At 43.5% G+C, this 286,448-nt stretch overlaps 4 protein-coding genes across 9 annotated transcripts; 1 reads left to right on the top strand and 3 right to left on the bottom strand.

Moving 5' to 3' along the window:
* Window positions 1-50,073: 50,073 nt before the first annotated feature.
* On the top strand, window positions 50,074-184,166 carry KCNT1 (potassium sodium-activated channel subfamily T member 1). Of its 4 annotated transcripts, none has more exons than XM_034751932.1 (32): window positions 50,074-50,261; window positions 76,343-76,384; window positions 100,668-100,747; window positions 106,360-106,459; window positions 113,283-113,342; window positions 114,406-114,454; window positions 115,574-115,633; window positions 118,875-118,949; window positions 120,015-120,098; window positions 121,297-121,391; window positions 125,901-126,081; window positions 127,087-127,251; window positions 128,256-128,392; window positions 132,902-132,965; window positions 136,138-136,246; window positions 138,897-139,005; window positions 142,076-142,225; window positions 142,551-142,789; window positions 151,194-151,410; window positions 154,675-154,780; window positions 156,898-157,070; window positions 157,346-157,417; window positions 158,187-158,321; window positions 158,936-159,047; window positions 163,964-164,065; window positions 165,301-165,384; window positions 165,890-166,018; window positions 167,235-167,255; window positions 168,155-168,452; window positions 172,869-172,931; window positions 180,053-180,137; window positions 181,360-184,166. In XM_034751932.1, the coding sequence occupies exons 1-32, from the start codon at window positions 50,113-50,115 to the stop codon at window positions 181,478-181,480; spliced, it is 3,666 nt and encodes a 1,221-aa protein (XP_034607823.1). In that variant the 5' UTR covers window positions 50,074-50,112; the 3' UTR covers window positions 181,481-184,166. The 4 variants fall into 4 exon arrangements, with proteins under 4 accessions (XP_034607823.1, XP_034607822.1, XP_034607824.1 ...); XM_034751931.1 differs by having other exon boundaries at window positions 168,149-168,452; XM_034751933.1 differs by lacking the exon at window positions 76,343-76,384 and having other exon boundaries at window positions 168,149-168,452.
* A 7,803-nt stretch (window positions 184,167-191,969) lies between these two features.
* LOC117867242 lies at window positions 191,970-202,614 on the bottom strand. Its single transcript, XM_034752110.1, has 6 exons — window positions 201,919-202,614; window positions 199,775-199,900; window positions 198,347-199,183; window positions 197,273-197,896; window positions 195,607-196,521; window positions 191,970-194,526 (listed from the first exon to the last, which is right to left on the bottom strand). The coding sequence occupies exons 1-6, from the start codon at window positions 201,923-201,925 to the stop codon at window positions 192,431-192,433; spliced, it is 4,605 nt and encodes a 1,534-aa protein (XP_034608001.1). The 5' UTR covers window positions 201,926-202,614; the 3' UTR covers window positions 191,970-192,430.
* A 597-nt stretch (window positions 202,615-203,211) lies between these two features.
* On the bottom strand, window positions 203,212-210,716 carry LOC117867243. Its single transcript, XM_034752111.1, has 4 exons — window positions 209,757-210,716; window positions 207,687-208,211; window positions 206,400-206,579; window positions 203,212-205,421 (listed from the first exon to the last, which is right to left on the bottom strand). The coding sequence occupies exons 1-4, from the start codon at window positions 209,818-209,820 to the stop codon at window positions 204,103-204,105; spliced, it is 2,088 nt and encodes a 695-aa protein (XP_034608002.1). The 5' UTR covers window positions 209,821-210,716; the 3' UTR covers window positions 203,212-204,102.
* Window positions 210,717-213,782: 3,066 nt separating this feature from the next.
* CAMSAP1 (calmodulin regulated spectrin associated protein 1) lies at window positions 213,783-257,562 on the bottom strand. Of its 3 annotated transcripts, none has more exons than XM_034793628.1 (19): window positions 257,388-257,562; window positions 256,467-256,629; window positions 242,716-242,978; window positions 242,347-242,508; window positions 240,382-240,462; window positions 239,354-239,386; window positions 234,163-234,304; window positions 232,420-232,559; window positions 232,237-232,333; window positions 228,889-229,066; window positions 226,421-226,512; window positions 224,919-225,003; window positions 222,076-224,512; window positions 219,007-219,143; window positions 218,688-218,896; window positions 218,506-218,608; window positions 218,054-218,169; window positions 217,104-217,222; window positions 213,783-215,928 (listed from the first exon to the last, which is right to left on the bottom strand). In XM_034793628.1, the coding sequence occupies exons 2-19, from the start codon at window positions 256,627-256,629 to the stop codon at window positions 215,626-215,628; spliced, it is 4,860 nt and encodes a 1,619-aa protein (XP_034649519.1). In that variant the 5' UTR covers window positions 257,388-257,562; the 3' UTR covers window positions 213,783-215,625. The 3 variants fall into 3 exon arrangements, with proteins under 3 accessions (XP_034649519.1, XP_034649521.1, XP_034649520.1); XM_034793630.1 differs by having other exon boundaries at window positions 228,922-229,066; XM_034793629.1 differs by lacking the exon at window positions 239,354-239,386 and having other exon boundaries at window positions 257,388-257,561.
* Between the last annotated feature and the right edge of the window lie 28,886 nt (window positions 257,563-286,448).

Below are 286,448 nucleotides of genomic sequence, written 5' to 3'. Positions count from 1 at the left end.
AGAAACTAGTTGAGGACCTGGAGGTTAGTGGCAATTGCGATAAATTACAACATGGTTTTACGAAGGGCAGATCGTGCCAAACGAATCTGATCTCCTTCTTTGAGAAAGTAACGGATTTATTAGATAAGGGAAATGCGGTGGACCTAATATACCTGGATTTCAGTTCTCTCTCTGATGATGGCTGGTGCCTGATGCTTAACGGTAAGTGCAAGAAGCCCTGTAATAAACAATGATGGCATCTATCCAGAGAGGAAGTTCCTTCCTGACCTTAGGCAGCTTGTGATTGGTTTATGCCCTGGAGCATGAGTGCACATCACTCTGCATGTGGTTCACAGTATGCAAAAGATTGACTGAGATGGAGTCAAGGATTCCTTGTTCCTGTTTCACTACCTTTGCCTTCATCCTTTGTTACCAGTCAGTGCAACATCTCGATCAAAAAACGTCCCTGTGCCCCCAAAAGAATCGATGGCTTTTAAAATGCATTTTAAACAACTGTCTGAGCCCTGAGAAGTTTTCCTACAAACAAAATTGGACTATTGGGGCCTGACAAGCTCAGTGCTACTTTGACAGCACTTTAAGGGTTCCCATTGGCACCACAGATGCATCAGATGAACACGCTGTGGGCCAGAATCTCCTGGACTCAGCTCCAAGGAAGTTATTGGAATCCTGCAGGGGATGCCCAAGGTCCTTGGTATGTATTTCCAGTCCCTGATGACGGTGCCGTCAGCAGCCTCGCTGCTGTGTGTGCCCTGTGTTCAAATACAGCAAGAGAAGAGCAGGATTTCTGCCAGCCCACACGTGAGAAATTTTATTGAAGAAAACCAAGGCTGATGCAGCAGTCAGCTTCCTCGTAAATCAGACTCCAAAAGATCATCCTTGTTTACAAATGCAGGAAAATGACTGACTGTCTAGCTCCAGATCTACAATAAAACAGATTAATTTCTCGCTGATCACATTAGCTTCAGTCCAGCCATCTCCCTGCTCCCAAGACCTCAAGCTGCACTCTGTCCCCAGTCTTTGTGTGAGGTTATCACTGCTGGGGAGTAAACAGACTGTGAGTCGGAGCAAAATTACAATGTCTTATTAATAGATGTTGTTATAACTCCTTACACTGCATGCAGCATAAATTCTAACTTGCACAGGATTCTGGAAGCAAGGATTGAAATTAAATCACAATAAATCATGTCAAGTTGTTTTCCACGGCTGTTTGACTACTAGGCAATAAATGGGCTTGGCTACGGCACTTTGATTTTATACTTCACTAGAACTTGGAACATGATTTGACTATTTTGTGACATCCCAACATTGTGGAATTCCCAACTTTCTGGAGAGACCGGCGTTATAAATTCCTTATACTTAGGAATGTTATGCAAGGGACCTTAACAGGGTTATCCTTGGGTCTAGAAAGCTCTTCTATTGTGTTAGTAGCATTCTCTCCAATGGTGAGATGCACACAGCTTGCCTGAGGGCGATCTGGATGCACAGAGGCTTGTTGGGGGGTTCTTGGTGCAGTGGTAATGGGACTCTGCAGGGGGTCCAGGTGAAGATGGTTGGGTCTGGGGGTGGGGGATAGAGCTCGGCAGGGGGTCTGGGTATGGGGGGCTGAGTGGGGGTCCAGAATCTGGGGGAGTGGGGTTCAGTGGGATGGGGATCCAGGTGCAGGGGGGCTTGTCGGTGTGGTCCAGGTGCAGGGGGAATGGGGCTCAGCGGGGGGGGCAGGTTCTGGGTGCTGGGGGGGGGGCTGGAGGGGGGGGTCGGGGTAGGGGGGGGTCGGGATGTATGGGGGTTGGGTGGATGGGGGAGCGTCTCCCTGTACAGGGATCCCTCCCCCTGCAACTGAGGAGTGATGGGTGCAGAAAGCAGGGTGGGTGTGTGTGTGGGGGGCGGAGTTTGCAGAGCTTCCTGCACCCGGGGGAGGAATCTCGGGGTGGGTTTGACCCAGCCCCAGATGCTGTGTAGTGGAAGAGGAAGTCTCGTCCTCCCCAGCCCAGCTGGGACTAGCAGCTGAGCCTGGTGCAGGGTTGGAGCCACCAGTTGGGTCTTCCCCAGTCCCGCCCCCCTTCCTCTCAGTGATTTACCTCTCTGCTGGCTGCCCTGGGCACCCAAAACATACTGCTGGGGAGGGTCGCATGACCGCTCTTGTGGCTTCCCTTTGCTTCCCTGTCAGAAAGTCAGTTTTCCGCGGGAAAGCAAAGAAATATGCGGGGGAGAAATTCTGCACATGCGCAGTGGTGCAGAACTCCCCCAGGAGTAAATTCTGCACCAGCTCAGAGCTGCAACCACTTGCACACATAAGTAACTTTACACATGTGAGTAATTCCCTGAGTTCATATAGTCCAGTTGAACTCAATGGGAGTACACATGTGCAAGTATTTGCAGGATTGGGGCTTTTATTTGCCCATTGGAAATTAATTAGCGGAATGCTCCCTTTCTGTATGGCACTGTGTATGGTCCTTAACAGTTTCTGTGCCCTCTAGGGAAGGGAATGGCATCTTCCCTTAACAGATTTCACCTTTGAGAGAGGAAATGCCCTGCAGGTGGAATTGTAATCTTCCACGATTGAAGAGAGAGCTTTGACTCCTCTATTTTTATGTGTACACTATCCTATGTAGAGAAGAAAAATTCAATAACCAAGTATTTCCCTTAGCATCCATTCTGTGGGTGAAATACTGGCCCCACTGAAGTCAATGGGAGTTTTGCTATTGGTCTCACTGGGGCCAGGATTTCACCCTCTAATTATTAAATATAGATGGGATGTGGCCTAATAAAAGAAACTCACAGAACACCAGAGCTAAACTCTTCTTGCAGGAAAGCCTCAGCTTAGGGCTTTGCCAAGAAATTATCATTAGATCTCTCCTTACAGTGTGAGATCAAAGAAGTTGGAACAACGGCTGCTCTGACACCAGGGTAAACCCAGAGGGACTCCTTGATTTCAGCGGAATTTGGCTCAACTTCTCACTTGAACCTATTTCAATATACAAGGCCAAATTCTGAATTGATTTATACCCCTATATTTCCTTGCTGAGGCCCAAGGGAGTGCAAATCAGTGCAGACTTTGGCTTTCATTGTGTGTAAAACGAGTCGGATAGCCCTTGATTACAGAGGTATAGAATGAAGGGATAGGACTGACTGGTAAATGCAGTGAGTAAGATGCCAATTGAAAGTGCTGAGGGTTGAGTTCAGTTAGCTTCTTGGGCTGCATTCAGCAGAAATGTTGTATGCCACTTGCTCCTCTCCACCCTCAAGAACTGCAGCACTTAGTAGTTCTATAACTTGGTCACCTGGCAAGTTATCTTAGAGGATTCTGAGTTACGACTGGTGTAAAACAAAATTGTGAGAGGGTATGAAGGACCTTGGAATGCTTTTCTGCAGTCATCCCAGCTGTCTTGTTGCAGATGCCAATTTGGAACCATGCTCTGAGGTTCTGTTGTTGTATTCCTATATGTTACAGACTAACACGGCTACCACGCTGAATCAGCAAAAAGAACGAGGAGTACTTGTGTTAGTCTCTAAGGTGCCACAAGGACTCCTCGTTCTTTTTGTATTCCTATATGTCATGCATGTTATGGTCTAAGGACCTGATTCAAAGTCAGTGGGAGTTTCTCTATTAACTTCTGTGGATGTTGGATCAGGCCCTTATAAACCTAAGTAACAATGCTGGTGTCCTTCAGCCTTTGTCATTTCTGAGCCCTAGAATTGAATGTTGGATGAGAGGGATAGGAATAAACTTCCTGCAAAGCCATTGCAACTTCTCCCTCCATCAAGTTCCAAGGCTCTCCTGTTCCTCCAGGCCTCCATAAAGAGCCTGTGAAACTTGAGTTACTCTGATGCTGGCATAGAGTGACTTCCTCAGGAGAGCTGATTTAAAAGGACAATGTCCCATAGCTTAGACATGCTTTATATATAGAGAGATGTGATATAATATACATGATTTTTTAAAATCTGGGAACAATTTTTGCTTGGTTTAACCATTCTTGTAGTGTCTGCAACTCAAACCCTTTAAGAGGCATGTGATGCAATCAGTAGCTCACTGCTGAAGGGGAACAGTTTAATTCCCTTCATTTTATCCCCAAAGTTTGTTTAAAAAATACCCTGGTTTATTTTTCTCTCTCCACCTTTTGGAGGTGGGGGAAAGAGAGCTCGTGTAGAAGACAGAGCTCATGCACACCCTATTTCTGTGCACACCGACCCAGATCCACCCCCCGTGTGTCGCTCGCTGCAGCACATTCCTTCCGAATACTATTTTACTGCCCATGAAATAGAACCAGAACTTTTGATCAGTTAACTGGCTTCCAAACAAGCGCAGGGCAAACCCCCTGTTCTCCTAGGCAACGGGCTAGGGGGGACACGTCCTCCTCGCCAGGGCATGTGGCAGCCGGCCAGGGGACTGGTAGTTGGGTGCTGGTTTGCTCGAGTGATTGAAGGGCCAGCATCGCCAGCGGGGAAAGTGCACCCACGTCCCCCACGCTGCAGCGATGGCTCCCCCCGGCTCCCCTTCCCTAGGAGCGCGCTGCCCGGCATTTGCCGGCGGTCTTTGCTGGGCTTTCCCCCCCCCGCTGCCCTGCCCGTGCCGGGGAGGAGATGGGGGGGCGGGCGTAGCCACACAGACCTGAGCAGCAGCCGCCACTTTCCTCTCCCTCCCGCCATTTCCGTGCCGAGCCTGCGCCCCCAGGTCCCCCCCAAATCCGATCCCACATCGCTGCTGCCCCGGCTCCTCCCGGGGCTTCTGAGCCAGGCGGGCTCCAGGGGCCGGGGAGGCGAGGGTCCCTGCGGGGCTGGCCTGGGGTCAGCCGGGCGGGCAGGGCAGAGGCTCCAGCCCGGCTCCATCCGTCCCCTTCTCTCCGGCAGGCTCTCGTCGCCGGGCGGCTGCGGGGGCTGCGGCGGCAGCAGAAGCGGGGTCATCCTGGACATCGCCTCCCTGAAGATGAACGAGCTGGAGTCCGAGGTGCTGCCCCTGCCGCCCCGCTACCGGTTCCGGGACCTGCTGCTGGGGGACCAGGCCTTCCAGAACGACGACAGGTAGGGGGGGTTCCGGGGGTGTCAGCCCCCAGGGCGCGGGGGGCAGGGGGTGTCAGCCCCGGGGGCGCGGGGCGGGGAGGCGGGGGCTGGCACAGAGGGTATGGGGTGGCCAGGGCATGTTAACCCCCAGGGGCTGGGGCGAGCAGGGCTGGTTCCAAGAGGGAGTAGGACTGGGGTGTTGCTGGCCATAGGGTAGAGAGGGGCGGGGGGCAGAGGGAGCATTGCCAAAGGTCATTGGGCTAGGGGGTGCTGGGGGAGAGGGTGCTGGTCCAAAGGCCATGTCCGGGGGTGGGGTGGGGGGGAGGAGGTGCTGGCTGCCCTCAGGCGGCTCTCCTAGGTGCTGCCCCCACCCCTCTGGCTGCGCCCAGGGAGCTCTCCAGGGTGCTGACGGCGCGTTCCCATCACTTAAGTGGCAGCGCGGCAGAGCGACTGGAGGCGAAGGGGGATGAGGTGGGGGGTAGTGGGGGGGGGGGAGGGGGGGCGGGAGAATTGCTCTATTCATTGTCCCACTGAGAGTGGGATTCTGTGGGGGACCTAAATGGAGACGCGCGAAGGTTCCGGGAGCTCCCTTAGCTACTCACTGTGGGTGGAGATCCCCCGGTGTATGGATTTGGAGGCCATGGTTGGGTTGAAGAGTTTGTATTTATTTAAGATTACAGTGCTGGCTGCACTTAACTCCGAGGCTCTGTCTGCAGCGATGATGCTAATTTGAACTGAGCGATTGCAAAGGACTGCTGGAGATGTTGCAAAATTGTTTGCTTCTTGGATTGGCTTGGGATATGGCCTTTTGGATTTTATTTGAAAGTTTCCTTTCCCTCCCCACTCGCAGTGATTGATTAACAGGTCTGCAACGCTAAATGAAAACGAAGAAAAGACATAAGGTGTAAGGGATCTCCTTAAGGATATCAGTGAAAACAAATTAATAAGGAATTGCCTTCCAGTGAAACGTATTTATGGAATAAGAATCAAGAAGCTATAATGCCAGGGGGTAAACTGCAATATTGTAGGTTGTTTCCCACAAATTAGTTGAATGCCTAAACAGATAGCCCTGTCATGGTGAAGCAAATCTTACATCGCTGGCTCTTGAATAGTTATGTATAACTCGGTGTACCTTTCTAAAGGCAGCCAGACAGTCATGTCACAATGCCGCTAGAAATACCTGAAGTACTTAAGTGAAACTATCGGGCAGCAAAATTAACTTATTAATGTCTGAAGTTGGGAATTAAAATCTCTTTTGAACAGTGTTTAAGCTTTCTTTCAAACCTGTAGATTAAATATATAAAGCTATAATTTGGAGGTCAAAAAGGGAAAGGGAGTGTGCCTGTGTGTAATAGATATAATTCACAAATGATATTTTAAATAACCAATTAAAACAATATCCATCAAATAATAGCTACATAAGAAGAACTGGTAATTCTCAGGAATGAATGCTTGATTTACAATGTTTCGAAACTCAAAGCCCCTTAAAAGTCATTACTTAAAACTGATGTAGATGTATCGTGTCCAGTAAGATGACTTTATTCAGGGAAAATGGGAATTTGATTGGAAATAGACGGTCACACAATAAAATAGCCGAATTTCAAAAGTATGACAGTGATTTTTATAAGGATGAACACTACCATTCTACTGTTTTCCATCTTTAAATCATAGTAATGGATGTGAAATACCTTAATTTTTGAGTCACTGCAGATTTTGTGTTTATTCCTTATTCTCATTTGGCACCGGTCATTAGTCTGTGCTTTAGTCTGGATACAGATGTCTCGGATTCAGAAGTTATCTTGAGTTTTAGTATGAAGCTGCCAGCTTGAGAGTGATGTTTCTGTATTAACTTGGCAAACTTATTAGCTTTGTTTCCAAGATGTTTTCAATTCACTTGCTTTTGGTGCTGTTCTATCCAGTTGTTTGGCTTTCTACCTCAACCTGGAAGTACTGAAAACTCTACACTGTATTTGGAAATGTTTAACTTCTTTGCTAGTGCCCAGTCCTGCCATCCTTGCTCATGTCAATAACCCGTGCTCACATACCAAGGCTCAAGTCGATGCTCTTACTGACGTCTGCAGCAGCAGTTATGCCATTGCAGAACACTTTTGAAAATTCTGCTCTCCTGTCCCACGTACAGTTCAAGGGATTGATGACCATAGTATCTTAGAACTGAATCAAGCTCTCTAGAGGAATTTGGACTAGTAAATTAATAGATTCATAGATTCTAGGACTGGAAGGGACCTCGAGAGGTCATCGAGTCCAGTCCCCTGCCCTCATGGCAGGACCAAATACTGTCTAGACCATCCCTGATAGACATTTATCTAACCTACTCTTAAATATCTCCAGAGATGGAGATTCCACAACCTCCCTAGGCAATTTATTCCAGTGTTTAACCACCCTGACAGTTAGGAACTTTTTCCCAATGTCCAACCTGGACCTCCCTTGCTGCAGTTTAAGCCCATTGCTTCTTGTTCTATCCTTAGAGGCTAAGATGAACAAGTTTTCTCCCTCCTCCTTATGACACCCTTTTAGATACCTGAAAACTGCTATCATGTCCCCTCTCAGTCTTCTCTTTTCCAAACTAAACAAACCCAATTCTTTCAGCCTTCCTTCATAGGTCATGTTCTCAAGACCTTTAATCATTCTTGTTGCTCTTCTCTGGACCCTGTCCAATTTCTCCACATCTTTCTTGAAATGCGGCGCCCAGAACTGGACACAATACTCCAGTTGAGGCCTAACCAGCGCAGAGTAGAGTGGAAGAATGACTTCTCGTGTCTTGCTCACAACACACCTGTTAATACATTAGCCTATTTCAAACCAGGTTAATGTTTAGCTGAGTTAGACTAGCAGAGCAAAGTGGGAAAAAAGTTTGGCATTCCTATACTTACTCATAAATACCAGGCAGTTCAAATATATGCTTTGAAATGCTTTGATATAATTTTGACAGGAATGTGGTGTTTTATATCTGATGAAAAGTCCCTATGAGAACAGCCTATGTCACTGTGAACTGTTTAAATAATGATGTATGCAGACCACATTCCTGGTCTTAGAGTTGGAGTGTGAATAGCAAACTCCCAATGGCATAAACTATCTGATTTATTTAAAAGAGCAAAGGAAAAGGATTAGCGTTGTAAGTATCAGCCTGTGGAGCAGCATCAACTTGAAAGGGCTGTGAATACCCTGCCTTAGAAAGGAAGCCAGCAATTACCTTTCTGTCATATTAGAAAACATTTCTGTTGGTGGGAGAGCTATTAAACCATCTTCACCACAGAGGATGTTGGGGAGACATTTAGGTAAGAAAGATGAAGTTGAGGTACTGGAAGAGAAGGTCTCAGAGCAAATAACTAAGTAGCTAAATTAAAGAGCAGTAGGAGCAGAGATTGCATCCAAAAATTCTGCAGAAACTTTGGAATGAAATGACTGAGCTGATAACAAATATACGCAAACTCTCATTGAAATCAACTACGGGATTGGAGGGTAGCAAATGTTGTACCTATTTTTAAAAAGAGAAGTGGGGGTGAAGCTGCAAACTCTACACAATAAGCCTTCAAACAGGTAAACTGGTTGAAACTGTAATTGCAAAATAGGATTTTAATATGCCTTGATAGAGGATGGGGAGAAATCAAGCAGAAGATAAATAAGAAGAAACATTATAGAAGTAGAGAAAATAATGAATGATACAGAACTGAGTGCTCCTATATATCCATTCTCCTCCTGCACAAGGCAAGGGGATACTCAATGGAAAGCAACAAATTTAAAATGGAAAAAAGGAAATGCCTTTTCCCACGACTCACAATTAATCTGTGGAACTCATTGCCACAGGGTATCATTGTGGCCTAAAGATTAGTGTGATTCAAAAGCAGGACTAGACATTTATATATATAATTAGGACAGCCACAATTACATAACATAGGATTAAATTTTATTTAGAAGGGATACAATCCCCTTGCTTCTGGGTACAAGCCAACTGCTAACAGGCATAGATAAGAAATTTCCTCTTTGGGTAGGTTGATCTATGAGGCCGTTCCACTGACCTTAACAGGTTTTGGGTCAGGCCCTAATTGCCCACTTGCACCTTGTTCTGAGGGATTTGATGTTGGCTACTGTCAGAGACAGATTACTGGAGTATACAGAGCCCTGGTCCTATCTGGCATGGCAAGTCCTCTGTTTTATGACTCACTGATACCTTGTTGCTATGCAGGCATTCAAAGCAATCAAAATATAATAAAGCTGTGCAATAAAACAAATGTTATTAAGCTCATTTATATTTGAGCCAATGCCCAAAAGACAAAACCTGAAAGGAGTCGAAGTGAAATCAGGAGGGAGATGCTCATTGCTTATGTTTTGCTACCTTTTAACTAACTTGGGAACCTGGTAAAGTTCTCACTTTGCTTTACTTGGAACTCTCTGTTAGATGATATTACAAGCATGTGTATGTAGGAGCATGGCCAGTTGGGGGGCTGGAGGAGAGGAGCAGGGACTGAGCGTAACAATCCATTGTTGATGTAAGATAGGAATTTATAACAAAAGTTTCTGGTTCTAAAGTGAAATTGATATTTACTGATTAAAGGCAGCTGAGAAAGCACATCTGTGGAACTAATAAATATAGATACAATATATGCCACAAGAGCTTCCCTTTGTATCTTTGTACTCTTGACTATACCATTGTTTGGCCTCCAACACCCCACTCTTTGTCAGTTTTACACTGGGCAGAGCTGACAGCTGGGGGAATGGGTAAAAGAAAAAAAATGAGAACTGTGTCTGGAAAGCAGGTTCATAAGGATCACGTTCTTTGCCCAAGTTAAATAGCCAGCAGATATTTCCAGAAAATCAATGCAGAGAGCCACAAGGCCCATTTTATAGTAGCAAGAAGTAATGGATGTCAGTTTGATTAAATGTATTTTTCTGAATCTAATTATCAACCAAGAATCCTTTTGGTACATGCAAGGATTTTTATACCAGCTCATGTGTGGAAGGTATGCAGTGCCATCTATATAAAGATTTCAGCATCTTCTGTTTTGAATCTAAGATTCTCCTGCTGCATAACCAAGAAATAGCAGTGCTCAGAAGGATTTAACAACAGGCAAACTTTTCTTATTTGTTCCTCCAGGTTAATGGGTCTGTGATGCATTTTCTTCCTCCTTTCTCGGTATTATCCACTTTCCAGCTTTTAAATTTGTCACTAAATGCTACGTCTAAATCATGGGCCAGATTATGTTTATAGATTCCTTTATCTGGCTACAGGGACACACTATCACTAAAAGATCTGCCTCTTGCACTTTGCAGTTTTGGAAGTTATCCCTAACAAGGAAATGATTTTCTTCTTGAATGCATCCTTCAGTGTAATGCTGTACAGTACTGCCCAATTCCTTATCCTTCCACCAATTGCTCTGAATCCTCACTCATTTTCTCTGTAGCTAAAGCTATCCTGTATATACCTGATTGTCAGTAGGCACACTGGCAAATTTCTATGACTTATTTAGAGAATATGAATGCTTCTTTGAAAATACAGAAATGTATCCTGAAGTTAATGACATTTATTTCGGTGATGACATGGTACAGAACGGTGCTTACAAAGCTACATTTTAACAATACTTCAGACTATGCAGCCTCTTCCTCATTGGTTAATGTCCTTTTTGTATTGAAATAGGCAGGATGCTCTTAGGGTGAAGGCCCTGGACTGTGATTCAGGAGATCTAGGTACAATTCCCAGCTCTTCCTCCTCCTGCGTGACCTTTGGGGCAATTCACTTCACCTCTGTTTGCCTCAGTCCCCACCTGTAAAGTGAGACTCATATTCCCTCTCTCCCACCTCTTGTCTAGATGATGAATTCTTCAGGGGAGAGCCCGTCTCTTATAACGTACGGTGCCTAGCACAGTGGGCCCTCAGTCTCATTTGAGACCCCTAAATCCTGTTCTTATACCAATACAAAAAATACAAATTACAGAATTAATAGTAAGATCATATTTTCTTGAACTTCAGATATAGTTCAAATCACATTGTGCTGTCTACCTCTTATGGAAAAATACCAACATAGAATGGAGAGATCACACAGCATGAGATTAAATTTACCCTACTCCCACTAAGCCAAAAATTATCTGCTATCTAGTCACTGGTCAAATACTTTCCACAGCTGTCATATAATGAAACATAAATAAGTTGAGAGCATTGCTTGTATCTATCACTGCACTTACGACTGAAGTTTGAATTCCAGCTGTTTCTGAATGATGCCTTTCATCAAACATACCAGGCAGCACATTTTAGAAGTTGGAACTGTAGGCGGCCACCTGGCAGACTAGCCTCCCCAAAGAGAGGAAAATGAAAGGGAAGAATGAAGGGCAACTGTGCATTGAGACACCATTGCTTTGAATAATGTCCAGGTTCGTATTTCCCAGGGGAAACCAGTAGCTTGGAAAAAAGCTAATAGAAGCAATTTAAATACCCGGAAAGGAAAATTTAGAACATTTATTAATAACTGAGATGATATTGTCCTAAATCCTTACATTGTTGAGAAGGTTCTTAGGCTGACAGTAATCTAGCAAGGGACTAATACTGACATAAGAATTAAGCAAGTCTGATGGGTAATAATAAGCTGCCTGATATTTCCAGTTTAAGTGAAGTGGTGTATGGCTTATATTTCTTAATGTTTCCAAAGTCTTGTGAACAAGCTTCTGATACATCCGGTAGCAAAATAGAATCATAGAAGATCAGGGCTGGAAGAGACCTCAGGAGGTCATCTAGTCCAATCCCCTGCTCAAAGCAAGATCAACACCAACTAAATCATCCCAGCCAGGGCTTTGTCAAGCTGCCTTTAAAAACCTCTAAGGATGGAGATTCCACCACCTCCCTAGGTAACGCCATTCCAGGGCTTCATCACCCTCCTAGTGAAATAGTGTTTCCTAATAGCCAACCTGGACCTCCCCCACTGCAACTTGAGACCATTGCTTCTTGTTCTGTCATCCCTCCTCACTCTTCTCTTCTGCAGACTAAATAACCCCAGTTCCCTCAGCCTCGCCTCTTAAGTCATGTGCCCCAACCCCCTAATAATTTTTGTTGCATTCCGCTGAACTCTCTCCAATTTGTCCACATCCCTTCTGTAGTCGCGGGACCAAAAATGGACACAATACTCGAGGTGTGGCATCACCAGTGCCGAATAGAGGGGAATAATCACTTCCCTTGATCTGCTGGCAATGCTCCTACTAATACAGCCCAATATGCCGTTGGCCTTCTTGGCAGCAACAAGCCACAAAGCAGTTAGTTAGTCAAACTGTAACTTTAATTTTAGCATCCTTTCAAAGATGCAAAAGGAAATCCTGATGGTATTGTAAGAAGACTTTATTGGATGAGTTTTGGATGGCTGCATTATGTTCTCTTCATGTGACTGGATATAGCATTCTTTGTACCACCAACACAGGCAAAATCAAACTGTGTTATGAGTGCATCTATGTTGCAACTGAATTCCTCAGTGTTGCTGTAACTGTAATGCAAATGGCAGCCAAGCAGTCAGGGAACTTCCAAAAATACACCCATTGCCTATCTTGCTGTAGGTAATACCAAGTGCGTACATTAATTTGCTGTACCTAACAAAGAGTACAAGGTACAGCGCTATCGTTTGTGGAGGGACTGGGGAGAAGGTGATTTGGCAGCTTTATTGACCTGACACACTGTGTCTCAAAAATAAAAGTTGAGACACATTTTTAGAAAAATCTCACTGTACGTTTTGTGGTATGACTAGAATATTAGGGCGGGTTGGTGGATCAGATAGCACACAGGCCAGGGATTTGGGAATCTTGGGCTCCCAGCTCTGACGTTAACCTGCGTCATGACAAATCACTTGCCCTGTATGTGCCTACCCTTTGTCTATCTATTTAGATTGGAGCTGGGACTCTTTCTGACTCTGTCTGGCACAATGGAGCCTCCTCTTACTTGGGGCCTGCAGGTGCTACTAAAATACAAGCGATTAATAATAATTGAGAGCTTAGGATGGGGTCCGGGAAGGCCAGTAATGTTGCCTTTGAATCAAATAGACGCTCCTCCATATTCCTATCTTGCACAGTGCTACGTTCATATGGTAAACTTTTTACTATTGAGTTTTCTTTTACCCTTCTCTGTGTGTCCATATTAGAGATGCACATTTAACTTAATATCTGTGTTCCCATTCAGTTCTGCCTCAATTTCAGTCTTCAAAGCTGCCTTTCCCCGGTGGGGCTCAGTCTCCCAGAATTACCAGTCCTCTCTTCTATATCCTGTTCCCAATTGTGATGTTTTCTATTGCTTATATTATTCTCCGTGCTTTGATATCAGGGCTCCCACCTTTTGCCAGCTCCTTCGCAAACTCCGGCAATGTGGTTCTTAACTGCACCTCATTTAACATGATAATCTTGCACCCCTCACCTCTGAGAGAAGTGCATGATGGTGACAAGGGATAATTGTGCTGTTATCCTGAGTAAATACAAAGCTACTAGTACATTTAATATGGGCTCTGGGTTATTCTTTCTAATGGAGTCATGAGTCATTTCAAGATCTCATACTGGGCACAGAATATATGACTGCCACTGCAGTCTATGTGTTGTGTACACACACATACTAAATGAGGCTAAAATTGCTCAATAAGTCATTGTGATTCTCTCCTAAGCAGGTGTATAACAGTTTGGGACAGCGTCATAAAAAGGAGATTTTTGTTTTGTTTGTAGATTTTTAACGAATACCAGGCATTCCTAATTGCTATTTACTTTATGAATTGTTGTGAAGAGTTCAGGTGGTAATTACTGACTTGAAGTGTTAATTGAAAATGCCATTTCAAAACCACTTTAATTGATATTTTCTACATATATGCTGCATATGCCAGATTTTTCGTAGATTAGGAACCCAGTTGTTATCTGTAGGAATATTAGTAAAATTTATTAAGCTAATGGATGAAGAATAGAAGTGCCATTTGCTCATAATTATATATAAAATGTTTACAAACAAGATACCATTATTCTTTTCATAAATATTTTTCGCACTTTTGTTACTAGCAAGGGCCAGATACTGAGAATAAGTACAACATAGAGTCCAGTGGAGTGAGTGGATGTTGTCCTTTGAGAGATACTGTATATACATCGTATACCATGCGGAAAAGGAAGAATATTGATTTTCAGTTGGTTAGTATGATCTAACCTAACTGGCTCAAATTTCCCTCGTTCCATGGTGTATTTTCTCTGTACGTCTAGCATTATTTTAGTTTTTATAATTTATGTTAAATTTGTTTTTTTTCCCAATGAAAATCTAATGGTGCAGATCAGCGGGAGCATGTCTCAAATGGTCTAGATGTAGAAACCTGGAAGACAGAAGGCTAGCTCCTCAGCTGGGGTAAATTGGCGTAGCTCTGTTGAATTTATATCAGATGAGGATCTGGTCTCGCCCAGAGATCTGATAGGTTGAAGGGCTGAAGGAAAAGAATACAGTCATAGAAGTAAAGTGATAAAGATCAGATATGGACAAAGGGCACTTATGATGCTAGCACTACTAAGGAGGCAGATGGCAACCTTGTAAAGTAACATTGCTATTATATGTAATTTCTAACGGTTATCGTATGTCTTATTTCAGTCAAAACTAATCTATGTAGCATGACCAAAATTGGGATTTTTATTGTCCTTAGTTTTTATATAACATACAAAGAATATTTTAATTGGAGAGTTTAGTGTCGCAAAGTGTCCTCCAGCTATCACCGTGCATATAGAAACTATTGGAATGAAAATTGACAGCAAAGAAATCTTGTAGACAGATGCTCTACTCTCCAAGGTCAAATGTAGCATAGTAGTTAAATAATGCCAGACTTCCTCAATTGATTTAGGCATGTGATTACAGTCCATTGAGAGTATAATCAATGGTTCCAGCTGTGCACACTCCTGTTAAAGATGTGACTTTCTTCCTGGGGCTTGTCAGAGCTGATGCAGTCTAAATGACAGCAGTTTAACTTGCTTACAAAGAATAGGGGATGGTGGCACATTTTGTCCTCGAGGCATGAAACGTTGCCACGCAAGCTACCCCATAAAACGAAGCTTAAATGGTTGCACATAAGGTCACTGCACAGATCTATAATGGCCAGGTGTGATAGGGTTCTCTTGTGCCATAAAAGAATCCCAGGCACAAGGCCACATCCACAAACAGTGTCAAGGACATGCCTTGGCGTTTGCCCTTTCTGCCACGTGTGAAATCCTGGCTCCATTGAAGTCAATGAGAGTTTTGCCATTACATTCCAGGACGCCAGTGCTCTTGTAGAGCTATGCTACTGGTGGTACACAAGGCAATTTGGTGGCAGTCGCTCTAACGTAGACTTTTCTCTTACTAACTGGGAATAGTCCAAGGTGTAACCCCGTTTCCTCCCCCCATTTCACTCTAACTCGCAGGTCTAGCCTGCCCCCAGCTTGTTCTCAGGAAAAGTAATTGGTTGCAGCTCTGAAAAGGATGGCATTTACTCCCCCACCTACTGAGCTGTTCAGATCTGCTGGCTGGTGTGCTGGGAGTGAAAACCAAGGCCCTGGTCCCTCCCTACCCACCTGTTCAGGGGAGGTGAGTAGCTCTTATGCAGCACCTGAACTTCCACCTCACTCCCACCTAGACTGAAGATGTGGGGAGCCCTACTGCAGTCATGCAGGGTGTGTGCGCGCATGGGTCTGATTCTTCCTTACTCCTCTGGGCAGCCATGTTGGGAAGAGAGACAAAGAGTTCTTATTAATTTAAATTTGATTAGTAGCAGCTACAATAAATTATCTGGCAGCTTTAGAACGCTGGACTGGGGTGTAACTTTCTGATTTGCTTGGTAGAGATCTAGTAAACATTATCAAACACTTTCACAATAAATTAAAGTAACACACTTTGTATTTTATAATGTCTGTAGACACATTAGAGAATGAATCCTCACAGTATATCTGTGTGTTGGGTCATTATCTCTGCTTTAGAGACAGGGGAAACTGAGGCACAGAGCGGGTAGTGACCTACCTAAGGTTGAAAAGTGATTCACTGGCAGGACTAGGATTAAACTCCAGTACTTTGAGCGAAACATGTGTCATGAGCACAAAATTAATAACAAATATTATCATCCCTAGGTGTGATTTGTACATTATGTAGTGACATAGAATCATATCCTAGAATATTAGGACTGTAAGGGACTTTGAGAGGTCGTCTAGTCCAGTCCCCTGCACTCATGGCCTAAATACATAACATACATAAATCTGAGATAGAAAAGGTGTTTGACATGGTCAGTTGGGCTAAGACAAAAAAAGCAAGTGGATGAATACAGAATAACAATGTGAAGGATTCATTCAAAGTAACATAGGATTAAAGCCTTAGAGATGTCAAGGATGTACAGGAACACTCTGTTAGCAGTTCGGAATCTGAAAGATTTCTTTTCTGGTACTTGGATAATCTTGTATCTCAACGTTTTAAATGAGGCCAGCTGCCACATCAGGTCAAGCCATGCTATGCAGAAGTTACCTTAGAGAGTTCTCCAGCATTTGAGAGAATTATTCTCTTCTCTAAATACCGACTCACACCATTAGTTGTGGAGTCCAGTAGAGGAGAGAAACAGTGCGGTAAATGTGAAGATAAATAAATCCTGGAGAATGTCAGATTTAGATGTCATAAAACCCCCTCCTCCATGCAAGAAATGGAGTGATGCTTAGAAGGGGAGTTATCTGGGGGGGGGGGGAAGGCTCATAGCATGTGTGCTACTGGGCAAAGGTAACTAGAGTCCATCAAATCAGCTTTCCAGAATAGCTGCAATGCCCACCAAACCGTATGGAAATACCTTCCAGAGTTTTAGGGTGAAATCCTTCGTGATGTCAGTGGCAGACCTCTTGTGGACTTCAGTGAGGCCAGAATGGCACCCTTAGCTGGTAAGTGGAACTGGTTGAAATGTATTTTAAAAACATTTTGATAAGATCGAAATGTTTTGGTTTTCCATGTCTGATTTTTTGTTTTGAAATTTATATGATAAAAAATTAAAACAATTAAACAGTTGAAATTGAAATTAAACATTTCAATTCACCCAAAGCAAATTTTTTTTTTTTTCAAAAATTTTATTTCATGGGAAATTTCAAAATTCATCTTTTTTGCTCTGATTCAGAAATGAAAATACATTTTAAAATTGCAGAATTTCCCACAAAATGGAAATTCTGCTTCCCACCCAGCTCTCCTGTTCAGTCACTTTCATTAAAGTGAGTGAGCTTTGTTTTTCTTTTGATCACCTTTTCTGGAAGTGGTTACTGGTCAAGCTGCTCACTGACTGATAGACAGAATGGAAGTCTAGGAACTGGTGTCTTGAGAGCACCTCCTGCTTCTAAGACTGGAGAGGTACTCCATTTACAGACCAGAGACTTATCAGGATTAGGGTATTTTCTAAAGCAATTGTGTCATGCTTGATTCTGCCTGTTGCCCAAAGTGTTTGACTTCAGCTTATGTACTGAAATATTAGGAGCTATGTTTTCCTCCTGTGCAACAATATTTTACGGCCATCATCCTTGCCATCAGAGAGTGGTTGTTATACATAACATTGCACACACGTATGTACATGTGTGTTTCAGACAATAATTGTCTCACTCTTGTAGGTTAATCACCTCTTGTGATTGGGAGGGATGGATACCTGGTCTCTCCCAGGCTCCCCGTGCCAAATGTTTTTCTAGTGTTTGTCCATCTGTTTTTGCGGTACCCCCTAGTCTGCTAGGTGAGCCAAGCTTGGATTGTACAGTGTCAAGCCCAGGGGGGCCACAGTCCTGGTAGGTGCCTGTAACAGTGTACAGCAGGGGTAGGCAACCTATGGCACATGTGCCGAAGGCGGCACACGAGCTGATTTTCAGTGGCACTCACACTGCCCGGGTCCTGGCCACCGGTCCGGGGGGCTCTGCATTTTAATTTAATTTTAAATGAAGCTTCTTAAACATTTTAAAAACCTTATTTACTTTACATACAACAATAGTTTAGTTATATATTATAGACTTATAGAAAGAGCCCTTCTAAAAACGGTAAAATGTATTACTGGTTCGTGAAACCTTAAATTAGAGTGAATAAATGAAGACTCGGCACATCACTTCTGAAAGGTTGCTGACCCCTGGTGTACAGGAAGGGAACAGGTGACCCTGCATTCTGATCACTCAGATGTTAATTAGTTCCCCAGAGAAAACTGGTGGTTAATTGGTAATTAGACAATCAGGCTGGCTGGGATAAGGAGCTAATTAGCCCATCAGCCCAAGGCTGAGAAAGAGGCAAGAAGGAAGTGCCAAGGGCAGGGGCGGCTGCAGGCACCAGCACAGCAAGCGTATGCCTGGGGCGGCAAGCCGTGGGGTGAGGCCTCTCGGTCGCTGTGAGGGCGGCAGTGAGGGCGCCTTCGGCGGCATGCCTGCGGGAGGTCCGTCGGTCCCATGGATTCGGCGGCAATTCGGTGGTGGGGACGCCGAAGGCGCGGCACCGGCGGACCTCCCGCAGGCATGCTGCCAAATTGGCGTGACCAGTGGACCACCCGCAGGCACGCTGCTGAAAGCCGCCTGACTGCTGTGCTTGGGGCGGCAAAAAACATAGAGCTGCCCCTGGCCAAGGGGAGAGAGAGAGGACCAGGGCTAGTTACATGGAGGCCTCAGGGGAGGGAGACCTCTGTCCCCACCAGTCCTGGGGACAGAGCTGTTTGTGCTGTAAATAGAGTGCTGTGGAAATGGTGAGTTCGATGAAGACACAACCGCTGGCGTCTGTGCGGTTTCTGTGGGGAAGAAGGTGGGAGAGGAGTCACACCCCGTTACCAGGCTTCTGCAATACTGTAGTGCAAGTAAGAACGGTCCCTGCCTCAAAGAGGTTAAAATCTACTCTGAGACCTGCCAAGTGAGGATAAGCACCAGCAGGCAGGCCGGGTGGGGAAGAAGGATGAGGGCTACTGTAATAAGCTGAGTTGGCCCCTTGGCAGTGGTATGCGCATCACCTGGTGGTTCAGGGAAGTAATGTACATTGTGAGTATGCAGTGAGTTCAATGGATGACATCAGTGATCCCCCCCCAGGGTGAGATGAGAGCAGCGGAGGGAGAGCCGTCTTTGAAGGCAAAGGAGCAAAGAGCTATTTGGAGTGGAGATGTCGAGTCAGTGAGGCAGAGAGGCCGTTTTCAGGGCTTAATTCGTAATGAAAGAGGTGCTGGGGCTCAAGCAATTAGGTGCTGGCAGATGTGCACCTTCAGGGCTGCACTCCAGCGTCTGGCATTCAGCCTTCTCATTAACCGCTCTGATTACAGCTTTGCCTCTTTGGTTTGATACATTGGTGTCTGGGTTACAAAACAATCCTCCATTTGACAAATTCTTTCACTTCCTTTCTACATACACCTCTACCCCGATATAACGCAAATTCGGAGATAACGCGGTAAAGCAGTGCTCCGGGGGGCGGGGGGGTTTGCGCACTCCAGCGGATCAAAGCAAGTTCGATATAACATGGTTTCACCTATAACGCGATATGATTTTTTGGCTCCCGAGGACAGCGTTCTATCGGGGTAGAGGTGTAGTGAGGAGACCATCTTGGCTGTTTCATGTAGTCAGGGCCGGCTTTAGGCCAATTCCACCAATTCCCCCGAATCGGGCCCCGCGCCTAAGAGGGCCCCGCGCCCAGTGGCAGAGCCGCCAGTGTGGGGGCAAGTGGCCGAGAATCCCTTCCCTGGCCAGAGGCTCCTTTTTAATTTTTACTCACCCGGCAGCGCTCCGGGTCTTCGGCGGCACTTCAGCAGCGGGTCCTTCACTCGCTCTGGGTCTTCGGCAGCACTTCAGCGGCAGGTCCTTCAGTGCCACCGAAGACCCGGAGTGAGTGAAGGACCCACCGCTGAGGCTAGGAGCGCCGCCAGGTGAGTACAAACCCCACGTGTTTGTTTACGTGGTTTTTTTTTTTAGTCATCCCTGCTGGGGCCCCGTCAAAACTGTTCGAATCGGGCCCCGCACTTCCTAAAGCCGGCCCTGCATGTAGTGTGCTGGGTGATAACATTAAAGGACTCTGTGTTTCTAAAACTGAACTGGCACCTTATTAAGAGAACTATTTACACAGCTGCTGGAACTGCAGCTAGCATTCCAACCATGCGGACACAGATTGACTTCCTGGTGCCTCCTCCAAATTCTTCCCTCCTTCAGCGTGTGCTCATCCCTCAGGCTCTGTGCAGGTTGCTACATTGGTTGGGGGAAAGGGGAAGGGGAAAAGCTGCTATTGTCAATACTGGTGTTTGATTGGTCTTTGGTAAAGTGTGTTCTCCTTCCAGCTGCCCTACAAACTGCTATTTCCCTAAAGATTTTCTAGCTTGAAATAATTTTTTAAAACCCAGCAAAGACAGTGTGGTCTAGTGGATAGGACACTGGGTTCTATTCATGGCTGCCAGTCTGCGTGACCATGGGCAAATCACTTCCCTCTCCTTTGTCTGTCTTATTTACTTAGACTGCAAGCTGTTTTGGGGGGCAGGGACTCTCTCTTCTGTGTCTGAGCAGTGGCTAGCACGATGGGCACTGATCTCGGCTGCAGCCTCTCTATTCTACTGTTCTATAAACAATAAACTTCTGTTACTCCAAACTTTGCTGCTCATTCCTCTTCAGATTTTAAGGATAAGCACTTCTGAAATCCTGGGTTTACTTCCCTGGACATTACTCCGGTCTGACACCATTCATTTAAATGAAGCTCCACAAAGGTGAAACTGGAAACGCCCTTGATATCAATGGAGTTGCACCAATATAAAACTGGAATAAAGCAGTGGTGAATCAGCTCCCCTTGCTTTCTATGGAGCTGTTGTAGGTGGCTGTCGGTGTCCTGTTGCCAGCAGCAAATATTCTCCTGAATGCCATTTATTTGCTAACTGGGCTTCTGCATAATTCCCCCCCACCCCAGTCTGGTTCGACTGTTCTCCTAAACATGCCTCCGGTTCCTTCTATTTAAATGTCTCCTTTGTCCCCTTGACTAGCTCCCAGTTGTTTGCTGCGGCCGGAAGCAAATGCTTTTCTCTGTAGCGATGCCACCGCTGTTAGCTGACTCAGAGTGTGGGCAGCTTAAAAATCCCCCAGGCTTCCATTTGTTTTGTGCATCCTTCCTCCCTGTATAAACATTTACTCACTTGCCCTCACACTGAGTCCAGTTGTTTGCTTATTTTTTTAATCTTCAAAATTTACCCCCGCTGTCACTGTTTTAGCAGCTAAGCTCCAGCTTGACATTTTAGGTCTCCTGATATTATGATATTATGTCCGGCCTCACCTGCGAGGCACCACTGCTCTGATCATATGACACCTGTCCCATATATAATTGCTCTGTCTCTGCACCTTAACAAGGTCAGTTTACTTAACCATATTTAATGTCTACTGCTGCAGTTGTAATTTTTGTTACAAATTATTTCTCTCTCTGTTCTTTCTTACGGTGGCAGAGCCCTCTTGAGGTTGATGCGAACATGACACGTCTGTCCAATTAAGCTCCCTGAATTTGTAGGAAGATTGTGATTTTTATTATAGTGTGCCTGATTCACTGCCATCTTGAAACATCTTTCCGTTTTTGGTTGTAGCTTTACATAACTCCAGTAGGATGTGCATGCATTTAAATGTTAGGCAGTGAGTAGCCTCTGAAATGTTAGCGGCTCTTGGGAGATAACCTAGTGATATTACATCAGCTTCTCTTCTGGTAGAGCAGCCAACTTTCTCCTCTGTATGCCTCCAGGCATAATAATACTTAGCACTTTCTCTGGGGCCAGATTCTGATACCCCCACTCAAGTTGAATAGTCCCTTACTCAGCAAGTAGTCCCATTTATTTCACTGGGAATAATCACAACTTACTCAATGTGGGTTGGTGTGTCATGGTTTTGCCCATAATGCTTTTCATTTGTATATTTGAAAGCACTTCACAAAGTGAATATACATTATTGGTTATGGGTTGTTATCTTGGTCTCCTCTCCCACCTTATTGGGAGAAGCTGCTTTTCAAACAGGTGGTGACTGAGGTGGGCTTTGTTTTAACAACCTTTTTGTGAGACAGTGGTCTTGCTCCAGTTGCAGTTTAGCTTCTATTGTGCATCGGACATGCCTTGTAGCCCCTCCAGTGAGCAATATGAATATGGCAACAAGTGTCGAAGTGCTTTATGTGGCAGATGTGAGGCCTTGGACGTGTGGAGACTTCAAAAAACGATTATATTGAGATGGGCCAGACATCATAGGCACCAGGATTAGTCATAAACGTTTGTATCTATAAATGTTCTCTGTATCTTTATGAGCTCGGGATCGTGCGCCACTCTGTGTGGGAGGGTTACCAGCCTTCTCCCAAGAAATAAAATCAAAGGCCGGGGGAATTACTGCACACTTTGGGACAGGGAAAAAATTCGGAAGAAGTACCACTGCCTGAGGCAATTGCGTAGACTGATTCAGACCAGGTTCAAGAGGCAGCAGCCTGAACTGGCTGAGTGTCCCTCATTTTTGATCCAAAAACTGACATTCGCTTGTAACTAGGAGGGCACATTCCTGCTGGATGGGTCTGAAGAAGTGGAACCTGCGGAAGTGGGATGACGTGTGGTGAGCTAGCATGCACCTAGGCTGTTCACTGGTTTGCGAGATGTTTTCTCGGTGGTGCTTGTGTCCTAGAATAAATGTGCCATGCTCTGTGAAAGCTGGTTGGTCACTGCAGGTGCTGGACTATACTGGCAAAAAAATCCTTTTGTTGATATAGCTTATTTCATTCGGGGAACTGGTAAAAGCCATCCCAGCAAAAGCGCTCTGTCGCTGGTCTTAGGTGTGTTACACTAGAAGGATTTGCTGGCATAATTATGCCAGTACAGCAATACTGGCAAACCATTTCAAGTGTAGACAAGGTCTTGGAGTGGGCACCTTGCTCCTGGTCTCAGAAGTTACTGAAAATCCTTGGAGTTCAATTTTCACAAATTGTCTCATGTTCCCCACACCTGCTGGTTTTGTTCACACATGGTGTGTTTTCATGAATCTAGATTGTGCGCAGTCATGAGACCGTCCCCATCCCATGCTTGTTAGTACAGCCCCAAGCACAGTGGGACCCATATCCTTTGCTAGGGCCCTTCAGTGCTATTCTAATTCAGATAATTCATAATAGGTGGGATGACTTTGAGTCTCTTGATTTTAGCTTTTCACCATTTCATTTGCACTGTTCAGTAACAAGGATCAAATTGAGGGTTGTGTTGAGAAATGGCATATAATAGCGTCCTGTGCAATAATATGGGATCTCATAAGACATGATACAAAGCCAGTCCAGCTCTGTGTGGCTGTTTTTAAATAGCAATTAAAAAAAAAAAGGGTACCGGCCCTTTCCTTCCAAGTATTTGCAGGGAGCTGGGTTGTGCTTAGAGCTCTGCTGAGTTTTGATAAGAGAATCCCTTTTGGGGGATTAGTCCAGTCCATGTGGTGGAATCTGGGACACATCCAAACCAGTGAGCTTTGCACAGCTCTGGTGGTTACACCCCGATTGGGAGAGACTGAAAAGCCTGTGCATTTCATTCTTCCCTGGTGTGTGTGTGTGTGTGTGTGGCTTGCAAGTGCTTTTCATCGCTGCATTCAACCTCTCTCACAAAGACAGATAAAATGTAATTCCTTTGTTTCTGGGAAACTGAGGCACAGAATGGTTGAATGACTTGCTCAAAGCGGCATGGAAAGATGACAGGACAGATAATCATAGAATATCAGGGTTGGAAGGGACCTCAGGGGGTCATCTAGACTAACTCCCTGCTCAAAGCAGGACCAATTCCCAACTAAATCATCCCAGCCAGGGCTTTGTCAAGCCGGGCCTTAAAAACCTCTAAGGAAGGAGATTCCACCACCTCCCTAGGTAACCCATTCCAGTGCTTCACCACCCTCCTAGTGAAATAGTGTTTCCTAATATCCAACCTAGACCTCCCCCACTGCAACTTAAGACCATTGCTCCTTGTTCTGTCATCTGCCACCACTGAGAACAGCCGAGCTCCATCCTCTTTGGAACCCCCCTTCAGGTAGTTGAAAGCAGCTATCAAATCCCCCCTCATTCTTCTCTTCTGGAGACTAAACAATCCCAGTTCCCTCAGCCTCTCCTCATAAGTCACGTGCTCCAGACCCCTAATCATTTTTGTTGCCCTCCGCTGGACTCTTTCCAATTTTTCCACATCCTTCTTGTAGTGTGGGGCCCAAAACTGGACACAGTACTCCAGATGAGGCCTCACCAATGTCGAATAAAGGGGAACGATCACGTTCCTCGATCTGCTGGCAATGCCCCAATAGAATAGAACACAGGTCTCCTGTTTCCCTGTCCGGTGGCCTGGCCCATGCTACTTCATGCTGCCTCCCTATCATACTCTTCATAAAGTGAAATGCAGTGCACATTGGCAGAACTCTGGGGAGCCTCCAGTATGGGGCTACATATGAATTAGAATATCTGCAGAATGAACCACACAAGGTCCTTCTCTATATGACACTTTAAAAACTCCCACACCCCAATCTGGATCTATGCTGGTTCTGTGCTATGTATGTAGCTTGTGAACCTTGTAACCGATACTTGTAATCTCTCATGATTCAAGCCTGACCTCAGATGTACAGTACCTTCCTTCTTAAACTTGTGTTAACTTGATTTTAAACATTAGCTTTAATAAGAACTGAGAGAGATTTCTGAATACTTAGGTATGTTTCCCAAACCTGCCATTTCACCTATCACTCTACTGAAGTTCACTGTTCTGTACAATCATTTCTTCATCTCTGTTATGGTCTAATTAGCAGCTGTGGGGTTATCCCTTGTTGGGAAACAATTTCCAGTCTCTGCCCAGGCCAGGCTTAATTTGTTGTTGTTGCCATCTCAGTGTCTGTATGCAAATATTAACATGAGCTGAGAAGTTCCCTGTGGGGAGAGAGATTATAACCACCCCATCGTTGAAAGTGTTGTGTGATTAATGTGTGGTGAAATGAGGGGCTATTAGACCTCATAATCCTCTTTCCGAGCTGATGTTCAGCATTTCTGCCTTTAGTCTTTTCCCAAAATGCTTTTAAAGCTCAATCTAGTCATTTTGTTTGGGTTGTTTTCACTCCACATGTGCATCTCAGGCTACATCTACACTACGGGGGGGTCGATTTAAGATACGCAAATTCAGCTACGTGAATAGTGTAGCTGAATTCGACGTATCGCAGCCGACTTACCCCGCTGTGAGGACGGCGGCAAAATCGACCTCTGCGGCTTCCCGTCGACGGCGCTTACTCCCACCTCCGCTGGTGGAGTAAGAGCGTCGATTCGGGGATCGATTGTCACGTCCCATAAATCGATCCCCGAGAGGTCGATTTCTACCCGCCGATTCAGGCGAGTAGTGTAGACCCAGCCTTAGAATTGCCCAACATCTGTTGAGAGGTTGGCTGTCTGGGGCTAGTGTGCCAAAACTGAGAGACAAGCGAGCTTTGGTCTCAGACAGGAGATATTTCTCGTTGTTTGTAAATGTGTTTTGGTGCAGGGGGCATTGCTTTCTGACTGGGAGCATTGCAATGCGTCAGAAAGGATTCACATGCCCAAAGGTTTCCATTCGCAGATGTATCCAGAGCAGGGTCTGCTGGTCTTGAAGCCCTTTGCATGGTGTTTCCCCATAACATGAGTTGAGCAAAGTTGGGAAAGAGAACAAAACTCAGTGATCAACGCAATTTTTAAAAAAAGCAAAAGCTTGCCCTTTAACACAGAGGGAGACTCCCCTTGACAGCTCTTGTGAAGGAGTTCCAGATGGTGATGCTGTGATGCAAGGAAGGCTAGTCACCAACCGTTTTAAATTTGGCTTGTGGAATTAAAGTGAAAAACAGAGCGGTGAGCCAAATGGTGCTCCCAGGAGTAACGTACGGTGCTGGATCTCAATAAGATGCATTACGTATGTCTGTACTTTGATGCATATTTTAAAATGGATGCAAGGAAAGAAGGCATCTGGGTGGAGAGTTCTCAGTCCCAGTATCCAGGGCCCATGTGTTTCTTCCCATTCCCTTGCTGCAAAACAGCTTTTAGCTGGCAGTCAGAAATGCTCCTGACCTTTCCCCCACTGTGGATGGTGTCTCATGTCAATGACAGCAGGCGTGAAGGAGTGAGTGGAGATAGCGCATGGGAAGGACCTCCTGCAGAAGACACGACTGTGACGCATGTCGTACAAGCTGCCCAAGTCAGAACTGTCTTTGTCCAAATGGCGTTCAGCTTTGTGGAAAGGCAAAAAGCCATGCTAACAGATGGGCAAAGCATGCCATCTGCCAACTGACCAAACGTGGCCAGTAGACATTTTTTTGCTGATTGCAGCAGTCCAAGTTGGGAACATTTAAATGGCCTGAGGTGGTTGAACTGAGAACCAAGATTTTTGTGGCCCTGTGAGTCGGTGAATTGGCATTAGTGAATCAGGGAGAGAACTTTGCTGAAAGTCAAGGCCTGGGGAGACTTCTCAATGGACTTCCCAGATGTGGCCAGGCCAGAACTTGCAGGGGAAGAAAGAGTCCAGTAAAACAGCGGGATCGGTTAACGAAATGAGTTCCAAGGCAGCCTTCTCATGGACAGATTGCTGGGCGTTTCTGCTGCAGGAAACCCCCCGGTTGCATGTGCTCAGAAAATAATTGTCAGATCTGTTTGTAATATGAAGCTTCTCTCCTACGGCTCTATGGAAGATGAAATTCTTCCCAGTGCCTACCAATGTGGGGGTGGGGAGGGCATCCAGGCTTTGAACTTGCTGGGCTACATTTTATTTGAGGTATAACTGCACTGAAACAAATGGCATTGCACCAGGCATGAATTCGACCTGCTGAATTGAACTGAAATCTGCACCTCCAGGGATAGATCTGGTGTGTGTGTGTGTGCGCACCTCTACATAAATCTAGAGGGATTTTACTTCATTAACATAAACAAAACAATCAATAGAAATCTTTGGGGGGAGAGGAGTCCATTTTTCTTGGGGATGAATTGTAGTGAGTATGGAAAAAGCAAGATCAGAACATGTTCAGATGTGTCCCAAACCCTCTTAATTTTGTGGGTGCAAAACCTTTTGTCCCAGATACATTTTCACAGTGTGTAAACCTGGGTTTCTTCTTAAGTGATGGCAGCGCTTCGAGACATGCACACTGGATGTGGCCACATTTTGATGCAGGAACGTTGGTGTGTGAAAGTGAGGGCTGAACCCAGTATTGGTGATTGCTGTTTTTTTTTTTTTTTTAAATAGCTTGTCAAGAAATTGGAGCAAACTTTAACATCTTTTACAGTTTTCTTTCATGTTGCTCTCTTTTCCCACAGCCAGATGTTAGGAGAATAATGGAACACAAATAAATAAATATTGGTCCTTCCATGAGGGCAGGGGACTGGACTTGATGACCTCTCGAGGTCCCTTCCAGCCCTAGAATCTATGAAATGGTTAACGTGACAGTAGAACATAGGCCTTGATCCTGTAAACAAACCTGCACACACCGATCCTTGTGCCCTTAGGGTGCCTCGTTGTTTTCAATGGCACTACTGCCACCCCCCCCCCCAATCCAATTGCAGGATCAGAGCCTTGGCCTGTGTCTTTTATTCTAGTCTCTTCCCCAAAATGCTTCTCATTGTTTAATATAGTTAAAGGAAAGGGAGCGAGTTCTGGAGGGGTTTAGGGGTGTTTACAGTTGACGTTTAAAGGTGATCTGCAAGGATTTGTTTTGAAGTTGAACCTGAGCTGGGTTTTTTTTGCTTTGTGATATCTGAAAATGGCCTGAGAAGGTTAAAAAGTCTCCAAGAGCAGACAAGACGTAAGTGTGGGTTTAACAAATCACTTGAAACTCACGGTTCTTAAAGAGAGCACAGAAAGTTTTAAAGAGACCTAATGTTTGTAAAAGTCATTGGAATGACATACGTATTATAAGTAAGGTTCATTGTAATTATATATTGATGATGATGATTTATGTGGCGACGCTAATAGTACAAAAAACCCAAACTGTGTTTTTGCCCTTTAATTCCTCTGGCTTGAGCCTGCAGTGAGCTGACTGTGAAGGGACACTTTGTTCCAAGCTCGTTGCAGGATTGGGTCTTGCTTGAGATTTTTTAGAGGCATCCAGCAAGTTACAGACGTTAAATGACTTTTTGTTTTACAACCTGGAGCAGAAAATTGGGCCAGATTGTGCTATTGATCTTCATGCTGAATTTCTCCATTAATGTAAAAAGGTGAGTTCTGCTTAAAAATCAATCACAACTCATTGTACGCTCTGTCCTTGAAATAACCCGAAATGGTCAGCCCCAAAATGTGCTAATAAAACTATTGCGAACTGGAGGGTTAATGGGTCACTTCTGTAGAATGCTGTGGGTTTTTCTTTGCAAGGGTTTGTTGCTTTCTATATCTTATATACTGTAATTTAAAAAAGAATTACTATAGAAATGGGGAATGGATAGTAGAGGGCAACTAGAATGACACAGGGACTCTAGACTTAGTGAGTTGGGGGCGCGGATGGGGGCTGGAAAGGAAGCTGAAGATTCTGTGACCTAATGCACATGTCTAACTCCCATTACTAGAGTTGATTTAAAAATTTAATATAAGAACCTAAGAATGTCCCTACCGGGTCAGACCAAAGGTCCATCCAGCCCAGTATCCCATCTTCCGACAGTGGCCAGTGCCAGGTGCCCCGAGAGGGAATTAACAGAATCATCAAGTGATTCATCCCTGTCTTTGAAAATTGGCCTGTTTTCAGAAAAGCAACTTTTCAAGAAAAGTTATCAAGATAAGTTTTCCATTCCTTGTGACTTCCCCACCTCCCCAAGAACCTGTTACAAGCTTTGTAATCAAAATCATAACTGAAAATCTGGTTCTTATTTTACTTTAAAAGCCCCCCCAAAAACCTATTTTTGATTTTAAAAAATCATGATACATTTTTTGGTGAAAATCACTGTAGAAGATTTAATTAAACAATGGAAAATGTGTCCTCTGCAGAATGGAAGCCACTTTGATCCTTTGAAATTCTTCATGAAATTATTTTTTTCCCACCAGCTCTGCCCTTTAGCTTAATGGGCTATTAGTAGTTTCAAACAAACTGCCTGTGTCAATTGCATACTTGTTATAGCGGATATTAATCATCACCCCTGAAGATCTGATTAGCCTTCATTCATATCCTCCTAAGCAGTCACTTAGCTGGCATCCTGGAAAATGCAAAGCTTCATAAGAGTTAATGAGAGAGGCTGTGTGAGAAGGCTTAATGCCGCAGCCCAATATGCTAGATATTTACAGCTCTTGCTGTTTGTTACATGAGCTGAGACAAGCTGGGATGTGTCCCTGGGGGATGGGAGAGAGCAGAACTCCTTCTCCCCAAGCCAATGCTAGCTCTGTAATGCATGAGTACCATCTGCTGGCTGCCCTAGGAGCAGAATAACAAGGCAGGTGAGGTAATATCGTTTATTGGCCCCACTTCTGTTGGTGGTGGAGACAAGCTTTTGAGCTTCACAGCGCTCTTCTTCAGGATCTCCTCCACCTTGTCTCGGTCATAACCTGGGACCAACACGGCCACAACAACACTGCAAACCACTTAATGGACAGAGGTGCCAGCACATTACGGAAGGATGGGTTAGGCCAGGTTTTTAGCACGTCCCACAAGATCCATTCGATGCACTAGTAAGGTTAGTGCTTTTACGAGTTCACCAGGCTCAAAGGGTGTCTGTCATTCAAAGCTGTTGTCACTGTTAACATATATGGGTGATGTGCATAACAAAGCTTTCCGCTGGGCCGCCGCTACGTGGCCTTGCTGTTGTGCTGAAAGGAAGTGGGAAGCATAGATGGCGCTTTGGGGGGATATAAATGCACACGGTCGCTGCGTTGTATCCATGGTACAGTAGGTTATTACTGCAGAGCTGTAGGTGCCATACCCTGAAACCTCTGGTAGAGTCACTCTGCAAGGCTGAGGATTTTTCCCTTATATTACAGCAATCCCCTAGGAGCTGTGTTACTAGCTATTGGGTGTACGTTTGGACAGTGTTGTAAAACCGCCTTTGTTTTCTGATTTCTTTATTTTTGTATTTAAAGATTCAGATTTAATTAGATCAGTAGACATTGAAGCCTACTGGTTAGAAGAAGCTGGGAGGTCAACTCCTTTTTTCTCTTCACTTTTGAGCTATTGGCTTGCTGTGTATGCTTCATTCTTTATTCTGTCTGTGTCTCAGGTCACCCCCTGGAAAACACTGGTGATAAGTCCAAGGTACCTGCCTGGAAGGGGAGATGTGGGGCTTAATTAGTATTTACAAAATCCTTGACGAGCCTTAGATTGAAAGGCTTTACAGAACTGCAAAGTCAGTTATAATGGAGTTTTATTACCTCCTAATGATTAGCAGGATGGGTGACTGTTTGACCTTTGGAATTCCAGGTAGATTTTCTAAGGATAACAAGGACTAACTGCACCAGTGTGGGACACACCAAGACTGCCTCGAGGCTTGTCATGTGCTAGGTATTGTCCTGCCCCTTTATGGTCATTTGATGTTCTTTGGCACTTTCCAATAAAATACGAATGTCTACCCTGTGGTCCTGGCCAAGTTCTAACTTGGATCATTCCATTCTGCCTACCTACATTTCTTTTGCATTTCTTCCATTGGATATGGTATTCTCCACTGTTTATCAGAAAGTGTGCTCTAGCAGTGCTGCAAGCGGTGCGCTGTTAAACCGCATCTATGTTCCACCCCAGAGGTGGCTGCAGTTAAGTGGTGGGTGAAGTAAAGCTTCTTCTTTAGATCCCTCACAGAGGTATTGTAAATATTAATTAGTTAATGTTTTCAAAGTGCATTCAGACGCTTGGCTATAGAAATGCTTAGTACAAAGAACTTTTGTTGCATGGATGGCCATGAATTGCTCCCTAATAGAGTTAGGGCCAATTATGTGATTGGCTGCTGGTCAGTCCAGTTGCCTTTGGGAAGGAGTGCCCTTGTGATCTGTTGGGAGGTACAGTGTCATGGAAATAGGAGGGAGCGGGAGAACTTGCCACTCAGACTGCAGATGACAATTATGAAGTTTTTGCTCTGCACCAATGTGAGCAAATTATAGTATGTGCTTGTTCAGGCTCTTGAGAGATGCCTCAGGCTTGCAAATCCTAATAATACATGGTGCATTTGGGAATGTGTGTAGAGTGTCTTACAGAATCTGGGCACAAATGTTTTTAGCCAAAGATTTGAACACGATAGCGCAGGAGAGACTGCAGGGGTTTGAGTTCAGACGCAGCCCCAAACAGACACACCTAAATGTTCACTTGCTGGCAATCTCCAGGATGCCAGTGTTCAGAGGTAATGTGTGCTCCTGTGTCCCACCAGTGAGCTGTCTGCAGAGCTTGCTGAGTGTGCACAGAGGGCAGAGAGAGAAATGGACTGAGCATCATTTCAGGTTTAATGGCGTATCAGCTCCCCAGTGCATTCTGAGATTCATCGTTCTGCTCCCAAATGTGGTTGCTAACGGGCTGTGTGTCCCATGAAGAGGGGATCTGTGCAGATGGTGAGCTGAAACGCACTTTTATTTGTCATACTGCGAGGTCCCAAATATCCAAGGTTGATTTTAGGCTCAAATTAAGAAGGGTTCACAAAGCTCACAGGAGCTGCTGCGTTGTCCCCAGAAAGATCCCCTCCTACCGTGCGAAGGTGCACAGAAAAGATAGGATTCTACTGTAGTGTGAAGTGGTCACAGCTGCTTAGCCCATAAAATTCACAACTGCTGGGCCCTGTGTGAGTTGACAAAAGCATCGCCCCAAAACCCTATTGTATTGGCTGACAAATATGAGACATGAAAAGTCTGCTCTAGACCCGTGGTGTAAATTGATGTAGCTCCATTGAAGCCAATGCAGCGTGCCCAGTTTACAGCACCTGAGGATCTACCTGCAGGTTTTAAAGGTCACATTTATATTTTATTGGACTGGTTTAAAAAACACAAAGAGGTTAGAGGAATAATTCTGTAGTTTTTAAGGCTATCCCATTAAATGTCCATAATACCCTATAGATTTCATCTCTATTCAGTTCTACAGAATGCCTCCAGAAAGGGGTTTTTCTCCAGGTCAGTGTTTAAAACCAAAAGATATGAGAATAATCTGAAAGTGAACAAGGCGCAAAGGCCGACCTTCCCAAAGCTGCTCTGTCCCTTTGCTATTGTCTGCACTCAGGCAAATATTGCTAATGTTTCCCACCATTGCTTACAATGCCAAAAAGGCCCCCATGGCCGCAGAGCACTCAGCAGGATTAGGCAGAGTGGGCTTGCCCCCAAGAGCATTGGCCACACTTGTACTACCAGCATTTCTACCAGTGGTGGCTCACTGCCTGGGCTGTGCCATTAAGATCATAGAATATCAAGGTGGGAAGGGACCTCAGGAGGTCATCTAGTCCAACCCCCTGCTCAAAGCAGGACCAATTCCCAACTAAATCATCCCAGCCAGGGCTTTGTCAAGCCAGGCCTTAAAAATTCCTAAGGAAGGAGATTCCACCCCTCCCTAGGTAACCAATTCCAGTGCTTCACCATCGTCCTGGTGAAAAAGTTTTTCCTAATATCCAACCTAAACCTCCCCCAGGTTGGTGGTCCAGTGGGTAAACAGGGCACTGGCCTTGCAGTTATGAGATCTTAGTTCTATCCCCAGCTCTGCTGCTGACTAGTTGGGATACCTGGGGAAGTCCCTTCCCCTCCCTGTGACTTTTTCCCTTCCAAACCTGTCTCTGTCTTATCAGTTAGGAGTGCAAGTTCTTCCTGGCAGAGACTGCCCATTGTTTGTGTGTGTGTGTGTGTGTGTGTGCGGTGCCTAGTACACTGCGGCCTCAAGGTGCTGCTGTAATACAGATAATAATAATTAATAATAATCATATTGAAATCTCTTATTCCCTGACTGACACAGATGCTCAGTCCAGTACATTTATTTTTTTAAAATAATAATTTTTAAATGTAGCTTTTGAATGCACTGATGGTAATGGATGAGTGAAGCATAATGGTATGCATTAAGGAGAATATAATGGGAATATGTTTTGGAAGATTTAATAACATCTTATGCTGCACTGGCCCTAACAGTTATCCTCACTGAAATATTCATGCCATTGTTTGTATTTTCACCATAAGGTACAGAGCACAAAGGAGGAATTTTTCTTGCACAGCTAAATTTATTGCACTTGGAACCATTCTGATTTACTCCATTTAAAGGTAATATTGAATTAACGGTAGCATCTGGATGCTTCTGCAGGTTGGGTGTCTTCATTTGCATCGGAGACTCTAACCTCAGAAAGGAGCTGATGTACCGTCTGCAATGAACTGGCAAACTGCTTTAAAGTGCATTGAGATATAACTTGCTTTGTCTTCACATAAAAGTGCTTAAAGTGTCTGTATATGTACGTGGTAAGGGGAGGGCCACAAGGTGTTGCAGACCTGGCAAAACTTATCTAGACTAAAACTAAAAATGAAAAATTGAGCCAGGTCACTGCAGGAGTTGCTCTTTAAGCATTGTTTAGACAAAGCCGCTACTCCCAGATTATAATAGACTCCTCCCCATTTTACAGACCTCTTTAAGCACTGCAACTGCAGGATGTTTGGCCACAAAGATGACTGTTAGATGATTCTCCATCCATAGCTATGGAGAGCAGTAAGTCATTCAGAAGCTCTGCGGGCTAGCGTGCAGCATTATTCTTTGGGGGTTGTGACGTTGCACTCCATATGTTTCTGGAAATAGGCTTATAAGTGTAAATATAATGTAATTGGAATATGTTTTATGCAAAAAGTCTCTTGTAAGGTATCATTACAAAGCTTATGATCTACTGAGTGTGTTCATCCTATTTGTTTGCATGTATTATTTCTATGTCTGGAGTTAGGAGAATAAGATATAAACTTGTATTACTGATGTAAACATGTTAAGTGGAAGCCATTAAGGGTGCCTCAGAATCAATGAACTGTGAATGGGTTTGTTTACCTGCAAGTCTTCCTATGTATGTGTCTACTAGCCTACCAGCTACTAGGCTATAAAGAAGGAGGTCTTACAGTGATGTGATCATCAACAGAGGGTCCTGTGGCACCTTTGAGACTAACAGAAGTATTGGGAGCATAAGCTTTCGTGGGTAAGAACCTCACTTCTTCAGATGCTGGAATCCATCTTAAACCTGGTGCTTTTCCATTTAGAAGGTTGGGTGGGAACCCAGAGAGAGACAAAGGATTCCTGCCTTGTGCCAAAGCTATAAAAGGGGGTGGAACAGAACAAAGAGGGCTGCCAGTCATGCGAAATCCCCGAATTACCACCTGAGCTGGAACAAGGACTGTACCAGGGGAAAGGATTGGGCCCAGACTAGTCTGTGAAAGAAGCTTATTGGAACATCTCTGAATGTGAGATTTACCTGTATTCAGTTTTTTAAATGTATTAGCTTAGACTTGCATGTTTTGTTTTATTTGACTTGGTAACTTACTTTGTTCTGACTGTTATTACTTGAAACCACTTAAATCCTACTTTTTATACTTAATAAAATCATATTTGTTTATTAATTAACCCAGAGTAAGTGATTAATACCTGGGGGAGCAAACAGCTGTGCATATCTCTCTATCAGTGTTATAGAGGGTGGACAATTTATGAGTTTACCCTGTATAAGCTTTATACAGAGTAAAAGGGATTTATTTGGGGTTTGGATCCCATTGGGAGCTGGGTATCTGGGTGCTGGAGACAGGAGTACCCGCTGAGTGGTTTTCAGTTAAAGCCTGCAGCTTTGGGGACGTAGTTCAGACCCTGGGTCTGTGTTGCAGCTGGCTAGCACGTCTGACTCAACAAGGCAGGGTTCTGAAGTCCCAAGCTGACAGGGAAAACGGGCTCAGAGGTAGTTTCAGCACATCAGGTGACAGTCCCAAGGGGGTCTCTGTGACCGAACCGATCACAGGTGTGTATTCTCAACCAGCACAGAGGGTTTGCTCAAAGGAAGGACTCCACCTCTGTGCAGACAGACAGCAGATGGCTGCCACCTAGGTCCCATTGCAGCCCTACATTGCCTCTTGGTTTTTGGCATTTTGTACTACAGATTTGTGACTTTTCTCCCCCTCCCACATCAGCTGGTGGGACTTTTTGCACATTCTGCTATGAAGAGCCCCTGTGAATGGTCCCGCATTCTATTCCTGGCATTGCCACTGACGGGAGAGCAAGTTGTTCAGGGATCTTCAGCGGGAGGAAATTTTCATAGCGCCATTGACTTCAACGCCAAGGCGAAACATTGACTTCCATGGAGCTAGGGCATTTTACACCACTTGAGGATCTGCCCCTCCACCTCTGGGTCTCAGGTTTCTCTTGCTCTCAATTAAAGATGATACTTGCCTCACTGGCAGGAGTGAGATGTGATGAGGAGAAGGCTGATCGCTTATTTATTATTCATGTTTACAAAGTGCTTTGAAATTTAAAACCGATCGTCGTGCTAAGTCTCGTGACTATTGTCCTGTGCCCTAAGGCACTGAAGGGGCTAAGGGAGGGAGATGAAAAAGCATCTTTGTATTTATTTCGCTGGCTGAGTGCTATCCATCCTGTGGCTTACACACTAGAGCCAGATCTTAAACTGGTGGAAATTGGAGGAGCTCAGGGGAACTTAGGCAATTTACCTACCTTGAAGATCCAGCCCTAGATCTTTTTGGTTTGTTTTTATATTTACAATTCTTTCTATGAAGCAGGGTTAGTCCTTATAAATGTGCTTTGTTTTTTTATCCTGCCCTTCACATCTGAGACGGAGCTATCTCCCCTCTTAATCACACTTCTACACTTCAGTTTCATGGCGCCATTTAGACTAGAGGTACTGAAAACCTGTTTACATAGCTGCATGCAAAGATTCACCTATCCATCTTGATGGAGTCCCCATCTCCACATAATTAAATCCTTCTCATTTGTTAATGAGACTTTTATTTGCTCTCCTGTAATTGCGCTGAACTGGCAATGTTTGACTGCTTTGCATTATTTGTGTGCTAGCACAGAGAATATATTTTTTTACTTCCCTTGCAGATGTATATTTAGGCTTTACCCAGAGGCTCTTTGTTTCCCCCTGTGCAGTCAGATGTCTGTTCTGGCAGTCGCCTGGATATCATTCCTTTTATTTATTTTTTCCCTCCAGCAACTTTAATCTGTCAGCAGCTTTGTTAAGAAAAAGTTGGAAGATCTTTGCTGACTCACTGCAAAGCTCTGAGAGCCGAGTGCTTTCTGTGGAATTATGTCAAATGCATTAAAAAAGTAGGAAGCTACTGGCTGGCTCACCATGAGTTTGTAGTGGATATTTATCTAGTGCATAAGCTGGGTCTTGTCTATTTTCCCCCCAAAATGATTTTTTTAAACAAGTCCAAGCCCTATATACTTATTTCACAGCTTTTATGTGCATTGTTGTTGAGCCAGACTCCAGAAGGCACAAATGCGTTTGTAATGGGTGTGATGACGGTTCTGTGTTCATAATTCATTCAATACCCAGGGCACTCGCGTCTCCATTATATAATGACTTCTCTCTAACTTTCCTGCTAGATGGGGAGCTGCTTTAGAAAGTGGAGCATGTACCACACCCTTGATAGCTAAATTCAGTCATCTGTTAGCTTCTGCAGCACCGCTGCCTTTAATGAGGTCCAATCCTGCTCTCAGTTATGCATGGGAAGGGAGGCAAGGCCCTCTTCTAATGAATGCATTTTGGGAGCCTCTCAGAGCACCCTGCGACAAGGATTGTCTTGGGTACATTCATAAAAACACATGAGCTGTGAGCTTGCAAAGTTCAACCTGGCCCCTCTGATGACTGTTCAGGGACTCACGGAAGATGGGCTTGTGGGTCTTGGCTTGTTTCCTAACAGGACAGATGTTGACATCATGGAAAGCACTAACTGGGTCTCTTTTGCATAGGTGGCCTCAGCAAAAATGCCTGATTAGCTCTGGAGACTGAACTGTCATTTTGCCTAAAGATTTGATCCCCCGGGGTGTATACTGAGGCATATTGGAAACCGAATGTGTATACTGAGGCACTGGTGGAAACCGAATGTTAGCCAATGTTGTAGTATTTTTACCATCATGTTGTCTATCCCTTTGGGACTCTTCGATTGCCAGTGTAGATGCACTCTTCAGCCTACCCCTTGCTGCTCCCTCTGTTCTTCTAACTTCACCTCTTCTGTCCCACGACAGAGCCTCAGCACCGATAGAGTGAGAGTCTTCTCCTTTGCAACTCCTATGTCCAGAACAGCCTCTCTCTATCACTTCACCTCATAGACTCTCCATTTCTTTTCAAATCCTGGCTCAGAACATCTTCGCTTCCTTGCAGAAACTGCCTACGCATGCGCTGTCTCTGCTATTTGATTACTTTAGCTCCGTGATGATATTTATTGGATGTTGTACGATGTGTTTACATGAATGAAGCTGTAAAAAACCTAGTTGTATTACTGGATTGCTAGGAAAACCCTATGTTTTGTAAATGGGATGTTCTTTCCCCCGCCAAGAAAAAGTCCTGAACCAGCATAAGATACCTGTGTGGAGAACTCTGAGTAAGTAGCAAGATGCACCTGAAATCAAAAGCTCTGCTACTGGCAGACACACCTTTCCCTCCTGCTTATCTGCACACTCTGTATATGTTTTCTCACGTTACATAATTCTTTTCCCCTACTCATCAACCCAATTCTTCAGAGGCCTCCTTTAATTTCCAGCTCCCTTTGCTATCACTAAATAAACCTTGCAACTTCATCTAAGCTTTCTAAAATGTCAGATCTTTCCCAAAGCTTCCAGTGCTCCAGTTTTTAAGTGGCGGGAGGGGAAGAAAGAGAGACAATGCGATAAACGGACATTGACCCTTTCTCTGCTGGTACCTCCTTGCTGTGTTGCCCGTTAACATTCCACTGATATCAAGTCCCACTGGCACTGCTGCTGCAGTCAATGAAATGTTCAGGGGGCACCAGCTGAGAAAGGGTGAATGTCAGTTTCTCACAGGTTTTTTTCTGCTCTCCTCCCCATGGCTAGAAACTGGCGCACTGGATGTTTGGGGGAAGATCTGACATTGTAGAACATTGAACATGAATTTGTGGATGAGGAGCCAGGATTCTCGCTCAGGGAGTAAAATAGCACCAAAGCCCTCACAAACTGCAGTCGTCGGAGAGCGGAAGAGAACTGATCTGGATCCAGAGGCAAGCTTTGCACAGAACCCACGCTGCAATGGCTCATATATTTTTCATTAGCACTAACTTGAGATATGCATTATGTCAATACAAGATCAAATGGCTGTTGCAGTGAATGGGATTTTTTTCCCAAATGCTTTTGAATAAATGTAGCTTGAAAAGCATTAGGGAAAATGACTCCATCCTCCCGACCTCTTTGGGGTTCTCTCCGAGTTTCTCTGATCTAGTATTTTGTTCTTGGTTGAAGTGTTTTGTTTCTGGCCAAATGCACGTGACACTTGGGGGAACTTGCAAGTACTCCTGTCTATGCAGGTTGACAGTGGTGAGCTAATGAAGGCTGGGGAGGTCTTTATACAGCACCTAACAGTGCGGCCCTGGCCCAGCACTGGGACTCTTCGGCTGAACTCAAGGTGTCACCCTTGGAGGTCGGTCTGTGCAACTCCCTGGCACCTTGGGGCGGGGGAGGAGGGGAAGACCGATGTTAGTGGTTATTTGGCCAACACATTATATATCATGATAAAATTTAGCCTCTTTTTATATAGCGTTCTGCTGTTTCCAAGTGCTGAAGTATTAACATCAATGGGAGTCTGCCCCTCTATAGCCGAGAATCTCAAAGCACTTCACGTACGTCATTGAATCACTGCTTCCAGCACCCCCGTGAGGTAGATAAGAGTGGTGCCTGGGTTGGGGGAAACTGAGGCCTGGCGAGGGGCAGTGACTTGCCGAAGGCCATCCACTGAGTTAGCAGCAAAGCTGGAAACAGCGTTTGGGAGTTCCTGATTCCTGGACTCAAGCCCGGTTTGCTAGACTTCTCTCCCTGGAGGGAGATCCAATGAGGCTCGCGAGATAAGTCTTGTGTTAGCCCGATTTGGCCTTTTTTGCTCTGTCTGTATAACTCTCGTCCCCCTCTATTGTTGGTACTGCTTTGATTCACTCCTTGTGACACTCAGCACTTTGTGGGAAAGCTCTTACCAGACGTGATTCTGCGTAACTAATTAGGGGTGACCCTGACAACTCCTGCTGCCCTAACTCATAAGTGTAAGAGCCAGAATGGGCAGCAGATGCTATAAACTTTTTTAAAAAGGGCTTAGTCACTAATTCTTCTGCCGTTTCTTGTAATAACTTTCAATTGTGGTCAGCCCATTAGGTATTGATGCTGTCTTCTCAAATAACTGTTTTGTGGTATTCCTGCAGGAAATGTAAACCTTCATTGGTACATCATTTAAAACTGTAACTGAAAATCCACTGATAAGATGTAGTAAACCAAATGTAACGGAACACTATAATGCTTGAAAGCAGGTTTCAGAATGTAGTGCCCCATTCCAATTGGCAAGAGCCAGGGGCTTTCTCTTTAAAGTTGTTCTCTGAGAGCTTTGCAATTGTGCTGTCAGAATAAGCTGTAGAAAAGCACAGAGGGCAAGTGAACAAATGCCATTTAGCCAATTAAGTTGCCACTTGCATATAGGTCTATCCTGAATGCCTTAATTCTTGTGTGGTGCTATTCATCCAAAGATCTCAAAGTGCCTCTGAACAGTGGGAGATGATTATTATAATCAAATTACAGATTCTATTCTATTTAGCGTCTTATACCACTCTCATCACCACAGTATCTGATTGCATTTCAGAAGGGCGTTAAGTGACATGACTAGCTTCTCCCCCACAAATGGTTTACGGCTGTGTCCCTATAGGAGGGGAATCACCATAGAGTGCAAATCACTAGAGGTGATTGTTCTTCCAAAGGGCACCTAGATATAGGCCCTGGCATTAAACCGTGCAGTAAACAGAACCATTGTAGGCTGCTAAATGGAAACCTAAGTCTCTAATATGGTTCATATTTTTAGCAACAACCATTCAGGTTAATCACTGTCTCCTAAGGTTCTGTACTTTCCCCTGAAATGTTTTTAATGGCAGTTGAATAATAATACTTTGCACTTCATACAGAATTTTCCACCCATAGATCTTAAAGTGCTTCGCAGAGGTGGATAAAAACCATTATCCCCCATGATCACTGATGAGGAAACAGTGGGATATTATTTGAGAGCATAATTACAACCGGTAAAATCAGTCAACCCTTAATGTAGGTGGTGTTGATTTTTAGATGGCAAATGTGAGGGAAAAGGCCCAGGCTCAGAGGGCAAATCACAATGGGCAGAGACCCCTCTGGTTTACAGTGAATTTTTAGTGGCCTGTTGTGCAAAAGAAATGTCCTGAGCCTCGGCAGCTTGGTGGGAGAATGGAACTGGAGGGACAAATGTAGCAGAGAGCATAATCTTCACTCCCGGGAGCCCGGCATGATGATCGGCAGAGCACCAGGGGAAGCTGCACTTTCAGCCATTGAAGTGTGTATAGATTCTTTAATTTAAAGAGAGAGCAGCCCTTTAAAAGTGCAACTGTTTGGGAACTCTTTGCTGGCTAACGATGTGACTTAAATGCCGTGGGCGCATTGTCTGTGTCTCCCTTTCTGCCTCTGCTCATTGCACAAAGTGTTAAGAACCAGAACACACCTCTGGTGTCATTGCTTTTTCTATTTCCTTGAGCCACAGGCTAACGACCACCAGCTGCCAATCACCCATGTACCCTTAGTTTACCCCTCACGTGCCCAGTACAATTACCCTTGTCTTTCCTTTCCTTCGCTCTTGTGGTCTATTAGTATTATTTGCATTCCTGTCCCAGTACTTCGGATAAGGGACTGGCTCTTTATTCATCTTTGTACAGAGCGCAGCATGGAAAGGCCCCATTCCTGATGGGGACTATTGGGTGCTACACATTTGGGGTTCAGCTCAAGACTGCCTGCCAGGGACACAGGAAGGATCTGACTCAAAGGCCATTGAAGTCAATGAGAGTTTTTCTGTAGACTTCAGTGGTGTTTGGATCTAGACCTAGTAGCACAGCACAGTGAAAGGCCATGGCAATGCCGAGTGAATACAAGCTATAAAGCGTCGCTTACATTTAAATGCAGTTCACATGCAGTACTTTAAATAACAAACCAAAACAATCCCCTAAACTTGTCTGGAACTGAGAGGAAACTGGGTCAAAGCCATAGCCAGTGATTTTAGTTTATTGTTCATTTATGATGAACTAACATGCTACATCATATATCATCATTGTGTGCTAAATACAGTTAAATTGTAGGATTATAGAAAAATAAGATTATCAGTAGTTCGCAGGCCAACTTCTAAGTAAGGATGGCTGAAATGCAAGGCCTCCAGGCTGAGGCTTGTAAGATTTTAACTTAGCTGTAGTAGGCCGTAGGCTTAAGAAATGCTTGACATAAGTAAGTGACCAAAGAATGACCTTATGCCACAAGATTACGGGGTTTAGAATTGTGACCCTGTGCCGCAAGATTAGCCTTTCTATATGCTTGGGTGATAATAACTTTAACAAAACTTGTAAAACAGAGTAGACCTTGTAAATGTCTGTGTGGTCACTGTCCTTGGGCTTTATGTGTTCCTAGAGACTCTAAATTTGAAGCAAGTAGCAGAGGTGACTTTCACTCTGTTGAGCTTGAAACTGTAGCCACCAGAGCCGAACCCACAGTGGTGTCATAAACTCACTTAAAATAAAAAGCTACAAAGTTTTGTCATTTGCCTTCCTTACCCTGGAGGATTTTTCTGACTCTCTCTCTCTCTCTCTGTGAAATCCACAACAGTAGCAGGACTCTGTTTGTCTGTCCTGTTGAGAATCATTGGTTAGCTATTCTGTCCGGGCATTTCAACTTCTTATCTCACCCCTTCTGCTCATTTCCCCGAACTTGTTGTGTGTCATACTCAAATACATGATGTTTGTTTGCTACCAGTTTGGGGAGATTTACATAACTCAGATGGCAGCTGAAAGGTCCTTGTGAAAACTGCCTGTCCTGTGGGTGTCAGGCTGTTTGCTGAGTGACCTCCCACTGCTGCTATGTGCACACTCATCACCTGGGGCATTGGAGCAGCTGCCTAGCTAGTCTGCTCTGGTAACACCTGTCAGTGGCACCCTAGAACGGGGATGATGGCAAGTCTATGTGACTCTGGTTTTGCCTTCTCCTCTTCTGCCTGGCATGTTCCCAGCTGCCCCGATGCATTCCTGGCTGTGAAGTGTGGGTTATGACATCACCCCAAGGTTCATGTCAGTGCGCTTTATAGCACTCCACACAGTGGTGCTGGAACAATTTTTATAGTGCTGAAGGGGAAAACCATGTCTTTGGGTTGTTCCTGCTATTTCAAGCTGGGGGTGCAGCAGCACCCCTAGTGCTAGCAACTATGACTCCACGCCATGTCAATCCTGGGCATTCTCTCTTCTCCCTCCTCCCCCCATCACGCCCTCCATACCTAGTCTAGGCAGGATTCTTCTTTACCACGTATATGAAGAAGATTCTCTCATTCCCCACCTTATTCCGCAGCTCACCCTGCTAGAGCCAGGGGACAGAAGCAATTGTTAAGCGACGAATGTGTACACTTGCCAAGGGATGGCTGCTGAGCAGCACGCAGTTTGCTTCTCTCCGCTGCAAGGGCAGGATGGAATCCTTGCTAAGATGCTGATACAGAATGAGGTAAATATGTTTACTCCGGCATACTCATTTCCCTTAGAATTGACCTTCATCTTAAACCATGTGTGGATACTAATTACACTACTCGCTGCAGCCACTTGCTCCCATTAGCAAATGTCTTCAGAGCCATAAATACGGGCTACAATTCTTCCTCCAGCAGAATTCTGGAGAAATCGGCCAAGTTAGATATGGCCAAGTGCTCCATCCTGCGGTGGGGAGTATGAATTTACAAAGCCGTGATCCTGGTGTCCGGCACGTGGCTTGTGTGAGTAAGGAATGGGGGGAAGAGAGTGAGGAGAAATGTAGGATTGATAAGAAATGAAGAGGATATGTCTCGTGCTCTGTGGGAGCTCTCTCTTTAATAAAGGCTTCCAACCTTTTGTCCCAACAATTGCTCTGCACCCATCCAGTGCATGCAGGGACATTGACAACCTGCAACATTAAGTTGTTGCTTTATTTTAAATTCCTTTTGCGTTGATTTATATCAATCCTTTCTCACACTGCCGGTTGATTTATTGCAGGCTATATGTTCTGCAGAATCTCGTGAGCAGTTCCTTCCCTATCAGATATTCACAGCAGTAAGTTGAATTTCTCTGCCAATAAATATTACCAGCATCTAAGCAATAAAATCTCTCTTGAAGTCACATTCACCAGCTGGCTTCAGCTGAGTAGCCACACAACTTCCGGTAACATCAAAGGCCATGGAAATTCTCTGCTTCCATGTCATGCCACACACACATCCTGCGTTGCAGTGCAAATCATATGAATTTGTGGCAGTTCCCTGATGCTGCAATAGGCGGTGGTATAATGCTGACTTATAGCGTATTATGATACAGATTGAGTTGGCTAGCTGATGTTCCTGGGACTGCAGAAGGAGGTAGTAAGCTGCAGGAATACAGAGTAGTATTGTTTATTATTTATTTGTGGTATCGTAGCACCTTGTTTTAGCCACGTTGAGCTTGCGCTGGCTATTAGATGTCCACAAAGAGATGTCAGAGAGATGGGTGGAGATTTTAGTTTGGCCAGAAGGCGACAGTTCTGGAGTAGCTAGGTAGATCTGTGATTATGATGTAGTTAGGTGCTATTTTGTTGCAGTTGCTTGATGCTCCAGCAGGAGGTGGAGAATTGCACGAAGGCTGTGTCTAGGAGAACATATTTTGATTTCAAGTAACAGAGAACTTCCTAGTGATCTTTCCTCCGACTACACAAGAGAACACACTAAGGTTTCTACTTTAAAACACAAAACACACCCAGCTCCCCCAAATCATCACACCGGAATGAAGGATCTCTAAGTGAGAACGCTGACTCATTTCTGCCAGTGGCTGAGCTTCACATGAATAGATACCGACAGTAACTTTTCTGCTGCTTTAGAGTGTCTCTCCAAATGCAAACCACAATGTCCTTAAAGACCCGACTTGTTATAATTTTGTATATTAAAATACATGCTACTAGTGACTCTGTAATATCCACTCAAGTGGCACACAGCCCAGCGTGAAGAAAGAGAACAGTCTCCTAGTGCACCAAACAGGAGTGAAGTATGCTCCCGTACTGGATGTTGCAGGGGTTGCTGTTGTTTTCCTAAAAACAATAATATATTCCAAGGAGAGAAACTATTTCCACAGTAAGCTAAGAAGCACTGATATGTTTTCTTCCATTTAAGCATGACATCCATTGGAGGACAGAGCCCTATATCTGTTTAAAAAAATAATTGCATGAATCCAGATACTTATGCCAAATGGGTCAGATTCTGAGGAGACTTTGTAGGTCCTTAGCACATTTGAGGATATTGCCTATTGATAACACGTTCTCCAGCGTGAGGTGAGTGCAAGGGCTCCAATGTATGTGTTGCAATAACAGAGCTCTGCAATAGTTAGGCATCTCTGCAAATTGTGCTTTTTAGCAGGTTCAACCTTTTCCAATGTGCTGCTGATGAATTGCATATTTCTGACTACGTTGTGCATAATTTTTTCCTGTCAGTTGCTTCTGTGCTTCATTTGTTGGAACCACGAGGAAAAATGTTGTTACACAGAAGAATAATTCATTTGTAGTTATTTTATCATACGGACGATAACCAGCTCGAGTTCAGGGGTTAAAGTGATGCCAGAGCATGTGTGGTACTTTAAGTAGTCATTAGCCTGATTGCTGAAAGCCAGGGAATGGTTGCATTACTGCTGTGATAAGCCTTGATTTATTTAGTAAGGATCTTGGAAAGTACAAGCATTCACTGAAGATTTCAATTGTCTGGATGCCATTTTTCCTAGTAGCTCAGTTTTAGTTTCTTAATGTTCCCCGGCTTCTTACTGCCAGAAAACTTTCTTTCCACCCTATTAGAAACTTCCATTTGTGGTAAAAAGCAACAGAGGGTCCCGTGGCACCTTTAAGACTAACAGAAGTATTGGGAACATAAGCTTTCGTGGGTAAGAACCTCACTTCTTCAGATACATTTGTGGTAGTGGTTTTAGTTAACCCCAGAGATTTGTTGGGATGATGACCGCACTAGAGCTTTGTAAACTCATGAGCTTCTCTAAGGCCAGCTATTTCTTTGTCTCTATTCCGCCTGCCCTCCCAGTTTCACTCTGACTTTTGGAGACAGATCTTCAGCTAGTATATATTGGCATAGTTGCATTCAACAGAACGATATTGGTTTATACCAGTTCAGAATCTGGTCACATCATTTGGAATGCACCTAAAACCTCCAACTGAAACCCAGGGAAAGCAGCAGGTTTTTGTGGCTCGTGGGTAAGCCATGTGTGAAAGCAAGTTTAACTTGGCTTGGACACTACCCCTAAATGTTTGCATTGACCAGGCACAGGCTTGCACCAAAGATTTATGGGCTTTAGCAAATGGTTTGACTACAGATGGGGCCCAAACCACATTCCCAGATCCATGTACTGTTCCCCCAAATTTTGTGGCAAAACCTTCTCCATGAATACGATGCCAACGTAAAGAAGATTGACTGTGATGGTTGTGCATGTAGCATATTCAGAAGTGACAGTGATGGATTCTTTTGTAGACCCTAAGCTATGAAACCAGCTAGCTGTTCTGTGCTGACTCTTTGTAAATGTAGATTGCTGTGTGTGGGTGAAGACATAATAATACTCTTATAATGTGGGAGCAGGAATGATATGAGACTAGTCAAATGACTGTCTGTCTGCCTCATTCCATATGAATGATCATATAAAGGGAGATCTGCAGACGTTGGGTTTGATCTGAAGCCCGTTGTAATCAATGGGAATCTTTTCAGTGACTTCAGTGGGCACTGGATGAGCTCCTGAGTTAGCCAGCATGTTTCACTGTGACTGTTAGCCAGCTGTGACTGTTGTAGGAAAAAATCCAGACTGGATTTTTCTGCATTGCTGCAGGGGATTCTTGCCACAAACCGCATCACATTCCAAATTAATCTACCCTGGAACTCTGCACTCCTCTTGTTAGGCGCCAGTGCCAAGACCAGCAGTCCTAGGGGACAGATTAGGAGTTTAGTTTTTCTAAGGTGACTTGTCGGAGGTCAGCCTGAAGCTTAAGATTTGCTGATTATTTTTTCTCCCCAAATTAGTTATTTCAAACCGTGTGTAAATGTTTTAATTTTACTTTCCATCCCTCCTTCCAGGGCTAAGCTGCTGATCTGGTCAGAGCTGTGCTTGTGTCTTGGGCGCATTCACTGACCAGAGGCTGCAAAAGAAAACTGGCTTCTGTGGCTCCATTTTCTTGTTGATGCCTCCAAACCAGAGATGTCACCCGTACTGACCTTCGTACAGAGCACATTTCTAGCTGGTCAGGCACATGCCTCTGAGCAGAGCCAAAGGAAGAATTTAGTATAGCAATGGGCCTCGGGTGGGGGAAACAATCCAATTCTCCAGCTGTTCGATAGAGTTTACATTCAAATTGAGGCATGAGGCCAGTTTTCAGTTTCAGATTAGTTACTCCAATGAGTCATGATTAGAGTAAGTGTTTGTGATATCTATTTCTTTCAGACAAAGAACCCAACCAGCCTCCATGGAGAAGCACGTGTAAGAGCAAAATAAATGTCCACAAGTTAAATACTAATGAATTCAGTTGCATAAAAGTTTTCTAGCAAAATGTAGTGTATAAAGAAAAGTTCTTTGTCATTGCTTAAAGTTTTGCTATGGGCTATATAGCTTACTTAGAGCTCCATATTTTTAAAAGATTTATTTTGAAGTTGCTGTACTTGTTGATTTTCAGAGAATTTCTCCACTCTCACAGCTTTCGCTAATATCTCAAAATACCAAATGCATTTATCATAGTAATTTTGAAGGCCCTCTTGTTTCATTGAGTAGCTCTAACATGTATGACCATATTTATTAGTAATATGTTGAATGGCTGCACAAAAGGAGTTTTGACAGCCAATAGTGGAAACTACTTAAAAGGAAAATATTAAATGATGCATTTGCCATGGATTCAGTTGAATCTAATCTCTTTTCAGTCACATTTTCAGTAACTGTTATACCCAGCATGACTTTTTCTGAACAGTTCCATCTCCTTTCTCCAGCCTGCCACTCAGCAGTGGTCTCAGGCTAATGCGAATGTTGAACTGAGAAATCAGCAGTTTGTAGTGGGCTTGCAAAATATAATTAAGCATTCAATCCCTAGTTTGCAGTGTAGCCAGACGTGGCCCCTGAAATGGCTTGGCCTCCCCCAGGCAGCCGCAGCTCCTGCTCCATGGGGAGGAGGGGAAGCCCATGCCTCCTCCCCTCCCCCACATCTGCCCTTTCAAGCAGTTTGAACAGCTTTCTTACCTTGCTCTTGAAGCACGGTTTGTACAGTTTCCTGTCAAAACCACAAACAGCAGCGGAAGTCCCTGCTGATGCTAGGTGCTTGCTTAAAGCTGTATATCACCAATTGTATTCATGCTTATGAATATGTAATCAATTAATGTGAGGAATGAGTGAGCTAGTATGAGTGTAAGAAGCCAATCGCAAGGCTTGAACCGAAATATTACCGTGTAAGGATGAGCAAGGTGTATATGGGGCTGTTTAAGAGCTGGCACGTCAGTAACTGGCATTACTTTTGTATCTAGTTTATGTTGGGGGGAAACAACTTTTATAGAATATCCTTAATAGTGATGTCCCATTAAGGAATGGGGATGTGGTCTCATGGTTAGAACAGGGGACTGGGATTCGAGCTCTAGTCCCAGCCATGCCATACACATCCCTTTGTATCTTAGCTAATGAGCTTCTCTGCACCTCAAAATAATAGGAATAACAATAACCGGGGCTTAAGTTTAACATTTCATTGATGTAAGTGAAGGAGGGTTAGACTCGAGTCTACATTTTTCTCATGGTTTTATTTGGACCTGTTGTAGGTTGGTGAAAATCCACAGTGGTGGGTGCTCTGGTCAGTCTTTCAAATGTAATGTATAGATCAACACTCCTTTATTACTCTCAGATCAAATCCAATAACTGGAGCTGGCTGGAAAATGTCCCCCCAACACATTTTTGACTTTTCATTGAAAAACAGCAAACAAAACATTCAGTCAAAACACCAAGATTCAGTTTGTTGGGGTTTTAGGTTTTTGATTCAACATCAAACTTTTCTGGGGAAAGCAGACACTTTATTGTGAAAACTCTTGATTATTTGGGAGCCCAACTTGCTTTTGCAAAGTTTTGACCAGCCCTGCAAATCGCCTGCAGCGACAAAAGAAATATAATCTCCACCAGAGCTCCACACTGCAGCTCTCCAGTCCTACCCATTCCTCTTGTCGTTACAGGTGAGTGAGGAAAGATGGCCTCTGAAGTGTTGTCCCTTCTCAAGCTCTCTCCTCATCTTTTCAGATACGACTGGACTAAGCCTCTCTACACTCTTGTGAAGGAGGGATAATTTTGACTGCCAATGCAACCAATCCATCTTTTTGTGGTGAAACAGCACAGGGCACAATGGTTTCAGGGCAGGGAGTATAGAATAACTTTGAAATGGCAAAAGGAATTTTAGGTGGCCACAGTGGAATTACCAGAGTGGGAATTTGGCCAGGACAGTGGATGAAAGAAAAATTAAGTGGAATCTGTAATGACCACAAGTTGGTTTTTAGTCTTCTCCAGAAAAGCACCTCCTATAGCACAATGTGCCCTAGCATGGTGATGTCACAGTGGCACAGCACCGACTCAGAAGGTAGACCACCATCTACTCTCTCAAGGATATTTCATGCAGCACCTAAGTCTTCCTAGGAGGTCTTCCATCCAAGTACTTGACTCACTTAACCTTGCTTAGCTTGTGGAATCTTGATAGCAGCTCAACAACACACAGGATATGGTACGGCCTCAGTCTTATTCTCACATATCAGCTTAAATGTTTGTTTAAAGTAAACAGCATATAAATGTTCCATAGGCGCCCCCCAGTGCTGTCCTTGGTGCTGAAACTCCCACTGCACACTTGGCTGGCCTAAATATATAAATTCTGCACTAACCCGGCCAGAGTTCTTTAATAGAATCCGGAAGGCAACTAGGCCCTCCTGCCCCTGTTGTTTGATGTGTTGCAAACTGATCTGAAGTGAGGACTATCCGTGGGAACCTCCTGGATGATAACTGAAATGCGAGTGACATTTTTTATTAATAATTAAGATTGATTTACTTTTCAGCATCCTTGGAGAACTTCCTAACAAAGTTATATTTTAACCAAAGAAACACAGGTTACGTTGGTAGTGGGATAAAGAGCCAGTTATTTTAAAAGTCACTGGTTTGAGTCCAGCCTAAACCAGTAGTGTCTGAAAGCTGTTAGTAACTGATGGTAGCTCAAGGGATAAGGAGCAGAGGGGTCGATGAGTGAAAGTCCTGTTTCATGGGGATAATGCCCACATCACTGAAACCACCACTATGATGGGTGCTAATGAATGGTAGACATCTCAGTAGCCAGCCCAAGGACTTAATGGCCCATGTTGAATGGACTTCCCCTTCACCCACAGAGGTGCTCCTTCTAAGTCAGGATTGAGGTGTGTAAACAGGGCAATGTGGGGGAAGCCTGTACTGCTTCTCCCTGTGCTGTGTGAGGACTCAGCCTCTGAGATTGTCATTTACCTGCATTTAATTCACTCAGACATTTTACAAAAAGAAACGGGTGGTGGGGGGGGAATAGCATCCCCACGTACAGGAATGGAGAAGAATGTTTATGATCCCTTGCCCCCCAAGCCACTGCTGTCTTGGGTACAGTAATAAAACCAATCCAGTCATTTTAATAATCAGCCAGCCAAGGCAAAGGATATCCTGCACTACACAAATATGTTTTTCATTTATGAAGTGAAACCATTATACAGGCTTCTGCATTATTAATCTCTTGTCATCTCTGCTGTTTTACTGCATGGCACTCAATTCATAACAGCAGCACGACCATGGACTTTTCCTTAATTTCCCTTGCTACCAAGATAAATCTACAGGGCAGGATTGTTCCACTGAGCAGCTGCAAGTGGGGAGAGTGACTAGAGGAAGGAGGTGGTACATGCCGACAGCTCTGAACTGCAGGCAGTATAAGGATTGCTATGTATGAGAGAGTTCAGGGGGAAAAGAGGAGGAAGTAGGAGGCAGCCAAAGCTCTTAGAATGGCAAGAGCCAAGCTGAAGAATTCCCCATCCGAGATCAATTCACATGTAAAAACTGTCCCACCAGCAACGACAGAGGATGTCCATGGGGTCAGCCCCTTGTTACCAGCTCGGAGGATGGGATCCTTGGGGAGTGATGTCGGACAAAGGTATTGCAGGACTGCAGTGGTGCATGAGGTTTAGAGGGGTGGGGGCGGCGGCACATTTTTGTTTAAATATAAGGAACAAATCAGTGCAATCAGTGGCTCTTAGGGGGGGTGGAGTGCATTGCTTTTGGTAGGCATGTTAAAACCCTAATGTTCCATTGTGAATTAGGCAGCAGAATCAGGAGAAAGCCAGTTGCTTTTGAAAATGTTATAGGCACTCCTGTCTCTTTGAATAGCAAAAGCAGATCTGAAAGGCAGCACGGAGACCTCCAGTGCTGCTACCCAAAACTGTTGACTTGCACTGCACAGTATCTGGGCAGTATAAAAATGAAGCTTATTGTACGGTGATAACACAATCCTGTGCAATGTGCCTATGCACCATATTTTGAACTACAATCAGAGATGCATGATCCCACATCTGAGGAATAATTTATGTATGATCACACATGAAAATTATCAAAGTATTTGCATACACAAATGCTGCAGCCTCTTTCTGTAAGCACACAGCTGCTACGTGCATGGAGCTATGAGCCATTTCTTAGATGGGTCAGAATATTGTTCTATATTGCACTTGCATTATTCAGTTCCTAGCTTCTTCCTCCATAATGTTTCCTGAATATTGTAAAGATGCAGATGTTGTCCCTCATTTCCTGTTCTATTTATTCTGTTTTGTATTCCTTTTATTCCCCCTTTATTTTCAACCTTTCACCCCATCAGCACTCTGTTCCTTCTCAGCACAAATGGGTTATCTCACCTTTGAGCATGTACTGTATTTCCCAGTGTGTAATTTGGTGCTTTTTCAAGTTCAGCCCTCCAAAGCAAATGAGTCACGGTAGGAAAGCTTCTGTCCATGTCAGGTTTTACTTGTTTGGCATTTGCTTGGGAGGAATTATCCATTTCAGAAGCAGCCTCTCTACATATGTCATTGGGCAAGGGGAGAAATAGCAACACTTGTGGAATTAGCAGATGTGGTCCCAGTTGGAACAGAGGGAGAAAGGAACGTACCCTAGAAGCAAGGCATTGGAATCTGTGGGCTCCTCTTACTGGTGGCATGAGCGGGTGGGGGATACCATAGAGAACCATGCTGTGTGCATGCTGCGCTCCCAGGGGTCTGGAATGGAGTGCTCAGCATCTGGCTTTTTGGCTGAGCTCAAGCACAAGTCTTGGATTCCTGTATACGTTCCCTCTCGGGGGAACATGTGCCCTCCACCTGGTGATCTAGTGGATCTTTGCCATCTGACTTTGTGAGGCATGGTCTCAAATATCTGGGAAGTTGCAACTAGGCAGCATGCAGGTAGATTAGAACCAAAGCAGGCATGCGTCTGTGGTCTCAGCATGTTGTAGCCATCTGAGCCTCGCTTCATTTGGCACCGTTCTTCCACGCCCTCCCCTTTGCCAGTTTGCTTGCCTTATGCCCACTTCATCAAAGGAGCTTACAAGCTCGGAATGATACATAGTCCTGCGGGAAGTGCACCTACACGCCTAGAAGGGTAGGGCTGATACTCTGTTGGCAGAGCGGCCAATGCAGCTAGCTTCACTCTCTGTGGCTGTTCACGCCCTGCCAGCTTATTCTTCCCAATGGTTGTGGGACTCTTGGGTTACAGCTAGATTGTGGCCTTAAATGGCCTCGCACTTACTGCTGGAACTCCCGTAGGAGCCCATCGGCTGCGAATCAGCCAGAAAGGTACCGACTGAGAAGTACAAGGGGCATTGTCCCTCTGCCAGGCTCCGGGACTCAATGCTCTGCTTGCCCAGCCCTCCTGGCCCAGGGCTGGGAGCCACGACCAGATATCCAACCCTTCCTTCCTTGTGTGATACTTACTCCACACCCCTCTTTGGGGCAAACCTGTCACAAGGAAGGAATGTGGAGGGGATCCAGTCTTCCCATTGGGGTGGGGCAAAGAGCCATTGCAGAATTAATGAACCCGCAGGGGTTCTAGAGGAGGCCGTCACATGTATCAACATTCCAGAGGATATCTGTAGGGGCGCTGCCTCTGGGAAAGTGGGAGTGGGAACAGCAACAAAACATGTTGGACCCAATTCCCCTTGTAGGCCTTGTCAGTGGGCTTTCAGCTGGTGCACTGCTGCAGTCCACTAGGGTAGGCTTGGGGTCCCTGCACCATTGGCAACCACAGTGGCTCAAATCCCAGTATAAACAAGGGCTTCACTGCAATTCCACTGAAGTGAACTAAGAGGTGATTCTGACATTCTGTAGGTTAGATGTGGAGCACGAAGTATTAGCGGGAAACAGCTCATAGCCTGTGAGAAGAATGGATTGATCTCTTGAACCCTGGTCTAGCCCTCAGAGCTTGTACTGACCGGGGCTTCCTGAATTCTGTCACTGATTTGCTTCCTTCCTGTGTGTGCCACTTCCTGATAACCGAGTTGGCAGTTTGAATCAAGAGTTTTACACATCACTGTTGCCGCTTACAGGTAACAAAAGAGGGAAGATTGCTTTGAAGTGGTGAATGGCTTATTTAAGATATTCCATCTCCTCCAAAGCCAGACGCTGCACAGTCTCTGGCAGTCCCACTAAGCTGAGCGATGAGAATTGTTGCTGGGAGTTTGGGCTGAAATAATAAAGTAGTGGCGGAAGTAAAAAACAAAAAATATGTATTACAAACTGTTCCCACGGATGCAGATTAGTTCGCTGTGAGATTGAAGCCCATGGCTTAGACTTGTAGACTTTATTTTTCTCTTAATATTTCACATTTCAGTGATTTCAGCTGTAAAAACGTGGTGGCTCAGGGTCCAGTGCAGAAAAACGGAGGTGGGCTTGTTTCAAAACAATAGATTCTAAAGGTGTTTGATATTTGAACATCTAAAAGTGAAGAAGTGGGAGGCCTGTATTTCCCCGGTGTACAGAACTCGGAGCACTTTTCGTTGTGACATCGAAGGATTGGCTCAGTTCACGCCCTAGGTACCTAGGAAAGCCATTGGAGTTATTTCTTTGTCTCAAAGGGCTGATCTGGGCTGATTGTATTCCAACCTGTGCAACCTCCCGGAGCCCAGCGGGGTTGAACAAAGTGCAGAATCTGGCTCTGTCTAGGACACACGTCTTTAACTGTTCTTAGAAACAGGGTTTTGGGGAGCTTGGCTATTGAATATGGGAACCAAAATGGGGGAACTTTAAACAGATTCAGCTGCAGCCTACATTCCTGTATTGAGTGGAGTTAATGGTGCAGGGAGGACTTCACAGAAGGGAACATATGATAGGAAACAACACTGAGAAGCCAGAGCAAGAATCCGACCTAGCTCATGCTTTAAATACCTTGCTGCATTGGGGCAGGCTTAAGGCGGCTGTGTTTGGTAGGCAGTCGCTGGCTGGCTGTAGGACATGGAAATACCTTCACTTGGATGTCAAGTATCAGAGGGGTAGCCGTGTTAGGATGTACCTTCCCGTTTCATGTGCTGCTGATTTCTCTGACACACCAGATACAAGGGTTATTTTTTTAAATACAAAAAAGCAATTTTGCAACAGAATCATACCCTGTGCAAGCAGCTGGGAAAGAGGGGGCTTTTTGGCCAGTTGCCCTGGGGCAATCTTAGGAGATCAGAAATGTGCACACAGAATAGCTTGTTTTTAAGGCCTCTTCTGAAACACCCTCTCTTCTCTCCCCACGGCACACTGCAGGGAGCTCAGTTGATTGGCTTGAAAAGCACAAAGGGCTGAGCAGAAGTAGCTGGGAAATGAATCCGAGGAGCCATTGTTTAACCCCCTTTTTTTTTAAAAAAAAAAGCTAAATTCTAAGAGAAAATGTGCTTGTTTTCTTTTTTCAAATGAAAATAAGTAAATGGAGCATTGCTTTGGCCACTTGCCACCGTGAGCAAAACAGCTAGATCCCTGGCTGACGTCTCCCCAGCACGCCAATGAGGGAAATAGCAACAGTCTAAACTCAACATCCCTTAAAGATCAAGCACTTCAGCAGGAGGGAGAACCACCCCAGAGTGTTTGGGAAGCATAATTTCTAAACAGCCAGTGATGACTTCTCCTCCAGGGGGGCAGCCAGGCATTAACAAATGGCTTGTACTTCTCTGCAGGCTCCCAAATGCAATTAGAACAGCGGAGAGGTCCAATGTGATTGTAGAGTCCATTAAAGCCCTTTTATATTAACAACCAAGCTGCTGAGTGGAGTGTGTGTGTGTGTGTGTACGTGTGTGCGTGTTTTCCACCTGCTGTCAAACACATTTCCATGTCAGTGTTAAAATTCCCTTTTTTGGGGCAATAACCCTCAGAGCTATTTTTTATTTGATCATTTCTGGAGCAGAAGGTTTTCTCCAGCAAATGTGGCCTTGTAAGATTGAACTCGATTTGCAATATACTAAATGGACTCTTTGGCTTTTTTAATATCAGCCTAGGGCATTCGGTGCAGAAAAGAGAAACAGGAGCAGCAGCAGCTGACAGGTGGAATCCTGCTTCCTCCCCTGCCCCTTACAGCGTCCCACAAAAGCTGGAGATAGGTAACAGGTGTGTCACACAGTTATGTCAGCTGCTGAGTTCCCTAGAGATGGGCCCTTAGAGCAGCAAGTATCTTGTTACGTTACAGAGTTCCCGTCCAACTCTAGCAAGACACTTTGGGAACAACACCTCTGGGACAGAGATCTATACAATAGCTACTTGTTGGAACCCCCAGAGCAAGGCCACTGCCTCTCTGAGAGGGACTGAAACGCCTACACCTGAACAATATTTAGATTGCTGAGTCAGGAGGTATTGTGTATCCCGGCTCTGACCCTGTGTTTGGTAAGACTTCACCATACGCCTCTGCTTTGGCTTTCCTGAGTCACATTCACTGAGCTGCACCTGGCTGGTAGAATCGTTTCTCTCTTCCTGTGTCTTTGGCATTTCAGCTCCCTTCCCCCCCAACCCATCTTTTGGGCTTTGGGGTAATGGAAGTAGGGTGACCAGACAGCAAGTGTGAAAAATCGGGACGGGGGTGGGGGATAATAGGAGCCTATATAAGAAAAAGACCCAAAAATCGGGACTGTCCCTATAAAATTGGGACATCTGGTCACCCTAAATGGAAGACTGGTCTGAATCCACCCTCCTGAGCTTGGGGAATGGGGTTGTTGGAATTACAGCCCTGATTGGGATTTTGGAGCTGGGTCCAGCACTGTGATGGATCAAGGCTGTGACAAAGATGGCTTTTTAATTTGCTTTTTTTAAATATCTGTGTCAGACAAGAACCCTGCAGCCCTTCCTCTGATGCAGGGACAGTCACACTGGTTTGTTCCACCTCAAGTTTAGATTTCTGCAATGCGCTGTTCATGTGGCAACACCACAAGGCTGCTCAGAAACTGAAGCTGAGCCCAGAATGCTGTAGCCTGCTTACTTAGTGGATTCTCCATAGCAGGAATTTAAGTAGGTTCCCATCGTGTCTAACCTACAAAATGGATTTGGCCTTGGTTACCTGAGAAATCGCCTCTCCCCCTGGGCCAGATGGCCCCAGTTGAGATCAGCAGCGATGCTCAAGCTGCTGGCGAAGTTTTGTCTGTGAGAGTTCGGTTTTGGAACTCGCTTCCTCCCTTGGTTCTCCAGAGTTCAGATCTGTTAACCTGTGGGCACTCTACAGAGCCCATCTTTTTCTTCAGGCTGTGGGGGAGGGCGTGGGCTGAGCATTGGAAGAGTTGAAATTTATGACTGGTGGATATTTCTGTGTGCAGGTCATGTGAGTCACCCTTTGTTTTATTGTACGATGTGATTGTTGTGCTGAACATATCAGCCTTATGTTACGGTTGCCCGGAACAAAGAACGGTATCTATGGAGCTTTGTAGACCTGTATAAGCAAACAATGGGTTGATCCCAAAGCCCAGATCCAAACAGCTCTGAATTTGGAGGGCATGAGTGTTGTGTATGGGTGTATGTTTGCCCTCGAACTCCTGACCCAGAACTGAATTTAGCAGCTCAACTCCATCTCGCTTAAAAATATTTTTAATTTACCATTGTAAAATTAAGCTCTTGTATAGGAGTTAATTCCTAATGGTATCAGACTTTCATGAACCTGATCTCTGTCAGGTTCCGTCACTGATTCTTCCCTTGTGAAAGTTTCTAATCCTTCCAGATACAATGACAGGAGTGAGGGTATGGTTGTGTGGCTAAACCCCTGCAGTGGGAATCAGAAAATCTGGGTTCTTTTCCTGGCTCGGAAATGGACTCACTGAGTAAACTTGGACCAAGCTGCTATTCCACTCTGCAGCTCAGTTTCCACCTCTGAAAAGTATTTCTCCACCTTACAGGGATATTGGCAAAGGGAGCTTGGAGAGGAAGGACAGCCCAGTGATTATGGTGGTAGTCTGGGATTTGGGATTCCCAAATTCAGTTTCCAGTTCTGCCACAGACTTCCTGCATGACCTTGGGCAAGTTATTTAGTCTTTCTGTGCCTCAGTTTCCCATCTGTAAAATGCCTCACAATGTTGTGAAGATGAATATTCAGGCAATCAGACACCTCAGCATTGGGGGCCATAGGGTGCTGTGGATGTTAATACGCATTTTGCGTCTGCTCCTGCAAACGATTAAGAGCTGTTCTAGTGTTCATATGCATTCTTCTGTTTTCAGGTTTGATGTTAATGCTGGATTTACAGACCAATTTAACACAGTGGGTAGGACGGCTTTTATACAATTCTGCTTGATCATGTTCCACTGGGAAAACTGGAGAGAGTGGAAACTTTTTTAGTCACCCTTAACGAATTTGCTGGTGCATGCTTGCCGCCTAGAATCTAAACCACCTGATGTCATACCTGTCTAGTGGAGGCAGTTATAAGATGGGTATGACATCAGCAGACAGTGATAATACTTGTAGCCAATCAGAATGCACCTATGAACAGTTAGAACTACAATCCAGGAATATGTGAGAAAAGAGGCGGCCAGATTCCAGACTTTGTCAAACTCTGAGGAGTTGACATGTCACAGGTTCTCTGCGACTTGGTCATTCTGGACAGAGTAACCCTGGTGTCCGATTATGATCAGTGTAAGTTTAGTTCAGATGCTTGTTTATTTCCTCCCCCCATGTCTCACCCCAATCGTTCTGGGCAGGAGCTCTACTGAAGACCATAGGAAGGCCAGACTTTGGGCCCAGAATAACGGTGTTTGCTGTGTTGAAGGTAGGCCTGTCACACAAATGAAGAAGATGCTCGGCGTCTAAAGTCCAGTTACAATATCAATGTATACACTGGTAGGTGGTAATGAACAGCAGATGGTCTAAGTTTCTGGCTGTAAGCGGAGAGAGATGACAGCCATAGTAATTCACGTTAAGAGGCATTAGTAAATAAAATGAAGGATTTCATCACCTGCCGTTGACGAGCATATACTATACAATGGTTTATGGTATCTATTAAATGATTCTTGGTTATGAGTCTGGCTTTCACCTAACATCCATCTCATTGCTGTCTAGTCATGGGCACTTTTCCATATGGCATAGCCTGTGCAGCCTCTCATTATGTACTTCATTGCATGAGAACAATCTGGGATATTCAAATATGTGTGGGGAAACCCTGGTTCTGAACTTTCTTTCCTGAGGATTTGGATCTAGGCTCAGTGATTTATCTATGTTAGTACTTATATGGCCCCTAATATTATAGGGTCTGTGTACCTCACAATCTTAAATCCATTTATTCTGCTTTAGTGTGAGGTAGGGAAATACTATTATCCCCATTTTACAGAGGGGGAACTGAGGCAGGGGCTAAGGGACTTGCCCAAGGTCACACAAGACCTCTGTGGCACAGCAGGGACTTGGACTCAAGCCCTAAGCTAGTGCTCTGACTACTGGACAGTGATTCCTTTCTGGGATCAGTCTCCCCCTCCTCTTGGTATAACTATGATAATGTGTCAATTAAAAACCCCGCAAGGTAAGCATGATAATAGTGCCATTTTCTATACTGGGGCTTTTGTCTAGTAAACAGAATGTAGTAATGAACTGAAGTATTGTACTCATGAAGACAACACTGGCAAATTCGTATAAACCTTGGAGAGCCAGACATTTCTGCAAAGTAATTCAAAACCATCCCAAGAACATTGGGCAGCATAATTTTTTGCTTATCTATCTTGCACAATGTTGTTTGTAAAAACGAATTAACATGAAATATTTTGAGTAGTAATTTATATTTATGACTGAATCCCAAGGAAAAGGGCATATTTCTGACCACTTCTTAAATATATAAATGTCAGCGTTTTGTGGCAGTAATACGGCCTTGTCTTGCCCCCAGTACTTTGTATTGATGTGTTTTGGTGCTGGTGGTAAGATTGTTGTTTGACACTTCTCAAAATGATCCGAGAATTCTCATTTTGTTCCATTAATTGTCAGCGTACTTGACTGATGTATTGTAAACCTAGCTTGTTACCCTTCCTGATGATGTACAAGTTCCGCAAGACCGGAGAGGCATGTGACTGTCAGAAACGATAGTTGTGCATCTGAGGCTCTGCATTTCTGACTAGGGAGCGGTGCACCCAAGTGAGGTCTCTTGCACAGAGACGTGTGAAATCAGAATGTCCTTTGAAGAGTACATATCTCAAACAAAGCTTCATTTCATGGCAGCTGTGTAAACTTTCACTTGTAAAGCCCCTGCCATAGAGCCAAATCCTCTCGCCAGCCCACACCTGTGGATCTGGATGGGCTGGGCACTAAGGAAGTCTCTAATGAACATCTTTTGTGGGGAATCTGAGAGCCGATAGAATTATGCATCCAAAGGACTTTGTTCTACATCCCCTCCTTGTAGACATTTCCCTCATCCTCCTCTTTCCTTTCTTTTATGTCGTCTTCTAGCCCACACCAAGCTATTCTTTTGGACAAACTACTGGCTCAGAACGTGGTGAGGTAGTCCAGCTAATGCTTTAAGGAAATGGGTTTTTCAGCTGTAGGAAGTCTGCAGTCTGATTAAATCAACACCATTTCATGCGCTGTCCCCACACACACACATTGGAGCAGAATTCCCACAACCTTTGTATGCCTAGAAGGACTGGGAGTTCTTACGACCTCCTGACTTGCATGGTTCTGAAACTAGCACTGGTGTTCTCATGTAATTGCTTTTATCTTTGAAAGTACCCAGGGGTACTAAGGTGTAAATTTCTTCTTTGAAATGAAGGCAGTAAATTGGAGAGTAGTCGTTCTACAGGAGAAGTGTTTTTTAATGCAACGAATTTACCAAAGTGTCTCTTGGAGCATCTCTAGGAGAGTGGAGAACCTCCAGAGTAGGAAGAAAATGTACTGGGGGAGGGATCAGTCTTCCTGAACAACAACAAACATTGTCTGTTTGCAAAAAGATACTACAGATGTTCCATTTCCCCCCTTCTTAAATGGAAAGAAAGCCAAACTCTCCAAAGTTAGCCCCCTAAAAAAGTACTCAGTGGGCAGGGTGTTGGAGCAGAAACCTTGAGGACACTGACTCATCCTAGCAGAAGTGCTTCTTCTTTATAGATTCATCCCTGGGATTGAATACTTGACTCTTAGGAGCGGGACTTTCAGATTACTGTCCTCTGAGCCTCTCCTCAATTATTGGGAATTAATTTGTTTGTTTTATGATTGCTATGTTGCATTTCTGTAGTATATGCTGTGTGAGGATCTCCAAGCACTTGAAAAACACTGAGGAATTTTGCCTCCAAATGTCCCTATGATGTAGGCAACTGAGGTACAGAGAGATTCATGTGACTTGTCTGAGGTCACATGTAATTTGTGGCCAGAACCAGGAATATAGTCCAGGTCTCCAGAGTCACTATTCAGCGATCATCTGCCCTTTAATGAAGGAGTGTCTTCCTTTAGCCTTTTTAAACAGAAATGTGCCTGTGTTTCTACTACTGATGTCGCAACCGAGGGAGCATAAGTACTCAAGGGCTAGCCGTGTTTTGACCATCATGTCAACTAGCCTTGTTCAGAGTAGACATAGAAGTTAGGACACTGCTGCTGCTCCCATCTTGACTATCATCACAAACCTCGATGTGGAGTGACCCACAGAGCCGGGGGTCTGTGATGCATGGAGTTTCTTTTCTCCCTGCTGCCTCGATTCTGCCCCCATGCTGTGGAATCACATTTGTGCTGCTACAGACAGGGCTCTCCCTGCTTGCAGGGTCTCGGGGCCTGGGCTCCAGCACAAGCCCGGACATCTACACTGCAGTTTTATAGCCCTGTAGCCCAAGCCCTGTGAGCCCGAGTCGGCTGAGTTGGGCCAGCCATGACTGTGCCATGAGTCTTTTATCACTGTGTAGACATGCTCATAGCCACAGAATAGGGGGCAGAATTACCCCAGCCCACTAGTGATGGTACAAGGCTCCCAGACACTGAGGCCTTGGCTACACTTACCCGGTAGTTCGACGGCTGGAAATCGAACTTCTGGGTTCGACTTATCGCGTCTAGTCTGGACGTGATAAGTCGAACCCGGAAGTGCTCGCCGTCGACTGCGGTACTCCAGCTCGCCGAGAGGAGTACCGCGGAGTCGACGGGGGAGCCTGCCTGCCGCGTGTGGACCAAGGTAAGTTCGAACTAATTCGAACTAAGGTACTTCGAACTTCAGCTACGTTATTCACGTAGCTGAAGTTGCGTACCTTAGTTCGAATTAGGGGGGTAGTGTAGACCAAGCCTGAGACACTGCTGTGCAGTGTGGGCAGAGGTGCAATTACTTTTCTTCATCCATAAGTGAGGTTTTATTGTTCCCTTTTGTTCTAATAATCACCCAATTGTTGTCTTTTTCAGCTTATAGTAAATCCCAGGCCTTGCAAATGGCTGCCATTGGGAATGCCACGGGCAGCATTCTCTCTTTACGAACAATTTCCTCTCTCTCAGGTCGCCGCTATTGTGGCTTCATCTACTAAATGGTCTCATGTCAGCCAGTAGCTCCAAATGAATCTTTTAATGTTTGTCAGCAATGGCTTCAGACGCAACGATGCCTTCTGCTTACCCCAGGCGGCAGTTAGCTGTCAAGCCTTGGGGCCCTTTCAAGTTGCTTTTCCCTCCATGGTGTCCTGAAGGGCAGGTTTTGATCTCATGCATTCCAGTCAGATGCAGAGACCTGGGCTTGGCTGACAGGGTGGCGTGGCACCAACGGATTGGCCCATCTGTTTTTCTTTCCTCGTAGTGCTCTAAGGCTGCAGTTACGGAAAGGTGGAGGCTGGTTGCACAGAAACCCAGAAAATTCAAACCACATTCATGTTCTCCCATGACATCTTGGCAACCCTGAGTCTGAGTGTTTAGGAGCTGCCAATTCTATCCAGCAATGCTAATTGATTTTGAAGCATGCGGTAGAAGAATGCCCAGTGTTACCTCCCGCAGATCTCCAAAGGTGGGCGGTGTCTGATGTAGAATTAACAATTATTCTATATTCTAACAAGAGACAAGGTGGGTGAGGTAATATCTTTTATTGGACCAACTTCAGTTGGTGGGGGAGACAAGCTTTTCAGTTTCACAGAGCTCAGGTCTAATAAAAGATATTACCTCACCCACCTTATCTCTCTAATAATCTGGGACCAACACAACTACAACAACACTGCACACAGTACTCTAATAATGGTCATAATGCGGAACATGGCAACTGTGGCAGTAGCAAGTAGCTGGATAGGGTTCACTCGCCAATGCTAGATAATGCTTGCCCTCAAAATCTTTGACAGAGCTGATGAATTCAAGCCAAAGGAAAAATCCCCTTTGTCTTCACAATAGTTTTCTCTCTGGTGATTCCAAGACAGAACTTAAATTTGCTTCATGGCTGGATTTCATTTTTATTTTTGTAGCTTGTGAGACTTGCTATTTAGAATTCTACCCTTGAATTCTACTGCTCAGGGCATTTCTCTGGAGAGCTCATCTGGGCATGGTCTGGATGTGGCTAATGGTAGTTGTAGGATCCTGTAAACTAGAGAGGGAAAAGACCTCTTGGATCATCTTGCTGAGTGGCTTGAGCAAGTCTCTTGTCTCCTCAGTTTCCTCACCTGTAAAACAAGAATTATTCTGCTACACCTACCTTTGCAGAGCTGCTGTGAGAATCAGTTGTGATTCGTTTCTGGGACAGCTGCAAGGGAGTATAGCGAGGCGGTGGGACACCCCACAACCCCGCTGAGGGCTGAAGCTCCCCGAATCCCAACGTGGGTGGAGCCACCGGGTCAGGCGCCCGCCCCTCCGGGGTCGGGGTCACAGCCCCGACCCGGAAGTATAAAAGCTCGCCCGCAGAGCTCAGTGGAGCCCAGGCCGGCGGAGAGAGCCGACGTCCGTGGCCGAGCTCCCGCTTGGGAAACAGCCACAGGCCGCGACCGGCCTGCTGAGTCACCAGGCCGGCCGAGCCTACCTCTTGCCAGGTACCCAGAGGAGGACTGGCCAAGCCTGCCCCATGCTAGGTACCCCAAGGAGGACTGGCCAAGCCTGCCCCGTGCTAGGTACCCCGAGGAGGAGCCGAGCCTGCCCTTCGCCACCTACCCAGAGGAGCCAATGCTGGTGGAGAGCACTGACGACAGCAAGACAGCCCAGGTACCATCCGAGGGGGAGTGTGGAAGTAGCCCGGGGACAACCGACCCCAGTCTGGCTGCTGCACTGCCAGAGCCAATGTCAGTGTGTTGCGGCCAGGATCCCCACTGACAGCAGTGAGTTTCCGTCGCTGCTAGGGCCCCGGGCTGGGACGCAGTGGAGTGGGAGGGCCTGCGTCCCCCCTGCCACCCACTCCTTGGGTGGCAGACTCCCCCTGTTTCCCCTGGCCTAGAGAGGCTGGGGACCTGACTAACTATTTGCTTGCTGCCCACCCTGACCTAGGGCCTGGGCTGCTACAAACCTCGACCCAGCCCCTGCTTAAGGGCCTGGGCCTTTGATTGACTATTTGAATACTGCCCCGCCCTCACTTAGGGCCCGGGCCGCTATAGACTTTGCCTCAGCCCTTACTTAAGGGCCTGGGTTTTGGACCTCTGGACTCAGCCCCTGCTTATGGGCCTGTGCCCGTTGCCCCGGACTACCGCCGGACCAGAGTGAGGCGCTGGGACACCCCACAGCCCCGCTGAGGGCCGAACCTCGGCCCAAACCTACTACAGGGAGGAAACGAGCCTTCCCTGTAGCCCCAAACTGGAAAACTTCAGCTGAAAAATTAAAAAATGTGAGGGAAGGAGACACTTCTACATCCACATTTTTATTTAGCTGAAAACTTAATTTTCAGATAGTGGAGGAAGTTTTGATGGAAAATTTTCAACCAATCCTAATATTTTCCAGTATTTTTTCCAGTTTAATGTTGACCCATTTTTTAGATGATGAGGAGGGTCTTGCTTCCGTATTTTTAAACCTACCTGTGGTCTCAGAATTTGCCCTGAGAAAAGTGGGTAAAGCAATCCCAGAGAGAGTTACTTTTCTGTCCATTACACTCAAGTCCCTGTTCAGAGGTGCCATTTGGTAAACAAGATGTTCTTTAGCTTCCTGGGCCTGTTCCCGTTGGCATTCTGTGAGGCGCACAGAAATGGGCACCTGGCCAAGGCCTTCATCTACAACATGCTGGAAGTAAAATTAACAAACTGTGACGGATAATTTCTGCCGCTGCCTTCCCCCGCACACACCTCGGTGGCACGTGAGAGGACTTCACAATTCAGCATTCGCTCCCTCAGGTTATTTAAGTGTCAGTTTTTCCTGGCAGTTTATATAATGATTTCACCCCTGCTAGATTTTTTTCTACTTGTTTAATTTTCATCCATCTCCATTTGTCTGAGATTTGGACAGTGCTGGTCAGTGGCTTGAGTTAGGCTTTAATAATGCTGAGAAGAGGGGAGTCGTTAAATCAAGATTTGTATTGGAAATAAAGCTGCATGTGCATATGTGTCAAATCTAGTCGAGAATTCTTGGCAATTGCCATGGCTTATCCTGAGATTCTGTTGGCTCTGCCTCAGAGCTGGGCATATGGGTTCTCAATTTTTTTCGATTGTGTTTGGTTTATTATGAGCATTTTTCTCCTTCCTCAGGAAGCTATGGCTGATATAATCTTCTCATTGCATATTAATCAGCCAGGAATATATTTGGAGAAAGCCAGATCATCTGTTGTTTTGTCCCCATAAATGTGTCCCTGTGACATTTAAAAAAGTCAGTGGAAAAACAAACACAAACGGAGGGCCTGGAAGAGACCCTCACTGCTAATGTGTATAATCTAATTTGCAATGAGAGTGGCTGAGCTTGTTGGATCATTTCATACACGTGTATTGGTCTCTGTTTACAGCTGGGGAAATTCTATGTGCCTTCTCATTAGCAAATGATGGTTCTCCTTCGAGTGCTCTAGTAGTTTACTGAAACCCTACACTTATTATCTCTGTGAGTAGTAGCTAAAAACGCCAATTTTTGATAAGAATTAAAGTACTTTTTCTTAGAGCATCACAACAGCAAGGCTAGTGTTTCAGCTGCGTAGGGCAGGGAAATGGTCAATGTGAATGTATTTGCTAAAGACGCTGAATTCACAGGCTCAAGGACTGATGATATATGCATAAAAACAGCTCCACGGATGTGCCTCAACCCTGTTGCACAGGAATTACCTCTAGAAACAACAGGGGAACCCGGGTTCCTTCCCTGTCCTCTTGCTCAGAGACTGCCCATAAAAATGCCAATTGAGAGCTGAACCTCTAGGCCTTTGGAATCAGACAGGTCTTGTTATGTTGGCCAGCAGCCAGTCATGTCCGTGAAGACTTCCAGCCATTATTCACTATCCTCCAACTCGCTGGAGAAAATGAAAAATTATCTTTAGTCAAGTATGGGGCAATTGGATGCTCTGTCTTTTTTTTTTCTTTTGTTTTTCATGTACATTGAAATCCATCAGAGGAAAACTTATTAAAATCTCAGTAATGGATCAATACTGCTCTCCTTGGTGAAAAGTGTTTCACCTCTGAATAGCTTAGTTTAGTTACCAAGGCTAATCAAGTGACCGTTCCACAGCTGTTTTACAGCATCTACACTGACAAACTTCAGCGTTGCAGTTCTCCATCAATGCTAGCAATAGTGGAGACAGAGTTTAAGCATTTACACAGTGGTAACAATGCTTGAGCCCTGCTTATTCTGCAGCTTCCACCATTGTGACTTATCACCAATGCAGAATTATAGCTACAATGTTTGGTAGGGTAAGGCTTTGGAGTTAGGAGAGCTGCGCTGCACCACAGAAAGCCAGAAGATCTGGGTCTGATAAAGGAAGCTTTGTTCGTCCAGGAAAAAAAATCATTGCAACTTCTGTGCAAAAAGGGTCAGGGTGTCTGGTGCTCTCTGTAACATCACAAAGAATAATTGACCCAATTGTTTGCTTACTACAGGAAGGGAGTTTGAGGAGATTAAACTTTCTGTTGACTTCTGTTTCTGATTACACATCATACAAAGACTAAAACCTTCCCACAATAAACTAAGCAATTCTGAGGAGAAGAGAAATTCGGGCCTGATCCCAGGAAGTGCCATTCCCCCTCAACTTCCATTGACTTCCGCATTCAGTCTGCCTGGGAAACCCTGCTCCACAAGAGTTGTTCAGTCTGACTGACTTCCTGACCAGAATGATTCCAACTCTGTGTCCATAAATGCCCTTTACTCAAGGACCCTAGTTTTTTTTCTTTGCCGGGTTTTGCGGTCTGGAGTTTCCTGTTTATTAATTAATGTGTGTGTATTTTAGTTTGACAGGTCTTTGTCTACCTTGATATATCTTTGGAAATGTGTGTTGCGGGAGAAGTTTTGATTAGCATGGGCTGGTGTGTGCATGGAACTTAATGATGAATGACTTTGCCTCTGCAGTAAATACGAAATTGGTGGCAGGACCTAATATACAGCTTCAGGCATTGCAGAACTTCCCCATTCAAATGGTATGTTTAAGCCCTGCTGATTTTGGGTGGCTACTGCAATGGGCTGCAAATGATTTATGGAATGAGACGTTCGAGTGCTGTACTGTTATCCCAGTGCAGTCAGCGCACCATGAAGGATTGGTAGGCCTGGGGGGATCTTGGCTAGCACTTGCTGCTGCAGTTTTTCAGGAGGCGTTTGCTGGACAGCTCCCTGTTGAGCTCCAACCTGACTGTGGCCTGGAAGCAGTTGGAGAAGTGCTGTGCCACGCTATGGGATTTTGCTACCCCGTTTCAGAAGGGACAGAGCCTCTTGTAATACAGCCATCAGCAGTACCCCTGTGGCTTCCCCTTGATGGTTTGGAATGTGCTTTATTTAAGTCGTAGTGTTATCTGGAAATGGGCTGAAGTGGTGACCCTCCAGTGCAGAATAGTGCTCCCTTTTCTACCTCCAGCTCCAAATCAAACATCATTACAATTAACTGTTTTCAATAGCTTTTGATTAAATGAAATCAGCTACTTAAATGCTACAGGCATTGCCAGAGACCGTACACGGCAAGTGCCTGTGTTGTGTATTTGTACAGCATTTAGCACAGTGGGATTCTGGTCCATGACTGGGGCTTTTAGCAGGGGCGGCTCTATGTTTTTTGCTGCCCCAAGCATGGCAGTCAGGCAGCCTTTGGCAGCACGCCTGCGGGCGGTCTGCTGGTCATGCAGATTCGGTGGCGTTTCTGTGGGTGATCTGTCGGTCCTGCGCCTTCAGCGTACCCGCTGCCGAATTGCCGCCGAAGCTGCGGGACCGGTGGACCTCCTGCAGGCATGCTGCCGAAGGCTGCCTGACTGCTGCCCTCATGGCGACTGGCAGGGCAACCCCCGCGGCTTGCCACCCCAGGCACGCGCTTGCTGCACTGGTGCCTGGAGCCGCCCCTGGCTTTTAGGTGCTACCACAACACAACTAGTGAAAGACCAGCATAATATTAACCGCAATGACACTAGACTAGGCAGAAAAGCACTAACACGCCTGCTTGATGCCCCCAAATTTCCAAAAACCAAGAATCAAACTAACTTCGGATAGAATTCCTCTCCACTCGCTCCCTGCTAACAGCACAGGCAAGGCTGAGAACTTAGAGAATTTTTCACTTGACCAGAGCTCAATTAAAATACAAAACCATTGTAAAAAATTTGCAAGGGGAGAGGGGAAGAGTGAGTGCTATGAAGAGAAGTGATATGGAGGTGTCAATATTTCCATTGAGTTACCTCTCAAATCTCCCCCTGTTTCTCAGTTCTAGTCGCTGGTTGAGCTGCTGTGCTGCTGTGAATCCAGAGCTGGGCACTTGCATTCCTTTTTAATGTAAAGAAATTGATGGCTGCTGCTGGTGATTCTGGGAATAGGGAAATAAGAGACTGACAAACCATTCCCCTTGATGGCAGAGGAGTTCAAATCCAGTTGCGAATCATAGGCCGGAGATTCTAGAGGCCACTGCCTGTTATTACACTCTGATAGGCCATTGCTGCTTTTTAGAGCCCATGTTCAGCAAAGCATTTAAGTGGGTGTTTAGCTTCAAGCGTGTACCTGATTTCTGCTAAAAGTCAATGGGGCTTATGCACGTACTTAAAGTTAGGCACGTGTGTAAGTGCTTTTGTTATTCCAAGCAAAGCACAGATGGCATTAATAGCGGTGCTCTGAACGGAACCATTGCCACTGAAAACGCTGGTGACCACACTTAACAAAAGTAGCTAAAATGTCAGCGCAGCACGTGTTTGCAAACTCCCTGTTTGTTTTCATTTCAGTGTCCATTCGCATTCCAGCACCTGCCTTTCAGTGGTCCCGGCTTTCAGCAGTGCAAATGGCTTCCCTTTAGGTTCCCCGTGATGTGAGAGTTAGATCATTACTCTGGTAACATGCCCAGGGAAGGGTGGAAGAGAGAAGATGATTTAATTCTACTCTGGCTGTACAGACTTTGCATTTGGGCACACAGGAGTAGGTGGCATTATGCCACCCGCTTCCTCCCTCCCCAGAGCAGATGGATGGGGAGGGTTGGGGGATGGGCAGAGAATTGTCTCCACCCGGCTTGTGTGCCAGAGTAGCTGAGCCAACATGGAGAGAATGGTGATTACTGCTGGTATCAGCCTCTCGAGCAGGGAGGAGACAGGGCAGGAGTTGTGACTACATGGGTGTCTGAGGCTCAGTGCATCCCAGGGCTACTCCTGGGGTGATGCAGCTCACGCACCAAGCCTTGTTCAGGGCTGTGCCTAAACTCACGCTATAGCTCCAAGCGTGCCACATTAGGGTACAGCATTTCTGGCGTCTTTTTCCCCCTGTGGAAATATTGGGGCCTCTGAGTGTCTTGAGGGAAACAGAAGTGGGCTGTTTGCCTAACTGTCGGCAAGTGGAGTCTGGATCAGGTACCCCAGAGCTCAGTGTTCATTGGCTTCCTGCCTCCAGTCCCTGAAAGCACCAGCACTGTGCCTAGAGTGCCTGGAAAATCTCATGCTGTTCAAAAAGTCCCTCAAGCATTGCCTGGTTCAATACATTGGAATCAAGCTGGGGATATGGCGGCAGTCTGGTGGAAAGATTAATCATCTAGCTGCCCAGCAGCCAAAAAACAAGACAGGAAGATCCATTCCTGCCAAAACACCCATTCAGCAGCGCTGGGGTCTGCTACTCAAGGTCTTACACCATCTGTGACTCATGGGCTGTTAAAGCCTCTGCGTCCCTCATCACCCAACAGCCTGGTCATTGAGGATGTTACGTCAAAAGGGTATCATAAGGAGGAGGGAGAAAACTTGTTCACCTTAGCCTCTAAGGATAGAACAAGAAGCAATGGGTTTAAACTGCAGCAAGGGAGGTCTAGGTTGGACATTAGGAAAAAGTTCCTAACGGTCAGGGTGGTTGAACACTGGAATAAATTGCCTAGGGAGGTTGTGGAATCTCCATCTCTGGAGATATGTAAGAGTAGGTTAGATAAATGTCTATCAGGGATGGTCTAGACAGTATTTGGTCCTGCCATGCGGGCAGGGGACTGGACTCGATGACCTCTCGAGGTCCCTTCCAGTCCTAGAATCTATGAATCTATGAGTCAAGGGCACCATTCTGTTGCATCAGGAATATCTGCCTTTAGAACAATTGATACAGCAGCATCTGTTACCGTGACAGTGATTATTACCCACATGAACATCACCACTCTTCATACTAGCAATTGCGACTCTCCAGCCATCAGAATTAATAGCTGTCACCATGGCTGGCACGCATGGAGAGTCATGAAGGCTAAATTAAACCACAAGGGGACACTTCTAGCATCCCTAGATTCCATTTAGCCTAAGAAGCTATTATCTTTCCCTTTGACTCACTCTTTTTTTTAACACAACGTTCTATTTTTTGTTGTTTAACCTAAACTGTGCCAGAGGGAATGGCTCGTAAAGCACAACTCAACTACATTAAACCTCTCCCAAATGGCATTGTCATGTCTCCTCTTGTTCTATTCCTTGATGGGTCTGTCATGTGTTTGATATGGCTGTTCTGTAGGGGGAATGGAATAAAGAGCGTTTTCCAATATTGATTGTCACACTGAGAATGGTGAAAGGGGAACCAGCAGAGAACCATGCACAGTCCTTGCTTTTGCACAGACAGGAGATGTCTAAAAAATATCAACTAAAACCCCTCCACAGTTTTACGGATTTTTTTCTTCCTTCAGGAAAAAAAACAATTGTCTATTTCTTTTCCTCTCTAAACTGACGAGAGTGTAATTCTGCAAAGAGAATTAATTTTTCTCCTATAGCCTGAGTCACTGTATTTCAGACACCCAGGCTGCGGTGTTGGGCTTGCAGGAGTTTAGAGCACTAGAGGAGGGATGAAGTATCAGGGGGTAGCTGTGTTAGTCTGTATCCACAAAAACAAGGAGTCCAGTGGCACCTTGAAGACTAACAGATTTATTTGGGCATAAGCTTTCATGGGTGTCACCTCTCTGAGCCATGGAGGACCATATGGGGGAACCTTGTGCTCTCAGTTTCTCACGGATGTGAGCTTGATCCAAAGCCTCCTGGAGCGGCACCGTCCATTGGATCAGTCACAAAGTGACTCTTCTGGAGAGGGAAGCTGAGTACCTTCTTGAAAGCACCAAATATATAGAAAAATGGACTTTTTGCTAAGCGCTGTATGTTCCAGGGACACTCCAGTAGCATGGGATACTGGAGCTACCCCTTCATCAGAAACTCCAAGCACTGTCTGAACAGCAAACCCTGATGTCTTTTGCATTTCCTCCTCCCAAAGCCACCTCAGTACCTTCTTCCGTGATGCCCCTTATGCCCAGAACGCCCTCTTCCATCCTACTCACCAGGACACCCACCTCTTCTCATTCAGATCCCATCGAACTCACTCCTGCTGGTCTCCTATCAGAAGTGAGTTAATTAATATACGTGTGCATGTTATATAGTGACTGAGCCATCTAGATGTACTCATAACTGAACTGAGTAACTGTCTAATGTTAGCACCTATAATCCTAGTTCTTTCCCCACAGCCCTTCCTGGTCTTTTGTTTGTCACTCTCACTTGTTGTATCACATGTAATATTATAGTGTAAGCTCTTCATAGCAGGGACTTGTCTTGTCCAAAGCATCTAGCATGCTTCTGGGTGCTGCAATGATCACAACTTGTCATGAAAGAATGCCAACAGGAGAACGTACTTGCATTGTCAGGAGAACGTACTTGCATTGTGGTGATCCGAAATGGTGCAAATTGACAGGACGTAAAATATAGACAGCAGAAGAAAAATGACATCATCTGCCTTTAATCTCTCTCATTTTCTCCTAAGGGAGGAGGAATGAAAAAAATCATGAGAGCATGGCTGACTGGCTGCTATTTCCCAGACATCTAAAGCATACAGAATCAGGTGATCTGTATGGAGCTCTCTTTAGTCCTAGTGAGATCACTTCATGGGGGAAAAAAAATCTTTTTTCCCTAGTAACTGATGTAACCTCACAACATATGACAGAGCAGCTGGGAAACAGAATCAGAGTTAGAGCTGGATAAACTTCATCTCTTCTGGTACAAGTCGTATTACATGAATCCAAATCTCTGGGGGCTTTATTTTAAAACAGCATCTAGAAGAAAGTTTTAATGACATTAAAACAATTCCTTAAGACAGATTCGTGGCTCATATAGAGATTTTATTGCACCTAGATCTAGAAACATCCCCTTGTGGTTTAATTTAACCTTAAAAGGCAGTTACCATGTTAAAAAGGCCATGTGAGGAGTCTGACAGTGGCTGTCAGAGATGCTGGTATTCCTGAGACATATCCTGGCTACAAGCAAACAGGAGGTATAGGTCTGGCTCTGAATTTATTCCCCCCGAGATTAGGGTGTGTATTCTAACTCCATCCATTGCTGTGTGTTCCCTTTGAAATAGCCCGTGATTTGTGCGTGCTGTGCTGGAACGAAGTATCAGTACAATTAGGTATGCATAAATAAGATGACTTGACATGTCTCTCAAATTCCTTTTCATGCTGTGCTCGTATGGGACACTTGAATTATTTTGTATCCTCATTTAGGGTTACTAATGAGTGTTGACACCAGCTCCGGGCTTTATTTGCTCTCTTGTAAGTGACTATAACTCCCAATAATTACGCGCAGCAGTTTAGCTCAGCTCGGAGCATTCTCATCGTTGGGTTTGAAGGTCCTGGGTTCAAGGGCTCTGCAAGGACCTGAACTCATTCCCACTGCCCCCTGCTGGGATGCTGCACAGCCTTTGAATGAGGTATTAAAAAGGAGTCCTTTCTACCTACCTCTGATTACCGTCTAGGAGGAGTCAACCCAGGATTCCTGCTGAGCCAATTCTCCCTGAATCATGAAGAGTAAGGGAGAGCCACGGTGCGGAGACGCAGGCTTGGTTCCTAGTCCACAGAGAGTCTGGGATGCCACTGTCACAAGGGTCAGTCCTGCAGCCTTCTGAACTGATGCCGTAGCCATTCCATGGCAGACAAAGCAGTGAGCTGTCACTAAGGTTTTATAGATCCTGGTCATCCGAACCTCCCACTGCCTTAGGCACTGGTTAGTTCTCACTTGCGTGCTCCCAAGACTCTAGTGGGTTGCAGTCACATTGGGCTCAGTGGGACATTAGCTGTTTGTGCATAAGATAAAAGGACTCTGGTATTAGATGATGGTAACCAGTGACCATATGTTGCTGGAGGGAAATGATGTAGAAAGTTTTCAGAAGTGGAGCAGAGCCCATAAATGGTATATAATCTTGCTGGATGGAATTGTAATCAGGGTCCTGTATTTCTGGAGTGAAGTGGCAAGGTTAAGTTGGCAAGAATGGAAAAATGCAAAGATCAGTGAATGGACTATGCAAGTCTCTTTTATTAGGCATGATCCATGCATGTGCTTTGCATGTGTGACTCTTTCTCTTTTGCCTTTAGGAGCAGGGTCCTTGGCCTGCTGCACTGAGCCCAATGGGCTGTCTGTTCCTTTGCTGGCAAATAACACACACACAATGCTACCTGTAAAATAGCTTTAGTCCTTGTAAAACCTTGTTTGAATCTGTCTAACAGAGAAGTGGCAACTTGGGCCCCGGGCAGGAGAAATGCTGGCCCGTCCTGGCTAACGCACTGAAGTTATAAATAGTTCGCATAGGTGGAGTTCTGCAAGGTACTCATCTTACTAAGAGGCTGGATGCCAAAACACAAACAGCTAATTCAGCCGTCAGTGAGAGTCAAGGTGGGTGGGGGAATATCTTTTATTGGACCAACTTCTGTTGGTGAGAGAGACCAGCTTTCGAGCCACGCAGAGCTCTTCTTCAGGTCTGGGACAAGGCTAGAAACTGCTTGTCCAGCACTTTGTATACGTGGTCACATCAGAGACGATCTCCAGATAAAATCGTCTGTTGTTTTGTGTAATTTTGCTTGCTTAAGCCTAAGGGAAAAAACTTGGAACCAGGCATTGCCAGGAGAAAGAGGAGGTGGTGCGGTCGGGAGGTAATTTCTGTCCAAACCAGCTGTGAGCTAGCACTGTGTATCGTAAGGAATGCATGAATCAATAGATGGATCATTCAATCAACAATGGCATCTACTGCCTAACAGAGGGCTTGTCTACGCGTATGACACTGCAGCGCATAGCGAAGACGCTACCTGCACTGACAGGACAGCTTCTCCCGTCGGCGTAGTTAATCCATCTCGCCAGGGGATGGTAACTATGTCAGCAAGAGAAGGCCTCCCATCAACATAGCTCTGTCTCCAATGGGGGTTAGGCTGGTATAACTGTAGTTCTCATGGGTCTGGATTTTCCACACCCTGGAGCGACTTAGTTATTCTGACATACATTGGTAGTGAAGCCCAAGCCAGAGGCTCAGTGGCCTCTGGTAATACACAAACACTGACGTGCTTATTCCTTTATCCACAAACAATCCTTGTGTATTTTGAGCATTGATCCATGTGTGGTTTGCGCATTTGGCATGAGGACTTGCAATCCTCTGAAGGGCGCTGGTCCATCTAAAATACAGGTTAGAGTCAAATAGAGCAGTACTGGTGCTCAATGCGCTCTGTTCTACTTACCCAAACACTACTGCATGTACTGCAAAAAGGGCACCCCAGTGTAATGTCTGGCCCCTACTGGGAATTGCTGGATGCATCTGGCCCCTGTCATGTGAGAGGAAGAGCTGGTTGAAATTGTTTTGAAAATTTTCCTTGTGAAATTTTCATGAAAACAAATTTGCAGGTTCTTTACCAGCATACAGGGTGGCTGAAATATTTTGAAATGTCAACAGAAACGTTGAGATTTCCTTGGCATTTTCTAGCCAGCTCCAGTGACTCGGCTGGTAGCCCTGACCCAATCAGGGGTCTGTATCCATCGACACTTATCCCAGGGGTCTCAGCTCTGCTTTGCTTACTCAAGACTTTCTTCACTCTCTCTCCCTGGGACTCATCTGGCCCCCATTACTGTCGTACCTGAGCACTTCACAGTCTTTAATGGATTTATGTTCTCAACATCCCTGTGGAGAATTGCTTATCCCCATTTTACAGATGGGGATCTGAAGCACAGAGAGACTAAGGGCTTGTCTCTACAAACAGCGTGTGGCAAGTTGGGGTGTAAATCTACCTCACACTAGCCTGCCAAGCTGGGGGGGACCCCTCACTATCTGGGGGGACCCCACTGTCACACACACAGAGCTCCCTGGTGCACTTTGAAATGGAGACGATCCATTTCAAAGTGCACTAGGGAACAGGGGGTGTGTGGCAGACTGGTGTGAGGTAGGTTTACACCCCAGCTAGCCACACACTAACTGTACAGACAAGCCAAAAGTGCTTTGCCTAGGTTAACGCAGAAAGTCTGAGGCAGAGCAGAGAATTGAGCTGGGGTCCCCCATGCCCAAGCTTGCACCCGGATCAAAGAGACCATCCTTCCTCCCTCACTCGTACCAATCTACCAGGGACTGCAGATCCTGGCCCTTTCACTCACCTTGCTTGGGCTACAGCCATGTGAGATGTCTCTTTCCAAGGGTATGAAGCCAGTGAAATTTTACCCTGATCCCACTGTCCTTACTGGAATTAATGATCATTTAGCCAGAGTGAATTCCATTTCCTCCCACACACACACCTAAGGAATAAAGAGGAAATGGAGAGCAGCCTATGGGGAGATTCATCCCAGCCTGTTTAACAGCAGGTGAGGTGTTTAGCATGGGAAGAGTGTTGTGTGGGGACTGGATTATTGGGGGAGTCCCCCAGTTATGCTAATAGAAGCCCATCATGGAGTCTTTCCCGGAGATCTCCTCTTTACCTTTGCACCTTTCCTTGGCACCAGTGTATGCGAAGTTCAGCTAGTGGACTATCTGAACTTGGGCTACTCTCCTTGAGGGAGTTTGTGTTCCCAGGAGCCAGTGATGGAGCAAAAGGCCATAGTGTGAGCTATGCAGGACCGTGTCCAAAGGGATCTGGGGAGCTGAATCTTGCCTGGTTTCTGTGGCAAACAAAACTGGGCCCCAACGGCAGCAATCTTAATCTTTGCTACATGGAATAAGTCCTCAGCAGCGTACGATTGTCAATTTTAATGGTCCTCAGCTTTTCCTGAGAAGTATTAATTAAACAAAACCACACCAGTTTTTAGGTCCTTGTGGCAACTAATTGATTACGGTGTTTTGCTTCACAAATGCTTTAGGGGGCTGGTCCAGTTTCAGCATCCCTGATTGTACCAAGTAGCATCTTGATTAAACTAATGGCCAAGGGGTGGCAGCCCAGAAAATGTGGAGACAGCACAATGATCTGAATGTCCTTTGGAGCCAAATTCAGCTTGGCTTTGGGCTTTTTGAAGGCACTAGGCTGGTGCGGACATAAAGGCTCTAGGGAGGACAGAGTCTCCAGGCAAAAAGCCCAGTGCAGGCTGCAGCATTGTAGCTGTGGTGATCTAGAGAGCCGGCTGCTGGTTTTCCGGCTGAAGAATCAGATGTGTGGATCTGCCTACAGATTAAAGATAATGGGGACTCATATTAATGTAGCAGAGCCTTCTGGTCTGTGACTTTTTATAGTGCCCTACAGTGCTAAGGAATAGGAGCTCTTGACGGAGCGGGATTCTGAACAGAACCAAGACGCTTAGCCATTAGAAAAAGAGAGCTGGGGACCTGAAAACTGGCACAGGTAATGCTTAGCTACACTTTGGAAATGTACAGCACATGAACTGCAAATCCCACGAGGGCTGTTTGGAACTCAGTGTTTCCTTCAACTCCTACGCTCTCTTGCGCGCTCCTTGTGTTCTTACCCCAGCCCCGCTTTCTGTCATTAATGCCATTAATGCCACCCTCATTGTTCTTCTTTGTTCTGTTATTTGTCTGTCTTCCTTTTGTCTAATGCACCATGAATGTAAAATCAAAACCGATGCATTCAGGATCAATCCGGTGTGTAACCCATGAGAAACACCAAAAAGGGCAAAGTTATTCCCAACAGATGTGGCATTGTATTAAACTAGTGCAGCAATATAATTTGCAATAAATATAACATTTTATTTTTTTTCATGTGTAGGAATATAGTATAGCTGGGCCTTTTTTTAAAAAAAAGTAAACACCCGCCCCCAAAATCTTGTTACATAATATTCTTTGATGCCTAATATCCAATACACAGTAAATAGAATGTTGATCAGGATATTAACAGACACATGGCCAAATTCTACCCCAGATAATTGCATGCAGCTCCATTGATCTTGATAGCATATCTTTGAATTTGGCCCATTATAATGCTTGGTTTTGTCTGTTTTATGTTAGTTTCCTTTAACAGGTCTGTACTCCTCAGCCCTGTCCATTCCCCCTAGTAACCCTTATGGTATAGTTGATGTTTGTCTCATTTGTTATGATGCTTTTACTCTGTGTCTGTAGGCCACATGCAGAAGATTTCAGTATGGATTCCTCACTTTCACAGTAAGTTTGCAGCTGCATGAATTGCATGAGTTTCTTGGCCATGCAGGAGCTGTGTTTAAGAAACCTGGGGTTTTAGTCTCCTTTTCATGTGTGCCTTTCACTCCCCTTAATATTACTGGGAATTTGACGTGAATGTTGACTGGACACTAAGCCACCCAAAACAGGACTTCTCTTTGCCCTCAATTGTCAATGCTTTGTGTTCCCACACAACTGACCCTATGCTGTTTCATGTGATGAAAATATACAAATAGAAAAGAAATGGATGATGTGGTTTTCCTTGTGACTCGTGTCTGCACATTCTTTGCTCAATCAAGTGTTTATGGTAATAGCTACTGCACGCAGCAATGGTCAGTTTTCATTTTAGCAGTTTGTAATGGATTATTCTGCTTTTAATAGAGTTGAAAGACTTAATTTATTCCTGATAATTGCTCGGCAACAAAGATATTCAAAACCTCTTGAAGTTAAAGTAGTTCACACAATGGTGGATGATGAGTCTTTGTGCTCAAGGATATTTGAGTTTCTTCTTGGGGGCAAAAAAGTAACATCCTTAGAACAAATTGGTGATTATCTATAAGGGAATAGATCCACACTCCGACTTTAATTATAACAATCTGGCTTCATCACCAGTAGCAATTATAGGAGCAGGCTCCCAAGTGTCAGTCTGTAATGTTTCAAAATAAATAATCAAAAATCCCACAACATATTATCCACTCATTTCTTTTCTTTCTGCTTTTAAAATTAAGAATAAATTATTCAGCTCCCAAGCAGTAAGTAAAATAAAATCAATATTGTGAAACCCACTCGTATATTGCTACTGCTTGCTGATGGGGTGTTGGAATTATTATTATTATTAATAATAAATAATGCAAGATACCACCACGACACCAGTTTAATCATAAATTCCTTTTATTAAATCCAAAGGCTGAATGGCATATAGGCAACTGCTCCAACTCTGCCTTAAGCACCTAAACAATTATCACACCCATACACTACCATGCATTTATAGGTATTGATCAGGTATTTTCAACAGAACTAGGCTCAAGGAGCTCATACTCATATTGGCATCTCCAAATGGACAGGCAGGCACTAGCAACAAGGGTCCTTTAAGTGTCCACCCTTTTATACCTTATTTATTGGAACCTACATGGCCGTGGTCACTACTTCTTGAATCCCTTTCTTTGCTAAAATCAGAATCATCCTTGATAACTCTGGCCTCTTCTTCAAGGACTTTCCTCCTATTTTATCAGCCAGGATTTCCGATCAGGCATACCATCTTTCAAGGCCTTTCCACAACTGAGTTATTTGCACTTTACACCGGCTGCAAAGCATATCTACTTTTTAGTCAAGCTAATTTATCTCATCCTATTTGGGGACTGAATAGGTTTTTTGGTAAAAAGTTGACACTGTTCTTTCAAGACTGATCCTGTGAAGTAACCATACTTGTCCTGATCTTGGGTTTTATTGCTGTTTTGTAGTGTATGGAAATATTATTTTTCTCCATCTATAGACTTGATTATTGTGCAGAACCACAGTATGTACTCTAAGCAAATATCTGTGAGCTGCAACCAGGATGCCTCTGGCTGTAATGTCAGATCACACAACCTAAGCAGAGCCTGGCCAGGTCAGTATTTGCAAGGGAGATCAGCAAGGAAAGAAATGCCCAGGCCCGCAGGGAATTACACCGATGACCTGGTAGGTAGCACTCTTACTTCCAAAATACTGGCCAAGCATGGAGTGAGGAGGTAATGTGGTGCTGGGAGCATTCTTTCAAGTGTTATCTTTAAGTTCTTATGGCATTAAAAACAAAGCGGGGGTGAGGGGGTTGTTGATCCCAGTGTTCCGACCAAATTCCTCGTGTTTTGCTCCCCTATGTACCACCTGCAGTAGCAATTGGATACTTCACTTCCTGTCCAGAACTGTTGCTATGTGTTGCATCCCTGCCTGGTGCAGAGAAGTGCTTTAGGACAAATAGCACAATATTGGTGACTGATGTAATTATACCCCCAAGGAAACCAATATTTTGGCATGTAAGGGACTTTATTATAAATAGAGTGACTTTTTTAATGGAAGCTGCCTTTGAAATGCTTTGAAAGATGCAGAAATGTGATTGCATTGTATACAGTTGGTAAAAAAGGGAATATAGCAGACAGCAAAACATGGGTGGTGGCAGTTGTTATAACTGTCTAAATGCATTAAATATTTAAATGGGGGGTAACATTTTTTGAGTCAACCATGAGCTGTTTGCGAACAGAGGGCCTCGAGGTAATGGAACTATTTTGCCATTCTCATCAGGAAGGAAATTCATTTCCAGTAACAGAAAATGTCAAACACATAGAATGTCGTTTACCTTCCTTAAAAGATATTTACTTTGTGAGCCTGACTACAACAGCTGCTGGGCTCTCATGACTGAGTCTATGCAGGTATTTCATGTGACTGTACCAGGCTTAAAGAGACACCGAATGTAATACTAGGGGCCAAATCCTGCTTAGTGCTGAAGACTAAGGATGAAACTTACCCGCGGGCAAAAAGTTAGCACAAGGCTCATGTATTGCTTCAATCCTTTGCTGAGTATCCACAACTCACAGTGACGTCAAAATCAGATCACAAGAAATCAGTGTCACTTCTATGCCACTTTACTGGGCAAGGGTGGGACTGCTGATGTCTGTGGTTCTTCTGTTGAAATTCCTTTAATGAGGTCCAGGAGCACATCAGACATGCCTGTCTCCAAACTCACAGCTAGGCAGCATTATTAATTGACAGCCTCACATTGTAAACTCCTTACTCCTTCCATTCCACATGGTACCGATTTCACAGTGTCATTTGTTTTTGTGGTGAGAATGGTTCCTTTATAACTAACTGTTGGTACTGCGGTAGCACATAGGAGCCAGCACCCTATGGTGCTAGGTGCTGTACAAACAGAACAAAAGGATGGTCCCTGCCCCAAGAGCTTGCAGTCTAAGCTTTTATCTTTATTATACAGAAGAAGCACTTTAAGAGTAACAAGTTATATCCTCAACAAAGCCTAAATCCAAATCAATAGCTTTTCCTTTGCTCTAGGAAACCGGTCACGAGTATATGATCCCTTATCAATGTCTGCAGTGGGTATTTCCAAAGGCATCCTGCAATATTAATTACGTCCACAGTTTTCAATGGTATTTACAAACGTTGACGCATTTCCCATGTCTCGATCGAACTGACATTCTAACATAGACGCTATTTGCTGTTAATGAAGCTCGCACATGCTCGACAATATTCCAGAAAACTGCGTAGGAGTTCTCTTTGTAAAACTTTCTGTATGGATTTAATTAAATCTCCCTCTCTTTCGTATGTTGTGCCTTGCTCAGAAGATGCTCAGATACCATAGTGGTGGGTGACCTTATAAAAACTTAGATAGATGGGCCATCACGTTAGAGTCCAATGAGACCTTGAAGTGAGGTCCCTTCTGCCTGTCCAGGTGGAAATAACTGGTCCCCTCCTAAGGGTTTTTTCCAAGAAGAGTAACCCTGAATTCTGGCAAACATTCTCTTCCTTTACTAAAAAGTATGTAATGGCCAAAAGCTGCTATGTGTGATGAATTCCTGAATGTAGAACAACATCTTCATTGTTCTCAGCCAGTGCTCTGCCTATAACTGACTTATTACTTTGTAAATACTTGGAAATACTGAGCACACGTGAGTCAATGTAGAACATCAAAATCTTCTGCTTAGTACCACTGGTTTACATTTATTTGATCATCTAATAGCCTTTGATCTCTTGGTTCACAGAGATTTACTCTTTCCTCTGAAGTATTGCAGAACTCCCGGGCGTTTGCCAAAACCTAATTATTCATCGTGCGAGATGGCTGGAGCCATCGTTGGATTTAGGAAAAAAAATGGAAAGGGAGTTAGCTGGGCAAATGAAAGGAACACTACTTTCAAACTCTTCAGGCACAGCTGCACCACGGCTGTCAGTTATGAGGCTCAGGAGGTTTGGAGTTTAAAGGAGCAATTTCTGCTCTCTGAGCACCCTCTCCAAAAGTCTCTTCCTCCCCTCCCGCCAAAAGCCCCACTGTAGAATAATCACTTAATAAAAGGCATTTTTATAGCCTTATAGCTTTCTTTATAATAAGATTCTGCTCATGAGATGCAACAGAACAATGAAGGCTAGTTCAGTGGTCCCCAACATATTTCGTCTGGTGGGCGCCAGACGACGAGCCACGGAGGACCGTGGCGGCGGACGAGCATCCGCTGAAATGCCGCCGACAAGCAGCAACATCAATAGGCGTCCGCCGCAGGGTTGGAACTGCAAAGTTTGCCTCTGTATCTGAACTTCCTGAAAGGACAGGCTGTTTGGATTCAGTTTTTTGGATCAAGCCTGACTCTAGTACACATCTAATAAGCACTCACTGTGCTGTTTTCTCTTTGGCCGTGTGATGCCTGGGAGTTAGCAGGTCTGGCCTTACCATGAGGCGAACTGAGGCGGCTGCCTCAGGTGCCAGACTGTGTGTGTGTGGGAGGGGGCGCCACTAGGATCCAGAGTGTAGAAAATTGTGTCTGCTGCTGGTGCATATGTATTGTCTCTGCTCGAGATGCACAGAGACGGTGGAGTGCTGGGCTGGAGGAAGGAGGGCACAAGAGACATGACAGGTGGGCAGGAGAAAAGGTGAGAGGGAATAACAGAAAGCGGCAGGAGCTGCAGGGAGAGAGAGGAGGAGGAGCCTCCTATGTACCTCTCTAGCACCTCCAGGAACCCGGACTGATTAAAACTAGCTTCTCAGGGAGCTTCCTGTCTCCTGCTGCTTCCCTGAATCCACTGGAGGAGAACAGGCAGCCAACTGAAGTAGTAGGAGCCAGTTAGGCCCTTAAGACGCTGATATCTTCCCTCACTCAGGCCCTGCTACCAGCCTGCTTATTTGTCCCCTTCAGTTGAGTGTTGAGAGCCACTCTAGCTGGCACAGAACAGCAGTCATGAGTGAAAGAAGAAAACGCCCCTCTGGGGCAGCATTCAGAAGAAGAAAGCAAGCAAAGGAAGCTTTTCTATCTAAGCAGGAAGGAGCTCTCCTGAGATACATAGACACAAATGTTCACGGTGAGCCTTCCGGCCCCAGTGAGGATGTGAGTGGTGAGGAAATGCCTGATCTTCCAGTTAGTCGGAGTGCAGGTGCCCTGGCCGCTACTGCAGCATCCATATCTCCATCTCAAATGGATATAACCATGCACATTCCTGAAGTAAAATGTAGATCAAAGAAGAGTGTGGTGGAGGCGCAAGAAACAGCTGCTGCTGAGTTTAGTTCCTTAGGTCTAGATGATCCAGGACTGTGGACCCACTTGAGCAGTAGCCTGCGGGACTTGTACTGCATGGGCCACAGCAAGCGAAAAACTTCATGTTCCCCAAAGACAATGAAAATAGAAGTTTCCATCCAACACATTACTAGCATGAAATCCCCAATCGTGACAAAGTGGAGAGGCCATGGCTTATGCACTCAAAAACCCAGAATGCTGCATACTGTTTTCGTTGCAAACTCTTCCAGACTAATGTTCCAGCCACATTGGGTTCTACAGGAACAAAGGACTGGAAAAATGCAAATCACCAGAGAGCATTCCATAGGTGGAAAGAGCTTGAGATGAGACTAAGGTTAAAGGCCATCATAGATTATCAACATCAAGAGAAGATTGCATCAGAGTCTCTTTACAGGCAAAATGTCCTGAAAAGGCTCATTGCCATTGTGAGAATGCTTGCTACCCAAACCTAGCACTGCATGGCACTTCAGATCAGCTGTATGTGCCAAACAATGGAAACTTCCTTAAAATTGCGGAGCTGACGGCTGAGTTTGATGCTGTACTCCAGGAGCATCTAAGAAATGTACACACACCACTACCTTGGCAAAACAATTCAAAATGAGATCATACAGTTACTGGCAACAAAAGTCAAATAGAAGATTGTGGCAGATCTGAAGTCAGCAAGATATTACTCTGTTATTCTGGACTGCACACCTGACATCAGCCATACAGAACAAATGACTTCAATGGTGCGTTTTATAACAACAACAGAACCTAGTGAAAATGTCCCTGCAATGGTGACTATCAGAGAGCATTTTCTAGAATTTATTGACATTGATGATACTACAGGGACTGGTATGACAAATGTGCCTCTTAAAAAGCTGGAAGATACGGGAATTGCGATAGCTGACATGAGAGGTCAGGGCTACGATAATGGTGCCAAGCTGAGAGGAAAGAACAGAGGAGTGCAGACACGGATCTGAGAGTTAAACCCTCGAGCTTTTTTTGTCCCATGCAGTTCTCATTCATTGAACTTGGTGATCAGTGATGCAGCATCAGCTTCTAGTGAGGCTGCTGAATTTTTTAATGTAATTCAAAGCATTTATGTATTTTTCTCTGCATCAACTCATCAATGGCAAATTTTGAAGCAACATCTGGGAACATCCTCTCTGACACTAAAACCACTGAGTGCCACACGATGGGAAAGTCGAGTGGAGGCGATAAGCCGATCATACACCAAATTGGGAAGATAGATGATGCCATAGTTGCCATTATGGAGGATAATACTATGATAGGAACTGTTCATGGAAGAACAGTGGCAGAGGAAAAGGGAATCACCAGAAACATACATAACTTCAAATTTCTGTGTGGCGTAGTGTTGTGGCATGACATACTGTTTGAAATAAATGTTATAAGCAAGAGACTCCAAGGTGTTGACCTTGATATATCTGGAGCAATGGAATAACTGGATAAGGCAAAGTCATACCTATAGTCTTACCGGTCAGATGAGGGATTCAAAACGTTCTGAAGAGTGCACAGAAGTTGGCAGAGGAACTTTACACAGAAGCTATTTTCCCACCCATTCAAGAATACAAGAGTCACTGAAAAAGAAGACATTTTGATTACGAGGCACGGGATAATCCCATAAGAGACCCCAAACAACAACTCAAAGTTGAATTCTTTAACCAGGTGCTAGATTGTGCAATACAGTCAGTTGAACGTTTCATGCAGCTCAAGGAACACAGCAGTATATTTGGGATGTTGTATGATATTCCAAAACTCCTTACTATACCTGAAGAAGATACCAGCAATGCAGGGCACTAGAGACAATGTTGACACATGATGGCATGCGCGATATTGATGCGAGTGATTAAGGTGATGAACTGAAAGCCCTTTCAAGATACATTTCAGCAGGATCAACTCCAAAGGCTGTTCTGGAATATATATGCACAAATAAGATGACCACCCTCTTTCCAAATGCTTTTGTTGCTCTGGGCGTACTTCTAACACTTGCTGTAACAGTTGCCAGTGGAGAACGCAGCTTCTCCGAGCTGAAGTTAATAAAAACACGTCTATGCTCCACAATGACACAGGAGAGGCTGGTCGGCCTTGCAACCGTCACAATAGAGCATGAGCTGGCCCAGACTGTGGACCTTCAGAAAGCAGTTCAAATCTTTACAACCAAGAAGGCACGGAAAGCACCACTTTGATTATTCAAACAGATTAAAATGCCAGTGTTTACTATGCAGACAAGAAAAGTTACATTTGCTGTTCAGGTGTTTGAAAGTTAAGTGTTACTTAAATTTTCTGAACAAGGCATTTTAAGTTGTTAGCTCTCCTTAGGTAGCAGAGCAGGACCATGAGAGGAGTAGAACTGGAAGAAGGCAGAATTAAGACCTTTCAAAGTTTTGGCCCAAGCGAGGGGACATGGGGACGTCATTTGAGCTCCCTGCTTCAGGTGCCAAAATGTTGTGGGCCGGCCCTGGGAGTTAGTGATAGTACTTGTATGGTTGTCATTATTGGAGTGTCTGAGCTCCTCACAACCTTTATTGTATTTCTCCTCTCAAGGCCCGGTGGGGTCGGGAAGTGCTGTTAGCCCTATTGGACAGATAGGGAGATGAGGCCCAGAGAGATTATGGGTAACGTTTTTCAGAAGCACTTGAATGATTTATGAGCCTCAGTCCTATTTTCAAAAGCAATGTAGGGATTCAAGAGCCAAATTCCCATTGACTTCCAGTAGGTTCCTAAATTGCCTGTGTTGCTCTTTAAAACGGGGCTTAGGCTCATAAGTGTTTTTGAAGACGTTATGCTCAGTGACTTGCCTCAGGTCGCATGTGGAGCAGAGAACTGAACCCACATCCCAGAACCCCAGGCTGGTACCCTCACCGGGGAGCCATCACCTGACTGCCATGCTTCTTAACACAACAGACTTCCCCTCTCCCCCTCCAATTCTTTTTAACTCCTACCTCTTCGGTAGGTCACATCCCTGTGTTTTTTATTACTAAGGGCATTTTCAGGCTGACTTAATGGCTTCCCCACTCCAGCTGGTTATTTTCCTTTGGAAGATCTATATGTTAATTGTTTATTGCTTCACAATGAGCTATACAGCTGCTAAATAAAAGGGCACAGGGGATGATGACTTAATTCGAGGAATGAATGCTAGGCAGTGATTGCTGATAAACTATTACAAAACAAGATCCATCATGTCTTCATATAAAGGACAAGAGAAGCAAATACAGAAGAATTTAATATAGATTTTTTAAAAAAACAACTAAATTTAAATGTAATGGTTCACTTATTCCTACCATCACTGGCTCAGTCTCACGATTTTGTCCAGTACTTTCTGTATTCGAATCGTAGGGTTGGAAGGGACATCCAGAGGTCATCTAGTCCAGTCCCTGGCACTCATGGCAGGACTAAGTATTAGTATTGATTAAGTATTGTAGCTTTTGAGCTGTCTCGCAAATGGTGGCTGTCCTACAGAAATAGGAATCTTTGCAACACTTGTACAGACCCTTCCAAGGTATCAACCATGGTGCAGCACAAAAAGGAATAGCTGTGTAGACGTGAGGACTGGCCATTTCAGCTGCAGTCGATTTAGTATTTCCAGAAGTAGCTATTTGGAGCCAGCTTTCCAAAAAAAAAAGGGGGGGTGGGAAGAAAAAAGTAATAGTGGAGACTTGGGTTTATGTTATTGGAGAGTCCAGACGCTTTGAATTACTGCAAAGTGATTGACAGTATAGCTGTTTCCTTAGATATAAGGAGATATTACTGAGATATTACTATATATTTATTCAATAAATTAGTGAAATATGGAAGGGGGTTATTGGTGAGTTTACCCCAATCCGTCGTGTGCCATTCTGTGATAATCGAGTCAAAGTATCCATCAGTTTTTTTTCATGAGAAGGTAACAGAGTTGATACCACCTCAGCTCTTTCAAGAGCCTAAGATGACCAAAGGCATTTCTGAGGTTGAAGGAAATGCGGTAGCAACCGCTTCTTTTTTAAAACCACCATTTTAGTCTCCTTATGCCTGTCAGTAAAGCAGCCTTGATTAATCCCCAAATACTGCATGAACAAGCTGGTTTTCTAGACTGGCATCTTAACTGCTGTAGAAGGAAGGAATTCCGTGGGTGGCACAAGGGGAGAAATAGGGGTTGGAGGAAGGCTCTGAGTCACAGAACAGCAACAACAGCTGGCCAAATCCAAGCCTGGTTCTAGAGGTTGCTACTTCCGGTATTTCCCCCTTGATCTCACCAATGAGAAATGCCTTGGCCTGCCACTCAGCTGACAGAATCCTTCTTCTTCAACCCACCCACTCTGCCCCTTCCAATGGTGACAGACCCTCCTCTTCCTGCCCGGCGTGCTCTGCTGGTTGGCGAAATCTGCTTAGGCACCTCATACACCATAGGCCAGACCCTGAGCTGGTGTAAATACCACTGAAATCAACAGAGTTATGCCAGTTTAGACTAGGTCAAGATCTGGCCCCTTATTTGCACATGGCCCGACAAATTCGAAGGCAGGCCTCTGAAAGCTCTCTTTTGAAGCCCTGCTTGTAGCGTGTCTATTACCATGAGGTGCTGTGTTCTTTGGGCTGAATGAGCTGATTTGGGCTTGGATACTTGCATCAGCTTTAAGTTTCCCTTTAGTTCAGTTTGCAGAGTGTGTGTGTGTCTGTTTAAATGCATTCCAGAGATTTAGTGGAGAGACTGCTGCAGTGAGAAATGTTATGGCCTCTATATGGCAATCCTCTAGGCGTCAAGATATTCTGAGCTGACGGGAAGGGCTTTGGCCTGGGAAATGTACATCAGTTTAATTGCTGGCTGAAATGGTTCATTGAGAGAGAGAATACAGCCAGGGAGCCAGAGTTCATCACAGACGCCGTTCTCTCCAGGCTCTCCAGCGAGCAGAGCAAACCAATTCATCACAGCCGTTGCGATTATTTTTAAAATTGCAAAATGCAGCCACCAGCATTACACAAAGAGGGGTGGGAAGTGTCACACTCTGGGGCGTCAGAGCATGAAAAGTCTTGTGCACCAAGGACCTGATCTAGTAGAACAACGTTCTCTGCAACAACTGAACCCCAGCAGGTTCGTGGGTCCTGAGCTATGGAGCCCTTCGGAGGGGCTACTCTGCCCTTGGTAATGGCTGCTCCCTCTAGGCAGGGCCACACAGAGCTTAGGAGACATGGAGTAATTTGTATGATCTCTCCCTGCGTGCCCCCACTGAATCTGCACTGTCTGGCTGCACAGCCAGCACCAGAGGGAGACAAGGACAATGAATATAGGCCTGACCAGCAAACCCTTCATCGTGGAAGTAAACCCATGGCTTTCACTACAGTGACTTCAGTGGGGCTGTTGGTGTGAGTGAGGACTGCTCATGTGAATCTGCTTACAGAGTCTGGTCCTTGTATTTCTCCTTGATGGCTCCTATGATCTTCAAGTGGGGGGGGCATAATGAAGGCAGGTAAGGCAGCATTCTGCTGCCTCCAGATACCAAGGCTGATTGTTTTCCTGACACAGGGGAGGGCGTGTGGGCTGCTGAATGGGGTGCAGGGCTGGGCTCAGGGGACCTGGGTTCTAGTCCCCACTTTGCCAGTGATGTGCTGTGTGACAGTGAGCAAATCACTCCCTTCTCTGGGACTGTTTCTTCTCCCAATCTTTGGCTATTTAGATTTTAAACTCATTGGAGCAGAAGCTGTCTCTGGTTATAGAATTGTACAGCTCCAAGCACAGTGGGACTCTCATCTTGGTTGGGTCCTCTAGGTGGTACCATAATACACCTAATAAAAACGTACTCTATGTCCCACTGCTTCTGTCAGTTTGCCCTTTACATTTTTTTTTCAGTGACACTTTATTTGAAGCTGTACCATAATGAGCTGATGTAATTTCATTGAAGCACATAGCCTCCTTTATTTCAATAATTGTTCAATTACTGCTTATTTAAAGTGTGGGCAGTCTGCAACAGTGTTTTAAGCTTTGGCAAGCTCCCAGGTTTGAAGGCTTTTTTTTTTTCTTTTAAGTCTTAAAATGTGGATTTGGAAAGCCTTGTTTAACAAAAGACTCTGAAGGTGGGATTGCGTGGGCTTGTGCGTCTGTCTGTCTTCCCCCTTACACTCCGTTCCCTCTGGGTTAATGTCTCTTGTTCTCCATTTCCCAGCTTGTCCTCCTCCCATTGTACATCTTGGCATAAGACTGGCTTAGTTGGCTATGTTCCTGGCAATCCCCTTGTGGGTTCTGAACGTTTCAGCTTACGTCTTGGGCCTGTCCTCCTGCTTTTTCTCCCATCTCTGTACGCTCTTTCTCCCTTCTTGTTCTGCTATGGGATGGTATAATGAAACTGCCTACAACTGCACATAGCCGATCTGTGACTGCTAGTAGCCAATATCTCCAAGTCAGCGTCTTGGCTTGGTGCTTACATCCAAAAATCACTGCTGTAGTTGACGCTCACTGGCATTTTCCATGGCTGCCTTCACTGAAGCGAAATAATAAATGGACATGGAGAAGGTCAAGGCAAGCTTCTCTACAGAGTGTTAGTGGTGGGACGGGACCTCGGGTGATAGGCTGCCAAGCTGGGGCCTTTCACAAGCATAAAAAACACATGCTATTTCTCGGAATGTTTTGTGTTTTCCCTTTTGAATTAGGCTGCCAGTGCAAGGTGAATGTACCTGCTTAGGTTGGAAGAATCTGATCCCAGACGGCGTCTCGGACGCCTGAGGTTTCTGTCTTTCTTTGGCCCCCTGTTGTTAAACTGGGATTATGAGGCCACTGCTTAGCAGTGACCGGATCAGATATAACATACCAGCTGCTCTAGTAGAGTTCGAGCATTCGGATGATGTTGGGCTTCATGGAGGGGTATACTGACACTTGATACAGCCGCTGCTGTTGGAGATAGATGTCGCAGCCATGACCAGCTCTCTAATGGAGCTCTATGGGGATAGGTTGAGCTGCCTCTCTTGGGAAATGACACTAGGTCTGACCCTCTTTCTGCTCCATCCTCGTTTCCACCTAAAATAACCGGGCTCGACCCATAAAATCACCTTTTAGAAGGCACAAATCCCTTCCTAACCTGGGAATCAGTAGCCTGGAAGAGGAATTTCCCCTGGCATTTACAAACCATTATAAACCTTTGCTTGTGAGAGGAAGCCTTAGCTGCCACCCATCACATATCAGACAAGAAGCCAGGTTTTGCAGTATTTACAGTTTAGAACTGGGTGATTGCTGCTTGGCTTTGACTAACAGTGTCCCAAGTAACAGGGTTGCGAGCTGTTGCTTTGCAGCAGGGCGCAGGTAATATCAAGAAGCTGCCATGCAGCTTTATGCTTGGTGGCACCGTCTCATTTCAAACCAGCTCTCTGTTGCGGTCTGTAGTTGCCAACTTGAGGCGAGGCTTACAGTACGTGCACATAATGTGCATTGCTAAGCCTCAGCGTATACCGCGAGCAGCTCACCTACTGCATGCAAACAGCACCATTATTTTACAGCTAAAATGGACAAACAGACAAACCTAGTATATATCCAGGGAACAAATTTCAATCATGTGAAGAAACAATAATAAAGCCATTGAAATAATGGTTAAGCTGCAGTGTACTGGGGCTCTCTTACACCAAGGGAACGGAGAAAGGAGACTGGAAGAGCTTGGCTTGTTTAGCCTAGCAAATCAAAGGATGAGAGCGGATATGATTGCTCTCTAGTCTCTATACATACATGGGGGGAAGAGGAAAGGCTGGGGGAGGTGGGGGAGCTATTGAAGCTAAAGGGCAATGTTGGCACAAGAACCAATGGGATAGATTGTCCATGAGTAAATTTTGACTGGAAATCAGGTGGTTTCTAACCATCAGAGGATTGAGGTTCTGGAATAGGTTCTCAGTAGAAATGGGGGCAAGAAACCTAACTGGTTTTAGGGTGGAGCTTGATGAGTGTTAGAACTGGGTGATATGCCAGCGTTGCCTGTGATAGCAGAGGACTGGACTCAGTGCCCCAGGGGAGCCCTTCCAGTCCTATGTCCCATGTTCCTGCACACTCACAAAGGCTCAGGCATCTCTGCTCCCCCTTTCGGGTTGGTTAACCAACAAGACAGTTGCCAGATTCACGGTGCTGCTAATACCAGCGGATGACAGTGGTGAGATAATGGGATGATTTGTCGCCGAAAGATGTTGTGTGAGCTGCTAGTTTGTGTTGTGATTAAACAGCCCTGGGTATATGAAGAAGTGTTTAAACTAGAGAGAGGAAAATTTCAGTGTTTGCCAAATTGGGAGGGGGGGAAAGAGTCTTTTAAGGTACAATAACGATTCTTTGGATTTCCCTCTCAAGAACAGCAGAGAGCTTTACAAATATTAATTAAGCCTCACAATCCCCAGTGACATGACTTCTCTGTAAAAGGGGGATAAAGTGACTTGTCCAAGGTAACACAGAAAGTTGGTGGCAGAGCCAGATCTCCTGAGTTCCGGTCCTGTGTTTTACACTCAACACCCTCTTTCCTCCTCTGAGAGTATTATAAAAATTGAATTTAGAAAACATCATAAACTAGGGATTAAATGAACCCCATTGCGGCTCCACTGGTTTTCTAGGGATGAATTTCCCCGTCTTTTTAAAAAGCATCTAGTTGGCAGCAGTATCCAAGGCGAGCTGGCATTATATTAACCCCTCTGTTGATTGGTCAGTAGTTTTTGGAGCCTTCTAGATTTTCAAAACACCCCCAGCTGTCATTGCAGTAAGGGAATCTGAGAAAGGTTGTGCTGTGCAGATCTGCCAGGCGGTCGTGGTGCAGGGCCTGAGGTGGGACGAGTTTGTAAGCAGATTTTCCAGTCTGAAATATCCATGTAAGTCTCGTGGAAATAAAAAATTCTGGATCTCCTGTTTTTGCTGGAACAGTGCATCTTCTTTTTAACCCTCTCTTTCCCATCTCGCCTGGGGGAGCTCTGCTGTGTAGCTTTATGTGCCGCATCCTGCTATTGTTTGTGTTGCATATTAATTTGTTTTAACTTTTCAGCCCCTTTTTTCTTAGCCAAGAGGGCTACATTTTGTTTGTTTCACTGTCTCCCAGAATATCTAGGGATGATACAGTTATAATGCAGAGATATGAAACTGCTTATTTTTCCTAGCTAGCCAAACAGCTCTTTTTTAGTTCCTGAGATTGGATCCCTGCTCATTTTTAGCTTGTGTTCGGTACTTGTTAGGATAAGGAAATGTCTTTGTTGGAAGCTCATCTTCTTGGAACAAATTACCTGTGATCCTAGGTTAGTAAAGTACAAAAAAACAAAACAAAAAAGAAACCAGCCCTGTACTACGAAAATGAAATTGCTCAGGCGTTATGAAGTGCATAATGGCAGTAATTACAGTACTTCCAAGCAAGCGGCTTTTAACTAGGCTTGTTTTGATGATTATCAGAGTGCGTCAAAACAAGTCCAGCTAGGATGGATCCAGGCTGGAAAGACTGGGGGAGATGCTGCAAGATTACTCCCCGAAATAAAATCTCCATGGGTTCAGTTTCAAACTCTGCTTGGTCAACAAGTGAAAGTGAGTTTCCAGGTCTTTAGACGCATCTACACCGAAAAGCCATTGCATGGGTGGAAAACCCTGTGGGTTTGCGATGGCAGGGGGACTGTATGTCTAGTTTGAGGTGCATTAGTAGGTCTGTGTTGTGGGGTGCTTGTTCACATGATGCCCAGCTCAAGTTGATGATGTCAGACCCTGATTTACGTAGGAATTAAATGTGTCATTTAAAAAAAAATCTGCCTACAAGCCTGTGATAAATAATCATTAAATATAGATAGGAGAGTCCTAGGTGTAAGTGAGCACAATGCCACTGAACCCGTGGTGTCATGCCCCTGACCCCAGGACTGAATCACTGCTCCAAGGGTCTGGTGTCATCATATAGGTACCCTAATATCCCCTCATGGCGTCCCAGTGCTTTTGTGTACCAGGAGAATCTTTCAAAGCGCCAGCCATGAGTTTTACAAATGACGATAGTGATTTGGGGCGTCTCAGGCTTTTGGGGGGGGGGGTTGGTGCAAAGTCCTGTGGGTAGCTCAGTGCAAGGCTTTTTTAATCTTCAGAACACAGCTGCCCTGTTGTCTTTCAATCACCGAGTGACGGTTCGGGGGCACTCGATGGCACTGGTTTGGTGGGGAGATTTTACCGCTGACCATGTCTCCTCTCTTTGCTTTATGTTGTACGTGGGGGGCTCTGAGCAGCGATTGCCGGATGCCGGCTGGGGTTTGTACAGTAGCTACGGCCCATGTTGAAGCAGGCTTCCTAAGACGTGCTTCAGCCTTCCTGATGCTGCTTAGCCGGGGGGCTGCAGCAGTTGTCCTGCCAGGGGTAAATGTCAGCCTCTTACAGGTATCTACCCCAGCCAGCCAGGGGTAGAGGAGGGCACCCAGCACTTTCTGCAAATCAGTCCCCTTTACCGTGCCTCAAACTGGGTGCCCAGAGAGGGAGGCACCTGCAATAGCTCTCAGCTCTCTCTCTTCCGCTGAGCCCGAGGGCGTCTGCTGAAAGGAGGGGGCAGAGCGGGAGGGGAAGGCAGCCTAGCAGCTCCGGCCATTTATGGTGACTTACACTGAGCTACCCACAGGACTTTGCACCTTTTCCCTGTTAAAGCTCTTACCTTGTGGCAGTCGCAGCCCATTCGTTTGAGTTGGGCACTTACGTAGCTGCTAGATGGTCACCTGCCAACAACTGGCAGCTGCTGGAGGTGACATGCAGCTTCCTACCTGACAGACAGCGCATGTATCCGTGTGATTTAACAGAGGGGTCTGGGGTTTTTGCCCTGAGTAGAAAAGGCTGCTTTATTTGCCATGTTTACTCCCCTTCAGGGAGGTTGCCCCCAGTTCCCTCTGCATGCATCAATAATACACCCACCACTTAGCAAGTCCTGTCCATGGAAGGGGCATAGGGACTTGGAGCAAAACCTTCCTCCTTCCTGCAACTTGGGCTTTGCCTTCTTTCTTTCTGAAAGATGGCTCGATGGTTTTTCTCAGCCAGAGGTGGCAGTGATGGGATGATCCCCCCGCCCCATGTCATTCTGCCCTGAACTGTATTTGCAGCACAAAGCTCCAGTAGTTCTGTGTCCCTCAGGTGGGTCTTTAGCTCTGCCTTCCCCACCCCCCAAAGGAAATCATTTCTGAATAATCCCCTGTGTGCAAATGACTCCCTGAACAAAGAAGCTGCCGGAGAGCCTTGGTCAGGCCCTCCGGCTAACTGCTCATGTGCTTGAAAATGCCTGATGAATGTGCAGCACAAACTGCTCCCGGTGGTATTTGTGTCTCAAAATGGTGTGAACCCCACAATTGTGTACATACCTGGGTCTGGGTCAGCCCGAGCTTGATGCCTTTGCTGGGGCTGCTGCCCTTTGCACGCTTGAGTGTGTGTAGAGCACCCACGTGAGGATTTGTCCGCTGACTCAGGGAGGAGGGGATCATTTGCCCCAGAGGTAGACCTTTGCCTTTGCAAGGGATTTAAGGGAAGTCATGTGAAGTCAAGCAGAGGTGACGCCTCTCATTTATTTACCCACCTGAATGCTTACTAAACAGACTCGTCAACTTTGTGCTGAATGTCGCGAGAAGCAACGAGTGGCAGTTTGTGCACCTGTGGACCTCTGGGAGTCTGTTTTCTCCTCTATGCTCCATCTCCCTCCTAGCAGGTTTATGCCTTCAGGGAGTTGACTTCCTGCTGCCCATGGTGCTCGAGCATTTATGTGGGAGCACCTGCTAATCCACCCATCCCTGGCTGCAGAGTCTACGGGGCCGCAGAGAGTTGGGATGGGTTTTAACTCCATCTCTGCCAGAGCTTGTGTGGGGTCCCTTCACCTCATCCCCGTCATTTCCCTTCATAGATCTGAACACACTCGGTGCTGCCTGATCCCGGAGCCCAGGTTGTGTGGGTTGCTGGGATGGCCGTCTCCTCCTCTGGCCCAGCAGGGCTTTCAGCTGCCACCTCCTCCCCTCTCCCATAATTACATCAATAACTTTCTGATGATTACCCCACTTCTAATTCTCTGCTTCTGGTGCAGACATGAAAGCGGGAGGGAAGGGTCCTGTGAGAATTCTAAACAACTCAGCTGTTGAATGATACAGTTTAATTATTCTATTTATTTTAAAATGGAGAGGCGCTCGAACTGCCAGCGCTGATTTCCTAGGGCACTTGGGGTTTTGGTTCAGGAACTTGGGAGCATTACAGAGCCAGCTGTGAAATTTGGTTCCAGACCCAAAGAATGAGAGTCTGTAGACCCTGAGATTCTGTCTTTCTTTTCTCTTGTGAAAGAAAGAAAGAAAGAAAGAAAGAAAGAAAGAAAGAAAAGCAGTCCCTGCTGCAGAGATCTTGCAGTTTTAGCTTGCCTTAAGAGCATTTCTTTGTATGGTTATAACTGATGAATACATACAGTCGTTTGTCACAGAGAGAAATATCTTCTATAATCATTCAGTGCTTTCATCTATCAGTGTTTATATTCATAATTTTAAGTGACCAGTAATTTCATAGATCAGCTAGCCTTCTGTCTGAAACCCAAGAGTGATATTGCTGTTGGTTTCTTCGTTACTAACACACATGTATCTGTAAGATAGGCTATGTTTTTGGAAAGCGTCTCTTTTGTACAGATGTGTTGAATTCTCTGCAGCTCTGATGAATTAGCATATATTGATCAGTACCCTAGCTGGGGGCCAGTCGCTTGCTGTGCTCTACGACAAGTTTAACGAAGACAGAGAGCAATGAGCTCATGTGTGCAGGGTAGTGAGTAGCCATCTGGTTTATTTGTAAAAAATGTGCCCTAATACAGATACATTATTTTGTGAGTCTAGCTTTGGAAATAATTCATCTTAACACGCCTGAGCTTTCTTACGAAGCTTCTCATTTATTTCTGCTTGGAACTGAAACATCATTTTGACTGTGCCGATGTAAATACTTTCAGAAATTCTGCTGATATTTTTTCCCAGCTGTTTTTCTGTGTGCATGTTGTTATCCAGCATATGGTTCTCAGAGTTCTGCTATATTCATCATCTCAAAAAAGCCATTACATCGGGAGCGATGTCACATTTTTCAGAATTGTATTGCACCATCTAAGCATTGCAGGTTGTTGGTCTGTTCCCTGACTCCACTTCTAACGTGGGAGCAACTGACAAACAGGCAAAATGGGTTTTAGGACAAAGTTGCTTGAAGGTAGCTTCTATTATTCCAGCTGTGTCCAATTCAGATCCTTCTTTCCATTATAAAACTGCAAACTGCCTGGAGTTTCTAGGAATTCTGTTTGCTTTCTAAACTCCAGCCTCTCAGCTTTGATTGTGGAGGATGAGCTGTGCATGGTGCTTGTAGTCTCAGCTAGCCCTGTATGTTTCTCCTTCCTTCAGGGCATTCATATTTTGGGCCTGCTGTGCCCTCAGAGAAGCTCCATGGGCTTACAGCACAGGTGCGTTTGGCTCTTTGTGTGTCCTATAGATGTCCTTGCTTAATGCTGTAAATTTTCCAGCCGTTACTCCCGATGGGGTATAAAGGTCTGTTCAAATCTCTTTCCACCAGTTGCTCAGTTCACCCAAAGCTGAGATCTGCAAACTGTCCTAGTGAGCACGTCCCCCATTGCAGTGTGAGCAGCGTGAACACCAGATCTCCTAACTGCTGTCTCTTATTTATCATCATCTGTGCCATGGAGCCCATCTTTCAGTAATATACTGCCAGTGAAGCAGTATATTGCTCAGTCTCTCTGCCGGCATCACTGGAGTCACAAGTGTATACAAAGGCAAGCTAGCAGGGTGTTTCTTCTGTAATTAGCTCAGCCAGGAAAACAGCATCTGCTCTCTTGTAAAGTCCTTGATTTCTTCCCCCCCAGTTTCCACCTGCTTTGGCTGAGGGACACAGAGAGGTGAAGTGATTTGCCCAAAGTCGCACAGTGACTTCGTGTCTGAAGCTGAATGTGGCTTGGTGGCCCAGAAGCCTCTGGCTTTGCCTTAAATGCAGCCTCTTCAGCAGTAGCTTTGGGGATGTGGCAGGATTAACAGCGGTGTGCTTTGGTCTAACTTGAGGGCTGATGCCTTTAACTCCACGTGGCATAACCCAATCACTGCCAAAGGAACTGCCGTCCTAGACCAGACCCGCAGTCCATCCAGTCCTCCTGTCTGTGCTAGGAGGTGTGAAGTGATGAGAGGGAAGGAAGTTTCTTCCTGCTTCCAGGAAGTTAGTTGGCTTATGGCCTGAAATGTGTAAGGTTTTCTATCCCTTCCCCATTTTCATCCTGGCTACTGTAACTGGGGACAATGACCTTACCATTCATACAGTTATAGTTATACATGAATTGAACAGTCATAAATTAACCAACAATCCTTTTAACTTAGTAAGAGAGTTTACCAGAAAACAGCTCAGAGGAGCTGATCTCTCATTCACTCCAAAGGTGACCTTTGCTTCCCGTACGTCTGGTGACCTCCCAGCAGAAGGGTCGGGGACTGTAACAGCAAACTGTCAGCACTCGCTGGCAGACCCCTCTGGCTGGACAGGGATTCTGAAACAATGACAGTGTTTTCTAAAAAACCCCTCTCGCTCTCCACTGCCTCGGCAGCTCAGCATTCTTGCCTTGTAAGTATTTATTTAGCTGTCCCTGCTGTTAGAGCTGATAGCCCCGCTTCCCTCTAAATCATCTTCCCGTCCAGGGTGTGCCAAGCCTTGAATTTTTGGCGAGAGCTAACCCCATATGTGCAGGCAGTTACATAGGTGAAAAGGAATGAGATAGTGGAGGATTGCATGACAACCGCAGCTCTCAGCTTTCGTGTCCGGGTTATTTCGTTCCTCTTCCCCAATCATATTTCAACTATCTCTGGTAATTAGTTGGGTTTTTTTTTAAATAATAATAGTCGTTATTCTAAAGACAGCGTGCAGTGAAGCATGGGCATTGCTAATTCACTGCACTTGGTTGCTTTGCTCGGTTTAATAGTAACTAATGGGCTCCTTCTAGCAATGGCTCTGTGTTTTATATTATCAGCAAATCTGCAGAACAATCTTTTATGCTCTGATTAGCGAGTCTAACTGTAATTTACAACCTGGGAAGCTGCAGAAATGCCAAAGAGAGGTACTTGGAGAGTGTCTGTAAAGGCCTGTAGATACTTTTACTGCGGTTGAACTCTGCTTCACACACAGCCTTGGGCATCTTAGAACAAGAAGTCTAGGATTTCAATTCCCTCACTTTTGCAGATAAAAATGGAAATAGTTGCAGTTGTCATGCAGGTATTGCGGGGTGAGGAGCAGGGGAGGGGACTGGCTTTGGTTTCACATCCTGAATAACAGCGCAATGGATTCCCAGATCCCAGATCTGCACCCTCAGGTTGGTTCTTGGGCTTGTGACTCTGACTTCTGCCAGCCAGTCTCAGTTTTAGCACCAGTACCAGGGGTGAGATTTGCACTTCATATTAAAGTCACCTCCCTTTTCCTCATTGTGCCATTTATTCGGGTGACTATAAAGTCAGCCACAAACAATGACTAAAGTACAGGGAGTTCCCTGAGTTGCCTTCTTGATCTTTAGGCAGAGGAGCTGGGATAAAATTCAGACCTCGCTTGAGCCTTGGTTTTGGGTTGGACTTTGGCCTTATTAATTCTGAAATAACACATGTAACTGAAGGGAAACCTTCCTTCCCACGATTTCTGGGTGCTTAGGTATTGACCTGCCTGACTTTGATCTCTGCATTTGATGTACTTGTGATTCCATATCTCTTGGTCATGAGGCAGAACCATCCGCTGAGTTCTCCTCTCCGTAAGATTTAGAAACAGAGGATGTTGAGCCAGGCCCAAGTGAGCTGCGGTGGACCGGGACTGTCCAAGTGAGAAAGATGCAAGTCTATGGGTGGGGACGGGAGATAGGATTTGGAGGAAGTGTCTGTCAGGAGTAGTAGAGGAGAAAAAGGCGGCCTGAGAGGAAGAAAGCCCAAGGTTTTGTGGGTAGAATAGTAGCAGTTGTGGTGAATCTGGGCCTTATTTAATGTTAATCGCTACTCCTTCCCTGAGGGTCTTCGAGCACCATCTGTAGCATGATGAAGGTCTCCCAGGGACTCCCTGCCTGTCATGCGACATTCTCTTGATACAATAAACCATCAATATACTCAAATGCCAAGTAAAATTCAGAGGCAATTGGAGGATTGGCTGGAATGGTCCAATAAGGTATCTTAGCAACAGAGGTAATTTGTCTTCTTGTAGACTGAGTTTGTTGTTTAACAGCTTCGGTCCTGTTGAATGTAGCTGCTACAAGGGGCAAACCCTGCCTTTCAACATACGAGGATGTTCTTTCGAATCCCTGATGCCTCATGACCGCTCTTGTCCTGTTGCAACAGTGACATGGTTAAAGACTCCCTAAATCTTTTCAGCTTTGAGTGTACAGGAGCTAACTCAGAATGCAGAGCAAGGCTGGGTGGTTAGCAGAGATGAGATTGGGGAGGTTGTAATGGAATTTAAGCTATTTGGAGAAGATTTGAATATTGTAAATCTTGCAATAAAGTGAAAAGGAAACAAACCAAACCCCATCTAGTTTTGCCCGGGTGAAAGTCATGATGCAAAACCAGGCACCACCCTCTCCCCGAAATAGAAAGACATTCATATTTTCTATGTAATACTTTGGAAGTCAGTGATGTGTGAAGCATCAATACTCCAAATTTTTGGCTTGAGGTCTGGTATTTCTTGTAGACTGCTGAGTCCCTGGAAGCTCTTCAAACCTTGGATGGCTAGTTGCACCGCACTCATTCAATTCCTAAAATCCTTTCCCAGCTTGTACTGGGCTCCGTGTAAAACCTGGGGAAAATTCTCAAGGGAAGCCGTGTTTCTTTGGTTGCTGTAAAGTTCTGGTCAGGAATTTGGAAGGATTATCCCTGAGACATCACAGAGAAAACAAGTTATTGGTGGCCTTTAACAAGATTAGATCCGCTGTCAACGTGCCGTGTTAAAATACAGCATACAGTGAGTTGAAGCAATAACCTCCTAATGGACTGAATAGTAGATAAAATAACTGACTATATGATGAACAAGCAACACTATAACAACACTGAATCCAGCCAGTCTTGATGGAGATTTACATACCGTTCTTGGGCAGAGCAATCTCATCAGACTAACCATTAATTGTGTTTCCATAATGAAGTTAACATGTAGCTAATAATGCTGAAAATGGCCAGCAAAGAAGGCAGCTGCTCTACTTACTTTGGGTAACACTGCGATTTTCTGGTTAAACTATAAAATATTTTCACCTGGGAGCCCTGAAGGAACATGGGCAAGTACCTTTTTAAAACAGTTTTAGCTCTCTGGTGGGTATCCTCTTAGGAATTTGAAAATGGCATGTGTTTTTCTTTTTCGAAAAAAGACATGGATGTATTGTTACCTGAACCTGCAGTCCTCACACAGGCAAATCCTCCAGTGAAATCTGCAGGGTTGGGTCAGTAGATCCTCTCACTCCCTTTGTGGCTGGACCGCCTTCAGTGGGCTTCAGATAGCAGGAAGGGTTTGGTCAAGAGGAAAGCACTTCTAGTTCGCTCCAGAGAAGAGAGAGGTAATGGTAGGGTGTGGCAGGAATGGGAGCCGCCTCCTCTGAGTGGGGTTATCTACCCTTTGCCCAAGAAGTTAACAGGTATGGGGAACTTCTGGATTCCCAGGTGGCTTTGGTTGACAAATGCATCCATTTTTGTTTCATTTGAGAGTTGTCAGGCAACCACGGCCATTTCTCTGTGCTGCGGCCCTTGCCGTGTGTGACATGGTTCAGGGTCTCTAACGGGTTGCCAAGGAGTGAGGGGTTAACGGTTACTCTCTTTGCCCAGGTGCTGTAGGAAAGGGCTGGGAGAGCAAATGGCTGTCGGAGGGCAGCAAATGCCCTTGGGAAAGTCAGGCTCCACACTGCACCAGGGAGGTTTTTCTTTACTCCCTGGTTACGTTAAAACTTTATCACTATAAACACTAAGGGCCAGATCTTCAGCCACTGCGTATCATCATGACTACGCTGATCTGTGCCAGCTGAGGAGGAGATCTCACCAATTAGGGATCCTTCCCCTGGGTTGCCCATGGAGCGCTTCCATCGGGGCTAGCCATATCTTTGTGACTGCCAGACTAGGCCACTGCAGTGTGGCCTGCCGGAGGCTCCCCTTGATCACATGGCAGCTGCAAGTCAGTGCAGAACATGTCTGCCCACTTGCTGTGAAGTGATGGCCATAAGGAGCTGGTCCCACCAATTTTCTGAATGCAGCAGCTTCTAGGTTCCACGCTCGGTATTAACGTGGATCTTCCCGGTTTGATCCTGACCTGCTGAGGAACTTCCTTTCTTCCCATGTGCTGCCATCGCAGGTCAGCTGGGGCTCTCTCTCGCTGAGCCACTCTAGCTTGGGGGGCTGGAGTCCGGGCATTCTCGCTGGAGAACTTGGTCGTTTGGGAATTTGCTTTGCCTCCTAGCTTAGAGGCGCTAGACTCTGTTGTCCTGCAGGGCACGATGGAGCGGCTTGTACCCCTGCGGTGTGATTGGGTTAGCCACTCAGCTTGTTTAAGAGGCAGTAGTCTGTCTGGGATGATACAGGTTAATGCGTTGCTATGGCTTTTTAAAGTATGTGCACGCGCAGGTAATTATCATGGCTGCATTTTGTCATTGCGAGGTCTCATTTCCAGTAGCTGATCGGTGCAGGGGGGCCATCTATGGCTTCCCAATCCTGGGACCAGCATAGTTCAGAGTAGCCCCAGGCCAGACCTTGCAACACCCTGGCACATCTTCTGTTTCTGGGCTGTAAATGTTGGTGTAGGAGTTTTGGTTGCTTTCCAGCCCTTTTGTGCTTTAGGAGCAGCACAAATTGACCAGAATCTGGCTTGGGATCGGGCACCAGAGTAACATCTGGTTACTGCTCTGTGCAGCATTCTAATGGTTTCTTATTTAAATCTTGTTCACAAGATGCATTGTGGGAAAAGGTGGGTGAGAAATATAGAAACAGCACCTGATGGGGTGGGACATATTTGGAGGTGGGAAGATTTTGAGATGAAACCTTTACTAACTACAGCCCCAGTTAATTCAGTTCTCCTTCCTTTCTGCTCACAGGGTACAGGTTGAGTTCTACGTAAATGAAAACACCTTTAAAGAACGTCTTAAGCTGTTCTTCATCAAAAACCAAAGATCAAGTAAGTGTTTGTACCAAGACACTCCATGACAGTTTTATTTTCCAGGTAATTACAATAATAACCAGGTTGTCTGTAATGAAAAGAATGAGGGGGAGGGGGGGAGAAAAATCTAACTAGCTACAAAATAAAAAGAATCTCTCTCTCTCTCTCTCTCTCTCTCAGGTCTATTAGCCACAGCAAATCTGTCTGAGCAATATTTGTATGGAGGTGATGGATAACAATGTGCAGGATAATACATTTTTTTGGGTATACTTATTAACTTGAGCAATAAATTGCTGCTCACATTGACCAGTCTCCATCAGTCCTAGGATGGAAAGCAAGTGCCATCTAGTGGTTGCAACATTTCAGCACTGTGCCCTTGGCACTACTGCCTCAAGGGTTCTGTTTCCTGATGTTGATTTTTCAAAGTGCCGTTTCCCAGCACCGAGGACTATCTTTTTGCATGTTAGCCTGAGATGGAGCTGGGTTAAGGAGTTTCATCTGTGAAAGCAGACTGGTGTGGGAGTGGGTTTCCTTTCTTTAGAAGAACGTGATTCCACAGTGAGGATAGGAAAGCCGCATCCTATATTTCTATTGTCAGCATCACAGGCATTTATAGGTGCATTAAGGTGCCACAAGTACTCCTGTTCTTCTTTTTAGGCATTTATAGAGTGTTCACTACTAGGGCACCCGGCTGCAGTTTACAAGGGTGATGCTCAGTGCCTCTAGATTTACAAGCAAAATGACTACCCCTGTAGTATGCAGTATTGTTGTAGCCGTGTTCGTCCCAGGATATTAGGGGCAAGGTGGGTGAGGTAATACCTTTTACTGGACCAATTTCTGTTGTTGATAGAGAGACATTTTCGAGTTACACAGCTTTCAAGCTCTTCCTCTTCCTATTATCTGATCAGAACAACCCCCCAGCCTCTCCAAGCTTATCATCAGAAGTGAGCTCCCCACAGACCAGGACACCAATTCAAAGCGGCACCTTACCCTGCCAGAACAACAGATGCAAAACCTGCAGCTATATCTCCACTGCTACGATGAGCAACACCCCCCATAACAAGATCCATTTCAAGATCCATGGGTCCTACACATGCCTATTACAACATATGGCATACCTCATCCAATGCACTAAATGCCCCAATGACAACTATGTGAGTGAAACCAGACAATCACTGCGCTCCCGAATGAACTCACACAGGAAAATGATAAAAGACCCTATCACCTGTGGGTGAACACTTTTCACAAAGCAGTCGCTCCTCATCCTCAAAGGAAACCTGCACAACACGTTCAAAAGACAAGCCTGGGAGCTTAAATATCTTAACTCTGCTAGACAATAAAAATCATTGTCTTAAAGACACTGGATTTATGGCTTATTACAACAATCTGTAACCCACTAACCCCCCCCCCCCCCCAATTTGTCCTATGACTACAGGGGTGTTAATGGTGCACTTCACCTTGAATGGTCCCTTAGTTTAGCATAAGTAGTTAGCAGATATTCTGTCTGTTCGATCTTGTATTTAGCCATGACGCTCTGAGTACCTTTCTCAGACCTGAGGAAGAGCTCTGTGTAGCTCAAAAGCTTGTCTACCCCAAAAGTAGTGAGCCGCTATTCTATGATGCCCACAGCTTAGCCGGAGAGCCAGGACTAAGGCATTCATTCCTGGGATATCAGATCTGGCAGCAGGGCAAGTTCCAGTGAGAGTGAATATTGCAGGGGTGGCAGGGGTGCAGGACAAGACGCAAAGCGGTTTTATTCTCTGCATTGCTTCTCACCCTGATCGTATATTCGATCCGCATGCAGGGCAGTGCAACAGCTGATGGTTGTGCCATCGAGGTGGCGCAGTGATGTGTACAATGGGAGCAATCTTCTGATTGGGGTGAAACATACATGTACGTGTGAATGGAGGGACACGTGCACCCAGTGAAGCTGGGCTGTATCCAAGTCAGGTGCACTCAGTTTTGTATGTGCACCTTAAAAATCTGGCTTAATGTCTGCAGGCACAATATTCATGGAAGCGGGTACGTAAGTTCCGTGGCACTATCTCGTAGATGGTTATACCCTCCTAGTGTCAGCCATGGGTCAGCCATCTGTCTGTTTACTATTCGTAATTAACTGGTTGCTCCAGTTCTTTAGGATAACCACCTCTGTCCCATTCTTATTAAAGCTGAGGATTTTATGTCGGTCAGAGGCAGCAGAATGGGAAACTAATTGATAATTAGTTACTGTGAGTAACGACCACTCGTAGATATAATATAACAGAGATGAAGAGGGTGATGTGGGCAGCCAGATGTGAAAGAACCTCATAATTACATCACTTAATATTCACTCATGATGATAACCACAAATCAATATTCTGTATATATGATACTGCCAGGTTACAGTACTCTGAAATGCATTTGCCGAGTGGATCTTTGACAAACTCATTATGAACTTGTAAAACATTTGCACCCTTTAAAGCTATTATGGGGCTCTCGTTTCTAATTGCTGTGTACACCCACAAGTTATTATCCAGTTCAGGACTCCTGTGTCTTTCAGTGTCTCTTCTGCAGGGATTCGCATGTTAATAGAAAGTGATTTTCCACGTATTCCCCCCCCCCCCGCTTTAAGCTATAAATGCATGTATATGTCAGACAGTCTGTGTCAGGACATCCCTGATTCCCGGTTTAACATTGTGGGTGTGTTGTCTTAAATGCCATGTTACAAAGAGAAGCTCTGCAAATGTTAGGTTGTCTCGATGGGGTTCTGTTCTGTGTGGGTGAAATTCACCCCTGTGCGGAGAGACCAGCACAAGGTATGTGCACTAATTAAATCCTATTTAAACCCTCAAAATAGTGTTTAAGTGGGCAGGTCATGCCTACCTACCTGAACGAACTTTACTGTGGCTAGGGCAGGTACTGGAAGAGTGAAGTTGTAACAGCATGAGATGCTAACCCTACAAGTTACCCAGAGTTTTGGGTAGGTTTGTACAGGCCGGACTGCTGCAGCTTCACTGTTCTGGTTAGCTAGGTTAAAGCTAGCTCAGGTACGTCTGCTTGAGCTGCCATGACACCCAGTGATGGCCGTCTAGACATACCCTCACGAGAGTCATACGCCCTCTTTCACCCTTTATTAAACTTGGCACAAACATTAATGAATGCGCCCTGGACACTTCCATCAAAACAGAAGAGCAATTATGTCTGCTGCTTACCAATCACCAGTGAGGCCTCAGAAAGTCTCCCAGATGGGATTGTGAATGACAAAGATAAAATAATTGATTGCTCCTGGGAAGTTCTGGCAATGGGCGCCTTCTTGTGGGATGAGAATGAACTGACCTGCCGTAAATCATTATACAATATAGCATGAAGCTGCATTTATTTTTGTTAAAAACAGTGGCATGTTTATAGGGCTGGGGCACCCTGCTTGAACTTCCAACAGTGTTGGAACTCTACATGACCTCCACCTCCTGAATTTTCTTGTCTAGGGACAGGAACCTCCAGGCTGCTACTGCTCCCTCCCTTCTTAACATTTCAGGCCATGGATTCCTCTTGTCTGTCTCAAAATATCCCCTATTTTCTTTGACTCCCCAGATTAATTCCACTGGAAGAATGGCGCTTTTATTTTCTGTCTGAGGGAAGGCATTAGCTGCCTGCAGGGAATCTAGGAGCTAATTTATAATTTCACATTTTCTTTTGTTCTCTGTGGGTCGTATACTTGTTAAATAGCTGGTGTGTGGTATGAGAGGGGGTGCCCGGGTGAGAATTTTAATGGAAACGTGCTGAATTTCTCACTTATAATTTGATTAATAGCCTGATAAACTGGCTGTGAAGAGGAGGGAGTGGATAAAGTGACAATCTGAATGTTCTGTTCCTCCTCCTATAAACCACTGAGCATGTGATGAGCAAAGACTGGACCCCAGCGTGGTTGTACGAGTCTTATTAAATGGATGCTTGCTGATTCTGGGGATAAAAACCTCAACAGCCCACATCCCTCTCTTCCATCTTGCGGGGAGGGGATTTGCAAAGAGCCGACTCTCTTTAGTTCTTTATGTTGGCCTTCTAGTTATTTGAAGCGGGGTAGGATGTGGAGTGCACCATACAAGCCTCGAGCAAAGTTCGTACAGCATTCCTGGTCTCCGGCAAGCTGTACTAATAGCCAGAAAAGCAGTCATTACCCATCCTACCACGCATGCTATAATAAGCAGCGTAAATTACTGTGTTCGTTCATTCTCATGCTTAAAGGATAATAGGTGTTTAAATACTACTGGAACAGCTGTTCCAAGAATGCAGTGACATTAACGGGACCTCTGCTGCGTTTTTCCCCCTCTCCCCATTATGGGCAGCATGTTTTCTAAAGATTTTGGGACAAATGATATCCAATGGCCTCTAATTTTGTGTCCATCGCCAATTCCTGGCACAATCAACTGTGGTTGCAAACGACAGAACGTAGGAGTCTATTCAGACATCTAGGGCCGGAATGTGGAATTATGCCATTGACACAGGCAGAAGATCCAGCACATTACAGGAAGGAGAGTCCAGTGGTTAGAAGCTAGTATGGGACTCAGTAGGCGTGGGTTCAATTCCCTGCTCCGTGAGGCGGAGATCCTCAAAGGTATCAAGGTGCCTTACTCCCATTGAAATAAATTGGAGTTAGGTGTCTAAATACCGTTGTGAAACTGGACCCTAGTCTCTCTGTGCATGTTCCCCATTTGTACTATGGGGGTAATAGCAATTCCTGCCTCACAGAGGTGTTGTGGGGATAAATACAGAAACCATTAAGATTCCGAGGTGGTAAAGAAACTGTGGTAATGGGGGCCATATACATTTCTTAGCTAGATCTGTTCCTATCATTTGCAGTTGATTGTGGTCGCAAAATTAGATGCCCGGTTGAATTCCGCTTTTTAAAAAATATGTCCCATAATAATGATTTCCCATTGCACCCATAGCCCCGATCCTGCAGCTGGATCTACCTTGCATTGCTGTGCAGCCCCGGTGACAATTCCACAGTCTCGCACGTGGATCTCCTGGTAGCACGGGGGCCACAGTTACACTTCAGGAAAGATTTTGTGGTCACCAAGCAGTCAGGATATTCTTTTTCAAAAATGAATGTTGAAATGGAAAGGCTGTCAATTCAGATCAGCTCAAGGTGAGATCCGTTTTCACTTGTTACACAATCAGCCTGTGGAACACACTGCCACAAGGTATAACTGAGGACAAGGGCTAAGCATGATTCAAAACCAGATTAGACGTTATTGCAGGTAATCAGAGTTAGAACAATAAAGGTTGAAATATTTGGAAGGGGCTGTAAAACCTCTTGCTTCGGGGGCAAGCCAGCCTCTTACTAATAGGAGTCATGAGAGAATTTTCCCTGATGGGAGGTTATCCATAACTACCTAGTGGGAGGGTTTCTTGCGTCTTCCTCTGAAGCATCTGGTACCACTGTGAGTGACAGGATATTGCATTAGGTGCAGAGCTGGTCTGATTCAGCAATTCCAACTTTCTTATGACCCCCCCTCTTTTGCTCGGATGAGTATGCATCTTTTTGTGTGTCTATCATACATCCGAAGCTCTGCAATACTGTTCTTTGTGACAGGTGGAGGAGGATGTTTGTTTCTTTTTAGCCTCTTACGCCGTTGTCTTTTCTATTGCAGGCCTAAGGATACGGCTCTTCAACTTCTCCCTGAAGCTTCTCACCTGTCTTCTCTATATTGTACGTGTTCTGCTTGACAATCCAGCAGAGGGAATAGGATGGTGAGTCTCTATTAGATGCAGTAAGGTGGATTTTGTCTGTCTGTCTAATCCATCATCGGGTATTTATTAGGCTCCCGTCATGATTGTCTCTAAGCATCTTTCAGTGTTATTGGTCTCCAGACAGCACTTCTTACTGTTTAGAGCTTACTAGCAATTAAGTAGCTGTGGGTCTGATGATACCCTCAGAAGTTCCACCATAGTCCAGTCCCAGATAAAGGGATCTCATGTTCTTTCCTCCTCACCGTAGTGCTGAGTCTCCGTAGTTGCTGCAATGGGGAATAATACATAGAGAACCAACTTTCCCCTTCAAGGAGTGGTTTCTATCCAGAGGTGAGGAGATTTCTGCGGGCGATAGCAGTGAATCTTCTCTTGCTTCTTTTCCTTTTACCACAGCAAAAAGAGTGCTGCTTCTCCAGCCCTGTTGTGTGTTCGCTTCTGACTTTGCGATTCCTCTTAGACGATAACTTATTTCACCCCCTTTCTATTTGGACGCTTGAATGCTAACTTAAATTTGAGGTACAGTGATACTGCTGGAAACAGGACATGATCACCAGCTAACCACACCCCTGCGGCATGGGGAAACCTGAACTCATGCCCTGCTCCAGAATCACAAGCCTTCCAGCTTTGCTGACTTGTTGATCAAAGGGAACCTGCTGGTCATACATATAAGCAGGTCAATTTTTGTCCACTAGAGGGCAGTAGTGGACATAAACGGGAACCTTTCATGTTCCTCCACCTTGATTGAGTCCCACAACAATTCAATGAGCAGCGATATGTGAGTGGTCATATTATCACCTTTTGTCTTTTCCCTGCCTATTGTAAACATTATTTCAAAAAAAATTCTAATTCTTCCTGCTCTGTTTTTTCTTCATTTTTAATCAGTTGATTTAACAAATTTGTCTGATAGAATTGAGAATTCCTAAAACCAAAACTAATGACAATCCACCAGTCTATATCTGCCCCTCCTACCTCCCAGAGTTTGTTCTGTCTTATTTATTCATCTACTTATGGCAGTGACGGGGGCTCTTCTGCTCTGAATGCATGCTTTATTATTATTACCATTAGCTGCAGAGGAAACAAAGCAGAGTATTTTCTTTAGGCCTCTTGTGGGATCGCTGAAACTCTCAGAAGTTGTGGCATATTTTTTAGTGTACATTTGTTATCCTTAAACTACCGTTGACAGTGATGGGTCCCAAAGACTGCCATGGGGAAAGCAGAAGGTCTAGAAGGGGCGGTTGGAGGGTCGGGCTGGGCATTGGGACCTCAGTCCATAAGATGATCTGTTTCCACATGTTAGTCTAACACAGAACGATTAGTCTAAATGTATTTCGCAATAGAGCTGCCATTGCGCATCTTGGAGGGCCTTTTTAGTAAGTCAACGTTTCAAACCGAGTTTCAGAAGCACTATTGATTTCCCAGAGCCGCTAGACGTTCTGTCTGAAATCCATTCAGACGCTTCTGATGTAGGTTGAAAAAATCATCTCTTCATCATCGTATCAGAACTGCCGAAATGTCGGTGATGCACTGAGATGAAAAATAAAGCTGTGAGCTTTACAACTAGAGATAAAGAACTGTCTCAAACAGAACTCTGTGTAGTGGGAAATAGCTCTTGTGTGTGTCTATGGATACCTGTGGACTGAGTCATTTTAGCAATTAGCTGTCAAGTCACCATCCTTGCAGACGGTTAATAGAAGATGTAATAGTGAACATTTTGTTAGTACTACAGCAAAGATGAAGGGTGGATGCCCCAAGTGGTCTTGTCTTGCCTCATTGTTTGAAACTCTATGATATAATAGTCTGTATATTCACTAGCCCAGTACAATGCACTGGACAATAAAGGTGGTAAAAAAATGTAAAAACATTTTCACAGAAAGTTTTCCAAATGCGCTGGGAAAAAATTTCGTCTGAGTTTCAAAAATGGAAATTGCCCTACAAGCTGGCTGAAAAACAGCAACATTTTTTGGTAAATGTAATCAAAAAGTTGAAATGTGTCTCATTTGAGTTGTACATCTCCAGTACTGAGTGCCGATGGCACCACACTGCTCACTGACAAAGAAAAGATACCGCAAAGGTGGGCAGAACACTTTAACAACATCCCCAATCAACAATCATCTAATAATGAGGAGGCAATTGATTGACTGCAGCTGATCCCCCAATGCTGACTGAAACTGCGAAAGCAATTGACTTGCTGTCAAGTGGTAAAGCACCTGGAGCAGATGCTATACCAGCAGAAGTCTACAAGTCCAGAGGCTTGCACATGGCTTTGAAATTGACTGAATTTTTTCAATCAATGTGGTCTTAAGGGACTATACCACAGGAGTACAAGGATGCATCCATTGTCCACTTGTACAAGTGGAAAGGCAACAGATCTTCCTGCAACAACTATCAAGGCATCTCCTTGTTATCAGTAGCTGGCAAAATTCTCGCCAGAATTCTCTTGAATTGCCTTGTGCAACATATTGAACGAGGGCTCTGACCTGAGAGCCTGTGGCTTCAGGAAAAGACACGGGACCATAGACATGGTGTTTGCAACTCATCAACTTTAGGAGAAATGCCAGGAACACAACTGCAACCTGTATAGGACTTTCATTGATCTGACAAAAGCTTTCGACTTTTAACATTAAATTTTTAAAAAAGCTTTAAAAATTACTCTACCACCTTGCTGCAGACTCATAGTTCAAATTGCCTTCAGACATGGGACAAATGCTCAAGCCTTTAGTGTAGCCTACAAACGTTTTCTAGATGTTGACATCCTTGAAGGCACCTACCCTAAATCCTGTTTAAGTCTTTTGGGAGGAGATCAGTGTTGTCATTTCAAGAGCTGAACTGACAGATGATTAGATATGTCAGCTTTGCTCAGTATTTGAATATGTGTCTTATTTGCCGGTGTCCTTTTTTTTTGCCTCTTCTCTATATATAATTTCTCCCAGCACAGAATGCAAGTCAATTAGCATTTTGATTCTTCTGTTTGCCAAGGCTGCAGGCTACTTATCTAGGTGTGAAAGCAGGGGAAGGAGAAACATCTGACACTAATACAGAACTTTTCCATCTTCTGTCCTATCCCTCACAACCCCAGTGAAGGAGGTGTGTAGGCAGAAAGTGAAGTGACCAGAGTCCGTGTTGGAGCCAGAACTAGAACTCTGAAGTTCCTGGATTCACATCCTATGTTTGGACCATGCCTCTTATTTTTGACAGTATTTCACCATCTGGGTTGCTGGGGGATGTTGATATCAGGCCAGTTCTCTTAGGAAACTGGCAAATCAATTGACTCTTGGAAGAAGGAGAATGTCTCCACATGTCTCTGAGTAAAATGAATTCCAGCTTCTCTTGCCTGTGAAAACCCAGCCAGCTAGAGAGCCTAGTCTTCTAAGATGCTGTCACTCTTTCTAGGTGGATTCAGTTCCTTCTGTTTGTCCATGTTGAAATGCGATTTTAAAAGAGGCATTTTATCGTCTGATATATTTGCATTATCCGAGGGTATCTTCACACCTTTAGGCCTCCATTGGCACGGACAGGGAAACAGCCAGTGTATATTAACTGGGTGAGGCTTAACATACCAAAGCTCAATGAAAGAAGCTGAATTCTTGCATTCGATTTCCCAGATTGCTTGCAGCAAAACTCCTTTCCAGTCCAGAGAGAGTCTTCAGCAGTACGTGTGCAATAAATGCTGGTCAGCATGGCTGCGTCCTTCCACGGTAATAGCGCGTGATGAAGTCTTAGCCTCAATACTCTGCGTGCGCCTTTCACTGCTGTCTGCCTGGCTAGTTGCTCTGGGGAGCAGCTGGTTTGCCCTAGAAATGCAAGTTCAATAGCCTGGGCTCTATTCTGATCTCTGTTTATTCATTCAGAGGCAGCTTCCGCTCTGCCGCATTTTACAATGATAACAGCCATCAGTGGGGAACATCGGTACGGTATGCCGAGCTCCCCCTGGCTCTGCCAGCTTCTTTTGGATCAGTTACAGTGGAGAGTAGGTCTGTGATTTGTTTCAGTGTCCGGGTTAATGATTTGCTGATCGCTCCCTTAGTCACCATGGGTAAAATTTCAAAAAATACTTCTGTAACTTGGGCCCCAAAGTCCCATTAACTTTCAATGGGATTTAAGCATCAGTGAGAGTTAGGCACTTCTGAAAATTTTATCTCATGACATTCCTCAGCATAATTATGATAACAGAGATAATATGAGCCCAGAGGGGAAATCACACCTGCCACTCACTCACTTCCCCTCCTCCGGGGTTTCTAAGGATGCCCTAAAATGTACAGGGGTGAATTTCAGTGAAGTGTCTTTCATTCTTGCATAGTCAGTTTGGACCCATCTACTGTATTATTTATAAAATAAATTGCTATAAAGAGTCATTGGCCCTTTAAAATTCTTCTGACCTTTTAGGAAGCATTCCACTGGATAACAACACTGAATTCTTGTTGAAAGACACATCTGTCCTCTGCAACAGGAAGACGTTTAAAGAGCTTTGTATATAGAGGAGCAGCACCTCAGCTTGTGTTACCTGTAGTAGCTTCACTGACATTGGTGGAACTATGACAATTTATGTCAGCTGAGGATCTACCGCAGAGTAAATTTCAGAGGCCATCAGAATACATCATTGAAATGTAGCTTGGTTGAAAATATTGGTGTTAGACTTTTCTGGGCATGGGGAGGAATGTCCCAAGAAGCTGTGATGCAAGGCAGGTGGTTATTGGTTTTGGATGAGGTGTGACCAGTTGGATGTAGAGGATGGTGACAGACAGATGCTGGCTTGATTAGATGTTTCTCGAGAGGTTGTTGCTTTACAGATGAATTGATGTTTGTTTCCAGAACTCAGCCCATGGCATAGTTTGAGATGAAGGGCTTTTATATTCAGAGATTATATTGATACTAGATTCATTACTATGGTGTTGCTAGACTATGGCATTTGGGAGGTATTTTCTAGGGCTGGCTGGAGAACAATATTCCATTTTTCAAAAAAAAAATAGTGGTTTTGACATTTGTTTTCATTTCTCGTTGGAACAAAAATGAGACCTTTTTGAAATATTTCATAAAAAAACATGAAAAACGGACTGTCTAGCCTGTGGTTAGAGAACTCATCTGAGACAGCGAAAGACCCAGGTTCATATTCCTATGCTGAATCAGGTAGAGGAGGGACTTCAAGCTCAGTCTTTCATATGCTAGGTGAGTGCTCCAACCATTGGGCTATGCGGGCAGGAGGACGGGGTGCTCTTGCTTGCCTTCCCAATGACAACTGAGTCAAAATCAATACGTTTCCAGGAGACATTTCAGTTTCACTGAAAAATTTTAACTAAGTCAACTAGGCTTAGTGCAATGCACTTCAAATCCAAGAAATGCACCTTATACACACTTATCTCAGACTTCAGTTTTTAATGTTATTCCACCCAACCTTGTACTTTAAATTTTTAGCTGGTCTTTTAAGTCCCCATTAGAATAATGAAAGGAACAATATCCTCAGAAATAACCTACTTAATCAGGCAGGTTCATCAGTGTCTTGCACCTTATGGCATCTTGCTTGGCGTGTTTAACACTTTACAAATACAAGGTGATGGTCCAATAGTAATGAAAGGCCTAGAGGATTAATGAGCCTAGCTTCTGCTAGACCTGGGATTCCAACAACAGAAAGTACATTTGTAATGTACTTTAGCCGTTGGTGTTTTTATGTGGGAAACCCCAAGATTTAGATGGGACTTGCCCCAGGAGAAATTTGTTTCAAGTGCTTTCCAACGGTCTTTCTATGGTATGTACCCTCTCTCCTGTAGTATCTAAGCACCTCTCAGTCTTCAGTGTATTTAGCCTCACACCATCCCTGTCAGGTAGGGCAGTGCTATTATCCCCATGAGATGGGGAACTGAGGCACAGAGAGACTCAAGTGAGTTGCCCAAGGTCATACAAGAAATCGGTGGCAGAGCAGTCTCCCATGGGCACGGCTAGTGACTGAACTACTGGACCAATGTTCCTCTTGGTAAAGCAGTAGCTCACTTTGAGCATCAATACCAGAGTCCTTTCCCCATTTGGCGATTTTACCTTTCCAGACTTGTGCAAAGCAATTTGGTACCATCTGAAACATGCATTGTTGCTTTGCAGTCTTCTTCCCTCCCCACCCAACCCACCTGTCCAGGATGCTTAATTGTGAAGAGCCATGCTACCTGGCACCCACGCTTGTGTTTCCGGGTTGTGAAGTATCGTCACTCTGCATTGTGCCAAACAGAATGATTAACGACTCGCATTCATTTCTGTTTCCACTCATTAGCATCGTGGCGGCCCTTGAACTTGGCTCTTGGTTAACCGTTCTGCAGAGAGGGGAGCAGAGGGTTAGTTTTAGTGCTACTGGTCGGAATTTGAATTAGTGGATAAGCTTTTAACAACTGCAGGTAAAAAACCTCTAGGACAAACGGGGTTGGTTGGCTTTTATTGATTGATTGATTGATTTTAGCCTGCCAGAGTGATGCAGCAAAAGTGCCTGCGTTAGTCACACCTGGGGACTGATCTTTATAGGTGCAGAGTGTCTGCAACTCTCAGTGAAGTCGATGGCCTCTGGCCCCCTGGATTAAAACCACTCTAATTGCTGGGTATTATTATTACTACTAGACCGTGCTGCATACATCAGCTGAAAGCACATCTAGCACCGACAACCCAGTTGGTTTCTGCAGCTTCCAGGCTCTTTCTCCTTTTGGGAACAATGGCTTTGGTATCAACCTGCGTCACTTTCATGAAGTTAAGAGGCAGGCTCCGACTTGGATTATTCTTTATCTCTCACTGGCCCCTTGGGCTGGTCTGTTGCATCTTACTGATTTCTTGGTTTGTGTTTCTCTTGTCTTAGCTGGGAATGCGAAAAGCAGAATTACTCAACCTTCAACCAGTCGTCTACAGAAATAAACTGGTAAGTTGCTAATAGCACTTAAATCCTGCTCCACTCTAACCAGTTGTTGGGGAGCCCAGTAATATGAATTTCTGATGCTTGTGGCTGCCTGTAGCCACTGGTTGTCCATAGTGATGCAGCTGTCAAAGGAAGAGAAAGAATATGAATCTCAGTAACAGAGGGATTGAGATGCACAGTTAGAAAAGCATCCACTGTTCTGCTTTTGGAAATGAGTAATTCTCCATGCAGAGGGTATTCTCAGTAATCTGTTTAACAAAACTCTCATACAATTCAGCACGCTCGCTCTTGCTTGCTAGGGTAGGACTGGATGTGCATGGGAAATGAATTTCACCTCAAGCGGGTTTGCGTTGTCTGGGGTCAGAACCAGCATGTCGCCTGTGAGAGGTTTCATACGCAAGTTTGTGGTTCAACTTCTGTCTAGTTTCTGCTCAACAAGTCTAATGGACACAGTTGTCCTAGAGTGAGAACAATGGATGGTTCCCATCAGTCTCTCCCACTGGAGCATGTAGGGTTTTCGGTGGCTGAGCCTAATTGTAGTTCACCAGAGATTCTGTTCTCGAGCTTTGTGAATATCAAGACTTACAGTTGTTGAGGGTTCTGCAACCAGTTTGATTCCCTTTGCACCTTGAGTCTCTGAGATTTGCAGGAATTATTCAACTCATTCAATACCTGAATTCACTCCCAAACTGCTTAGTCCCAGATGGCTTTCACCTGAATCCATCCCTTGGTTCCGGTTCGCCAAAAACTCATCCCACATTCATGTATCTGGCCTGAGTTTGGGATTTCTAGCAGTGAGTCTCACCAGGTTTACAGTTTTATTACTGAAGTTTTGCAAAAGGGAATGACACAGAATTAGCTGGGCCTGAACCAAACTCTAGGCTTAAAGACCCATGACTTTGAGGAAATTCAGATCTGGATGCAGACTTTGCATTTTTGAATAATAATAATGAATTTGATAAAGCTATAGATCAGTAAATGTTGACATCACACCTGTTGGGTAAAACATTGAATGGTTTGTTTAAAACAGATTCCAATTTAGGACCATTTTGAATTTTCTTTATAGGGCTCCAATCTTATGGGTGGATAGAAAAATGCCGTTATGGGCAATACAGGTAAGTGACTGAACCAAAGGCATTGTCACACAAAAGGCATACAGTATTTATTTTGTGCAAGGTTTGTTCTATGTCATCAGTGTTTCTTCCTGGAACAAATCCTTGAAGACTGATAAATAGAGGACACAGATTTTCCTGGTGAGTGGAAATAGATTGTGTTTTTCTGCTGTGAGCAGCAAGATGACCTTAGGTGAAACTTGTGCCGATGGAAAAGATAACAGTCTGTTTAAGCAAATGTTTGTGAAGATAAAACTGTGAGTTTTGCACAGCTCTGCTCTCCTGGCTCAATAGAGCCTGGGATAATGTGGGTCTACAGTGGAGCCAAATAAGGTTCAGGGGATCAAGGACCTCCGAGAAGGTTCACCCCCCCCCGTCCTCCCCCAGTACTGCTCCAGTCTTTTTATCTCTGATCTTTAGATGTTCTTGGGTGGGGGAAGGGAAGGTGTTATGGGTCCAACATGTTTGGCCATTTTTACTCTGAGTTGTTTTATTGGTGAAAAATTTCCCTGTGATGAATTTTTAACAAAAGGTAAAATCCCATCTCCATTAAACTCGATATAAAACTCCTCTCGTCATCAGTGGGGCCAGGATTTCAGCCCAAGGACTTGTCTAACCCCGAAGTGGTGCTGCTTTATCTTTACCAGTACGGTGAAAACAGCCCAGGCCCTAGTGTGGATGCAGTTCTTTGGGTATAAAGGGAATACGCTATATTGGTATAAGGCACCTTACTAATTGCTTCCACACTAGGGACTGTATCAACATAATTATTATTTGTTAAATCAAAATAATCCTCCCCTCCCCCCAACCAGCATAGTTGCACGGATACAAGGACTGTCTAGAGCAGGCTGACATCTCTTTGAAGTTTGACAACAGAAGTATGATGTGGAAATGGAGGATTTCCCATTGTGATCCCCAATCTGTGCCACTCCCATATCGTCCTGGGGTTCAGTAAAGGTCCTTCACAGCCTCCGTGGTTGGCAACTTTCATATTTGTTGTTTGTAAACCAGGTGGGAATGCTCAGTCAGCGAGACTATTTGAGTGGCTGGATAGCCTCAGACCTCTCCGATGATGCTTCAAATCAAACCCAAGGCAATTATATTCTTTTATATTTTTTTCAGGTTAGCGTAGCTTTAATCAGCTTCCTAGAGACCATGCTTCTCATCTATCTCAGCTACAAGGTAAGAGCCCTCCAAATAATGGATTTAAAGTTTAAGGCCCAATCAAACACTCCTTGAAATCGATGGCAGTCTTTCCTTTCTCATTCCCTCTCATTCTGCAGCAGCTGCTCTGTTCAGATCGCTCCCAACACAGCTTTACTGTGGGCATTTGAAATTCAAACCTGGAATGAATTTTGCAAATGGCCTGTGTCTCTCTTTTTTTTATGGGCCAAACAAATCCCAGATCCAAGCACCCACTGAATATCAGAATATTAAAAACCTGGATCTGAATTCTGCAGCTTGAATCTCATCTCTAATGCACATGAAAGTCTCCCAGCTCTCACTCATCACTGAGCTCGCTGAACTGAATCAGACACTCTTCAGTAGGCACACAGGGAAATATTCCTGCAAGCGAAAAGTCAGTTTGTTTCATACAGCAAATAAAAGATGCTTACCAGCATATGGCCCCTGGCACCTCCATGCAGCTCTGTTGCTGAGTCCTGTCACAGGGATTGATCCTGTGTGGTGCTGAGTGTTGTGGACTTGATCCAGCAAAGCCTGGAAGCAAGTGACTGACTTTAAGCTCACAAGGTGTCTCACTGACTTCAGTCCCATGCCTTCTTCAGGCCAGAGTGGGCTGCCCCCTGTAGGACTGAGCGGCGTGAGTGCTCGGTGGAGTACATGAGAACATAAGAGCTGCCATGTGGGGACAGTCCATGGCCCATCTTGTCCAGGATCCTGCCTTTGACAGTGGCCCATCCCAGAGCTTCAGGGGGAGCGTACAGAACAAGGCACTCATGGCGTGATCTTCCCCCGTCTTCCATGCCCAGCTTCTGGGGAGTCTAGCCACAGCCATCCCTAGACTCGGGACGTGGTCTGAAATGAGTGGAAGATCTGGGAAGAGGTGGATCCCAATGGATGGACCCTGGTAAAAGGGACTTTAGTTGGGGATTGGTCCTGCTTTGAGCAGGGGGTTGGACTAGATGCCCTCCTGAGGTCCCTTCCAACTCTGAGATTCTATGATTCTATGACTGTGGCAGCATCAGCCCCCACAGCGCCCCCTGGTGTCTGGTCTACCTTCCCTCAGGGAGGCTTTGTCCGGCAGCTGTCCCTCTCAGCCCCGGAAAGGGACTCAGCAATGGAAATGAAAGGGCCTTCCACTCTCCTGGGTTACCTTTCACTCTGCTGTCTCACAGAGCTTTGTCCCTTTGGACCCAGCCCCCACCTGAGCCACTGACCTCAGGGCTCCCTCCCCGTCCCCGGAGTCCTTCCCCCCTCAGTCTGCCTCCATGCCACCTGCCTGGGGCTTGGTCTTTTTCAGGAGCCTCCTTCTCTCCTGACAACCTCTCCCTTCAGGGCTAGATGCAAGAGGCAACCTCCCTCCTGCAGCTGTCTCGCCAGCTGAGCTCTCCCAGATCTGTATGGAAATCACCTGGCTCCTTCCCAGTTGGGTCTGATAACCAAACAACCGTCTGATCCCAGCCAGTCAGGATCAGCTGTTGGTGGGGAGCTTAACCATCACAGGCAAGACTGAGCCCAGCTCCCCTTAAAGGGCCAGCCAGCCTATGACAGGGGCCCAGCTGCGACGTTAATCTTCAACTTCATTGCCTTCAGAAGAGAGGCTGAACACGCCAATGCCTGTAAATTCTTTTTTTTGCCACAGAGCTATTAGATTCATAACAGCCATTTTATCTCCCTTCTGTCAGATGCCTGAAACCCCCTTGGACCAGTTTTCTGCACCTCGGCATAGCTATTCGCCGCTATTCTGATTACAGCCCAGGCAGATGGATTCTGTTCTGTATCATTTACTGAGCTTTCCCACAAAGGAGTCTCCAAAATAGCACAAATGGGGCACTTTTCAAACAACATGGATTTTCTTTTAGTTTTGTGGATAGAACTTCATTCTCCCTTTCTCCCCCAGGCCCCTTGGGTGCTACCGTCCGTGTCTGTGCAGTAGCGGAGTCATTTGGTTTCATACCGTCTCATAACCGCCATCTTTTGTGGCAGCCTCAGCTCAGAAGCCACTGAGATAGAAATACCCTCTTATCCATCGGGGTTCTCCTACCAGCTGAGAGTTGGGGGCAGCAGGGAGGGGACCATTCCTTGCTTCGTCTGTTCTGTGTAGGAGAAGAGGATTTCTACTTACAGGCCTGTCACTCTGGCTCCTTTTACCCTCAGAGAAAGAAGGCTTCAATAAATGTCATCTCAGAGTAGGGTTACCATATGTCTGGATTTTCCCAGACATGTCCGGCTTTTTGGTCCTCAAATCCCCGTCCGGGAGGAAATTCCAAAAAGCCGGACATGTCCGGGAAAATAGGGAGAGGATGTGGAGCTTGGATCCGGGCTGGAGCCACTGGGGCTGGAGCCGGAGCCGCTGGGGCCGGCGGTGCTCGGCTGCCGGACGGCGCCGCTCGGCCGTTCCTGGGGCCTGAGCCGAGCCAGGCCGGAGCCGCTGGGACCAGGGCTGGGGGTGCTCAGCCAGTGCCGCTTGCCCAGGGCCGGGGCCGGGGCTGGGCTGGACGTGCTCGGCCAGAACCAGGGCCCGAGCCGCGCCGGGCCGGAGCCGCTGGGACCGGAGCTGGGGATGCTTGGCCGGCGCTGCTCGCCCAGGGCCGGGGCCGGGCTGGAGCCGGGCCGGAGCCGCTCGGCCGGAACCGCGGCCCGAGCCAAGGCTGGAGCCGCCAGAGCCGCTCGGCCAGGGCCGGCACTCCAGGGCCCGAGCCGGGCGGGAGACGCCGGGGCCAGAGCCGCTTGGCCGAGGTGGCCGGACTGGGCCACGCCTCCTCGTGCACCTGGAAATCCAGAGGCCTCTAAACTGGGTTAGAACCTGCTCCATTCAAGGTGAAAGGCTTGTACCCTGGCACTCTGTTCCCCTGCTCTTCTTCATATTCTCCGTTCCATTGTTTGTTATTGGGTGAGTGCTGACACGGTTCTGCTTCAAGGAGGTGATAGTCTAGGGGTCTTTGCTGCCTGTGTCATAAACTAAGCTTCACTAAGAAATAATCCACTGACCTCCCACATCTCATCCCCTTCCTGCTGTTCATCCCGCTCGCTCCTCATGTCTTATCTAAAATGTAGATCATAAGTTCTTTGGGAAAAGGACCAGGGCTGCTTCTGCCTGCTATGAAATACCCAGCTTTCTCCTGGCTGCTACAACATCATAATAGCTGGAAATGACCCAAATCGGAACCTTTTAAATTGTCCTTTTCAGTATTCTTCCGGGATTATTTAATTAAACTATGCATTTTTTTTCATTCTGCAGGGAAACATCTGGGAGCAGATTTTTCGCATTTCATTCATCCTTGAAATGATCAACACGGTGCCCTTTATAATCACAGTAAGTGTTTGCTCTTGACATTTTTAAACCAATCATATTTCAATAAATGCCACGCTACACTGTTTTCATTATGAAACCATGATTAATGGGCGTCTGTCCTATTACAGGAAATGTTAAGAGCAGGTCAACTCCTCTTCCCCTCCCCCCCAAACCTTTTTTTGCAGTAACAAATGACTTTCTGTGGAAAATGTTCATTTTTGTTTAAATTTTCCAGTTTCTTGGTGGGTTCAAAAAGACTTGTCATGAAATTCGGGACTGGCTGCATTTCTCCTGGTTCCATGGTTGGTTGTGAACATGCTGCATAACCCTAGGATTGTATGGAAGATGGTCTGCCTGCCATCAGCCCTGAGACCGCATTGTTTGTGACCCACTCAGATACTGGCCAATGTAATCAAGACCCCTGCACCAGCGCAGAGCTCACTGCAGGATCATGGCCAAACTTTATAGCCATAATTCAGCTCCACTGGTGTCAGCGACTTTGGAAGATGGAGCATAGACAGGTCTCAGGTGTTTGCATCTAATCTAGATTGCAATGCTGCTCAGTTATAGCCATGCACTTGGCAGTATAGTCAAGGCTACACAGACTTGGGGCAGATCATGAAAACTCTGTTCTAAGGTCTGGAACTTGAACTGATGTAAATCAATGTCGTTCCATTGAAATCAGTAGTGTGATGCCAACTTGCACCAATATAAGAACGGCCATACCGGGTCAGACCAATGGTCCATCTAGCCCAGTATCCTGTCTTCCAACAGTGGCCAATGCCAGGTGCTTTAGAGAAAATGAACAGAACAGGTAATCACCAAGTGATCATCCCGTGTCGCCCATTCCCAGCTTCTGGCCAGTTGAGGATCTGACCCAACCTTTGCAACTGGCAGTTTCTGTAATCTTTTGAGGCCAATTATCCTCATGTATTCCTCTGCCAAAACTTTGGAAATTAGATTCTTAGGGAGTAGGGCTAATAATTGACTATTTACTTATTTATTATTTATGACTTATTTAATAAAGGAGCATTGATTTTTGTGAGTGTTTTTCAAGTAAACCTGCAAATAACTATTGTTTTCTAGATATTCTGGTCCCCTTTACGGAATTTGTTTATTCCAGTTTTTCTGAACTGCTGGCTGGCCAAGTACGCCCTGGAAAACATGATAGTGAGTAGCCAAAGATCACCCACTCCCTTCCAGCGTAACCAGAAGAGTAGCCTGGCAGTCTTCTTACTATTGTTTCGGGATGTTTGTTTTACACTAATATTGAGAGAGAAACTGTCAATTTCAGGCGTCCTTAACCATGCCCCATCTTTGGAGAGTATCTCGATGCTCTCCATTTGACACCTTAAATCAAGAGGTAGCAGGCTCTGATGTGCTCTAGGACCCTATTGTCCTGTGGATTATGCTGCCAAGGCGGTGACTCAAATTTATACTTAGGGCCAGATTTTCAAGTGCACAGGACCCACAACTGGGGCCAAATGCTTAAAAGACCCTGGCACCCAACAGCTCCCATTGTGACCCTTAGTACCAGATTTAGACGCTTTTCTGAAAATCTGCCACTTACTGAGGTGTCTAAATGGGATTTGAGTTCTATCGGAGATCTGAGTCCTTCTGAAAGCTCTGCCCATGGGGACTATAGCTGAGTTCTTAAGGCCTGTGTTCACAGAATGCTTCGAAATTGCATGTTAATGGGTACTTTGAAGCTGACTCTTAGCCATGTGGCACAATTCTCTGTGTATTATTTATTTATTTCATGTTCGTTATGGCTGTGCATAAGGGGCCAACCACGAATGCAGCCCCACTGTGCCAGGCATTGTACAAACACAGACCAGTAGCCAGTCCCTGCCCTGAAGAGTTTGCAATGTTACAACAGGACAGCAATGGCTTTTCCCATTTCCCTCCATCTGTCATCTCGACATCCTCCTCGTTACCCAGGCTTGCTACCTCCAGGCCTTAACTGCCTCCTCTTCACCTCCCACGCACAGGATCGTTCCAGTCTCTGTCCCTAGATCCCCTTCATCATTGGTCTCTTCCACACCATCCCTTGCACTAAGGCCCTTATCCGTGACTCGTCTCCCCCCCGCCCACTTGGCTGCATTCAGAAGTGATGACCATGATGCCTCACAATGCCATTTTCAGAGCTGCACTCTGCAGTGTCTCAGGTTTGGGGACAGAATAGGCCAATACTTATTCCTTACAGAAATGCATGTGACACTTTTTAAAAGGGACAGATTCTGGCCTGAGTTGCTTCCTACGCAACCCTTTGGAAGTCAGCAAGGTTGCACGGGTATAATGGAGGGGTAGGTTTGCACCCAAGTATTTATCCTATTCGTCCACCAAGTGAGACTTCTCTTTTTTCCAGAACGACCTGCACCGAGCGATACAGAGGACGCAATCCGCCATGTTCAATCAGGTGCTGATTCTGATTTGTACCCTGCTGTGTCTTGTTTTCACAGGGTAAGCAGTTTTGTTTGTTTTTTCTAAACCCTTGACCTGGCTGCATGCCACATTTATTCATGAAATAAATAATGTGACATAAGGCAGTGATTAAATAGATCGAGGGAAAGGCTAAGGCCCTGATCCTGTAAAGGCTTACGTATGGGCTTAGCATTTTACTCTGTGAGGAGACATGTGCATGCGCATGACTTTGCAAGATCGGGCCCTAACAGAGCGTGGTGGTCTGAAATGTGATAGGCAGAACTTTCTTCTGTGGGTGTCACTTTTATCCTGTTGCTGTGGCAGGAAAAATCATGTTAGAGCCTCTTCCGACTGCAGGTTGCCCAGCTTTCTGGAGCAGAAAGTTGTGTTGGGAGGCTGCATAGCTGGCTGGAAGTTTCCCACCCATTTGCCGTGAAGCTCTAGCCCAAAGTGCAATGAGACAAACAGACTCAACCATGTCACAGGCCAGAGGAGCTGCTCAGGATAGGTTTCAGAGGAGCAGCCATGTTAGTCTGTTTCCACAAAAAGAACAGGAGTACTTGTGGCACCTTAGAGACTAACAAATGTATTTGAGCATAAGCTTTCGTGGGCTACAGCCCACTTCTTCGGATGCATAGAATGGAACATATAGTGAGGAGATATATATACATACAGAGAACATGAAAAGGTGGAAGTTGCCCTACCAACTCTAAGAGGCTAATTAATTAAGATGAACTGTTGTCAGCAAGAGAAAAAAAACTTTTGTAGTGATAATCAAGATAGCCCATTTAAGACAGTTTGACAAGAAGCTGTGAGGATACTTAACAGCTTCTTGTCAAACAACAGTTCATCTTAATTAATTAGCCTCTTAGAGTTGGTTGGGCAACTCCCACCTTTTCATGTTCTCTGTATGTATATGTATCTCCTCACTATATGTTCCATTCTGTGCATCTGATGAAGTGGGCTGTAGCCCACAAAAGTTTATACTCAAATAAATTTGTTAGTCTCTAAGGTGCCACAAGTACTCCTGTTCTTTTTGTTCAGGATAGTGAGAGCACAGAGGTCCTATAAAGACGTTTGACCCCCTGCTCCAATCCTCACCATTCTAGGGCCACACATTCAGATTACTTCAGTCAACCAGCTTTTGTTTGCTGCATGCTGCTGTGGTTCGGGAAGGGGAGGGGACCAAGTCACAGGAGAGAGCAAAATTGCTAAGGAATTAGCTCAAATGAGCAGTTGAGAGAACCATACGTTTATTATGGGCTTTGAAGAGCTGCCTCTTGCAGTGTTTTTGGCTTGAATTTCTTCAGTTCCTTTCATGTTCTTTCACGATATCCAGCCCAGAAACTCATAGAAGCCTCCAGACTTTTGTTGCTCATCTGAACATAAACTGAGCTCCAGACCTTTTGAAGTTCACAAATAACTGGTGCTAGTAGGAATTTTTTTCTGCTCCATTAACATTGTTAGCAGAACCACAGCACTATTGCATTGGAATCACTAGGCATGAGAGTACCATATACAAATATGTTATTGGTTGGCAATATAGGTCAGGGCTAGATTTTCAAAATCATGTGAGAAAATATCTGCATGCCTTATTTGCACGCATAGTTAACAGAATTGCATCTACACATTAGACACTTACTCCCATATCCGTTTCAAGCACAATTACTTTTATGTGGCTTCAGTTCTGGGTCTTTATCCCACATTTGACCTTGGCAAGGTGAGAGATGGGGCTGTGCTCCAAGCCCAAACTGGCACACCACCTCCATCTACGTAGACAGAACATCAGCCCTTTCTCCTTCTCTAGAGCATGGGGTAAATGTGACTTAAAAAAACAAAACCCCTCTGTTGGATGCACGATGTGTTGTGGGTTTTTTTTGTTTTTGTTGTAACACAACCAAGTCAGCCCAGTAGAGAGTGTTTTTCAATCGCTCTTTGAAGCATGGCCCCTCGGATGATGACATGTGGCAAGATACATGATAGACCAATTGCACTGCTGTTCCCTGTGGATATGATCTGAGGCCCAGTGCTCTTCTAGGTGGTTACACTCATCATGTGGCCGCACTGCTAGCCGTCAGACACAAAGGCAGAAGGGTTGATCTATTGATTTTTTTTTTCTGACTCCTTTCCCTTCTCTCCATCTCCATGCAAAAATATTTGTTTCCTCTTTAAGCAGGGGGAGGAAATATTGTTCACCTCTGGAGGGCAAAGGTGTCAGTGTCCAGATAACCTGTCATGTATTTGCTAACTGCCTGTTGCTTTTGTTATTGGAGGTGTGTGTGTGTGTGTGTGTGTGTGTGTGTGTGTGTGTGTGTGTGTGTTGTGGGGGGGACGGGACAGAAGCTTCTTTACTAAAAGCAGCATTGATTCAATGGTGTTTTCACTCCCTCTTGGTTATACTGCCTCCTACGTGGTGCTCTTGGGGGCAAAGAGTCCTTTTAATGCACACAGACACGGGACGGGGAGCATGGCTGAAGGACCCTCCATAGCAGAACCTCTCTTGCTCTCAAAGGTCTAATGGAAAAGTCAACAAAACCGACTTTATAAGCTACCATGTGCACTTTGTCGGTGCTATTTCCTGTTGACCTGAACAATGGAGAATAGAGTGTTTGGGGTAGGGGTGAATTCTCATGCCCGTGAGTGGGTGCTGGGATTGATTCTCTGCCTGGCTCCCATTGGCTTTCATTGGAGGAGTGCACCAAAACCCCATACTGTGATTTGGAAACATGCAGGAGAGTCTGCCCCTGGCTGCAGCAGGAAGTTTCCAGTCTGATTCCAGTTGGATTCTGTAGAGTCCTGGAGAGGACTATATAAATATATATATATTGATCAAAGCATCATATTTAGGGCTGTTTACCCAAACCAAACTGAGCTCCCAAGCCTTTTAATCTCCATTCATCACAAATTATACAGGGCCAAATCCTGGGTCCATTGAGCTCAAGGGGTGCTTTACCATTGGTCTCAAATGGGTCAGTATTTAGTTTTATGGGATTAAGGCCCAGATCTGGTGTAAATCATCATTTGACTTTGATGGAACTATACCAGTTTACACCAGCTGGAAGTAATCCTAAATGTTCAGAACACTTTTTTGTAGCATTTTGGGTTGTTGTTTTTTTTTACTTTTTTTAGAGCCTGATCTTCGGAAGTGGTGATGGCTGATAAAAGAATCAGACACGCTCCACTGACTCAGAGCGTCTCCTTACTTTGCTTTGTCCTCCTGAACACTTAGCTTCAGGCAGATCAATTCCTATTTTAGGAGCCAATGATTGTCTCTAATTACATGATTTTAACAGAAACTTGTTAATTGGAGCATGCCAGGATCAAGGCTGGCTTATGCAAGTTCACATGGCTCAGAGCAGGCAGTAAGTGCTGTCATGTCCAGGGCGATACTGGTGATTTTCAAAGGGGAGCTATTTGTTGGACACTAATTCAGCTGTGATGGCTTGTACATTAAGGACATTGCATTTCCTAAATATGCTGTTCATCTGGAGGAGGTTACCATGGTTGCTAGATTGCCATTTGTCTAATGGGTCATGGAGGCATCTGCTAATTAACAGAACCCTTTACCCTGTGCATTTAAAACAACGTGGATGTCTTTCCATTGTTAGGTATTTCATGTCTAGTTAGACTTTTGACATTTTCTTACATCTCTACTGGTCTGGACTTTGAATGTAACATACCAGTTAAGCTGTCAGTGGACACAAAGTGAAGCTGATGAGTATGATCGGTCTAAACATCCTGACAGGTCTTTTTAAATAAAAACAAGCCACAGTACACTTTGCCTTTAGCAGCGCATGCCCTCTGTGACTCTATATGTATTTCCTGGCCTGTTTGATAGCACTAGAATTAAATTCCAAGGCTACTTCTACATTATTTCTGTTCACCAAGATGACTTTTAACCTGCATGCCTCTCAAGTGATGCTGACTGACTACTGAGGCAATCAACTGCTTGGTTCCAGAAGGTTTGTGTTTCCAAAGAGAAAAATGGTGCAGTGCGGAGTGAAATGTATTAGCAGCATTGTGCTTGCTGAAGAATCTCACTTGAAGTCAGTCATGAGACTGAGAGCCCTTAATGTCATCTGAGTCATAGCAAGGATGGAATGAGCTTCCCGTTTACCTTTCTGCGACACTCGGTTCTGTCAGAAGCATAGGACCTTGGATTCCATGGTGCCTACATAAGTGGCGTTGTACTACTGGAGTGTGGTACCTGATGGCGAGAGTTTGAGGTCATGTTCTGATGAAGATGTTAATTGAGGGGGAGGATTATCTGAGCCAAATTGAACCTCTAAACTAGAAGTGCTGTCAAGCTGGCCAGATTTATCCTACTGACAATACTGGTGATACACCAGGGATGACTTCTGCCCATGAGTCTGGTAAGTTTAAGGCTTCTTCTAGGGCATTCTCCTGCAAGTACCAGAGGGCCCTCTTCCCCCACTGGCATGAGTAGGAGTGGAGGGCATTATACGTTGCAGGATCAGGAACCTGATGTTCATGGAGTGCCGTGTGAAAACCTAATTGACACATGCTCCCTTTCCCTCCTCCCTCCAGAACCTGTGGCATCCAGCATTTAGAAAGAGCAGGCGACAACCTCTCCCTCTTCAAGTCCTTCTACTTCTGTATCGTCACCTTCTCCACCGTGGGCTATGGAGATGTGACCCCAAAGATCTGGCCCTCGCAGCTCCTGGTGGTTATAATGATTTGCGTTGCCCTTGTTGTGCTGCCCCTCCAGGTAAGCGACACAGCCATGAGGAAAAAGATGCGCTCAGCCTATATTAGAAATGGCAGCATTGCTGGTGTGTCATGGCCCGTGAGAAGGACCAGCAGGAAGGTGATTTCCACTTGACTACACAGTTGACTGGGAACATGATTTGAGATTTCCAGAGAAGAGAGAGGAATTCTCAACCCATGGTATAGAGGGAACTTAGTTTCTGCTCTGAGGCACTGTTAACCAGCGGCTGAGCCGTGACGTTTGATGCATCACGTCTGGGAGCAGACAAGCCAGTGCTCCTTCTCCGCCAGCCAGCCGCATGATGCGGCAATGACAGCCTGTTGCCTGCAGTTTTCACTGTCTGTCACTGCTTAGTGTCAGGCGAGGGGAATAGGGAAAAGGTTTTCCTCTGGGATTGAATAGCCAACATGTATTTCCTTCCCATCTGTCCTTAAACGGAACAAGCAGAGAGGTGTGTGTGTGTGTGTGCGCGCATGCCCGCTAGCAGGAGAGCTAGAAATCACATTTTCACAGTTTGCAGGTACATACTGTGATGTGAGTTCATTTTAACGTGTATACATGTGTGTTGAGTATACATATGTGTTACAATACAGGCATGCCTAGTACTGTACAGGGCATGTACACTACAGAAAATCTCAGGATGTTTGTCATTTAATGTTTCTTGAAATGAAGCAACCCATTTTCAAGAGAGTATACAGGTTAACACATGTGTGCCTAGTCTGTCTATCCTATCTGTGTCTTCTCTATTCTCTCGCTCTTACAGGCATTTGCATGATGCCCTTCACCCTAGCATTAAACACAGATTACATTCCTGTATATTACACACAACATTGTACATGTATAAACACAACTGTCCTTTATCCAGAGCTCTCTTAACCTTGCACAGGTGTATGTGGCTAACCAGGGGACAGTATAACTATGGATGTGCAGTTTGTAGCCGTGAAAGTGTTCTGAATCCTTGAATCCATTTGGCCCACCCCACAGTCTGTCTACCTTTGTTTGCAGTTCGAGGAGCTTGTGTACCTCTGGATGGAACGTCAGAAATCAGGAGGGAATTACAGCCGCCACCGAGCACAGACGGAGAAACACGTTGTCCTTTGTGTCAGTTCCCTCAAGATTGACCTCCTGATGGACTTTCTGAACGAGTTCTATGCCCATCCCCGGCTGCAGGTAAAGGCAGAGGTGTCTTATTTCAGGGCTAGCGGTGTTAGCAGTTGAACAAGTGTCCTTCCTGAGCTCTCCGCGCTGCTAGACCTTGCTGTGGGTAATGAGTGCACCACTCGCACTGAGCACATGGAAGAGGGAAGCAAAGGATATGTGACAGGAATACATACGAGGTAAAAAATATCAGTTCAACCAGATTAGTCTTCAGTATAGTCTGGTAATTGGTTTCAATTCACTGTATAGAATGCATGGATCAGTATATGGAAACAGCACAGAAGAAATATATATTGTTATAGTTCTGGTAGATTCACTACCCTGCAGTACATACCTCCCTCTATGCCACAACAATGGACACACTCTATCGGGGCTAGTTCAGGTATTTCTGCAGCGCTTGTTGCTGTAGTATCCAAGCACATTGAAAATGCCTCTATAAATGTGTTATTTTTTTATGTTAGAAGGTGTTTACCAAATTGAATGCCTTATACTATATAAATAAAGTGTTTGCTTGTTGAACCCCAGATGATCTACCCAGCTCCGAATGGAATAATCAAGTCTAATCAGCGCCGTTTATCAGTGAATGGGTGTAACTTTCACCCCATTACTATTAAGAGTGGCTCACATGCACCCTGTATTTGCATTTAATTCAAGAACCAATCAAGATTTCACTGTCGTCATTGTCAGCCTTGGCTCCATGTAGATTTCATTTTTGAAGTCTTGTTAATTTCTCTAAATACACAGAGCCCCACTTTTCTGAGCCAAATCTTCAGGCCTTTAATAATTCAGTTGTCAGATGTGCCTACATTAAAGCCATTGTGCAAACGTGATTGGGGGAAAACGCTGTGTGTGCCTCAATGCTTGTGACATCCCAGCGCTGGTGCAAAGTGATATCACACCATTAATAGTGTAATGCCGAAACCTGCATAGAATTGCACACTCAATCAGCGAGTGAAACGATCTTACCACGCTTGCACTGTCAGGCTGCCAAGCAAACACTGGCTTTTTTCTTTCAGGATTACTACGTAGTGATACTTTGCCCAACAGAAATGGATATACAAGTTCGGCGGGTCCTTCAGATTCCTCTGTGGTCTCAGCGAGTGATATATCTTCAGGGATCTGCACTGAAAGATCAGGATCTCATGAGAGCAAAGTGAGTATAGAGCCCATCCTAGCAAGACCCACGGAGGTGAGGGAGGGGAATAGCCCTCCAAGACGCCTGCTATGGCTACCAGCATATGTGTTCTCTGTTATTCAGAGCAAGAACTGTGCATGTCTGTGCTGTAGCATTGATTACACTGCTATACAGCTTCCTAGATAAGCATGGGAAAGTCAAAACACTCCAGCAGGGCAACTTCTCTCACTGGTGGGTGGCTCCAATAGCTAATCTGAGCCATATCGTTTTTTAGGAGAGGAATGCTGGACATTACAGTGCTAAGCTCCAAGCAGTGGCTACAATCCATCACTGGTTAAAATGAACACTATTTTGTATGCTATTGACTAAAAATTTGGAAAATTTCCCATCAGCCAGACACAAAGGTGAAAAGATGCCATGAAGAAAAGCAGCTTAGTAAGGCCTGGTTTACACTAGAAGATTAAGTTGGTTTAACTACATCGCTCAGGGGTGTGAAATATCTACCCCACTGAGTGGTGTAGTTAACCTGACCTAACCCCCAGTGGATACAGTGCTAGGTTGCTGGAAGAATTCGTCCTAGCTACCATCTCTCGGGGAGTGGATTAGTTATGCTGACCGGACAACCCTTCCACCCCCACCCCGTTGGCAAACGTATGTCTACACTGAGCATTACTGTGGCACAGCTGTGCCTCTGTAGCATTTCAAGTGTAGACAAGCCCTTATTAAAGACATCCATTTCAGTGCTGACAGCTCAAGATATCACAGATGCAAACAGTAATGCTCACATTCCAAACTCACTGTCACGGTGCTCTCACAGGCTGGCGTGTTAGTCTGACCCCCGTTTAAACATTCATGCACCACAGAATCTTTTCTCTGTTTTCTCTGCCATCACTGTAAAATTCTCAAAAATAGACATCAGATCATTGAACTCTAGCTAGGTGTCCTTCATTTTGTGGATAACGAGCCTTGAGGGGTGGACTGGAAATGTAATAATGGGGCTTTAAAATTCTTTAAAGGCTGCCAATTACTAGTTCCTTTTGAATCCAATCCTACCCCAGTAGAACTCTCTTAAGAACTCTGCACTTAGCTGATTGTTAAGGTGCCTAGAATAATGGATTGAAATTTTTTCTTATTTCTGGATTCAGCAGCCAGTAATAGAAATTGACGGCAGGAGGCACAGAAACCCAGGTTTATCATCTCCTGCGAAATGCAAGAGCCTGGATGCCCAATGCCTCCTTCTCCCCAAGAGCTGGAGAAATAACTCCCCCCAAAGAACCTGCTTTTACTAACTGTGTAACTCTAACTGTATCCAGTAAAGTAACTGGTAATAATAGTGGCCCTTATAGATCTGAGGATCTCAAAGCACTTTGCAAATATGAATTGTGACTCGCAGCGCCCCTGAGAGGTAGCTTAATTCTGTGCTTATTTTTCGGGTGACCTGCCCGGGGCACACTTGAGTTAGCAGTAAGGGCAGAGGTGGAGCTGAGGAGGTGCAAGTCCGACTCCCTGGTCCAACTATTAGGAAACATTTGCTAGCTAGAGCGAGACGTGGCTCCTGCACAAGTAAGGGCTGCGTGGGGCAGGGGGACTTGATGCCAGTGGAGTAATGTGGTAGAGCTTCGCTCCAGCTCCCCTGCTCCTGCATGTCCCTCCTATGGCCTACCCCTAGAGCACCCCGATGGGTCCCCTCCTTCCCTTACTCAGGGGGTGGGGTAAGGGGCACAGTGAGTCCTCTGCCAGATTTCCTCCAGCAGAGCTCCCGTGCACAGGAGGATTTCTTCATTTGGCCATCTCCAGCTGCAGCCCAAAGTGGCCTTAGCAAACCGGAGAGTCCAGCCCAGGTTCACACAAGCGCAACACGATTCGCAGCTCAACCCACTTTCAAGTCAGCACAGCTACCCCAAGGTCTAAAATGGCAATGTAGACAAGGCTTTGTCTTCCCCCTCCCCTCTAACATTGCACATTCCATTGTCACACTTTCCAAACCCCTCTTCTCTTCTTCCCTTCCACCCCAGAGCCCTTTTTTCTACTTTGCTTTTCTATTCCTTTCCCTTTCCCCCGTCTCTTTAATTCTCAGCATGTACTTACTGCTCCGAGGACAGTTTACACATCCCTTGAAACACTGAAACTGGTCTTTAATTTTCCTGGCTGTTTGTGTGTCTCTCTCCATTGCCTTATAAATACCGATGGCGTAAACTCGCTTTGTAGGGACATTGTTCACTGTGTCTGCTGGGACCTCTTTGGGAAAATGACATTTTAATTAATTCAGAGAGAGAGAAATCATGTTTAAATCAAGGTAATGGGAGAAAAAGAGAGGGCAACACAAGCGGTCACACTATATCTCCTTATAAAGACATCGCTCTGCAAAGGCAGCGGAAAGCACCATTGAGGACCATACTGGGAGCGGGGACAGTGGAAGGCAGCCAGAAGGGAAGGGGCTCTTCGCTATTTAATATTGTGCATTTCCCGTGGATGCTCATTTCCAGAGCGAGAGCACTTACAAGAAACAATCACAGCCAGGACTCTTCCAGGGTAAAATGTGTGCGGAGGGGCACCTGTGTGTCTTTTAAGTGTGGATTCATCCCCCCTCCCCCCCCAGTCCATGCAGTGCCACAAAGGGAGACTGGAGGTTTGTCCTCACTGAGGGGTTTTGCCCCAGAGGTGCTGCACCGGGGCAAGCCGCTACTGTAGACGCACCTGAAACCAGAGTAAGCCACTTTTTACAACTGCATGACACGTCTGTTGGGGGTTTGCTCTGGTGCAGCACTTGGATAAAGTTACTCGCGTACAGAAATCCTCAGTTCGGACCAGCCCTGGGACATGCATTTCCAGAGGCTCCTAGGGCAGTTCATGCAAGCAAGTTCTAGCATGTATAATTGTGCAGGTTTGTACATATATTCAGCAAGCTGTGCGCTGTGTGTGCTGTGTGCGCTGTGTGCTGATCACTGGCCTCTTTGTCCAGTGCTGCTCTGTGTGGCTCTCCCCATACAATGGACTCTCTCATCTCTGGTGACTCAAGGAACCACCTGTGTCAGACAAGTCTGGGCAGGATCTTGGTGCAGAGTTGCTTTCCAAAGCAGCACGTTAAGAAGCAATGACCCATCCCCGCTGCCCTGCCTGGTGCACATTTATTATTAATCGTGTTTATTACAACAGTGCTTAGGGGCTGGCCGAGGCCCGGCACTATTTGTGGTAGGCACTATACAAACCTAGGGCATGTGTTCACTGCAGAGTTAACTCCGGCTTTTACTTGGGTGTAGCCCCTTATCTGTCTCCTGTCTTCATACAAAACTCTCTCCCCTGAGCATGCTGGTGCTTTGCATTCAGGCTAGCGGGCCTGTTGTGGGGGATAGGCTAACCCCATGGTAGCCTGCCCTCTTTGCAATCAACTACAGGCTAAATCACTTGAGCGCTGATAGTCCTCCAGTGCCTTCTCACATTCCCCCCCACCCATGTGTCAGACAAGTTCTCCCACAATTCACTGGGAAAGAAGCATAGAGCCGCTGAGTTTTCTGCAGAGCTAAGAGTTTTGGGATATGCCCCCAAAGTCCTAGTGCCTCACACGAGGGCGTGCGGTGGCAGTGTGGACGCAGTCAGGCTCTGCAGCGTGGCTGTTCACACGCGGGCTAGCCCGACGTGGGTGCTCCGACCCGTGTGCTGATCACCCAAGTTAACTTTGCCGTCTAACTAGACAAGGCAGATGCAGAGATACGACCTATGGCAATTAGAGCCGCTTTCCACTGTTCACCAAGTGTTTCATGTCTGTCACCTGCCAGAGCCAGAAGCTCCCTTGTTTAATTACCTGAGCCTTGCCAGGGCCTCCCACAGCTGAAATAAAACCGTGGAGAAATACCGGATGGCTTTCTGTGGCATTCACACCCGCCTGTGCAGAGAGCAGCCATCTGCTCGCAGTCCTGTCGGCTTCCTCAGGGGGTGGTGGTGGTGTGACGCTCCCCAGAGATACTCAGGGTTGTGAGGCACCTCGCCGCTACCCGCCCTTCACGTGAAACAGCCTCATTTGTGCCCCCTGTAGCTCAGCTCCCTGAAACCAAAAGCCTGTAGCTATGCAAGCCGCCGACCGTGTTGTCTCTGTGCTGGCTACTGACAGACACACACCAACCCCAGCGCTCTCTTGAGGTTTTCCCCTGCGGTGTCCAGCCCGTAACCACGGGATGCTCACAGAAATGATCAAGTCCCTGTCCCCAAGGGAACAGTATGCGCACGGTTTGACTGGTACAACTGGGATCAGGCCTTTTATAACATCCCTGCTGTTCCCAGACTGCTGTATTTAATTTACTAAGAGCAGCATGAAATGGCCTTCTCGCAGGCTACCTCTGCTCCTCTTGTAATGGGACAGGGATGGGCAGGAGGGCAGGTTACCCGATTCCCGGCAAACGTTAGCAGTGCCCAGGTGTGCCGTCTTTTCTGACCACCCAGAAACCAGGCCAGCGGGCTCTCTAGCTGAGTGCCTGTGAGATGAAGAAGCTCGCTGGCTGTGTGTGATCACAGAACCCTTTGTGTTTTCAGGATGGATAACGGAGAGGCCTGTTTCATTCTCAGCAGTCGAAACGAGGCGGACCGCACGGCCGCGGTAAGACAGGGCTGGGTTTATTGGCGCATCATAGCTGTTAAAGCCAGAAGGGACCATTATAAACTAGTCTGACCTCCTGCATAACCCAAGCCAAAGGCCCTCCCCCAAAAGGAGATGGCAGTTAGCAGAGCCTGGTTTCGCTCTATGGACGTCTGGTTATGGGTGCTAACAAACTTATAATGCTAATACTAATTTACATTGCCTGGGGCAAGTCATCCCGTCCCTTCCTAGGGCAGGGATTCCTGTTCTTTCCTCTGAAGCATCCGCTCTTGAAGACAGAGCTACTGAACTGGAGGAAGTCCTGAGCCACTATGGTCAGTCCAATGTTTCTTTCCTAAGTGTCGAAAACATCAGGTGCATTCATCAACAGGCTGTCTACCACTCCCCAGCCAGGCATGCCTTGGTGACATTTTGCTGCCTTATGATGCTTTTGTCATTTGTGTTCGTGGTGCATATGCTGGGATTGGCAGAGCTGGGGCTTTGGGGATCACCTTGAACTGTGTGAACTAGAAACGTCCTCACCCTGCATGCAGCGAAAAAAATACCCAAGAAGAGAGGCCTAAAGAAATCGGAATTAGGAAGCGAGGTATCTGACTGTGATCCTGAAATGCATGTTCTTACCGTGCCCAGATAAAGCTGTGGGAAGGAGACCAGGTGGAAAGTTAGATCACAGCTCATGGGATTATCCACAAGAAGGGTCAGGTGGCAAAGAAATGATGATACACCAACACAAGCCACTGACGTTGGGAAGAGCAGTAGGAGAGGTTGGGGGCCAATTTGGTTGTGCGACCAGAGGGGCTGACCACAGGGGCTGACTCTGTACCCGAATGCCTGCCACCAGAATGAGTCAGACCCACACGCCAAACTGGGGTGCATTAAAACAGAGGTTCTCAACCCAGGGATGGGTCATGAACAGCTATCAGGAGGTCACAGCTCACTCAGCTGTCCCCCTAGTGCTACATAAGAGAGAGGTCCTGGCTGGACGGAAGGGATAGTCCTTGGGGGAGGTGGGTGCGCTGGTATGCAAAGGGGTCCTAGTATGGCAAAGGACAAGAACCACTGCATTAAAATACAGTGGCATTCTACACCCAGGGTGTTTTTCCATGCTCATGCATGTGCCGAGGGGCTGTGTCCGTACTGCTGAAAGGATTCCCATGTTCCTATTTGCTGGTCTTGCTGCTTTCGTGATAGTCTGTGTGTCAAGTTGTCTCATCGGCTGGTGCGTAAAACTGGAACAAAGCCGCAGTGCTGTCAGTTTCTCCAGACAGGCCGGGGGAGACAGCGTGTGACTAGCTGCAGCCACGCTGGCTTTTCAATGACAGGCTGATCTGTGTGGTTCCAGGACACGTTTCTCCTCTGTCTCGTTTTATTCTGGACTGAACCTTTGCTCCCACTATTGGCCTGACTGGGCTGTAGCCCCTGGTGGGAAGAGCAGAACGTCCCCGGCGAGCAGTGAATTCCTGCTGGCTTTATGTTCCCGTGGGGCAGGAGAGATGCGTTCGTTGGGATTTGCAGTGAGGTCACAGACTGGTTTGCAGTCACGGTTGCCATGCAAGTGTGTGGGCTGCTATCCGGTCAGGACTGTGACTTTGCCACGGCCTCAGGGAAGGGGAAGAGGGTCATGAGAGAGAACACGTGGGCTTGAAAAAACCTGCCAGGGGCCAGGTCCCCAAGGCGTCCTCCTACCAGGCTAACTCCTGAGTAAGGAGACAGTAAAGACTTCACCGTTTGGCCCAGTGTGAATCACCAGAAACGTCAATGGAAATTGTTAGAAACGAGGGGCTGCTCTCAATGGATCCGGAGTCTCTGCATTAGAGTTCCCCATTGAGAGAGCCTCTGAGGGCTGAAATTTAATCTCTCATCAACATCATTGTGCCAAGGTCCTTGCAGTGCCCTGGCCGCCCTGTGCCTAGGCCCGCATTTGCAACAGGGAGCTGGGAGATTTCAGAGTCAGGGTTCGTCTACATTGCAATAAAAGCCCCACGGCACGGCTGCGGCTGGCCCAGATCAGCTGACTCAGGCTCGGGCTGAAAATTGCAGTGCAGACCTTTGGGCCTGAGCTTGGAGACCCACGCCCTGGCAGGCTTCCAGCCCAAGCCCGAACATTTACACTGCTATTTTTGACCTGCAGCCTCAGCTCCACATGCCCGAGTCAGCTGATCCAGGCTCCGAGACCCAGTGCTGTGGCGGGGGGTGAGGGGGAGGAGGGTCGGTTATTGCGGTGTAAATGTACCTTGAGTAGCATTACAGAGAACAGGCGAAGGGTGACCACTCCTCATGGTTCAGGGAATAGCGTGACTAAAACCTTGCAATAACAAATTGGTAACACAGAGATTGACAAGCCGGCTGCTAACAGAGATGGCAGTAGAAGCTTGTGTGTTAAGATCAAGAGGGCTTGGGTTCAGTCACTTGAATTTAAGTGCATCCTCTAAAAAACTCTGGAGGGAAATGATGATACGGTTTGAATACATCACTGGAACCAGCTAAACGAGAGGCCTGGTCTGCCTGCTGCCCTCTGGTTGGAGAATGAACAGGGGTGCCTGGGGAAGGACACACCGGGTTGAGGTGGGAGGAAGTGACCTGCAGAGTGAAAGTCAGGGTCTCCTTAGGACCCCTTGTAGGTCCGTTTTCTTTAGCCAGGGAGGAACCCGCCCTTGAATAGTGGCCACAGAACAAGTTCAGCGTAGGGTGGCACTCCTCAGGTAGCGGGGATAGTTCATATTGAATTATTATTTACCAAGATTTCAGGCATATCTTCTCATCAGATCCCTGGGGCAGGTATGTAACCCTCTGTGCTGGTATTGGGATGACCCAGATTCCAATATGTACCTGTGTGTATGGCCTTTATCTGATTCTGTGTATATAGCAAATCAGTTACCGGTCTGGGATGCCAGGAGGTTAAGGCTGGGCTATTCAAAGGACCCCACAGGAAATCTGCAAATCCTAGACTGAACTCAGTTTATTTTTCCTGTTTCGCTTCCGGACTCCACATTTGTTTTGGAGGGGCAGCCTGGGAGGGTTGGGTGTTTGCAGTGAGCCTGCCTGTGCTTGTCTCTCGGTGATCACAAGGCACTATTGCTTGTGAATTAAGCCTAAAACATGGAGGTGCTGGAACCTACTGAGCTGCCGGAGGGATGCTTATAGCGTTGCTCTTGCCTTTGTCTTTCATCAGGACCATCAGACCATCCTGAGAGCCTGGGCTGTGAAGGATTTTGCTCCCAACTGCCCCCTCTATGTTCAGATTCTAAAGCCTGAAAACAAGTTTCATGTCAAGTTTGCTGGTGAGTTTGGTGTGAGCAGATGTGGGCTTCCCCTGGAAGGCCAGATCCACCTGCCTTTACTCACGCCAGGAGCCCTGAGGGGAGACTTATTGCTAAACACAGCCACCAATCTACAGATGTTCCTGAATATTCGCTGCTACTCACCACCAATGGGTTCCCGTATTTCTTCCAGCCACCAGTCTGAACCTCTCGCTGCCGGAGTTGCCACTGCCCTGGTGGCGTGATCTCCTCTAGTTTCTTGGTCCTTCTAGCAGATATTTTAGGATATCCATCCTCTGCCTGTCACAACACAGGAATTAAATTTAATAAAAAAAAGAGCTCCGGAGGCGATCTGACAAGCCTAACTTCGGGACTGGGCAAATTGCTAGAAACTATATTAAGGGACAGAACTATCAGACACATAGATTTGTTGGAAGAAGCAATACAGCTTTTATAAAGAGAAATCACGCCTCACCATTGTATTAAATTCTTTTGAAGGTATCAACAAGCATGAAGATAAGGGTGATCCAATCGATAAAATGTACTTGGATTTTTAGAAGGCCTTAGACAAGGTCCCTTACCAAAGGCTCTTAAGGAAACTAATTAGTCGTGGGAGAAGAGGGAAAATCCTCTGGTGGATCAGTAACTGGTTAAAAGAAAGGAAACAAAGGGTTAGGAATAAATGGTCAGGTGTTCTAATGCAGAGAGGTGAACAAGGGGGTCCCCCAAGGATCTGTACTGGGTCCAGTCCTATTCATCATACTCATTAATGAGCTGGAAAATGGGGTGAACAGCGAAGAGGCAAAGTTTGCAGATATTACAAAATTATTCATGGTAATTAAGTCCAAAGCTGACTGAAGAGAGGGATCTCACAAAACTGGGTGACTGGGCAGCAAAATGACAGATGAAATTCAACACTGATAAGGCAAACAGAAAGTTAGGAGCTATTAGGAAAAGGATAGAAAATAAGACTGAGAATATCATAATGCAGCTATATAAATTCATGGTGTGCCCTCACCTTGATTGCTGGGTCCAGTTCGAGTTGCTCCATCTCAAAAAGGACATAGTGGAACTGGAAGAAGTTCAGCGAAGGGCAACAAGATGATCAAGGGGATGGAACGACTTCTGTACAAAAAGAGACGGAAATGATTAAACTGTTCAGATTAGAAAGGAGACGCTTAAGGGGGCATATGCTAGAGGTCTATAAAATCATGAATAGTGTGGGAAAAGTGAATAAAGAAGTGTTATTTACCCATTCCCACAAAAGAAAAACCAGATGAAATAAATAGGCAGTGCGTTTAATAAAAACAAGAGGAAGTACTTTTTCACACAAACGCACAATTAACCGGTGGAACTCATTGCCATGGGATGGGGCGATGGCCAAAAACATAACTGGATTAAAAAAAAATAACTAGAGCTGGTCATAGAGGATAGGTCCATCAATGGCTATTAGCCAAGATGGCCAGGGATGCAACCCCATGCTTGGGGTGACCTTAAACCCCTTGACTGCCAGAAGCTGGGAGAAGACGACGGGTGGATCACTCCAACTGCCCTGTTCTGTACACACCTCCTGAAGCCCCGGTTGGAGCCATTGTTGGAGACAGGATACCATGCTAGATAGACCTTTGGTCTGACCCACTATGACAGTTCTTATGTTCCTAACAGCTAGTAATGCTAATGTGAGTCACGGACTTAGGTCACTGGCAGAATAGTCCCCCTGGGCCATTATGAGGTAGGGCAGAGGCTTCTCTACCAACTCAAAAAACAACCAAACTTTTAAACCTTGCCAAAAGTTTCTGAAAACCTTTTAAAAATGTAGTGTTTGTATTTTTAGGTATGGTCCTTTTCTTTTAAGTGTTTCCTGGGGAATCTCCCAAAATGGGATTGTGGGTTCGACAGTGTTGTAAAGTACAGAACAGTTTAGTATCTGTGATCAGGGAAATTATAATGAAGTGAGAGAGCTTTTCTTATCTTCCCCATGATAAACTTGCATAATTTGGATCGTGAATTCTGCCATCTCTCTGCCCTCAAATTACCATGTGGGACCAGTGGCAGGATTGGGCCTAAATTCAAATATGTTACCAGATTATTATTATTATTGGACAATGATCAATTTTTTTCTGGAAAGAGACACTTGAGATTGAGTACAGGTCATTAGGCTGTCAGTGTGATACCTCGTCCTTCATAGAATGAATCTGGACCAGGTCCTGGGGTTTGAAATTCATCCCTCTCCCCTGACTCTGCCTTGGGAGGAGCTGGGGGTCTGGATTGGGTTCTGTTTACTTGGCAGGTTTCCATTCTGTGAATCTGTTTTTCCTCCCTGCATTTATTCCAATTTTCATTGCTCCCCATGTGTCATCCAGGGTGGGTTTTTGATTAGTTGAAACCGTCTATGGTACGTACTGGAAACAAAGATGTTTGAGTGTTTCCCTGCAGCCCCTTCTGTGCTTAATCAATCTGCGCTGACTTCATAGAGACTGGAACATAAAACAAACGATCTCCAGCATCCTCAAATAGCTGTGCGTGCTGTGCAACCCTCTCCCCAGCCTCCCATGCGTAGCAACTGGCTAGCTAGAAGATCAGCCATGGGACATTACCAGTTGTAGGAGGTGTGTAAATCAGAAAAATGAAAGTGATGCTCAGAGGGTAGTAATTGTCTTTTTCATTTCAGATCATGTGGTCTGCGAAGAAGAATGCAAATACGCCATGCTGGCTTTGAACTGCGTCTGCCCAGCAACCTCCACGCTCATCACCCTGCTGGTTCACACATCCAGGGGCCAGTGAGTGCTGGTGTTTTACTCATGAACTGTCTTCTGTTTGCTGGAATGTTTTTTGCACATTCTTCACTCTGGGTTGTCTGCTTAACATTTGCATTGGGTTAAAAATAGAGATTTGGCCTGAACTACAAAGTTTAGATCTGGATCTATATTAACTTAAATCTGCCTTGAGAGAAAGGATGCTCTTGTGTTAAAGGGACAGAGACTCAGGAGCTCTGAGGTCTATTCAAGGCTCTGCCACAGCCAACCTGTGTGACCATGGGCCTGTCACTTAGCCTCCTTGTGCCTTAGTTCCCCATCTGTCAAATGTGGACAGTAATGCATCCTTTCTCCCATCCTTTTCTATTTAGATTGTATGTTCTTTGAGGCAGGGACTATCTCTTATGATATGTTTGTACAGCATCTACCTGATCTTGGTTGGGATCTCTAGATGCTATCAGACTACCAATGATCAATAATAATTATAGTTCCAGCCGTGTATCTGATCACCTTCCCTCTGACGCCTTGTGTCCTGGGCCTTGGTCCTGTCCCATTTCTAGTTAAAAAGCATAAATCTTACAAGAAAGAATAATACTTTTGAATGTCCTCTGTGACCCATTGAGCTGGGGCAGTGTCACTTGCCTTATAAGTACAGAAGTCACATACCTGGAGCTGAAATCTGCACACACTTTATTTGGATCCATCTTGAGAGGTAATGAACGGTGGAACAGAGAGACCCAGATGGCTGGCAGGAAGTCATGGGTGTGGCAATTGTATCTCAGCAAATAGCCACTCACAGACGCTGTGCCGTGCAGGGGGGGATGACTTAAGGACTGGCACCGTTTGTCGCAGGCCCCAAACTCGCCCACTAAATCCGGCAACTGAAATGAGACCAAAGTAAATGAGACCCACAGGAGACTAGACTATTATGCGCCAGAGGCAGAGAATAGGAGGGACCGAGATGCCCCAGTGCCCAAGGCCCCTGTAATGGCAGGGAAATGATTAAATGAGATATACCCAGATAATCCTCATGCTGCAGAGGAAGGCGAAAAACCCCCAAGGTCCCTGCCAGTCTAACCTGGGGGGAAATTCCTTCCCGACCCCACATGTGGTGATCAGTTAGACCCTGAGCGTGGGAGCAAGAACCAGCTGGCCAAGCCCCTGAGAGAGAGAGAATGCTCAAAGCCACTTTAGAGCCTTGTTCCACACCGCCACCCCAGTCCAGTATTCCACTTCCAGGCGTGATGTTTCAGAGGAAGGAGATTAAAATACCCTCCCAGAATATAGTGGGGAAGAAAATCCCTTCCTGACCTTGGCCAGTGGTCGGCTGAAGCTCCGCAGCAGAATCATAGAATATCAGGGCTGGAAGAGACCTCAGGAGGTCATCTAGTCCAACCCCCTGCTCAAAGCAGGCCCAACCCCAACTAAATCATCCCAGCCAGGGCTTTGTCAAGCCTGACCTTAAAAACCTCTAAGGATGGAGATTCTACCACCTCCCTAGGTAACCCATTCCAGTGCTTCACCACTCTCCTAGTGAAATAGTGTTTCCTAATATCCAACCTAGACCTCCCCCACTGCAACTTAAGACCATTGCTCCTTGTTCTGTCATCTGCCACCACTGAGAACAGCCGAGCTCCATCCTCTCTGGAACCCCCTTTCAGGTAGTTGAAAGCAGCTACCAAATCCCCCCTCATTCTTCTCTTCTGCAGACTAAACAATCCCAGTTCCCTCAGCCTCTCCTCATAAGTCATGTGCCCCTGCCCCCTAATCATTTCTGTTGCCCTCTGCTGGACTCTTTCCAATTTTTCCACATCCTTCTTGTAGTGTGGGGCATACATCATAACCCGGAAGGGAGCCCCAGGACGGCTGAGCCCTGCTCGCGCCATTACAAGCAACCCCCTCGTACGATTGCACTAAAATGTTTTAAAACTAATGACGTTGTTTGCCCCCCACAACTCCTAGTGGGCGGCTGTTCCAGAATCTCCCCCCTCTGATGGTTAGAAACCTTCTGCTAATTTCCAGCCTGAATTTGTTCCTGGCCAGTTTATATCCATTTACTCTGGTGTCAACATTGTCCTTTAGCTTCACTAGCTCTTCACCCGGCCTGGTATTTATGCCCTAATGTATTTATACAGAGCAATCAGATCCCCTCTCAGCCTTCTTCTGTCCCATGAAATAGGAAGGCAGTTAAAATCCGAAATTAAAATGAGCCTGGAAAGCGCAGCAGGTTATTGATACACACAGTCATGATCTTAGTGCTGATGGCCTAAAATGCAGCCTCATCTTTAAGAGCTCCTGTCATTCATGTCCCGTGTAATAACACCGTATAGAGCAGATCCTCCTCAGCTGGCATGAATTGTCCTTTGAGGAGGATCTGGCCCAGAGGGTGTAGCTGTAGGGAGGCTGGAGTCCCTTCATTCTGTTGGGATCGGGAGGGGTGATCTCCAATGCTGAACCATGGAGATTTGTTACAACACGGAGAGGAGTCCTGCCACTGCTGCCTCCCCTCACCCTTTCCGACCCCATCGCTTAGCCCAGAGAGTGGGCCCTGTGGCCTGCCCGGGGTATTTCTGTACTCCAAGGCCCTTCTGCTCAGATACTTGTGAGACAGGATGACAGCGGAGCAAACTTTGGGTCTTCTTCGGTCATTTCAGGAGGCTGTTATCAGTAATCGGCATGACACATGGAGCAGTTGGGTCAGGGGGCAGAGGTGTTCAAATGCCCTTCACTTTAGTCCGGGGTGGCAAATACAGCACCACCTCTTGCTGCAGAGGGCCTGCCGAGCGTGACACTTTAGGCATGGATTTTGAAGGTGCAGGCTCATCAGTTCCCCCCTGCAATTCTCTTCCTGGCCACCAGCTTCCCCGATGACACATCCTTGGAAGGGCCCACCTGGACTGGCCCCATAATTCCCACAAGAATAGCTTTAACATAAAGAAGCTCCCGCACTTGCTATGGGCTCAGAAAGCATGCTGGCCTTCCAGCAAGGTGCCCAGATACCATAGTGATGGGGGGGGACCCTAGTGAGATCGCACTGTGGTGGTGGAGCTGAGCACAAGTCCTTACCAGGCATATTCTGTTCCTCTGGTTACAGAGAAGGCCAGGAGTCCCCGGAGCAGTGGCAAAGGATGTACGGACGCTGCTCAGGCAACGAAGTGTACCACATCCGCATGGGGGACAGCAAGTTCTTCATGGAATACGAAGGGAAAAGCTTCACCTATGCTGCCTTCCACGCACACAAAAAGTGAGAGCCAGCCCGGTTCGGTACCTCGAAGCCCTGGCATGGGGATCCCTTGCAGCTTTTGGTACCGGTCTCACATGTCGCGGTCGTTTAACTCTCTTGGTAAATAGCGGGGCAGCGGGGACTGGATCAATCCAATTACCTCCAATATTGGTTTGGAAAGGTGCAAAGTGAGAGGAGAGTTTGCATTTGCTTCCGTTTTCCATGTGCTGGGTCAGTGACGCTGGTGTGACACGTTGGCTGAGGCCCAGGCAGTAGCTTTGCAAAAGAAACCAAGAGTCTTTTCGAGGGAGTGGCCTTGAATGTCCACATTGTACTTCTGCCTTAGGTACGGCGTCTGCTTGATCGGCATCAGGAGGGAAGAGAACAAGAGCATCCTGCTGAACCCTGGGCCGCGGCACATCATGACGGCGTCTGACACCTGCTTCTACATTAACATCACCAAGGAGGAGAACTCTGCCTTCATATTCAAGCAGGAGGAGAAGCAAAAGAAGAAAGGCTTTGCAGGGAGAGGGATCTATGACGGCCCATCCAGGCTGCCTGTTCACAGCATAATTGCAAGTATGGGTGAGTCCTTCTAGCCCTCCCAATGGAAGAGAGGAAAGCGGCACAGCCTGTGTGAATGAGCAGAGTAATAATATCTCCCGCACACCTCACTCTGTTCTTCATGGTGTTTGTTTGTTTTTTAACTCCTGTTGAGTCCACTGCGGGTAATTCCTTTTGTGGTAGAAAACCAGGCCCTCTGCTCAAAGGAGTTTTGTGAGTGGTAGATGTCTGGTAATGAGCACATGGCCCCACGGTGCTACTGGGATGTGAAACACCTTCAAAGCTAAGCGTGAGTGCTTTGCCATCCTTTTTCTGCTGAACACAAATGACCCAGAGCCTCTGGGTTGGATGAAACCAGAAACTTCACCCAAGACCCGAACCCAAACCTGAATTTGAACTGTTGTGAAAGCTGGAAAAAGTCAGGTTACTTTCAGTGGTCTCAGGGAGTTCTGTCTAATGGTTAGAGTACAGAATGGGGAGTCAGGATTCCTGACTTATGCTCCTGCCTCTGCCAGTGATGTGCTGTGTGACCTCGGCCAAGTCACTTAACCTCTCTGACCTAGCTACACTGTTTGCTGGCAAAGACAGTTTTTCACCTCCAGGACTGCTCTTCCATTGAGAGCAACAGAGGAGGCTGCAGGGTCGACAGGGCTCCAGTTGTGCTTGTGCATTTGTATCACCCTGTTGTCTAATCCTGCTCAGAGCCATATGTACGCTGTTGCTACACGGGTGGGAGCTGTACTGATGGAGAATTGTGGCTATGGAGTTTGCAGTTTCACCATCTATATAATGGGATAACACCACCTACCTCTTAGGGAGCTTGGGGCTTAGCTCATTTTGCAAAAAGCTGAAGTGCTAAGAGTGCAGGCTACTAAGCATTTCCTGATTGTGCTAATTGCTAAGAATTTCTAAGTAGTCATAACAATCTGACAGAGCCAGGCTCTTGTACTACTTCAAAATAGAGTAGGAACAAATGCTGCCCTGAGTTACACATTCATTGATTTCCCTGGGAGCTCTGGGTGCAACTGGGCTTAGGAATGAATTGATCCTCTTACAGACCCAGGCTGCCAAGGAACCAGCAAGCTCTGTACAGTTCTGTTCCCTACGGTGATCAAGGAACACTCTCCCTGTCTAAGTTACCAGCGGCCCTGCGCTGCAGAAATACCTGCTTTCCGGGCGCTGCTGGATGACACTTCCCCCCCCCCCCCCCCCCCGTGCTGTCTATTGTTCAGTAGCTGAAGAGTCACAGGGGAAAATAACTTTCTGCCATTTCCCTGCTGCAGGGAATCCAGCACCTCCCTTTTTGGTCTCTGGAGAAATGGAGCGAATTTCTCTTTGGCACATTTGTTTTAATCTGCACTGAAGGATCTCTTGTACTCTGCAGCGGTGCAGATGACAAATAAATAAGCCAGTAGCACTCGGCTCGTTGGCTTATTGCAAGGAAAACAGAGGCAGGGGGAAAAAAACAATTAAAAATATTGCCGGCGATGGACTCCCACATGGCCCTTCGCACAGCAGATGTCTGTGTATTCGCCCTTTCGAAATAGCTCAGACCACGTGCTGTCGAGCAGAAGGGAGCTCTTTTCTCTCATCCTTTTGCACACGCTATTCCTGGTCTTCAGCTTCTGTCTCCAGACAAAGTCAATCCCTGAAGTGACTTCTTGAGCATTCATGTGCCTACCTTTGGCAAACGCAAGCAGCGTCGTGTCTTGGGGAGGGGAAGCTCTATAACTGCACCTGCATCATTTCCCTGCCGGTGCAGGAGGATACGTGCTCTCGCGGGGGAAAGCAGTCGGTACCCAACAAACAGCGAAGTGAAGCTTGTCTTGCCATGCACTTTGTTCCCATAGTAGGAGAGTGTAGAGAAAGGCCACTGGGCCAGAGCACTAGAATGGAGCTTTCCTGTTATTTCCCCTCGTGAACGACCGTTGGTTTTTAAATTGCTCTTAGCAGCGAAATGCCACAAGCAGGTTATTTATGTTTCTGTCATGCAGCTGGCCTCTGCTCTCGCCCTGGCTCACAGCTATTTCATAGCCCTCCTGAGTGCTGGGAACAGCTGCAAGGCTTGGGGAGAGGGTTTGATGCATGGGCTCTCAGTCTTCCACACCCTGGAGAGACAGAAATCCGGGAGGCGGCCCCGTGTTTAACCTTCCTAGCTCCGGAGAAGGGGCCACAGGGGATACATAGGGCCATCTTGTCCCCTCTGCAGCAGTTCCCCGTGCTCTACAAAGATCCCTCTGTGGGTGCATGATGGGCATTAGGAAGGGTGGATCCAGGGCCCAGCTTCTCTAGAAGGCATTGTGGCCAGCTGCCCCGGGACCCTCCATTGGGAGTTAATGCTGCGACCAGCAGACTCCGCTACTGTACTGCCACAAGAGACCCCTCCAATGGCCGCCTGGCTCCTGCTGGAGCCTCATTGCCAGGGGAGTGGGGGCCCAAGCACTAGCAAGGAGAAGTAGCCATTCCAGGTGGGAGCTGTCCATTACTTCTACCTCTATACCCTGTCTCATGAGTCCCCAGGATCTGCCGGGTTGGAAGGCCGTGCCCCCTCCCCTACAGGCCTCGTGTGCGGGAGCGCTGGCTTCCCAGAGCTGTCCCTTTCAGGAGGGTTCGACCAAACCCGTGGCAACGTCTGTGCCTGGCCTGCCTTGCTAGTGCAGTGCTCGAACATGCCCGGGAGAGCTGGGAGTTGCTGCAGCACAGGATATTTATGAGACAGGTATTAGTTTGCCTCGGATGTATTTCTACTGGGACTGGGTCATTGCTCTGCACAGTAAATAAGATTTACAGTGGGACAAAGGGATTGCGCTGTGGTACAGTGTGAGTCGGTCGCATTGATCTCAGCAGCCTGCAGACGGGAATGCCTGCTCTCGCTTCGCAGCGTGGGCGTGTACCTGGCCTGCGTTTTGGCCTGTGAGGTGCTCTCCTGCTCTGCCATTATTGCAGAGGGGCTAGACAGCAGCTTTTCAGCAGTTCCCTGTAGCCCTCTGGTTTTAGGCTGTGCCTCCATATTTCACTGCCTAATTCCAGGGCTTATCGTAACGAAGTTCCACTCGTTTGCTGCGGAAAGCAGTGAGGCTCTGTCACTAATGGTTTTTTAACCTCATGGCATGAGCGGGCTCAGCTGTATTTGCTATGATTCATCCTCCTGGCTGGTCTCTGTGAGCTATAACCTTGCCAGCAAAATTCATCACTAAGTACTACATTGAATTATTCCCAACGAAAAAGGCTTGGCTGGATCGACCTCTCCTAGATGTAACAAAATGATGGCAAGAGAAAGTATTTTTGTTCTGGGTTTGCACAGCCCTGAGCACAATGGGGTCCTTCCCCATGACTGGGGCTCTCAGGTGATACATACAACTATAAATAAAAAGACTAAAAAGGGTAGGGTGCCCATGGCTTTACCCACCTAGCTCTCTGCACGCAGCTGACCTGAACATTCCCTCCTAGGATTCTATTCCCAACCCAGCCACTGTCTGGGTTTCCTCATCTGACTTGCTACCATGCAACATTTTGGTTAATAAACTAGAGTGATACAGAATCTACATGGCACACATTTAAATGGATTGAACACTGGCTCACTGACAGGTCTCAAAATGTAATTATAACCAGGCAATCAGGGTGGACCGGGTGTGTTTTCAGTGGGGTCCCACCGGAATCGGTTCTAGGTCCTACTCTATTTAACCTTTTTTTTTCCCACTGACCTGGAAGAAAATATAAACTCATCACTGTTAAAGTTTGCAGATGACACAAAAACTGGGAGAGTTAGATAATGGAGAGGACAGGCACCAGACACAGGGTGATCTGGTCACTTGGTAAACTGGGCACAAAGGAACAATCTGTGGCTTAATACAGGCACATGTGAATACAGACATCTAGGAACAAAGAGCTTCGATCATACCTCCCCAATGGGGGACTCTATCCTGGGGTCAAGGTGGGTAATCAGCTGACCATGAGCTCCCAGTTTGATGCTGAGGCCAAAATAGCTGGAGTACTCCTTGACTGCATAAACAAGGGATGATTGAGTAGGAGTAGAGAGGTTTTTCACCTGTATTTGGCACTGATGCAACCGCTACTGGATTTCTGGGTCCAGTTCTGGTGTCCACAGTTCAAGAAGTTTGTTGATACATTGGCGAGGTGTTCAGAGAAGAGGTACAAGCATCACTAAAGGATTGGAAAACGTGCCTTATAGTGATAAGACTCAAGGAGCTCAAGTATTTGGTTTAACAAAGAGAAGGTTCAGGGGTGACTTGCTCACCTACACAGGGAACAAATATTTGATAATTGGCTCTTTGGTCTAACAGGCAAAGGATGCCATGACAAGATTCAATGGAAGCTGAAGCTAGACAAGTTCAGGCTGGAAAGCAGGCAGTGGGAGCCATTAACAGTGAGAGTAATTCACCATTTTCAACAACTTACCAAGGGTCCTGGTGGAGTCTCCATCACTGGCAATTTTAGAATCAAGACTGGATGTTTTTCTACAAGATCTGCTCTAGGTCAAACAGGAATTATTGTGGGGAAGTGCTCGGGCCTGTGCAATAGAGCGCAGACTAAATGATCACAGTGGGCCTCTTGGGCCTTGGAACCTATGACTGTAAAACCGGGATAACGCTACTTCTCCCCCTCTAGCTTCTCGGATGGAAAATACTCCCTGCAAATGCTAATGCCCAGCACGTCCATTAGCATTAAAGTTACTTGCTCCCAGAAATACCCCAGGCCTTGGACAGAAGAATAGGCTCTGTTGTCTGCATTTGAAATCATGTTTCTCTTGCATAACTTGGCAAATGGTGCAGGTCGCTCTGAAGTGCATGATGCACTTTCTCCAAAATACCATGAAACATTATTTCCAGCTTCTCTCTGGGCAGCCTGAAATGGGGGGGTTGTCAGGAGAAGCCCAGGCACAACAGGAGACTGTATTTCAGACAAATCATTTATCCATTTACACTCAAGAGCATAAACTGGCAAAGATTCTCCCAGCAGCAAGACACAAAGCTCCTCGCTGAACAGCACTGGCTGATGTTCTTGTTACTTGGCTTGTTCTCAGTGGGAGCTTTTTCAAAAGTCAGATGAGAGAGAGATAGAAATTATATTTCGCAAGTAGGTCACTCAGCATTCAGCTAGTTGGCTAGCAACAAGGGGGAGCGAGCCGAACTCCTGCACTTTGTTCACCGTGGCAGTCACCGCTTTTGTAGCTATTTAAAAATATTTGCATTTGACGAAGATTCATGGAAAGCCGATGGTCACGATTTCCAAAAATGACTGCTGAGTTTGAGTTCCCAACTCAATACACCTTAAAAGCACCTGATTTTCAGAACACCCCTCCCTCTGAAAATCAGGCCCCTGTAAGGGGTCCCAAGCTGGGCACCCAAAGAATGAAGGAACCCAGAATCACTTCTGAACATCCTGGCCCAGGTAGGTAGGAGAAAAGAGGTGGGATTTTTCCAAGGAAGTGAGGAAGAAAAGTGCCCAAGTCCCATTGAAAGTCATTGGGTGCCTAATTCTCTTATGTGGGCTGAAAATCCCACCCAGACTCTCCATTTTGAATATTTAATGAGATGGCAACACTCAAGAGCAATGTTCTGGCCGTGCTTTGTCCTGGCTTTGCATGTTTGGGCACCACAGGTTGAGCCATGTATTTTACAGCATGGATGGAGCCGACAGGGGTTTTAGTGGGCAGGGAAGAGGAGCAAGCACTAAGCTGGAGGTGCATTGTCTTTGTGAGACCGCAGGAGGCTATGAATCAGTGAGGTTAACAGCTCCCCGCTGCTATGAATGACAGCTTGGGAAAGAGAAAGATTCATGAAGGTAAAGCTGAAAGAGTTAAGAAAAATGATCCTTGAGTTCTCTGGACAAACGCTGCTCTTAAGAGCCGTCAGCAATGTGGGTGGAGAGCGAGGGATGAGCCAGGGATGGTGGTGTTAATAATACTGCTCCGAAAATTAGGCCCTTCCATTGGCAGATTGCACCATGTTTTACGACTGTCTGAACTCACAGCAACCCATGATCATGGTAAGAGGGATGTGTTGATAGCACTGCTTTAGCCACCAGCAAGATGCAGCTCCATCTGGGCTGCAAGGTGATAGAAACGGCCTCTCCTATAGACGGTTTCCAGGATACCTAGATCGGTGTAGCTGTGGCGCTGTACAAATTGTAGAGTAGGCCTAAATCTCCTTTCCAGCTACTGACTACATCCAACCCTCTCAGGCTATTATGGACATACACAACTAGGTTTTTACTGGCCATTTGGAAAGAGACAAAGTGGTTCCACTTAAACATAAAAGGATATGAGACATATTAGTCTGGCATGGATATTTTGCCGGTGACTTCTCATCGTATTTTTTAAATTCCCAGGTGTCTGACATTTTCATTTGACTATGACTAATCCATGGGTTTAAAACAAAAATCTCTTTTCCAGTCATTCTTGTATGTAATATTCTCCTTGGATCCATGCTCCGGTCTCTATTGTGGCCAAAACTGTACCCACATTTTAACAAGAACTTGGACATAGTTTAATGAACTTGGAATGTGGAACTTATTTATGAATGCAAGAAAATGAGCGGTTTGAAACATTTTTTCTTTGAATCTCAAATGTTTGAGGATTCTTTGGTGAGGAATGTCGGTGGCAAGGGTGTAATTCATAAGTGTGTAAGGGATTTAAGAGACTTGAAGTTCAGTAGGACTTGCGCTCCTAAATCCCTCAGTGTTTCTGATAATCTCTCCCATGAAAAACAGTATGGTAACCAAAAGCCTTGTAGTTCTACAGCTAAGACTTTTCCGAAAAAGAAAAGCCCAGACTATTCATTATAGTTAAGGCTACGTTTTAGTCACAGGTAGTTTTAGTAAAAGTCATGGACAGGTCATGGGCAGTAAACAAAAATTCACAGCCCCGTGACCTGTCCATGACTTTTACTATATACCCCTAACTAAAACTTGGGTGGGGGGCCGTGGGTGCTCCGGGGGGTGTGGCATCCGTAACTTCCATGACCTCCGTGACAGACTTGCAGGCTTAGTTATAGCTCATAATGCCAGTGGCTGCTTGCTCCGTTGTGGGGTTACTGCTTTCAGCATTCAAAAAGAGCATAAGATCTGCTGATGAGCTGCTTGGAAACCAGGCCACGTGAGGAGGGGAGCAGCTGCCACGCGGGGGTATTTTCACATTGTATGTTATGATGTGATTTTTCTGCACCAAGCTTTTAGGACTCCCGAATGTTCGTAAGCAGCAAAATACTTGCTATAGCAACCGTGCAAGCAAGCAGAATGTTCTCATTTTTGAAACTATGGGAGACAGTGGTTGCCCTCAGATGTTCCAGTCAAATATGGGTTATTTTGAGTTCAAATATAGTCAGAAAATGTATTGTGCTATCCGGGGAATTCAGTGAGTTGGAAAAATAGCAATTAGAATCACAGATAAGAACGGGTTGAATTGAGGGAAGACGTTACCCCTCTTAAACCCTCCCAAAATCCAGCTCTGTCCCTGTGAGATGCCAAAATGAGACTTCCCTCACAAGAGAGCTCCATAATCTGATCATCCGTTGCCTGTCATGTGAGCTCTGCTGAGCAATGAAATTGTTCATTAGAGTGTTTACATGTTTATTGTTTGACTTCAGAGTCAATGTCCCCTTGGAATTGAATCGCATAAGCTCAGGTATAAATGTTCTCCACATTTTCAGAATGGGTTACTTCAAGTTTTGTCAGATATTTTTCTCCAAGATTTTTATAAATCAGACCAATTTTCTAAATTCCCAATGAAGGATTGAAATCTTGCCTGTCGAGGGCTTTGGATGTCATTGTGAATATGTCAGAAAGCCTGAGAAGTGCAAATATTTCCCAGCCGTACAGTGAAGGGGGCACCTTGTATATCGATCATTACCCTGATGAACACAGATTCAGTTCTGCTCTATCGCAAACCTCTGTCAGTACAAGGGTTCAATCCTGCAAGGTTCTGAGCACTCTGGCCCCGATCCAAAACACATAAGTACATGCTTAGCTTTACGAGTGCAAGCAGTCCTATTGATACAGCAGAGCTAGTGAAAGTTCCCGTCTTGTGTCTGGGATATAAGTATTTGGCTACCCTTTATATCAAAGTTCCATTTATAAATTATTAATAGCTGTCTTAATAAAGAAGTAACCAATTTTTATAGAGTCTAATGGGTCAATAGGTTGCTTAGAACCATCCGCAACACCTTATGCTGATGTGCTTAGAACCATCTGGTAATATGGCCTACTGATGTCTGTAACATGCTTATACCATCTATTCATCATTTGCTCGCTGATTTTGTAGACGGTTTATAAATAGAACCGTAATACAAAGTGTAACTGGACGTTCTTCCTGTCCTTTCTTCCCCGCAGTGCCATTGCATAAGACACTGGACAGAATCATTATTTATTGCTATTTATATTGTCTTTCCTCCCTCTTCCTTTCCAGGTACAGTAGCCATGGACCTGCAGAACACAGAATGTCGCCCTGTTAACAGCAGCAAGCTAACCCTGCCATCAGAAAATGGCTCGGGTAACAGACGGCCCAGCATTGCCCCGGTCCTAGAGCTAGCAGACAGCTCCTCCCTCCTGCCCTGTGATCTGCTCAGCGACCAGTCAGAAGACGAGATGACGCAGTCAGATGACGAAGGACTTACTGTTGTAGAGTGAGTTGCCATTTGAGAGCATCATCTCTTAATGTTAGTGTCACTGCATCAGGATAAGCAATCAGCTCTGTGTGGCTTGGGATTTTCAAAAGACTTTAAGGGGCTTCTGTGTCCAATTACCATCGTCTTTCAGCTAACTCCATTATTATTATTATTATTTCATTATTTATATTGTGGTAGTGAGTAAAGAGTCCTGATCATGAATCAGGATGGTGGTGGTTGTAGAAACGCATGCCAAAAATGGCACCTGCCTGAAATTGCTTACAATCTAAGTACCATAGGTTCCTTTGAAAACCCAGCTGTGATGTTAAAAGTTGGTGAGCTTGCTACAATTATTATTTACTTATTTATATTGGGATAACCTCTTATTGTACCTACCTAAGCAAGCTGCACTTCTGAGCTGTGCTTTGAGTTGATACAATGAGACATCTCTCAACAATTTGCAATAAATACACATTCTTTGCGGTTTTTGTAAATCCATCTGGGTTTAACATAACCCTGTCTCTAAATCTAATAACAGTTACCATTTATCTTGTCTCTTCCATCTTCAAAGCACTGGGCACACATGTATTCAGCTAAATCTCAATTTAATTGAATTAAAGATTGTCTCAAAAAAAAAAAGTTTGAGAGATGCAGAAATTGCTGGAAATTGAACATAGTTGTAAGCCTATGTTAGAGTAACAGTAAATACTGCAGGTTGTTCAAAAGAAGAGAGAGGTTTAGAAAGTTAGGAATGACCAGACTGGCTCAGATCAGTGGCCTGCTTCTCACAGTGGTCTGCACCAGTTGTTTCAGAGAAAGGTGCAAGAAGCCTTGCAGAAGGCAGTTATTCAAAGAGGGAAATATTTGTGGTGCATAAACTATATTTGAGCTATAAAAGCACCATGTTGCAATTTTTGAGCATGCATCCTTAAAAGCAAAGATCCTGCACTGAAGGGTGCTACTCTGTATGATGCCATCGGGTAATTCGATCAACCCCAGGGTGGCAAGGAAAAGGAATGAGGAATTGTGCCTAGACAGGCCCTCGCTAAAATACAGTCATACAGGCCTGCCTATCTGGATTGGAGTTATGGAACAATAAAATCAGATATAAGGGAATTTGCGATCTGAGCTGTGTTCTGTGGGGTTTTTCTTTTTCATCAAGGGACACCTCAGTTAAAGGTACAGCAATAAAATGATCTCATATTGCAGCTGCTTGAATAATAGAAATTAGGGGTGGAGGAGACCTAAGAGGTAGGCTGTCTCCTCCAACTCATAGCCAGTGCACCATGGTTCCCCACTGTGTATTGTTGAATGTTTTCTCTGGTTTAGTTCAGGTGACCCGGGCAGTGGTTTTTCTATCACTTCTCTTGGGTCACCATTCCAAAGTCTAATGTCTTGGCTACACTGAGGATTTGCCACCATCCCAGCCTGAGTTAAGCTCCACCAGTATAAAGTGCCGCTTTCCTGGTTCGCACTAGGAGTTTGTACTAGTGCAGTGATGGCAGTGACTGAAGGCAGGAATCGGGGGTAGGGAAGACAAAGCCCAATGAGCTTCAACATTAGGGAATTTTTCCTGCTATCCAGACTAAATTTTCCTTTGGTGAATTTTTCTCATGACTCCTACTTATATACTTCAGCTGTTAATTTACACCTGTGTGAAACACACCAAGAAAGCATTAGTCTGCCCTGGGATGGACAAAGGGAGAGTAGTGATCCTGCTCAGCTTTGAATCAGGGATTTTCTCCGGTGAGGCCCCCCTGGCTGTTGCCTGCAGACGCTGTAACAAAGCATCTGACTTTTGTTTATTACTGATAAGCTACAGGCACGAGAGTTGAACAGTTAATCGGTGTTTTGTATGCACAGCCCCTGGTGCCGTGGGGCTTTGTTCCCGATTAAGTCCACTGGGCATGACCATAATATGAACGTTAAATAATACTATTGATAGCACATTGCTAAGGCCTTGATCTTGGTCCTGATAAAATCAGTGGGACTTTCGACTTCCAAGAGAGCAAGACCAGTATTGAAGTGCAATGCAGGAATCACCATCGAGAACCGAAAAAAGTCCTCAGATCTGTGCTGTCTATTAAGATAGCCAGCAGGGCTCATCTTGGTATTTCGCATTTCCCAGTGGAGTGGAAGAACAAACCCAATGAAATTATTTTACCCTTCACTAAAATCCTGTTTGCATAAATTAACCTCCCGTTAATAGTTTTGACTCTGCTTCTGCTATATTGCTGTGGAAACTGTGATTGAATGTTATCCGCGATGACATGCTGAGCCGAGCAGAAATTACGTCAACGTTTATGATGTTAATACAATGGTGCTGGAGCAACACCATGTGGTCAGTTCAGTATGTTCAAAACATTAACTTCTCAGGCACTGACGGTGAAGCAGTTTTGCCTTATTCACAGTTCCTTGCTTGCCGTTTTGGACAAGCATCCCTTGATCTCTGAATAAGTCACACTGAGCTAGAAGCACTTTGTGGACTAAGGAGAATTTTCCCACCAGCTCCCTTTCCTCTGCTACCTCCGGGGCAGCGAAGGGATTGTATTCGGCATTCTCCATCATTAGGGAAATAAAATGTTGATTCCATCTGTAAAAATATTCATTTAAAGTAGCAGTCGGCATTGCATTCATTTGTGACATGGCTTTAATAAATCGTGTGTGTTTGTGTGTGTGTGTTTCTGTGTGTGTTGGTTCTTACAAGATAAACAATTTGTGCAGATGCATGTGTCCACGCTCACACAAATTTATCTGGCTTATAATTTAACGTATACTTTTAATTACTTTGTAAGCTAAAAGCTTTCTATTCCTTCCGCTATATCAGAAACACAAATTACAGTATGTCCAGGATGTTTAAAAAAACCCACCTACAAATGTGCTGTGAGACTGTGAATCTGAATCGGGCTTGGAACGCTGTGCCATTCTGTGTTGTTTAGATTTAAGATGTAGGTTCAGGCCCATTGCTGTTAAAAGTTGCTAGATGCCTTTATCTTCCACAGTCTGCTTAGTTCCCTGGCTGTCCATGAGAACAAAGACTTTAAAAGATATTTCCAGAGCCTGGGCATGGCAAAAGTATTTTCAAAGAAACTTATCTTGAAAAATTCCCAGGCTGTTTTGGAAGAATTTATAAAACATCCTTAGTGTGATCTGCATAAACCCATGAGGTTCCAGTGTTTCTAAACAGTCTGTGTATGGACAAATGTGTTTGCCAGGGCAAATAAGTGTTCCTTGTGTGTGAAAAATATACATGTGCCCTGATGCATGTTGTCTCCTCTGCAGATATGTGAAAGGCTACCCCCCGAACTCGCCCTATATTGGGAGTTCTCCCACTTTGTGCCACCTTCTACCTGTAAAAGCCCCTTTCTGCTGCTTGAGGTTGGACAAGGTAAGAGGCTGCAGTGACCGTATTTAAAGGTTCCAGTGATGTTATTTGCACTTGCATTTGTGGCAGGAGCTTGAAGCATGTTGCTAAGGTAGGGCAGCATTATTCCCCCCAGTGGTGAGAACACAAGCCTGGGACTTCGGAGACCAGGGGTCAGCTCCACCACAGATTTTGTATGTGATCTTGGGCAAGTCACTAAATCTGTGTATCAACTCCCCATCTGTAAAATGGGGACATTAGTATTTTCCCTAGTCCCAGGGGTGGAAAGAGGATAAATACATTAAAGATTGTGAGGAGATCAATACAGCTATGGGGGCCATATATGCACCTTAGATAGACAGAAGTGCAGTTACACTGGGTCAGTGATAGGGAGAGAATAGACCCTACATCTGCACATAGCCCTGTGTGTTAGCACTGGACCATGCTGCTGGTTGGAGTTGTACGAAGCACACAGCAGGGGGAATAGATGTAATGCTTACTTGGGAAAACGAGAATGTGAAAACACCTGCTTTTTGGCAGCAGCTCAAACGTGCCAGGCTAGTCCTGTGCAGACCCCGTGCAGCAGAATGAGTCATGCAGGAGATGTGATATGTCGACTGGTGGTTACTTTGTGGCTTTGTAAAGTGTGTTTGCTTTCCTCGCACTGTTATCTGTGAGAGGGCTGGAAACATTTTATTGAAAAGACGCAGGAACTTCTCTAGTTTTCTGGGGTAAACTTTTCCTTTTAAGCAATACTTACAGGGCTTTGTACAACCGGGTGGCTGTTTTCTGTGTATTGCACCTTGAAGTTCCCAGGAGATTGGTGTCTTCAGTGGCAGCTGCCATTTTGCGAGGCAGGATGAGGCAGCATGTTACAGAGCAGACACTGTGCTCACTCCCAGTGAGACTTTACTTTTGTTCTTCCTTTGCTTGTTTTTCCTTAATATAACCTAACTCATTCTGAGGAGGGGCCAGTGCGGCTGCTTTACATTGCCCTGCCAGTGAAAATTAGTCTGAAAGACTGATTGACTGAGCCTGGCAGAGTGACCCCCGTTTAAGCCTGATCTTCCAGTGACATGGAGCCAATTTACTCGCCAGGACACCTTCATGCATCAGTCCTGCAGCTGTAGTTTGGCCAGTTTGGTCTTTTGCAGCCAGTATAAGTTAGAGCAGTGGGTTAAGGGGAGTGCAAAAGTAAGGTTAAAGACACCGGGGGACACATCCTCAACTGGTGTCAATCGATGGTTCCCACCAGCTGACGATCCAACCCTGCGTAGGGGAACCGTATTAGTTTTAACTTAAACTCAGAATTCGTCTCAGTGACGTGTTAGAGGCTTGTCGCTCTCTGGGTGTTGATCCACAAGGGAAACATCTGAATTTCCGGGCATGCCTGGCAGGGTTCCCCAAAACCAGCTGTGATTGCACTGTTGGGAACTGGTCATGTAAAAAGGCACCTTCATGTTTCTGACCTAAGTCACTGGTTCAAACACATCCCAGTTCATCAGTCACTGAAAGTTGTTATTCTCTGACAACCTGGGGTCTATGAAACAAGTCATTGGTCTTGTCCCTCCTGGGCAGGAGTCCTTAGCACTAAACCCACCATAATAACTGACCTCCTTTATAGAAGTCTCAGCTGTGAGCCCAAGGACTGACTAGACCTGGAGACTGAACTTCCTTTGGGAGGGTATCCCTGCGAGTCAGGTTCTAGGCACATGTAGGGCAGTTTGGGAGAGCTGGCGTTGGGCTAAGTCTGGTTAGTAGAGAGCTAACCTCTCCAGGACTGGTTAGTCTGATCCCTTCCAGCAGCACAAATTTCACTTTCCAAACTGAAAAAAGAAAAAATAGTGAAAGCAATCCAGGGCGTGGGGCCATCAAAGCCCTCAGGCCCAGACACGGAAGGTTGAAATTTGGGTACATTCCAAATCCTCTCTAGATCAGCTGTCTGCAGGATCATTCTCTCACTCTGGGTGCTCATGAACTTCTGCACAATTCACAGCTCAGAGCCGAGCTGGCTCAGTGCTTTTGCCATGTCTGAATGTTAGACAGTTCCCCTTTCCGGGGGGAAAACACACAGTGTCAGGACAGATGGGCAGCTCTATAGACTGATCACTGAGCCATGATGCTTTTCTGTCTCTGCACAGGGCTGCAAGCACAACAGTTATGAAGATGCCAAGGCCTATGGGTTTAAGAACAAATTAATTATAGTTTCAGCAGAGACTGCTGGGAACGGCCTGTATAATTTCATCGTCCCTCTCCGTGCATACTATAGGTCCCGGAAAGAGTTAAACCCAATTGTATTGCTACTGGACAACAAGCAAGTACTCTTCCAAAGTTGTTTTCCATTGCATCCGATCTTTCCTTGCATTCAAATGGGTGTTTCATACTGTGTATATATGGGAGGAGTTAAATGGGTGATTTTAGCATTTTTAATATAATACCTAAAATCTAGTGTATCTGATGGCCTGATTCTCCTGTCACTCTGTTTTTCACCATTGACTTATGTGCATTCACTCCTGATTTATACCAGTAAGCAAGAGGAAAAGAAAATGCTCCTATGAACCTTCTTGCTGTTTGCCTCTCTTCTTCCAGGCCTGAGAACCACTTCTTGGAAGCCATCTGTTGTTTCCCCATGGTTTACTACATGGAAGGCACGATCGATAAGTAGGTGTCTTGTTTACAACTATCGTTATTTACAATGTGTTGCAAATCAAGGGAGAAAATAGCCCTGATTCTCCAGAGGAAAATTAAATAAGCAAAGTGATGCTATACTGCCAGTACCAGGCATACGGTATCACTGGCAATAAGGACCAGTATTTACCATAGGGACTGAAAGAATAATCAGCTTCACATGCAGGCTTATAAAGCCTAATCAATGGCGCGTAGCTGCTCCCATCCTACTTAGCTGATCCCCACGTTATAGGCGTGGACAGCAGCAGTGAAGTTCGTATTCAAAGCTGAACTTCCCCAGGGCTTCAGGGGAATTCGGAGATGGTCTTCTCCATCTCTACTTCCAAGACTAGCCCCACTTTTCTGTCCATGAGTCCGGGTAGTTATATGGACTCCCATCACTGTAGTATTGGAGCACAACCATCTAGAATTAGGTTAGGCTCTTTCTTACCTAGCAGACATATCATACATTTGATTTCTTGGGTTCTCTAACTGGCACAGCTAAAGTTGGGAGAGGGTCGCATTTTAAGACCCTGCCACTGTACCATAGTTTGGGCTTCATCTCAAATTTTTCCCCCTCCTAGGATTTGTTAGTCTGCACTGGACATGGTTATGGTTATTTCAAAAGACTTTTGCATGCACAGGATTGCCTGGGCATTTGTTCTGTGCAAAGACATGGGTATGTTTGCAAACTATCATTCAGCATCTTATTTTCCAATGGATTAACCCCCCCACAACCTTTTGTCTTGGGGGATTGTTCCAGCCTCGACAGTTTGCTGCAGTGTGGGATCATTTATGCTGACAACTTGGTGGTTGTGGATAAGGAAAGCACAATGAGCGCAGAAGAGGATTACATGGCAGACGCAAAAACAATTGTCAACGTCCAGACCATGTTCCGGTAAGAAGCAGCTCTGGGTTCTGCTGTCGTTTGCGCCTGCCTCTCTTCTTATAGTATTTTATTTGTTTTAATGGAAACAAAAGACTGAGAAGGGCCCCAGGCAGAGGGTGCGAGCTATCCGATGGGAGGTGCCTATATTAGCTGGCCCTTTCTGCAATGAGTTGAACTGTCCTTGGTGTGAGACGGGATTCTGCACATCGAGGTTTTGCAGGGTCAGGCATCTATAGCAGATATTAGGTCTGGGTTCCCGGGGTGGGCTCCTGTGTTCGACACGGCCTGCAGCTGGCCCTTGCACGCAGACGTGCTAGTTAATAAGGAGAGTCCCTCACTCTGTCCCCAGCTTTGCGCATCGTCAGCCATGCTGTTGGTGTGCACCTAGCATCACTCCAGTTAATAGAGAGAATTAAAAGGGGGGGTCAGTGAGGTGGTATTGGGGCTGGCCTTGCTTGTACAGCTTGTGGTGCTCTAGCCCCAGCCTGTTTCGGATCTCGGATGGGGCACAAGGCCGTTTCCACTCTTTATTTGGCCACATTTCAAAGCTGAAAGTTTCCTCCTCTCTGCCTCTCTTGGAATGCGCGCGCATCAGACATTGACCAGTCTGCCTTCCATTGCAGGCTGTTTCCAAGCCTTAGCATCATCACCGAGCTGACCCACCCGTCCAATATGAGGTTCATGCAGTTCAGAGCAAAGGACAGTTATTCCTTGGCCCTCTCCAAACTTGAAAAGGTAAGGAAGCCCCTTCGCCACGGGGAGGGTCTCTGCTTTTCCTCCCAGACGTGTTTGCTAACAGGGAGCCTGGTGAGTTCCCTGCATGCCTGTGTTTGAAGGAAGGGTTCAGTAATGAGTCATTAATTTACAGTTCTTCATAGTCCTGCGCTCTCCTGCTGTGCACTGCAGGCACCACAGTTAATGAACATCCACCCAGGATAATCTGAGACACGCAAATATGCAGGCAATTGACCTTGTGGGTCTCTGCGTTTCCTTAGTTAGTGCGAGTAGCATCGGCACTCTTCAAAGCTGTCCCTGCTGTGAGTCTGATTTTAGTTACTCGGTACAATGCTCCCGCTGCGGTGGTGGGTTAAATAATTCTGCGAGAAGAGCCTTCTGCATCAAATTACATTCAATGTTTATATTACATGTTGCTTAGGCATTTTTGTGGGGTAGAAATAACAGTTGATGGGAAGGGGAAACATTCAAGGAATAACTGAACCAGACCGTGTGAGTGTCTGAGATGCTGCATTGACAGCCCGTAACAAATGAAAGCACTCATAGTTTGTCACGGTCGTCTGCTGAGCGTGTGCCAGTCAAAACCAGGACAGTTGGCATCTCTGATACTACTGCCCGGTCTCAGTGCCCTCTCTTGAGGGGAAGGTAAAAGGATTTTCATTTCTTTCACCCTCACACACACACGCACACGTATGTTGTACTGCATTCATGGTGTTGTGTATTAAGGGTGGTTGAACCAATTCAGAGAGAATCAAAACCAGCATAAACTCAATGTTGAACTATATTCCCCCTCCCCCGCATCTCTCTCTGTTTTTTCCTAACTGCCTCATAATGACCGGTCTCTGAGGGCAATCTCTGAATTGAAAGGCTCTAGGGGCTGGGCATAAAGATCTGTCACAGATAAGCTGCCCTGCTGGACCTTGCTGTCATTGTGGCTGATAGAGCATCCATCCAGTTACTTTTTTCCCCCTCACGGTTCTGACCCATTTATTGGACACAGGCAGGTGCAGGCCGGCGCCGTTAGTTCTTGTAGCCCTGGCTGGCGCAGCGGCACCGGGCCCGCTCGAATTTCTGTCCCTTGGAGCTCACGTAGGGCTTGGTGTGACTGTGGGTGCCGGGGGCCTTGCCGAAGTGCTGGTACACCTTGCGTCCCTTCCTGGGCCCTGAGAGCAGCACGGTGCCCTGGCCCTTGGGGGCTGCCATGGCCAGTTGGTCAAAGGTCATGATCTTGACCCCCTGCCTTCAGGATGCGACTGCGGGCCATCCAGTTACTATTGGGCAGATTCTCCATCAGAGAAGAGACCTAACGCTCTGCAAATGAGCACCGATGTTACAAATATGGCACAGAGATCAGAGAGGATAGGACAAGTGGGCAGGGGCTCCATGTGTATCCTGAACTTCAAGAGAAACAGAAACACCCAAAGTTTTGCAATGGACCAAGACACCAAAGGAAGCTAATGGATTCTCCATCACAAGAGAACCAGCTGAATCAATCAGACGTCAGTGGTGGCGTAAGTGCGAGGCTGGCTTTACTGGGCGAGGTCGCCATCTTGGTAGGATGCAGCTACGTCAGCAATGAATGTGCTGTCACCAGGCTGCTGTGAAACATGCCATGTTGAGAAGGAGGATTGTCTTATAGCTAAGATGCTGGAGACCAGAGTTGGAGTCCCAGCTCTGCTCTGGCCTCCCCATGTGACCTTAGGCAAGTCCCTTAGCCTCTCTGTGCCTCAGTTTCCCATGGAGACAATAGCTCTGGCTTGTCTATTAGACAATAAGCTCTTTGGGGCAGACACTTACTCTGTGTCTGTGCAGCCTCTAGGCTGGTGGGGGTCTAGTGACATTACAGCAGTACAAATCATAAGTATCAGGAACTTCCATTGACTTTTCTTCTTTTAAAATAACAAATGGCTACAATGACATTTCAATTAATCTCATGGCAGGTAGACCCTGGACGTGAGGTACTCTGCGGTCTCTCAGGAAAGCTGTTAAATGCAATAATGTTTTGATCCCCAGAGTTCCCTGTGATGAAATGAGAAGCTTCATTCTCTCCTATCCACAGCCTTGCCCGACCATTATTACACTCTGCATACAAGGCTCCCTCTTTGACCACTTGAGGACAGCTGAGATTCGATAGCAGCTTTTATTAATTCTGAGCTGCACTCAGAGCCTGTTGCCAGGGGATCCAGGAATAGTCTTAAGATCTGAGGTTTGGTGTTAATAATTATCTGAATGGCCCCAGTGTTAAGAGAGAGAAATTTGTCACCCAGTGCTAGAATTTGCCACCCAGGGAGTAAAAGATAATTATTAAGTTAACACAGTTTCAGGATAGCCATGTCTGCAAATGCCAGAGCTGGGCCCTTGTCTGTCTGTACTATGGTATCCAGCAGGGGGTGTATGATGGATGGGTGTTAGACAGTTAGAAAATACGGCTGCTGTTGCCTTCAAAGGGAAATTTGATCTGAGATGCTGAACGCAGCGGGCTAGAAAGGCAGATCTAATGACTGCATTTGTACATACTGCAAACCTATATTGCTTAAGAGAAAAATCTCTCTCCCAGCCCTCCCCTGCACCCCCAAGTTTCACTGATCATGGGAGAAGAGAAGGTGTAACTGGTACACAGAACTCACCCCCGTGTGTTCCATGCTGGGGGATGATCAAGGCAGGAACTGACCTGGGAAGCTGTGCTCAGAGATCCGCTAGCTATTACACCCGGCATAATGGGAATGCATCCGTGCTGGACATTGCTGCAGGAGCCCCCAGGATGCAGCCCCCAAGGGTGGTTGTGGTGCTAAACTTCAGCAGCCTCTGGAGAGTGGGATCCAATGTCAGATCATGGAATCCAGACGTGTTGCTTGTTGCTCGCCGTGAGCTTGGGCTGGTGTATAGGCTCCAAGGTGATAACAGCCTTCAAGTACCTGAAGGGGGGTTCCAAAGAGGATGGAGCTCGGCTGTTCTCAGTGATGGCAGATGATAGAACAAGGAGCAATGGTTTCAAGTTGCAGTGGGGGAGGTCTAGGTTGGATATTAGGAAACACTATTTCACTAGGAGCACTGGAATGGGTTACCTGGGGAGGTGGTGGAATCTCCATCCTTAGAGGTTTTTAAGGCCCGGCTTGACAAAGCCCTGGCTGGGATGATTTAGTTGGGGTTGGTCCTGCTTTGAGCAGGGGGTTGGACTAGATACCTTCTGAGGTTTCTTTCAACCCTAATCTTCTATGATTCTATGATTCTCACTTCACCACCTCCGCTGCTGCTTGTGCTTTGCTGGTTCGGGGACTCAGCCAGGCACCTAAATGCGAGAGCCAGTTGAAGGAGCCCTATTATTTTTGTGGGGATTTTTTTAATTTGTTTTTTCCCCAAAATTTCCTGCAAGGGGAAAAAAAATCAGTTTTTCAATGAAAAATACAAACGGACCCTTTCCCCCCTTTCCAGAACCTATGGTTTTCAAAAACCAGTGTTGGGTTAAAAAAAAAGGCTTTTGAAAACTGCAAGTCTAAACTTTTTACCAAAAACTTTTACCAAAACTTTGCCAATTTTCAGTTTTTATTTTTTAGTGGGAAAAATGGGGAATTCCTACCAAGAACAAAATGTTCATTTGGATCAAAATGCCATTTTTCATGCAAAAAGTGAATCGATGAAAAAGTTTCAACCATCTCTCTATTAAATTTGACGTTATGGCATTATTTGAAGGAAGAAAGAGCCCTTGCTGGAATCCCCAGGGCTGGGGGTGTTGTGTGGCTTGTTTCTCTGAGCTCACTGTAAGCCGGTCCTCTTGGTTTTTCAGTGCCCCTTGGCATCATCGTTCTCACCATCTCATCTCCGCGTGGGACATTGCCCAGGATACAATCTGGGCTGCTGAATAGCGGTGTCTCCTCAGTTCTCTGGCCTCGGATGCCTTTTACACTGCTTTACTGGAGAACAGCCACTCCTGGTAACACCCAGCCTCCAGCGTGTAACTTGCTCCCAGCTACACAGTGTTAAGTACTAGCTCGCCACTCATGAACTACACCGCAGAAGAACCCCAGCAGATTCTCTAGTCCCAGATATGTGCCTCTTATATTGCCCAGCACATTACTGGACAAAACAAGCTCATCGGAGATCTGTCATTTCATCAATGGACAATGCTATGTACCAGCCTTGTTATCCCAAACACACTGGTTAGATAAAACAGTGAAACAAGTTTCTTAGCTACAGAAAGAAAAGAAAGATTTTAAGTGACTACAGGTAATGAGGCATAAAAGTCAGGATTGGTTACAAAAGAAATAAAAAGACAAAACGCAAGCTAAATGCCTAACTTAATTTTAAAATAAGTGAACTTAAAAGTAAAAAGTGTTTCTCACCATAAGTTTAGGGTAGTCTGTACTATCCGAAAAGCCTCTCAGGCAGGACTCTGCCCCCTGCCCCAAGTTCAGTTATTTAAGAGTTGTTGTCATGAACACAGATGAAGGAGGAGAGTGAGGTTAAGTGTTTTTCTCCCCTCTTTATAATTCAGTTTCTTGTGCTGGAAACATCCTTGCAGAATCATGGTGACAAACAGTCTCTTGTGGACGTGAGGTTTCAACCATCCTTGTGATGAAATGCAAAATTCTTGCTCACACCTTCCCCAGAGAATGGCTGCTTAAGCAGGTGATAGTCCATTAACACCTGCTTGGGGGAGCCAGTGTGTCTTTGTCTCTGAAAACTGGTTTGGGCTTCCTTTTCTAACGTGGAATATGTTACAGCAATGTTGTATAGTAAAATCTTGTAACTTTAAATACAATGTTGATGCACACGTTTTACCAGAACAACAATGTTCAGCAGATTATGAGTTTTTAAATGATACCTCACCAGACATACTTTGTACAAAATGTATCATAGTCTTGTAAAAGTGGTGAACATAATGGTAGAAACTGTCACACCATGTTCTCTGTCCATAGAAAGAGCGAGAGAATGGCTCCAACCTTGCGTTCATGTTCCGGCTCCCGTTTGCTGCCGGCAGAGTGTTCAGCATTAGCATGTTGGATACATTACTCTATCAGGTGAGAACAAGCTAACAGGTTATGTGGCATTGCTGTGAATGCTTCAGGGGGCTAAGCTGCTTCTGTCTTGCAGCTGCTGGTGTATTAGGGTGAGCAGGGCCGGCTCCAGGCACCAGCTTGCCAAGCAGGTGCTTGGGGCGGCCTCTCCGGAGAGGGGCGGCAGGTCCAGCTATTTGGCGGTAATTCGGTGGACAGTCCCTCACTCCCACGTGAAGCGAAGGACCTCCCGCCGAATTGCCGCCGCAGATCACGATCGCGGCTATTTTTTTTTTTTTGGCTGCTTGGGGCGGCCAAAACCCTGGAGCCGGCCCTGAGGGTGAGGGTGCTGAACAGGCATTCCAGAACCATATCCGAGATGGGGTCCCCATCCAGAGAGAGGTCTTACCCTAGTGCAAGGGTCCCTTACTTTCGGTCTTCTGTGTTAGAGGATTCAGGTAAAACCTCCCAGAGATTCCCCAGGCATTCATTGCAATCTCACTCATCCTCAGGACCCTGTTTGATAGATGACTAGAGCCCAAGTGGGGTGAATTAGGGCATGGCAGCTGTGCCCATCAGCTTCCCCAAAGGAACGTCTGCCAATTTAAAGCAAAATAGAAATGGGGACATTTGGAGAATAGACAGGCCTATAGGTCAAGCCCTTCCATCACCTGTCTCACGCACGCTAATGAGAGGGCCCTTCCATTTCTGCCATCAGCCTCCTTGCTCTACACACGCTTTCTCTGCTCCTTTAGTACCCTTCTCTAAAACTGTGTGGCATGCCCCAGGTTCTGCGTGTGGCCTGGTATGTGGTACGTGTCTAGTTTAGGGACCCTTGATCCATTCGGATGCACACATTACTCTACATTGTGCCCACATTATATCCCTCTTCAGGGCACATTTTACTTTCTTCTTGTTAACGATGTTGGTTTCCTGTATTTTAGAGAATCATTTAAAAACCGAGTGCAGCATGAGTTAAAAAGAATAAATCCACATGCCGTTTTCCCCCTAAGGAGAGGAAGAGAGAGAGAGAAGGAAGGAGTCACATGTGGCAGATATTAGTCACATCACTGAATTCACCTTTGGAATGTGCCCAGATACCATGGTTGTGGGCACAATATAAGAAGCAAATAGAAGAGAATATAGAATATAATCTCACCGTCTTTCCAGTTTGTCAATACATTGGTACATTAAAGTGAACAGTTGAACAAGTGAAACCTTTTCTCTGGCCTGATCTCACTCTGAATTTCTCCCGTCAGTCGTTTGTGAAGGACTACATGATCACCATTACGAGACTGCTGCTGGGCCTTGACACCACCCCGGGTTCTGGCTACCTCTGTGCTGTAAGTGCTGATGTTGGTCTCTTTCAAGCTGTAATACAATGGGGTCACACGTGCATGCGGGTCTGCGTGTGAACATTCTGTGGGGACTGAATCTGGGACTTTCAGCCCCCAAGCACAGGCCTCTTGAGCCACAGTAAAGAAGAAAGTCTGTCACTGAATAGCAGACTGTTGTAGTGACTGGGGCTGGCCTCTAGAGGGAGACAAAAATCACACCAACTTGGGCAGTGTATTGGTTCCTCCATGTTATGTTCAATAAGAGTTAAGGGTAGAGCTGAACCTTACAACAACCTCCGTCCCAAGAGAGTTCGACAGGAACTCACACAACCTCCCTGCCCTTCCTGTGGGATCAAACCAAAGCCCGGGGTCTCAACAGCCCTGAGCCTTGGAGAAGTTCAAAACAGGATCCAAACTCTGCAACTTTGGACCTTATCAAGACAGGATTGCCCTGTTGCTGAGGGGTCCCTTCAGTGGTAGCAAAGAGACATTTTTTCCCCCTGTTGGTCAGATGAAAATCACTGAGGATGACCTGTGGATCCGGACGTATGGCCGTCTCTTCCAGAAGCTTTGCTCTTCCAGTGCAGAAATTCCCATTGGGATCTACAGAACTGAATCGCACATGTTCTCAACCTCTGAGGTAAGAAATATAGGGGTCAGAGAGTGCAGAAAACCTTACAGGCTGCAGCCCTGGTGTGAAAGGTCCCAGCAGAGATAAGTCACTGGATAACATGTAGAAGTACTTCCAAAATGTGTGCAATGGCGTCAGTCAGTCTGGTCCCTTGCACTTCGGGTGACCAGATGTCCCAATTTTATAGGGATAGTCCCGATATTTGGGGCTTTTTCTTATATAGGCTTCTATTACCCCCAACCCCCGTCCCAATTTTTCACACTTGCTGTCTGGTCACCCTACTTGCACTGTCAGCTCTGACCTTGTAGCTGTTAGTGAACTGCGTTATAGTAACAATCATGTCTAGCCAGGCAAGGAGAAATCCCATCTGAGCAGCTGATGGAGTAACATTTCCATTAAAGGACCAGCTGGGCCAGGCTGCCAGCAGCCAAAGGGGGCTCCCGATTGACAAGCAGTGGGATTGAATGGGGCGGGTGTAACAAATTTGCATGCACTAGCCCAGTGTGAAGCAGGTAGGAATGCGTACTGGAAAGGAGGTTGGCTCGCAGATTCCATGCTCTTCTAATTTCTACATGGCACAAGGGTATGTGGGACTGTTCCTTTTGTTAAAAGACAAAGATGCACTGGTGGCAGAGGTGTTTGTGTTTGTACAGCACCTGGCCCAAGGGGATCCTGTGAGGTGCGGGGGCTCTTAGGCACTACCACAATCCCCATTTGAAAAATCTTATTATTATTTAGTATTGGCACAGAACTAGGACAGGTGGGGTTCATCAGCCATGTCAGGCAGCCACTTTGCAGACGGAAAACCCCAAGTTTAAACCAAGAACCCCAGACCCGGCCAACCGGTTTGTAAACGTTGTGCCAGTTGCACCTACTCTGTGGTCTGCACCGCCGAGCCTGGGTAACCAGACAAGGCGAAGGTGAAGCAAGCACCGGCATAGAAAGTAATGAATGCTGTTTGGAGTTGGGTAATCGTGGGATCCTCGTCTTGCCACTGGCTCATTGTGTGACCACGGACAGGTTAACAGCCTTCGGTCAAGTGCGCTGAACCGGGAACGTGCCATAGAAGCCGTGATTAATTATTATGATGTGTTACCTCTGGACATGTTTATAGATCTTAAACAGTGGCTCAAGAAAGAGAGAGTTAGGATGCGATGGACACTCAGTGATACATATTCACCACTAACACATACTGCATCTTTATTTTGTTTTATTTCCAATGCAGCCTCATGACATCAGAACTCAGGTGAGAAACGTTTGTATTGAGCCTGTGAGAACTTTGTTACGATTTTGGTTTTCTTTAAAATTTAATGCACTACTTAATGTTCAACAAGGCAATGATGATCTACATCCATCACACATTGCTGTGAAAAATCCAGCAATACCCAGCATGGGCAGATAAGAATAGTTGGTTAGTGACTCAGTCTTAATTTTGAAGAGTGTTTAATCTTAAATATGAATTGAAAGCCATATAGAAAATTGCTGCAAAGAGCTGAAGGTTGACAATTAGTTAAATCCAATCTACCCCTTTGTCAGAGGTGCTGCAAACCATGGCACTAGAAATAAATATATGCAATTCGGGTTTACATTTTATAATGGATATATGCTGTCGTATCTGTCGTGAGGATGAAAGGAAAACATGGAAGTTCAGCTGTTTGGCCATCATGAGATCATTATTCCATACAAACTTCTGTGCCAGTGATGTTACATGCATTTATTATTATTATTTTTAAATTCCAAGTTCACCATCTACATAGCTTCTAGTATTAGAGGGTTTTGGGGTGGAGGTGGGGTTCGGAGATGGGGAAATAGTCCCTTGGTGTGAATGTTAGACCACTACCAGAGAGTAGGAAAATGAAATGTCACCATCGAACTGTCAGGATCCACCCAGCATCATCAGGGATCCAGGAGGTAGCAGTCTCAACATGCCTATTTCATAATGTTGGGGGCTGCTGATTAGTTGGCCGTTGGTGTAAAGGTGTAGACCAAGGGTAGCTGATCACAATACTACATTGTCCAAGTAAGTACCTGGTCCTACAAGGAGCTGGGCACAGCCAACTCCAGTGGAGTCAGGAGTTTAGTGTGTTTTCAACGGAAAGGTATTTAGTGCATCCCCTTATGTACTGCTGGGACTTCCAGTCGCAGATCTCAATCAATGTCGAGGATTGCGAGGATACAAAAGATGTCAAGGAGCACTGGAACATCAAGACAAGCCATCACAGGAACTCCTGCTCGAGCGACCAGTCTGAACACCCCTTGCTACGGCGCAAAAGCATGCAGTGGGCACGCAGGCTCAGTCGGAAAGGAAACAAGCACACAAGCAAAACAGCGGAGTGGATCAGCCAGCAGAGGTTGAGTCTGTACAGGAGGTCGGAGCGGCAAGAGCTTTCAGAGCTTGTCAAAAACCGAATGAAACACCTGGGTTTACCTACAACTGGGTATGGTAAGTAGGTTTCGTTCTTGCTTACAGTTAATGGCTTTTCCAGCAATGCGCCCCTTTCACAAGCTGATCATGTATTTTAGCATCTAGCCGAACCAAACCAGACACGTTCAGGGTATAAAACAATTCCAAAATGAAGCCTGATCCTCTAACTTGTTCATAGCTCTGGATAGTACATTCAAACTCGGCACTCCCATCAACCTGCAGTCCTCTTGCCTTATAAATCCCACAGCACTGAGACGGTAAGGGGCTTGTTTTCAGACACTGGCTTTATTTCAGCAGTGACAAATAGCTCTGTACACATCTGTAATATTTGCAGGTGCAATAAATATCTAAGTACCAGGTATAACAAGGGAAATAAATGTCTAAATGACCTAAATTACAGGTGCGAAATTTCACTCATTAATTATTTGTGCCTGTAAAATGGATGACTAGCTAAGGAGAGGTTGAAAATATTGGCCCCCACTCCATCATGAAGCTGACCGAAATCTCCATTTGTAATAGTTGCTAATGCTATTGTCTGAGAATTCTATCCCCTCAGCAAAGTATGGAAGAAAAGAGCTCAGGCTGGTGCAATAGCCCATCATTATATTTTTTTAATCCTTCAGCAAATTCTCACCTAGAATATTTTTTCAGTAGCTATAGAGCTGAGTGGTTCACTTCGATGTGTGTAGAACTTAATAACTCTTTAATTATCTCATAGCTCTCAGTAAAGCAAGTACTGTACGATATAATACTTTGGCATAATGTAAGAATCTCTCAGTGCAATGATTATTTCTTCTAAGCTATTTTAATTGGCTGTTAACCCAAGAGTGTCTCACACCATTTTTGGACAATAATCTATCCCTTAGTTATGATGAAATCTTTAGCCCACGGTGCGCTTGCTTGCTTGTCTTTCTTTTAGCCATCCTGTGCTGCTGCCTGTTTGCCTCCATGCTACAAAAGCTTCTACCCTTCATGTTCGGGAGATAGCTCCCTACCCACACTCCACAGGGCATCCAGTCTCATACAAAATAATGCAAACCAAGAGCCGTGTAACTGGAGCCTTAGGGCCAGGACCGTTGTGCATGGTGGGATTGTGGAGCTGGTGTGACCCTGGCAATACATTTCGGGAGGGATTTTAGATTTCTGGTCTCTAAGTTGTTTGCATCATTGCAACTTTTCAGACACATGGAAGAGAGAGGAAAGAACTTAGAAATAAATACATTTTGTTTTGGGTGGGGGGGTGGGGTTGAAAGGAAACAAAGATTTGCCCAATGCACCAGCCAGTTCCACAAGCCTAGTTAAGGAAGAAGGTATCGTTCTGAGGGACTCTTCACGAGCTGGGAAGTTCTACCGGTGGATGTGGCATTGTGGAGCATTTCTCCCTTCTCTCCTTCTGCTCCCTGCTTTTGGACAGTGTTCCAATGGCACACAGAGTTCATTTCAATTCCATGGTAGCTGATCAAATCAAGAAGAGGAGAGGGGCTGGCTCTTTAGGCTCCAGTCCTGTAACTGACCGCACTTGGGCACATTCTGAGCCTGCGTGCAGAGCCTGGCTGAAATCATTGGTAGGGACAGAGCCTTACAGAGTAAAGTCTGAGTGATCACCAAGCATTGCTGTCCTCTGGATCAGAGGGCTACTAGAAACACGGAGACAAACCGCTACGTCTGCGTGACTATGTAATGACATTGTGTTGAACAGCCAAGTAGCTAGAGAGACAGCAGTGTTGTAATCGTCACGTCCTGTCACTCAAAGTGCTACCATCCCTGCATCTAGAGTCGACTGGAGCGGGCATCCCCACGCCAATTGGTTTACTGCGTACAAGATCTCACAGCAGGTCATCTGCTTGTGTGCCATTGTGTCTACGGGAAACAGAGGCGTGTGAGTGGAGAGTTTGCAGTAAGAGAGGTTAATGATGTCCAAGTTAGTCTCCCGCTGGCAACATGCCAGCAATATGTATCATCCCTGAGCCTCTACAGCCAGAATTAGAAGTAGGAGCAATGTCCATTCTCCAGCAAGTTTGTTTCCTTAAAGAGCGGCAGAGGGATGTATAATGAAGGATCTAACCCAATATCCAATGAAGTCAATGTAAAGATTCCCATTTTAGCATGGTAGAATAAGTTTGAAGGATTGCCTCACTACATTCTTCTCAATCTGCTGTTCCCCCACTGTTAATATCCCAAGACTTGCTGCTGCTTGTTCTGTTGAACTAGCAGCCCTCCTTCAGCCGGGGCTCAAAGTCTGCAGCATAGATGTTGGCGTTTCCTCCTCTTCACATGCAAATGCTCCAAGAATTACGATGGTAGATGATCACCAAGTTGTTGGCCATTGTACTAGAGCACTGGAGCCTTCAAGGCAGATCCAGAATAACTGACATGGGTTTAGTATAATTATGCCCTGGGATATTATCTGAGGGACAGCAAGAGCATGTGTCAAGTAGTGGAATAAGAGACCCAAGAGAACATGTTTTTTTTTTTAATATTAGACAAGCAGGAAAATTATATGTCCTAATGCAGAGGTGGGCAAACTACGGCCCGCGGGCCACATCCGGCCCATGGGACCGTCCTGCCCGGTTCTTGAGCTCCCGGCTGGGAGGCCAGACCTCGGCCGCTCCCCCACTGTCCTCCCTCCCCTGCAGCCATGCCGCTGCGCAGGCAGCACTCTGGGTGGCGGGGTTGCGCACTCCTGCCGAGCAGTGCAGCAGCGTGTCTGGCTCTGGCCAGGCGACATGGCTGCCACACATGCTGCTCTGAACGGCATGGTAAGAGGGCCGGGGGGTTGGATAAGGGGCGGGGGTCCCGGGGGACAGTCATGGGACAGGAAGAAGGGGGGTTGATTGGAGTGAAGGTTCTGGGGGGCGGTCAGGGGATGGGGGACGGAGGGTTGGAAAGCGTGGGAGTCCCGGGGGGCCTGTCAGGGGGTGGGGGTGTGGATAGGGGTCAGGGGACGGGAAACAGGGGGGGTTGGATAGGTGTGGGGTCCCGGGGGGCCTGTCAAGGGGCAGGGGTATGGATAGGGGTCAGAGCAGTCAGGGGACTGGGAGCAGGGGGGGTTGGATAGGGGGCGGGATCCCAGGGGCCGTTAGGGGCAGGGGATCCCAGGAGGGGGAAGTTAGGGGACAAGGAGCGGGGGGGTTCAATGCGTCGGAGGTTCTGAGGGGGGCAGTCAGGGGGCGGGAAGTGGGAGGGGGTGGATAGGGGGTGGGGGCCAGGCGGTTTGGGGAGGCACAGCCTTCCCTACCTGGCCCTCCATACTGTTTTGCAACCCCAGTGTGGTCCTCGGGCCAAAAAGTTTGCCCACCCCTGTCCTAATGGAAAGAGTGTTCCAGTAAAGCTACCAAAGGCCAGAATGACTTTGAGATACAGGCTATCTAAGAGTTGGTCACACAGGTCAGAGGGCTTGGAGGTAGTTGCAACTTGTACATCTGCCTTTTCTTAGCAGATGTCTAGGGTTTTTGCACTTGTGAATTTCTACAGCTTGCTCCGATGGGCTTGCACGACCCTCTAGCATTCTCTGGACATTTGTTCCAAAGTGCGGCCAAATGTCTAGGTGGGTGAATTCTTGTAAACTGGAAGGGAAAACTAGACCGTCTCACACAGTGGGAGCCATTATAATAATAATAAATGGAGATATCCCATCTCCTAGAACTGGAAGGGACCTTGAAAGGTCATCAAGTCCAGCCCCCTGCCTTCACTAGCAGGACCAAGTACTGATTTTGCCCCAGATCCCCAAGTGGCCCCCTCAAGGATTGAACTCACACCCCTGGGTTTAGCAGGCCAATGCTCAAACCACTGAGCTATCTCTCCCCTCCTCCATTAGACTCATAACAGCTCCAAGTGGGATGCTGCAACCCAGAGTGTGAATGAAATCCAAATAATTGGATGTGATATTTTGGATGGTGAGGACGATACCCTGCTTATCCTGTACTATATAGATACTGCAGCATACATGGTGTGTGGGATGGGTCCATGTTTAGAGCGCTCTGCAACACCTAGGCCCAGCTGGACTCTAGGCCTTGTTCAGCTGGAACGCTACATTTCCGGGCTTGAGGAGAGTGGGAAGCTGTTCAATTGGACGTTTAGAAAACATGGAGAGGAATAAAAGAGGAGGAGATGGAAATGTGCCACTGACGTGCTGTGAAGTCGAAGGCTCCTTTGGACCCAGTGATGTGTCAGTGGACCAGTCACCTTTGGTACAGTGCTCTGAATACATTATCACAGCATATCACCTGTTGGCGTCTGAATATCCATGACTTCACAGACAGAACGCATTGGTCTGCCTTCTGTCCCCTTTCCTTTCTTTTTTTTTGCCCATTTTATCATGAAAGCTCAGGAGCTCGTCTCTAATACTTGCCGAATCACTGCTTGCTGATCTCTCTCTCTCTCTCTCTCTTTCTCTTTGTTTATGTCTGTACCTTTTCTCTGTATGTTCTGTAGAGGATGTAGCAAATTTAACAGCCAGTGATGTGATGAATCGGGTAAACCTTGGATATTTGCAAGGTAATTCTTTTCCCCTGGGAGTCAAGCTTGACTCGCTGCACCCAGCATAACAAGATCATGCCAATTGAGTCTAACCCACACCCTCGTGCCAGTTTTCACCTTAGACTGATTTGAGCCTTTTAAGCAACTATTTGTGGGAGAGGATTGGGAAAGGACCATCCTGTATCTGCACCACAAATGGAAGATCCAGTAAACTCACAGAGAGAGAAAATTCAGTGACTGTTTGCTAGTTGAAAATGTTCAAGGAAATTACAGCTGTTAATTGCCTCTTTAAAAATCCCTCCACTGCAACTCGATTTATGGCTGTTGAAACCATTGGGAATTTGAGACCCAGATTTTTTTTCCTTGGCAGAATAAAACAGGTTGGGATAAACTGCGACCTCTCTGGAATATGGGCCTCAGTGTTGGATTTAACTTGCCCCAGACTTGTACACTTCTCCAGATGCCAGAAAGACTGAGTCTGAGACAGTCTACAAAGCACTTTGGGGCCGGCCAATGAACGGCACTATAGAAATGCAAATATTTCATTATCTTCTTTTAAAATACGTGTACTGGGATCAAAATTTAATAGCCTTGTATAATTTAAAGGACTGTTTTCTACTAGGTTTTGTTGCTATTTTATTTCAAAACTCCTGTGGGAGAATCTCAAAGTGTAACAAAACCGTTTTAGGTGTTCTTAATGGTTAGCCCCAAGTCATCTGTGGATGCTTGACTTGACTCAAAGGAGCAAGGACCAAATTCTGTTAGCACCCACGTTTTACCTAGTCTGAGCACATTGTTTACTCTCCAAGAGGATGGTCTCATTCCAGCCTGATGGGATTTATTTGCAATTTCCCCCTGACTCAAATCTCTTAGTGGGAGCTGAATTTCGTCCTGGGTTAAACATTAACTCAGTCCCTGACTGAAGCATGCCCAAGCTATGAGGCTTTGTAGAAAACAGGCCATGCTGAAAGAAGTTGAAGCATTTAAGGGGAGGTACCCGTGGGAAGGGATTTTAACTACAGATTACGGTCATCAAAGTTCATATGATTTTGATGGCTACAGCAAAACAAAATATAAAGCAAATCTTTATGTAGCAATCCTCTGCCAAGACCCTTTTAAATCAAACCCAAAGATGAGCAAAAAAAAAATTGTCACCTATTTGAATTTCCAGCCTTCATTAGACCACACTTAAGGTGAAAAGTTGGCATTTCCCTATAAATTGTGTGCTTCGTCCGAGAAATGGCCCCAAGTGTGGTTTCATGGAAGTCCCACTCAGTTACAGTATATTGCCAGCTAGTCAGTCCAATTTGTTAATCCATGTCTTAGTGACATTTTTTTGGCCTGAAGCTCTTTTGATTTATTATGCTGTAAAGGTGCAGATTCCTCAATGGTCAGAGGGTTATGAATTCATACTTACAACCTGATACGCCAGGAGAAGTTTTAAAAAAACAAAATACGTACAGAAAATTTGTTAATGTTAATATTATTTTTTGGCTCTTCAGCCAATCTGAATTCCATATTTATCTACGCGCTCATAGGTTTTTAGTCAGAAGACCAAGTTTATATCTGGACACTCTCTAAATTGGTCTAGCGAGCATATATCTGCAAGATGGGCACAACAGAGTCTCTGATCCAGAGAAGACAATATGGCAATATACTGGGTGGGTTAGCAGTGCTTTGGTCTAATGCATGGTTTGGCTAGGAAAAGTGGCTTCCATGGAGCAGGAGAACCTGCCTCTACCAAAGGTATGCCCACTCCTTCCCCAGTCATATGGCAAACTGCATTTGTAATGACCAAGCGGTAAGAAGTTTTAAATGTCTCTAGCCCTGCTCTCATGGCATTGCTATGCTTCTGCTCCCTTTTCACTGTAAGGCTAAGCATTGGGATGTGATCAGCTAAAACCAAACTGTCGGAAGGCTATAAATATTGATTGGTTGCTCATGGCTGTGGTATTCTAGACGTAGGTTAGAATGGTACCAAACAGCAGCTTCCCAAAAAGAAGTGCACGATTCACAACACTCCATAGTAACTGACCCGTCTTCCTTCATCACCATGGAGATGGTCAGCAGACCCCAAGGCCAGCAGTTAGTGGGAAGCCCGAAGAGGGAACGATTTGGGATCGAATCCCAGAGGTGGGGACCTGCTCCTGAGAATGCGCTTTGGCTTTCATTGACTCTGCCCTCAGGGCAGATAGCTGAAGAGTTCCTTCTGAGCGGAGACATGCTGAGGCAGAGGGGAGCAGAGAGCTGGAGACCAGACTAGGGTAGGTTATTTAGGGATTTACAGGATTTCATGCATGTAAAAGTGAATTGGCAGCCAATGTAGAAAGTGAAACTCAGGTGTAACCTGCTATTGAAAAGGTGCCCACTTATATTATGCATCGTGGCCATGTGTAATACACTAGCTGAAGGTGTGGCCTTCCAGGTTAATCCTAGCCAAGGTGCTTTGCTCCAACCTTGAGCTAAGAGGCATAGATATCTGTGATGCACCTAGAGGAATGGATGCTGGCTTTTGGCCAGCTGAAGATGAAAGAAACTTGCTCCAGGCTACTGGTGTCCGTGTGCCTAGGGATAGAGAGGGGACTAATAGGGGGAACGCTGATAAGGCCGTGTGTTAGACTCCCATTTTAAGCAATACCCTTTGTCCATATCTCAACTATCTTTGGCTCCTCGGAGACTCCTCTGTTCACAAGCTGTGGAAATAAAAGCACAACCGTTTTCTGCTCCTGGTGGCAAGTGTAACCATTGTCAAGGCTAGTTGTTTCTCTCAAATTGCCTGGTGTATGAGATGTTGAAAAGACAACGCAGTCCCAGATCCAGCAGAAATGTGGAGCTCCAACGTGCTCCTGGATTTTCATTGCAAGGAGACCTTGACAGCCCTGACGGAGATGGGGTGGCAGGCATGTTGCGTGGGTCTGTTTCTGAATGGGAGGAAGGAATGAGAAGGGTCAGGAAGGAGGGATTTGATGTATATGACTGCAGGGTGGGGCACCATTAAACCCTTCAACCTCTGAGGTTTCACTGTCTCCATCTCTAATGTAGAGGGTGTGAAAGGACCACTCTTTGCCTATAGCACAACATAGTGTTTACACGGCTTAGGGTCTTTAAAACAAGCTATTAGTGATGCCACAGGAATAGCTAGTCTGTGTAGTCATTACAACCAGTTTATAGATTAATCTCTGATCTAGGTATTAGTTTTCACAAAGTTCTGTACAGTAGCAGATAATGCATGAATGTTATGGCTTAGCTGATTTTCCATTAGCCTCCAGCGCTATGGGGTGTACACACATACCCATCTGGAGGCCACTGATGCAATTATTATTGGTAACTGGGAAGCCTATCATTACAGCCATACACAGGGCATCAGTGTTGCCAACTCTGCAACATCACTTTGCCCAGCATCCCAGGAGGGGACAATTGCTACTATTTGTACACGCAATTCTGAGCAATGCTTCTGTGCTGACCAGATGTGCACACGCTGCTGTGAGTGTATTTATGTGTGAGTAAATTCAGTTGGCACATCTGCCCTGGAAATCAAACATTTGCTGTCAGTTGTCGTCATGCCTCTTTGCACACTCATTTGGCCGTTTGCTCAGGCAAATCTATTTCATATTTTGCTTGACTTGCTGTTATAGAAGTCTTGGCCTGTTTACTGAAAAAGTATCTTCTAGAGTTCCACTGGAGAACACATTTTAAAGGAACAATCAATTATATCGTAATAATCAAAACCAAGGGAGATGTAACAAGAATTGAAAAGACTGAGGGGCTGGAGGGAAGCTTCAGGCATAGAAGGAGAAACAGTAAAGTGGAGAAAACACAGGCATGAGATAACATCTGTTCAGGGAAGGTCTGCTATTGCAAGCTATAGCAGACTATGGCACCACTGAACATTTTCTCTACGATAAAACCTTGACTACAATTTCAAAAATTGTGCAAAAATCTAATAAGCACAGTAGATGGTTTGCTGTGATGACGGAGTATTTCAGATTAATATTAGCGATGACGTCCCAGTGAAAAGCCTTATAGTGAGTTCATGTAACTGTCTCAGTCATTACTCTGCCCTTGACTTACCTCTCTATTAACCTGTCATCCCATTTTTCCATCCTGTACGTAATGCATCTTGTCAGTGGCTGTCTGACAACTGTTCATTGCTTGTCAGCTCCCAATCCCATTTACACTCACAGAGCTACACGCTGATGAACATAATTTTCTTGACTGCTGCACAGATGGACTTGCATTCATTTCACTCATGATCTTGTTGCTCAGTTACTTTAAAACCAAGCCAGAGCTACCATTCAGAGCACTATTTACTCTGTGCAACATGAACATGATGTAACTAGAGCATGCAAATAAAGATACCCATGCAATTATCTTGCTGTCAGCATTGCTGAGGCTAGTTCTATGGAGTATTATGTTTTACAAGGTAATTTATGATATGCATGTGTTGATGGCCATGAATATTTCCTGATGAACTTGCTAGGAACTCAGAGTCTTGCTATTGAATTCTGTCATCATTAAGTACCAAACTTTGCTACAGTCCCATATGCTCTGAAACTACAAGGAGTTTTCTTTGGGTAGAATAAAAAAATAATCATGTAAATAAATCCTGCTGCTGGGCTAAGAGTAAACTAATGAACAAGGGGAAACCTGCGAATGTGGCAAAAATCATACAGCCGATGGGTATTATAGTTGCCTTGGACAGCGTTTTGGATGCGTATGGTGCACATAGTGCAGTAAGAGTAACGTCACATTTCTCTTTGCATTAAAACAAGGTAAGACCAGTTCTTTACTTTCCTTAGCGATGCCATATGGTCTGAGATAGACACTAAAAATTGTCCAGCACTGAAATACCTGAGCTGTGTGGCTGCCATCAAGTGCTTTCAGATGCCCGCATGTCCTCAAGCAGCCTGCCTGGCACTTTGAAAAAGTGCTGGTTGAAAGTTCAGGAGAACGAATGAGGAAAGTGTAGGGCCTTGCTCTGGTGAACGCCTATAGACTTGGAAGATGTTCCGTTCATTCCTGGGGACAGACAAGAGGTTTTGGCATAAGCAGGGCCGGCTCTAGGTTTTTTGCCACCCCAAGCAAAAAAATTTTTGGCTGCCCCCCCACCCCAGCCCTGGGCTTCCCACCCTCCCCCCCGATGCCCCAGAGCTGGGCTCTCCCCCACACCCCACCAGCACCCCCTGCTGCCCCAACTCTGGGCTCTCCCCCCCCCACCCACACCCCCTGCTGCCCCAGCCCTGGGCTTCCCCCCACCAGTGCTGACTCTGCCCACTCCTCCTTGCCTCCAACCGGTCCGGTGCAAGCAGCGGGGCTCCTGGGCCGTGCCTCAGCTCAGGGTCCCTCCAGCCGGGGCTCCCACCTCCAGGACCGGCCGGACCCAGGAGGGCAGAGCCGGGGGACCGCCCCGGCAGGGGGCTGAGGAGCCGGGGCAGGGCAGCCCCAGAGGGAGTGGAGCCCCGGAGAGCAGGACGCGGGCCCCACATAGCAGCGCCCTGGGCACCGGGCCCCACTATGGCCCCACTGCTACTGCTGTGCCTGGCTGCCCTGCTGCAGTCCCTGGATGGCTCGGGCTGCGGCCCTGGGGTGCAGCCGCCCTGCGGCACCTGCAGGCAGCTCTTAGTGTCTCGGAGCTCGCCTGGCCATAAGGTGCGGGCGCTGCTCCCCGCCGCGAACCGCAGCGGCCCCAGGGCGCCCCCTGCCTGTGCAGGACGCGCTGCTGCTGCCAGGGCCAGCTCTAGGTGTGCCGCCCCAAGCCAAAAAAAAAAAAAAAGGGTTGGCTGGAATGGTGCCCCTGAAAATGTGCCGCCCCAAGCACGTGCTTGGTTTGCTGGTGCCTGGAGCCGGCCCTGGGCATAAGGATCACCAACTGTAGGGGTTGTGTGGAGTGCATGAGGGACAGCATGCTCTGGAGTGTGACCATAGGTGCCTGGGAAAAGGAAGCCGCAGACAGGCTGTGTGCACAGTTGTCAGGAAGCTCTATAAGAGAGAAAGTGGCTGAGGTAATAGCTTTTATTGGACAAACTTCTGTTGGTGAAAGAACCGAGCGTTTGAGCAACACAGAGCGCTTCGTTTTCAGGTCTGCATGGTTGGCAGCTTGGCTAGCTGTCTGCGTATGGTCCAGGTGGGTACATGCGTGGGCAGCTATCACAACCGGCCCTTTGTGCTGCCCTGCTATTTTTAGCATGCTAGGTGAAGCAGAGCTAGCGCGGGTACGTCTAAGCGAGCGGGGAATGACCCCCTCCCACCTCCCAGTAAGTGACTGCCCAGCAGTGGTCCATGCCCCAGCCCATTCCAGGAGCGGGATCAGACCCGGAGCCCTTCAGCTATCAGAGTAGGGCGCTCCCAAATTATGAGCGAAATCCTGGCTTTAGGGGTTGGAGCTCTTATTCTTCAGAGAGAGAACGGGTGCGCAGAGGAGTTAGTGGTCGCAGGGCTCACCGCTTGCAAACCAGCCTTGCCATTTCACCTGGGCCACCTTACAGCCCCCTGCTAACCTCCTGTCTCCTGGTCTATGCAGAGGGGACGGGAACCTGCTCGCCTCCACCAGCACCTTTAAAACATGCTACCACAAGCTGATGTTCAAATGCTTTTTCACACTAATGCATTATGGACTCCAAAGGCAAGCTGCTCCTCACAATCCCGTTTGTCCCCACCTGCTTTTGTGGTGCTGTTTGTCATGTTAGTGAGGCTTTGGCTTGTCTGGTGGGAGGCACCCAGGTACCAAAGCAAGTTGGGTTGAGCCCATCTTGCCCATATTGGTTAAAGTGCTGCTTTCACTGGGATAGCTAGAGCCAGGCTTGGATGAACCAAGGAGGCCTGGTAGCGTGTAAAGTAAACCAAGCCAAAAAGAGCCATGAGCCACCAAGCACTGTTGTAGCAGGATTTGTCATCGGGCTAACCTGGCAGACACGCTGGAAGTGGGATTTTAGAGCACCATTTCACACATATTCTTTAGCACATCTGCTTCTGTAATTGTAATGCATTGGGGAGAATTGGGAAACGTCCAATAGCCCCTATGATTCCCCATTTTCAAGTGCATGTGCGATTTAAAAAACGTTCACTGACTAATCCAGCCAAGAGTTACCAGTGATCACTCCAGCCACCTGCGTAACTTTGCTGTTTTTCACCCCTTGCAGATGAAATGAATGACCATCAGAACACATTATCCTATGTCCTGATTAACCCGCCGCCGGACACCCGACTGGAACTCAACGATATAGTGTATGTATGAACGTAACACCGAGTGTTTGCTGTGCAATGCAAAACGGTGGGAGAAAATGGCTAAATGTCAGCTGAGTATCTATATATTTATTTTTGAGATTTTAGCTGACACGGGTCAGTCTCATGCTCTGGGGACCCAGCCATGGAGGAGGGATGTGGCGAGCAGCAGGAACCTCTGGGGTGGGGTGCGGGGACAGGTGGAGTGGAGGAGGGATGTGGAGAGCGGTGGGAACCTCTGGGGCGAGGAGGGGGCAGGTGGAGTGGAGGAGGGATGTGGAGAGCAGCAGGAACCTCCAGGGGGTGGGCAGGTGGAGTGGAGGAGGGATGTGGCGAGCGGCGGGAACCTCGAGGGGGTGGGCAGGTGGAGTGGAGGAGGGATGTGGCAAGCGGTGGGAACCTCAGGGGGAGGGGCAGGTGGAGTGGAGGAGGGATGTGGCGAGCGGCGGGAACCTCTGGGGCAGGGGGACCAGTGGAGTGGAGGAGGGCTGTGGAGAGCAGCGGGAACCTCTGGGGTGGGGGGGGCAGGTGGAGTGGAGGAGGGATGTGGCGAGCGGCAGGAACCTCGAAGGGGTGGGCAGGTGGAGTGGAGGAGGGATGTGGCGAGCGGCGGGAACCTCGAGGGGGTGGGGGGGGGGCGGGGGGAGGGGAGGAGGCGTGTGGAGAGCGGCGGGAACCTCTGGGGGGGGGGGGGCAGGTGGAGTGGAGGAGGGATGTGGCGAGCGGCAGGAACCTCGAGGGTGTGGGCAGATGGAGTGGAGAAGGGATGTGGCGAGCGGCGGGAACCTCTGGGGCGGGGGGACCAGTGGAGTGGAGGAGGGATGTGGCGAGCGGCGGGAACCTCCAGGGGGTGGGCAGGTGGAGTGGAGGAAGACTTACCAGGCAGGCAGCAGCAGCAGGCGGTGGGGGGCCTCAGGGAGGGGAAGACACTGAGCGTCCACCACAGCCCAGGTGTCCGGCGGGTCAGTGGCAGCTGCTCCAGGGAAGGCTAAGCCTGTTATCTCCCCGCCCCCCCGCCATGAGAGTACTTGTATTTGTGTAGCAAGTTATTCACATTCTGCCCTGAAGAGGTGCTGCATCACATCTGCTCATTTATACTGGTGTCAATCTGGAGTAACTCCACTGATAGCAACAGAGGGCAGAGCGCTTTGGTAGCTTTCCCCAAGAACGCCTGTGCTTGGCAAAGAGCTCGGGAATACTGATGGGCTCGTTCTGTTTCTCCTAGGTACTTAATACGATCCGACCCTCTCGCTCATGTAGCCAATGACTCCCACAGTCGAAAGAGCAGCTGCAGTAACAAGCTGGACCCGTGCAATCCTGAAACCAGAGATGAGACGCAGCTCTAAACAGCCTTGCCACGGCCCAGGTCTTCGTCTCATATTGCTACTGCATGGAACTGGAAGAGAATTTACTATACACTGGACCCAAGGGGATGGATTCTTTGGGGACAAAAATGGATTCCAGGTGGAACACTTAAAAGAAAAAAATCCAGGGAACACTAATTGTCAGTGGGTTCCAATGCCCTGGCAGATTCCTCTGCATTGCACTAAGAAAATGTAATTCCCAACCTGGAGTCAAGCGGCTTAGAAATGCCTTGAAAGGAAGCTCTTCAAACCTCGGCGTTAAAGGACAGTTGGCCAAATAAAAGGCTCGAGGATTCATACAGTTATTTGTTTTTAACTTTTTTTTTTTAATATATACCGCAACTAGTGAAACAGTCTTCATTGGTACTGGCAGACGTGGCCAAAGCGAACAGAGACTACAACTGAAACCTGATTGACTAGAAGGCTCGGGCTGAAAAACACCCCCAAACACTGCCGGTCACGTTGTACCCAGTGGAACGTGGAAGTGTCAGGGCGAGAGAGAAAATTATCATGTAGCCTTTTTATTTATGTTTTCAGTGGTATCCTTCTCACTGCAGGCTACCCAATCGTCCTAATGTTCTTCAGCATTTGTTGCCTTGTTTTCCATTATGGGGAAAGAGAGAGATGGGGGAGGGAGAGAAGTGACTGAGACATCACTCACTTTTAATTATCCATATTCAGTTCTGATATGATCGCAAATCATGCCATTGGAAGCTCCAGCAAGCTGCTGAGGTGGGACAAGAAACCCCTTAAGCTAGAGGGCTACTGGAAGTGTGTGATTTGTCCGTAGGCGCTGGGGCTCTGAGCCACAGCCGTTGTCGAATTACAGCAGTCTATGTTTATCGTTCTGTCAAAAGCCTGTGCCAAATCCACCGTTCCTTTTAAAGTCTCATAAACAGGCAAACTGAGGACCAAAATCATCCCCGTGCTGTGTTCATATCTACATGGAAACCCTGGTTCAACTGGGCCCCCAGACTTGCACCCACCCCGAGACTTTGCCACATCCCCGCATGTCAAATACCAGCTCTGGCTGGCAGTATTATTTAAACGGGCAACCGTCCTAGTCTAGCCATACGTACTGAGGATTAAAGTCTCCTAGGGTACAAGCCGCAGTTTTACAAAGAAGGCTGCTGTAGTCACACACACGTTAGGATAACTGAAGTCTCTTATCGAGATAGAAGATAAGTGCAGCTTTATTGCATCTGGATTGGACGTGGCCAGCACCTCTCGTCTAAAGACTTCATTAAAGCCACAACTAGGGCGTCACTGTCCCCTATTGCGCCCTGCAGCCCACTGGAAGGGTTGCTATGGCTGAGCCACAATGCTTTACTCGAAGTGCTTGGTTACAAAGGGCCTTAGGCCACTAACCGCCACTTTAGGAGCGAAGTCCACTATCAGCTACCCCCGGCCCGCACAAAACACCCGCTCAGCTGCTGCCTAACCCAGTCGGTGCCTCAACCCACTCGGTGCCTCAATTTTCACTGTAAAAGACCCTACACGCCTAAGATTCTGCCTCTGGGCCATGTGTGCTGTTGCCTTAGTCTGGGGGGCTGGATGCCTGTGCCCCAGGGGAAGCGAGGCCTTATCTCACCGGCCAAGCCCATGCCAGTAGGTGCTCAGAGGGCGCCCAGGAGAGTGGCTCCCTGGCCAGAGGCGATAGTGGTGCTGGCCCCCATTTTATAGTTCAGGGCTTAGCACCCTCACCTAAGATGGGAGCCCCAGCTTCAGGTTGAGGGGGAGAAAGGCTTGGAGCAGGGGAGTGCTCTGACACTGAGCTATGGGATGGCGCGAGGGGCTTTGGCTCGCTCTTCCATGTTGGATAACTAGAGACATTGGCAGAGGGGAACTGGCTCTTGGCTCTCCCACCACTCAGAGTTGGGGGGGGGACCCGAGGCAGCCATCTCAAGCACTCGTGCTCAGGGGGCTAATGGTTATTTAAGCCCAAGTGGACCAGGCTTTAACAAGCTAGACTGTGGGAAACCCACCTGAGTGTGTCCCATAGCTGAGGGGTAGAACACGTCCTAGAGAGGTGGAAAACCCATGTTCAACTCCTTTCTCCCTACCACGCAGAGGGGGGAATTAACCCTGGGGAATGTGGGTCTCCCACAGCCTGGGTGAGGGCACTAATCACTGGGCTGCAGGCAGGCGGGCGGGGCAGCAGCAGCTTCGCTACCTGTAGGAGAGGTTCACACCTGTGACTTCCACGCAGCGCTAGACACCTCATTGCCACCCAGATTTAGGCACTGACCTCCTTGAGAGGGGTGGGGGTCTATAGTACCCTTCTCATTGCCCTCTACCATTGACTAACCTCAGCGGCTTCCCTGCTCCGTGCGCTGGCTTTTATGGAATCCACTCCTAGGTGCCTCTCTCTTCCCAGTCATTGTAATAGGGAGCCAAGGCTTCAAATCAGCCCTTGTGATGCTCAGTGATTTTTCCAGGTGCTTAAAAGTTACCCTCCCACTGTTCAACAGACAATGCCCAAGTCTCTTTGCAACTCTGGTCCAAAATTTAGTCAATAGGCCTCATTTCGTACCAGAGTCCACGTCTACAACCACTAACACATATAGGTAGGTTATGCCAGTGACCTCATGTCGTTACAGGACTAGGCCCTAAGAGAAAATTGGGGGCTCCAGGAGGGAGTTTGGGTGCAAGGCTGGGGTCTGGGCTCTGGGAGGGATTTTGGGTGCAGGAGGGTGCTCAGGGCAGGGGATTGTGGGGGTGCAGTGCTTATGTCAGGAGTCTCCCAGAAGCGGCGACATGTCCCTCTGGCTCCTAGGTACAGAGGGGGCCAGACGCCTCTGCGTGCTGCCCCTGCAGCTCCCATTGGCCACGGTTCCCTGCCACTGAGAGCTGACGCTTGGGGCAGTGGTAGCGAGCAGAGGTCCCGTGGCTGCCCTTGCACTTAGGAGCCGGAGAGACATGCCAGCCGCTTCCAGAAGCCACGTAGAGTCGTCGTCGGCCCCTTTTCAACGGGGCCTTCAGACCTCTGGCAACCCGACACACTAACAGGTCACAGCAGGGCTGGCTCCAGGGTTTTTGCCGCCCCAAGCAGCACAAAAAAAAGACAATCTGGTAGATTCATTTTAATTCCTTTTACTGGATCACCCAATCTTGCCCTTCACTAAGTGTCCAGCTGCTGTAGTCACAGAGGCTCGCTTGAAAGATGCTGCTGAAATTCAACATCTCCCCTACACCCTTCTTTTATGATCCCCTTAGCACCCCAGCCTCCTGGCTGTGCCATGTGACACCCCCTCCCGCCTCCCCGATTCTGGCCAGGGCCAAGCTGGGACTCCAGTTTTGGTTGATCAGCTTCATTTCTCCAGCTGGTGAAGTCTGGTGGGGTACCTGCAATCAGCCTTGTTTCTGCTAAACATTTCCCAGCAGTGGGCAGGGCCCCATAGCAATGGCTCCTGGCAGCTGCAGCTGTTTTAAGCACCACGTTGTCTAACCTCTCCCACTGCAGGGGCTACAGGATGTGGTGCAAAAAACACCAGCAGGCACCTGCCCCTTGTCTATGGCAACACCGCCCCGTGACTAGCACTGGGGGAACTGAACAGATGTCAGCAACAGGGAGAAAATGGGTATGCAAAGACCAGAGCATGCTGCTTCTTTAGCATGCTCAGCCACTGCCGGCCCAGGGAGTACAGAAGGTAACTGACTCAGGAACAAACGGGAGGCTTTTCTCCTGGCATTAAACTATAAGTGCTGGAGCAAACACCCAGCCCAGCTCATGCGCTTTAGTCATTTTAAAAAGGAAGATTAAAAAAAACACAAACAGTTTATAGAGACTAGCCCCCGAGGTTGAAGACTGGGCCTAGAGTCAGCCACCTAAGGAAACATGGCCTGATTTTTAACGGTGCGGGGCACTTGCAGCTACCATTGAAGTCCAGGCAAGCTGCACTGCTGAGTCTTGAGCAAAGCCGGCCCTTCACCTCTCTACTCCTTCGTTTTCCCTCTAAAACTGCCCTGGATACTGGGAGACACAAAGATGGCTAAAGCCCTCACAGTACATGCATCCACATACCTCCCTCCTACCCACTTCCGTTTCCTGGTAAATTGCATTAAATGCTCCTTCGCCACAGCTCCAGAGCACTTATGAATTACGCTGAAGCTTAATCTCATGAAAGCCAAAATGCAACAATTCGTATGAATTTAGTGTTGCTGTTGCTACACTGTCGCTTATTTTCTATGCTGTTTCTGCACTCGTGTTCTTTGCGCTTGTTAAGGGACAAGTCTCTTATCTAAAAAGCTCGCCCCTCTTTTAAATAGCAATTTCTTAACAGCAAAATCCTGTTAAGTTTGAGAAGGGTCTTTCCAGTCATTCCCCTTAACTCATTTACTGATCGACTGCAAGCTCAACCTTTGATGGTAATAGACTTTGTTCAGACTCTCACAGCATTTGAGGTACCAAAAATGTTAATATCTTTGTTATGAGCCTCAGAGACAAAGTTCTTTTATATAGTTTTATAACTGGGTAAAACTATATGTACAAGTAGCTTTTGCCTACAGTAAAGATGTGAATGTACAGAATAACCTCACAATACTAGTCAGCATAGTACAATCTGGCCAATTCTTATTAACAGTTGCATTGACTAAACAGTAGAGAACTTTCTATAGCAGAAAAACAATGTATTTTTCACCTATTTTTGCACACTTTAAACTGTTGATGTGTAAATGGTTTATTTGAATGCCAAGAGACTAACAAAGTTGTTGACTTTATATACTTTTACATTCATATATTAAAACAAGAGATTTTTGTGAAAATCCTGTAAAGCACAATGACAATGTCATGAAGTTCCACTGGACATCACTGAGTGGTTGACCAGGGATTGAAAGATGAATGGACACAGCAGCTTTGTTTATTTTCACAAACATCTGCCATTCGTTCCCACACAATAAAAGTTGTTTGCTAAACGTGTTGTTTAAAATTGCAGTTTTAAACAGCCAATAAAAATACAATTTAGTGCTTAGAGAATTGTGCAAAACCAGCAATATCTGTGTCCAAAGTCCAAAATCATCAATAAGGTGTTAACCTATGATTCATTTCCTGAAAAATCCTAATATCGGGCATTTGCAATCATGGGGTAACCAGTATAAAAAACGATTTCTCCCTTACAGATGAGACAATTCCTCCAGCTCTGCCTTCCGCTCCTGACTCTGATAATTTTGTATCATTGTCAGTAAACCATTTCATACAAGTATTCCAGTGGCACCTGAGCTTCCGTTGTAGAGCCACCCAGCTTCTCAAGTGGCTATTGACACATTAAATAATACATTATGAAAGGAAGAAAAGCTTTGGCTGGAGCTCCCTGCTTAAATGCCTTCCTGACCCTGAAATTTAGTATCATGGGGACAAGCACTGTAGTTCAAACTCTCTCCTTGGTGTGGCCTAGAAACGTGCCAATGAAGAAAGGCTTTTTCAGGCCACAGAGCTCAGTTTTGCAGACTACTGCCACAGGGCAGAGTGCTCCAGAGCCTGGAGCTGTGAGGAGATATCAAGGAAAGAGCCTGGCATGCTGTACATTAAAGTGCCAATTTTACATCATCCTCAATTCCAGGTTGCATCCTGCACCCCTCCCTATAGCATCCCGGTGGGAAGGAACATTTGCTGGGTTACGCATTCTCTCTACAAAGCAACAGAGGGTCCTGTGGCACCTTTAAGACTAACAGATGTATTGGAGCATAAGCTTTCGTGGGTGAATGCCCACTTTGTCGGCTATGCATCCAACGAAGTGGGCATTCACCCACGAAAGCTTATGCTCCAATACATCTGTTAGTCTTAAAGGTGCCACAGGACCCTCTGTTGCTTTTTACAGAACCAGACTAACACGGCTCCCCCTCTGATACTATTCTCTATACAGTTTGCCCATCTCTGTGTCCTTGTGGTTCAAGTTGCTTGTAGAAGGCAGCACAACTGCTTGCTTTCTCTCCAGCCACACCCTTCAGTCATGGGGTGTCTTCCATGCACTTAAGTGTGTTTTTAAGCCCTTCCTTCTTACAATGAACTCTTCCCACCTTCACAAAGATGATTGAGGCTTAAAATATAAGCGAAAAGAAAGAGGCAGATCACTAGGCATCATGTAGGAAGACTTTAAAACCTGGACTAGGTTCTGCGTAGTTGGTGCTGCCAATCAAAAACCTTTTAATACAGTTTCCTACTTCAATTAAATTGTCATATCATAATTGGAATGAGACAGACTTGTGTATGGAAACCACACAGCAATGTTTAATATGTTGCAAGCCTTGTGTTTCCCAGACACAGTGAGGAAAGTAATGAACTTCATCTCCTGGTTGGAGTTCCCTCAGTACAATGTTGCGTGTCTTTGGAGAAAAACAAGCCTACAAATAACACATGATGTGGCTAATGTTGGGCAATTAAGGGGTTTACATTCATTGGAGTATCTAGATATGCGCCCATAGGTACACTGGTTGTTTTCAGCAGATTTCAATTATTCATCCACGCAATGGTGAAAAGAGTTTATTTTCAGAGTTAGTAGGAAAAGTCCGTAGGATCTACAGCAGGTAAAGGAAGCAGCATTAAACTTTCCCCTGAATCTTCAGCCATTTGTAGACCCAGACTCAAACAGAACCATTTTTGAAGTTTTGAAATGTTTGGGTAACAAAGGTTTTTCTTCTTCCCATTTATTTCTCACTGGGACGAGAAGTGTCAAAAGTATCATGAGAAAAGATATTCTTGCAGGATATCTGAGAGGAAGTGACAGAAGTCTCAGAAGCACACCTGTTCTCCTGAGATTTACAAGTCATTTTGCAGACTCAAGAGATTCAGATAGTTTTGATAATCCTCAAACTGTGACTATGTTAAACCAAGTCTAAATTACAAACTTCTGGAGGGTTTCCAATCCCTATTTTTCACTCAGGTTATAGTAAAACAAAGCCATAATTAGACACAGAAATATCCATTTGTAAAAGAAGTTACAGGTCAACTCTATATACTCTTGACTTGGTATGCCTTGCTGTGTGTTTTTTAGGCTTGGCAGAATTTGATTTTTTTTTTTTAATATAATTTTGATGGAAAATATCAATGTTTGTTTTTAAGCACTGTTTAAAATTTTTACTGATTTAAATGTTCACAGTTGCAAGAAACTAAAGGGAGCAGACAATCATTTAATGACCGTAGACATTCAGATTCAAAAAGTTAAAACTTTGCTGCTGTTAAAATACAAGTTATTAATATCACATCACGATATATAAAGCAACTATACTTAAATCAAACTCTAGTAAGTTCCCAAGCAGCACTTTTCTTATTTTGCCTATCTGTAAATTTCTGTTACCACAGAATGGAAATAATTGGAATGGAAATAATTTTTTCGTCTGTGAAATTGATGTTTACTGACATTTACCGATAAAAATCAAATCCTTCCAAGCCTAGGCATATTACCTGCGAATGTTCTGCTTATGGTACGTGCAAGACGAACGCTCCTTTTCATTTGACTGGCTCCCTGGGCTGAGGTGGTGTGTAAATAGGAAGTGATTCTATAAGTAGAGAGAAGTAATATATAGTTTATGTGTGGACAGTGCAACGAAGTGCACTTCCTGCAGCCATGCATGTTTTTAATGTTAAAATCTAATTGGAAGTGCCAAACGGTCATCACAGATCAGGCACTTAGTACTAGGGGTTATTTACTGCTGCATGCAAGTTTGTGGGTGTGCAGTCATAAAGTAAGGGTTTATAATACTGCACGTTTTCAGAATGATCAATTAATTGCACAGGAATTCACGACGCACACTGAAAAAAGATGCACTGTATTTGTTTGAGTGATTGCGTCCAAATCAAAGATCACATTTTAAGGGTGCTAAAAGGCAAAGTGTTAAGGCTAACCCAGCTGAGTAGCAGAACAGTGAGTTAGGTTGGCAAAAATGATAAATATAGTATATTAAATCATAATGGTTAACATAAGAAAAAACCCAAACCAACACACATAGAATATGCATGATTTATTATAATACCAAAAACCTTAACAGTGTTCTGTGGTACTTTGACAATGCTTCATTTTGTTTAATATATACATGTATTTTACAAAAGAATGACGCTTTTACAAATTAAAATCTTACAAATTTCTATGGTGTAAATTTATGGTAAATCTAATGAAATGTAAAAAAAATCGCTTGTAGATATTTAGCTACAGCTGATGAAATTCTAAGATCAAAGGTTTAATTTTCTATTTCTTTAGAATTGGTTACAAGACTAATGTAAAAATGAAATACTTTATTTTTGTAATGCTCCTGAAAACGTTAAGGCATCAAAGGGAAAATTATGTGTCCACTTAGAAAAGGCTGTTTTAGAAGGGGATCATGGGCAAAGTCCCACCTTTGTATGTAGTTTTAATGCTCCAAATGCGTTTCAGTTGTTCAGAAAGCAAGAAACAGCAGTATGGTCTATGGCATACAGTACATATAAAACTGACATACCGACTGACAGTGGTCTTGACCACAAACCAATGTCAGAGGCATGAAACAACACAGTTACATAGAATTGCTTCAGGTGCTTATTTTCATTTTTGTTCTTATTTAGAAGACAAAACTAAGTATTCAGGAAAGAAAAAATAGCGTATCCAACAGCCAATAAGTACAGTACTGAGCTCTGTTGTTGGCAGCCATAGGCACAATTTTATATAAAGGCCATCATTTAAAAATACTATACAACAGGGCAAGGTGCCTGCATGATTAATGAGGAATTAAGTAACTTATGTATATAGAAAGCAGTTATGAATTTTCTTACCCTAGAATGAAGGTTGTAATATTGTCAGTCTTCAGGAAAGTACAAATATCTTCAGAAGAATAGTTTGTTAATTTTCTTTTCCTCAATAGCTCAGGTCTAAGAAATGTGCCAGGAGTGATGAGGAATAATTGCCTGAGTAGGGCAAGTCTAGTTACTTGATATTTCAGAAAATATAATAGAAAAGAGTCAGATGGTACAGACAGGAACTCTCAACACTACATGCCGTGAACTCCAGAAGGCAGGCACTTCTGGGGATAGCATCACTGCTGTGGTAACCACAGGTATCTAAAATATTGCCAGACATGCTGCAGGATATGAGTTTTGTGCACTTTTGGTTACCCATCAGTTGTCCAAAAGTTACTGAGTGAGAAGGAAAGAGTCTCTGAAGTTGATTGAACTAGCTTGGCTAATCTCTAGCAAATTACCACCACACATACTTTCTGAAGAGTATGTTTGTGCTTAAACAAACCAGTGAGTCTGGGAGAAATGCAGAAATAAGCAAAATATGAGATGGCAATGATATTTACAGATTTACTGACAAATTCATTCCTTGCATGGTCTATGTCCATTTACTGTTTTATACTGCAAATATGGACTCAATTTGTAGATCAACATTGAAAGGGAAATTTGAATAGCCAAAAATTTGTACAGCGCATATGTACTTCCTATTAAAAAGCGCTTTTGACTCCAAGTGTGAAAAATATGTATGAAAAAATTGTCACATCTATATTTCCCAGAAGGGAATTCACACTCCTCCAGGTCAGCAAGTGCATGCATTTTTATTAGCAATTACATATTGCAATTCCAGGTTTTTCCACATATGGGACCCTCTTTTGTGAAATGTTTTGAAATACACTGTAGACAGCCAACTGGAGATTTGTTTTTGTACAAATATATGTGAAGATGCTTCACACTGGTATGTAAAAAATAAAGTTAAAATAAAACTGCTGCATGCAGCAATAGCATACACTTTTGTAAAGGTTTTTGACGGGGCTAGAAAGGGGAAGCGAGCTGATGTTTTTGAAGGGGTTAGAAAGGGGAAGCGAGCTGTAATTTTGAAGTCAATTGAAAATCTCCTTCCAAAATCCCAAAGCTCAGATAAGCGACCAAGCCCATTTTGCAGCACTCTAAAATTGTGAGATATGTGTTGTGATTTTTTTTTAAAAATTCAAATGTTTTCAAAACTCCCTCCCTTAACTTAACGATGTTTTGTATGAATGTTGTGTTCCAGCCCAAATCAATCTAATACCAACAATATTAAAATCCTTAAAGTAAGGCTATAAAGGGCAATATCTTATCCTTACTTGCAGAAAAAAGATTTCACCCCCGTCATTTGATAAGGAGATGCTTCATTGCACCGTCAATGTTAGAGGGTCCAACCCAATTTGCCCTATATTTTCCCCTACATACAGTATGTAAAGTCTCGGTCACCCAAAGAAACCACTCATTGTTTGTTCAAAAACCAAGAGAAAAGTCCATCTCCCAGAACATTCAAAGCATTGTCTACCCACAATGGAAGAGGGAAAAAACTAGGTGGAAACATTTACAATCACAGGCTTCCAAAAATGTTTAAAAATTAAGAAAAACAAACCATCATCTTTAAGCATTACCCATAGGGAACGATAGCTCAGTGGTTTGAACATTGGCCTGCTAAACCCAGGGTTGTGAGTTCAATCCTTGAGGGGGCCATATAAGGATCTGGGGCAAAAATTTGTCTGGGGATTGGTCCTGCTTTGAGCAGTGGGCTGGACTAGATGACCTCCTGAGGTCCTTTCCAACCCTGATATTCTATGAGTCTTTCCTTCTTTAAAGCAGGTAAGCTTTAATTCCAAAACATCTATGAACAGATTACACTGAGTACATCAAATGTAAGGCCTAAACTTGCATGCCACTGAATGTTTTTCATGGGATGTTTAACACTTCTGATTAGTTCAAGATCAAAAATTATATACACGGGTATCTTGAAATTACATTTCTGAATGAAAGAGACTGAAAACACAGGGCCAGAGTGATGTACAAGATCACTGTGTAATAGAAAAGTATCACGTGTATCTCTACAGCACAATACAGTAGTGGTATTTTTGACAGTCCTCATTTACACAACAAACCCATTCATTTTACAAGTTGATTGCATTTTAGCTGTGCAAAGCTCTACCGAAGTCTAGTGCCTCAAATCAGGTAGTATACTTACATCAGTCGCTATCTGCGGGGACTACTTTTTTAGCTGAAGGTTTATACTGATGGTCACTCGTTAATTGGTCTGGGTCATTTTCTTTTTTTTGTGACAATGACCTCCCTTCCTCCTCCTCCGCACCAAAGGATACTTTTGCTGAAATTTTACAATAGCGGAGGTTAGAAAGTACACTTCGTTCATTTGCTTGTTTCCTCGGTGCCTTTGGATTATAAAGGCAACTTAAATATGTGGCTTTATCCATCAGCTGAGGGTTGAATGCCCAAGACTCTCCATTTGCATGTATTTCCGTTTCTTGTCCCAATAAACACGGATTTGGTGTCAGTGAGGTAGTGGAGGATGTTCCCTTGCTCAGATCAGGAGGCTCAATGGTGCAGTCTACATTCTGGCAAAGCTTCCCAAAAGATGAGCCTTCAGTCGATAGTCTGAAAACAGAACAATATGTTTTCTTGAGTTGTTTTGCTGATAGACTTTCACTCCAGTTTTGCTCCAATTCCTTCTTCCATGGGTCGGAAAGCGCAGAACCTTGTGGCAGAAGAGACCTGTGAGATTGCTCTGGCAGACAAATGGTCTTAGAACGTAGTCCAATCTCCAGGGGCTGTCTGCTTTCTAAATATGGACCGGCAGAGGGGTCGTCTCCTGCCACACAAAGTTTGGCATCTGTGTTGCCAGCCACTAACATGTGGTATTTAGAGTTAGAATATTTCATATCTGGTTCGTTCTCCATTTTTGGATTTACCTGTATATTTTGGAGCTGACACTTGTCCTTTTTATTACAAGCGAATTGCTGAATTCCTGTATTCCTGGAGGCCTGGCCTGAGTGAGAAACAGTAGCATCATAGCCTGCAACACTGATTTCTTCTGCTTGACTTTCATAAACAGTAAGAGAAGGATTTGTAGAGGATCTGCACCCTTTTGATGCCGCAGGTTGGTAGAGATATTCATGGCCAGTTTCCTTTTTGCATCCAACATCGTCACATTCATTACGATCGGCTGCTATAGAACTGCAGGCATTTTCCAAGCAGCTTCTAGAAGGATTGTTGTCTGTATTATGCCAGGTATTATTTTCAATCCTCAAAATGTCACTAGGGGCTAACAGCTCCCTAATATTCTTTTGGTCGTCTGTGTCATTTGAGCTAACAACGGTCACTAACTCATACAAATTGTGCTCAGTACAGTCAGATTGAAATGCCTTTGTTTTCTCCTCATCAATATTAAACTGAGCTCCCTCATTCTCATTAAGCATGAATTCAGCATCAGCACTTTCATCTCTCAATCTGCCTACACTTTTCTCTTCACTTGGAGAAATTTGCGTTTTCTGCACCAAAATAACCGCATTTGACAAATAACGGTTGGACTTCCTGTCTGCTACACTTTTATGTTCAACTTCATGAATGTCCAATAAAGAAACTTTACTAATATTCGGACTGGAAGTTATAGAGTCAGGATCCGGAGTGCTTTCATCTGCACTGAGTGGGAGGCAAGTATAGACAGATGCCATAGCACTGAGTTGTAGAGATTTAACATTGCAGAGTTCTCTGTCCAAAATACTTGGAGATGCAGGAACACAACCTTCTTCACCTCCTGCTAAATGCTCATTGATGGTATTATATGTTTGTGTCAGTGCATCCGAATCGGTTTCTGCATCCAAAGACTTCCAGTCCTGGGCAACATGTTCATTATGTGTATTCTCGCATCTTCTGGACGGGAGATGATTGGCACCAACAGAGGCATTTCTTAACAGCAGTTGCTCCAAACTATCCACCATCCTGCTCTGAACTTTTACAATGCATTTCTCAGTGCTCCCTTGAAATTCACTGATGGGTTCAACAATTGCCTTACATAGAGACTGGCATTCAGCACCAGCTTCTTGGTGAGATATACTGGTTTGTTGGCCCAGCTGCAGAGTTATTGTCTGAGGAAGCCCACAAGAAATTTTACTGTCATCTCCAGGTAACTCTTGATGGCAAATTCCATCAGGAGCAAAGGAGGCGTGTACGTCTGGCAAAGTGCTATAGTGTCCCTTTTCCCATTTGTTTGTTAGTGGCATCTCACTGTTTATACACTGGACAAGGCAAGTTGTGGTCACTTCTTGTTCTGTAAGATTTAGGTTAAATACAAAACACCATGACACATCATAAATTCTGCTAAAAATTCCTTATCGCAGTTTCTACAGGTTGGTACCAAGTGTATGAATACACGTCCCCAATTTATAGCAACAAACCAGTGGTCTCCACACAAATATTCTGGCAGTAGATAGAGTGATATGCGTCAGAAGGAGACGTAAAACCCTTTCAAATTGTGTGTTAAAATACTCTTTCTGCCTGAGTTTAGCTGATGATTATTGTAGCTGAAATTTAATGATGATTAGTCCCTGTTGTCTTACAATAGATCACAACTGAAACGATCCTTACCTGTATACTTCATAGTTGAGTTTCACAAAGTTGTTTGCTGGCCATTACCATTTGGCAGTTATTTCCAAAAATTAATTATATACTGAATAATTGAAAATATATTGCCTTTTATTAAAAACACTTACAAGTGAAATACTTCTAAATTCCCTGCATGGTGGTGCTTTACATTTTCAAGGTGCTAAAACAAAGGTTAACTCATTTTTATAGCTGATGGACAGATCTAAGGAGAATGGAAAGGGGAAAACCTCTATTGAATGGCATGAAAATTTTAAAATCTTGTATTTTAAAATTGATTTCTGCTGCTCTGGACATTGTACATGGTAGCATCCAAGCACTTGCTGGACTGCAGTGCACACTGCTGCCAGTGGTGAGTTTAGGCATAATGCTAAGCAGAGAAAGCCTGCATGGTCTTGTTTTCACTGCTGCCCAAGACTTATCATGCAATATGCTTCATTTGTCAGCAGCCACAAGCATCAGCACAGGGCATAAACTTTTTCTTAGCATTAGCTCACACATATCCCCCTTGCCACAAGAGCAGTCCCACAGACTGGTGTTCATTAGCTGAGGAAGGCAAAACCTCATCATAAAGTTAGGTGTAAAATTAATCCAAATCAACACTGCATAGAATAAACGGCATTGCAGCATTGCTACACTTTATGGTAGTGACTAATCTCCAGTCATTTCCAGGGCTGCTTCATTGCCCTCTGCTTTCCCCTTCTCTGGGAAAGTTTAACTAAAAGGTTAATGGTGAGTCTATCATTACCTTTCAGTAGATCCATGTCAGAGGGGGGAGCCTGCGTGGACAGATCTAATTGCTCTCTCGAAGTCAGAAGCGTAGTCTTCAGCTCCTTTAATACTTTCTGAGCAATTGGGCAGGGCTGGAATTCATTGCAGCAATTCGTATGGTATTTCCAAAATCTCTCTTTTGTTAATGTATTATTCTTTAAGGAAGATTCTTTGTCAGGTTTCTCACTCCTGGGTGTTCTACAGCTGGACACCTCTTCTCCCAATCCATCATTATTACAGAAAGATGGGGGATGGATACCTTCTTTCCCAAGAAAGGGGCTAACTAATTTTCCCTCTGCTGCAGGCTTGATGCCTTTATTATCTGGGTTGCTGGCACCAGCATATTCTCTAGGGCTGGCTAAATCTGAAAGTGGGGAGTTGGCTGGTGCTTCAGGTTCTGGAGTGAGGTTGACATCCCCTGTGTTCGTAGTCTCTCTCTGATAGTTGCTTTCACTTTGTGCAATGCAACAGTTCTTAAGATAGATGTCTTTCTGCAAGTCTGGTTCTTTTATTCCTTTATCTTTGGATCTGTCCTCAGTAGTATCTGTGGACTCACTCTTTATAAAATGTTCTTGACATAAAGTCTCGCAGTCTTTGTCTCTTCTTGAATGCACCAAGTTGGCCTCAAATCCATTCTCAGCATTTCTTCTAGATGCACCATCTCCATGAGCCTCTGTTAAATGACTGGAGATGTTGAAGTGAAAGGGGCTCCAGGATTTACTTCTCTTGTTAGAGGTGGTGTGAATTCTGTCTCTGCCTGTTTGTATATGTGTAGCACTTCCTGCTGGAGAAACTACATTTACCAAAGTCCGGGAACATTGAGAACCAGAAAGCCAGGTAATGGGACTCAAAACCCGCTCTTCCCACTGTGTTTCAAAATATTTCACCAAGGCTGTAAAACAGAGGGAACAAAGTTGACATACTGCAGTTATCTACATTGTAAATACATATTTTAATCATATGCACAAATCTCACTTCTCTCCACTGAGCGATAACACAAATACAAAAACACCCCAACATACTGATGAAAAGGCTTTTCTTCACAAGTGTGTAGACTGAGCACATGCACGCACACACCCTCCCCCGCGGGCCCCCCCCCCCACACACACTTGAACTGGAAATGGAGCCCAGGAACTAAATGCAGAAAGCACATTAGATTCGTTATAGAGATTTAAGTATGTGTCTGCCATGCAATATTTTAATTATTTATTTATAAAAGGTCATGTTCTTTTAAATAAAGGACATAATTCTAAAAGGGAAAAATTTTCTTCCAGGAATGCCTCACCAGTGGAGCTATAATACTGTCTAGGGAAATATACAAATCCTGAGGGAGGACAATGCTTAGCGAATCAATATTCCCATTCTACAGTAGCCATCACTGAGGATTCTTGCTGGTTCTGCTGTTGTAGCAGATTTCCTGCAGCAGTTTCCATTACAATGGGCCACCTCGTTCAGCAGCAGGCCCCTGGAGACCCTGCAGAGCACTGGGCCTCTCAGCAATGGCTACTATTGCAAAATACACACATGAAAGCTATTGCTACCTATCCTCTTCCCGTTCCAAAGTGACCAACACCCAACCTCCCCACCCTACAAACCCCACCACCATTTCTGAGTAATCATCGTTGCTCTTTATTTGAACTTACCAGGTTCCCCATTCTCCATCCACTCCCTCATCGGGATTGTTTTTTCATGGCTCGACGATGAGAAATGCAAACCAGGGTCCCTTTCTGGAGAAGGTTGTTTCTCCACATTAGGAATTAAGCCTGGTGCACTGACACATCTGGGAATTTCAGCGGCTCTCTCCACATTTTTGTTGCCCACTTGCGGGAGTGCTGGGCTTGTGGCTTTGTCTGGATGTTCAGTTAATCTTCCAATTTCCGTTCCATCTTTACAGATCGTCATGATCTGTTTACTTGTGGGACTGAGAGTCGGCAGCAGGGCCACTCCAGGCATCTTCACTGGGGAGCTTGTTTCTGAATGTTCTCTGCTGGATTGGAACATGTTCTTCAAATGGTCACACAGTGCTTTTTCTATTGTGTCTGCTTCACTTTCCTTCTGAAAGCCCCTTGTCCTATTTGCTTTTATCACACAGTTATGGGGAAGTGGGGATACTGAAGGGGTATCAGTCACGCTTCTTGGGAACTCTTCCACAGAGTCCTTCTGTAAGACGGGTCCATCCTCTGCCTGATTAGTAACTCTGCTATATTTCCAGTGTTTTGTGATGAAATAGACTATCAGGCACATGATGAAACTAAAGAAAAGTCCTCCTGCAGGAGACAGGATGAGAGTCAGACCACGCTCATGGCTTTATTTTTTAAGTTATATGTAAACTTATGGATACTATTATTACGATTAAGCACCAAGTACCAAGCATGGTACAGGCAGATCCCGTGCAAGTTTTCCACCACACAGCTCTGTCAAAGCATCTGCTCTGCAGCACCACTTGATAATCCATCCACACCCCCTGAACTTTCACTAAGGATCTGCATCATCCCCTTCCAAGCCATTAGTTCCCCTTCCCTGCTGTTCTACAATGCATCCCATTCCTGGCTTGGGGCTCTCCTGCCCAAGGCCTGCCAAGTGGGTGCTTATGAGAAAGCAGGCTAAGCAAATAAAAACGGAAGATTTTTAATAATATTTTACACCTTTGGAGTAATGTGAACTATGAATAATGCAGACAAACAGCTTCCAGCCTATGTTGCATTGCTAGAGTTTACCTGTGAAGCCATACAGCGAGTTCAATTTTGAAGTGCTTTCCTGTGGTAGATTTCCTGCGTGAGTTGGATAAGCACAGACTTCAGGCCCGACACTCAACATACGGCGTCCCCTCAGGCTCGGCGGACTATTGCAAACCAGGCCACTGGGTATCTGAACTTTGTCTTTCAGTAACTGCATGAAGCTCACCAGATGACAGTCACAGATCCAAGGATTTTCATTAAGAGACAAGGAGGTAAGAGAGTCTGGAATGCTGGCCAGCGCAGTCAGCTTATTCTTAAACAACCACAGATGCGTCAGGGCCTGCAAAGGCTGGAAAACATCATTATTAATAAACAGGATTTCATTGCTTGATAAGTCCAGTTTGGTCAATGATGCTAGCCCATAAAATGTGTCCATGGAAAGATACTGAATGAAATTGGAAGACACAATGAGTTCGTTCAGCTTAGTCAAATTCTCAAAAGTCTTTGGAGGAAGATATGTAATTTTGTTGTCAGAAAGGAGGAGTTTGGTGAGCAGAGTCATCTCTAAGAACCAAGAACTTTTCAGCGTATCCAAGGCATTGTTTGTAAGAATCAACTCCTCGAGGATTCCCAAGCCAGAGAAAGCCAAAGGCTCAATCCCACAGCTCAGCAGGCAGTTACTGCTGAGATCCAAACTCCTCAGGCTGCTGACATCCTTTGCGCCAAAGGTCAGGTTTGGAAGTGAAGAGAACAGAAATCCAGTTATGGAGAGCAAATGAAGCCTGGGGAAGTTCTGAAAAGACAGTGGCAGTATCTTGCTGAGGTTTCCGTGCCGTAAGAGTATTTTCTCTGTGGAGTTTGGCAAACCTGGTAAGACTGAGGTACAAAAAAGGTGTTGGGAATTAAAGTGCGGGAAGACAAGAGGCGGCTGTAATTTAAGTTGGGTACCAGCCCTGGGATGAGACTGCATTGGGCAAGTACAAAGGGCTACAGCTGAGGATCAGACCATAATGACTGAAACTGATCTACTCAGAGACCGACCTTGCTGTGCTGCTCTCCTAAATATCCATCCTTTTGTACTTGGCATATGGCCTACTACTGTATTCATAGGTCCCATCGCAACCTGGACTGGATAATGTCTCTTTCATATGGCAATTGCTTTTTCCTTTTTATAGTTTTTCAAGTGAATATATTTTTACTTTTAGACTTATTTCTTATAAATATAGGTTTCAGAGTAGCAGCCGTGTTAGTCTGTATCCGCAAAAAGAAGAACAGGAGTACTTGTGGCACCTTAGAGACTAACAAATTTAGTTAGTCTCTAAGGTGCCACAAGTACTCCTGTTCTTCTTCTTATAAATATAAAACACCACTGTTCAATAGCAACATGTAATTTTAAAATTCCACTAACTACTATTCTTGTCCATGAATTGGCAGCAACGGGAGCCCAGGAGAGGGATAAAGGCTTACCTTCCTGAAGCGACGAGACATGCTCACATTCTGCTAGCCCTGTGGAGCAGTATTTACAGATTGGAGGACAAGACTGGGCTACTTCCAGGAAAATCAGCAGAAGAAAACTAACAAGAGCCAAAATACCTATTTACACACACAAAATCCAGTTACAAACACAAACACACATTCTAGAAAAAGTTCTTTTTGAAGATCTTCTTAAACCTGCAGTATTCTGACTTACTTCCTATAGTTGCTCTGTATCTATTGGGATACTATAGATAAATAGGCTATGTACCAAGAGTAGTACATGTCATCTTTTCATTTCACTGTAACAATGTTTTAGTCTCCCTTAATACCAATTACTGCTTAAAAAAGTAATTTAATTAAAAAGGGCCCTTGGCTATTGAAAATTTAAAAACAAAGGTTCTTTTTAACATTGCTCTGAAATTAGCACAACTTACTGCAACATTAAGTGTAATACACACTACTGACTGACACACTGTGATAATACGAGTTAGATGGTGATTGTTTCTAGGAAACTTTCTGCATTCATATTGTAGAATACCATATGGTATTTATTAATTCAACCACTCTTCATAGGCAGGTTATTAACTGATGCGCCCACAGAGCAGCGGTTTTATTATTTTATAGTGTGCACCATATCTTAATAGAGCAGTTGCCTTGCAGACCACCACCTCACCCCATTCGTCATTCCATTCACCATCTCATAACTTCCCCATGGCAACTACAATAATTGCTTATGTGGAAAAATCAATAGTAAGGAAATATTTCAGGTATTTCTAGCTCTCTTGAGGCAATGTAACAGCTAGTAAACTGGAAAAGAGCACTATATAACTGGCCAATCTCTGTGTGGACCGCAGCTGCCATGTATCATAAATGGGGATTGTACATATTGTAATATTACATCATTTTTCTTGAAAAATCTGTTATTTTCTCATTTGATGTAGAAAACATTCAGATACCATATCACTAAACATGAAAATATTTAAATGCTGTATCTAAATATGTTATTTTGTTAACTTATTTCCTGAATTGTTTTCTATATCACCAACCATTCCCTGTTCCAGCAGATATCTTGGCCTATATAAATTCTGCCAATTAATGTTTTTCCCAAAGCATACTGCTGGCATTTTCTGAGCGTCTGAGAACAAACAATTGCATTTGTGTTGTATAACCTGACTACATATTAGATTAAGTCCAGGCATGGGATTTATTTGCACTGGTTATAAACTCATCTTTTAATATTACTCAAAAATATTACAAGTAAAAATATGACCCTATTATTAGCAAATACAAAAAAAATGCTAGGGTCAGGTTTAATACTTGCACTCCCCCCCCCCCCGCCACCAAACAACTAGTTAGATGCACACACCTTTGAAAATATTTCTAATCTTCAGTGGATTTTTTTGAGGAAGGTTGATTCTGATATTTACTTTACTGTAGTAATTTTGGGTGACTATAAAGGAAGAGGCAAAAGTGTCTTGTGGAAAGTAGATTTCAGTTTCAGGCAGCAGCAAACGTATATATTCTTTCATTAAAAAAACTGATTACACCCTCAACCTAACTTTTAAAAAGTTGGGCTGGCAATTGAATGCCAAATTTGAATAGACAGTTACTACAACTCCACAAATAAAAGGATACATTATGTTTTATGTGCACAATTATCCAGATTACAAGCATTAGCACAGTAATTGTGCATTGAATTGTACATCCTACTTTAAAAAAAAAAAATATACCCCTTCTATGACTAATAGGAATGCCTTTCCCGAATGGGTGAAGAGATTTTTCCTACCTAAAATACTTGGGAAACTCAAGAATGAATTCACTGCAATTACAATATTTCCATAAATAGGACATGCAACCTTTTGGATTACTTCTGAGTTCACATTTTACAGTAATATTTCAATGTTTTTTCTTCCTGATCATTTCAGTTCATATGACACACCATTTATACACAAGAGCATTACTTTCTCATTTAATATTTTATTACTTTACAAAAATTGTGCCTGAATACATTTTGACCACTGCCTGAAAATATTTATGCCATATTTGATTTCTGACAAGTCTAGTTTCCCACTGAATACCTAGTACAATTTAAATCCAAATGTTTGTTGCTAGAATTAATAAAAGTTGGAACTTACAATTCATCCTCAGAAACGCATTGGACTTTTCTGTTAAAAATGTCAGCTTGGAGTACAATAAGCTGTCACTTGTCAGAGTATTTATGCTTCATGAAAACATGGTTCACTAATTGGGCCAGTCATGCATGTTAAGATTCATTACAGATTAACAAAACATGAGGCAGGTTCAAACAGGTCATCTCCTGAATTAATAAGACTGTTACAAAACTAACATTAAAAAAGCTTAGTGGTAACATTTTAAAAGAATTAGAAAAAACACAATACAAAAACGCAGAGCTGATACTCCACACTTCATCCATAACCAACAGCACAGGAAAACTCCTGCCCTGAGAAAGAGATGTTTACAACTAGAATTTACCCATATTTAATAAGTGCTGGTGGAAGTTAATGCTTTTACATTATGAATAAACTGTTTGTACAAGGATGCATTTTACATTTGGGATCATGTAAGCAGCATGCAAAAGGTGGTTCCCATGTTTTTTGTATTAAATTCACATTCTAGAAGATTACAAAAAACTGAATTTACATTAAAATTTAAAGTATGACAGAAATAATGTTTATTAAATAAATCCATCAGTCTCTTTTCATTAAGTGAGTGAATGGTATTTGTGAGCCTAACAGCAGAACATCTTTACTTTAAATCAGTGGTTCTCAAACTTCTGTCCTGGTAACCCCTTTCACATAGCAAGCCTCCGAGTGCGATCCCCCCACCCCCAAAAATTAAAAACACTTTTTATATATTTAAACATCATTATAAATGCTGGAGGCAAAGAGGGGTTTGGGGTGGAGGCTGACTGCTTGTAACCTTGTGACCCCCTGAGGGGTCCCGACTCCCAGTTTGAGAACCCCTGCTTTAAATCTACCCTCAGCAAAATCCTTACTCCAAAAAAAGGGGGGGGGGGGAGAAGAGAAGACACAGGTGCCAGTTGTATAACAAGAAGGAATTACAATATTTCTAAACAAATCCAAACAAGCAGAATAAATTCTTTGTGATTTGCCATCAGCCCTAAATCAGAGCAAATATAGGCATAAAAATGGAGCAGGTGTCTGTTGGATGTAATTGCAAACAGACTAACAACAAGCAGTTCTCACTTACATGAAAATCCATGAGAGATTGTGGAACAAGATCTAATGTTACAGAAGATCAGCCATAGATAATGGCTCACTGTAGACAAACATTTCTAGTTACATGGTTTATTAGCCATAATATAAATTAATTGAAAATACAGTGTGTAAAACCTACCAAAAAGACTTATTACTAATAAGAAAAAAAATTTAATATATATTAGAGAGAGAGCGCACGCACGCACAATTAGCAATCCATTTAAGGGGGTATAACCCATTATGACATGATACACGTTAACATTTCATATTTTGTGCAAATAAATTGAAAATTTTACATTAATTTTAGATGCTCATGAATATGCCAGATTGATAACCCTGGATACTAATGGTCTCTGCCAATGAGTAGAGCAAATCAATAACCAGAGCTGAAAGGCTCCGTACTCCATGAACTATCCGTTTCTAGGCAGCTGGAAAATTCTAGGGATAATTAATAAATTTGCCTACTTAGTGGACTGCTTGAATCAAAACCAGTAATGATATGGGTTATTTCAGGGGGGTGAGTAATGGGATTTGGAGTCTTCTACATACCCGGTGTAAAACCAGCCTAGAGATAAAATTTTCAAAAGTGCTAAGTGACTTAGGTACCCAAGTCATATCTACTTTCAATGGGACTTCAGTATGCAAATCTCTTGGGTATTTTTGGAAAATTTACCCTAGATGATTACTGATCAAAACTCATGACTCATCTGAAAGCTGTTTGGTTGCCTAGATGAAATGAGTTTGGTGGGTCTGAGTCAAGCTCCCTGTAAATAAATGATCACATCACAAAAAACCTTCATGACATGTGTCACCCTTTTTGGCACCACGAATTGACTGGGCCATGGAGAAAAGTCCCCTCTCATCCTTAGAAGTTGCTTTTTCAAAACATGGTTAAGGCATTCTGGAAGGGCAATATGGAGCAGTTTGCATTGCTCCTGAAGTATCTATAATAGAGGATTTTAGCTTCCAGTACTGTCAAGTCTGGCATGTGTCACCACTAATGAAATGTTATAACAATAATTTTGGTTAAAACAGGCAGCCTATAGCACATGGAACATTTTTTGACAGAGTGCAATTAATTTACTTTGATTTCATTGGCGGGTGGCTAGCAATTCGCACTTGATGGGTCTGCTTCCACCTCTGCCTGGTCCACCTCCCACGATTTTCCACAACTTCATGCAAAAGATCAATGAAGGTGTATTCATTATTTTCGAGTAATGTATTATCACATGGGGAGGAGGTGTGACCAGATTTGTCTGAGGATGCTGGCGAGTGAAGACTGTCATTGCAGAATCCAGACTGCGAAGGTATATCTTTGTTATTCTTATTCTTTTTTACAGTCTCAGAGCCTCTGAATCCTTTCCCAGGCACTGACATGCATGCATTTTCCATTGTGGCTATTTGGTTAGGTCCTTTCTTAAGTGGAGATACTAATTTGTTTGCTGGTTTTGCTTCTCTCTTTAAGTTAGGTTTACTGCTGCTGTAATCATGAATTGCCTTTTGTTCCTTTACAGTATGTAGATGAAGATTATACTGATTTTGTTCATCTTTGAATTCTGTTTTTCTGACTGCTGCTGAGACACCAGGATCACTGGTGAGCATACAGAAACGTGCCTTGAAAAAATCCTCTGAATTTAAAGTGTTTTGGCTTTCGTCCCTTTTGCATTTTTCATATGGCCAAGTAAGAACTCTTCTCAAAGAACACAGCCTCAGATTTACATTTCTACTCACAGCATCTTTTTGTTCAGTGCCAGGTACACTAGGTGTCTCTTCAGTTGTACTAGCAACACTTAAATACAACAGAGGTTCAGCGTTCTCCGTATTACCCCTTCCTTTAATTTCATCATTCCAACACACTTCTGAAATTCCATGGTCCTGCAATGACTGCTTTAATAGTTCTGAACTATCCGTTTTCGGGATTTCCATGCATAGTTCAGTTGGCGAAGTGTTTGCATTGTGACTATGCATAGCCTTTTTATTGCAATCTTTCAAGCTATTAAAATACCACAGTTCCATAACATTGTTGCAGTCTTCATTTTTCATGCAGGCTTGTTCACTTATTACTGTACAAGAGGTTCTGGGTTGTTCCTGGTTCCCATCAGTTGGTCTATGGTGTTGAGAACTACTGTGTTGAAACTCAGTTCTCAACAGAATTGGCGAGGCAGATTTTGCACGAGTTTTCTGCATTCTATTTTGTAGGGTTTTGTCAATTTTCACTGTTGTCTGTACCTTTTCATCTGACAGTCCTCTGCTCCTCAGTCTCTCTGTCATCTTGTTAAGGTGGCCTGTTAGTTTGTCATGGCTATTTTCAACAGTAGCTTCTTTACCTGGCTGCACTTGCTTTTTATCTTGTTTCACCTTCCAGAGCAGGAGAAGCAGCAAAAGAAATGAAAACAACACTGCAAAAATAGTTCAAACAAATAATTTTAAAATTCACCAAAACTGAGCGGCAGTTACAATTTTCAAAGAAAATCAAATAAAAATTAGTGGAGAATTTGTGGAAAGGACAAAAAATTCCTAAAGACAGAGCTGAATTGTATAATCAATTCATTCCAGATTGAGAAAGGATGGTATTGATGTGGCTTATAAATGCACACACTGATTTAGTGGCAAAACTGAAAGAAAACTTACTGAGAATGTTTTTGTGTTTTATTGTACATCCATTTGTATTAATACAAATGGAACGGTTTCTCCAAAGCTAATAATCTAAAGCAAAGAAATATTATTTTTGTAAGTTTCCCCCACCAAAATTTGCATTTTTTAAACTTTATTTTAAACATAAAATTCTGCTTTTATGCACATCCTCTATTGAACCAATCTTCTAGGTGGTTATTTGCATGTTCTTTTTAACTTACACAATATATTAAATATTAAGTTGCACCTGCAGCAGGTTTCATTATAAAAACTTTCTCCAGCCTCTTTTTATTTGGAATAATAAATATGCTTTATTCATTATCTCTCTGGGTAATATGGCAAATGGCTTAGTATTACCCAAACTATCTGTTTCTGGAATAATACAGTTCTTACTTGATGAGTATCCTTATACTACATTAAGTATACTAGTAATGTATATATTACAGCATTAAGTACTGAAATACATTCAAAGTACATTTGAAAGTAATTATTTTTTATGAACAGACAAGGAAATTAAAAACAAACCTGTCATTATTTCTGCAATGGAATTGTGACTGTTTTCAGGGTTTGTCTTGCATATTAACATTCCATTGAACAAGGCAACCTCTTTCTGGAAAAGAGGTGCACAGAATGTGGGCGTAACCCCTTGCTGTAATTGGGGGGCAAGGATGCTTTCAAGAGCCTGTATTTGAAATTCATTTCACAGTATGAAATAAGATGCTGAAAATTCTATTGTAACACACCTAAACATAGAAGCATCGCTGGCAATCCAACTTTATAGAAGTAATTCTCAAGTGATGGTGATATGAGAATAGGCGGGCAGTTAAAGTCAGAGATGTTCCAAACTGGAATACCCTTCAGGGCTTGTGGGCTCTGACACACCACAGATGAAGCATCTTCCAACACAGAAGCATTCATCAGCTCTGTAAAAACAAATAGCGCATGACTAACCTGTGACTACTTGAGATCCCGGGCTCTCACCATTGCTTGCTAAAGTTCCCACAGGGCTGCAGGTGCTTAGCACCTTTGAAAACCAGGCCACTTATTTAAGGGGCTAAATATGATTCAGGTACCTAACTTTATGCACTCAAGTTTTAACATTTTGGCCTCTGATTTTGATCTCAAGTGTATCATAAGGAAATAATCCTTCACTGACAGAGGGGGATGGTATAGGCCACAAGTACTCCTAGTCTCTAAGGTGCCACAGGTACTCCTGTTCTTTTTGCTAGATCACCTAGTAAGTCTTTCCCATCTCGAATTTCTATGATACAACGCATTGTTTCTGTTGTTGTCCACTACACTATTTCCACCTGCATTAGACATGATTCAGCTGAACTATTAGAAGACTAGAGTGTTTGCTGATGAGGTCCATCCAAACATTTAAGAATTTTGTGCCTCAGCTGATGGCCAAGAAGAGCCAGTAATCAGAAGGTCTGGAATAGTGTATGAAATAACTGAAAGAAGGTAATATTTTAAACTATGTACAGTATTTTCGCAACTGATTCAACTTTCATTGAAAATGCCATCTTCTGTTCCACACGCTGACCCAATATTATACTACCAGTTTCTCACAATCCCCCTTTTACATACTTCTGACACTATGCAAGAAATTACCATCACTATGCAATTCAGATCTTTCTCTCTCTCTCTCAATTTTGTTATGTTTTCATGGCATGATCTTGGATCATGGGACTATTCCTCCTACCCTTTAAAAATAAATCATTACTGTAGGGGACATGCTTAGAAATAGTACAATGCCCAACAGAATGTAGCCCCAACTTTAATACTTAGTACTATAAATAATAATACAGTAAGGAAATAATTTACAGTACAATTTAATGTGTATCAAATTATTATAAATACAGTGAAATCCTGAACACCCAAATCTCTACGAGCCAGACCTTACATTCTAAAGTACTTCTAACAAGTTTCTCACTTGCATGAGCTATCTGGCTACAGACTCCCAGTTATCTGAATGTATTTGGAGTTGCCCAAGTGTTCTGGGCGATTGAAATTATGCTTTACATTACCTTGCAAAAAAAATCCAAAATCTTGAAGTTCACAGGAACAGTTCCATGGATTGTCTCCCAGTTTCATTATTGGAGACATCAGCCCACTGAACACATTTCTTGTTAAGGTAGATAAGTTATTACCAGATAGATCAATAAAAGTTAGCTTAGACAAATTCTTCAAACTTCCACCCGCAATCATATGAATTCTGTTGCTCGCTAAATTAAGGGTTGTCAGGTTAGAGAAACTGGACAACATATGGGGGCCTATTTCCTGAATGACGTTCTGAGACATTGTAAGGTTTTCTAAGTGTCCTGGTTTGGAAAGCCAAGAAGCCATAACTGTAGTCAGATTATTTTGATATAAACTGAGTTTGGTGAGACTATGGAAAGCATAAAAGGCTCCAGTTTCAATTCTTGTGATGCCACTGTTTGCTAGAGCTAGACTGGTGACAGATCTCAAGTTTAGGCTGTTGAAGACACTTGAGTTGATAACCCCAATCTTCGTTACAACAAATAGAACAGATGTCAGGCCTTCTGGAAAATCTAGGGAATAAAACAGAAAAATGTGCTTGAATACCCAAGGACTAATACCAGTTAATATTTTCCCCCCTCTTCAAGATTTTAAATGAGGATGAGTGAAGAAACCCTAATTTGATCTCAACGTGTGATCCTAAAAGTGGTACATATTTGAAAAATTTAAATCCTTTTGATAAGAATAAAATATTTATTTTAGGACTATCGATAAATAAAGGGAAGGCTTTCACAGGACAAAAACTTCAGGAGTTGGAAAACGAAGGCTACATGTTCCTCTTAATCAACAATTATAGTAAAATATCAGCGATATCCATGTGATAAATTGCAAAACCATGTAATAAATTATATTTATCTTTCTCTGACCAACTCATCTGCCCTCTTGGCATTGATATATCCAATAGAAACTTATTCTAACATCCCAAACCTCTTAGCAGCTTCAGTCACTTTTTTATTTCCACTCCCACTAGCTAAACAAACAAAATTACACTGGTTTGAGATTTAGGACTGGCAATGTTCAGTTCTGAACCAACAACCAGTTTAAAATCTGATATTACCACACTGCAGAGATGTTGACAGAGGTTTAGACTGCTGGAAAGGGGAGTTTCCCAGCTTCTTCTAACAGGACACAATACTTGCTTCTAAACCTGGACCCTGAGATTAGTCTTTAAAAGTCAGGTCATTTTTATGTACAGAAAAATCATTCTGGATTATTTTTATTATTGTTTTAAATTTTTTATTTAATTGTTCTCTGAGTATTCTGCAGTTAGATGTTTAGTAACTAAGGCAACTGGCTTTACAAGGTGGAGAGGTAGAAGAGATAGTGCCACTGAAATCATGGAAAGATTCCAATTCATCTTAGTGGTCTTTGCATCAGGTCCTAAAATGTTTGTAAAATATTTTCCATAAAATGTAGCATATAGATAGCACAACAGTATGTATACTACAAAGTTTGTCGGCACTAATTTCAAATGACCTGTGCTATATATACCTAGTTCTCACGCGCAAAAAATTACGTTATGTGCTTACATATTGTACTAACTTTTAATCACTGATTTGTTAACTGTGCACAAGTTATCTTCCCTCAAGTAGCAGTAACAAGTTCGAAAGCAAATTAAATAGAACATAAGGCAATCAGTGGGTTTCTTTTGAAATATTGTAAAGATATAATGGTATGAATTAATTCAGAAGTAAAATAACTCAAATATAGGCTAAGGTGCAATACAGATTATTAACTTAAAAAAAATACTATTATTCACTTTTTTTTCCTATTAAGTTTCTTGAACAAAAAATTCCATCCAGAACTATGCGCAATCATACTGTGACCAGACATTTATATATTAGGACCCAGGAGCATATCCCACCTCATCACTATTAAACTAATCAAATAAACTCAAGCTGATAAATAACATATCAACTTTTGAGTCCAGAACATAAATTAGGAGTGAAACACCTTCCTCTCCAAGAAATTTTAAGTAGTAAACATTGCAGCACAAGTATAAATTTTTGGAGTGACTTTCACCTTCTCAGTAATCAAGATACAAACCTCTAACTTACCGTTTGGAATGGAAGAGCAGAAATACTCCTTTTCTAGCACACACTGGAATCTTGAAGTCTTCATCAGTCCCCAAATCAAAATAAGCTCAAAAATCACTGCAAAGACACATATGCTTAAACAAAATGATGAAGGAAATATTTCAATTTTTTTAAAATTAAGATACACTTCTATAACTGATTACCTACCTACATAATCCCCCAGGAAACTCAAGCTGATACTTTTGCTTTGTTTTAAAGTTTTTGCAGACTTAATGGATTAAGAAATTCAGCAGAACCTAGTTCAAAATTCTTTAAATACTTTTACCATAAAAAGGATGAAGACTTAAAATATCCTGGCTTATATTTAAGGCAAACTCCAAACCCTTTGCTTGTAGAACCAAACGTTTGGTTTCATAGAATAATACCAAGAAAGCTTTACAGTATTGAGTTCACTAGGCACTTCTTGCTGAGTTTGATTCAGAGTCCGCTATTCCAACATTTTACCAGGACGTATATCTAGTATGAAAGTCCCTTATTTGAATGCTGCTTTAAGTTTATAGTGCAAAATTTTAAATGTAGGATGAGGAATTTACTTACATTTCATGATGTACAAATTCTTCCTTTCATTTAAAAAGGTCTGGTCAACTTTTGCTTGTTGGAACGCTAATAACTTTTGCCTGAGAGCTTGCATGTGATAAAAAAGCATAAGAATGCATGTGGTATTTTCCTGTCAAAAGACAAGCCAAGACCTGTTAGATTATCTTCATTTCTTACTTTCCCTCGGGTACCACAGTGGTGGGCTAAAAGTGCAGTCACATGGATGACCAGTAGTGTGTATCTGCATGGTATCTCCATGGTTCTGTCACACTGGCAATAATATTTAACCATTTCATGGTATCATATAGTAACCATGTCTATTCTTCTAATCCACTGAAGTTTTAAACAGCTCATTAGAAAGGTGTAGTATGAAAAGAACCCATTTAGCATCAGTTGGTTTGTTAACCATTATTCATTTTGAAGAAAAAAATCTTTGTATAGTTAACCAAAGTTCACTGTAGCTTGTGAACACAAGCAAACATTCGGAGGTAGATTTGCACCAAAAGCATAACATAAGGAAGAGCTTAACTCCTTTTGGGATTAACATAGAAGAGATGTAATTTTTACACCCCACAGCCGTACTCAACTACACAAATTAAGTCCCTTCAAACAGTTCTCCTGAAAAGTGTATAAAAACGTCCGCTCATCAGAAGCAGAAAAAGCAACTTTAAATGAAAGTCTTTCAAGCTTTCTGTATATTATAAAGCAGCAAAAAAGGGCACAAGTCAATCTTCTAAAAACTCCTTTACAGGTCACCTTCATATTAGTTTTACGCATCTAATGACAAGGTCTTGATGTTAATAGACAAAACATTTTAGCCTTTTTTTTTTTAAATTTGTGTCCCTCCTTTTGTCTTGTAATTTACCTATTCATTGCCTTCTTAACTGTACAATGCAGATACAGTAACTTCACACAGCAATTTCTCCTTCTCATCTTCAACCAGACCATAAACCTATTTATGTTTCACAAGACTGCTGAAGTATGCATTAAAAATTAAGTTATCTTAAATTGTTGAAGGCTGTTGAACTGGATGATTGGCTGGCAGTTCAGCATGCAGCCATGGGGTGATGGTATCGGAAAAATCAGATATGAAACTGAGATGCAGAGAGGCGTGCTTGGTCCTATGGCAAGGAAGTACCATGGATGCTATATTCTCAGGGTAGTAGTTAGGGGTGAAGGGTGGTGCGTTTTTTTTTGTATTAAACATCTTTTGGGTACTGGCCATAGATTATTAGAGTTTCAAAATGGCTACTTAGAGGGAGAGGGAAAGCTGGGATTATGAAGCTGAAACCCACTGCAAATGGGAATGAATGGATAATTTAAATCCCAGGAAGTTATTCAGAGCATTCTTGGATTACTGTATTTCCAGAATCATCGTCCCTGGAAGGCAAGAGCTCCCAAAAGATCTGAGGAACAGACACTCTGAGTTACATGATGTCAATATTAAAAAAAATTATTCTGAACTTCCAGCTTGTATACTTCATCACTCTGCTGTCTAATTTGTAATTAGACTATATTGTATGCTAAATTTCTCAAAATTATACACCAATATTTTCACTGCTGCAGTTATTCTGCAGTAAACTCTTATTGTACTGGAAATGCATTATGGAAATGGGATAACCATAAAACATCAACTACAAATGTGACAGTATATGCAAATGCATAATGCACCAATGTTAAAGTTTGAAAAAGAAATCAAGGCATGAAAAAATTAACACTTTAAAGATGTACATTCCTATTGTTTACAAAACTGCAAGACTAAGTATGTATTTTCAAAGAATTATATCAACCTGTACTGCATTATATTAACCAAAAATACAAGTGGGCTGTAGTTTTAAGTTATTTTATAGTAACCTACTCTCTTCTTCACCCAACCCAGGCCCAATGCAAATTGACAAGTACGGATATTAAACTGAAAGTCGGAAATCCAATTAGAAGCTGTTTAAAATTATTTTAGGGACAAGATTGAAGCTTAAATCTTTTACAAATAGGTGACCACTTTTGTCATTTGAACAATGCAGTTTTCCGTGTTTTATCAGTGTATAGTGCATATTTTAGTGAGTCTAAGCGTCCATACTTTTATCAGCACATTTTAACAAAACTAGATGTAAATATAGGTCTGGGAGGAACCTTCAGGACAGTGGCTGCATCACAGAGATGCAGAAACAAAAACAAAACAAAAACGAGTCTAGACCATTGCATCTCCAAGCTTTCCTGGCTCAATGCAAATGTGAGAAAGTAGGAAAGGTGCAACCTAAACTTAGAAGACACTTACAAAACAGGCATTGAACATTGTCCTATTTTAGGTGTTAGCTTTTTTTAAAATTTGGTGAAAAATAGATTGTTTTTTGGAGACAGCTATTGCATGCTTTACCACTCCTGGGGGGAGGGGGGAGGAGGGTGTACTTAAACTAAAAGCATCATAACTAAGTCTATGGCTCTGAAGTTACTCCCACTAATGTCAGTGGCAAACTCCTATGGACAAAGGGGCACAAACTCTTAATGAAAGTCTCAGTCTGACTGAGAATAATAGGAGATGACAGCCATTCTGAAGGAGGGCAGTTCTTCACAGAATTCTCTGAAGATTATTTTTCCATCTCTGCTGAAGAAGAAACTTTGAGGTATGAACAAGAATGGGGAAAATTGTCATTAAACCTAAAAAGAATTTCTTCAATGAACAGGAGTTTGCGTTATTCTGTTAAGATAATGAGGAACAAAAAAGTGGGACAATGAATGCTAAATTTCTGAAAGGACCCATTTTAAAATTAATTTTAACTCCTAAACTAATGGATTTACTGTACAGTCTCAGAAAATTCATTCTATGCCCAAAGAATAAGGGCTGTGGTTTGGGGGGGGTGGGGGAAGGGGAGAGATGCTTTACACAAAACAGAGGGTGAATTCAACCTTACCTATGGAGCCATAACTGGTGCCTCAAAATAATCTCAGATTAACACTGATACCCAGTTTGGGAAAATGTTAGTGCTTTTGAAATTCTGTACGATGCTAAAAGAAACTAAATGACTTGGGGAAGCAACAAGGTCCAGTAGACAGGGGACAAGACTCAGACAGGAGACCTGGGATTTCATTTCTAGCTTTGTCACTGACTCACTGTGTAACTTCAGCATCTGTGTCTTAGTTTTTCTATATGTAAACTGGTGATAAAATACTTAAACTAATTTACAAAGTGCTTTGAATGAAACATACGAGTATGAATTTTAAAAAAAAAAAAAACTGTTCTATGCTTTGCTGGAAGCCCCTATATGATTTTGGCCAAATGTTATTGTTTAGGAAAAGGTCAAGAGGATGATACTATGCCAATAACTATAGCAACTTCTGCTTTATAAGAATCTTCATCTATATGTAAACATAGAATAGCACATCTTTAAAGCTTCTGATTAGTTCTTTGACAGGATGTTGCAACAAAACGTACACATGAAATAAAAAAGGAAATCAGTTAATGCATTTTATTAAATTTCAGTGCTTCATAAAATAAATATGGTATATAATATCAAACAGTGAGAAATAAAGCACAAGCATGAAAAGCATGGTAACAGAAAAATTACACTCATAATAGTGTTTAATACTTAGCACTTTAGAAATCATAAAGCCTTTAGTTATTTACACGCAACCAGCTATCTAACAAAATTTACAAAGTTGCAGCAGCCTATTTAAAAAGTATTGGTGGGGGAGAATTGAGAAGACTGCAATGGAAGAGCGTCACTTTGCTCTAACTAGCATTTATCACGTACCCTATTTTCCCCCTTATGTACACGACTCAGTTTATAACTCCCATTATTTGTAAAGTTTATTTAATAATTACACTGTATTGTATTTTAGAGCTTCAGTTTTGTATCTAGGATTCAAATAGTGCCCTCTGCACTAAAAGACATATATTCAAGTAACGCCTCGAATAAAAGTAAACATGTGCAAACCAAAGTTATAAACCTACAAAATCCTCAGGTAGTAGTGTCAAAGTATGATGTAGTAGGAACATGCTAATGGATAAGTTATGTTGTAGTTACAGCACTCTAGTTGCTTTAAAGCATGGATATAAAAGGGAAATGAGAGATTTAACAAATAAAACTGCAAATATGCCCTGTTGCCCCCAAAACAAAAATTTGATCTGCTGAACACCACAAAGATTTTTAAGGTCATAACTCAAGATTTAATATTTCAACATGAAAAGAAATCAAAGCCATTTGACTTATTTGGGCTTTTGAAACAAATGCAAATTTCTGTTCAAAAATTGCTTTTAAATGAGAAAACAAACCAATATATATTAATATATCACCCCAAATTAAAAAAAAATGTACACACTCTTCATTTTAGAGCATGCTGCTCATTCAGAATAAAGACAGGACAAAGAAAGTAGAATTACATTTCATGACATAATAAAAACATTAAAATTTGTGATCTTTAAGTGCACCATCATACAGGAGTAACGTGCTCAGTGGAAATGTTCTACATCTACCAGAATCTGTCTTTATTAAAGCAAACAAATCTTTAGGACACTACCTGAAACTGAAATAATGATAACTGTGCTCCACTCAGCTTGCCTCAAGTTTCAGTCAGGCATATTCCAGCTATTAGCACCTGTATGCTTCTTCATGATTGTGTTCCAGAAATAGTCATCTTTAAATTTGCAAACGTTATTTTTAAAAAAGACAGACTTTGCAATCTTTCAGTGCTTCTAGTGAACAGATACTGTACGTAAACTTTGTTCTGAGCAGCATGGGCTGGGACTTTTTCAGAAATCTGAGCACTGAACTTAACGTTGGCAGGAGATACAGTACAACAATCTGATCTATTATACAGTCCCTCAAAAAAAAAATTCTCACAGGATGATTTTCCCTAAAGAACATTAAAAAACAAAAAACCCAAAAAACTCACCCCCGCCCAAGATCTGTTCGAAGTTCAGAGCTTGCCAACTTTAAGAGTGATGGGGGAAAAAGAGGAAATGAGGTGGAGAGAAAAACAAACTAAATTATTTCCAATTTGTACCGACAAAGAGCTTCAAGTAAAAGGAAATCCACTGATTAAAGATCTTGCTACATGCAGTCTCTCATTTGAAAGCCTCAGTAGTTAGCATTGGGCGTAACAGCAGATTTATCATTCATAAAAAACACTGGCATTGTTCCTTCATTCTTATTTACTTGCATCCATGTTTTTTGTTTAGAAGCCTCTTAAAAATATTTATGGTTCTGCCCATTTCATACCCAACTGGAGGAAAATGATAACCGTTTCTTCTTTCAATGTAATCCCATTCAGCAATCTTCTCCCCAAAAATTCAGTGTCATTTACGAGTCTGAGTCTTCTTTGGCACTGCAGGTCGCTTGGCTTGCCACAAATAGTTATGAATAGTAAGAGCATCCACGCTGACAGACATGGTTTTGGCTGGAATTACGTTAAACTGTTTTCTGTCTGAGCTATATTTATAAAGTTTGTCAATCATTTTCTTGTTGATGCTCTTTGGCCCTGTTCCAGTCAGCTTGTAGATTTCTTCAGTGTCAGGGTAGTAGCAGTAAAGTGCTCTAAACTGGCAGCCAGCATCACGGAACAAAATAATGTAGTGGTTGGCATCACACTTCTCTAGTTCCTATATTTTAAAAAAGAAAAATGCTTAGGACTGTTCATAAAGAAGACTATCAAACTAGACTGCGTACTCAGTAAATTAAAGGTATGAAGACTAAAAGTTGCTTAATTTGGAATTCTTGAAAAGTTAAACATTTAAAATAATGTTTTCTGCTGTTTCCCCCGCCATGACCTCTGACACTGGAAGTTGGGTTTTCCAGATATAACACTAATACAGAGCACAGGAGATGCTGAACTGCCACGTAACAATATAATGTAATATTGGAGACAAGGAGAACTCATGACACCGAAAGAACTCAACTATTAAAAGAGGACTCTCCAAGCTAAAAACAATGGGATGCAAAAACCTCATCAGATTGGGGACAGGACAACACTCTTTCTTGTCAACAATTTTCACTATGCTCCTGTTTATTTTATTTTTAAATTTGACAACATTAAGTTTAGAATAAACTTCTGTGTAATAAGAATTTTTTTCAGAAGGGGAGGACAAAGAAAGTGATGATGCAAACCAAAACAGGAACACTGAAGAAATTAAAGATCTCAGAATATTGTCTGAATTATTTTACTGTAAAGAGCCTTGGAGGAAGAGTAATAATTCAGAAAACACTGGTTTGTTTCCTGTTCTTGCACTGTCTCCATTATAATATCTTGCTTTGCAATTCAATATCACAGGAAGAATTTCACAGTATAAGGGTGCATACATTTTTCTTTTGAATGAATATGTGGGTTTTTCTTTAACCCCTTTAAATTAGTCTGGCTCTAAATTGGGGGGTAGTATTTAAACACTAAAGTTCATTTTTCTTTCTTTAAAATCTTCTTCTGCCTAACTTTGCATCTCTGACCATCTCCAAGGAAAGGAGTATGTTTTACTCACAACACACGTGTTGCCAATGGAAGCATCCACATTTTAACAAATAAAACTGAACTTAATTTTCAACTTTTCTAATAGTTTAAATAGGAGCATGCAGAAAATTCTTCCAAATGCAGATTTGGGGAAGGGAGGAAGGAAAAACATCAGTCTGCTGTGTATTTAAAACAACATGCTTGACTTCATAGGCATGTTATGGGAAGAGCATTCAAGATAACATGCTATTAACAAAATTATGAAATAAGCATTACAGGTGATAGTTTACTGCAGGTGCATTCATAAGACTGCAGTTTTAATAAATAACTACTTGCCTCTAATATTGAATTCTTATGTGGTTCATTCACTTTTCCAGCAAGACAGCAATGAGATATAGCGTTGTGAATAATTGGTTTGTTTGACTTGCTGCTGGGTTCTTTAAATAATTTTGGACCTAAGAAAGATACGAAACAAGTTATTAACTAAATATTATAACTAGGTAAATTTAATAACAGTTCTTAAATTTTAATTCTATTAAATAAATATGTAAAGCTAAGAGCCGCAGTTTCAAATTGATGGGAACAACGGCTTACATTTTTATGATGCAAAATATCACTTCATTAAGGAAGCATCAGGGATTTTAAAAAAATCTAAGTGAAAAGTGACTTTAAATAAAAGTTTGTTCTGTATGTACTGAAGGGCTCAACACAGTCATGCATGGATTCTTTCCATTGCATAAATCTTCATTCCTACATATGTACCTGAATCTGTACTAGAAGCTGGCAAAGTTCTAGTGGGAATTTTAGGCTCGTGGGGAACCCGCTCTTTCCAAGTAACCATTTTCTACTTTAAATCCTTTTCCCACTCCCTCAGCAACTACATCAGGCAACTAACATTCTGGCTCAGCAGCTAACAACTAGGAAGCTCACAAGTAGCCATCAAAACTATAAGCATTGTGTTTATGGAACAAATTAGCAAAAAATTTCTCCCAAACTTATCACAACAATGTTGACTTTACCTACCTATTGCAGCAACTCCAAATATTGAAGGATTTTGCACTGATTATAGCAAAAAGTAATACATTTAAAATTAAACACATCTGAAGCATTTTCTATATCTAATATTCACTATTTAAATTAGATCACTGGCACTGTTGAAACTTTCAAGCATTCTGACACACCTGAGCTTCCAAAAACAGGAACTCATCACACCATAACATTTATTTGTTTGGCATTATTTAATACTTGTTAGTTTGAAATGATTACCCTAAAATGGAAGCATTTACCTGTGTACTCTGCCACTGAAGCAATTGAAGATGCTGTTGACGCATTTTCCCAATCTCTCTCTGTGTTTCTGCTTGGATTCCTACTCAATATTGGTAAGGATTCCATTGACTCTACTCTGTTGGAACAAAGCAGGGATCACCAGTTTGAGTTTTTTGTTAAATAAATTATTTCACATTCACCAGACATTTTCTCTTAATGAGAAAAGCAATTCTTCTCCAGCATAACTGTCCCTCCCAAAAGACAGCCAGTTTCTATCATCCCTATTTTTAAAAGATGAATACAAGGTAATGTGTATTATAGATCCAAATAGAACAGATGAAGAACCCCATCCATATGCCATTTTATGCCTATTAATAACTTAATTTATTTTATAAAGAATTGTTCATTATATCATCAACATTTAATCACAGTCCTATTTCATAATATAAGATTTATTTTTAATTGTCTTTACCGTTGGGAAGGCGTGCCACCAGAGTGTATGCTTTCAGGTTCAGTAGTTGCTGCTGAGGCCAAAGACAGGCTGGAACCAGACTGAGCACTACTCAGATTATCAGCTATAGGAAAGAAAGACGGCATGAAATATGATTTTGCTAAAACAGATTGCAGACTCAAGTGGGAATGAAAAATACTTACGTGTGGAAGAACACTTTGTTCCTGAATCACTGTATGATTCTTCTCGATGGACAGATTTGGGCCTAGGTTTCTTGGGTTTTGATTTGGGTTTTCCAAGGCCTTGCTCTTCCAAAATTTGCTGCTGTTTTTTCCTCAAGTATTCTTGTTTGATGAGTTCTCTTCGGGCCTTCTCTTCCTCTTTACGTATTCGGTCCTCTTCAGCTTTGCGACTGAAAAGCAAACATGGTTTTCAGAATCTAGTAACTTCCCATTTTCTCGAGGAAAAGGATAGGTTGTAAAATTATTCCTTTCCATACTACAGTGTAAATGTTACATTTACCGGGCTTCGTCTCTTTTTTGTTCAACTTCTGCCTCAAGCTGCTGTTTTCGGATCCGAGCCTCTTCAGCTTTTCGCTGCTGTTTTAAAAGGAATGCTGCGCGCTTTTTTGCTAGTTCATCTTCTGCTTTCTGTTCATCCTGCAGAATTGAAATTCCACATAAGATACAGAGCTTTGGAGGTAGGAGAAGAGAGATTAAACTGGACATCAACAAATACTTGAGGTCAAAGTGAAAACTTCAAAAAGCTCATTTCTATTCTTCACAACATAAGTAGTTAAGGAGTTGTGCACTACATAAGTAGTTTTCAACATTTTTGCACAAGAAAAACTCGTGAAAATACACATCTAGTGTTCATGCAGATCCAAGGGGAAGAATCAGCCTCAATCATAGTCCTCTATAATTTCATCATCAAACAAACATAATGCAGGAATATATCAAATTGCAAACTACATTGTGCAGTGTAATTCTCACACTGGCCAGCATATCCTGTATCAGTAATTCTATTCTACAAATGTATTTACTGGAGTGAATTACTACCAAACTATACTATACCAAGGCAAAGGTCAAATTCACTGAAGTGTAAACAGCTTCTCTTTCAAACTAATTTAACTAGAATTTAAAAGACTTTGTGAAGTTGCCATGCTTGTGATACTCACTATAATTAATACTATACAGAAACGCAAGCACACACAATATCCTAGTAGCTTCTTTAAATTTTAACAGCTGCAAAGAATATTACATTTGAAAAATATGTAGTGCTTCTATAAATATCATAGCATTAATATACTTCAGCTCTAACAACTTCCCCTTACACATTCTAGAGCCAGTGATGAAACAAAGATGGCCTGTTAGTACACCTCTACCCCGATATAATGTGACCCGATATAACACGAATTCGGATATAAACGTGGTAAAGCAGTGCTCCAGGTGGGCGGGGCTGCGCACTCCGGAGGATCAAAGCAAGTTCGATATAACGCGGTTTCATCTATAACTCAGTAAGATTTTTTGGCTCCTGAGGACAGTGTTATAACGAGGTAGAGGTATACATTACTTAGATTTAATATCCTTGGAGCAAAAACCATCTTTTTGTTATATGTTTGTACGGTGCCTTACACAACGGGCCCCTGGCCCAGGACCTAGGCTCCTATGCAGTACCACAATACAGATAATTAGAGCTGGCTGGAAAACAGTAATTCCTTTTAGCATAGGATTTCAAGCTATGGTTTTGCAACGATCTGGAGAAAAACCTGGAAATTTCTAAATTCTCCATGTAACAAAATTACCATTCTCTGCATACCTCTACTGAGTGTTGGGGACCCTGGCAGCCCCAACTCTGAGGCAGCCCATGTGGTGGGATGCCCTAAAGTCATGGAAGCCCTGGGAGCTTAGGCAGCTGCTGAGCCAGGAGAATAGAATTTAAGGCTGCCAGGGAGCTGGGAGCCTGAAAATCCAGCCAGGCTGCTGACGTGTTGGGCAGGTAAGCTAACAGGAAACCAGGCAGGTTTTGAAACCTGGCTTGGAGGTACGGTTCTGTCAAAATTTTGTCAAAACTGACATGGTCCTGCCAAATGCTTTAATTTTGATGAATAGGCTAATTCTGATCAAAAATGCTTTGCTGAAATTTTTACGGCCAGTTATGCAAATAATTCTATACCCTGTCCAGCTCAACAGATGAGCAGCAGAGAAACTATTTCAATACACAAAAGACAGAATTTATGTTTTCAAAAAGGCACACATTTGAAGAAAAAAAAAAAAAAAGCCTCCAGAAAATGTAGGATGGAAGAGACCAATAAAGAAAAAAGTTTTCTTAATATCAGCCAGTGGATGGAGGAAAGAAACCTTCCATCTCCTTCCAGCAGCCTGGGCAAGGAAGAAAGCAAGAAAAAGATGTAGAGCTCCCTCTCCTCCTCAACTCACTGGAAATAGGAGGTAGATACAAGAAGTTTGTCAGATGATATCAAAATTCTCATTTTCCAGCAGCTGGACATATGTCACACAAATTTTTCACCAATGCATGCGTTTATATCTGCCAGGAACTACCAACCACCACATCCATCTTTTGTATGTTTGCAACTTCCTGGTGTCGGGTAAACATTTCAAGCTACAGTTATCTCAGAACACCAAATAGAGAGTCAAACAATTCAAAAATTGCAGATGAAGTATTTCTGCAACCTTGAAGATGCTTCTTAGAATTCACAGGATGCAAGACAAAATGGTGGTGACAGATTAGTCTTAAATCATCTCATGGGGAACCCAATTATTTGTTTGACAGGATGTTTAAATTAACAAAAACAGTTATTTTTAATTATTCATCTCAGTTTCATGTATCCCACAACAAACCTTAAAATAACAGAATGTAGTTTATGCATATGGAAGGTATAGACCTTTAACAGGCTTTTAAAATATTTAATTATTGTTTCCATTATTTCTACCACCATGGCTCAAGTTATATAGATTGAAGAGTATCAGATGATGTCTGGAAACTGAATCACCAGAAGTAAATGGTGGTTTCATATGCCTCCAGTGGCATGGAATCTAGTCATGACGTTAACAGATTGCTGAAATTATATCCAGCTTCATATAGCACATGATGAAAAACCATCTAATGACTACAAAGTGAAAGTGAAATGTGTATTCCAGCCAATCTTTTTTTTCCCCTATCCCAACTTTTGGGAGCAAGATGGTAAATGAGCAACAGTAAGTTACATTGCTTGTATTACATATACATTTTATGAAAGTATTCTTCCCATTGCATTTATCTTCTGAATACAAAGAATAAATCCCTTTGAACATATTAGTAAAAACGTATGGGGTGAAATCCTGGCGCCATTGAAATCAATAGGAGCTTTGCCATTGACTTCAATTAGGCCAGGATTTCACCCATGAGTTTAAAGAACTCTCCTCTACAAAGAATTCTTTTCAGATTCAAGTTTTATCATTAAAGTGCATCCACACTGTGGTGAGTTGGGCCAAAGGAGTTTGAGGAATAAACATACACACTAGATTCTAACATTAAACAAATGTCTAATGATGCTTCATATATATGAAACGGAAAACTTCCTGTACTTACCTTGAAGAAAAACCCTAGCCCAGACTTCTGATCACCTTCATTAATTATGTCTGTAGAGCTATCCTGGCTTTCAATTTCTCCTTCTTCATCCGGGGCTTTTAAGTCAGACAGGTCTACTTCTATGAGATTAACCTTGCTTCTTAGTGGTTCATCCACTGGGACGTTTTCTTTTCCTGAGCCATCGGAAGAATTTAATCCCTCTTTTAAGCTGCTATTCACATCTTTGCTCATTTCAGAGATAATATTTGCATCTTTGGAAGTAGAAAGAACACATGCCCGTTGATTACTCTCATCATGGCGTCTATAGCTATCAAAGAAAAACTTATCTTGAGAGCCACTTCCGTGATCTGGACTATTTTCAAAACTAGTTTCTGTTGGTGTCCTGAATGGATTATTAGATGGAAATGGTCTTAAATGTGGTAAGGTTTCTACACTTTGTGTTGGGGTTTTAATACGTGTGGAGTTTTGATGTCTGTCTTTAGCAACTTTCAGTTCAACTGGTTTTCCAGAGCGAGGACTCCGCCCTTGACCAAGTCGAGGTGGTTTACGAAGATTGCTCATTCCAGTTGGAGAGAGGGGTTCAACAAAATGAATTGATGGTTTTACCTTTTGGTCCTGTGAGTTATTTCTTGTACTTGGTGATGGTACCGTTGGAGATTTCATAAGAAGTTCTTGCTGGTGAGAAATCTTTAATATTGCCTGCTGAAGTGTACTGATTGTTTCATTTAGTTTTTCAATGGAAAGATCACATTCATTGATATCCACCACTTCAGTCCCATTATCTTCTAGAAGAGCAGCAGAAATAATCTTGCTTTTTTCTATTTCATGCATAGCAGCAGATTCTTTTGGTTTGTGTAGCTCAACAAAAGCTATGTTTTCTTGCATTTTCACTTTTGTTACTTCTTGTGAATCATAAAGCATTTCTTCTCTCTCTTCCTCTCTTACCAGAAATTCCTCAGACTTTGAACTCAAAGAAACTTCATCTAAATCTTCACCACTGTTCCGAGAGTATTCTTTTGCTAAGTGTTCTGGTTTAAGCGGTTGTGGAACATCAACAGCTTTCCCTTTTTTAACAACATGCAAAAAAGCTGCCTTACCCAGCTTTAGTCGCTGCCTAGCAGACAAAGCCTCCATTTTTTTCTTTTGAGCTTCTATTGCTCTTCGCTTCTCCTCCAACTGCATGTGGAGCTGCACCAGTTCAGAAGCCAAAAGATTGACATTATCTTTATTTTGTCTGGTGGGGCTTTGCTCTCGCTTTTGTTTCCAAGTCGTTAATGGTGCTGGGCAGCTCTCTGACCCATCTGGTGTGGTCTTTTGGGAACTACTTGTACTGGACTTTGTTTCATAGCTATTAAGTCTTTGGAGCTTCCGTTCTGCAAAGTTAGTCATTCTGACACTCCCACTAGTCATGGACACACTGCTAACTTGAGAAATTGTACTCAGACATGGACTTGAACGTCCACTGGCATCATCCTTATCTTCGTGTTCCTTTACCTTCATATCCTCTTGTAACTTTGCTGATTCCTCTTCACCTATGTATTTAGTGACTACTGGATGGTCATCTACCACCACCAAATCTTGTTCAGCCACCTCTGCATCGAGATCTGAATCAGAATCTTGTCTCATCATAGTCCATGTGGTACTGGGAACATGTGGGTTAGTATTTTTCACATAGCTGACATTGACTTTGCTTGTTACATCTTCATCAACTTTGGCAGTATGAAGGAAGAATCCTCCAGTGGATTGCTCCTGAGATGAAGGATCTAAACTGCTACTAGCTAATGGACTAGGAGTTTCTAATCCTGCCTCGGAGAGTGTCAATGAATCTGCAGTACAGGGACCTGCAACTGCCGTGAAATCAGAACTAGAAATTGGAGTAAAAGTCCTATTGATATCATGATCACCATGACTGCTATTTGCTTTTTTACGGACCATAGGGAGGTGCCCCTCATTTAGCCTTTTTGTTATGAAGCCCCTTTGTTTCCCCTCGCCACACTCATCCTCTTTATTGATCATTTGTTTTTCCTTTGCTGGTTTTAGGACTGCAGGCATTAAAGGTTCTAAGTAAAAACTATCTGGTTTGCTTTCTATGGCCTCACTTTGTGTTTTTGAAGACCATGCGGTTGCAACTAGGCTAGGTGCCCTGGATGATACACTCTTCAGTTCGAGGTCACCCCGGTCTGGTATTTCATCAGATCTGATTATTGCAATAAGTTCTTCATCTTCATCCTCAATTTCAACATTGTTCAGTAAGCTTTTTCCATTCGTTTTAATTGATGAAGGATGAGACTGGTGTTTTGGAGTTAGATTGACAATATTTGAAGCTAGGCTGTCTTTACTGATTGATCTAGCCAGGCTAATGCTATCACCAGATCCAGGGTCCACATCGCTACTTGTGGCATGATGAAGAGCAAACGGTGTTGGCTGAGACAGAGGCCTAGAAGAGACAGAGCCATTAAAAAGAATCTATTGATGCGAAAGTAAAAAATCTGCAGTGACAACAACATATACAAATCTGTGCTCTATTTTGAGAAGAGTGGCCTATATCAAGAGTGACTAGTGATACCAGGTGGCAATTTGAGATGCCTTGACCTTGAGAGGCTGGGCAGTGTTTGCCACTTTCTGAAAAAAAAAATCACATCCCTTTAAGGCATCTCAAATTGTCACTCAAAGATCGAGGCACCCAAATCACCTCTGAACATGTAGGCCAGTGTGTTTAAATAAAGTAAAATATCCTAAATATGCCTGGCTTCAAACAATTCAGACTACTGCAGTCAACTTGCCATATAATCTAACCCTCCCTTCTGAACAAAGAAAATTCTTACATCAAACAGAGCAATTACCTGGGTTTTTTCTCTGGCCATGCAAGAACTGAACCTCGTGGCTGCCCATCAACTCGTGTCAAAGAATTAGAACGATGTCGATGACCTATAATATTTTTTAAATGTTTAGTGAAAGCTTTGGAAATGGTGTTTTTATATTATCATTTTAAAACATTAAATACAATAAACTACATCACCAAGAGATGGCAGCATAAAACAGGGAAACCTTAGTATACTAAAGCAGGAAAAAAGAAATAAAGGCAAATTCAATATTTAAAATAGATATGAAAAGTAAAAGCTAACCTCCAACAAATGTATGTGTTTTAGGATGCTGTAGACAATATAGGTATAAAGAAATCTTTAATGTCAAAGATTATTAAACAAGTAATTTAGCATTTGCTTTAATTCTAAATACTAAACTTGAATAGGATCCTTTCATAAAGCCAATTTTTAAAATAATCCTCAATACACAGACATGCAAAACACATTGGAACTTTGAGTAAATTTGTTCTTATTGACTATCTTATTTCCTAACCCTTTTCTCAAAGTTCTCCACACCTCTGATAAGCTGCTGCTTTCTTTTTGTGCCCAGAAACTCAAATTGTGTGTGTTCATTTCTTGTACATTTAATTCAGGAGCACACTCACTTTTGAAACAAATGATACTGATAATACTTTGCACTCTTACAATATCTTTCCTGAAGACATTAAAGGGATTTTTAAGATATCAAGAAATTTATATTGTCAGTATTAAATTCTGAAGCAATCTTTAACCACAATCAGGGCCGGCTCCAGGCACCAGCATTCCAAGCAGGTGCTTGGGGCAGCAATCTGCAAGAGGCGGCAGTCCATGTGTTTCTGCCCCCAAGCAGTGTGCCGAATTGCCGCCGCAGGGGCAGTCTGTGTGCCGTTAGGGCGGCACACGCGTTTCCGCGGCGGTGGCAATTCGGCGGCAGCTTCTATGTTCAGTTGCCCGCGGCGGCAATTTGGGGGCTTCTATCTTCCGGCTGAAGACAGAAGCTGCCGCCGAATTGCCGCCGCGGAAACGCGTGTGTCACCCTAACAGCACACGGCCTGCCCCCGCCATCCCCGCGGCAATTCGGCACGCTGCTTGGGGCAGCAAAAACAGTAGAGCCGGCCCTGACCACAATAGATACATAAGTGACTGCATATTGACTGATTGTGGCTTAATTCAATTTTAGATTGTTCACTTATGAACCACATATAGTAACAAATGCAACTCATCTCCTCACCTTTCCCCCGAATCTGCTTATAGGTGAGTAGTTTAAATCTTTAAAGTTCCTCTGATTTAGAATGTTTAAAGTTAAATCCACAGCCAAAATGGAGATTTCTACATTACCTAAATAATCAATATCATCATGTTTGAGAACTCATTCACAATGTAATAATGCTTACATTGACATCATATTTGTAAATATGCTATATTAGTTCCTCCAGGTAAACACTGCCCTTGGCTACTTGGCTCACTTACATTGTCATACAGATTTGAGATGGAAGGCTTACCGGAGCTATCCTCCCCTTGCAATGATTTCTGTTGCTTCTGTCTCAAAGGCAGTAATGGATGGGATGGGCTAAAGGCAGGGCTTCCTTTGCCACTAAGGAAAAAAACAAAGAACTTAATCACTATCATGAGAAATACTTTTCTAGAGAGGTAGAAGAAAAGTGACATACTAGGAAAGTTACCTGATAGCCGATACCCTACCATTCTTGCCAAGCAAATATGTATCACTAAATAAAAGAACTGGTGAAAGTTATTCTAAGCGAATATGGAAAATTAAAATCAATATTTCAGTTACAGTATTATACATTTCAGTCTAATACTGGAAATCAAATTGACATGTTTTACTTATTCACATGCAGTGATCTTAATACGTAACTTATTTAACAGTACACTGGAGACAAAAACATCTATAACTAATAGAAAAAGAGGACCGAGGGAAGGTTGAGAAATTTTATATTCTTAACACACCTCTTCAAAAGTAACCTAGAGTTAAGATTTTAGTTTAATCTTATGATTAAATCTGAAAGAGAATAGAATATTAGAAAAGAAACCCAGAGAGTTTTAACCCAAATCAGTTAGAGAGATTTTACATATCCAGAATAAGCTATTAAACTGGAGCAACCATCTGAAATATGATCTGTGGCAAAGTTAAATATATGGTCATGAATGTGTGAAAATAATATATATATGTAGTCACAAAAGCTACAGGGTTACAAGGCAAAACCAAAATGCCATGCTGTAGCAGATTTTTGTGGTTGTTACATCAAAAGACAAAATCAACTAACAGACTGGCTCCTAAAGTGCTACCATCCACAGCTCTGCTACCTCAACTTCTTAATGGATAGTCTCTCTAAAATTAATAATAATAATAATAATTTGAACTTTTCATACAATTTAGTGGGTTTTAAGTTAACTAACAACTCCGGGGAAAGACCTGCTTGTCATTGTGGACAGTTCAACGAATCCCTTTGCTTTACATGCAGCTGTTGTGAAAAAAGTTAAAATATTAGGCTGCATAAGGATTACAATGGAAAGTAATACTGAAAAGAATATGCCATTGGTATGCCCCCACCTTTCATATTCCCTGGAAAGAGATATAGTAGTAATAAACAAGGTTCACAGACAGTAATAAAAATTATTAGAAGAAAAGGAAGTGTCCATACGAAGATAAATTGAAAAGATTGGGACCATTTAGTTTAGGGGAAACAAACAAAGGGGGGTCATAATGTATAAAATAAAGAAGATAAACTGGGGTGATCCTATTTACCCCCTTTCATAACATATGAAAAGAGATGTTGTTGATGAATTTGAAAGGCTGCAACTTTAAAACTGAAAAGGAAAAACTTACACAACAATTAATCTGTGGGATTCATTGCCACAAGATATTATTGAGGCCAAACCTTAATAGAATTCATAAAAGGATTGGACATTTATATGAATACTCAGAACATCCATGGCTGTAGTAGAGAGGATTATTAAAAACAAAGGTTTGAAGGCATATAAACACCCTTGCTTCAGAGCACAAGCCAACTTCTGAGAAGATTAGGAAGGAATGTCCCCTGTGGGCAGGTTATTGCAAACTGCCCAGTTCAGGGTTCTTGCACCTTTTTTTCTGGCAGCTTGTATGGTCATTGAGAAGCATGATAATGTGCTAAATGAATCAATGGCCTGATCCAGTAAGGCAATTTTTACACCCCTATTTGTGTCCTGATCAACATCATGTGACGAGATGGTAGTCCTTGATTTGGTCTAGCTAATAGCTTCATAGGCTTTAGCATAGGTAAGTTCCTTCTCTCAGTCCACTCTCCTCCATACTAAATAATTTTGCTACCTCTCATAAGAGCAGTCCACCAGATGGCATATTTCCATCCTCTACAAAGAATAGGAATCATGAGGCTGGACCACCACTCGAAGAACAGCAGCTAGGTATGCTACCATTTTTGAGGGGAAAAAGCTTCTCTACCCCAGAATTGCCAGTAACCATTACAGTTCTTATCAGCATGGAAAGCAACATAAGAACTGAGATCCAAACTAGTCTGTTTTTCCCCTCAAACATTTCTCTTGCTTACTGTTCTCTTTTTCTTCTTCTGTCCATGTGGACTAATTTCAGTTTGGGTTTTTGTTTTGCTTGTTTCCTGTACGGTCATTCATAAGAAATTATCAGTAATGCTGCCATTCCAGAATAGCTTTCATTTTTAAAAATTGCCTGACAGAGAATTAGTCCAGCTTCTAATACAGCGATATTGCGATCATGATTAGAGTTTTTCACTCATGCTATGAAGATCACATATACCACTGTCAAATATTTCCTTAATCTTGAGAATTGTGCACGTTTTACAGACAGGGTGCAAAGACCTTAAACTCACATATATAACAAAACCAGATAATTTAGCAGTAATAGAAATTCCTAGATTACCCAACTGGAAATAGAAGCAAGACGATGAATCTAGAGACAGAAAGACAGACTTACAGATAGTCAGATTCTTCAGGGTGCAGGTAATACCTGTTGCAAGCTTCTGGGGGTAGCTGAATTGAAGGCTGCAGGTCTGCTGGACTTGTACTAGCCGGACTAGCCATGAAACTTCGTTTAGTTGCATTGGAAATAGGAACAGGTGGACGACTGCTCTTCTGCTGCAACACTGTTTTAGCTGCACATATTTGTATAAGTGTTAGCACTACTTCAAATTACAACAACAATACTAGAAAGTAGTACAAAAAATCATGTAGCCTCACTGCAGAAGCTCAGAATTAAAACATCGAGAAACTTTAAATTTCACTTTAGCTTTTGCAACATTTATTATTCAGAATGGTTAAAATACAGAATAATCAAATATAGAACAGATATGAAAACTGACACTGATGAGGAATCATGAAACTCAGATTAGTTAGAGCAAACTGGAATAGTGGTTTTTTAATTAAAAATATCTGTCTGTGGATGAATTACCTAACTCAATGTACATGAGACGCATGCAAAGTTGAACCCAGGTCTTCAGAGGCAATAATACCATACACCGTTACCTACTTTAATTTTCCTTTATGCTCTGAGTCTCAAAGAAGGTTACAAAATCTAAATTTTAGACTAATGCAACAAATTTTGAGAATGAGAATATTGCTATCAATGTCAATAGTTTCAGAAAAAAGATTATTCTATTAAGTTTTAAGCATATAAATAAAAAACTTCACCATAATTTTCATTTCCTTACACATTTTTCATCTCATTTTCACTGCAAGTTAGCTCAAGTGAGGCCTGCCACACTGTGAAACATTCAAGCTGTAGAGTGATCTGATTAGCAGTTGATGAACTGTGCTAACTCAAAGAGCCCAAAGCTGCATTCCCACTGCATTACTAGCTTGACCATCACCAGCACTCAATCTTCAACCAATACCATCTGATGAGCCAGCTAGTTCAAGTTTAAAGCACCACTTAATTCAAGCTATAGATTTTTGTGTGGACATGAGTCGGATTGTGAGCAACACTTGATTATACCTGAAGTTAATACTTCAGTGAAGACACGCTCACATGAGTATTAATTTAAACAAGTTATGAGATTCAGAAGCAGCATTTTATAATGTGATGTGATTCTAAAGCACTTCAGGTAATGGTACAACAAAATAAAAACCCAAGGTAGAGCTCCACTACTTGCACCCGACCTTAATTACTGTATGTGGAAGTTATTAATGACAAACTTTATAAATTTATTTTAAAACAGCACTTTTGAGGACAAGGTTTTGTGCTAAAAAGATGTCTTACAAAAGAAGAATTGTAGTGACATTCAGTAAAGATGGGACTCAAGTCAGCACTGTATCTAAGTCTGCCATTGATAGGAAGATGACTGAGAATTTTAAAATTAAATACCTTTCATTTACATAGTATATTTCATCCCAAAATGCTTTAAAACTCACCTACGTATACCAGCGTGTCAAACTCATTCGGAGGAGAGGATCGAATTCCATGTTTTAATTACAATCCATGGGCTGGTATACGCCATGCTATGCCCAGCAGAATTCTCTCTCTCTCTCTCTCTCTCTCAAAGGGAGAATATGGCTTTTATGTAGTAAAAGAACTTAAATTATTTGTTCAGTGCCCTACTGCTGCATTGACTCATTCAGAAACTAGGCTTTTTTTTGTTGTTTTAGGCCCACTGTTATTCCTACCTTTGTTTCCTTACTCTTTTGTGTTTCTTACCCCCTGCCCTGTCTTTGAGTCTCCTCTGTTCTCTTCTCTGCATATGCTTCCCTGCAGCAACTCCCAGTTCCCAATCCCCATAAACTGCAATCCCACCACCTCCTTCCCCATTCCTTCTGGGGAAGTTACCAAGAATGATATGGTTATGTTGGCAATTAAGTGTCACCACTGGGCTTTATAGCTGACACTTCAATCCGATTACTAGAGGATGGGGAGTTCAATTCTGAGACACTGTTTCAGGCTGTCTTCAGATTCAGTTCGCCATGACTACATCAGTTACATTCTGTTCACATCTGGAATACTCTCTGCAGCCAACTACTAAGAACTTATTTTTGTTTTAAAATGAAAGCTGAGATCCTGCACAAATCTCAATATGTCTTGTGGGCTGGATCTTGCCCAAGGGGTCATGTTTTTGACACTCCTCATATACAGTAGTAATTCCATCTCTTTCTGAAATGTAGCCATTTCCAAGATGAAGAGTAGCACTTCTTCAAGAGTACACATGAACACTGCACAACAGATTAAGAAACAGATGTGAATACTGTACCCAACAAACTGCAGGGGGGAATGAAAGCACAGTCCCTATCACTGTGAGCTATACCACATAGCAGTGGATTAAATAATACCCCGAGCATGGAAGACAAAGAGGTGTTACATCAAGGTCTTCTGTTAGAACCCAATATAAAAAGACAATTGTTATTGCAGCACTTTAAAACAGTTTAATAATTGTCAGTATTTTGAATTACTACGCTTGTTTTTAAAGCATCTGAACATTCAAACAAGATTTTAACAGGTGTTTAAATGGAAAAGATTCCAATGCTGCAGAAGAAATGACCTAAAGCAAGCACTCTGGCCTCATTTCCGCAGGCATAAGCAGATGGCGTAAGTAGTCACAACTTACTTCATTGAAGTGAAGATTACATGACAGAGACCTAACAGATGAATTCAGAAGTTCAGATTAGTTTGGTAAAGAAGTGAGGCTTTAGGTCTTCAGTTACAGAGGATCCATGACATGATGAATGAAAGAAATTTACCTTTGCCATTTGAAAAAAAAAATCTCAAGAGGACAGAAATAAATCCTCAACTGCAGTTTGCCAAACTGCATTAGGATTTTGTTGCACCATTTAAAATTTGAAGTTTTTACTACAGTTTAACTCCCTCCAAAGTTTCAAAAGGAGTTAAGTGAGCCATTAACACTTCTACAACAAAAGCAAGCAAAAAACCCCAAAAGCTGGAGCAAGTTATATGTAAACTCATAAGAAGTGATCTAACGATCAATTTATCTTCATTGTATCTGATTTGATGGTGCTCCTATGAAGTTTTAACATTTTTCCTCATTGTTAATAATTAACATCCTTCTCCTTTCATAGACTGGAAGTTGCTAGAGAACAATTTTAAAGAATGTGAAACATGACAGCAGATGATACAATTACATATCTTTCAATCCACAGCTGGATCTCAAGGCAATTTTTTTTTTAAACCAACATTTTCAAGGAACTTCAAAGAACAAAATATTTTGGTGGCAATCAATCAATGGAGAGAACAATACAGTAAAAAGCATTAATTAATTTATATTTGTTTAAACAAATAAAATACAGATTTAATATTTACCGAAAAGTCAAAATATCTCACCATCTTTTATTTCTTGAATGTCCCTGGGCTGTACAAAGTCTGGCTTGACATTCTCAAACCACCAGAATAGTTCCGCAATGAAAACCATAACATTAGGCTTTAAAAAAAATAAAAATAAAAAAAAGTTTAGGCTAGTGGCTTACCTACATTTTGCTTAAAAATGTGTTTTCCATTACGTCTTACCTTCAGAACTAAAGGAGCATATAGCATGTCCTCCAATGTAAGGTAAAAACATTTGTTTAGATATTCATTTGAGAATTCTCTCAGAAGCTGAATATTATAGAGGCTGTCTGCAATTGAGGTTACCTCCTTCAAACAGATATCTGGTGGGGAAAGAAAAAGTCAAGGATTATTGAAACTATCCTGGTGAACTGAATATTGGGTTCCCAGTCTATTTCATAGCTACTGTAAACAATACATGCAGGAAAAAATGAACCCTCAGCTTCAGAGCAGGGATATAGGAGACTCCAATTCAGTTTCCAGAATGGAAAGTTGAGGAATCCTTGGTGATGCATCTAAACTGGCCCTAAATTGAAATCAATCATCATAATGAAGGAAGTCACATATACATGAAAGGAGAAAGGAACATACATAGGCATAACAAATGGTTTTGTATTCAATTTGGAACACCCATCCAAACAAGGGCTTGTAAACCTCAGTGACAGGCATGGTAAAATAACGTAACATAAGCAGAACACACACAACCATGCCAAACTGAATAAAAAGCTGTTCTGAAGCAGCAAACTTTATTGCAAAGAAAAAAATATTGCTTCCATTATAAAGCTACATAACACCTGATATTGTACTAAAGCAGTAGGATATTTAAAAACTATATATCTGAGTGTCAGATTAGTGCATCGCCATCAAGTCAGATTTTACAAATTGTTAGCTAAGTAACTGTGTATACTTTGACAATTATTAAACGAAATAGCTACATCACATCATCTTTACCTTATTTTTCTTTCCAGAACTTATTTAGAGTTTAAAGAAATGGAATACGTTCTACTGTCTGGCTTTTAAATCTTGTTTTTAAATATTTGGTATTTATATGCCACTATCTATTAAGATATTACTCTTTACTTTGAACAAACTGATCAAAAAGGAATAAAATTGAGATAACTCCAGGAATTGGAGTATTCAAATGGAAGAATCAATTGAACATATGACATTTTAAGCCATTCTGCACATATGTAAATAACTCCACAAAGTGCAAGGTACTGGAGACTCATTCTGAGTGAAAATTTAATAAAGGAGAGCAGAAAATTTAATAAAGGGGTTAAACTTAGAAATAAGTATAATTCAATGAAGAAAATGAATCATACAGGAAAACAATACCTGGAAAATAAATCTCAGGGTAGATATGCAAGTTTATGGTTTGTATATTCTGAAACATTTCCAAAAAAATTATATTTTTAAGTCTGATTAAATTTTCTCCACATATACAAATTAAATGTTATTAAATTATGTATGAATGGCAAAAATATTTAAGATAAATGGACAGTTGTATACTTATTCCTTTTCCTGAGACTAAGTTTGAAGCCAAATTACTAAAATAATTCCTTTTAACAAAAACAAACATTCTCAGATGTTCCTAGATCTGTAAAACAAAATAAAGATGTACATCTGAATTTATTCGATATGGAACTACAGTAGTTATATTCTTTAGAATGCCTTTGGATGCAAAGTAATGAACCAAAAGGATGTTGTTTTAGAAACACCAAATATTGATTTTATGAAAAATTTCTATTTGCCTGACTTGAAGTTAATTTTGGACAACAGATTAATTATTGGGTTATGCTATATTTTGTTTAACAAATACTACAACGCAGCACAAAAAATGACCAACTGTATATATAAATTATATATATTTATGTATCTAGTGGAATTTTTTTAATTAAAGTAATTTTTAAAAGTTTCCTCACATACCATCCAGCTTCATTTGTTCTGGGCAATAATAGTGTATCACAGCTAGAAGAGCAGCACCATCACTGCCATCCTTCATCAGGTCTTCAAGTAATGGGAAATAAGGTAATTGCCTGCTTGAAAGATGGTCTCGTCGATAACGCACCTTTAAAAAAAAAAAAAAAAGAGTCATATTATGCTAATAAGAGGTGCAATGTTTTACTGCGTAATTACTGAAATACCTTATGGTGCATCTTTAGTTTTAATTTGTTATATCTACTGTGAATCATTTAGAACGTTAGCCTCTTCCCTCAATAGAAGTCAAGTTTGAATACTATTTTACTTACTTTTAAACATTTTTCCATAACATTTGTAAGCACTCCCCAACACCAAATCTAACCTATGTATTTTTAGAAACTAAAAACAGATTAAATCAAGCTCTACCCACTTAGAGGTGTGAGTGCAACAGATCAAATCCAAAAGACAAAGATGACTAGGCCAAACCCACTTAAAACTTGAAAAGCCAATCATGGCCAGGGTGCCCCCTACTAACATCAACCCAGACTTCACAGGCAATGAGTTATTGGAGTCAAACTTCTCTTGAATGGATATTGAATACCATAGGCAATTTCATCAACCCAGTTTTGTGCAGCAGAAAAACAAATTGGGGTGGGATTTTCAAAAGTGCTCATGAATGACAGCAAAGTTAGAGGCCACAGAAGTCAATGGCAAAACTCCCAAAGATTTCAGCATGAGCAAGTCAAGTCAATACTGAGCACTTCTGAAAACCCCACCCTAAAGATTTTGGGAAGTAGGAGCTGACTACTCAAAGTCATCTAACTACAGAAAGTAAAATCATTTGGAACTGCTGCTAGGCAATTTTCCAAACTAAAAATTATTTAATGTTAATATTCTTAAGAAGTCACATGCTGGTTAGTAAGGTACCCCAGCGTTTAAGAGTGTGCTGTTTAAGTTCTAGCTAATTGATGGAATGACATCACGATGAGTACACACTATGAATCCTAGTAGGAATCCTTTTTAGGATGAAAATATTCATTTATACATGAAGGGCCTAAAAAAAAAAAAAAAAATCTACATTTGAGAAACTATTTTGACTACTATAATCTGGTCTACTATGCAACTATATTCTACTCTAAATATATACATAAAATGCATTTATTTTTAAAAACCATTTTTTTCTGAATGATACTATACATTCTGCAAGACAGCTCAGGAAAGGTGTGTCGTTCTACATAAATATATATATGTATATATATTTGAGGATGGCACCGGCTGAGAAAAATTCTGTTCAATGGAACAAAGGTCACTCAATAAATTAAAAAGTAAGAAATTAACTAGGTGACAGCATATTTCAAGTAATGTTATATAATACATAAAGTTTAGCTTTAAGTTTCCATTGCAAAAGATATGTAGCTCTTTCAGTCTGTTAAATAATATCTATATTGTATGAAGAGAGGTAAACAATATTTGCTACACTGTAGGCAAAGCCATCTTAATTTTTTTGGTAGAACATTTGTTTTCTTTACCAGGTGCAGATTTTTTTTTTTCCCCAGCCTGGAGCTTTCCATACATATGTAGTGTAATGTTAATCATACTGTACCACACGCGCATACTCCACTGGTTCCAGCATGCAGTGCGATAGGGCATGCATCAGATCAGGCTTACACAAAAAGAAATAGTAAGATATATGATGGTGATTAATCAGTCATGAAACAATCAAATCCATTATGCACTGGAAATGTGGTTGCTAAAATCAAATAAAATGAGTACCTATACTAAGGTGATCTGGTTAGTTTAAAAAGTGTATTATTTACAGGTTGTTCAGTAGAGTTAAGTAGTTTAAAGATGAACTTCAGAGATTTCTCTTTAAACCTAAGATTACTAATGAAAAACTTTTATAACCATTTTAAATATAGTGCCAATTTTTTTTTTTAAATTAAATTTGAGCCAGTCATTAGCAATCCTTAGCACTCCAAACTATAGGCTCCCTCATCTCCTTTACTGGAGAGAAAGACATTACATCCACAACAAGAAAAGAGTCTGAACAATCCATTCCATTCTAAATCATTATTTTCAATCCATTATTCTCTTAAACCTGCGTCTTCTGTGCTGAAATGACTGTTTAATTTCAGCATAGAGTGGAGTATCCCCGTTCTAAAATTAAAGCACTGAAAGTGACATAATGGAGGACACACAGTCCAGGGTGGTCTACAGAGCACTGGACTGGGAGTCAAGGAGATTCTATTCCTCACTCTGCCAATGACTTGCTTTGAAACTTTGGGCGAGTCACTTCCATGCTCTGTGCCTGTTTCCTCTCACACCTTCTGCGTGTCTTGACTATTTAAACTGCAAGTTCTTTGGGCAGGGATTGTTCCTTGCTATGTGCTTGTACAATGCCGTGCACAATAGGGCCCCAACCTCAGCTGGGTGCTTTTAGGTATTAATAGAATATAAATAGTTATTTTGACTGCTCTCTTGAAGCAGCACAGAGCATGGATCTCAGATAAGCACAGTCAAATTCAAACACACATTTGGATTGATATTAAGCATGAAATATTATATCCTAAAATGAAAATATATATAAAATAATTCATTGAAATTTTCAATCTATTTTTTGGTGACTGCAACATCATTATGGCAGAAAAAATGGGAGCCCCTAACTCTCCTATGAAATCTGCCTGTTTTATGAAGTCTGGTAGCATAAAGCAACACTAAAAGCAGCATGTCCAGCCATTGGAGAATTCCCAGTGTATGGGAATTCAGGGTTGCCACTGCTGCTCCTATGTCACCTATCCCTGCATCCAGCTGATCTTAAAGGCCATTCTAATTTGTCAGCAACTAGCCTGGCAGACTGAGGATTGGGAAGGGGCAAAGACTACCTACAGCCACCTTACTGCATCCCTTTGGACCTGCATCAAACACTTCTGGTCAAGACCAGAGAATACAGCTCAAAAAGTCTTCTGGACACATTATTTAGGTTCAAGACAAACTAAGGATCGTCTATACACATGATCAGCACTAGGTTTTAAAAGTTTCATACTTTTTCCTGTTTTAGGATCTTTCAAATTAATTTACTTTTCAGGCCACTTCAAAACAAAGAGAGCAATTAGTGTGAAGTACCATTGTTTTAGTCTGGGTATGAAGTACTAGGTAAACACCTGACTACAGTGTCACTTGTGGTACAGACAGACAAGTCATGGGTATGGGGTAAAAGTACGGATTTGACCACCCTATGACATACTTCTTTATTTCAGATATTTAAATAATTTAATTTGGACCTCATATTTGGCTCAAACAAATAAAAGGTGGGAATGGTGTGTGGGGGACTGAGCAAACCAGCAGTTCTTTGCAGAAACACAGGAATGGCTGAGGGATGAGCAACTGCATTTACTGTGCCCTCCCCTCCCAAATTTGGTGCTCTTTCCAGTTTACAATCAAGATGATGGTTCCCATCCTCCCAAGATGATGAAAATGATGAACAACAAAGCAAATACTGTAAGAGACAGGGAAGGGATATCACAGCCAAGGAGGAACTGAGGAACAGGAGAACACAGAAAGTTTATATATAGGGCCCTACCAAATTAATGGTCCATTTTTGTCAATTTATGGTCACAGGATTTTAAAAATCATAAATTTCATGACTTCAGCTATTTAAATCTGAAATGTCACAGTGTCGTAATTGTAGGGGTCCTGACCCAGAAAGCAGTTTGGGGAGGCGGGTTGTTTGCAAGGTTATTGTGGAGAGGTTGCGGTACTGCTACCCTTACTTCTGTGCTGCTGCTGGCGGTGGCACGGTCTTCAGAGGTGTACAGCTGGAGAGTGGCATCTGCTGGCCGAGAGCCCAACTCTGAAGTCAGCAATGCAGAAGTAAGGATGGCATATGATATTATATTGCCACCTGTCTGCTGCCTGCAGAGCTGGGCCCTCAGTCAGCAGCTGCTACTCTCCAGCCACCCAGCTCTGAAGGCAGCAGCGCAGAAGGAAGGATGACATGGTATGGTATTGCCACCCTTACTTCTATGCTGCTGCTGGCAGGGTACTGCCTTCAGAGCTGGGTGCCCAGCCAACAGCCACTGCTCTCTGACCACCCAGATCTGAAGGCAGTGCAGAAGTCAGGGTGGCAATACTATGACCCCATAAAATAACCTTGTGACTCCCTGCAACTCAGGCCCTCCAATTTGAGAAACGCTGGTCTCCCCTGTAAAATCTGTGTAGTATAGGATAAGCACACAAAAATACCAGATTTTACAGAGGAAGACCAGATTTCACAGTCTGTAATGCTTTTTTCATGGCCGTGAATTTGGTAGGGGCCTATTCATACAGCTTGCTACCCCAGCCAAAAGCAAGTAGGTTTGTACAATATAAGTTCAATTCCATTAAAAACAAACAAACAAAAAAACACAACTCATTTTTCATGTAGGCACTTCTGCCAACAGGTGGAAGGAAAGTTTCCCTGGATCAGGCCTAAAAATATGTTAATTATGTTTCTCCCTAGTATGTTGCCTTTACTTTCATTAAATCACCAAGGATGCACTTCCACCAGCTGCAGTAGCTTAGTGTTCAAGTGTTTTACCATCATGTCTTCTAACTCACCTCACCGGACAATGGTGTCTGATATTTGCTGGGTTACCAACGGAGTAGACACCGGCAAGGGAAGGCTCAAGCCTTCTATTAACTGGGTTAGGAGTCTAAGGGTGTTATTGTTAAATAAGCAGAAAGTTAATAAATAGTTTGAATTTTTTTTTAGCAAAGTTATAGCTGCAAAGCGTTATATAAAAGGGAGTGCAAGAAATGCATCTAATGAATTACTACAAAACTTAAGTACCTATTAAATTTAAACTGACCAGTTTTTATATCACCTTAGTGCTGTAATAAATAATTGTCTACCTTGAGCAAAAAGCACAATTCCTGCAACTTCTAGTTTTCTCTTACTGTAATCTTATTTCACCCCATCCCTCACTATTGTATTTCTAACACAAGTCTGAAGTTCTAAAATGCTGCATAGTGATGATTATGCTGTATGTACAATATGTAAAATCATGTTATGGAAACTAAACGTTATTTCCAAAAACCTTAACTAGAAAGGTTTTTAACTTTTTTGTCTAATGAGCATTTTAATGGAAGCAAATACTTTGAAAAAGTTTAAAAGCAATGGTTTTGTGGAAGACAACTGGCGTAAAAGTAGTTCACTTACAGGTACTAATTTCCAATACCATTTGGAAGGAGACTGCTCAGGAAGCAAGGAAAGGAATGTAGGAATAGGAGAGGAACATCAGCAGAGCAAGTTATACACAGTAATACTTAAATGCACTTAAGCAACAAACACTTTCATATTTTAGAGGGATTTTAGTCCAAAAGATCAGTTTTAAAATATTACAGTGAAATCCAAGATGTTCAACTGATAGCCAAATTGTTAGCAGGATCCTCAAGACCACTTGTAAATTAAAAACAGCACATAAACCTTTAAAATTGAAGCATATTATTCTGTGTCAAAAGGATCTGAAAAAATAGTAACTCTTCCTCAATATGGAAAGTAAAACATCTTTGCCTCATTTATGCCTATTACAATTACTCAACAGTGCCAATTTGAGGGATAAGCATAAGAAAGCTATTTTTTAGGCTTCATTAAGACATAATCTCAATGTATCAGTATTATATTTATTTATATTTGAGGAAAATCCATTTTACATTCTCCAGTAATGAAAGTGTACTATATCTTTGCAACAATAGTGCATTGTAACATAAGTTAAGGGGGAATAGGGTAAAAATTGCACACACACACAGATATACCATTCAAATGCTTAGAACATACTTATTAGAGTTAGAGTAACCTCCTGAATTTCCTTGCTATAGTCTTTTTATACACAAAGAATCTGTGCCTGAAAGGACTTCAAAAAACATATGTTTTGTGGTATTGAAATTGAACTGTATTTACCAAAAACACAGCATTCAAAGGTTGAACATGCTATTTCAATACTAACCAAAACTTAAAAAGATAAGTCAAAAGGCACTAACGGGATTAAAGGGAAGTAAGGGCATTGCAGATAAATAGAAAACAAATTGTATACACAAAATCTCAAATGAATTTCACTGGGGAGGATGCCTCATCAATTTTATTAAAAAAAGTACTGAAACTCATTTATATCTGATTCCACAGCATAATTTCAGTTTTAACTGACAATGTTCATAATTCAGCTACTAAGAAAATTAAATATATTTTACCTTTTGGTGACCTGGGCTTTCCAGTAATTGCTGTTTTAATTTGACCTCTTTCTCTGTTATCTCTCTCATTTTAAGGTTCACCTAAAATAGTAGGGAAAAGATAATAATAATGCAATTGCATACCAAATTTCCAGAAGTCATCACTTAACATAATGATCAAACTTTGTTTTCCACCATTGTAGAAATATGACTCATAATACTCATGATTTTTTTTTTTTTTTTTTAACTCTGCTTCTAAATTCAACTGACATTCCACTGATACTGGTAAACTTGAAGCAACGTAAGATACCGCTTTGCAAATACAATTGCTTAATTAGTAATATAGCCATAATACAGTAATTTCTTCCAAAAAATGTTCAAATGTATTTAAAATAAATACTTAGAAGTGAAAGTGCTGCAAGCATAAATTTACATTCTTAGTTCTCCTGCGAGAGGCAGGCATGTTTCTACAATATAAACTACAATAATTCAATTAACTTTCAGCTTTCATTGTGTATACCACTGTTACACAATAAAGGAGTCTGTTCTCCTCTAGTTGTATTGCGGTTGCCTGTACTATAAAATTAGCGCTGTAGAAACTGACTTTCTTTAAATAGTTTCAGTGCAGCCACAGACAGACAAGTTGTTGAAGAACAAAAGCAGGGACCAGTTAGTTCAATGAATAGTTCCCAAATCTCTTAAATAATGGTCTCTTCCCACTCCTCTGTATAGCTGAACTTCTTACCCATTGGCAACAGAGCACAATTCTGACAGAATGCAAAAGTTATTAGAACAATTTGTGGATTAATAACCCGAGAAGTTACTTTTGAATAAAAGTTTTGTGCAAATAAAAAAATCTGAGAAGTTATTATCTAGACCAGCTTCCTGATTTCTTGAAAATTTGTTTTTATAAAAAAAAAAAAATTCCTAGACAGATTTACTATTAACCTTCTATCCAATACAAGATGTATAGTACTGCACTAAAATCTGTGGGAGGAGGAAGTGTGGAATGTAAAGGAAACAGTAATACTACTGCTCAAGGGTTTCATGTATAAACTCTAAACTGATAGCCTCTGAAAAGTTTCATATGTGGTTAAAGTAGAATATATTCAAAATCAAATCTATCTGGCTAGTGAACATGAAACAATATGCTTTCCTCATGTACCAAACAAATGATATCACAAAGTTACTTGATTCCCTTTTAGAAAAGGGATTTTTATTTTTACGTTGCATATACTACTTCCAGGTTTAAAAATTAAACCAACATAGGCCATCTCTTCCAAACCCCTCTCTTCTAACACTTTTAAAAATTGCATCTTTAATTAGCAGTATTCTTAATAGCAACAGTTTCCACTACTAAAAATCATCTGGTATGTTAGTATCTACAATCAATTTTATTTCCAACTCCTATTTGGCAGATTCTAACCTGATAATAAATATTGGTTTAACCTCCATTTACAATTTTAAAACACAAATGTTTTTTAAAAAATATTTTTTCCTACAGTGTGCCTGAAAGACAGTTGTCAAGTAGCTTAGGTGGAAACAGACCAACTGCAGTATCTTCTAATTTGATTTATATTGAAAAGATAACAAAATCTACCATTGTGCCATTAAGAAAAAAAGGAAATGTATTTCCCCTACTAGTCTTGTCCTTTTCCTCTTGGCAAACATTGATTTGCATTTGGACGGGGATGAGGAAGCCAAGAAGGAAGAAATCTAAAAAAGCTGCAGGTGCACAAAAAGGAAGCAATAACTACTATTGGTATGACTCCAGGAATACAGGTGGTTGGCTCACTGCTACTGTGCAGAGCCAAGACATTCTAAAGTAATTCAAAATAAATAGTTTTCTTCCATATCAGAAGAGGGTATGAGGCAATGGAAGCCCAACAAAACATGAAGAAAGCACCGATCAAGCCCTTTTTAACAATCATTTTAGAAGTTACCATTTTCTAGAAGTAAGCAATCTTTTCTAAATATCAGTTTTACCTTATTAATCCAGAAAACCATTGCATCTTCCAGATCATAGGGTAGTTCTTTTGAGGCACTGAACGTAGAAAAACGTTTGACACTAGCAACCACCTTTTCAATGCTGATCATTTCTACAGTGTATGCCATCATTAGAGCATCAATCATTGCCATATGAGAACTCTAAGGAGCAAACCAAAAGTATTTGCAGTCAAACATACATCAAGAAATAAAACACCTTTACATATTCTAACTGTATTTACAATATATTTGCATGAAAGAGTGCTGAGACTAGCGACCTAGAGGTGAAAAGCTCTTTACTCCATTATCTATCCCCAAAGTCAAGGGTGAGATTTAATGATTAAATCCATCTCTGAACTTTAAGCTAACCATTTTGATTGGTGCACAGGCGAGATCAGATTCAGAGACAGGGGTATCATCACTCTCCATGACGTAAATCCCTTTCCGAGACAGAGCCTGAATCACTGACTGGTGTCCCTGCAGAGCAGCCACCTGATCCCCTTTTAGAATGAGGCTACAGACACGACAGTATAGCTCACTGGACAGCAACAGCTTGATGACAGGTGGTTTAATATGTTCTTGCTCATACTGGTCTATGTAAAATGGGTCCTTCAGCTCTTCTGGGATATTATCTGAAACAAAGAGGAAGAGTCTCAAACAAGTGGATTCAGTTGTAAGCAAAAGTGAAAACTTTGCACCTGAATTCAAAACTAACATGAGAAAGAGAGAAAACACATATACATTAAAAACAAACTGGGTGGTTCATTTTGCAACCAAAAAGAAAAATACTGAATGAGAAATAAAATGAAGTCTGTAGTTTTATATACCGAATTGTTTTCGATTATATTTAACAGCATGCGCTTGATTAAAGTAGCAACATACATCATTCCCTCCTTCTATACACAATACTGTTACATTAAAAACCAATGCACTTCTTCTCTCTCTTAAATCACACGGGCTTCAATTCAGGAAAGCACCTAAGCACATATTTAAGTCCCACTGATTTAATTTAGACTTAAACACATGTTTAAGTGCTTCCCTGAACAGGAAGGTTCTTCTGAATCAAGGGCTATGTACGTGGTTGGTAGCGCATGAGAGATTTACAATTAAAATTAAGAGTAATATTGTTAACCATTTATTCAGAGCATCCAGGCTATAGATGCAGTTTATCGCAGATGTACAAAATACACTGTTTCAAAACAAAACTGTAGGTTAATTCAAACAGCATCCACAAGCATCTGCTCATAGTAAAGATGTTTCCACTGTATTTTAAATTATTTAGTGCTCAATTATTAAGAGGAGTTGGATGAACACAACCACATGAAAAAGGAGGCTCAAAATATGTTTACTCCAGGATTAAGGCTTATGTGACGGGAAACATACATAAAGCTTAAATAGCACCAGTTACCAAGAAAGCCCAGAATCTAATAAAAAAAATCTCAGCTGCTTTATATATTGTTTACAAAATTGATTAATCTTAGTGTTGGTACTTTAAAAAAAAAAACTTTTTTTCAACATAATGAAGGCACGGAAGCTAAAACAATATTACTCTTGAAGCCCTTTTTATTTAAGTGCAAATATATGAAGGAAAAGCTATTTAACTGGGATTTCCAATAATCACCTCATTGCCTTCAGCATGAAGCAACACAGTTTTCACATCTGACATCTTAATGTTTTCTTAAACTTGAACACCGGACCCCAAGCACAGTAATTTACATACATTTTAAATTATGAATGCAGAAGACTTCAGCCTTGTCTACAGTAGGATTTTTTCTCTTAAAATTCCTACATTTGCTACTATCAGTGCAGCTCCACAGTAGCAGTGCTAGTATAGACTAGGGTGACCTGACGTCCTGATAATATCGAGGTTTGTCCCGCGTCCCGACCGATCTTTGGTCAGGACACAATTTGTCCCGATATCCACCGGCAGCGGGTTTTTTTTTTTTTTTTTTTTTTTTCCCGGGGGGCTAACTCCGCCTTTTTTTTTTTTTTTTTTTGTACACCCCTCCCCCTCCCCGCCCCAAATGTGTCCTGATATTTTGTTTCCCTTCATCTGGTCACCCTAGTATAGACAAAGCACCAGTGATCAGCTATATTTTTAACACTGTGTCTAGGCAGGGTTACATGACAGTGTTTAAAATCCTTACAGCCACCTGGAACCCTGAATCTCTGCAGTAATGCATTTGCAAGTGGTTTAATAACTGCCCCATTAAAAAAGTGGAAAATATTAAATTTCTATTAGCTTTTCATATCACATAGTTCTTAAAGACCCTCTGAAAAATGAAGTCAAAAGCTAGATAATTCTTCTATTAAACGTGACCAGATTTAACAATTTCTTATTCAGTTACATTCCTAAAACTCTGTAACTGTAAGTCAAGTTTGTTTGTTTTTTCCAATAGCTCAGAATGCATTTGCTCACCTCGGACAACTAACGTACCAGTACGAACGTTAAGTTTTTGTTTCAATCTTCTTGACAGCTTCCTTTTAGCAGCCATCCTTTAATTTACAGATTTATAATAGGAAGAGTTTTTAAACTCTGCCAGATTCAAGACTTAAAATCTAGTTAAAATTATTTCAGCTCTGTCTACACTTAATAGGCTAGTGTTATAATATGGGTGAGCCATAACTCAAATTAAAAATGATTACTAGCTTCAGGAAAAATCCAGAGCTGCAGTTCCAAGGGAAGGACGAAAGATCAGAAACTGCGGTAGTCTAATTAATTCAGATGTTTGTGCTTAAACACAAATGCTCTCTCTAGCATTCTAATAGATAGAAGAACCGTTTACTGCAATGATTTGTGGATGGAAACAATGGGTGTGTTGTTTCTTAAAAGGTAACTGTCTTAAAAAAACCCTTCTGTCTAAAACGTTTTAACGTTATTTAATATTTATATTTCAACACCACCTAGAGGCCTCACCCAGATTGGGGTGCCAACTGTACTGGGCCCTGTACCTGCTATCATTACAAGTAACATCTAAGATTACTATAAAAGATTACAGAAAATTCTGCTTGGTTTTTCTTTGTGCATTTGAAAGCACTTTATGTATAGTTCTTTTCACTGATTTCCCTATATAGTTCACAATTTTGGTGGGTTTTGACAGGGCAATAGAAGAGAAAAACATTTCAAAGACATGAAAATGTGACTGTACAACCACAAAAATTGGCAGAAGGGCCCAGAATAAGTGTAGTACATGAAACTACTTTTCACTTCACTTTTGAAAAAGAGTAGTTTTCAATTTGATGATATCCCTTCAGGTCCCCATCTGAATAAAGTGACTGCATATTTAGCAATGTAAAGTACAGCAGCACTGTTTACCTAGCTTTTTATAATGCCATCCTAAGATTTTTGGTTTGAGTTTTAAGAAAAATATTTTAAAGGTAATTAGAAGAATTAATTTGCCCCAGTTTATGATGGGCAGTACAGTACGCAGTCCACAATCCATCCAAAAACATCACCGTCTGCTGTTCTGAACAATTAACATGAAGGTCAAAGCTAGAAATAATTTCAATCTGCACATCAGTACCAAAAATCATTTGATGTTTATTGCTGTTCTTTAATGTTACAGATTAATTCCATAGCAATGTTTGTCCAGTCTAGTTTTCTAGGATTTTTTGTACCATATATATCAGAGTTAGAAGTAAGAATGTTCCTTCAGAAAAAAATGCAAGGAAGTTTAATCAATTTAATGCCTAAATGTTAAGGCCTGTCACAGTTTTAACAAATTACAAATAGAAACATACAACATATAAACATGATAGGCAACATTAACTCCGGATGGACTTGATATTACACCCATTCAACTCAACATGATTTTTAACCACTGATTCTAGTAATAACAAATTTGGAACCAAATCTCTCAAGATACTTTATAAATTTAAACCAATTTTACAGGATTTGTTTGGCAACTCTCATAGCTAGAGTCAATGCCTAAGAATTGTAACAATGTAAGCTTTTGTATTTATAATACAGATTTACTTTATACTGTTCTTGTGGATATCATTAAAATAAACCCACAGGAAGAATACTGGGACCTTAGTTACTAGCTTGATTAATGAAGCAGAAAATTTGGAAACTAAAAAACCTAAGTGGGACAAAATGTGATGCAGAATGAATGGTACAATGTTTACTATCACGAGTTTCAGAAGACTAATAATACCCTTGTGGCTTTGCAACATGTAAAGTATTAATCTCAAACATGTGGCAATAAAAGCTTTCCTAGCAACATCACACTATTACACAGTTGGGGTATTCCTTGGTCTAAGAGACTGTCTTCCTCAGCAAACATCACTTCTAAGGTTCAAAACCCATTTTAAAGGAGAAGGCTAGATAACCTAACAAGTCAAAGTCTCACATCTCTAACTGCCAATTATCTCTATATGTAGCACACAGCCATCCAAATACAACAACACACACACCTTCTGTCCCCTTCTCCCCGCCCACACACAATATTTATGGATTCAAAAATTCTTACACCTCCCTAATGTGGGGAATACGCTAGCAGAATTAGATCAATTGTATTAGCCCACTGGTACAGTCTTAAATGACACAAAAAACATTCTAAAATTTTAAGATACCTTTTCCCATCACAACCCCTCATATAGTGACAAACTTTGAAATACCATATATATATTTACTCTGCCTTCCCATTAAAAAATTCAATGCTTTTTTTTTGGTTTTTAAAAAAAGTGTGTTCCGGTGCTCATAAGCAGCTTTTTAACAACACACAATAATCAAGTACAAGTTAGGTAACCAAACAGTCCAGTTCACCTTTTCTAAGTGTCCTTTTACACATATTAGCATTTTATAAACTGTGAATGCATTTAGGCTATATCTACACAAGCGAGCTTACAGCAGCACAGCTGTACCAATGCAGCTGCGCCACTAAAAGCTGCTTTCCCATCAACGTAATAAAACCACCCCAACAAGCTGTGTTAGCTATGTCGGTGGGAGAACATAGCGCTGTGCACACTAGCACTTATGCTGGCAAACTTATGTTACTCAGAGGTATGTTTTTTCCCCCACACCCAAGAAACAATTTTTGCCGGCATAAACGGTAGTGTAGACAAAGCCTTAGACTTCTCTGAAAATAAATACAAAAAAGAGTTAACTCTAAAAATGTTAATTACATCTAAAATACAGTATAAAAATCCTAATCTGAACTCATTAGTTTAATAACTAATGTATACCCTTGTAAAACAAAAAAGTCCCAAACACTTAGTATATTTAAAAAAAAAAAAAAAATCTATACTACGATATTAATCCCCAAAGTTGCCAGTTTTCAAGTAACAAGCAATACTACATATAAAATTTTGCACAAATAACTTGTTTTTTATATCAAACTTTTTGATCAGTTGTTCCTAATAATACAATGGCAGAGGATTTCATAGTCTCCCAATTGCTAGTTTTAGTCAAATTTAGGTGCTCAAAAAACAATGTTTGTTTACAGAAATATGCAGAACTATAGTGTGCAATCTGAAAAATCAGATGGGGTGGGGGCGAGTCACTTATTCATCATGTTCTGTGAATACTATTTTGTCTAAAAATCCAATGTGCTACGTTAAAAAGTAAGAGGTGGATGGATCTCCCTCATAGGTTGATTTTATGCAAATCTCACAAGGGGATGCCTGTCTGCATAACTACATGGACAAGCTGCTAGACAACCCACTATGGAGAGATTATTGAGATCTCTCAATTAATCTGATATGCCAGTAGGAGTTATAATGAGGTAATAATCTATTTTAGCATTCAAGTCTCAGCAGCACAGAATCTTAGGTGCTCTTGTTCCAATGAGTATAGCAGAAAGATAGGTGAGCTATTTTCAGAGAAGAAATACTCAAAAGTAAATTTGTATTATTCCTGATGAGAAAGTTTTTATTCTAACACGCTAATGAATTCTGTTTTTTCCAAAAGTGAGCAGTCTTAAGTGTAAATCAATCACTTGGTATACAACAGATCACTTAAAAAAGTTAAGTAAGTAACTTTTAAAATAACTTCAAATTTAACAGCAGCCAGCTATACATTTTCCAGATTCTCTCCTCCCCCCCCGCCCCACACACACACACCGCTCCACTCCCAAGATACAATTTCCTTACCCCCTCTCTCACTCACACACGTACACACACACCATGGTTAAGGAATAATGCAGCAGTTTGAAACATCTGACTTGTCTTCTAAACTACAAAAGCAGGTCAGAGTATAATGCTGTTTGAGGTGTGATACCATGAAAAACTGGCATGATAGAGAACCAAAATCCAAGCAAAACTAATTTTATATCAAATTTTAACTGATTAGTAAGTCTACACAATCATTTAAGTAAGCCCTGCATGTGTATACTTAAAGCTACACTAAAATGCAATAAAGCCTTAATCACTCCTGCTCTGCAATTGAGGCCTTGTCCACATTATGGTCTGAAGTCATTCCTGAATGTTTCCCTGACCAATTAGAAGAGATTTTTGTCCTTATAATTGGATTATAGAACCGTATTATAGACTTCTCTAAGTCATCTATAATAATGTTATTTGGGAAGGAAAAGACCCTACCCACATCAGTCAGGGAAACCAGGCTAGAAACCTTGTACACAGATGTTGCTATCACAGTCGCAAGAGTGATGTGGACTGGACCTAGATCCAATTTTACTGTCAAAATGTAATAAAGAAGTTATTTTTTATGGCATTTGGTGCTCAAACTAAAAACATAGATAGAAGTAACATGGGTAAAATATTAATTGTGGACTTCCTTCCTCCATGAAATTTGCATGTTTTTAAATTGTAAAACTTCAATGTGTAGTAATTTCACAAATATTCAGAAAAATGTTTTGTAATTTAGAATCTTTGCAAAACAGCAAAGAGCTACTTTGAAAAATTTGTATTCTTGAAGATGCCACCTCTGAAGCCAAACGATCTAGTGGATTTAGCATAGAACTGGGAACCAGAAGCTCCATTTCATGTTTGCCAGTAATACTTGCCCCTATATAGCACCATAAAACATTATTTAGTATGTAAATACTACTGCCGCTTCATAGACAGGAAAACAAAGGATCAGAAGTTATCTGACTTGCTGAGGTCACAACAACTAGTACCAGAACCAAAATTAGGAACCACATCTGACCCTTCCCCTACAAGTCCTCTGAGAAAGCCACCAGACTACAGTGCTCCCAACCAAGGGTTTTTTGGCTGTTTCTCCATCTGTTAAACAGAGGCAATGACATTTTTATAGGCCAGAGTTTGAAGAAAAAAAAAATGCACTTAGACTGAGCAAGTAGACACTCAGGAAGGAAAGGTTTCAGAGTAGCAGGCGTGTTAATCTGTATCTGCAAAAAGAACAGGAGTACTTGTGGCACCTTAGAGACTCACAAATTTATTTGAGCATAAGCTTTCGTGGGCAACATCCCACTTCTTCGGATGCATAGAATGGAACATATATTGAGGATGTGTGTGTGTGTGTATACACACACACACACACACACACACACAGAGAGAGAGCGAGCACGCATGAACAGGTGGGAGCTGTCTTACCAACTCTGAGAGGCCAATTAAGTAAGAGAAAAAAAAACTTTTGAGTGATAATCAAGATAGCCCAGTACAGACAGGTTCATAAGAAGTGTGAAAGTTTCCATTTATTTTGTAGATTCTGAGTTTTCATTTAAGAATTTAAAGCTTCTCATCTTGAGGGTTACGAAGATAACTTTCCAAATGTAAAGTGATGTAGTATTTTCTTACTAAACCTGCAGAGCTCCAATACCTTTATTACTGCTCATTGTTTTTCCAAGACTCAGCAAAATGAAAACTGACCAGTTTTGTCAGTTTTGACTGCTGCTATTCAGAACCCTGAGAGTAAAGTAAAACTGACAAAGATCAGGTCCATTTCACTCTGCTGTTTGGCAAATGTTTTTCAGCATGTGGCCTATTGTTTAAATCAAGCAATGAGTCTGCAAAAATACCACCCTTAGACTGCCAAGTTCCTTTAAAACTTCTGTCAATTGCTTTTGAAAGTTAAGGTGGGATCTTCAAAAGCACCTTAGTGACTTTGGTTGATCACCAGTTTATGACAACTGCAAACTTTACATCCTTCTAGTTAAACAGCAAAGATCTCCTTATTATACTACTCTATATTCGTGATGACATCTTCAGGAACTGAAACACTGTATTCTACAAGTTTCTTGTCAGATAAAGAATCGATAGCATTAAATAGCAAAGTATTATTCTTATATAGATGCATATAGCAATTCTTGGGTTATTCCTCATTCCACCAATGAATGTCAATGTAGATTCTATTAGGTCTTTCTTTTGTTTTTCCTATTTTCTATTCTAGTAGTGGTCCAGATAGTTTAACTTAGTCTGGAAGAGTATATCAAGGGCAAAGTGCTCCACTAATTTTTTTTTAATTGCTCATTTTGTGCTAGCATGAACAAAGGCTGAAAATTTCTTATCAAGTTCGAGTTTTGCCTGTCAGTTTAAGGCATAAATCACAAATTGATCTTTGCTATATTTTAGGTACCAAAGACCATCACAGACTTTTCCTGAATGATGATGATGATAAGCCCAAGAGAGAGGCTTAAAATTACCATGGCTATGTTTTTAAAGACAATGGCATAAAGAGATCTCACTTGCAGAACAATCTCATCAACTTTCTGCTCTTCCACTGTCAATAGAAAAGTTTCATTCAACAGTCCAACTGATCTTGAAGTATATGAAAAAAGATTTCCTGAACTTTCAGATGAGCAAAACTCTGTTATCCATCTAACTCTTGATGGTGTGTACATTTTACTTGCAAATTAGGTTTTCATTACTTTAATCCATTCAATTTTTTTCCTACCATTTATTTCAACTTTAGCTATGCTAATTCAGAAATTCATACACCAACATTTGGTAATCACTAAACATTAATAATCCATTTGCAGTACTGATCATTGGCTTTCACATTTACTATAGTTAGACTGAAATCATCACCTTGTAAATTCAACACAGAAGCATGAAACAATAAGATAACCTTGCCAACTTTATACATAAAACAAAAGTGGTCAGATGTCCTGCCCACCTTCTAGACCTATCTAGGTTCGAATAAGCCAAGCCCCCATAAAAATTCACAGCTCCATCTACTCCCCTCTTCAACATCCAGAGGGAATTTATTCTAACCACACCCCTATAATGACCAACAACTCCACCCATTCATTCCCCTTTCCTTCTGTGCTTCTAGACAGTTGGACAACTTTTTCATTGTTTCCTAACAAGACGAACAGGCATAACAAGAACCTTAATGTTCTCAACATCTCCCTTTTAACATTTTTGAACAGTTACAGCTGATATGCAGACAAAACTGAACACTTTTTTTAGTACCCACAGCTCAAATATTATATTCATGTAAATACTTCAGTGAAATAGCAGTTCAAAAGGGAAAAGAACAGGATTCCGCCCCCCCGGAAAACTCTTGTTTTTTCACAAATCCGTGCCCACAGCCAGAGAGGGCCTTCCTTTCAGCAGCCAGAGGAGGCTGTTGGTGCACTTCTTATTTCTCAGATACCTACTAGCCAGCCTAACACTAAAAACTTAGAATCTCAAAGTAGGAGCCACTGCAAGAGCACAGTGGTAGAAATCCCAGCATCTTGCGGGCACTGGGACTTGGCTTTCACCACAGGGCATTGCCCTGTGGCTAGTGGGGCCTCCCTTTATTTTAATATAATGTTTGTTTGTTAAGTAGATGTCTTGAAAATTTTTAAGCTCCATATATGTGAAAAGTTTAAGTGATCTGGAACCATAAGCACATAGGATTATACTGTTACCTAGGTTAACTATCACTGTTATTTTCCCTCTCTCCACTTCTTGTTACGTTTACTTATCAGGGACGGTCGATGTGGTAGGATAATGCACAGTGCAGGCTTGTGTTTTCTAAAGCACAGTAACTAGTCTGATGTGCTGTGCATTAACTGAACCGAGTAGACCATTCTGGTGTACACTGAAGGTTCCTAGTGTGCTTTAACATAGTACTTTTTCAAACAGCTTTATGTTAAAGTGCACTAAGTAAACTTTAGAATGCACCAGCAAGGGCTACACAGTCCAATTAATGCACAGCACATCAGTGTGCTTTAGAAATCACAGCCCTGTTTTGCGCGTTACCCCATCGTGTAGTCAAAATTAAAGCTCTTTAATTAATTAAGCTCTTAATTAAGCTAAAATTAAGCTCTTTGGGGTAGGGATGATGTTTTCCTGTGTATCTCTAACCCACCAGCAGAGTAGAGTCAATTTTCATTGAGGCCGTTGGATACCATCATAATACAAATAAATAATAAGCATGTGGGAGTTAGAAGTAGAAGAGAATGGAGTAAAACTAGAACTAGAGTATGATACAGATAGATTTCATAAGAAGAAAACAGAAAGAACAAACATCATGTAAGGAAAGAGAAAGTCATGGAAGAAAGTCACTGAAGACAATGTAAAAAAATTATGATTAGGAAAGAAAAAGCAAAGTAATGCAAATATATCTCAAAGCAACTTTTTTTGTATCACCATATGGAGACAAAGTTCCATTGAAAGGCTTAACCACTTAGTCAGTTTTTAGCACAATATCTGGTTAGAAGCATGGGGAAATACAACAGGTTAAAAAAAGAAAACCTTTTTCCAAATTGTACTGTCTAGGATATTTCTAAGTATCTTCAGATAGGCAGGCCCATGAACAGATTTTATATTCTAATCCTGAAATGTTAAAGTACCTATGTCAATAAAATCATTGGCATGATGCACAAAATACAATTTAGTTTTAATGTTTGGTTTCAGCTGATGAAAAGGATGCTCAGTTCAGGTCAAACTTCATCCTTGATCCACTGAATTACACCTAGATAAGGCATCCTTTAGGATTGTTGTCAGAAAGCATCTAGACATTCATACACAGACCTCTGAATTTCTGCAGAGAACTACTGAACTATTGTACTCACATCCAGGCTTCTTTCAGACAGTGCTCCCCAAATTGTGAGGAGGGCAGAGAGAACAAGAGAAATGTTACTGTCCACAGCCCCATCCCCTACTGTTTCCAAATTTCACTGTGAGATGCAGCTAGGAGATGTGTTGTCAGAAACAGGAGGGCCAGCAATGCAGAGACAATCCACACAGGTCAACTCCTTCCTCTGCACAAAGGAGAGTCCTTTCCCCACTAATGCTCCAGGTGCCTGGAGTTGGGGAGAATGAGGCTCCTATTAGTAGTATTACTGTACTGCCTAGGCTGCTATGATCTATGGCCACCCAAACCCCTCCATTGAAGGGGAACAGTGAAAAGCAAACTCCAGGACCCCTTTTCATGAGAGGGTGTAATCTAGGATCCATGTGTACTTCAATGCTGAGGCACAAAGGTGCAGTTGAACTCCAAATTATCTGTCATGCCCCCAAAGTTATTTTCTTCTTTTATAAGTACCATTTTTGATAAGCACCACAAACTTAGATGACGAGAATCACTTCAAACACACACTGTGCAATATATATTGGAAAATAAAAACTAAAATTGATAAGTGTGAGCATACTGCTGACAAATGACATGATCAGTATTGGAATCCAATTTAAATTTTCAATCCTGCAAAAATGTAAGCATGTGTTTAAACTTTACTCATGTGAATAAAATTCAGTACCTGCATAAGCATGTGCAAGATCAGAAAAAGTCAGAAAAAAACTTCTCCTTAAGTACTCATTTTAAAAAAAAAAAAAAAAAAATGAAGGAAGTCTATTGAGTGATTTCAGGACCATACAAAAGCTGTTTATAATCTACAAATGGAAACTGTTTATTTCTTCCACAAAATTGATCAAAACTGCTCTGAATGATGTAAAATATACTCCATCTACAAATCAGGTCAGCATAACAAAAATCCTAATGAAATTATCTTGACCTCTCTATACCTCCCCTCAAAAACCCACTGAGTAATAGCAGTATCCAAAAGACACAGATCTATTATAGATGGGTAGCCTGCAAATATTCAGTTTTAAAGGATATTAAGGTAAGAGAGACACCTGAAACTACTACTTTTAATAATCCTTCCACAGAAGTGTTGTAAAAAACACATTTGTCCCTGGATCAAAGATTCTGCATGCTATATTTCAGACCATCAAGTTTTTCTTTTAAATGCAAGTTATAATTCTGTGAAAAATGATCTTAATATTCATCACAGTGTGGAGAGACCACAGCAAAACCTAACTAAAATTCACTCAGGTCCAGATCCTACAAATATTTCTGCACATGCTTAACTTTACACACTGCAACTAGTCCCATTGAAGCCAACCAGTGGTAGCAACATGAAAGTCCTAGTGAAAATAATGCTCCTGCTGTTGCTGACAATTAACTCTTATTTACATTTGATCCAAGCAGGTCTACATGACAGTGGAGAAAAAATGCCAGTAGCCACAGGGGTCTTCTCTACACAAGTGTTCCCGCCACGTCTATCACTGGCAATGCTGTACTGTTTTTAATAAAAATAAGAATTTTTGGCAAAATTTTTAGCGTAGAAAAGGCCAATTGATTTAACAACTGCTAGTTCTCTAACCAGTACACGCTACAAATTTAGCAAATTGATGCAGGATTAAGGCATAAGCACAGATCTCTGAGCCTACGGAGTCCCACAGAGGTTAATGCCAATATAAACATGAGGCAGTCAGTCCTCCTTCCTCTGCACCACAGGATCTATGCTAGTGGATCCTAATGCAGGATTAGGTCCTTCTTTTGAAACAAAGCCAAAATATAAACAATGAACCTCTATAACTTGCAAAGCATGTTTTATTTCTACTCACTAAAAATCTCTTTAATGAGGCATTACAAACAACTGAAGCACTTGAAATATATTCATGCATGACAATGCCTGTTTAGTTTTCATGAGTATCCAATTATTAATAGTGGTAGCAGTAGTCAACATTTATGTTCCATCTACACCCCCAAAGGCTGCATCAGAATTTTTTTGTTTAGATAATCATACTATTGTTATTTTACCCTTTACTCCTCTCACAAAATGCAATAACTTCACACTCTGTAGAAAGGAAAATACATTTTAAAGTAACAAGATCACTATCCCTTTTCTACTCTTAATTGTAGAAAAATGCAAAAGCGACAGAAAATATTGACGGTTCTGAAAACACTAGAAGAAAGCAATATTCTTGTTGAAAACAGTTTAAAATATTTAATTGCAGGAATGTATTGTTTTGCTCAGCCCTGTCACAAAATAAGCTAGTGTTAATCCAGTAAGCATATTAGAGTTTGGCAAATTAGAGTTAGATTAACAGGGCTATCTAATTTTCCAAAACAAGATTTTGCATGTTTTGTGTTATGTTTTGTATAAAGACAAGTATTCTATCAAGTTTATATACAGCATGGCTATTTATGTTCAAATGGTAGCAAGCAAAAATATACAAGCAGGTCTACTGCAATAGGAAAAAAATCAGTAGATACAGATGCCTATGAAAGTATTGCAAGGTTCCAACATAATCTTTATTATTGCCATAGGAAAACTCTGGATTTCAATGGTTTCTGACAAAACAGTTTATAGAAGTATCTTCCCTTACTTTATCACGCTACCTCCTCCCCTGTACTCTAGAATGTAAATAAATGCATTTGTAACTCATAAATTAGATTTGTTCACATTTTTGGAAAAAGGGAATAGTCTGCTACTCATTACAAGCAGATTCATAAATGACATAGCTTCTTTTATTTTAATTTTAAGTTAACACGACAATCTACTAAAAAAACAGCATCAAGGTCTTAGCACCAATCTGCAAAGATGACTAGACAAGGAATCAGGATAAAGCCTTTGAGGCCTACATGAGCTGAAGGTTTGCAGGTAGTAACAAACAGCTCGGTTTAGGAAAATCCTATTTAGTAAAAACAATAACATTTTGGAAGTACAAATCATTCATAGTGACAATAGACAGCGTTCACTGTCAGGTTTCCTGATACACCAGTTTATTCTGATTCTTTGCTTTATTCTTATTAGATGCATCATGAAATACTGGATTATTACACAGGAATAGGTTTGACACATTAGTGATAATGAAAACAAAGGTGATTTAAGCCTGATTTAATTACTTGTGTGATGGCAGGGGAGATGAAAAGGGCAAGAATAGAGACAAGAACGATTGCCCGACGAAAGCGATTTTACCTATTCCATAGGCTTTAGCACAGATCCATTGCAGATTAGCAGCTATTTTTGCTCTGGCTGAATCATAGAGCTCCAAAGGGACAATCTCAACCGCACTATCTGTCAGGGCATCCATTTTTCTTCTGGTGCTATCTCCAATGGCACAAACATCAACATCCACCATCTAAAACAAAAACAATGCCATGGTTTCCATTACATTTTAAAAACACACACACATAGAAGACGAGCAGCCTGAACAGCTCATTCAAATGCATCACACCAGGCACAATACTGTCGACTGAACACCACAGGCCTTGAGACCCTCAAAAGGCGTTTATTGGCTCGATTTGGCAATTGAAATTTCACCCACGACTGAAAGACATGTAAGCCCACCTTCTTCTTTTAAACCCTGCATGTCAGTTGGGCTGAAAAAAAACCCCACCACCCTTTGCCGCTGTTCCCAGCCCGTATCAGCAAAGCACAGGCACAAATCCCATGTTCATCACAGCCGTTCAGATAAAGAAAAGCGGAGGCTCCATCTCTAGCCCTCTCACAAGGTACCCTCCATCTCCTGCCTGCCTGTCCTCCCGGCCTGGGAACAGCCGAACAATACCAGCAGGTACCTGGAGGCGGGTCCCGCCGCCTGGCTCGCTGCCCCGGGAATCCCTGCCGGGCCGGGCCGGGCCGGGCCGGGGTGGGGTGGGGGCAGGCCGGGGGCAGCACCTCGGGCTCCTTCCCTGGCCAGGCACCGACTCCGGGCTGAGATTTCTCACCAGCACCCCCCGCTCGCCCCTGAGGAGAGGCCGCCCGCAGGCAGAGGATGGGGAAGGCACCCCCAGGATGCCGGGGCCCCTCGGCCCACCTGGCTGCCAGGAGGCTGCTCCCCATGGAGCCCTCAGCCCGGCCCCCCCGCGGCCTGTAGGCCCGGCCGCCCCCACTCACCTCGCAGGGCTACGGCAGCTTCATGCCCCGGCCGCGCCCGGGCCCGGGCGGAGCGCGCGGGCTGAGGGGACTAGGAGGCTAAAAGGCCGGTTCCCGGGGCGCCGCTCGCACGGACCTATGGAGCCGCCGTCGGCCCGGGGCTGGCTGGCTGGGCGCGCGCCCGCGCTCGCTCTCAGCCTCGAGCCCCCCAGACAGCGCGCGCGCGCTGCCGGCCGCCTGCTAGCGAGGAAGGGGGGGGGCGGGGGCGGGGGCGGGGGCGGGACCGGCTCGCGCCCGCGTTCGGGGAAAGGGAGCGGGACCGGCGCTCGCGCTCTAGCTCTCGCGTGGGCAGCGGCCCCGCCTTTCGGGCACTGCGCAGGCGCAAGGGCTAGAGCCTGTCATTGGCTGCCTCGTCTGCCCCAGCAACCATCCCCTAGTGATGAGAGGGGTGGGGAGTTGTATATAAAGACCTGCCCAGACCCAGTCTGAGTTATAGATGGTGCCATCCTGCTAAGGGGTCAGGGTGGGGCATGGGGGTTGGACTGCCCAGCACAGCTACCCCAGGCCACTGGAGCCCCAGGCGTTGGCTCAGGGCTCTGTCCTTCCCAGGCACATACGTGGTCCCTAGCAGGTGTCTGTGGGAGGGTGTCTCTGCTGTGACCTTGGTGTCCCCACCCCAAGCAGTGGCTTGTAGCATTGGGGCTGTATGGGCACTGCAGCGATGGATGCACTCAGAAGGAAGTCGGTTTGGGGAAATTTTTGTTCCTAAAACTTAATTTAACCTAGTATGTGGCTCAGGTGAAGGCAGGGCCTGTCACCCACTCTATCAATATTTGGTGTTTTTCTTAAAGCCCTAGCTCCTTATCTGGGGACAAAAATGGTTGTAGCCCTCGTGACAGCTGAGTAAAGCTGGATTCCTACCTGCTCAATAATCTGAAGGCAAATAAAAAGATGTTGTCTTTTTTTTTTTTTTTTTTTTTCAAATATAATTCTTATGCCAACCTTATGGTTTTTGGAAACAGACTCATGGTTTTTGAATTTAGTGGTGCCAATATTGTTTTGTTTAAAAAATTATTATAGCCAATAATTGTGTCTAAGCCCAGCCGGAAGCTAAAATAGGTTCATAAGTAGTGTTGAACTGATCATTTTGTGCCACTGTTCCTGTCTATATTTTCATAATAAGTGATCTGTAACTAAGGCCCAGTCCTTCAATCAATACTGTGAGCACCCTTTGGGGTCTTGTCTTGGCTCAGGGATCAATTCTGGTAGATCCACTGCAGGATCAGTGCTATAATGATTACTCACATGTGACATTACCCAGTCACAGAGAGCCCACTGTTTGCTTGGCCACTGATCTGACAGGTCTGTTATACTCAAACATCTCCACATATTCTTATAGTGTCATTATAACTTTGCTTTTCTTAATGTCAGGATATGTTTCCAAGGTGTCTATTTCTGAGAGTTTTGACTCTTCGTTTACCTAGTGAACCTGAAAACACATAACTACACAATTAGTCCCACTGAAGTAAAATCAGGCACCTAATTGCAGGTTCAAGGTCTCTTGCCTCTTATGGAACACAGAGAACTATTGGAATTATCAGATTCCTTATAATATTTTTTTCCATCAGGTTATTTGCCTAGAATAATTTTTCTTATTGTACTGATTTGGATGTGCCATGTACCAATGAGCTCATGATCTGTCAATGTCAAAGGTGGCTTTGGTTTTTCAAACTGGTGACTAGGTGACCTGTTCTGCAGATTTCGTAGCAGAAAGGCAGTTTGTTCACCTGAGCCTGAGTTTCAATTGCAAAGCCATGGGGGGGAGTGTTGTTTGGCAAGTGGAGTCTTCTGCTGATTCTTATATTGCAGTTGCAGTTTGGTTTCTCCTACAGTCACTGAATTGAGAATTAAAAAAATGAAACTAGCAGCAAGGAACTGCAGACTGCGACAAGATCATGCAAACATTATTACAGTCTGGACATGGATATAGAAACACATGGTTTGATCTGCAAAATAACCACATGTGATTTATTGATTAGGGCCCTGTTATGTGATGGGCCTTTTGCTAGCAGGGATAGAAAATATGTTATCTCACTGCTTTACAAAATTTTGGAGTGGTAAATAGCGTTTTAGCTTCTTGCAGTAAAACTACCATGCTATTAATTATTATTTTACAGTAAGTTTTTAGGCAGCATAGGCAGGTAAAAAGATACCATTGCTTGTCCTGAAGAGCATGCAATCTGAGGGACAGATCCCTGCATTCACGTGGAGCCCTGTTGAAATCAGTAGGGGTCTGAGTGCCTAGGCAGTTTATGAGAGCATGGCCTAAAGGACTGATCCTGCAGTACTTATGAGTGTAATTCTACTCACTTGATGAGTCTCATTGATGTCAATTGGGCTACTCACATGAGTAAAGTTACATGCATGATTTAAATATCTACCGGTTTAGGCCCTTAATAAGTATATGCAGGATATTAGAGGTAGTAGCTAAGGGTAATTTCTATACTTTGTACAATTGCAATGGGAGACAAAGTTGATCTTTTGTAGATCTAGCATGTAGCTGGCTAAAATTTAACAAGTTGAACTGAATATTTATAGCAGATTAAGAGTAGTTATTTTAGTCTGCCTGATTTCCTTTCTGTTCTCTGTTTGGAGAATAGAATTGCTTCAGAACAACTAAAAATAAATTGGATATCTTTAAACGATTCCACATTTTTAAAAAAAACTTCTTCAGGGTGAGAATGGAGAGCATTCAGCTTCATGTCTTCAAGAAGGGTGGGTCTGAACTGCAGCGGTTATCTCTGTCACTATCTCAAGCTATAAGTCTGTATGCAAGAGCATGCACCAAAAACTGATACATTAAATGTATTTGCAAAGCACTTAGTTTTTGATGGGTCTGTGTAAAATGTGTTGGTATTTTCAGTTCATTTCATACAGGATAGTTTTGTGATGTTGCCATCACCATAACTGATACTTTTGTTGCTAGGTTAGGGATAAAGGGCCTGACCTAACTTGCATAGAAAATCAATGAGAATGTTTCCATTTACTTCAGTGAATATTGGATTGGGCCCTAAATGTGCTGTAGAAACAGAATTAACCCCTGGGCCAGAGAGAGGATATCTTTAGGTTGGGATTAGGGCACGTTTTGCAGGGGAAGCTTGAACTGCTGTTGCACTTGCTGTATCTATTGCATTGATAAACAGAGGGCTCGGGTGCCCAGATCCATCAGTCTGGCACAAAATTCACTCCAGAGTTATAAAGCATATTTTTAAAACTTGCTTCTTATAGGTAATCTGTCAAGGTGTATCTGAGCCAAACCCAGGCACCTCTGTGGACAAACCAATGGAAAATTTGGCTCAAAACTACAGAAGCTTAGAAGAAAACTGAAGCTATGGAAAACTCTAATGATGAGAATAAGAAGTTTGTCCAGTTGTACAGACATGACCAATACTTTATGCTGTATCATGGGAGATAACTTACTTTAACCCACACTTAATCCTAACATTACTTTGTACTCAACTGCAATTTTTACCCTTACTGCCTTCCACTCCTGATGCAAAATGTACTATGACTTCTTCCTGCATGGTAGTATCTGTAACTGCTTAGGGGACTTGTGTTCTAACATGGAAACAAAAATTGATGCTTGCAGAAGCTCTGGATCTGATGATCAAGTGGCTTGTCAGGCACTCAACACTGCCTGATGTTCTGGTAACGCTGGCATTCTCAAAACCACATAAGTGATGAAAAGCCTGTATTTAAAATGGGAGGGATATCAGAGAGTTGTTAAACGTGTTTGCTTTTGCCATGAGAATGTTAATGACTATCCCATGTTCTGCAGCATTAAGTAGTAGCAAACTGTTATTATTCACATACCAATTGCTCCTAGCCCCATCCTGCGCTATAATATTTGGTTTAAGACTTAGTTGCTGAAAAGCGTTAATTTATTGCTTTTTCATATGAAATAATTTTTCTATTATGATGCTCTCCTTGATTTCTTTATCATTTGTCAGAGTGGGTGTAAATATGCACTGAGGACTGTTGTGCAACTCATTTTTCCAGGAGTACTCTGAGACAATTAGCTAGTATGTGCTACCTTTGTATCAAAACATGGCACCTTTCCCAGTGATATTGTAGCTAGCAAAGCTAGAACCATGCTCTTGCTTTCCTTGCCTTTTTTGGAAGAATGCTTGGAATTTTACTTTCTGGAGCTTTTTTTTTTTAAAACACAAAACAGTTTGACTCTCCCAAAGGGCATAAAATCAACTTGTAGCAGCCCAATGACACATGGAGGTAAATTCACAATGCAACACATTGGTATTTCTGCCGAACTGCAACTATCTTCGATATCACTGTCATAGGTCATTCAGCTGCAGAGACAGAATGAACTGACCCCACCCACTAGTGGCACTAATTGGCACCTTTGTTGGCAGTCTCATTAGAGAGGCCAAGAATTGCACAGGCAATGGGGGTATTAAAATGCTCTCAGCACATAAGATCCCTTCAGATCAGAGATGAGGCATAGCGGTGGGAGATGACATGGAAAGTTTCCACTGCCACTGTCTGTCCAGCATCTGCTCTATGAATAAGTAGAAGATTCCAGTGGCTAGGGCTGTCACTCACACATCTTTCACCCACACTAAATTCACAAAAATGGGCAGGGAGGATTTGTGACTTAGGCATTTTGTCACACGGGATAACTCTGGCTAGTAAATGTAGCAGCCGCACCACATACAGCCTACCACCTCATAGGAACACTCTGCTCTCATTCAGGTTGTTGTTGGGTTTTTTTAATTGCTGTATTGAGGTCATGTTGCCTGGAGGACAGAACATTGGCCTGGGACTCGGGACACCTGGGTTCTATTCCTGGCTCCACCACCAGCTCTATTCAGTGACCTTGCGGAAGGCATTGCCTTTCTGTGCCCATTTCCCTATGTGTAAAACTGGGCTAACGATACTGACCTCCATTTTTAAAGGGCTTTATGAGCTACTGCTATAAAGTGCTATAGCAGAGCTAGAGGCGGTTATTATATAAAGCTCTCAAAGCACTTTCCCCAAGGCAAGTGTTAGCCCCATTTTAGGGCTTAGGAACGATAAGGAATCCAAAATAATAGACCCAATCGCTGGCTGAGTAGGGAAGTTTTTCCTCTCCCAACCCTCTCAGGAATGGTCCATAATATATCAAGGTTTTCCATACGCAAGGTATACATGGTATACAGGTTGGTTTGCTGCTGGCAGCTTGGCCACAGTGCAAAGAAGAAACCACCACGTTGGTCTCTTATACTCCAGCTCTCTCTTCCTTCCAGCTGGTTTATAACCCACATCCTTCCGGGAATCAGCTGTCTGCTGCGGCTCATTAGCATTTCTGTGGGAGCACCTGCCAATCCTCCTGTCTCCTTCAGGAGCGTGCCAGGGTGGTTAGCTTGATCTGGAAGTTGTTTTAACTATATCCCTGCCTTCATCTCTGCACAATTGTTCCTGCCTATACGCTGTTGGGGATGGCATGGGAGAGCGTCAGTAAAACAACAGATTTTTTCCATCATCATGCCATTAGGTTTTAATAGAACTCTAAAACATACTCCATCAAGTTAAAAATAGCTATTAAAATATTATATAGTTGTGACGGGTTGGATCACAGAAACCCCCCTGGGAGCTGCCACCTGATGTGCAAAAAACTACCTCTGCTCCTGTTTTCCCTGCCAGCTCAGGACTCCAGCACCCTGTCTTGCTGAGCCAGACACTCCCGTCTGGCTCCAACACAGAACCAGGGTCTGAATAACTTGCCCCAAAGCTGCAAGTTTACCTGAAAACAGCTCCCAGAAGTGTGCTTGTCTTTAGCACTCAGATGCCCAACTCCCAATGGGGTTTAAACCCAGATAAATCCGTTTTACTCTGCATAAAGCTTATGCAGAGTAAACTCATAAATTGTTCGCCCTCTATAACACTGATAGAGAGATATGCACAGCTGTTTGCTCCCCCAGGTATTAATACATACTCTGAGTAAATTACTAAATAAAAAGTGATTTTATTAAATACAGAAAATAGGATTTAAGTGGTTCCAAGTAGTAACAGACAGAACAAAGTAAGTCACCAAGCAAAATAAAATAAAATGCGCAGATCTATGTCCAATCAAACCGAATACAGATAATCTCACCCCAGAGATGCTTCAGTAATTTTTTTCTCAGACTGGACACCTTCCTTCCAGGCCTGGGCACAATTATTTCCCCTGGTACAACTCTTGTTGCAGCTCAGGTGATAGCTAGGGGATTCTTCATGATGGCTCCTCTCCTTCCTTTGTTCTCTTCCAACCCTTTATATATCTTTTGCATAAGGCGAGAACCCTTTGTCCCTCTGGGTTTCCACCACCCCTGGAAAAGCACCAGGTTAAAGATGGATTCCAGTTCAGGTGACATGATCACATGGCACTGCAAGACTTCATTACTCACTTGCCAGCACACACATATACAGGAAGACTCACAGGTAAGTAAATACAGCCATCTGCAGACAATGGGAGTCATCAAGATTCCAAACCATCATTAATGACCCACACTTTACATAATTACAATAGGCCCTCAGTTATATTTTATATTTCTAGTTTTAGATACAAGAGTGGTACATTTATACAAATTGGATGATCACACTCTGTAGATTATAAGCTTTGAAATGATACCTTACAAGAGACCTTTTGCATGAAGCACATCCCAGTTATGTTATATTCACCATATTTTTCTAAAACTATCCCAGTTACATTATATTCACTTATGTTTTTAAAAAACCATATAGACTGCACAATGTCACAATAGTAATATTGTCTTACTGGACATTTTAAATAAATAAAATATGGTATTTAAGACAGCACATTGGCAAATGGGACCTGATAATCCCAAATGAAATAAGGAATTAGGCAGGGCCTTAATTCAGCTGTTGCCTTGACAATTTTTAAATGTCTTTTTCTCTGTCATGTACAAAATCATATCTCATGACAGTTCATTATGTATCCATCCTTTAGGAAGAGAGATCAGAATAATAGTCTTAGTAATACAGGAACTGTCATAGGGCAATTATCAATAACACAGGAACAGTTTCTACAGTGTAATGCAGTTATCAGCGATTACTTAGCTTCAGGTACATAGTGCATCAGAAATATGTGATAGCGTGTTTTCTTTATGCATTGGGGAAATAAGAATAGACCATATACAACAAACAGATTATTTTACAGAAAAAAATAGAGTGAAGATGTTCTATTAATAATGCAGACAAAATAAAGTGTATCCTAATCCTTTAAATAATTATTTAAAATATAAAATGTAAATAAAGCCCAGAAACTACACTGATGGGACCCATATAGTTATCTAGACATATGCTAATTTCCCTCATTTGAAATGTGTTGTATTATTTAAAAAACTATTTTCACATTTTTTTTCCCCACCAACAGTTTGTAGGTTGTAGTCTATTGGCACACTTCAGCATTCCTCTTGTACACTAACACTCATTGAACATCGGTGGAGTTGACTTCACTTGTAAGTGAATAAGGAGTGTAGTGCTGAAGGTGCTGACTACCAACATGTTACAGAAAGGGGCATCTTACCCATTTATTGTTCATTGCACCAATATGATCATCATCTTACTCAAAGTCATATTACTACTAAGAACTTATCTTCAAAGAGCTTAACCAACATGAATGAATCAGTTATTGGCAGGGAGGCTGTCCTTTTTCCTATTTTTCTCTAATTCTTTTCTTAAGCCTCCTAGTTCTTCCACCTCTCCTGTTTGATTTACCAAATGTGAAGAATTTGCGATTTTTTTCTCACTCAGAATTGTGATAGTACTTAATAATTAGAGCATTAGTGAAGAAGTCAGTGGGGTTTAATTTTTTATTAAAATTGGACAGTATTAAATAAAAATACCTTGCATACAGTCAGTTCATGTCTTTCTTATAGTTGCAGAGTTACATCACGTTGTTTTTCAGGAGTATAATGGTGCAACAGTACTTAGAAACCAGTTTGGTTTTCCATAATGAGTTCCATGAAAGGTATTTGTTAGCATCCTATTTTTGCCTTTGTTCTTGTTTTTCCAGTCCCACCCCAGAGATACAGGGCAGGGGCTATATTTCCCTGTGCATTTGGAAATTTTTTTGGGTGTTGCTACAATCTAATCAAAAACATTAACATCAAACAGTCAGATAATTCCCAGATGGGCAAAACAAAACCCACCTACTTCAACTGCTTTCTGGTGGGAATTATTCATTTGTTTTACATTTACTATATATTTAAAAACAAAAATAGTTTTCTTGTACAGCACGTTTCCTGAAAGATACCTTGGAAAGTACAATTCCACCATATTGTAAATGACGATTCCCAACGTTTATACTATTTAAATATGATTTGAATGCAACGATTAATGGAAGGGCAGAAAAATGAATAAGACAAAATATCTAATTGAAGTCCCACATCCCCAGATCCATTCCACTCTGAGTGGCATATTATAACGACTGGCATGTTCTGATATACACAGCAGCATCTTCATGCCAATTTAGGAGTACCTTTTTCATGGACAAAGGTGTACAAGTCTCTCTTTTATACAGCAAAATCGGTGGTACTCATGTATTCATTGATGGCTAAAACTTCTCCTTTAAGCCAGATTTTAGCATGGCACATCTGATTGACTTTTTGGCATGTTCTGAAAGGGATGGGGGAAATCTGCCCTTTCTAGGTGATGCTCTTTGGCAGGGACTGTGTCTTACATCAGTCTGGGAAGCACCATGGACACCACTGGGTCTGTTGAAATAATCGCCTCTCAGGAAACTTATTCATGGGCCTCTGCTCTACCTGGTGAAAGTTGCATCTGGGCAACCTGAGGTGCATTGGCAGAGCTAGATGAAGGAAGACAGAATGGCATCTACTCCTGATATGCCTTCCCCTAACCCGTGTTATTAGCTCCTGCACTTTCATGAGTATCAGGTTAAGCCACAGTTTAAAAACAAGAACAGTTTTTCTTTTGAGCAAGTCAGAATAGCCCCTTCCCCCCCACCTCCGAATTTATTTGTTTTAACTACAGGGCAGGGGAAGATTAGAGAAGAGAAGCCAAGATTTGAAGGCAAATCAACTGCAAAGTCACAACCTCATCCTGCATTCAGAACCAGGCAGTCAGACGCCGGCCCCCCTGCAGAGGCTCACTGACTTCACAGGTCTCCCACCTGCCTGGCTCTCCATGAAGGATCAAGGCCTGACTGACAGATTTCTCCAACCACCACACTTCTCCCCCTTCCTGTTCTTTCTTGCAGCAGGGATACTGCAAGCTGTAGCCTTGTGGCTGAAGGACAGCACTGGGAGTCACAAGACCAGTGTTCTACTTCCAGCTATGCCACAGACCCGAGAGACCTGGGGCACGTCCCAACCTTCCCCGGCCCTGTTTTGCCATCTGTGAAAAGCGGGTCATACTCCCCATTTCACATGGGGATGTGCAGCTGAGTGTCTGAGTGCTTTAAGACCCCTGGGTGGAAAGCACTGTAGCAGCGTAAATTACCTGCACTATTCACTTACTGGAGGTGACTGCACTTTTGGCCTTTTCTGCCTGAATCTTTGCAGTCTCCTTCATCACCTGGTACTCAAGTGACTCCCTGCAGAAGCAAACACAGCCACTGTCTGTGACGCTTCACACAGCTGCTCACGGACACAGACTTTGGCCTCCAACCCACATTCTCTGACTCATTCCCAGTGAATGACTGCTGCAAATGTAGTGGATATGAGCATAGCACGCATCGCCATGGCAACCACTAAATGAATCATGATCATTTTATAACGTGACATCACAAAAAAGCAAAAGGGGGAGGGGGGGGGGGGGAGGAAGGGTGTGTGTCAAGTATTTCCAGGCAGAGCAATCTGTGTGTGTTATGCACACAATAGACAGTGAAGAGCTCAAGTGCAGGGAAGTGCCCTCTGCCTCCACTTGCAGTAGAGATAGGATGAAAACAGCAAGTGGCTAGGTGGGATTTTTCCCCCTTGCTCATTAAAGAAAGAACATTATGTCTGAAGAAGGCATTTCAGTTCTGTTTTCTTCCCCCAGGGTAACATTTTGGTTGCCAGCCAGTTCCTGAAGCACGGAGGGTATTTCTATTTTCTGTGTGCATCTGCATAATTAGGATGAGCGGAGAACGACTGAATCCATTTAAATTTCTGCTTTGTTCCTTGACAAAAGCTGACCTCGGGATGATATTTTCAATCTGCTGTAAAAAGGCCACCTCCAGGGCAGAATTTAGGATGGGGGATCTAAATGGTACAGCCTCTGGAGTTCCATAGCAGACAGGATATAAGCCCTGCTAACATAACAGATGATCTGTTCAAGCCCCCCTGACTGAAACTGGTCTGATTTAACTAGAATTGGGGGGGGAAGACCACCATAAAAGACCAGCCAAAACAATCTCTCATTTAGATGTGGTTTTAGGCCTCATCCGGAGTAACTAAATCAGTTTAAAAATCAGTCTTGTTAAACAGGTGCTAACCCTTAATGTAGATGCACTTAAATCAGTTTAACCCTTACCTTATTTTGATTTAGCGTATGTAAACCCTAGAGCTAGACGGCTTACAGGGAGGCAACTCTGAATCCTCCTAGGGGAGGAAGGGGGGGGGGAAAATCTAACAGCTAAGCAGGTTTCATTTACATGAATTAGAAAATTTTGCTGATCCGTATTTCCAGATAGGCCAGTGTCTCCAACTCTTGCAAATGAACATGCTAACAGGACCGATTTTTAAGTCAAGCTAGTTAAACCAATGCACCTTTCAAGTATGGCCTCAGATTATTTTCTCTGTAGATCTAGGGCCTAATTCTGCATTCCTTGTACAAAAGGGCTGGTCTATGTGGGGAAGTTTACCAGCATTACTATACCAATACAATTACTTCTCATGTGCACAGTCTTATCCAGAATAACAGTGGTCTTTTATCAGTTTTTCTTGTACAGAAGAAAAGGCCACTGATATTCTGAGCTGTCCACACAGGGAGGTATACAGGTATAATTATACCAGTAGTAATACTGGTAAATCTCCCCAGGCAGACATACCCAAATTGTCATTTGCTCCAACTGAGCCCCAAGTCGTGACTGTCGCTGGCAGAGTCTTTTTATAGTGCGGGACGTGGAGCTCGTCCGTGTGAGCGAGGGGTGGAGTCTGGGCACTCGGCCGGGCTAGCTGTTAGATTTGTTTTTTACCTTGAGATTTCTTTGAATAAAGGAAAAAAGGAAGAAAAAACAACAACTAGAGTTTGAGGGCCTGGTTCTCAATTGTCCTACATCATTTACAAACAATACCATGCTAACTTGGTACCTTTCGCGACCCAAGATCCAGGACAATGAGAAAAATCAGGCTCCAGGTGTTCAAGGAATGCATGTCAGATCATAATTTGAATTTTTTTAACAACATGTTGGCACCATCATTCCTCTAGCCTTTCAAACAAGAGATGGCTTCTGGAGCCTAGAGAAATTAATGTACAGGATTAAACTAGATGGAACAGTAACTAGGAAGCAGTATATCTAGAAAGAGGAAACCCTGCTGTTGTTAGGGTGACCAGACAGCAAATGTGAAAAATCGGGACAGGGGGAGGGGGGGTAATAGGATCCTATATAAGAAAAAGACCCAAAAATCGGGACACCTGGTCACCCTAGCTGTGTTAATGTGTTAAGACAAACAATCATGTCTTTAAACATGTGAAGAAAGTTTAAAGTTATTACTGCAGTGATAGTTGCCTGATAAGTCAGCCAAGTAAAACAGACAAGTTACAAAAAGAACAGGAGTACTTGTGGCACCTTAGACACTAACAAATTTATTTGAACATAAGCTTTCGTGGGCTACAGCCCACTTCTTCGGATGCATATAGAATGGAACATATATTGAGGAGATATATATACACACACATAGAGAGAGCATGAAAAGGTGGTAGTTGTCTTACCAACTCTGAGAGGAGACTAACACAGCTGCTACTCTGAAACCAGACAAGTTACACACTGAACTCATGAGAAAAGCTAAAGTTTGCTCTAAAAGAACATGACTTTGTCAATTAGCAAGTCAAATTGTCTCTCTTGCCAATGTGATATACCCCCATTAGGTGTATTCAGAAGATTTTTTAAAAATCCTTGTCTATGTTCCCAGCACTAGTTTTAGTTATTAACAACCAAAACCATTTTAAATACTTGCTTGACTTTTTAAATCAACCTTCACGTTGGATGGTGTATATAGACTCATCAGTTTTGCTTTCTGGTTTTCATGCACTAGCACAGTGCTGCAATACTTGGCTACAGGGGAATGGCAGAACCGTAAGTCCAATCATAAGATTCTCTTCTTACATTTAAAAGTGGGTTTTATAACTTTTTTTTTTTTTTTTTTTTAAACATGAAACTTACGTTTGGCCCCAGGTTTTCTGACGGTCTCTTTAAGGGCTTTTGATTTTATGCACCAGGCTGAGGCAGGTGCTTATCCCAGCTCCTTGTTGATATCAACACTTATTATTATTGTCCTTTTATTTGCACACCCTTCCTCCTCTGACTCTTATTAGTGGTGGTAGCATAGCAACCTCTATTGACGGCTTCCCAACAGTTCCGCAGTGACAGCCACTCAATAACTGACACACTGGTTCATCGGTGAAGGTTACTCTTCTCCCTTGGCTTAGGCTCTAACCCCAAGGGGAGAGAAAGGGCCAAAAGAGGAGAGAGATTTGTCATAGCCTGTAAAACCTACCTTCTTCCTTCTTTGTGATTCAGGACCTGACTGGCAACACCAACAGCCCAACCTCTGCATGTGCAGGGCTCAGGGCAGCAGGTCTTGCATGTTAAATCATGAAATCCAGGTCCTCCAGCTCCTTTGAGAAAAGAAAAATAAAATGCAAACAACATCAGATGAATGGCTGGAAAGCCTGATAATACTGGGTGGTGGGTTATATTGCCTCCCTCACAAATTGAGCTGAGACAAGCAACCATCTGTTCAGGACAGGTTCCATCAATCTGACATTTCTCACCCCTGGGGGCAGAAATAACTAAGTAATCTATTGTGCCCCAGTCACCTAATTTGTGAATTTCACCATCAAATATTTATTAGCAGTTATAATGAAGGGAAAGCTTTAGTATTAACAATGGAAGCTTTAGGTAAACCCTGCCATGGATAAATCACTCCTTAAGCAGACATTAAAATGAAGGAGGATTAAAACAACATCCTTTCTCGTGAGAAACTACCCGGAGGATCATTTTGCACATGAGAAGCTGTGAAATCCTTTTGATCTCAGATGCAAGTGCCACATCATGTGACACATTTTACCATTTTGTTCCTGGCTATTTCCTAGGCCATGCCCTAGGCATGACTTATGTCCCCAAATCCTGCAGTTCATTTATAGTCAAAACTCCCAATGAAGCACTGGAAGATTTAGCGCATCATGCCCATCCAGCGTTAAGAGTCATGATGGTGGTAGAAAGGGTCCTGTGGCACCTTTGAGACTAACAGAAGTACTGGGAGCATAAGCTTTCGTGGGTAAGAACCTCACTTCTTCAGATGCAAGATTATGGTGGTAATAATGCAAACCTAATTTGAGTAATATCTGCTTGTTCACCAATATACAAGTATCTATAATACACCAACCCTTTATAATGAAATTTCTAAAATGGCTATTGATAGCATCTTACGTACTCTTCTTTGGTAAGCCTTTTACCAAAGCCAGAACTAAGCTTGTTTACTGTATGTATTGTATGTAACTATGCAGGCATGTGCTGTCCAGTAGGTACAATGATGAATACCACTTCAGTGTTGTTTACTTTGTAATTGAACAGTTTATAATTAGAGAGGCAAGGAAGTGTTAATTGACTCTGATCCCATAAGCAAAGGTGGGTATATGAGATGGATGAGGAGCTGCCACGTAATCACCTAAGCATACTGAGATGTAATAATTTGATGAACACTGCACGCGACCTGGTCAGTGAAGTTATTGTATAACGGGTAGTAAGACTTGCCTGTATAAATGCACTGATCTCGCTTAATAGATGCTCTGGGAAGAACAAACAGGAAGGCAAGGAAACGGCTCCCCAGATGAGAACACCCCAGCACACACATGAACGACAATGGCCTAATTCCAGACTCCAGGCCAAAGTGACACAGCTGTTTTGCCAGGCTGGGAGCCTGGAGATCAAAAGAACAGGAAACAGTTAAAAAACCTTCCCCAGGACAAACGAGGTCAATTGTCCGGAGCTGCCCAGGGAGAGACCAGCTGACAGAGGAGAGACTCAGGAGGCACTGGAAAGCATTGGGTCCTAGATCCAGGAAAGGAGAAGCCTTAGGGAAAGGCAGTCATGCATATAGCCTGCTTCATTGTTTTAAGGTCTTTTCTCTGAAATGCTTTTGTTCTAAATACTTTGCTCTAAGGGGGCTGTTTGGTTTCTGGATACCATCATCATAGCTCTAGAGGGAACAAAACTGCAGGGTCTGAACTGAAGTCAGACCTGCTGAGATAATCACTGTTGATATACTGCAACCCAGGGGCCATTCTGAGTGTGAGAGAATTGCATGATTCCAGATGGCTAAAGGCCCAAGACCTGGGGGGTGGGAGGCTGTTTCAAGGGACCAGAAGCAGTCGGAGGTGCAGTTAGTGGCAGTAAATGGGACATATACAGGGGCAGCAGTGAGATGGGGACAGTGGTGAAGTGCCAAGAGCAGCGAAAGCAAATACTGCAGAAGGAAAAAAAAACAAAAAAAAACAAAAAAAAAAAAACAGCCCTATATTCTTTTCCAGGAAGAGAAGAGGAAAAAGATGGACATGAAGGATGAGTTACAAGCACCTCAAGAAAAGTCAGCAGGTGGAGTTACGCAGACAGGCAGCTAAACTCTCAAGAGCTGACCACATCAGTTAATCCAGTGTATTCTGACCATCAGGAAAGGAACCAAGGACGAGCCCTGGACTGAGGTGGGAGCAAATAGACCAGAGATCTGAGGTGTTCTAGCTGCCAGGGGTCAGGACACCAATAGGCTCAGCCACTGGCATGGAGCCATGACAGGTGAGCATATTGATATTCAGGCCAGAGGAGGGCTGGGATGCTGGCCCGCCAATGCAGCAGGCTAATCAGGAGGCTATAGCCCCAAAGGGGACGTAAAATGTACATGCGACTGAATTCACACTCCAGCTATCTGTGCACCTATCCGGCTCCACCCCGAGAGTAAAATACAGCCAGATCCCCAATAGAAATGTCCCTGAGTCAGATGGGGCGGAAGAACGGCTCACCTCTACTCAGCAGATACAGAACAAAGGGGCCCCACAGCCTCCACACGGGGTGAAAACCTAGGCGGTCAAAGGGCTAGTCCACTGCCAGGCGTCACTGGGGTGTTGCCAGAGGGGACCCTGACCCCACTCAGGGGACGGGCAGAGAATGGAACTCTGCTCAGGGGAAGGTTTGAGGGTTCACACTTAGCAACAATGGGTTGTGCCGGCCCGGGGGGTCCCCCACAATCCATTAGGCGACCTAGGCGGTCACCTAGGGTGCTACAATTTGTGGGGGGGGTGACCACGGTGGTATTTTGGCGGCGGGACCTTCCGCCGCCTAGGGTGGCAGAAAAGCTGGCGGCGCTCCTGGGGACCCCTCATTTACAAAAGGCATTGCTTGGCTAAGGCCTGTTCTGCAGGGGGACAAGCCCCTCATGGCTGCCTCAACTGATGAGAAATACTGGGTGACAAGTGCATGTGGGGAGCCGGGCTGAGGGGGCAGTTAGCTCTGTAACCATGCTAGTATCTAGAATAACAGCCGTGTTAGTCTGTATCCGCAAAAAGAACAGGAGTACGTGTGGCACCTTAGAGACTAACAAATTTATTTGAGCATAAGCTTTCGTGAGCCAGTATCATTTACTATATTTCCATTTTCCTTATGCAGCTTAATCAGCATCTAATCCCTTATATTGTCCTGTTAGTTTAAGTACCTTGTATTAAGTGACACTGTTACAAGACTACTTCCCCAGACGCTTCATTCAATCCTTTGTTTCACCTGGGCTAGTTTAAGGACTGAATTTTTAAGGGCTTTGTTTTAAAATATCTAATAGAACCATCTTCATAGCACTGCGAGTTTTTCAGCCTGTGTCCAGAGAGAAACACACCTATAAAGGGATGCATTTGTTATGAGCTAGGCTAGAGAAGTTAAATTTAACATTTAATTCAGATCATTAGACATTTATACAGTCTAGGGCCGTGTGTCCTCTATTCTAGTCCAACCAGAAAGAGAAACTGCTCTGTCCTCGTGCATTTTGGATTATTCCCTAGACTAACTGCACATCACTTCCTCACCTCACTGCTCACCTTTGTTCCATTCATTGCCTGTCCTCCTCTTTGGCCCCAGCGATCTCTTTTCTCTGCTAGCATTTACCAGCAACATGTGTTATTTCGCCCTTGCTGTGCTTCGCTCTCTTCTAGTACATCTCCCCCTGCTGGGCAAATGCTAGCAAGACACACCCAGTATTTACATTTACTATCAAGAGACAACCTGCTCTAAAGGGGACCTGCAAGAAGGGTGGGAAATTGGGCTTACATCCATTACTTACACTTCCTTCTGGGGGCTAAAGACAGGCAGTTGTCTCCCCCCAGGCCCAATGGGTTTTTTTGTGTTAGAAATTCAGGTTTCATCGGTCCTGAATGTCATGAATGACAGTGAAACGAGCACATCACAACAGCTGAGAGGGCAAGGGATTGTTGGTCAGATTGCTTAACACTCTGGTTTGCTCGTTTTTGTTCATGCCTGCTTTACTTCAATGACTAACACATTCTGGAGGAAATATCTGTCACCGATTGAGCAGCCGCACCCATCTCGAGTGCAAGAACTCACTGTACAGATGCACTCACTCACTCTCACACCCACACCCCTCCCCAAGAGGTCCTCCAGCAAAACCAGGGAAGAGCAGCTTTGAGAGTCCCGATATTTCTAAGGCTACATCTACATTCGGAGATAGGGGTGTGATGCCCTTGCTCATGTGCTCACACTGACGCCAGCTCTCATGGAGCCAGCACACGTATAAAAGCAGCGTAGCTGTGGGAGGCTGAGCTGTACGGGTTCCCCTGCTGCTACCCGCACTGCCGCGGCTTCACTATTATTTATACTCACGCTAGTTCAAGGAGAGCTAGCACATGCGTACGTGAGCAGGGGATCGTACCCCCAGCGCATAGATCAGACATCGCCTGAAAGTAAAAACAAAACCAAGTCCGGCCCTAAACAAAACCCTCTCAAGCCTTTTTCAGACACCGCAGAATAAAAAGGCCCAAGCTCTATTTTTAAAACTCCTGGGCACATCATCTTTAAAAAATAAGATCTACGGATTGCTTTGGAAAGGTGCCACATGCAGGGGAGTGGAACCTGAAGCCTTCTGTTTAGCCCTGAAATACACTAGTGAGACCAGCAGAACAAGCTTCCTCGCGTGCCCCAGTCTGCTCTGCGTGCTGGAGAGATGAGGGGGAAGTGACTTCTCTGCCCATTAGGATGGTGAGGCTATTTGTGATACCCTGTCTGTTAGGGCCTGTGGTCAGACCACTCACTAGTTACATACAGGATTACACACTAGTCATCAGATAGTTGCACCTTTTGGTCAGAGCTTAGAAATGCAGACATGGCCCAACGTTCCAGCCCTTGAGAGCCTCCCACGGCCTTAGGGTGATTATATCTCCAGAGCCATTTGGTTAAAGCGCAGCACCGGGAGCAGGCCTCTCAAGCGCTCTCTTCGGTTCCACCACTGTCTCCTTGTCTGACCTTTGGCAAGCGACCGAATCTGTGCCTCTCTCTAACCACTGAGGTACTTGACCTGCCTCCCAGGGGCATTGTGAGACTGCCTAAGGCGCTGGAGCTCCAGTCCTGAGGTCTGCTCTGCACAGGCGGGAATTTTGCTCATGCCTGCGTGGACAAGCTGGTAAGATCAGTTCCGAAGTCTGAAAACACTTTGAGATCCTTGGCTAAAGATGCTAGAGAAATATTAACATACATACACATCGATGCTACTCTAAAGCAAATGTCGTGCTAACTTTACATTCAGAAACAAATATTTTCATAATTATTTGATGCATTTCATAGAGTTGTTGCTCATAGCAATGCCGCGAGTACCTTTCTTCTAGAAGATCAGATAAACAAAACCAGAAATACTGAAGCTTCATTATCTCGCAGTCCCAGGCTTTGTTTATTTGATCTCCTAGCCAGAGAGGACAGCAAGAAATATTTTTAGTGAGTAAAAATTCTGTGCAAGGCTCCACATTTAGCATAAAGTGAGGGTAGGAAATTGCAGTGAAAATGACTTCCCACCTAATCTAAAAATTAAGAAATATTGTAATTTCAACTGCTTTTATTTCTTAGTGAGCCATTTGCACGAGGAGTTACACACAAGAATGACTTGTCCCTAGTGCCTACATGCATGGCTCCCCACGCCTCTGGCCGTTTTTCCTATGTACCTTTTCATATGAAGCCAGGGGTCATGGAATAGAACACTGCTCAAGTACCATGAGCTTTTATTTTTAGAAAGGGAAACTATATATAGACATAGTAGTAACTGCTGGAAACCTGATAGACTTATTCGCTCAGGAAATTTAACATTGATGAATGCCAGAGAGTTATAAAGGATCTCACTCTTGGGCCATTTCACCCAAGCAAGGGGGCCATAGGGACTGTAATTTACACTTGGTCCTGCAATGAGCTGAGGAGGGGCACATGGGTCCAACAGTATGGAGACCACTGCAAAACAGGGCCCAAATTGATCCTCCATTGTGTACTTCACCAGGCCTTTATATCTACCTCTTCCTCTGTTCCCAAATATATGGGTGGCCGGTTATTAAAAATCAATCAATCACACTTTACTTCCATCTAAGTTGGAAAATGATCTAAGATAATTCCCAACTTTTTTGTTCCGGGATTTCAGCTAGTGAGACCTCCTCTTCCCTCTTCTGGCAGTGATAGCCCTTGTCAGCCAGGACACAGCAGGGAAGAGAAGCAACCTCAAGGACCAAGATGCTACAATGTTTTCCATCACTTATGGTTTTCTACTGAAGTTTCAGAGCTCTGAACAGGTACAGGACTGTACTGATAGACTTCATGGAGCATTTTGCCCTTCTTGGGGGCTTATTTTGGGGAGGAAAGAAACCCACAAGCAACCAAGTTCAAAATCCATACAGTTTTGTCATTTACAGAGATAAATATGCTTGTAGATTATTAAAGAGAGAAGAGAACCTCGTTAAAGCCCAGCAGTTGCAACAAGCATCAAGTTTGTGTGTAGAGAAACACAGCTGTAACAGTATTGTTGTTAAGAGGCGGCAGAATATGAAGTACCATGGCAGTGTCCTTTTAGGAGAATTCAGAAGGACTGAACTAAAAGTATTTCCCTTGTCTTCCGTCAGACAGCTCAGCTAAATACCATGTTTCCACGCGCCGGCTGCATGGAGTTCAGTCACATGGTTGTGAATCATGAGCATTTTCTGGCTACCGCAATGTTACTGCTGCCCCTTTCTGTACGGAAAACATCCCGTTACCAAAGAATCCAAAAATTGTCTTAATCTCCACCCCATCCCCTCCATACACACTGCCCTTGACAGAGCAAAAATTGGAGACCTAGTAAGTTCCACATTGATATTATTCAGGTAATTCAACTACATCAAATAGCCTTTTCAGAAATGGTGCTATTCTACTAGCAACAGTATTGATGGATGTCAAAAAGCACCAGAATAAATAATTCACTATAAAAAGCTGGGGGGGGGGGGCGGGGAAGTGGTTGAAGAGTATATAAGGCTTAAACCCAAAACACTCTCAAAGGGAAGGGATAAGTGCTTCACTCTTACTGTGCATTTTTACAATTAGTAGTTCAGCCGTAGCTCCATGGATTTTGTCAGTCAGCTCTTGCATAACAGAAGGAAATCTTTGATGAAACCACTCTCTTTAGGAGTACACCAGCAGCCACACTTGGATATTTACAGCAGACATTTACAGCTAAATACATACATTTAATGCAATTTAAATAGCATTTGCTAAGAATAAATCTTAAGTATGGTCTGGGCATAAGTTGGTTTCATCAGTGCACACATGCTGGCACGTGATCAGAAGCTCAACCAGTTAAGCAAGCTCCCAGCTTGATGTACATGACTTTTCCAGACTAAATGAGAGAGTTCTTTGTGCAATCACTGGTGTCATCTTCAGAATATTCAGCTCGGTCTAATAAAACAGGTTAGAACGGTCTAATCACAACAATGCTATTGAGACATTTGAATAACTGATCTGGTTAATTCTGTACCTTTGTAACAATGCACATGACCAGGGCCTAATCAAGACTGCACAGAATCACAGGCCAACGATTGCAAAACTCAACTGCCTGAAGTTAAGGACCCTGTTCCATAATGAGGCATCCAAATAAGCAGCCAGATTTTCCAGAGCGGAGCACCCACAGTGCTCAGTGATCTCCAGGGGAGCGAAGGGTTCACAGCATCTTTGAAAATTAGGCCACTTATTTAGGTACCCATGTCCCTGTTTAGGCATCAAAGTTTAGACACAGGTTTGAAAACGTTAGCCACACCATCCACTTGTATTCTGGTAGAGTACGGTCTAGTCCTTTACATCTCAAAGGACACATTGCTTCTGGCCTGCTTATATAAAATGGCACAGGATTGTTAGGGATACTAGATACACAAGGGTTTGGCCAACTGGAGGCTATTCTCAGGTCTCACTGTACTTACATGGCAGGTCTTCCACCAGTGCGCCCGCATTCACTCTGGAGATATTTTCCAGTTGAAAGTCACCTTCCAGGCTAAAGACATTTGAGCTATGGCCAGGTTCAATCACATATCAAAGTTTTATTTGGAGTTAGGAATTTTTGGCCGGGGGGGTGGGGGTGGGCTGGGGAGGAGAAGTTAATACCATTTATTCTGCCCCAAGACAACCCATCCTCCTTCCCCACCCCAGATATTGCAATCCCATCTTAAACAACTACTGAAGTACCCTCATCTCAGAGCAGTTTTCTACTGGCTGATACTTTCCGTCCTCTGGATGTTCTTTACGGCAAGTTCGCTGTATTTAACTGTAAGATCAAGCGTAGTATAAGATATTAGATGGATACATGCTCTCTTGAGGGAACTGTATCCATGACCTGTCTATGATTGACTTTCAGATTTTAGGACCTCACAGGGACAGCATCTGCTGACTCATTCTGCTCTATCCTTGAGCCCAGTGCAGATGGTGTACATTAGTTGAGCTGGTCAAACAATTTTACACCGGATTCTACTTCTCATTTTTAGAGCATCTCTACTCATTAGCTCCAATTCAGGGTAAAGGTGGTGGGGGGAGGGTTCTCTTCCCGCTAGAGAGGGGGGCAGGCAAGGACAGGGCAGGGAGTAACCCTAGGATGAGCCAACCTAGGGTGAAGGCTTGTTAGCATCTGAATTTTGCTGCTGTCGATAAGGCCTGAGATAAGGACTAGGCTCAGATCGCTCAACAAAGCATGGCATGCACTTATCTTCCCCATCCTTTTTCAGGGCAGAACACAGGTTCTGACCACAAGGTCTCAGTCAAGGAAGTGCACTGCGACTTTGGGGCCAAAAGAGAGGATCACTTTTCTGGCCAGCACTGCTGAAGAACAGTAGTAATAATCGCACTTAACCATTTTCAGCACTTAAGTGCTTTATGAACATTGACTCCGTACATGTCTAAACGTTGGTTACTGAGATGCCAGCTGCTATGTGAGAGAAAACCTGCTGTGCCTGTTTAGATTCAGTTTGAGGTGCTACTACCTCATCATGTACAGCAGTCCAAACATTATTGAAGACTTTTAAATAACTGACTATTGAAGAACTGGAGCTCCATAGAGTCCAAGGCCAGAAGGGAGCATTGTGATCACCTGGTCTGACCGCCTGTCTAACAGAGGCCAGAAAACTTCTCCAAAATAATTCCTAGAGCATATCACTTAGAAAAACATCCTATCTTGTTTTTAAAATGGTCAGCGATGCGGACTCTACCATGACCCTGGGTAAATTTTCCAATGGTTAATTACCCTCACTTTTAAAAGTGTACTGTACACCTTATTTCCAGTCTGAATTTGTCTAGGTTCAACTTCCAGCCATTGGATCATGCTCTACCTCTCTCCGTTAGATTGAAGAGCCCATTATAAAATATTTGTTCCCCATGTAGGTACTTACAGACTAATCAAGTCATCCCTTAACCTTCTCTTTGTTAGTTAGATTGATAGAGCTCTGTGAGTTTATCACTAGAAGGCATCTTTTCTAATCCAGTAATCATTCTCCTGGTTCTTCCCTGAACTCTCTCCAATTTAAATCAACATACTTCTTGAATTGTTGGCACTAGAACCAGACACAGTACTCCAGCCATTGTCACACCAGTGCCAAAGACTGAGGTAAGAACCTCCCTAACTCCTACTCAAGAGTCTCCTGTTTATGCATCCCAAGATCGCATTAGCTCTTTTGGCCACAGAATCACACAGAGCTCATGTTCAGCTGATTATCCACCATGCCCCGCACCAAATCTTTTTCAGAGTCACTGCTTCCCAGGATAGAGTTCCCCATTCTGTAAGTATGGGCTATATTCTTTGTTCCTAGAAGTGTACATTTACTCTATGCCATTTACCGAGTGAGCCAGATTGTTCTGAACCAGTGACCAGTCCTCTTCCTTATTTACCCCTCCCCATTTTTTTGTCATTTGCAAACTCAAGACAGTTACTCAAGGTTACTCTCTTGAGTCCAGCTGATCTAGGATATTTGTAAACTTCCTAATGGAAATCTTTCCAAAATCCTAATCCGTTGCTCACTGGAGCCACCTCAAACTCTCTAACCTGTACTGTTCCACATGGCACAGGCAGGGGAGAGGAAGAATTTTGAAGAAATACCTGATAGGAATTGGGAGCCAAGTCGTCTCCTTTCTGCAAAGGATGTATTGAGGGTTATGGCAGGCTCCTTATTACATGCTGCACAGTGTTCAATTCTTCTCTGTAGATGCTCTTGACTTCTCTCCTCTGTACATTTCATAAAAGTTTTAATACATTCCAGATGCTCTCCAGAGTAACCATCTGACACAGCTACGTTTCTTGCTTAGCAGCCTCCAAGGGACCCGCACACAGGCAAACTTAGGGAGAAAGTCTTCCAATATGTTCCCAAATAAGCCGCAGTAGCACTGGTACCCCATGAGTAAGAGAAGCATTTTAGGTAACTCATATGCAAGTGGTAGTACTGATGCATCCCACTTTGCTTCCGCACTACCCCTATTTACTTTAGTCCATTTCTTTCTAGCCCACAATTTTCCAGTCAGTCTGTTGCGCGAGTGCAGAGCATGTTGGATAAGACTTTTTTTCAGCTCAACAAATCAATTGAGATTCAGGATAATCCCTGGTAAGCAAACATTCACCACTACGCAGAAGGCCAGCACAAGGTCTATGCTCCATTTAAGCCCTTAGGTGAATTTTACCCTGAAGGAGCCAAGTTGATAGGAAGGAGGAGGAGGAGGAGGAGGAATATTTCTCACATGCAGAAATGGTCATTGGAATCAGACAGTGCTGCTCACTCTTTGTTCCAGGTTTGCTTACCAGCAGAACTGGTCAGTAAAAGATCGTCTGTTAATGAACCGCTTACCAGTAGGCACACAGTTCTAGAATCCTTCCGATACAGACTGGTCAGTAACCTGGATTTGTCAGCCCAATGATACTTTTCAAAAGGTTTAGAAACAGCTCGTAATAAATCAAAAAACTTTATTTGAAGATGTTATAAATGTACAACACACATTACCAGATCATTCTCAGAGTGCGCGTGTGTAGGTTTAAAGACTCAGCGTTCATTCTAATCACGTTCATGGGTCCAACTTAGCCATACTAACGTGGGTAATAGTTACCAGCAAAGCCACATCAAACGAACACTCGTGATAGCCTCTCAAAATACATTTCCGCAGATAACAGCCTGATTGTTTGAAAGGGATCAGATTAGTAACAATGCAGAATTGATTTTCTTTTGGTCAGACGATCGTATTAAAGCAAAAATGGGTGACAAATGTTTAGTATTAGCACTAGTTGTTGCTGAATCTTTCTGCAGCTGTGTAGCAGATTACTGACCCATGCTAGTAAGTTTTAGAATGAACCCTGAATTCTATAGGTTTGTTGATACTGACCCAAGTTAAACTTCATAAAAGTAACATTACATCTTAAAAACAACTGTGCATGCCACACATCAGTGTCAATTCCATATAAAAACTATGTACTGTACCCATTCTATACACAGATGAAATGAAAAGTGTTAAGTCATAGTACCTTACAGTATAACTTCACTAGTGCTACTTTGTGGTCAGTGCTGAATGGCAAATCACATTCTTGTACAGTTCATTAAACTATAATAAAAATAAACTTGCAAATTAAAAAAGGTCTACACGCCTTTCTTACCTGCTGCAACAAGACAACACACATTTCATTTGGTAGGTTTTTAAGTTTAAAATGTTAGCACAATTTCCCCCCTGTCCAGAACATGATATATATAAAAAACTAACCAAATTCAATAAGAATTTAATGCTTTTACATTTATTAAAGTTTGTATGCTTCAAACAGGGATCTGCATGTAAGTTCTTTAAGCCTAGAGCAAAAGGTACACCACAGGTTAAACACATGCCTTCTGTTAGGACAAAAGGTTGGGATACAAGTGAACATGACTTTTTAAACCATGTACATGTAAACGTATGCACTGCTTGCTTTTCTTCCATAGGATCTGCCATCCTGGCTCAGACTAGTGGCTGAGCTAGTCTAACAATGGCCAGCACCAAATGCTTCAGAGGAATAATCTGCCCATCAATGAAGATGCAGTTAGTGGTTGGGTTACGCCCCGAAGCATGAGGATTTATATCCCTTTTAAATGATCTTATCCGACATACCTGTGGATGTAAATGTCCAGCTGTGGATGCAGTTATTCCATCAGCTCGTTATAAAGTCCTAGGAGTAAATATTAACTGATAAAAAAATGCCACTCTATTTAGCAGAAAAATGAGGTATTTTTGGCTAACACTCACTATCCTGTACATCCTACTTCTGAACCTCAGATTACTGGGAACAATTTATGTGCCCGCTCAAAAGGCAAGATCTGCTGACACAGTGATAGAATACAATCATCATTCTCACCTCATGGATCATGAGGCTAGAAGACCGCAACTTGCTCCAACTAAAAAGCATTTGAATAAACAACCATTTCTCAGATACCAAGAGCCACCCCGAGAAGTCAAGTTTGGCTCCAGGTAAAATGGGGTCAAAGGTCCTGGGGAACAACTGTGACAGGCTGCAAGTGGCCAAATGTGGGGCGATTGTCTGGAAACTTCAGAACTCTTGCAGCCATGTGTTCCTGCACTCCTAGCAGAGTGCAGGTGTATTGACATCTGCGTGAATCGGCTTTCCACTTCCATCGATACACACAAAGCAGAAGTGTCCTCGGAACTGTATAAAGGGCAACGATGTGCAAAGCGGCTGTGCATTCTTGTGTGACCATTTCCACCACCCTCAAGAGACTGAAGAAGAAACAATGGTGGATTCTTTGGACTTGCCCATTATGGTGGCTCAGAGGAGTCTCATGCTAATCGGTCTCACAGGTCAAGACTAATCAACGTTTAAGTTGCAAAGTGGCAACTGGCTTCCCACCCCCCATCCCAAATACATCCCTTTAAATGCATCGCCCTGTAAAGATAGTATAAATATGAAGCCCTGAGAACAAACTTCTATATAGAACATTTCTATTAAAAATATCAAAGCTTTGTGATGACAAAGTTATAAGTTACATATACATTTATTTAAATAAATAGCTAGCTAGCTTTCAAGAGCCACACATAACAAAAGGTAAGAGATTGTCTCTGTCAACTGATGGGGCAAGTATAGACTTAGCAGAAGAATAATTATAAGCAGTCAATACTGCAGCAGGTAATCCACCTACCTGGCCCATTTCCTCATTTTTCCTTGGTTTTATCTATCTTCCACTTTTTCCCTTGACCTAGTTCTGATGGTGCAATGAGACACTTTGCAATGAAGCCAGCACCACTGCTAATCTCTTCGCTAGCTTTAATCGGGACTTTAGACATGCAAGCACACGGCTCAAACCTGCAAATCCTTACTCACACAAGTAATCCCATTGATTTTTAAAAAAGTGTCTACTCCCATGACTCTTGTGGTTTTTCAGGTTTGAACCCACAATCCTTTCGTCATTACACTACCTGGAGACCAGCCCCTGCAAATGCTGAATCCTAGCTTAACAGTCAATGTAGGGATCTTTAGGCTATCAGAATTCTAGAAAGCACAGGAGAATTGCCACACCTGCAACCACAATGGACTTAAAAAGCAATAGTAACCTGGTTGGAGTAGCAACCCATCCAGCTCACAGGACGTGCCACTGGACTTCTAGCTCCAGAGTCACCAGCAGCACACAGCATGTATTAGTGTCAGACATTCATATTAATGAGCTGAATCAACTGATTCAGTAAGTGGCATTCTACGTTACATTTGAATCGACATAGTTAAGTACATCTTTATTCACTCCTAAATCTTGCTGAAAAAGATTAAATCCATATAACCTTCCACTAGTCCCAGATATCGGCCACTGGAAACTTGTGTTCTCAAAAGACAAGCAGCATTTAAAAATAAAAAAAACATATAAAAAAACAAGGCTGGAGGACACTTTGTAATGATAACCAGCCTCTCTCCTTCTACATTTATACTGTACAGGTGTAAAGCTCTGAAATAATAGGTTCTAAAAATGCATATCCTCAAACTTTTTAGGTTTTTTAAAGATGCAGTATTCCTTTAGTCATAAGGTTTCTAGTTGCCATATTAGTTTTATTAGGAAAGCAGATACACAGGGCATTCCTGTCTGCATTTATTTCAGTTTCTCTACTGCAATTCTATTGAAAACTATTTTAAAAGATGTGTTGAACCTGTTCTGACATGCCAAGAGGTGCAGTTTTGATTTACTTGTGTCACCTAGATAAGCCTGACAGAAACAAATACACCCTGTTCAGTAACAGACAGTGATGAAACCATACAATCTAACTCAAGTCCATTGCCATGGGGATAATGCAGAGGTACACAAGCGGCAGAACTTTCACAGTCTAAATGTGAACCATTCTGCTCCTTGAAAGAGAAGGCTGAAGTGTGAAGGATATGTAGATAAAAACAGTACATGAGTTTTGTGGAATCTCGGTTTATAAATTACTTTAAAGTGTCTGATCTTACAGCATGGGAAGTTAATGGGAGCTTGGACACGACTTAATGGGAACATGATCAGACCATAAGTTCTTACAGGACATGCTGCTGTCACAACTTGTGTCCAATACATTCAGAACCACAGTCTGGAACAATTCTTGTTTAGTAAGGAAATCAGCATAATCACATGATGGTGGTTCTACCTAATATTGTCCTGTAGAAACAAGCACTGATTATTTACAAGAACTTGGATGGAAGAGGGAATACCATACATTTCAGTGCCTCAAATGCTTAGAACTTCAAACAACAACATCCTCAGGTAGTATTTCAAGGAAACCATTGCAAAACAGAAAGACTGATCGAATCAACAACTGAAATTCTTTAGCATCAGGAAACTTGTTTAAATATTATTCTTACTATCATATCTATAACCCTTACTCACGTGAGTAGTTGCACTGAAATCAAATAGGACTAATTTGAGTAATTATTGAGTTGAAGGATCTGACTCCGTTTTTAAAACCAAAATTGCAATTAAGTTTAGATGATGCCAAGAACGGGTTGAAAGAAAAATGGGGGTGCTGAAAATGGTTACTTTTGAATTTGGAAATCTAAGCACCTTACAGAAATCTGTTTAAGTGCAATAGACTGTTAATGGGATATTACAAAAGCCAAAAATGAAACTGGGATAGTACGTAAAGATCAGATCTGAGTGAGTGACTGAATTCCCCACCCAGCACGTTAATTATGCAAAATTGGCAACTTCTGTGTCTCAGCTGCATAATATTACAGTTCAGATGCCAAGATCAGGCCAAAACTTGTTGTGTGGTTTAGGTCTGAATCTAAAAGCCCTCAGTAAGATCACTTTAAAAGGTGACCTGCAAAGATATGCAGAATATCCTCTCGCAAAACACATACACACCTTTATGGTGTGTAATGAAAGCTTAAATGCTTTATTTTCTCAGCATACTTTTTACATTAAATCCAGGTCTTGTTTACCCTGTCTTTCCTGGCAGAAAATATAGACTAATGGAGGACTTGTTTATTACACTGCAGATACCAAGCAAGTGAAACTTGATTGGAAAGGGAAATGATTTTTAGTCCAACTATTTAAAAATTTTGTTATCACCTGTGTAACTCAATTGTAGCATAAACAGTTGGAAGAAAAGATCTGTGTGCGAGATTCAGCCCTTTGTACTCCTTTAGTTGGCAGGCTGACAAAACTCACAATACACATCTGAGACCTCCAGCAAGTCTTCCAATAAAGACAAGGGAAGACATGACTTGACATTCCTGATATTTCTAAGGTACAGAACAAGTAGGGGAAAATTCCTTATTTGGAAGAGGGCAATCATTTCAAGTGTGTTTTAGACAAGCAAGCAAGCAAAAACAGGACACAAACCTAAATATTTTTGTATGGATTCTTGTTTCATTTTGCAGGTGATCATTCAATTAAAACCCAAGCAAGTTCATGGCTTTTGGCATTGCAAGCAGAGTTTGAAAAGAAAGATGCCTGCAACACAGAATTCTTTTCCTAAAATATACATTCAGAAATGGAAAACTGCATGGAAACAGGTCACCTTTCAAACTAAGATCTGTTAAAACAGGACAAACCTCTGAACTGTAGCACGTGAGAACCAAAAGTGCTGGAATGGCAAGTTACATTTTTGTGAAAGGAGATACTGCATCTTTAATCTGGTTGAGTGAGATCTGCAAATGTATGAGCCCTGCAGGACTGGAACAACACTAACGCAGAAAATAAATAGGAAAGAGTAACGCTATTTATTAATTGAAGAAATTCCATCTATGAATTATTCTGTTTAAATTAGAATGCAAGACAGACAAGTCTGGATAAAAACAAGTTCTCTCAACATTTGGACTTATTTTAAAAACAAATTCCTAAGTG

This window comes from Trachemys scripta, chromosome 17, assembly GCF_013100865.1.
Source record: "Trachemys scripta elegans isolate TJP31775 chromosome 17, CAS_Tse_1.0, whole genome shotgun sequence".
Classification (NCBI taxonomy): Eukaryota; Metazoa; Chordata; order Testudines; family Emydidae; genus Trachemys; species Trachemys scripta.
This window is presented reverse-complemented; position numbering and strand designations above follow the sequence as displayed.

Coding starts and splice junctions, on each gene's coding strand:
- LOC117867242 (XM_034752110.1), bottom strand. Junction 199,184..199,774: donor TGTCTCGTCGCTTCAGGAAG/GTAAGCCTTTAT, acceptor TTTGTACCTCAG/TCTTACCAGGTTTGCCAAAC. Junction 197,897..198,346: donor CTCGCTGTATGGCTTCACAG/GTAAACTCTAGC, acceptor TGTCTCCTGCAG/GAGGACTTTTCTTTAGTTTC.
- CAMSAP1 (XM_034793628.1), bottom strand. CDS start 256,629: ATGGTGGATGTTGATGTTTGTGCCATTGGAGATAGCACCAGAAGAAAA. Junction 218,897..219,006: donor CAAAAAAGAGACGAAGCCCG/GTAAATGTAACA, acceptor TTTGCTTTTCAG/TCGCAAAGCTGAAGAGGACC. Junction 217,223..218,053: donor TTCAGTGGCAGAGTACACAG/GTAAATGCTTCC, acceptor TATCTTTCTTAG/GTCCAAAATTATTTAAAGAA.
- LOC117867243 (XM_034752111.1), bottom strand. CDS start 209,820: ATGAAGACTTCAAGATTCCAGTGTGTGCTAGAAAAGGAGTATTTCTGC. Junction 208,212..209,756: donor CTGCTCTTCCATTCCAAACG/GTAAGTTAGAGG, acceptor TTTATTCCCTAG/ATTTTCCAGAAGGCCTGACA. Junction 206,580..207,686: donor TTTTGGATTTTTTTTGCAAG/GTAATGTAAAGC, acceptor TTGTTTTTACAG/AGCTGATGAATGCTTCTGTG.
- KCNT1 (XM_034751931.1), top strand. CDS start 50,113: ATGGCAAGAGCCAAGCTGAAGAATTCCCCATCCGAGATCAATTCACAT. Junction 121,392..125,900: donor CTGTGTCTTGTTTTCACAGG/GTAAGCAGTTTT, acceptor TCCTCCCTCCAG/AACCTGTGGCATCCAGCATT. Junction 165,385..165,889: donor GTTCTGGCTACCTCTGTGCT/GTAAGTGCTGAT, acceptor CCTGTTGGTCAG/ATGAAAATCACTGAGGATGA.